Source organism: Aquila chrysaetos, chromosome 4, assembly GCF_900496995.4.
Source record: "Aquila chrysaetos chrysaetos chromosome 4, bAquChr1.4, whole genome shotgun sequence".
Classification (NCBI taxonomy): Eukaryota; Metazoa; Chordata; class Aves; order Accipitriformes; family Accipitridae; genus Aquila; species Aquila chrysaetos.
This window is the reverse complement of record NC_044007.1, coordinates 36215453-36503810: the sequence shown is the minus strand read 5'-3', so window position 1 is coordinate 36503810 and position 288358 is coordinate 36215453. Positions and strand designations below refer to the sequence as shown.

The following is a 288358-nucleotide window of genomic DNA, read 5'->3' as shown; positions in this document are numbered from 1 at the left end:
AGCCAAAGCTACCTCCAAATCTAATTTTCTTCCTTGGTGAATAAGTAGTGTGATGGATAGGCAGGAAACAATAATAGTGACATATTTTGCCTCTAGGAAAGTTTTTAAAAATACAATCTCAATGTGCCGTATCCATAAAGAATGGGAAAATAGTATTTTGACTATCCTAGGTCAAAGCTAGGTCAAGATCAGAAGATGAAGAATTGGTTGAAAACGTGTGTCAGAACAGTAGTTATTTCTGATTTTCTATTATGCATATAAGTAGGATCCTGCAAGGACGTCTTCAGCCAGTATCATTCAACACTTTCCGTAGAGACTTGGCTGGTAGATTAGAGAACATACAACAACAAAATATGCAAATAGAAAATGTCTGTGAAAAGTTACTAGCAGACTAGAATAAAGGGTCAGCATTTAAAATAATGTTGAAAAGTTGAGAAAGTCAGAAATCAATTAATTGGATTAATTGAATTCCATAGAGAAAAATGCAAAGGAAAAAAAAAAAAACCTCTTCAACATGCAGAATAACTGGTTGAGTTAGTAGTAAACAAGTAAACAAAACAAAAGCCAAAGGGAAATGTAGTTTTGCTTTTTAGTGTCAAAAAACATTCTAGCTAGAAATCAAGAAAAAATATTTTATTTGGCTTTTATTAGGCTTTATCTGGACCAATGTTTCCATATTGGCATACCTCCTTTTAAAAAAGTTGCAGATCAATTAGAGACAGTCCAAAATGGCAATAGCAAAAGAACTTTATAAAACACAGCCCACAGGAGACATTAGGTTAATTAGTAAAGACGTATCTGGGAGATACGAAAAGATTAACTACAGCTATGGAAGCCCGAGTGCCACCTGCCACGGATGGCCTAGATATAAACTTGAACCTGCCTTAGAGTAGAGGTTGGCCTACATGATATTTTGAGGCCCCTCCATTTCTGTGTTATGCAGTTATGGACATGGGCTCAGTTCAATTTAAAGCAGCATTTGTCATGTTTTTCTTCTTCATGCTTTCCGAGCTGGTGATTCAGGAAGCTGGGGCAGGTCCAGGCATGCATTAGAGTTAATGGATGTTTACACAAGGAGCAATGGCTTTGCACTTGAGGTATTCAAAACCAGATGAAATCAGAAAAAGGGCCTCAGTGGAGCTAAGGGAATTTCGATGCATGTCTGTGTCCTGTAAAAGCAGCCAGATCATCCCTAAAAAGCCAAAGCCATAGGCTAGGGCTACTATTTAGCTATGTACCAGTCTGAAGTGCTGAAGGTGTTACCTTGCCCACATTGCTACAGGCACACTTTCAGGACGCAAGAACATCATTTTCCATGAATGGCCTGATGCACAGAGAATCTAGCAGTTGGTCAAGTTGTTGCAAGACTCACCTTTACTCCTGTGGAGTTATGGAGGGATGGACTGAGATGCCTGCTTACAGCTTCTACAGACATCGGAAACACGACTGCTGTTTAGATGTGCTGACACTGCAGTGTGGGCTACCGGATGGGTGAACAAGCCATGGGCCACACGAAATTAGTTTGGTCAGAAGTGCCTGTGAGGTGAGTTGGTAGGAATTGCAGAAGCACGCAAATCGCATTTCCAGCATGTTGCTGGGTTGCTGTTTCCCTGTGGTCATGCATACGGACCTCTAGTACAATGAACCTGATTTTTTTTGAGGGAGAAGGAAGGTATTTGTTGGTTACTGGGTCTGACATTTGGCTTAGAGTCCTCAGGGCAGACTTGGGAGAAACTTTTCTGAATTACGGGTTATGTGATGAAGACCATGTAACTCCTTAATACCTCATTTGTGATGGTGGAGAACACAGGGTAAATAACACAAAAGAAACAGAGAACTCTGACCTGATGCTTAAACTGATCTCTGTGTCTGTTGTCACTGCATATCTTGATGGATGGACAAAAGCAGCCTTGTCCAGTTTGGTTCTGATAAAGAAAATACACAATGTAGCATCTGTGTGGCTGGAGGAAAACTAGGCTTTGATTTCTAATTTTAGTTAGTTTGATACCTTTTTTTAATTAAAAAACCCAACATCAACAACCAAAAAGCTAAGCATCAAGCATTTTATTTTAATGATGATAATGTCTTTTTCAGTGAAGTTAGTAATTTCACTAATGATGAAAATACTCACCAGTATTTGTTAGATCAGTATTCAGATGAAAGTATTAATTGGATAATCGATTGCTGGAGAATGCACATTCATTTTCAAGCAAAACATTATGCCTCCCCTCTACCTTATTGAGAGTGTAAAGTAATAAAATGTATGGACAAAAACTTTGATTGTGGTGGCTATTTGTTACTCAACTTATTTTGATTCAAAAATGAAAATTGCAATGTCACTTCATTAACTTACAGTTTGTTCTGGGATAGCCTAATGCCAGCTACCAGTGTGATCTTCTTGTATGTATTCATGTGTCACTGAAGAGTACGAATAGGACAAATCGGGTCTTTTGCACTATCTGAAAGGGCTTCTATCCCTTCAACTCTATGCCTCTCATTTTTTTCATGCTGAAGTCCAGGTGTCCTTGTCCTGAGCAGCCAGAAATAGCTGTTCAGTGCAGGCATATCTGGCTCACACTCACCCTGCTGTCTACATGTCTCTGCCACAACCCACTCCCCTCCCACACACAGTGCCTCCACTCTCAACAGCGAATGCAAAGCCTCTAGTAGAAAAAATCCCAAAGCTTTGAAAGCTTTAAAAACTACCATGCACCCTTGAAAGAGATCAGGAGTCACTGAGAGTTTTGTCAATGCCCCAGCCTGTTCTTACTGGAAAGGAATTTGTTCAATAAAGTTATCTGTGAAGATCATTTCCTAGGATAACTCCTCAGAGCTGCCCCCGTTCCCAGAGAAATACAAACTCCCTTTCCACTGCATAATCCTCAGTAGTCTCTGCCAATCTTATTTGGGCAAAAAGTCTTTAAAATTTAGTCACAGGGCCTAAGGTCCTGGTCCCTTTCCCAAAGATTTTGTGTTCAGGTACCAAGTAGTGCCTCTGCTATTAGTGATTAATTTAATCGACATAATATTAGCACAGTTGTATCTTGAAGTCTTTTTTACACTCCACATATCTGATTAAGCATTTAACCATATGCAGTAATTGCTCACATTAAAGCACTAGGCAGAATCCTTGATGACGTGTTAAATAGATTCCTATGGCACATTACACTTTACTGTGATAAAAAAAGATAAAGTAATAAAGATTTGTGAATAAAATCGCGAGTAATTTGGGGAGGCAAGATAAGATGCCACAGTGTACATAGACCTGGTTTACAAATCATCGTTGTATAACCTAGGCTAATCTCAGCTTTCAGTGTCTTTCAAGATTTACCTTTTACTTACAATTTTTCAAGTTTTACCTTTTACTTACAACTTCCAGACAGGTCCCTACAGTCACTCCAAGTTTTCAAATCATGTTTCTTATGTCCTCCACATCCCAAACCCTTCAAAATGGTGTGTTTTTGCATAAAACAGATGCTTCCCTTTAAAAAAAAGGTTTGTTACAAGAGAATAGACTTCAGGATCAAGGGAATTAGGTAAGCTGTGCAATTACCAGAAAATACATGCTCCAGTGCAACTGGAAAGCACCATCTGGGATGTTTCAGACTGTAACAGTTCTGCAAAAATCCACTTGTTGAAAGAAACAGACACTGCAAGGGCATTTAATCATCTCACTTTCTTATATAAAAGGAAATCCCTGACCTCCTTTAGAATATCAGCTTTGGGTATAATTAGCCTGGTGATGATAATCTGCTTCACGAAGAGTGGCAGGTTTTTTGAAAGATTTCAAGCATCTGAGAAACACATTTATCAGCTGATGTTATCTCTTGCCACCATCATCCAGTAATTTCAGCAAAATGGACCTGCAGAGACAATTTCACCTTAGCTACCCTGAAAGTTATCAAAGGCAAAGCACAAGACCAATCACAGTGTCTTAAGGATGCATCAGAAAGTTTAGCTGGAGCCACTTTTTTGATTTTGGACTATGTTGTCTACCTGCAGAGTCCTCCTCATCACCTAGCATAACTACAGGCTATATGATGCTCTGCACTAGCACATGGAACAAACTTTAGCAGAGGTATTTTCAGCAGCTAATGGAAACAGCTAAAGATACACTCATATCTTCACAATGAAAATGGCATCTTATCACACGCTGATCAGGTGTCAGCCCAGTTCCCCCCTGCACTGTTTTGAAGGAAAATTCATCATCCTATGAATATTTTTTTTTTTTTTAGTTGAAAAACCAGTCAATTGGTCTGCACCACAAGCTACTGACGCTGGTCTTTGCTCAGCCAGACATATCTGTGTCCAACTTGGCTTATCTTCTGGTGCAAACAAAAGGACTAGTAAAATCTCTGACTTTGATACTGCATCAGGGTTTTGGTATATTCATTTTAGCCTTAGCATTTCTTTCTCACTTAGGTAGAAAACAGTAGGTCTTGAAATTCTTTTTTACCAGTAAATTGTCCATATTGCAACTAGAAGACACTTTTTTGTAGGCCAATTGTTCCTAAGACCTGGAGCCCCACCAGAGCATTAACTGCTGTGATGGTGCCGTTTAATTGCCATGTAGCATGTAGCAGGGGCTGAGTATGCACGGATGTTTCAGAGTCTGGCTGTAGCACTGGGGCTATACTGAAAACACTGAGGCTGATATAGCATATGTCCTTACACTGTACTGAAGGCAGACATGATCTAATGCTGATTCAAAAGTTATGTGACTGTTGGGCTGTCCTAGTATGTCCCACATACAGCTGATTATGGCACTGTGCTATCATGGCCCTCTGGAAAGCTTATTTTGCCCACTGTATCCTGTAGACATCTATATTGCCATGGTGGCAAAACTTCTGAGGGCAGAGGCAATAGCCAATCTAATTTTTTACTCACAGATTATTAATATCCTTCCAGAAAAAGTTTCCTCAGATGTCAAAAATGGTTCATGGAATAAGTTGTGATCCTTCCACTCATGTGTCATGCTTTTGGACATCCAGATGCCATGCGGGTAAAACAATTGGCCTTGTTTAAAGTTGTGTTTGTTCTAAGAACCTTCAAAACCTGAACTGTGGTGGTAAAAGTTGACCAGTGACAAAACTAACCTAATTGGTGCCTAAACGGTACCAGAGGAAGCCCCTACCACAGGCATGGGCTTGCTGACAAGAACATTGTCTTGTTCCTCAGAACAAACTTCTAGATCAGTCCATGAAGACATGAGAACCTGTTTGAAATGTGCTCTCTGGCATCTGCACTCTAACACCTCCTTTGACAAAAATTTGCTCTAATGTGACTGCGGTCATTTGTGATGCAGTTACCAGCACATTTACATCCACATTAGGAGCAGCTTGAATACCAGCAAGGAAATCCCAATATAGTCATTGCCTAAATCTCACTCACCCAATATAAACTGAAGTCTAAAATTTCTATTGCATTGTTGTGTAGTAAGAACAGTAGCTGGCATGCTTACTAATATCTTTTAGTGGTTGAACATAAAAGGGAATTTACACAACCTGTCCAGGCAGCCTGGGTCCCCCTTTTCAGGTGTGAAATGTGAATATAAAGCATATGAGCAGCTACAGCAAAGGCAGTGTGTTACACAATGTCTGTCTTTGTTACAGGCGCAAGCCAGTCTTACTGGAACCTGAAATTTTGCCATCTATATGACTTTAATCAAACCAACAGATGTTAATCAGCTGGCATTGCTTTGTTCACGTGGAGTGTTATGTGCTGCTTCTGTGGAAAAGGACTTAAAAGAGAAAGCAAAGCACAGATGTCCTAAGCTCTTAAGCTCTGGGACCAGATGATGAACTACACTGGAGCTGCTTGTATGCATTTCCCATAGAAAATGTTCAGAAATTAATGTGTCACCCTTCTGCTTTTTGTACGAGGCATGCTGTTGTGTGATTACTCTCACAGCACCACCCTGCCAAAACTCAAGTCCTAGTCCAAAATGTATTCTTCTGTTTCTAAGCAGGGCTTATTTTACTGGTGTGTGTAAAACTGCACACTTCCTTGGAAGCCAATAAATATTGAGTATTTTAAGTCAAAGGAGTAATGTTGCCTGGCCTCTGTTATTCATTAGGACTCTCTTCCTACAGGAGGACTTTTGAAAAACAGCTAGAACTTTAGCTACTCAACATCACTGAAACGGAAGGAAATTCTCATTAATATTTTTTGCTTGTTTTGGAAAAAATGGAACCTGTGTTTCAGAGTAGGAGATTACAGGAGAGTCCTTCTTTTTGGCAATAATGATAATTTTCTTTGGCAATATAATATTATCTTTCCCCGCTACTTCTTTATTTCTGTTTTTGAATCTTGTACACCATTATTTATTGCTATATAAGAAGAGACAGAAGAGTGAAGTTTGACATGATCAAAGAGTCCTGACTCAGCACAGCTCATGCAAGCCATTTCAGTTCAAGTGTTCAGTCATTAATTATCACAAGACTAGACTAGTCCATTACTTGCTTGCAAACAAGAGAAAAAATAGGAGGAACCGTGGATAAAAAGGAGACATAGATTTAAAATGCAGTTACAGCACAACTGAAAGGGAGATCACTCATTTGACAGTTCACATGAGAGAAAGGTGAATGGTCAAGGGTATAGATTGAGATCCTCAGTTAAGGCATGGTTTCCTTGGCTTTTTCCTGTTTCAGCTGTAGTGATAATATCTGATGGATTTGACATTAGCAGTCCTGTTATCCCAGTATCCAGCCTTAAAGTGCTCCTTCTTATCGAGATCTGGAATGGATTCTGACCAGGAAACACTGCATGGTCTCCAGAGAAATGAATCTTGTTTTGGGGTATTCCAGGCTTCCTTGCACAAGGAGGGTAGGTGGGAAGCAAATATCCACAAAACAGGATATAGTGGGCAAAAATAAGTTTGCTGTGCATGTGACTGAACCCACAGACCCATGCTATCACAGCGCCAAACTCAATCGAAAAAGCTGTGTGAAGATGTGAGAAATATTAGGAGAGTCTAATAGTCATGTAACTTGAATCAATGTTAGGTCATGTCTACCTTCAGTGTATTGTAAGGACCTATTCTGTATCAGCTTCAGTATTTGATCCACTAAAGAAAGACAGGGTATGTTTGTCCTCCTTAGCAAGGATGACCAGAAAGTAGTTTAATGCTAATGATGCTTAAATTTTCAGGTTTAATATAAGAGCTCAGAGTCTGCAGGAATTCAGGTGAACCTGTGATAGAAGGTGTCTTGCCAGAAGGACAACTCTCAAATAGAAATTTCGTGGAAGTGGCTACCAGCGACTCCTGAGATGCTGCCCCCAGTCTGTGCTGATCATCGCCCCATGTACTGGTTTTGGCTAGGATAGAGTTAATTTTTGTCATAGTAGTTTGTATGGTGCTATGTTTTGTCTTTGTGCTGAAAACAGTGTTGATCACATAGAGATGTTTTAGCTATTGCTGAGCAATGCTTACACAGAGCCAAGGCCTTTTCTGCTTCTCACCTCACCCCACCAGCGAGGAGGCTGGGGGGGCACAAGGAGTTGGGGGGGGACACAGCTGGGACAGCTGACCGCAACTGACCAAAGGGGTATTCCAGACCATATGACGTCATGCCCAGCAATAAAAGCTGGGGAAGGATGAGGAAAGCAGGAAGTTCAGAGTTATGGTCTTCTGTTAAGTAAGTTACATATAAGTAACCCTTACATGTGATGGAGCCCTGCTTTCTTGGAAATGACTAAACGTCTGCTTGCTGATGGGAATTAGTGAATTAATTCCTTATTTTGCTTTGCTTGCATGCACAGCTTTTGCTTTACCTATTAAACTGTCTTTATCTCAACTCATGAGTTTTTGCACATGTACCCTTTCAATTCTCTCCCCAACCCACTGGGGGAGGATGAATGAGCAGCTGGGTGGGGCTGAGCTGCCCACCAGGGTTAACCCACATGACCCCATGGGCTTCAGGATAATAATCAAACATGAATCAGACTAGTTTGGTGAATTCAGCTATGCTGACTCTTGAAGCTTCCTGATCAATAGTCAAACTAGCTAATAAAATTTATCATCAAATCTTGTATGTCATCTTTGCTTAGGAACATTGGACCAGATGTGACTAAAACCCTGTAGCTGCTGTCCTCTGTGTAATGGTAGAAAATTTTACAAGAGTACCCCATTTCGAGCATTCTAGAAATGCTACAGTCCCAACAGAACACATCCCTTCTCAACGCCCTTTCATTGCAGTGCCTTTACAAGGCTGATTGGATTGTCCAGAGGTAACATCTTACACACTGATAGGAAAGCCCAACACAAGAAAAGGGAGCTCACAAGTAGTCTGTGTGGACAAAGTGGCAATCCTCATTTATGTCCAGGAGTATTTTACCTCTGTCTAAATTGAGGTATTTAACTGGTAAATCTAAATTAGGATCCTGTTTGCCTTAACCCTTGCTATATAACCACTGGGGAAAAATTTCCAGTGTCTACCCTCCATTCGCTCTGTGGGCAACCTAATACCTTACATGCTTAGTGTTAGGTAGCTTAAACCTCCCAGTAATATCTGGTACTTTTAAAAATCATTATTGTTTTCTTAAGAACAGAAAGAGCAGAAATATGGGCAAATATTATTCTCAAGCACTGAACACAATCATCCTGAGTATCATGAACGGAGATTCTGGAACAGAGCTGGTTTAACAAAAGGGAGTCTTACATATCTGGGTCAAAGTGGGAGTTTCTGAGGTTTTTATAGTTTTTGCAGAGAGCAAAAAGTTAGTCACCTGTCATGCCAAGTTTGCCCTTCTGGGTGCAATATCCTGGCTGGAGCTCCGAAGCACCACTGCTTAACAAACACAGTCAGCATTGGTGGGATGTCTGACGCTGACATTCTACCACTTGATTGGTAATTAGACCAGCAGAATTAAAGGATGGGATGTTGCTGGGGGGCATTCTTTTGATCCAGACTCGAGACAAAAAAGTTTTGGCTATGCAGGCACAGTTTGTGGCTATACAGGCACAGTTATTTTTGGAGGTTGCCATTCTTACTAAATTATCCAACAACCACAAGAGCACATGAATCAAGTTCTTTTGTTTGCATATTTATGGCTTAATGTCATTTATGGTATCAAAGTATTTGACTTGTCAAACTAACTTAATGGAAGATTAACAGGGGTTCCAGCTCTTGCTGTGGCTCTGCCTCTACAGTATGAACAACTTGGTGCAAACCACAGCAAACAACCACTAGTCACTTCTTATTATAGAGAGCAGACATTTAAGTTGCAGAAATCCTACATCTTGTGGTGCTGTCTGGAAAGCAGAGACCATGATTTGTGGGACAATCCCGAAGAAAACTGAAGATTGTGGGATCTACCACTGTGGGTATTATCTGAGAGTTAGTTCAGGAGAAGAATGAAAAACTGAGAAGATTACAGCCCTCCAACCCCTAAGTCTGGCTCTTCTTCTCTGTCATATATCTTAAAAGAAAAAAACAACAAGAGAGAATATGAGGAAACAGCTTGCTTGGCAGTCCCATCTTGGCTTCTGCCATGTTGTATTTTGAATTTTAGATTGGGTTCTGTGCTAGGAGACGACATCTGTTATTTGTATTCTAATGAATATTTTTTGTTCCTTCCTGAGCATATATTTTAACATCTTCATTTCCCTCCCATTTATATACATTCATTCTATAAATTTTAAAACAAAAACAATTATTAAAACTACAATAAACTTCTGAAATGAAATATGATTTATAGATAGATAGAGATTTATTTCTGTTTGCCTTTGTTGTGATATGCAAAGGAGGCCTGAAGATTTTGTCAGAAATACTTTTTCCTCCATTATTTTTTACATCAGTAGTTTAGATCCAGTCCTATTTTTCCTGAAAGTGTGCAAGAAACCTGACAGTCATTTTGACATCTTTAAACAGACTTGGATGATGGGATTAACTGAAACCATAGGCTACTTTTATTAAGATGATACAAACAAAATTCTGAGTTTTGAATTAATGACTTGAATCAGAGAAAACAAAAAAGAAACACTTGCAAGAAAAAACCTTTTTAAAAAAAATCCTTACTCCTTCAGTTCAGTACTGAAAAGATTAGCCAGAATAGTAATAAGCTCGTTTCAGTAAATTAGAAATGAGTTTTGATTCACAGCACTGGAATATCTTTTTCTACTCACTTTTCATATTCACTCTTGTAACTACTCTAGTCCATGGAAAATTAATTTTCAGTCCACGCCAAAGTTAGTGAAGTAAATCAAGTACAACAATTTCTGGAGTGGCAGAATTTTTGTCCAAATTTGTCATTAGTGTTAAGATGCCTATCAAATGATTCTAGCAACTGAAGGCAGACCGAGATAGTGTAGGTCACTGTTGCTTGAATTGCCTTCAGCCCAGCCGCACTTTTTAAATAAATCTTTTTCCTGTTTGTTGTTTTCTTTTCATTGTGTGGGCTGATGCCTAGAGACTCAGCGTGAAAGATCCTACAGAGGTCTGACCCTGCTTTCCCACAAAGACCATGCACATTCATATATGCTACAATAATAATTTCTCTTTCACAATGAATCCTGCTGAAGGACAAATAAACACAGAAAGAAAAATTAAAACCAAGATCCCATATAATAATCATGAGAATGAATCACCAGGGGAATTAGATGCAGACATATTTCGCGGAATCAACCTAGATATTGGAAATTCGAAAAGGCAACTGCAATATTCACATGCAGAGTAGAGAAGGTGAGCTCCAGCGCAGCCAGACTTTAAGAGTTGGAATGATGTAATCCAGCGCTGTTCCTATGGCAATCCTGAATATGCAACAAATCTTTGTAGCCACTTGCACTGTGAATCAACAGCTGGTGATGGATTAATGGAATATTTTCTCAATGGTTATTTCAAGCCATTTCTCTTCTTGCTGTGTAGACTGAAAACTAAAACATTCAGATAGCCCATATACTGAACTCCTTCACACAGAGACATATTGGCTTTTCCTCCTGTGGTGAAAAAAGCACCCTACATCCTATATATTAGGCAAAACAACTAGCAAAAAGCTAGCTAACTCTGCTGGCAATTTCATAGCCTCCCTCCAAATAGTAACATAAGTGCACGTAGGGTGAAAGTAAATCTACCTTTGAAGAGAATATAGTTCCTCAATAATTTTCTCACTCACTTACTATTCAACTTACTATTCTGAAACCTGACATATCACAGATCTAGAAATATAGCTTTATTTCTCTGTATTGAGACTCGCTGTTATTTTAGGGCTATCCTGGCAGCAACCTGCTTCATGCTGGAGTAGTTTCCTTAACCAATATTAGGAACTGTCTCTATTTTCCACCATTAAGGGGGAAAATCTCAGCCCCAAGATGATTAATTGTCTCCTTTTTGAGCAAAGTGGGACTTCAGGGACAAGAGGAGCTGCTGGGTAGCCTTCTTCCTGAACATCTACCTAGAGCAGAACAGAAATGTGGGTTCTAGATGTACAGCGATGGGTATGTGGGCTGGGAAAAATTATCGAGGAAGGGTTTTTACTAACCACATCTAAGCCAACTATGCCAAAATTAAATTGAGAAGGAAAAAAGCATCTAGAAAATTGCAGCAATTTAAAGCACAGTATTTTAGTGCAAGTCCAGGGGGATAGCAGGAGTGTAGTGACATTTATCAATAGCTACAACATAGAGTTCCAACAAAAAGAAAAGGAACGATCTGCTCTCTGCCCTTGGCATGATAATTTGCCTTTTACCTTCTGCATTTTCATATATTAGTTTGAAAAGCAGAGAGAGGACCAAAACAATCAGCAACAGATGTTCCATACAATCAGCGTGGTACATGAATTCAGTTAGCATGCAAATTGTCATCCCTGGGCTATTCATGTGGACTGATGGGAAAACAGGCAGCCTGCTTTGCAAAAATAGATAGAAGGGGTATGATTAAAATGTCTGGATTCAATCACATGTTTAATCACCATCCCCTTTTTTATCTCAGCTACAATGACTGGTAGCTATTATGACAAAAATTTGAAAATGTGCATGACACACAGTGGCACCCGGGAGCCTGATAGGTGGTCTGTGCTTGATCAAAGTGATCAAAGCTTTGTCCTGCGTTTCCCTCTGTTCCACCTCACCACAACAACTTTAAATGCACAAAATATGATTTATAGGAGGGTGTTCCATACTTTCATTCTTAGGCTAGAGTGTTATAAACTACATCTCAGTTTTTTAGTGAAAACAATAAATTATATTTCTCCCTCGTAACAACAGATGACTGTGTTGTCTACTCAGAAATGGGTTCTCAGGGATAATACAGGGGAAAAGAGACTTCTAACCTGCCTACACACAAATGGTGGGTGAATCCTAAGAAAAATTTTGGTGTGTCCCCAAAAAAGCTTACTCAAACCATTCTGAAACTTAAGGGTCAGATAACAGTCATCCTTGCACTATTTTGGTACTTGCTTTCTAGTTGTGGCTGGGTGCCAGAAGGGCAGGGAAAAGTAGTAGGAAAAACTACAATCTCTATTTCTTTTTTTAAAATCTAAGAAGTGGGTTAGTTAGAATTTTTGGCAAGGATATATATTGTTTATTTAATGAATGAGATTCCAAAAAAAAACAGAGCAGCCTCTGAGGGATAGACTGTGGAAATTTTACTCACTCTGATAAGTGCTTGCTCATGTGAAGAGTTCTGCTGGTTTCAAAGGGACTATTTTTGTGAGTTGCATAATATAGCTCAAAATTAACCCAAATTGGCTTGCAAAGGAAAATTGTCAAATGGACTGAAGACTGTTTACAGGACACTGTAAATTAGGAATCACCCTAAATGGCAAAATATCAAGTAAGGGGAAATTCTCTAATGGGGTAATCTGAGGATCAGATACACTACAGTACCGTAATGATGAAGAAATAAAAGCAGGACTCAATTTAAAGGAAATTCCAGTGCACTACCAAACTGAGACTATTTACAGATATGGGCAAGATAAACAGAATTTCATTAGCAACCTGACCTAAAAGGATAAAATAGGATCTGACTCAGGAATATTCATGCTATGAAAGCAGAGGAGAGGGTAATCTGAAAAACACAATTAACAGCAGAAACCTAGGTAGCAGAAATGCCAAGGCACACAACTGAAGTGAAAGGAGGTGGCGCTACATCTTCTGAAGCCTGCACAAGTGAACATGAGGTCATGACACTGGTTATGCTCAGTCCGTGTTTAGAAATTTGCACAAATGGGAAAATCAGCAAGGATTCATAGTTTTGAGAAACAAATGGTGTCTGAGATTATCATCCTTCATTGGGATTCTGTGCTGGCCTTGATTAGCTCTGAACTTTACTGAAACTCCCTTTCATAGGTGAAAAGGCAGGAGAGGTACAGTGAATTTAACTTTCAGAGGATGAAGCTGGGTGGATGGTTTTTGAGAATTAAGCTTTCTCAAACAGAATATCCGATAATTCCCGTGTCCTTTCAATGTGCCTCGAACTACAACAACCCAGCCTCTCCCTGGAGTACCAAAACAATACCCATGCATCTTTCATTACAGAACATAAGTGACAGAAAATTTCAAATACAGGGTAAAGAAGAGAGATGGCAAGCAAATAACTAAAGAATCATGATACTGCCCACTAGATGTGCTATTACACAGCTGATGTGCTATAAAGACAGCATTCACTCTGGTCTTGTAACAGCTCCGCTGGCAACGGGAGGCTTATGTTGTTACTTAGAAATGAAAGGCTATAGCTGAGCCATTTAGATTAAGAAGAAAGACTGAGTGCCATACAAGAAAGGTAGCATATGCCAGTGGATCAGATGCAATTTGTATATTTTAACATTGAAACATTCTGTCCTGATTAAAGCTTAATTGGCCGAAACACTGACTCCGCAGACTTCTTGGCTACAATGAACACAAATATTTAAAATGCACAGTTCTTGATTAAAACAGTGATTGTGTACCACAACTAACAGCACTAATATTTAAACAAAAAGGAAAGGAATGAAAATACAAAATGTTCCCAAGTTACCCAAATAGAACTGCAGTGTTAATGATTCTGATGTTGGTCACTTGAAGTTATTAAATTATTTTTTTTCTTTATTAAAACAAAGGGAAATTAAGCACTCATTCTTTTTGGTTTTAAATTGGTTGGTCAGCTGGCTTTGTTGCATTTGAAAACCACCTCTAAACTTATTTTTCATTCTTTTTATCTGTCAGGCAATTTCTATAATTGCCTCCACTATTGGAGGACACTTTGCTGGAGAACAAAACTGAAGAAGGACATTTCAGTTAGCTGCTGGCAAAATGGTCTGGAGAAGAAGTTTTAATAAATGACTTTTACTTCTTCCACACATAGCTTTTACATTTTTTTATCGTTCATTTACCCATATAAGCAACTAGTCCTGCCTTTGGTATAGGGCATTTTGGACAACACAGTGGAAGAGAGAGACAGGGGGCTAGCAGAGAAGCCAACAGCTGTTACTCACCAAAACTAATCCATTTTTTCAAGTCTTTCCATCCATGTCCATCAAGGAGTGTGTTAGCAGCCTTTCAACCCCCAGGTCGCACGGCAGGACTTAGCAGTTCCGCCCACAGGCCCAGAAAATGATGCAATCTACATTCTAATTTGAAGTTTATTCACAAGAGTCAGTCGTGGTATTAATTTCAGATGATGTGTGAAATTTCCCATCCTCCTTCTTCCAGAAGAATTGCTCATTTTGCAGGAGCAGGTCTCATGTTCTGGGAGGTCCCTGAAGTACAGAGCTACATGGCTGTTGACCTGAAGTGTGGACACCACTGGACTAGCTCTCTTAGCGCTGGCATTAAAAAGTGAGCCTGCCTAGTCACATACTTAATACCTGAAAGACAAAAGTTGTTGCCTAGATATTTCATGAAAAAGACCTAGTAGTGGAGAAGCATTGTAGCCTACCGAGCATTGCAGCATATCGAGTCAAAGGCAGTAGGTCTTCATTACAGATGTTAATCCTTTGATTTTTTTTTACATCTGAATTGCGGGCAGAACCCAAGACACATACAATAGCAATCAAGCTACAGAAATAGAAAATAATTCCTCTCTCTGCTGGGTCAAGAAATCTTGTTGCCAGTTTCATGAAGTACATTGGACAGTCATATATTATTGTAAGTAGTGTTTTCTAGCTTAGGTAGAAGGAAAGAAGGAAGTAAATACTCATTTAGGCAAAAGGAAGGTTGGAAAGTAGGAAAAAACCCTACACAGCCCAGGAATTTGCAAATGCATTTTAAAATGCATTAAAAAAAAGAAATAAAAATCTTCCTTCAAACCTTCAAAGCCTAATTCTGCCATTTTCATTGTTCAGAAGAATTTAAAATAAAATAAGATGTTAACACATACTCCATTGCTACATTAAAATGGCAACAACCCATTTTCAAAGCAGTAAGTTTCTAATGGGACCCCATGGCTTGTAAAGGTTTTAGACTAACCATTTCATCTACAAAAATACAAGCCCCCAAACCCAAACCTTTGTAGACAGGAACTTTCTGTAAAAGTCATATTTGACAACTACTGAACAAAAATGCTTTGCCATCAGACACTACCATCTGTTTACTATATTAAATATACAGTTCTCTGTATTTTTATTAGAAGATTTTTCCTTTAACAAGGCAGATGGAAGAGCTTACATATACAGCAAACCCTTTGACTGCAAAAATGTATACAAGATGCAGTGTAGAAATAGCATGATATTTGGGGAAGATTACAAATTCTCTCTCTGGGTGCTGCTCAGAGACAAGTGATACGGTTATATTTGCTTCACTCTTGTGGCAGTGGATGTAAAACTCACTTGTCGGAGAGGACAAGAGATTTTCATGTCAGCTCTGATACTTTTACTCTGCTAGTAGACCCTACTAATTTGAGAAGTTTAAAAGAAACTCCATAGCTAGCGATTATTTCTAACATACTTAGGTATCTCTGTGTGAAATCTCCTAGAGGTGCTGATGCCTGTGCTACGGAAAGTCATTCCTTATGGGCCTGACCAACTGATGGACCGCAGCTGGACTGGAAGTGAACTTCTGGACCATCTTGCTTACTCAGTCATGCACTTCAACACTTCCCTAAACAAATGGCATTTTAATGCAGGTTTAATATCAGAGATTCGTAAACTGCAACCAAATCCAGTTACTGATAAACATAGGTCCTCTTCTTGAACAATATTCTTTAAAGATATATTATGCAAGTGGTATATTTCAATCACTAAAGCTTTAAATTATCTATAGAGATTGTTTCCCTTAGCAACAATACATGCTGTAATAATGTGAACAGCTTTTCCAAAGACATTTTTCTGAAAATGCACTGTATTGTCTAGAAAGTTTCTTATTATTGATAAGATTTATTGTGGATTTTTGATTGCTGTGATACATCTATGAAATCTGTACCAAGAAGAAAAAAACTGGAATTTTGGAAAAGAAAAGAAGGAAGAAGAAAGAAGCAAAAAAGGGAAGAAGGAAGAAAGGGAAAAGGAGAAGAGAAGAGAGAAGAGAAGAGAAGAGAAGAGAAGAGAAGAGAAGAGAAGAGAAGAGAATAGAATAATGAGCAATAGGAGAGGATACTGTACATCGAAGTTCCTTGTCCTTTCACTTCCTTCCTCTCCCTCTCCCCTCCTTCTCCCTCTCCTCACTTCCTTCCTCTAAGGGAGGGGAATGTTATACATCATTAGTCTGCTAGGGTTAATTTTGGGACTAACTGGTGACAGAGTATACTGAATGTGGATTTAAGGCCAAATCCTCTGTTGAAGGAAATGGATGAAACTTCACTGATACCACTAGTGCATTAATCACTTCAGTCAGCAGAGAGAACAGGCCTTTATCTGATGCGATTCTTTTAATAATTCACATGTGACATGGATTATTAAAGAGAATTAAAATTCTTAAAGTCAGTGGCCATTTTAATTCATGTCCTCCTAACATTTAAGAACCTATAAAAGTTGTCCCATGGAGATATAGGACTATTACTATGTCCCTATTTAATATTGTATGCTAAGAGGTGTTCAAGGGAGGATATGAGCATTCCTTGTGATTTATTTACAAGAAGACATATATTTCCGCTATGACTTTTGCAAAGACCCTCTTGCCAATGGATGTGTACACTGTTGAGAGGTTCTTAGGATGTTGTGTTACATTTCAGAGTCATCTCACATCCCCTCCTCTTTTCTTGCCACCAAATCCCAACTGACAAGGTGTGTTTTACTGGAGAAGTGTAATGATGTTAGAGACGAGGCATGGCATTGAGCCCAAGCTAATATGCTTTGCTGTGTTTATTAGTATGGGCTCTGCTCCAGCACCACTGGGGTGGTTGGAGTGGGAGGGATGTGGAAGAGGAAAATGGAAACAAATTGACATTGGCTATGGTATGGGAATGGGGCAAGAAAAGAGGTGTACGATGGATGCAAGGGAGTCCAAACAGGTGAGAAGATCCTAGCTTCAATAACATAGTGGGGTCAACATGACAGCCCTGAATAATGGGACAGAGCAGGATGGAGTGTTACTGTGCAAATCAGAGGATATTGTTCCTATATGAGCAATTGTGAAGCAACTGAAAATAAAGATGCTCTTCCCCTTACAAAGCGTACAGTTACCTATAGTCTTTTTGGCATCTGAATTAAAGAGGCAAGAAAATGAAATAATGCAATACTACTTTAAAATTCCTCCCAGTACATGAACATTAGCATTTTTAAATTAGAACAGATTACTGTTCTTTGGCAAAAACCTGTATCATGACCACAGATAATTATGACAGGTCTGAATTGCTGTGCTTCTGGCCTTGAAGTCATGGCATGTAAAAAACCAGAGTGGGGTACCTAACATACCTGTTAAAATAAGACACTATTTCTGGATAAAAGATGGAAAATCATAAAGAACATAGAAAACTAGTAAAGTAACAGACATGCTGAAGAAACATTATCTGAAAGAGAGAGGGGAAGCCAAAAGCAGAAGGCTAGCTTGTGTCATTAGAAGTGGCAAAGTTAGTAATGGTCATGGAAGTGATGTGGACCCTACTTGCAGGGGCCTGTAACGCCAGAGGAAGGGTCTTGCTCCTAGGGGTTGGCTGTGCTTGCCTACAGTAAGCTGTTACACTTCTGGCATGGCATGGGACCAATCTGTACCACCACAGAAGATCATCTAGCAGCCCAGAGCCAGGAGAATAGATGTCTAGAAGCTGTACTGGGCTTTTCCTCCACAGTGCTAATTCCTTTTGTGCTGTTGGTAGGTGGCGGAAATTACAGCATATCAGAGTCTCTGCTGGGGGAAAGGGCTGGCACACAGTAATCTTGAATAGAGAGAATATGAAATGTATTACTGAAGCCCTTTTAAAGTGCATTTTTCAGCTGCAGATGCTGACTTGGGCCTTGACTTTTATTGTTGCCGATTCTGCAGTCACTCTTGCGTCCAACAGCTGGAACAGCCGTAAGCAAACACACAGCATGGGGGCAGAGCTCATGTCAGCTGATGAAAACCATTGCTGGGAATCAGTTCAACTGACAGCATCAGCCCTACTCTTCTCAGCAGTTGCTCCCTCACCACTTGCAGTAGCAAGTGTGCTGTATCCTCAAAGACCCAAATACACACTGGCTCTTTACTCTCCACCACAATGCGCAAGGACCCCTATATTCTCATCAGCTCAGTACAGACACCATTATTTTAATTGTTTCCTTAGTAGTAGAAGGGGAAAGGAAAGTTCACATTTCCCTTTCCTTGTGATGTCCAGCAGAATCACTAGAGAATCACTGCGCTTAATAAGTTAAAGGTAAGAGGCTTTTACTTTCACCTACTGTCATTGTATCAAATGTTGTCTTTATGTTTGCACAAGTCTGATTTACTGTTTGCCATATCTCTCAAGTATGTCTCATTAGTATCATGTCTGCTGCATTGCTCCTGTAGTGTATCATGCATATGTCATCTTCCTCTTTTGCTTCCCACCTGTTTTGAAGAGACTTGGACTGGCTTCTTTCAGCACTGGTAATATGTTAACAACACAGAGATGCTGTCTGGAAACAGCTCCCTTCAAGCTATATATCTATTATACCAAATCCAGAAAGCAGTGTGTAATTAGCACTTTTTCCAGTCTCACTTGTCCTCCTGGCTTGACTTTCCCATACATTATATCTGGAACAAAACCCACCTTCTATCACCAGCTTTAAATCCTAGTAGCATATAAGATCTTTGGTGAATGTATTTCTCGGGTAACATGAAGCCCTCTGAATGCAGTGCAAGTTTCTTCAAGATCCACTGCATATTGTTACCATTACCCAAAGAAGACTAGCTTAGTGGCTGGTATTTTAGACTGGCTATTTCTGGTTTTGAGGTATTTATAAGAAAGTTATCATCTCCAAAGTGTTGGAAAATCCTGGCTTTCTTCAGTCCAATGGATTTCATGGCAAAAGTTCAAAATTTATGATATAAAATCCTAAGAGGTTTATAAATAAATAACAGAAGATTCTTTCATCTGTTTGTTCCTGATGTCTTAGAGATATGCTTGGAGTACATCTTTGAGACAGTCATAAAATCATAGAATGGTTTGGGTTGAAAGGGACCTTAAAGATCACCTAGTTCCAAATTCCCTGCCATGGGCAGGGACACCTTCCACTAGACCAGGCTGCTCAAAGCCCCATCCAACCTGGCCTTGAACACTTCCAGGGATGGGCCAGACACAACCTCTCTGGGCAACCTGTTCCAGTGCCTCACCACCCTCACAGTGAAGATCTTCCTTACATCTAATCTAAATCTGACCTCTTCAGTTTAAAGCCATTACCCCTTGTCCAATCACTACATGCCCTTGTAAAAAGTCCCTCTCTGGCTTTCTTGTAGGCCCCCTTTAGGTACTGGAGAGCTGCTCTAAAGTCTCCCTGAAGCCTTCGCTTCTCCAGGCTGAACAAACCCAACTCTCTCAGCCTGTCTTCATAGGAGACCAGCCCCCTGTTCCTCTTTGTGGCCCTCTTCTGGACTCTTTCCAACAAGTCCATGTCTTTCTTATGTTGGGGACCCCAGAGCTGGGGTCTCACGAGAGCAGAGTAAAGGGACAGAACCACCTCCCTCGACATGCTGGTCACACTTCTTTTGATGCAGCCCAGGATACGGCTGGCTTTCTGGGCTGCCTGTACTGATACAGGTGATTGTCCCAACCCAGGTGCAGGACTTTGCACTTGGCTTTATTGAACTTCATGAGGTTCTCACAGGCCCACCTCTGAAGCCTGTCAAGGTTCCTCTGGATGGCATCCCTTCCCTCCAGCAACTGCACCACACAGCTTGGTGTCTTCAGCAAACTTGCTGAGGGTGCACTCAATCCCACTGTCCATGTCGCTGACCAAGATGTTAAACAGCGCCGGTGCAAATACCCATCCTGAGGAATGCCACTTGTCACTCCTCTCCACTTGGACATCAAGTTGTTGACCACAACTCTTTGAGTGCAACCATCAAGCCAATCCTTATCTAGCTAGTGGTCCATCCGTCAAATCCATGTCTCTCCAATTTAGAGACAAGGATGTCATGTGGGACAGTGTCAAATGCTTTGCACAAGTCCAGGTAGATGACGTCTGTTGCTCTTCCCTTATCCACTAACACTGTAATGCCATTGTAGAAGGCCACCAAATTTGTCAGGCACGATTTGCCCTTAGGGAAGCTATGTTGGCTGTCACCAATCACTTCATTATTTTCCATGTGCCTTAGCATAGTTTCCAGGAGGATCCACTCCATGATCTTGCTGGGCACAGAGGTGAGACTGACTGGCCTGTAGTTCCCTGGGTCTTCCTTTTTTCCCTTTTTAAAAATGGGGGTTATGTTTCCCCTTTTCCCATCAGTGGGAACTTCCCCAGACTGCCACAACTTCTCAAGTATGATGGATAGCGGCTTAGGCACTTCATCTGCTAGTTCCCTCAGGGCCCGTGGATGCATCTCATTAGGTCCCATGGACTTGTGCACCTTCAGGTTCCTTAGATGGTCTCGAACCTGATCTCCTACAGTGGGCAGTTCTTCATTCTCCCAGTCCCTGTCTTTGCCTTCTGCGACTTGGGTGGTGTGGCTGGAGCACTTGCTGGTGAAGACTGAGGCAAAAAAGTTGTTGAGTACCTCAGCCTTCTTCATGTCCCAGGTAACCAAGTCTCCCATTTCCTTCCAGAGAGGGCCCACATTTTCCGTAGTCTTCCTCTTATCACCAACATGCCTATAGAAACTTTTCTTGTCGCCCTTGACATCCCTGGCCAGATTTAATTCTATCAGGGCTTTGGCTTTCCTAACCTAATCCCTGGCTGTGCGGACAATTTCTCTGTATTCCTCCCAGGCTACCTGTCCTTGCTTCCACCCTCTGTAGGCCTCCTTTTTGTGTTTGAGTTTGTCCAGGAGCTCCTTGTTCATTCATGCAGGCCTCCTGGTGTTCTTGCCTGACTTCCTCTTTGTTGGGATGCATCGCTTCCCCCCAGAGCTGTCTCCCATGGTACTCTACCAAGCAGATCCCCGAAGAGGCCAAAGTCTGCTCTCCTGAAGTCCAGGGTAGCGAGCTTGCTGTGCATCCTCCTCGCTGCCCTAATGATCTTGAACTAAACCACTCCAGTCTTCAAAACAAGAAAGGTTTAAAAGTCACTGTTTCTTTTAAATGAAGGTTGAGAGTCTCAAATAATCATCTGACCTAGGAGCAGGGCACTGTAAAAAGTGACATAGGCTGTCAAGAAGAAAAAAAAAAAAAGCAAAATTTGGCAACTGCTTAGTGAATTAAAACATTATCTTAATTGCTTTTGAATGGGAAGAAGTTGATTAATCTGATTATCAGTTTTAACTCGTTAGTAATTTATTATTTATGCACTTAGAGAATCCTTACTTTAAGTAACTGTAGTTTATATGATAACTGCTATTCATTTAGTTGGAAACGGTGACTAAATGTTTCTTCCAGTACACAGAGCCTGTGTTTTCTAATTTTTCTAATATTAGGGAGCTCTTTCCTCTTTTGTCATGCACTGAAACTTATGTTAAAAGCTTGTATCATCCATTTTTATTTTTCTGCAAAATAGGTACTTTCAATTACAGGTCCTCAAAAACTGCAAAGAAAAAATCATTTATTGGTGATGACTTTTTGTATCTCAAGTAATAAAACACTGTTCAAGGGAACAATGTGATACCATTTCCTCCGGTTGTTTATTGCATTTCTGTAGCTGGCCATCTCCTTTTTCACATTGTACCTCCTTGATCACTTATGTTGTTTATGGTGCAGTCAGAACTACACTGCTTCTTTTTTAATGTTTTAAAACGTGTAATGATATGCTCCAAACAGGGTTTTAGGTGGAAAACATTCACTAATTGACCTGTTACAAGCTTCCTCCTCAGCTCCCCTTAGTCTGGAGACTGAAGGGCAGAGCGCGTCTTAGAGAGATGCATTTTTATGATGTGCTAAATCAGCATTTGGTAAATGGGGCTCTTACTCTGTACCTGCAATACGGAAGGATCCCAGTACAGCACTGCAGCTGATTTACATCACGACTCTATGGACAGCAACAGCTTCTCACCACAAAGCAGGAATGTGATCTCTGCTTAACGTTCCAAAATCTGTCTCATCTGGATGTCCATGCGGTGTCAATCAGTCTCCCTTTTGCTTGTCCTTCTAAACTTTTATATGCAGAGTTCATGAATATAGCAGAAAGACAGTTTACAGTAAACTTGATCTGCCAGTAGGATCAAGCCAGTAAGCAAATAGGTATAGAAACACAGATTCACATGGGTGCATGCTTCTCAGCAGATCCTTTCAGTTCATTGTGGCTTGTCAGGTACAGCCAGAGAGACCTGTGGGGAAATGGCTAAGCACATGAAGCAGTTTTCCAGCAAAGCTATAACTTCACTGAACACCAACCAGAGGACACCAGTTGTACCAGCATGCCCAATGTGTTAGAAATGGAAACAGACTCACAGTGGCCAGTGCAGGGCTAAGGTAACTGTAGCTGATGGACCATTTGTGAAATTCAGTGATATTTGCTCAGTGATGGACCCATTTTGGTTATTAGGCTGGAAAACCAGCTACTTCCAGCATCCCAGTCCTTTTGTTTCATGGTTATTATTAAGGCTCCTTGCACAGATGGTGATGGCAGGCTGGACACCCCTATGCACAGCTTCCCCAGCAGCCTGCCCTCTGCACCAGCGTGTATGACTGGGGCTTGAGCAGAAGAGATAAGAGTGGCATACAAAGCTGCTTTCAGCATCTGAGGTTTTGTCTCTGCTAGGAGTGTCTTGCTGATACCCATACTGATATCACATTTGAGTGCAGACACGGGGATAAATGCAAGTATATTGCTATAACTCTCTGCTACCTGAGGAACATATCACCAGACCAGATCATACTCCTAATTAAATGGCTAGCAAAAATTTGAAGTGTGCAGGCAACCTAATCATTGTGGTATTTTTAAAATAATCTACAAAAGGCTTCACTGTCACTGACCTTGTTCTTTTGTGTGACCAAGATAAACATAGTACGTCTGGATTAAGCCAAAACAAAAATGTCTGTGTAGCTTCTTGCACCTGATCAACAACTTCTTTTTAAAATAAAAAATTAAGCTCAACTGATGCGATTTTTTCACACATGGAAGATCTAAGTTTTAGCTGTCACAGGTGCTGGGACAGAGAAGATAGCTCCTCAGAACTCAAAAGGTTATCTTTTAATTTATTTCCTACTTCGCACCATGGTTACTTGGTTTGCATAGAGTCTTCTTTTATTAACTTTTGTTGGGAGCAAAAAATTTTCATTCTGATCATACTTAGGTAAACATTTTCTGAGCACAAGGAAAATCTCTGCTCAGATCCAAGCTTTCTAAATTTGGGAATGCTCAGATCAAGGGATTTGACTTTGTGCCCACTTCTAGGGTATACAGTGGTATTTATCCCCAAAAGCTTTTTAGCAAAACTTCTTTCCAGTATTTTATCTATACAGCAAAGTTTCTTTGATTTAAAAGCAATATTTTCCACAGGTTTTTTCATCTGGGAGACATAAAAGATTGTGACCGAATAAGAAGAGAAGCATCACACAAGGTATGTAACAGAAATTACTTTCTTTAGAGAAAGAACTGTTGTACATAAGGCTGCTCTGAGAGTCAAACATTGTAATTTCCTACATAAAAGAAGTACAGTTTCCCCTTTCTTACTTTATGTTCTGTCATACCCACTGTTGTCTCTCCAGTGCTACTGGAAAGATCTCACTGGGCACTGTGGCTGCTACAGAATGGCCTCCTCTTCCTAAAATACATCCCGGATCACTTTGAAGTGCATCATGCAATCAAAAATAGACATGCTTTACTCTGTGCTTGCAGAATTTTCCATTTAAAAGCAAAAATGTTGCTGTATGTATGCATGCTCAAAGTCAGAGACCAAAAAGCCTGGCTCATGTTTTGAGGACCCTTAAGGTAGTTATTTATAAACAGAGTTGGCCTGCATAGAGACCGCTGAATTCCCAAAGAAAACTCATTAAAACCTCCACCAAAGCTTTTCAGTGACCTCTAGCTGCTTCCTGAGTCACCTCAGACTCTGCTAACACACAGGGTATTATCTGCCTCTCTAGCAGATTTGTAAAAAGCATCACCCTTTGGCTTATTCATTGCTGATGACAAGACTGAGTATCAAAAATAACAGACTAGTCCAACAGTCATCAACTCGGTGTGCTGATACCTAAACACTTAAAAAGTGAGTTTGACTTTCATACAGCTGAAAACGTTAGAAATTTCTGAGGTAAGCCATTTAAAAATGCTGTGAGTTGGCTAGCCAGAATTCACTAGCCACACATAAAAACCATAACCAGTAAAACTGAGCAGCTGTATCTCCAGGCAGGAGATACTGCCCTCTCCATCCCACAGAGGCGTATTTCCAGTGGGCCAACTCAGAAGTCTTTGGACAAGTTGGTAGTATAGACTTAAAAAACCCCGTCAAAACCAATATTAATAATCCTATTTGTTTCAGCTCATTTCCTCTGAGGTCAGAAGTTAGAAAGAGATCCAAGGAGCTGGCTTAGACAGCCTTTAAAGGTTTAAAGGTTCCCCAAATTTCTTTAATTGGGTCAACTTCAGTCTGTTTTCAGTCAGAAGGAAACCAAACAAACCCAAAGACCAGAACACAGGCATGACTAGAGGCTAACGTAGAGACAATTGGCTGAAGATGACGGAGGCATGAATTTCAAAATAGAGATGGTGAAAGACTTTTTTCTTTTCTCCTCCAAAAAACCTAAAAGAAGCTACTGGACTAACAAAAGAGTGAGGTAAGTTCCTGGCCAGATTTTAGGTTCAAATTTTCTCCTTATATAGCTAAAGCTTATTAAACCAGACATCTGTCTTTGGGTAATGGGGGACATAAAGTGTGCACTGAATGCTGACAAAGCCAGGTTAGTTTATTTTTGCAAAATATTATTTGAGACTGTCCTTGCTTATATGGAATGTCAGTGAGTACCTTTCCTACAAATTTTATCCTTTCTTTCTTTGCTCCTTAAAGTAAAAGCACTTTAAGGGTCTGCCTTCCAAATTCTTTAATATTATCATATAAAAAAAACATGCCAAGAAATTTATATTGTCCACTATTTTGAATAGCAAACCTGGTAATATTTGTCACCTGATATATTTGTTATTCTGTCCATCTGCTCTTGCACATATAAACTAGCCATAAAAATCAAGTAAATTCTCTAAGGTGAGTGGAAGATTTTAAAGCCTGCTTACCCTCATACACATTTAAAAAAAATTATTTACTTCCAAAGTTCCAAATATAAAAATCCTACTTAAAATGTAGTCTCCAAAAACACAACTGGCAAGGTGGCAATGACAAGCAGAATGAAGTGGGAATAAAAGTCACCATGAGATTAAATATTGCATAAGAAAAAGGCAGGGGGAAAAGTATTTATAAATGCCAAAATACCTGCCAAGTAACAGAGTATCCTTCAGCTGTGTTGAATTTGAACAATTTCCCATTGTATCACATCATCCATTTCTAGGCCACCTGTAAGTTTTGAGTTGGCTTGTTAAGTAAAGCACACAACAACAACTCAATAAAATTGAGTAATTCCCTGGAAACGTTTTTAGTTCCTTCCCTCTTCCTTTCCCCTCGCTGCTGTCCTTTAGAAAACAGGGAAAAGAAATAAATTTAGAGCCACGCTTTCCAGCAGAATGGTTAGCAATGAATATCAGGTTTTAAAGACCTGTCACCTGCATTTCTTTTTTTAGGTTCACAGAATTATATTTACCGCAGTAGTTGCAATAGTTGCCATTTGAAGCCCAAAAAATCGCAATGGAATCAGATTGCAGAGCATTAAACCTGTAGGCTTTTAAAGGTGGTCTGCATAGAGAGCTGAACGCTGAAATATTTATTAGCAGCAAAACTTCATATCTACTAAAGTATTTTTGTCTGATGATTTAAACTGTTGTTCAACATTTATGGTGGACAAAAGGATTATTTCTATGGAGTTTTCTTACTATTCCTTTCCCCCTTGTTTCGGTCTTTATGTGTTATCATAGTAATGGCACTGGAGGCTGAACTACTTCCAACAGCTGTGGGCTGCAGGTAATTCAGCGAAAGTGTTGGAAGAGATTAAATGTTGAGAATCATGCAAGTGGGAAAAGAAAGAAAAAACCTCACCTCTTTGGGAGCTTGTAATGAGCTCTCCTTTAATAGATGCTCACCTGATCGTTATTCTGTACTGATGTAGTGCTTTCTGAGAGGTTTGGCACTGCTGTGCTAGAAGCTACAGGGAAGTGTCGGTCTTTGGTTCGGTCTGGTGAGATTTCAGGCTGGAAAGCCTGAGTAACAGGATGGCAGGGCGTATCAGGGCAGGGAAAGTGTGGTGGGGAATGGGCTCTTACACTAATACCACAGCACAGGGCTCTCCAGCTCCGGAGGGCTGGTCACACTCTTATCTGGAAGCGTGACTGTACGGCAGAGGCTCAGCTCAGAGCCATAAAAGCCTTCACGTGCATTTGGGGTGTGTATTGAAGAGGGAACTGATGCACAGTGCTGCAGCTGTGATCTTCCAGCTGAACAGCCCCGATGCATGCTATTCCTAGATAGCTCTCAACCTACTGGGCTATTATCCACCTGTAATTTAATACACGGGTTAGTGAGAGATGAGTTTTCAGGAGGGACTTGAGGGAGGGGAAAGGTTAGAGGCTCAAAGAGACTTCCCAGGCACAGGGTCTGGCACCGGCCCTCTGGTTCATTGCTCTTTGTACCTGCGGTGCATACGCACACAGCCTGGAAAACAGAGATGGAGAGCTTTTTTGTCAGATGAAGCAAAGATGTGAGTCAGTGAACTGGTGTGGCTCTCTTTTTAACAGCAGCTCCTGGCTACTGTTCCACCAGCGCTGCACTGAAATTGCTTACAGCCTCTGCACCTCAATGGCATTTCCTGAGTATGAGCAGCAACTCAGTGGAGCTAACCCTCAAATATATGTGTACCAACAGAGTGGTACATAAGGGCAAAATAAGTGGCATCAGGTGAAAAGGGACAATTGTCCACTCTAGGAAAGACTAACTTTGGGACTGCCAATTATTGCAAGGTGTTGCAAATTCAGCAGCACGTCTCAGCTTTACTATTGCAATCTCAACTGGGCCAGTGCCTTCAGGGGAAAAAAAAAGCAAACACCCCCAATCTTACATAACTTTTGCTGGCTGAGTAATTGCTATTTGTTTGGGCCAAGACCAATCATTATTTGTAATGGAGCAACTGGCTGGTTACTATTCGTTTTCTCCTTTTTTTTTTTTTTTTCAATTAGAAAAGTGTTTGCGTGGCAAGCAGCATGTGTAAGAGTAGGCGGTACCAACCAAAGGGGGTAAAGAAAAGGTGTACCTATGCAATTCTTCACAGCACTGAAATGGAAATATCTAATAACAGGGTTTTTTTGTTAAAGATATAACTGTGTCATACACCTTCATAGCTGTAAGCAGTCCGAATGAAGGAACTAAGTTGTCTTCTACTGCTGTTTCTGCCACCATCATTTTAGATTGTTTCTTTTAAATAACCCCATCTCCTTTCTTTCGCCAACACTTGGTGCAGACTATGAACACATTCAAAGACTGGAAGAGCAAAAAATCATCACTAAGAAAGCATAACTGTCCCATTAACAGAAGCAATGTAGTAAGGACACTACATGTTTGGGAGAGGGTGAATTTAATATCCTACACTCTTATTTCCCTGCTCCAGAAATGAATTGCCAAAGATTACACCCAAATCATTGGCAGTTCACTGGATTTTTGGATGTGTATTAATGTCAAAAAAAGCAAGGTTAAATAAATACTTGAATTCTGTATTTGCTCCAGTTTTTGGTTCATTGATGAGACATTTATAATCTCACACAGTACTTATTTTCTGGAATGTTGTGTTCTGGTTTTCTTTGCTAACTTGGTTAGGCCTGCTGTCCTGACCAAGAGAAACTAGAGCTTGGAGTTCAGATGGAGTAGCAATGGTGGTGTCTGTCCAGCTCAGGTTGATCCACTTTTAGGAAAAAATCTCCAGCTCTACTGTCGTGGTTTAACCCCAGCCAGCAACTAAGCACCACGCAGCCGCTCACTCACTCCCCTCCCTCAGTGAGATTGGGGAGAGAACTGGGAAGACAGTAAAACTCATGGGTTGAGATAAGAAAAGTTTAATAGAAAAGAAAGGAAGCAACTAATAGTGATAGTAATAACAATACTAAAATGACAACAACAATAATAAAAGGATTGGAATATACAAAACAAGTGATGCACAATGCAATTGCTCATCACTCGCCAACCGATGCCCAGTTAGTTCCCGAGCAGCAATCCCTCCCCACCCAACTCCCCCCAGTTTATATACTGGACATGACATCACATGGTATGGAATACCCCTTTGGCCGCCTTGGGTCAGCTGTCCGGTCTGTGTCCCCTCCCAACTTCTTGTGCCCCTCCAGCCTTCTTGCTGGCTGGGCATGAGAAGCTGAAAAATCCTTGACTTAGTGTAAGCAACACTTAGCAACAACTGAAAACATCAGTGTGTTATCAACATTGTTCTCCTACTGAACCCAAAACATAACACTATACCAGCTGAAACCAGGACATCTACTTAAACTTAAAATGAGAAAGCTCCAAGCTGTTGAAAAAAAAGATTTTTTTTTTTTAAATATCAAAAGGTATTTTGCTGTACTATTTCTCATTTCACAGAAGCATGATGTAGTAATGACAGAATTTTGTCAATTAAAGTATTTTTCTTAAATACAGCAACTTTATGAATAATATGCAATTGTTTGGGGAAAAACTTAAGAAAGAAAGGTCATAAGTTTTTTATTAAAAACATGACACATAATTTAGGTCCTGTATTTCATTTATAGTTATTGTGTGAATTGAAACACTGGGAAATGCTTATTAATAATACCTTAAATGCTAATTAATAATCCTTCTACACAACACTAGGGTGGAGGCCAGGTAATTTCAATATTCTCCATATTTGACTACTGCCATGAGGGTAAAAGGATGAGCTCTTAATACACGCAACTTTATGGAGAAAGGTAATTTTCCAAAGTATGAATATAAATCCCATTTTACCAACTGGCGACTGAGCAATGCAGGCTGTATTAGCAATATGCAAACCACAGTAATCTGAGGAATAATGTATTAAGCTTTAAATTACCAATTCTTGTCAAGGCAGTGTACTTTATACTAAAACCAAAATAGCACTCTTGCATTTTAGATAGTAAATTGAATATTAATTTACTTAATTTTACTTGGTTGTGTCTTTCAAAAGTAATATCACTTGCACTGGTTCAGGATAAGAGTAATATTCATGCAGCTGTTTGGTTTCAAAACTTTACTATATAACTATTTAATTTTAAATTAAATAGGATTATTTTGGGAATATGGAATATTGCATGTGGGATCAGGAGCAAGGGAACCTGAATCTGAACTCTGTTTCTGGAGTTAGAAGTCAAGAAGAAAATGGAAACAGGAGTTTTAATACAAAGCACTAATGCCTCAATAGTTTTTAAAACTGCAAATGCAATTTTTAATTCTTGGATGGACTTTGCATGTTATGCTAAAGCAATTTACCCCCACGCACCATGCTCTTTATTGTCACTTGATGCATCCTTATTACTTCTCCAGGTATTAAAGGGGTACGATATGTTTTCATTTCATTAATCTTCTCTCAGGGGGCAGTGATGAGTTCATCCAACTCTCTACTCTCAAGAACTGAAAATTCTTTTCAATTAAAAAATCATCTCCACAGATGGTACTGGCATTAGCAGCAGCCTATTCTGTCTACAACAACAAATATTGAGATATTTCAGGAATTACCCTATAAATCACTGGACATGGAATAATCTGCAGGATTTAAAAAAAAAAAAAAAGGCTACCAGAAGTTAAGATGATGAGAATCTGGCCCATATGGTTTATTGTCTCTTCAATGTATCAGTTTCATCGCTGTGTCTGGACAATTTAATTGCATGTTAAGGTGAAATATAGTGAAAAATTTAACAAAGCTATTAGCTGCAAATATGTTATCCAAAACATTAGGATCACAAAGGTGATAATAGAAATGGTTTAAATTCAGGGAAAATTCTCTGGTAAAGGGGATTAAAGAGACCATTTATTGAATAGGATGGATTTCTTCCAACCCCCTATGTGCAGAAAGCATGCAATGCGTGAATAATTCATCCAGAAATTCTATCGTGAAGTTGTATCAGTTTCCACAGTAAAACCTGGCTGTGGAGGAGGAAAATACATCAACATCTGTGACAGGCCCTATGAAGAGACAGTTGCAAAGCCTTTCAGGCACCAGGAGCAAACCAAAATATAATAAATTCACCAAGTGTCAAATTTGTGTCGGCTGAATAATGACACCATATGTCTGGGTTGCCGTGTCACTGCAGGCTGCCCCACAAAAGCAGCCCCCGCGCCTCCCGTTCTCACCAACCCCCCCCCCGGCTTTATAAAGTGTGCGTCGGCAGGGGAAGTGCTTTGGCTACCGTTTTCCACCCAGAAGATGGATAGAGATCCACTTGATAAATACGACTCTCAGCCGTTCTTTCAAATCGGCGCTCAACCACGTCTTTTTATCCCCATCTCAAGCTAGGTGAAACGGTCACTTCCAGTCCAACGCGAGCTCTCTAATTTATTGTCCAATGAAACGGAGGCATCCGGCCCCGAAAGGATGGTTAGCATTCCAGAAGAGGCAGGCTTTTCTCAACCCGAGGGGCATGAAACAAAGCTCAAAACTGCAGTCGGAGCCGGCTGACTGGGCTGGTGGCAAACCACCGCTACCCCGCAGGAGAGGCTCTTTCTTGGATGTAGCGATCTTCCCTGCGGCGAATAACGCCAGTGAATTCTGGTCCGGTGTTTGTGCCCCAGAAAAAGGTGCTGACTGCACTGTTCCTACTGTCTGATCCCTGCTGGCAACTGCTAGACAAATAAAACAGGGGAAAGGAAAAGGGCGGGGGGTGGAGGGAACAGCAAGTTTTATGCGTTAAATTGAGCTTGCTCTACACTGAAAAACAGGGGTAAAGGGATAGGGCTCAGTATTTCCCTGAACTGTCTGTGTTGACAGGTGAAATCACTCCAGATGACATATTTGACTCAAATCCTTGGAAAAGCACCCGAACTTCTCTCCAAGTTCTGCTTCAAACCTCAGTTCTTCTACAAACTGCCTCACAAGCTGCCAACTTGCATTTTGTTTTAGAGAGCTCTAGTTTTGTCATCAAGAGCCTCCCCACTCTACTGCTGCGATTGCTGTTCCTCCTCCTGCAACCAGCTTGCCCTCGCTGGTAGCTTTTGCAAGTTTGTGTTTCATAAAACTCAATTTAAGAACTGGACGTAGAAGATTTTTTGAGCATTGTGAAGAAGATCCAGAGAAAATAAATAGAGAACTAGTTATTGTGGAACAGCTAGCACATCACATGGGCTGGTGACAGACAGTTATGAGCTCTTAAAAGGATATCAACAAGCTATTATCCTCCCTTGCAAAACAGAAGATTATTAAATAAACAAAATGTGAGATCAGTTAGAATCAAACTTTTTAATTTCAGCAAAGTAAGTCAAAGAAGTGCAAACCTATGCAGGAGGGAAGAAAAAGCTGATAGGAAATTTTGCTGCCCAACAGAATTCTATATTTTTGACATCTGGTCAGTGAAAATAATCCATAAATCCCTAAATACACTTGCTCTGGAGAAAGGGAAACAAAGTAAGTAGAAAAAGGCAAAAAAGAAACACCTACTAGAACAAGCGAACTCCACTGTGGGTTGTTCAGTTACAGACATCTATCTGTCATCATTGCTTTTATGAACATTGGAATCAGTGACAAGTCTGTCAATAAAAAGAGGGGAAAATGAAACCATGTCTTTAAAATAGAGGGGATATATATCGTATATGTATATCTGCAATTGTATATGCATATCTACAGGCTGTCAAGCTAACATACACATGGAAAATGAAAAGCAGAATGCCCTCTAAGGACGTCATTGAAATGGGGAGGACAAAGTCATACCAGAATTGTTTTGGCTTGTGCTTTTTGCTCATTTAATGAAGAACTTGAGATGTCTGAAAAAACTTTGGTTGCAAAAAAAACCAAAAAGACTTTTGATATTTGGTTGAAGGGAAACTTGTAATTTGCAGTGAATAACATTTTGGACAGAAGTAGACTCTTGCTGGTTATTGAAGGGCTGGCACATTGCTGTTTGCTTTTGTTGACTCATTTTTTTGTGACTAATCAGAGGGTAATAAACTGTCTTACTAAGAAACTATTGGACCGTTTTTTTTCAATAATTAAAGAAATGGAATTCTTGTCAAGACCTTCTGGAGTGTCCAGTGGAAAAGTTGGTAAGTTTAGGAGACAGGACATGGAAAGGTATGGTTAGTGAATTCTAGCAAGTTATAAACCCCTCTGCTCTGTACCCAGTGGGCAATTCCAAGGACATACCTCTTAGAAACGTAAGTAAATGTCAGGTTGAATAGTGAAAGAATAAAAGGGTGTATTTTAACATCTCATTTTCACAGAGCAGTTGTGTGGGTGTGGGTATGTAAAAAAGAGAGGTCAGATTTTGTCACACTGGTTTGAATTATTTCAGGTGAAGCATCAGGGATCTCTACATACTTGGAAGAGTCAATGAATTTGATCTATGTAAACGTTACTACAGGCAGGGCTTACAGCTTGATTTCTCTAAGCCCTTGTGTCCCTAAGACTTGACTATGAAAATGGACATAGTAGCAGTTTTGAATACAAATAAGTAATATTTCAGCTTGAACTAATTTAATGCTTGATAATTTTAGATTTGACAGCAGAAGTAGTAATTTCTTCTCAGACTCTTCATCTGTCTTCTGCAAGCCTCACTCAATCCTACCTGGTACTTTCCTGCCCCGTTGATGTTCTTCTTTCTCTTCTTTAGCTCCCACCTCAGTTTCTACAAGAACTTTCTCATTTTCTCTCCCAGTGCTTTTGCTCACACTGAGATCATAGAGGTTATCCAGCTGCTCCCAGACCACCTCACGCTCTTCTTTCTCCTCCTTGACTTGATCTCCAGAGAAGGTAAACCTCAACTGCAAAGACAGCGTCAAGGTTCATTCAGTGTCTACAACACTGGGGTCCTGAACATGACAGCAGCCTTGAGAGTAACAGATGACACATTTCAAATAAGTAGCAAAAGCTGAAGAAAAAGCAATACTATCATCTCTCTATAAAAACTCTCAAAAGAGCCAAATGGAGTGAGCTTCTCTTCTTAACTATTGCTGTTTACTTTTTTTGAACATAGTCATGAAAGCGGAGCTGGTATGAGGCAACCCACTGCTCTCTGGAAGAGTAGAAACAGTTGGAGATATATGGGGAAATGTATCTGTGAAAGTGACCTTTACCCCTGGAGCAGAGTGCTCTTTGATGCATAAATCTCAAGGAGAGAGAAGCAGAAGGGGCTTTAGCTGCTGATTAAACTCTCTTTTTCAACAATAGTAGGACCAGACAGTAAAAAAAACCCTGAGAGATGGTTACTTAAGGGTACTAAAAAGTCCTTTGAAGGAAAGGGAGTCCCCCCAAAAGGCTGAAGAAACCTCAGGTTAATGACTGACAGGCTCACTATGCTATATTTAGCTGAGGAAAATGGCTAACAGATCCACTACGTTTATATATTTATTTATTGTTTTAGAACAGATGTAGTCTGAACTCCCCTCATTACAACAGCAGGCTGATCTGTATCCTTCTCAACTGTTTCAGGGTTTTATACAGTTAGAGAGTATTCAGGAGAAACCATGGGAATTTTACAGTGTGGAGATAAAGCTGTGTGAAAGTGCCTATACAACTCCACAAATATTTCAAAACTCAGAATCTCAGGAGACTCATTTTGCACTTAAAACTGACACGTGAAATTCTGTGAGCATGAGCTTTTGAGCAAAAGTGATCCATTTTCTCCAGTGGGCTGCATACAAAGAAAAGCCACTGCACACAACATAGCCGCCCCGCTAGCTGATTATCTAATTTAGGAAGGCTCTTAACTACTGCATCCCCAAACCTCGTGTAACAAATTAGATGCAGCAGCAGCTTTCTGGGAACTGTATCGTTGCCTTTACTCCCTGTCAGATTCCCCTCAGACTTTCAAAGCTGATGCAGTCTTACATATTTTGACTGCACTGAGACTTTATTTTTGTGCATGCAAACATGTTTGCAGATATAGAGTTGATGCTAGGACTAGGAACCTTGGCATCAGCCTCAGTTAGCTACTCTTTTGCCTGAATATCTGTTGTGAGATGGAGGTTCTACATTAATACTCAAGAAAACAAATGAAAACACCAGGAAGCTGAATGCCAGCATTTTTCTTTGCTCGGCACTAAATAAAATGAGCAGGGAAATGTGATTGTAGTGGAATGTATTATGCAGTCATCTCAAGTGAAATACAAGTGTTCCCTGGCTATATAAGTCAAGGGAATTAAAGAAGGTAGTATCCTAGAGCAAAGAATGGCTTAATCCAGCCAGAGAGGCTTTAGACCCTTGATGCCACAGATGATCTACTGGGGACCTTAAAAAATGATGTAAATGGAACATGAAAATATTGCAAAATGCAACAAAATTTCAGTCTCTGCAATAATTATAAGTACCTAGATCAAGTCTTACTTTGTAGACCATTTATATCTCCCTTCTAAGGACACAAGGCAGAAGGACACATGAAATTCATAATGTAACTCAGACAACCAAGGGAGGACTGGGCATTGTAGTACATGACATCAGCTGTATCATGGGCTGAAATATTTCCAGTAGAAACAGACTGAAACTTTACTGGTATTCAGGTGCAACATACTGAAGCCACTAGTATTTCTCTTTGACTGAAATTCCAAATCTGAAAAACATTTTCTAGAGGGATAATATATTACAGTGGAGACTGAGCACTTGGAGAAAAGGGAAAGGGAAAAGGAAAGAGAAAGGGGAAGAGAAAGGGGAAGGGAAAGGGGAAAGATTTTCTATTAACAGAGGTTTTTCTACTGACTTGATCTGATGCTTTGATGAATGAACTGATTATTTGTTATGACTGATGTCCCATCTCCAAAAGACTTCTTAGTACAAGTCTATCTCCTTCATAGTTGTATTACAAACCAGTTTTCCACTTCCTAAGCAGAGTCGGAGATGTAAAACAGAAAGTTCAAATTGCTGTATGGTCATCCAGTCTATTTTGCCAGAATGCATTGGATTTATATTATATTTATATTTAAATAACTTCAATTTCACACTCAGTGTAACAAAAATGAAAAGAAGAAAGACCATATGTTATATATAGCAGCACCGCTGGTTACAGCAGTTCTAATGGCTTGGTAGGCTACTACGCTGACAAGTGCAATGGACCAATTTGAACAGAACAGACTGCTCCTGCCAATTTTCAATAAAGCAAATGTTGAGCTCCAAATTAATAAACCATTGTGTATACCCTTGCCTGTTGGAAGTTCTCCCTGGTATTTTGTTAGAGTATTTCCTGGTTTTGCTTCTTTACATTTTTCTGAGGGTTCTGTTTCTCACTTTGCCCTAAATTGCAATTCTTTTCATAGAATCATAGTATCATTTAGGTTGGAAAAGATCTTTAAGAACATTGCATTGCTCTTCATGTTTATTCCCTTTTCAGTCTCAATTGTTAAATGTCACCCTCCCATCCCCAGATTATTGGATTACTCATAGGAAGTGTCAATGAACAATTACAGACTTTATAATTGGTTGTCCAGGCTAAACAATACAAAATCAGTTTTTAAAATCTGTTCTCACGTGTAATTCTCACCAGCTCCAAGATTATGTTTACTAGAACATATAACGGTATTATAACACAAAATAAGTAAACAGAGTATATGCATATTGAACTCATGGCTGCCCTGTTAGTGAATCTAAAACCTTTAAAATAATTTTTTTTACTTAAATATTGTTTGCACTGTCAAAGAAGTACAAATATCTTTCAAGGATCTTCTAAAAATTAGACTTTATTTTTTGGTTTTAAGTAGATGTTTTAAGTCTTTGATGCAGAATTGCCCCCTGTTTTACCTGTAGCAAGAGCAGAAAACCTGTGTGGACCAGAAATCACCTCTAGGCATCAAACCTGCAGCCTCAAAAACCACTAAATGAGTTTCTTTTTCTTTCACGCATCCCTTCTACACAGCAAAATATTTAAAGTGATGCCAGAAACATAAAGAAGATGAGCTACCTCGTAAACTCTTGGCTACCGATGCTCACCCTGGAGTCACAAGCCCATTGTTTACCTTTTCTTTTGAAGCCTGGGAAAAAAATATATCAAAGTATTTCAGGCTGCCAGAACTTTGCACACACAGACACTGGCATTGTGACAGGAAGCACAGATGAGAAAAGATGTCTAGGCTTAAATATCACACTCTCCCCTGAGCTCTTCTTGGGAACTTGAAAGCTAGCCTGCTTCAAGATAATGATTATAAAATCTTGCTCAGAAATGGAAGCACTGTACGACTAACCTACTCTTCTTTCCATGGACCTGCTGGGCCTGACATCATCTGGCATTTCTTCACCCAAACTGCAATGGGAAAAGGCCTAAAATGGGCCAGTTTGTTTTCCTGCCCATGTTTGGCCGTTCCGTATGGTTTGCCATTGTCCAGTGGAGGAGAAAGTGCTAGTTTGCAGCATATACTTTGCTGTATAGCAAAGAAAGTGAGTCTTTTTCGAGGGTCATGTACTGATTTGCCAAATGGACATATAGCCGTTTTATATTGAAAGGTGTGGCACAACTCATCATAAACTGTATAGCTCTACTAGCAGAAATTCTAGCTATAACAAAGTCATTTTTTTCAGGAAGACATTCCCTTTTCCTCGGACCTTCCAAGTAATGCTTTTTGCTCTCCACACACCTTTCATCTGTCTCTTGCCTGTCCCCGGGTAAGTATTCCACTTTACCAGGGGGAACCCTCTGCTTCCAACCGGTACCTTTTGACCACATTGAGCTTGTGTCTTTCAGATACTGCATCAAATTCCTTCAGATAGCCATGGGTATAACAGTCCCATACTCCAGTCATCCTGCAGTTTAATTGAACTAATTATGCAGTTTAAATGAACAATTAGACAAGTCCTTTTTCTCAGTGTAAATAATAGCCAAAGAAACCAAGCTCCCTGAAACAAAAAGATGCTAAATTTCCTGTACCATTTCTGTGTATCAGAAGTTTTCCCCTAGGTCACAACCCTGAGATGTCCAAGACTAAAATAATAGCAGGATCTTAATCCTTTATATGTTCCAAGTATATATGGAATGTCGTCAGGCTGAGTGGAACAACAGTTCTGGCTTACTAAAAAAACTGTTCTACCACATCTTGGAAATGCCCTTATACCAAAGAAGAAGGAAAAAGACATCCCACTAACACACATATTTATGTCTTCCAAAGTACCAGTCCCTTTTCTCAGCAGGTCCCTTCACAAACACAGAAACTGGGCAATGGTGGTAGCTTCCTCAGGTCAGCTTCCACCAATATTTTAGCAATCGCCTTTTGTTTTTAAGGCTAACCTACACAACCCATTTGGCTCTTGCTTGTATAGACTATGTAGTCTTTGGGCAACAGAAAGACTGCAGCCACATATAGGCACAATAGTAAAAAAAGCATAAGGCATAAAAAGGCAATAATAATCTTCCACGTTATGCATATCCCATTCATTCACCTCTGTCCCAGCCATAACATTCCTTCAGGAGACCACCCTGTCACATCATATAATAAGGTGATACCTTCTCCCATCATTCCATGGGATTTCTCTCTACTTAAACAATATAACATCTTTGTATTCCAGATGTTCCCACTGAAAATAATTTCAATAGTGTATCGAAGATTAAACTGTTCCAAGATGTTGGCAACTACCAACCGAAATTCCAGTAACACACAATTTTAACATCAAGATCCTCTGTTTGAGCAATCTCTTTGCTCTGGGCTATATTCCAGCAACACCCTTTTCCATTGTCCTAGGAGAAGAAATAGGAACTGTGAACATGCAAAAACCTTGGGGACCAAATCCCTCCGAGCAACCAGTTCCCTGTTCTATGAGGGGACAGTGTTTGCAGATGTCATTCCTACGAGGCCACCTGTACAAATCACACGTGTCTCCCCATGCCTACAAGTCTGCCTGTGAAGGTGTAGCCCTGCCACAAACAAGGATTTTTTTTTTATTATGAAGAACCCTTGTAAAAACATATGTTTCCTTTTGTCTAGAATTTTTGTCTGATACAGGTAAATTAAAAACAAGTCTACAGGTAGCTGCAAAGGAGTATTATTTCAGGTAGTTCAATATTTGTTTGTGTCAGAGGCTGACTCATCTCACTCTTCAGTATTCTTATTTCCAGCATCCTTTCATGTGTGCATGAAATATGAACTGAGTTTCAAAATGCAGCCTAAGTGACTGTAAGACTGTTTTAGAGCCATTTTTACTTCTACAGGTTCCCAACACAGTTAGGTTGTAAAGTCCTGTTTTCCTCTTCCATCCTAAACCATGTAAATAGTTTTGGTAACATGGAAATAGACCTTCTGTACTACTGGTGTAGCCCTGTAAAACTTTAAGTCTGAGCATGACTGGGGAGTTAACAAGATCTATACCGCTGACATTTTCTCTTGTCAGTGGAAATTCCCTCTGTGTTGGGCATGCACCTCTTTCTGAAAGAGCTCACATTTCCGTGGATCCTATTTCCAACTGATGTGCTTAATCTTATCACAACTATCTGTGAGTTCATCAGTTCATTCTGGAAATGGTCAGTGTGCATCAAATTCTCAGCCAGACACATATGCAAGCAGGAGACATGTCAAGAAATAACTTCTCAGGTAATGTTGTAGAAGTCCTAGGAGAATCACCAGGAGATCTGGGTGAGAACCCAGAACTCTCACCCTGATAACACTCCTGTCCCCATCTTTTTCATCCACTTTCACCTGCTGAAAGGCACCTTTAAGTACAGGTTTGAAAAAATGTCGATGAAGCTGCTAGCTCTCGGCCTAACTCAGCTAGGTGACAAAAGGTAGGATCTTTAAGATACTCTGAATTATTTAAAAGCCAAGCAGTTCTGGTCTTGGTTTGGGGTTTTTTCTTTGAATAACTGGAACTGTGAGTGAGACCCCACAACTGGTTGAAAGCATAGTTATGCTTTAATACCATAAAAATCTTCTTCAAAACGGTAGCCATAAAGATGTCTATATGATTGTACCTGATCTTGCCTTACCCCAACAAATAAAACCCACATCTCTGTTGTGTTTGGAGAACAGTTTCCTTTTCCTCATGCTTTCAAATATTTTTATTGCACTCCATTTAAATGTATAGCAATACCTGAAACTGCTCCAATAAAAACCCAGAGTCCACAATCTCTCCTTATCCTGTAATGTTTTCCTGGAGCCAACAATTACCGGAATTACACATCTTGCCACCATGGACCCATTCTTTATCTGTTGCTGTTTTTTAAGAAATATTTAGTTACTGAGCACAAACTAGATCCTACTACAAGCCCATAGCGGTAGTAGCTGCTAGAAATTCCCTCCACGTATGTTTACTTCCAAGCCATTACCCTGATGCAGTGGTAAGGATGACTGCGTTCAGTACAGATCAGACAAGCTCCTGTCTGCAGTTCAACTTCAGCAAAGCAGTTACTCCAACCAAGCCGCATGGTTTTGGGGTTCCAAGAATGCTTTTATCAGCAGACGTTACAAAATTACATGTGTGATGTTTGAAAGAGTTTCGTAATGCTTTTAAGATTTAAATTACCAATAGGCCTCAACCCTGACTGAATTGTAATGTATGGTTTTGTAATAGCATTGCCAAGATCAACATTTTATTTTTTGCATATTTACTGATTCCACTTACAGTTAGGAAAAAATTTGTTCCAATTTATCCCAACCCACTATAACTTTCTTTCTTCACTTGTTCCCACCTTATCTTAATGTATCTTTTATCTATCTGTTTCCATCATGGAAACAATATGGACAAAGTTCAAACTATATTATTAGAATTATTATTAGCTTCATTCTCTCTTTTTTTTTTTTTTTTTTTTTTTCAATCCAGACTTATTTAGCCAAAGCAACAAAAGAACATCTGAACAAAAATGGTTAAAGAACCCTTTCCTGGCTCCGGAATTTGTTTGAGCTTGCTGAGTTAATAGCTCACAATGACTGAGCTATAACAAAACCACTTCATCCCTGAGACAACAGAAATTGTGAGATAAATTCTGGAAACAAATCAAGGATTTTTGTGGGGAAATTCATGTGGTCCTGTGGAGCAAGAAGACTTGTAGGAAATGTCTTTGAAATCAAAGTTTATGAATCACTAGTGTCTATAAAAATTGCATGCAGATGTTATAAAGTGCCCTTTCTGTTTTGACTGCCAAGAAGGTAAACTGGAAACACAGTAGTTGTAAAATGAAGGCATGAAAGGCTGATCACTGTTATATACATAGAGGAGAAAAACTGTTATTTTTATTATTTGTATCATCTGTTATGTAACTTTTGCAGCTGATATCAAAATACAGATATAACAAGTTGCCTCTTGATTCAGGTTAGCCCTTCTGCATATGTGCTGTGCTCTACCATTTGCTTGTATATATAGTTTAAAAGAGTACCCATCAGCATTTCTGATCCTCCACAAAATGTCAATCTACTTTGTTAGAACAGCGTTCAAACCTCTTCTCAAATCTTTGCACTGCTTCGGGGTTTTTTTGCCTTCTTGTTTTTATTTACTTCGATATGCTTGTGAAAGGCTGTACCACATCCTTTTAGCCTTCTTTTGCTGGAAACAATAGCCAAGTGGTAAAAATTTCAAAAAGGTATTACAGAAGCCAGGGATCATGCCTGTTTTCCAGCCATGCTCCTACTACTTATACAGAGATTCAAACACACTGGAAAAGTCCTTATCTAGATGTAGTAATACTTAAAAAACTCGAGCTAACTGGCGAACTAGCCTTGGGAGTGCTGAAGCAGTACAAAGCGTCTCTAACGCACACCAGGATTTCCCTCTGCTGCCATTTGTTAGCCTAGCTGGCTGTTACTGAGTGCCATGCACACTGATATTGTCCACAAATGTTATAAAATGTCTTTCTATAAAAACTAATTCTGCAGAGCTAGTCTAGCATCCCTGGCTGATGACTTTTAGGAAGCCTAAAGATATTTCTTCAGTTGCCTATAATAGATCTTCACTTTCCTCAGTTTTCTGGGTCACATACTTAAGAGACAGGAATCATCCTGAGATCCCACTTTGGTTTTAGTTAAACAAACTTCATGGGAATATATTTCATGACAACAGCACCAAGAACAAAGGTATTTTGGTTTCATAGTTACGAAACTATTTTTTTCTATGGTAGAAAGGAGGAAGGGGAAGAGACATGTTTCCTTTGCTTTGCCCTTCACATGGATGGTTGGGTACATCTGAAAATAAAATCTGGCTGGGAAATAATTCACTGAGTTTAAGTAAGTGATGAAACAGCATGATGTATAGACTTAAACAAATCGTTCAGACATGTGCGCATAACGCTTCAGATATGTAACAGGACATTAAGAAATCTGGACTTCTTACCGAATAAAAAATATGGTATATATTACTAAACCACTCCCCTGAGCATCTGTATCAAAGATATTGCTTTAAGACACTCATTTTCACTTATGCCACTGAATGTTGTGCTATACAGAGGGGAAGAAGTTAAGCTCAGCATTTCCTGTCCTTGGTTATTTTTAGAAAATTGAGGTACTGTATACATCTGTGAAACTGCTGCATCTATACAAAGTACTTTGTGCCAGGCTGCTGTAATATTGTGTTCAGAGGGAGATGAAGGCAAGGGTCAAAGCAGGTGATGGTCTCGGAGAGCCCTCCATCTGGCATTAAGTGTGAGTGAAGAGGGCACAGGGTGATGGCAGAGATGGCGGTCATGCAAAGCCCAGGAGCACAGACCCTTTTTCTTTTTGTTTGTTTTTTTTTTTTTCTTTGTTGGCCTCCATTTCCACTGACTGAAAGGCAGAGTCAGAACAGCCTGGGCTGTTTTCCAAGATGGTTTTAGTGATGTGTTTGAAACAATAATAGTTTCACATTTTCTTTGCTTACACTGTCTACTTCAGCTGCCTAATGCTGAAACATTGTGCTCAGTTTGGACATAACAGACAGGGCACAGGGAGAAGTACTACAGCATGAGTCAAATTGGAACAAATTGCATCAGCATTAAAAAAAGGTCACCTGCCATTTAAAGTTCATTATTATTTTAGAAGGAAATAATTTACAGAGCTGCAAGGGAGACAAAGGCCTCTAGGGCTTGATGTCTAAAGAAAGAGATGCCTCTCACAGTGAGGGGCAGCAGCTCCCCTACAGCTGCAGAAGTATAGTGCCCTAAAATATACAGGCTGAAGTATGCACGGGTTTAGTTCTCATCTCACTGAGTATGCTTCTATCCGTGTTCTTCAAGATCACTATCCTAAACTCCACGTGACCCAAGAGAGCTTTTCCAGCCCTGAGACTCTATGGCTGAACTCATGAGACTTGTGATGTCTTTCACCTGCACCCCATGGCCAAATTGTCATAAACTACCTGAAATGAAGTTATCCTAATCGGCTCTCATCCACACCCCGAGGCATGATGCTTCTCCCACTCTCAGACAGAGACAGATTTTCCATTTGTGATGGAAGACAATGACTGCTAAAACAACAAACCTAACAATTCCTACACTAAACACCTACTTAAATAGCCCATGTTTTACTCTTCACCTTACAGTGGTTCACCATTTCTTTCCAAAGGGGCTGTCAAAATAGTCCTGCACTCCTATTCATTTTGCATAATGGAGCTTTTAATTTCCTTGTTTCACTCATTATGGTTGCTTCCGTTTGTTCAAATCTTCCTGGTATGCTCCAAAAACTACATGTACACTCTTAAGCATGGCCCCTTTTTTTTTCTGAATCCTGATTACATGAGTGGTATCTTTATATTTGCATGAGTGTGTGTTGAAAATCAGACTTTCTGAAGACATATCTCTTTCTGCTAACTCTTTTGATTTCTTTGTGTTCTGGCCAGAGCCCAAGAATTAATTTCTGCTATTATCAGGTGTCACCTTCAGCTACAGTTTGAATCCAATGAAAGGCTCTACAAAATGTATCGCAAAGTGATTTTCCTTCCACAGAGGAAAAAGGTAAGTCATTCCTAAACTCTAACCATGGCTAAATTATCTGATGTTGGCAGTGGTTCAGAGACAATCTACAAACAAAATTATAATCACTACGCCTTCAGTTTCCATAGGTCTGGCCAGAAAGGATTTTTCTCCCAGACCTTATCCCATTTAATCTTGTTTCCTTTGTCTTCATCCTTTCACTCTCTTCTTCAAACTTAATTTCTCACGCTCCTCTCTGAGTCATTTTCTCAATCTCCACTTTGGTTTCCCATTCCAATTACCATTCATCTGTTAATAACACTAGGTGCAAGAAAATTCCAAATAAATCAGATTTGGCTCAGGTTTTAGGATTCCCCCCCCCCCCCCCCTTCTAAATAGAGCTTAGATAGGAATTGGAGTCTGAAATACAGATACTTAAACCTGACTGAATGAATTTTGGCTCCTACATCTGTATTTTGGCATCTAAATAAAAGTGGTTATTCAATAATTTTGAATATCTGCAGCTGAAGTGTTAGGTGTTGCATTTAGATGTTTACTTATTAAATGCTTTTAACTGCAAAATTTAAACATTTATGGTGGCTACAATCTTCTGCAAGTGAACTATTAATATTATCTAGGAATAAATGCTTCATACCAGCAAAGTTTAAAGTGCCGCATTCCAGTCCCAGGAAGGCTTTTATTCTACCCCTTGAGTGGGTTACAGGAGCAAAGAAGAGCAACAGTCCATTTTCAGTGATTTATATCCTAGTATGATCTTTCTTTCCTTTACACGGATGTAATAAAGAATTTTTGAAATAATTCCATTGGTTTTTAGAAATTCCAATACTGATATCTGAGGTTAAAATGAGGCTGTATCTTCAGTTAAAAATCAGATAGTGTTTGAAGAAACCCCCGTGACAGTCTGAATCAGATTACTGCCAACATAGACATACTGCAGAGCAAGGCTACCGCTCTCTCCTAGGGTGTTGGACCCATCCAAACCTGGTCACAGTACGGGAGCAAAGGCCTAAGCAAGCTGATCCAAATCAGGGTGCGGAGAAAGGTGACCAGATTCCAAACATGTTTGGGAGTTTGGCTCTTTTCCATACAGATTTAGCTCTCTCTTTCCTTTATTATTGCTTGTTTGTTTTGTTCAAGAATGAAGGAAGGAGAAGTGAAGACCATGGCCACTTACCAGAGGCCAGAGGCACTGCACAGGCTGACACTGTGAGTTACTAGCAGATTAATACACATTGAGACCTACTGACTCATGGCACCATTCTGCTGTAGAGTGGATCTTACTCCCCCTAAATCTCCACTGTGCTCTTACCCTTACAACTTCAGTTTGAGAGCATTTGGTTCTGTGTCAGCTACTTGCCTTTCTCTCTCCTTGTCCCCAGGATGAGAGAATTTAAGCAGAAACCATGGATTTCTAATGACTTAGGGGAAAAGCGACAATAAATGTTCAATTACTTTGCATTTTTAACATTTCTTAAGGACTTCAGCATAGGTATACATGTGCACCCACAGCCTGAAAAGTAATCTCAATATTGCCACGTTTCTCATATTATGTTTAATTAAGGTGTTTCTTAGCCAAGATAATGACATAAGAGTTTAAAAGGAGCTGCAAGAGCCTAATTAATAATAATCCCCATTCCAAAGAGTATACAGAAATTTGGGAAATTAGTATGAAGAGAACTATTGGTCCTTCTAATCCATCCTTTTTCTTTGGAGTGCTCTTCATTAGCCGTGCCCCAAAGTGCTCTCCACTTACTGCTGTTCAACTCCATGCAGTTTGAATCTTCATCTTTTGTTAGACTTTTCAATATCCTCATTATGTTTTTAAGTGAAAAATCTCTCACTAAACCCCAACCTAAACCTCCTTCTCATTTCTCATTTCAAGTCACAGTGGAAACAAGACAATGGCCATTACAGAGTTAGCCTTTTTTTATATGACATTTGTTACATTTAAGTTTTCCTGTCAGCACCATTTTTCAGACTACAGACATTCAAGCTCTGCAAAACAAGCAATGGCTGTAATGTAGCCAAAGGCAATCGCAGCAGGGGAGCTTCAGTAAGCATCTTTAGGGAAGATTTTACATTTGGAATTTTCTTTAGCTTGATGCTAATTATTTAATTATTAGTGACTTTATTTTTTAGACCAGCTAGAGGAATATGGGCAACAAAAACATATCTAGTACCAATGGCTATGTGGGTTTTATAGTGCTATTTGTAAACATGGAGCTTTGGATCCTAGATCCAATCTCTCTCTGAATTAGGGGTCAAGATACAAATGGGCAAAAAAGTAGGAAAATTGCTTTTTTCCCCATTAAAAGTGATGAAGAACTTCCTTATACAATTTAAATGACATGTCCATGGTGGTATGTGAAAGACTGTCTCCCCACAATGCATTTTTCTTTGTAAACATGTCAGCGTGCTTCAATGAGTTCTGAATTGTCTTATCTCTGCCTCAAGGGGAAAAAGTCAGTTGTCTTTATAATCCTGTGTTTTAGGATGTTTTAAAGGCTGGTCTAGTCTATGAGGAAGAGGCACTCTGTGGCACGTTCCTTAATCTGGGCCCCAGTGGTGGCTGCATTCACAGCAGAGCTCATGCTGGAAATTGATGGAGGTCCCTTCTGGGCTCAGCACCTGTGAAAAGTAGGGCATGGGAAGAAGGTTAATTTCTGCTCAGGTCTTCTCCTCAAATGGATTTGCAACATGCAGCCCAAAACATTCAGACCATGGAAATGCTCCTGGGGTCCCCCAACGCAGTCATAATTGAAGCACAGCATTTAAAAATTTTAACGGCTGCAAGTAGGAACGTTAAACTTTTCCAAAAACCGTGTTGCATTTGAAACAAAGAACTGCCTCTCTACAGTCCTACTGGCAAATGACTAAACCTTTAGTACATTTCTTTTGTGTACATGCCATCAGATGCAAAGTGTACACAAGGGATTAGTAGGTGACAGCCTCAAGAATTTTGGAATTAAGTAGGGAAGGAGTAAATTAAATTCCCGAATGCTGTGAGATGCCAATTTAATCTGTTTCCTTAGAACATCGCAACATGAAATGCTACAACCAAATCAGTTGCTTATCAGTACTAATGGTATTTTGACAGCAGTAACCCACTTGATTATCAGGACTTATTAGGTGCAGGGGTCTGGCTGACATGGTCCCTACTCTTAATGACGTAAATATATCACCATGTGCTGTGAAAACCTCATCATTCTGCATTCTTACATGGACCTCTTGCCCATGTAGTCAGTCTATGTTAGATTTTGTGCACTTACATAGGCCCTTGACTAGGATTATGGTTATATTGTATTTTTGCTTTTATAGAAACCATGGTTTCTGTAACAGCAGATGTAAGCTGACAGGTATGTTCCCCAACTGGCATGCCTAGATGGAGTTCCATCTCACAAGTTTGTGTTAGGACCAGCTTTAATAACTAACAGCATAAAAATCTTAAAATATCATACAAAGCTAGATGACAAATGCTTGGCCTTCTTCCACAAGCTGGTAAATGGAAAGACATAGCTTTCTAAGCAGTCTTCCTTGGATATCTTGCCAGTCTGGACATTCCCCAAGCATTTGATCCAGGCAAAAAACATTTGTTCTTTGCTTTGTTCTGATCCCTATGACATAAACATATCGTGAGCCTCTTACTGGATCCTAGGAGAGAAACTCTTTCTGTTTCCCAAAACCAGGATAGGAGACTTTCTTTAAAAAGCAGCCAGCAGACAAACCACATGGGAGTTGAGAAGGTGACCTTTCATGTGTGCTGGCAAATACAACCTCCCAGCATCCTTTCCCATACAGCACTAGAAGCTCTTAGGATAGTTAACTATCTTAAAAAATATATCTGTGACTTCTCTGTCTTAACAATACTAAGCTGATAAGATAGGAGACGGGTGTAACTAAACCAATAGAAAGTTTTAACAGTTGCCCAAGAAAATGGCGTGTGGGTTCAGAAGCCCAGGACAAGACTTGCAGCGAGACTTAAGTAATTTTGATTGACTTAAGATGACTCGCTTTGATGAATGGCAACCCTTGTAACTTGCACTCTTTTTTTCTTGTGGCTTGTTATTAAAAAGAGTAATAGGAAATAACAATAACAACAAATATTTGTTGCTTAATACTTAAAATAAGAAATGTTTTTACTATTTGTTGTCTTTGGAGAATGGAATTATATGTGTTCACAGGCAACACAATCTTTTTGAAAAATGCCCAAATGGATGGGCCCAATATGTCCTCAGTGTTCAAGCATACTCAGGTCTTCACCTGAAGTACCTCTCTGCCTTCTTGAAAGTCAGTACAGAGAACGAAAAATGCATTCTTATTTTGGGACACAAACGGCTGAACTCAATAGTCATTCTCAAAAGTGATCTTTACACACCTCCTTGATACCACAAAACCAACCAAACTGTCAGTGGGGCCCCGGAATAAAATTCACGTAGGCTCAGTGTGTCACAGGCAAAGACCATGTAACCCTGACATGACCCACAGCCCAAAGTGTCCTGGGGGAGGTGATGGGAGAAGACAGAAGTGGGACGGCTGCCCTGTACAGCAGGATGGCTGCAGTTTTCTCACATGGCACAGGCACAATTATCCCTGCCACGTTGGGTCAGAAGAAACAGGCACGCTGACCCGCGTCGACTCAGGTGCTGGGCCATGGCCAAAAAGACGTGCATGGTCCTGGGCTACAGCCGAGCACCACAGCCGGCCTCCTGCTCCTGAAGCCCATACACCAGATGCAGCTGGTGGAAATAAGGGCCAGATGTGTGAGCTGGATGCATAAAATGTGTGAGCTGACATGTCTGCCAAGGTCCCACTCCCATTAACCCACACTATGTAAATCCCTCACTAAATCCACCCCAGCCATGGCAGCCCGAGCCTGCTTCCACCAGCATCGATCGCCCCTGAGCTCGGCTGCCCTGTCAGCACAAGCCTTTGGGTGCCCACCACACTGCACACCTGCATCATCCACCCTGCACATAAAACAGGAGCAGATCCCAGGGAGGGGAAGGGGAAGAGTAGAGTCACCACGTCCTTGGACTATGGAGCTGCCTCTATTTACAGCCCTGGCTGAATTTGTTCTGTACCTGTGGCCATAGCTGGCTCACTCCAGTCAAGCGGTTAGAGGACCCATCCATGGTCTTAGAACACAGGGGCTGCCTATACATCTCTTGAGGAGAGTGTGGAGTTGCATGTCCTTACACAAAAATCATGACTTCTGCCCATCTACATCTCTTGATATTTATCCTAAACAAAAATAATATTCTAACAGTAGTCTGAGTGTTGGCATAGGAACCAGCAAATCCTGTACTTTAATCCTACTCTCCTATTCATTTGTTATGTGAGTCTGATACACTCCATTCATAAAATACAGAAAACATATTTTTTATTCTCCTAACTACTAAAATCACAAGGACTATTTTCTAACATGTATAAATTGATTTAGGCATATTATATACTGGTGATTAAGCACTTACATTTACGCCTCTCTTGGAAGTCAGTTTTGTTGCTAACTCAGATGAAGGATTAGGCAGTAATGAAATTGTATTGTCTGCATTTAGATTATCGCCAGACATACAATAGTGTCTATTTGGACCTTTTTATACATTTTACTATTTTTAAATATAAAAATATGCAGGTTAAAAAATGGTCTTTCTTTTGAAGTCTTCACTATCTCTCCTGTCATAAGTCTCTTGCTACTATTTATGTAGCGTTAGCTATACTGTCACATGAAATCACACACACAGAATGCACAATATAGATTTTTCTTTCTGTTACTGTATATTATATTCTCTTCATTAGAACAAAACATCTTTTCCTCAGATGACTCTCAAGAGAATGTGAACTCTGTGTTGTGATCTGAAGGGCTTGCATTATACATTTGTCTGGAGCTTTCATTATTAATAGACCCTCCTTGAGCACCTCTTAGCTAACTGACATTCATTTGAGACTGCTGGATTCCTAAACTTCCCTGACCTTGCAGCATTAACTCAAGATTCATGGTCTCAAGTCAAATGGATAAATCAAATAAAATACTTTTATTATGGGGTCTCAAAAGTTGCTAAGTTGGCGGCAAAATAGATGCAATAAAATTATATTGAAAAATGTTTCTCTAGAACAAGATGTTTTTTACCAGTTTATGGTATTTTTTTCTACTATTTCAATTAAAGCGAAACAATAATTTAAATTATTTTCAGTTAAAGCAAAACTTCTAGCATGGTGCTAGCATTTTAAAGTAAAAATAAGTATTAAATTAATTATATTGTGTTTGTCGTCAAATTTGCACAGAAAGTTTTAAAAAAATTATTTTTATGAGTATTTGAACAATCAAATTACACATCACAGGTTTTTTACAGTAGCATTAGTCTTTGGCAGCTATAATATGTCAGTACAACTGTAATATGAGACTTTGGTAGGGATAGGTATTGGATTTGTTTTATGTCAAGGCTTCCTTCAGATTTTTCCATAGACTCCCTGCTGAACGGTTTTTCTTTTTAACCTGTCCTGAACCTCTCCTGTGAGAGTCACTTATTCTAAGCACTTTGTTCCTTTTCTTCTGGTACTTGGAGAAGCAGAATCTGAGAGGAGAGGATACTTGCAGAAAAATCCTGGCCCCACTGCAGACAAAGCCGAAACCCCCTTGGTTTTTGGGGGTCCAGAACACGACCCTCAGCAGCGTGCAGCAGGCAGCTGGCAGCAAGTGTGGAAACTTGCCCTTTGGTGTTCTTTCCACCACTGAAGCTGGTGTTTGTACCACAAAACACATGACTAAGGAGGGCATTTCTTGAACCCTCATAAGATACCCAGATATCTGTAGTACACAATATGTGTCAGAGTCCGCAGGTTCATTCCTCCTAGCATAGCTGAATTTCCAAGTGTCTAAGACTCATCCCCTTGCCTTGATGAGCAATTTGTCCCTCACAGTTTCTGCTAATTCAGAAGAGCATAAAGTCCTACTCAGAGCCCCATGAGAATTTCACCAGTGAAAGTTCAATACATGTGTGATAAATCAGAACAGCTGATTAATAGCATAGATGTCTTTACCGTGTAGTTAAGAGGAGATCTGAGCAAATAACTGGGGAGAATGGAGCCTTTAGGCAAACATAATCCTCTGTCTAGGTGGACATACTGTTTTACAGGAGCTATTTTTAAAAACTGTGCTAGCAGAAGATGTATAAGCTCTAGGCCATGTCCCAGCTACATGGCTAGTCCTGAAATCCTCGCAGCTGTGTTGTATTACCCTCTCTGGGGTATGTATTTCTGTTTGAGGGATGTGATGTAGCATGTTTTCAGAAATACAAGTCCATCATTTTATTTTTAATACACCATTTTTTAATAGATTAGGCAAAGGGTACTGTGTTTAGACATATTTTTCAAGACACTGTAAAAAGAGAGATGATAAACTATGCCCAAGGATATTTGTGTACATAAGCTCTCTGAATTTTCCTTTGAAAGCAAATCACCCCCCCAAAGGCAAATAAGAAGGTTTCATCTGACTGCCAATTTAGGAACCTAATTTAAGTGATTTGAATATATGCGGGGAAGTATCTTTTTCCACAGACTACAGAAAAAGTCCAGGGTAATTGTCTGGGATAAATTATTCGCTAAAGTTAGGTTCCTGAACTTAGACAGTATAAGTGTCTCTATTGCCCATCTTTTATCTTAGTTAGACTACTAAAGGTGGGCAGCCAGCAGCTGGGGATGCAAAAACATAAGCAACCACATTTGGTCAAAGAGTGAAAAAAGTAAGCCAAAATATTTACAAAGGGACACGTCCCTATTTTTAATAAAAATTCTTTTGAAAATGTTTTGAAGATTTGCCCTACTGGGAACAATTTCTTCACACTCCCTGGAGAAGGACATTGCTTCTGGCAATGGCTTGGGATTAACCCAAGGCAGAATGATACCTCAGAAGGTTTCATGGTTTTTTGAATGTCTAGAAACCCTTCAAGGGGCACACCAACTCGCAGGGAGTTAGGGTAATATTAAAGCAACACAGAAACACTGAGCAAGAACAATACCGGCTCCTTCCCAGAGGTGTTTGTGGTGAATGACACGTCTGTGTGTGATCACGGGTGGCCCCTCTCCCACTGAGGGTGAGACACCGTGGCTTGCAGCTGCCATCGAGGTTCAGGCTGAGGAGTGAGGGTGCAAAGAAAACATGAGGCACCATTCACAGCCCTGTGCACACATTTTCTGCAAACTGCAGGCCATGGGACAGGTCTGAGGGCGCCAACCGGGATGGCATATAAAGGGCTTTGCTCTGTTCTTGTTCCAGTGGAGAATAAACTACTGGGCCTGTTTGCCTGACTTTGGAGAAGAGCCAAGGATTTATCCCATGGGGAATAAATTATACGCATAAAATATGAGGCATCAGGTAATGTAATTAGCTCAATTTAGATGCACTATTGACATGACACTAGTGCTTATTACTAATGAATACACTGCTAGTGAATCATTAATAATGGGAGTATCTTGCTACTGTGCTTATGAATGCTTTATTGTGGAAAGGTGGAAAGTTCATTTAAGCTGTTGGATTTTGTGGGCCAGTTGTTTGCTTCACTTTTGCCCTTTTTAATCAGCTATTCTGAATTAGGTTTGTGAACAAAAAGAAAGAATATGAGTTCAGTTGTGAAGGAAATTGGGTGTCAAGGGTAATAGGAATGTCTTGAATACCTTCACTACAATTTTTTTGCACCACACTTCCAGTTAAGTGCCAGGGAAGGTGGGCAGAGGGCACAGAAATCTAGACATAGCTGTGAGTAAGAAACAAATCAGCAATAAGCAGACCTAGCAGAGGGTATGCTGGAAGAAGAGCATTCCAAGAGTCAGAGGAGAAGGAGGCATTTTCAGAAGGGATTTGCAAAGGTACAAAGACAGCTGCAGAGGTGTGGAAGTATGAAATAAAATGGCTGCAGGGGTCTGCCTCGCTGCACGGGCCATATCCCAAGCCTCAGTAAGGGTCTCATCCTAAAAACTGGATCTACTCGAACAGCTGCGCTTGTAGGGACCGGGACTTTGAGAAGGGACACTCTGCAGGTGTGCTGCCTGACTTGGGCTGTAAGGAACGGCTCAGGTTTTGTCCCAGCCTTGTGCAAATTCATTAAACTTCAGCTGTGGCTTCTGGCACCAGAGGGTTAATAACAATCCCTGGCCTGGCAAACTGGTGGCGTAGGGGCAGCTCTGGTTTTTAAGGCAGAGCTCAGGGAGGGCTGGAAGCCTTCACGGTGGAGGCTGGTGCTGGGCAGACAAAATAGCTCTGGCTTTTCTCAGGAGGGCACCAGCACTGTCAGCAAACCCAATCCATCGTAGCCTGATGTTTCGCTGCTCACCGGAGACCAGGCAGAACCACAGAGCTGGATTCGGGGAGTGCTCTGTGTTTCAGGCCTCTCTCAGGACTTGCTGCTACGTCCCAGGATAGCTGCTACTTAGTGAAATAAATCAGGGGGCTCCAGGTGCATCAAAACTGCATGGATAACAAGCTTTGTATTGGAAACACTAGCTGGAGCCTCACCAAACCCAAAATATTTTACAACCTGTTTGGAATTGGAGCAGTAGGAAGCAGAGATGTGGTGTCTTGTGACAAGCTGGCTCAGCTTCTGGTTTTGAAGCAATTCAACTGATGAGATTTTGCAAGCTCAGAATCACTCTTGTTAAGCCCTTGCTAATTGACTGAAGCTTTTCTAATACCAACATTTTCCTATGCAAAAAGGAACAACTTTTTGAAAAACATGTCTGCCTTATAGGAAATAAAGTTTTCAATTAAAAAAGAAAAGTGTCATTTCTCTAAATTTTGGGGTATTCAAAGTTACTCTATCAGTCCAGAGCCTGGGCTGCTGAACAAGCACCCACAAAGACTCTCCCCATGTGACCACAGTGCAACCTCCAGAAGTGATTTCCCATTTTCAAACCAGCCCCAAAATCTATTCTGGATTTCCCAGTTCTATTCTCCTAGGTACTTCCATAGTACTTAAGACGAAGTCTCCTGTGAATGGGTCACATGTAGGATGTCAGACAAATAGAAATTGTATAAATACCATCTTAAAAACAAGAGTTGTCTCCAGCAGCTACTCAATTAAAGGAAAATCTCCCTTTGATGGGGATGCCCCAGGAACAAAATGAGTAGCTGTGAGCAAGACGACTTGTAGAAGCTTTTGTTTTACATAGCCCACATCTTCTGTTAACTTTCCAGCTGAAAAGCAAACAACTCTGTCATGAAGGCAAAATTTACTCTTATGTTTTAGCCTTATTTTTCCCCAAGATTCACCAACTGAAACCCAAATCACATTTATTTGGGGGTAAACATTTTACGAGTTTACAGTCACATTTAGTTCTGAATTCCTAAGTATGGATATGATTTCTGTGAGCAGGATTGTATCTCTGCTGCAAACTCACCACCCAAAAGGACAAACTGGTCAGGATGTTTCATGACCTTGACCTTGACCTCTGAACTCGCTTTATTAGTCTGCAGAACCAAACCCCAAATAAATGTACTCAGACTTGCTTGGCCTTTTCAGCTCACACCCTGCACCGTGCACAGCCCTTTTGCATCAGTTTTCCTCCTCTTTCTTAGCCAGATTAGTCATGTGAGCAGTAGGAATTGGCTAACCCTTGATATACTGGATTGTATCGAACTGTTCTGAGAAAGGTGTCAGGTTTTTCAACAGGGAGGATCAAAAATCACACAGTATTTCCAATTTATGAACTGAAACAGTTCTCTTGTAGAGATCATTTGTTTACGAGTAAAACAACAACTTGTAGAAAGACGAACCTCTGAATAAAAAGGGAACCATAAGTGAACATGTGGTGCATTGTTTTTCATAGATTACATATTAGTTTAGCAGTTTTATGAATTTGTAAAGGAAAATAAATAGACTTCGGGAAGCAAACATTACTTGTAAGCTAGATGATTTCTGTGTGTACTCTCCTGGGTTCTCTTTCTTTCTTGAATTACAATATCTTGGAGCGGACTGCAAGTGATTCCCTGTTCAAAAGGCAGCTACAGAGGATACAATAATTCTCCTGGAAGCCAGACTTCCATTTTTTTCTGGCATGCTGTACATCAGGCAGAGCGTTACAATCTGGACTGCAGCTGATAAAAATGGGAGTCTTCCCCTCCTTATAAAATGTATGAGTATCTGCTAGCACTTGCTATGATTTTCCCCAGCAGACTATTCCTGCGTGAACATGCAATAAAAGGTCCCAAATCTCCAATCAGATATGGGGGTATGGAGCCTGAAACCCAACAAAGCTCTGCACAAACTACAGCCCTGTATCCACCCCACGATGGCTCAGATTTCAGGATCAATGCTCTAATTATCCCAAACTTGAAAAGTATGCTAAAAAAATGGTTTTTGCCAAATAGCAGAGAAGGAAACGGAAAAGCCATTTCCAGTGTGAACAGACATGTCTATGCCATAAAGACAATTGGGGTTAGTTTCAACAGAGTTGTCAACTGTCACTGTCAACCCTGGGAGTGTTTAATCATTGCAGTAGTGATATATCCTTCAGTATGGGAGGTGCTATTAAGGTGTTGTATTTCCTCCTAAAAGCTTCTAACAATCTCCTTTCTTAGAATGACTGCCCTGGTGTTATGCAGTTGGTAGTTAGGAGCAAGCAGAGTACTTACCATCCAGTATTCGGATTTTCAGTGGGTATTTTTTGCTACTTGGGTCATGGGGAGGTTTGACACGAGGGCTGTGTGTCCCCAATTTTGCCTTTGCTTTTCTTCCAGACTTCTTGGCTTCCCAGTCTCAGTTCTTGTTTCTCCAAGTTCTGCTCCCCAAATGCCAAATATTTCCACTCCATGCACATAGATGAGCTTTACAGCATGTGCACAGTAAATCCAATACTTCTGTGTCACATTAGACCCTACTGCACATGTGCACATACTGTGAGTATAGTAAATGTGCAGAGGGTCTGATGCTTATTTAAAACAGTATGCTCCTGCGTGCAGCACTTCAGAGCCCATGCACATGTATTTCTTCATCACCAGTTCTTGACTGCACTATGCCTTCCTCCTGCCACCCTGCTATCTACAGGGGGACAATTTTCAATGGAGGGGTTTCCATTCTGGAGCCCCGTGGAGGGTGGTGTGTCGTATGCTGAGTTCCTGTGACAGCCTGACTGCAAACATGGTATGGCAGGGCTGTAGGTTATTTTGAGCTCTTATAAAAACTTGGGTGTCTGAATATGAACTTCAGAAAAATCTGGGCCCAACAGCAGGGCCCGAAATGTTTGAAAATCTGGATCGCAGTATGTGTTCTTCCGTCTGCCCAGCAACATGCTTTGAACAGAAAATTAAATAACAATATTGGAAAGAAGATTGATTTCAGGCCACATTTCAGCTCGTGGGCGGCTGGCACGGCCAGGGTCTCCCTCCGCCCCCACCCCACTGCGCTGCCGTAGCTCGGGGGCCCGCAGAGTCCTGCAGGGCTGCGTGCCCGCCCGCCGCCCCCCCGGGCAGGGGATGCTCCGTAACCGGAGATCCTCCGGTGCACCCCGTCCTGCCGTGTCCCCGCGCTGTCATCCCAAGTGCCTGTCGCATGGCGTCGGCGGCTTCACACAAAGCCCTACAGTAGCGCTTGACTCATCTTTGCGGACCTGCTTATCTCTAGCAATTTATCTGTAAGGCCTCAAAAAACATACGTATTTAAATAATTGGGATATATATTACTCTGTTCAGTAACTATGTGGAGGAGCTGAGGAATACCCACCAAACTGACAAGTGCAATGAACATTAAAGCTCGGTTTAATAAATTAGGAAAAGAATCGACGAGGGGTCATTTCAGAGCTGTGGTCACCACATTACATTTCAGTACAAGGCACATAAAGGTACACGCTTCTGCATAAAATTCTTCGGGTTTTGTAATCACGTGCTGAAAGGTGGACCAGGATGCTGACGGCAGAGTATTGGCTGCAGCTGTAAATAGTCCTAAAAGGTTTCCTATAGGAGGCAGTTTGTTGACCACAATACCTGTACGAATCACAGACATGCATATTTTTCAATCACTCCCTGAATATCTCACATACTGCAGAAACTAGTGTCTGTATTGAGGATACTGTAAGTTGTAAATTAGTACTTAATAATCTTGTGAAAAGAGAAAGACTTCTCCCCCTCCCACATTTTTGGAGGGTCTTTTGTAGCTGGTTACTGTGGTGGTGATAATACAAAATTCTGTGTATGTATATGAATACGTTCATATATTTTGAGGGACAGCTGCAAGTATTCAGTAGCTTTCTCATTTAGATTTGCATTGGTGAAAATTCTTAATATTAATTTATGTGCATGTGAAAGGTGAGTATTAAGGGAAGTAAGTCAAACGTCTTGGAGTTTTATATTTGAGAACTTTTATATATTCTTCATAACTTCAAAAAGCTAGAAAGTTTTACAAACCTTCCATCTGCCCACCGGCCCCCAGATTTGCCAACATCTTGTGCTGTTCATTACTCACGGAAATTCACTTCCAGTGAAGAAAATGGATTTCTAACTAAGAGGAGGCCTATGCCACGGGTTTGCGACAGAATAACATTCTTCCAATCTTCAGAGAAACACAGGTGAGCTCACATAAATTGGTAAGCTCTACTTCTGTAGTGGCTGTTTAATAATGCAATGGCACTCCAGCTCATTTTTCTTGTGGTATAGCTTAGCTCCATCGAAAGCACACTTTTCAGTCAAACAAAGCTGACTTACAGCCTAATTTATTTTTATTTTATATACTTTTATTTATTTTATTTATTTAATATTCCCTCTGTTCTTCTTTGTCCCTCTCTTCTTCTTTTAATCACTCCTCAGCAACCGAAAAATGGGATGTTTGTGTTTAAGCTAAACTCTCAAACCCGTCATGTTCAAATTGGTTTGGATTTGGGGAAAATGAGTTCATGCAGGCCAGCAAACATGGCTGCCCTGCAGAAGTGCCAGAAATTACCCATGATAATTGTTTTCATATTATCTCTACTGTAACTCTGCAGTGATATATTTACTGCCTGTTCTGGCAGAGATACAACAGCAAGATGTGGGCAAGTACATGTCAGACATTCCTGTGTTTGTAATTATGGTTCCTTGCACATACCAGATGAACTGAAGCATGGCACAAGTGCCTGTGTGTTTCTTCAGTCTAAATCCGTACACTTGCTCTAAGCTTTCACCAGTCTGGCAGAGGAATCTCTTGTATTCAGCCTTTTTTATTCAGCATATAGAAATCTTTATTAAATGACAAGAGTGATGAAATGTTGAGACCATCTTCCGCACATCTGATACAAATCGGGAGGCCAAATTTTTACTTATATGAGCAGTTCAATTAATTTCAATGAGATCATTTTTATGGGCATAGGGGATAAATATTAGCAAAAAGTGAGGCTTGAGTTTTTTGTTACATTGTTATGAATGAATATGACATAGCTGCAAAACTGGGAAGTGAACTTAGTGAAACTGTTAAGTACCACAAAGGGTACTACCAGGAAAATCCTGGTTCCAATGAAACTAATGGGAAACCTGATGTATAGGACAAGCATCAGAAATATGGTGTATAACCACAAGAATTCTCAGGCATGTGCTCTTAGTTAAACAGTTTAGAAATTTTACTTCTTACATAAAATCTAATATTAAGAATATTTGTGTTAGTTTAGAACGCAAATAATTTGAAGACCTCTTCATTTCAACAGATCGCCTTTCACATGGTGGGTTTTCTTATTTGTGGCAGGCGACTAAAATTTGTTTCCACTGCAGAACATAACTGTGTTCTGTGTGAAGTACTGTAGGTGAATTGGGTGTATGTGATATTTTTTCTAATTAAAGCCGGGCTTTTGCCTAATTACATCTGAGTAAGTGTTTCAAAACTTGTGTCTGATGGATTTTGTGTGTGTGATAATTTTATTGTGGCAAAGAAATTAGATTCAGTCTTATGAAGCTACAGTCATTGCAAGATGGGAAAACAGGATGAGGCCAACACAACTTCATCCTTGCAACTGCTGGAAACTCCTTGTGAAACTGAGTAGTCTCGGGAATATTTTGAAATAACCTCTGAATGTCTGTGTCCAGGCTGAGCTGGAAGCTGGAATGGTGGATCAGAGTTCCTCCCAGATTTTCCAGCTATATCCCTTGTCTTCAACTGGGGCTTCTGCAGAAAAGCCCTGGGGATTGGGTTTATGAAAAACATATGATATTCATATAAGTTGGAGCCTACAGAAAAAAAAAAAAAAGACTGTTATGCTTTTTATATTCAATGCATTCTGGAAAGTATTTGAGTTCTCCTTTCAATAACCAGCCAGAAAATATTTACAATTATTTTAAGTTCCCCGTAGTCTAAACAAATTTACTCATTAAAAACAACTGAGTAATAAAAACAAACATATCGAACCATGTAAACCAAATGCAAAAATCTGCCAGGCATTTGTGAAAATGGTTTTGATTTGACTATATCTAAATTGGTGGGGGTATTATTTTCCCTCAGTACCACTGATGTGGTTTTACATAAAGGGTTTAATAAAATAGGTGGCATTAGTGAAATGCAAAAAAATGTGTCAGGGATGTTATTTTCACCTAACAATATGGAGAGGAAAAACCAATAGGCACCATGGATTTTTTCGAATCAAATGTATTCTGTACCATCTTTTATGAGAGGAAATCCAGAGCTACAGTGATAAATGCTCAGTGATAAATGCTCAATTACTTACAGAAGTAAGTAACATAAATTGTGCTCTAATACTTTACTTCTCCTATAGTAAACATGCAGCTCGCTCTGAGTCTGAGCACACGATGATGGGACTATGAGGGTTTCCAGTGATCTTGATTCTGTAAAGCACAAATTTTATCAGCAGTAGAAAATACATCTGCCACAGGAATCTCTCCAGGAATAAACACCTGAGTTTTCTTCTTACAGCTTTGTTAGTAATTTTATCTGTGTGTGAACTGCACTATAGTTCTCTGATTCATGGCAGAGAGAGAATGTGGTTGTTACAACACGTTCATTAAGTGATATCATTATTTGTTGCTGGACCAAAAGTAAGAATAGCTGAACTATTCAACGGTATGAAGAGTGCTGGACAATTTGGGCTCCTGACTGTTTTGTCCACCAAGAAGGTGGACATTTTTATTAGAAGACTGATATGTTTCCTAAATATGAATACCACTTCTCAAATTTATATCAAAACCTCATTTAGAGTAACAGCAATCAAAATATTGCAATTCAAACCTTTAGTTCAAAACAAAACATATTGTCTCCACTTTGCTCAGCAAAAATACCTTTTAAACATAACGAGTTTCAATATTTCCTAGCAAATATTTTTCATTTCAGCAAAACACCTTATTCTGTGGAGCAAATGTATTGGCTAAAATCTTTGCATTTAAGACATTTCCCACAAAGTGAATGCAAGTTTGGGCTTATTCTGTGCCTAGTAACTGCATTTCTATAACTTTGTGCCTACCTTTCATTATACTTTTCCAGCACAGCATGTTACTTAAATCAGAACAAAATTTAATTAAATACATTAACAAACATAGTGGGACAAGCCTGCAGAAATCTGGAACAAGATTCACTGACTTCCAGGGACTTCATAAGGATTTACACTATTACTAACAGAGAGCAACATTTGGCCCTGCTTCTTTGCTATATCCACATATATAATTTATAAATCTCAAATTTGGACTCTGCCAGACTCTCCACGCATTAATTTCTTCATCTGATCACACAGGAGTGTCTAAACCTCTTCATTTAGGACATAGGGAGATTTCTGATACCAGTAGTTCAAAATCCCCTTGGGTTGTGCTCACATCTGCACCCTTCAGAGGTCGGGAGGAGAGTTGCCACCGCTTTGCAGCCACGGTTCATCTGCGCCGGGCCTGAAAACCAGCGTCTGCTCTGCTTCTTCACAGGCTCTTTGTGAAACCATCGCTGTCCTTGGACAAAACCTTCATGTCCTCTTCGCCCCCATGCCATCCCGTTGGAGTGACTGTGCAAGCAGCCAGCAGCCAGCTCAGCAGCTCTCCTGCACCTCCGAGACACGCACAAGGCAACGGGAAGCCACTGGCATGTGGATCGCAAGGCACTTTGTTGTCCTAATCTGTTCATTTTTCAGCCATTTTCAGTGCTAAATTATTAACTGCAGGTAAGGGACTGCTTTTCTTCCCTGCACCTCCCCTGCACAGAGCAGTGCGGCAGACCTCGTAAGGAACTGGCTATGGTGACACTGAAACTCTGGCACAACTTCATAGAGATAGAGAAGATCTGCCAGCCCATTCACGGACTTTTGCCCTCCCTCGCCAAACACATGTCCTCCCTCTCCAGAGTAGCTTCTCTCCCAGGGACAGAGGGGAAAGCACCAGTGTGCAGGATTTGCTCCGATCCTGCCATCTTGATCCAAATTAAAATCACAGGTGAGGGGATAGCCTCTAACTGCCCCTTTTTAGGCTAGAATGGATTTAGCTGCAATTATGTTTACCATGTTTTTAAGGACATTTACACATGGTTTTCTGCTATGAAAAAGTACGTTGGAAAATGTGTAAAATACCACAGCCTGTGAGACAAGCAAATCCTTTCTCCTTCAACGGCATCGATGACTTGCAGCCAAGTTAATGCCCAGTTGCATATGTCTGCAGTAAATCTTCACCTTCTTCAACACCTCTGCATGATTTGCTGTCTCTAGGTATACTGACACCTTTTCTCATGTGAGAACTTTATGGCTTGATAACCATAAAGGGACAGCTGGCTCAGCAGAGAGGTTACTACTTACTCTCACCTCCTAGTTAGTAGGAATTTAAATATATAGAAATGCACGTACAATTCTCGCTTGTAAGCTGATCTATGGGAAATGTCCCTTTATGTATAAGCTTATTACTGTGGGGATATGTGTCTTCTATCAGCAGCGGCTTTGTAAGTCCCTTCGTAATAATATAGCTATTAGTAATGGGCTCAGTCTGAACACCTCTGAACTCTGAAAGAGGCTGGATCCAGTCCTCAATCTGAGCCAGTGGGTCAGGCCTAATTTGAGCTTCGACTGCCTCTGTGCATGCTATACAGAAAAATCAAAGGCATAGGTAGGTATTATTTAGAAAAAATACCTAAATTGCCTGTGCTGAAAGTACTTTTGTGGCTTCTTTTATAAATAAGGAAAAGATCAAGGCATTAAAAGGTTGTCTTAAATTCTCCCCTTCCTTTCTCAGTGTTGCGCTGATGATGTTTAATTTTGGAGATGATGCGTTAAGAGCCCCATTTGCGTGGGGCTGGGATTCCCTGTGATTTCCCACCTGCAGGAGCAGCAGACTGTCTCGTACTTTACAGACCAGGCAGACCTGCAAGGACAGTGACTAATTACCTTCATTTATCATGCTTCCAGGCACCCTTTCAGGTAATCTGATTGAAATCTCCTACTTGTCAGTGGCTCAGGAGTCATCAGTTCACAGGACCACCAGAGAAAAGTACTGAGGTTTTGGTATCCATTATTGCTCTGGCTGCTAAGGCACTTAATTACTATAGCATAGAGGGAATAAATTGCACATGTGTCAATTGCTAATAAAACTTAACTCTTCAGTATTGCCTTTAGAAATCCAAAATTCAACAATAATTTTAGCTTTGTGGTTCCTGTTCCCTCATCTCACTGGATGGGAAAGAATAGACAGTACAGGAGAACTGTTGTTTCCGGGTGGCCAGGAAAGAAAGGATAAGGGAGCAAGCAGGGTCATCACCATCTCCGACCCAGGCAAACTGTTGCTATTGAACTGCTTCCCTTTAGCTTCCTGGTCACCAGTGAGCTGCTGCCAGAGCTTTTCCTCCTGTCATGCCACCGAAGAGAGGTCCTGGCCACGAGGAAGGTGTTTAGTAGGGCCATAAAAATTGCCCTTCCTCTCCTGTGGTGAGAAAAGGCACATGCACTGGATGGGGACAGTGGCTGGAGCGCATCCACCGTGGCTTCCTTGGCACAAGAAAGCCTTTTCACTGTCACTACCTTTCAGCTGGCTGAATCCTGGAGAATCTTTTAGGAAAAAAAGAGTTGGAGGTAATTAGATAGAGTAGCTAGAAGCACCAGCTGCCATGTTTCTCAGAAGTCAGAAAGCCCACCACCTCTCCCAGCAACTGCAAGGACACCCCATAGTACGCTAACAAAAAGCTGTCTGCTTGACGGTTTCTGTGATAAAAATTCCTACAGCTGGACTGCCCTGACATTGTTTTGAGAAGTTTCTTAAAAATTACCTATTTCCTCTTCTCAAAGCTTGTCTTTTGCTAGCATCTTTTCAGTTCAAGATGCGAAAGATATTCTTCTTTACTTCTACACACCACTTTATTAAATTCTTCCCGATGCATGGGATATGCCTTAAGTTCTGTAATATGAAATTCCCAATTATTTCATTAAAATTTTAAGTCTCATGTTCCTCCCTTGGTAACAGTCGCAATGCTTTACCCAGGCCCTGGGACTCCTTATCAGTTTTTTTTCCCTAGCTGAACAAAATGTTACTTTGCAATTCCAAGCACTTAAGAAATGTGTTTGTGCACTTCAAGGGAGACTAGATTCATTCATGCAGAAGGCACCTTCTATTCCTCTGTTCCTAACTCTTTTGTTACCTTTTTCAAAATTCACCCAAGACAAGAGTTAATCTTCAGTTAGGGAGAGTTGTATTTTATTGTGCTCGTTCTCTATACCATTAATTTGAACTCTTCCCCTTGAAATCCCGTGATTTGAGCACAAAAATCTTATGCATGGAAAGATGTCAGTTTTCAGGCATGAAAATGAAAGAGTAAAAAATATTATTTTTTCCAATTGCAATATTCCACAAGAGAAAAAAACTCAATAAAATAAATTATTGTTTAGACAGAGATTTTATTTTCCTATTTGCTATGTTCTTGGGATGGAAAATGTTGAATTGGTCCATTGACTTAAGAGCCGAAATTTCCTTTATTTAATGTTCTAGAGCTCTGCTGAATATGTTTTCGGCCAGATCAGTAGCAGTGTAAGTCTATGGTTTTGCTAGTCATATGCTGTATGGTATTGTGTTACCTCAATGATATATTTTGAATCCCACACACATCCATTACTGAACAGTGGGCAAGCACTTTCCTTTTGGCTGTGGTCTCTTAGATATTTCCTTACACTTGACTGAGATCCTCAAATACTTATTCTGTTTGTTAAATACATATTTATAATTTAATAGTACATTCCAAGAATGATCGCTCAAAGCATCAGGTACTTGGAAAGTTTGCAGAGCAAAGCCAGTGCATACTTGTACACATTTCATGACTGTTTGCCAACATATATTGTATTTTCCTTGACCCATTCCTTGCTTTTACAGCTTAAAGCAGAGCTTTCCTGAAATAAATGTTTCTTTTTAGGATCACCTCATAATCTGGAATGTAATCACTTGGACTACAGATATCGGCTGTGTCTTATTCAAGTTCTGCACCTACAACCAGAACCTGAGTCCAGACAAGTATCAGAGCTCATGACTGTCTCCCAAACTCACACCTTGCCAATTGTCCGTTCACCGAGTGGGTAGGAAGTGTTTGTGTCAATACTGTCCTACATTCCCTAGCAATTATTCTAATGCAATACAATTTATATTAAGGTTCTATAGTTCCCAAGCTTTTATATAGGAAAGAAAAATTGCAACATTATTCACACTACTGATATGCCTCAGAATGGTGACAAGAATATAACATCAACAGAAACTAATGAAAAAATTCCCCTTCCTGGGCAGAGGGAAGGAAAAAGCCTATGGTATGTAATTATTTCTACAATTCATTTAGAAAGATTTTTTACTATGATCCAACCTGTTTTCTCTTTGATACAGATGAAACTCCTAAAAAACCTGAAGTGAGATTACCAATGACAAGGAAAAAAAAAAAATCAATGTACAACATGAGACTGTAGTAAAAGTCTTTGCCAAACCTGTATTTTACCTAACTTAATGAACTTTTCTTGAATGTCACTGGAATGTCTACAGTCACTGGACTGTGCATTCATAATACTTTGCAGTAAGAAACAGAAGGTAGAAGGCTTTTTGTGTGATTTTATGGACTAGTCAAAGTTTCACCGATTTTGCAAGGCACTTACATTCTGATACCCCTCTTGCCATTCCAGAAACTATCCCATACAATTGCGTGACACCTTATGCAGTGTTATGCCAGATGTTCAGTGGGGCAAGAGGGCTTTTACCTATCTGGCTACACAGGAAAGTTCAGCTCTGAAGGGGAAAGGAGAGATGCCTCTTTTGGCCAATTAATCATTCTTGTACATGAAAAAAGTTGTTTGAAATTTCTCAGAGTGGTTCCAGTTGTTAGAAGGAGTTTTAGGAAAGATGGATTAGTGGATATAACCAAGGTAATAACTGATCCAAAATGTACTTTTTCCCTGAGGTAGGTCTATAACTTATCAAAGCAAGTGTATGTTTACAGGTGATAACACCTTAAAACTGAATCACTTCTTCTGCATGTAGACATGACTTTTAAAGTGAATACATTTGGCCCGATTCCAGAGTCCTGACAGGCAGAAAGGGAAGGCAAATTCGTGGCTTTCACATAAGAAAATGCCTGTAGTAGTGCTACTCAGGGTTTGGGTGGAGGTGAGGCAGCCAGGCTTGGGTTTTTATTTTTGTAACAGAGGCCCAGGGTAATTCTCCTGAAGGATGCTCAGCAGGAAGAAGCGTGTCCACTGCAGCTGGGCTGAGCCAGGTGGGCGCTGCATTTTGGTTTCCTGGCAAGAAGCGGTGTTGGCTTGCCACATCTGCTGCCCCAGGAAGGGTAAGAGACACAAGTTTGCTGCGGGAAGGCGGGAGGCAGCATGTGCTAGGGACCGGGATGCAGCCTGGCAATCCCACCCAGGGACCGCCGACTACACAGCTCTGGCCAGCAGCAAGGTCAAAGATCCTAGAGACACAGACCGCCACTGACAGTTTGATTTAAATTCATCCATCTGCGTGACTTCTTAGGCAATTAGCTGTGCCTTGTGGGTAATCCACAGTTATATCCCTATAACCCAGGGGGCTGAGATTAAAAACTCTAAAATGATTTCTTCAGGCTGGAAAATAAAAGCCTGAAACTGTGTGAATATCTGCAGAGATTGTGTTTCAGGGCACAGATTATGTCAGTAATCATTAATGTGCTACCTTTAGGTATCGCAAGAAAATTTTCCACTGTAGAGAAGAATTAGCAAGGTTAACTTTTTAGTGCTGGGAAATTATCAAGAAAAAAAATAATCAGCAAATACCTGTAAACACTCCTACTCTGCAGGTGAGATATCCCCAAACCACCTGTTGGATGAAAAACAAGCACAGCTATGAGAGAACTCCACTCAAATTACAGTGTAAAAAATAAAGAATGAGTCTGTGTGACTGACTGTACCATTTTAGCATTGCCAAACACCCCTAGAAAATTAAATTGATTTGACCTGACTGTATGATTTATTTTTCAAACACATCTTTTTCTTGCTGAGAACATTTTTGCAAGAGTTTGTTCAACAAATTGCAATTATTTTAACATTATGAACCATGAGACTTCATGAGGTTAACCACAGATTTATTACTGTGATAGGCAAATAAAGCAAGTGCACCAGCTTCCCGTGGGTTCTGCTATCCCTGGAACCTGTTTGCAGCCCAGATGCTCCCTTCACTGCAGTGCAGTAATGCCAGAGCAGACTTTCACCAGCACTTCCCATTGCTCAGCCTCTGCGGCTACGCAGGTCCCAACGAAGTAGTAGGGCTCCGTGTTGGTGGGTTGATCCCAGTGAGTTACTGCTGCAGGAAGGAGACCTCCTAGTACAGCAAGCACAGTCTGAGCAATTCCTTGGGAGAGTCTCTCAGCATTGCTTTAGCTTCTTGTAGATTTTTTTTTAAAGTTTCACAGAACAGCTGAGATTGGAAAGGACCTCTCTGGAGATCTCCAAGTCCACCCCGCCTACAAATGGTGTAGTGAGACTTTGCTGTCCCTTTCTGTAAATATCTGCTTTTGGATGCTTTGAATGAAATCATACAGAAGAAATCTACAAAAGCTGTTAAAATCAACCAAAGCTGTTAAATATCTGCTTTGAGATGCTTTGGGTCACCAGCTGAACAGCTCACGCACTGTAAACAAGTGACAATTCAATAAACATTTTGGGAACTTGTGATGATCTGATAGACTTGACTTTTGGCTTGTGCAGGCGTGAGCAACATATTTACTCAAAAGGGGGAAGACTGGCTTCTCTTATGGAAGGAGGTCACTGAGGCCTGAGGCAAAGGTACATCAAAGCACGGGCAGGATGTCAAGTAGACGAGCACTGCCATTGACTTCAGTGGGACTGCTCCCGAGCTGAGGGTGAAATCAACAGTTGAATGCTTTCCTGGGTTTGTGCTTTACCTTGCACAGATTTTTAAGGCATGATTTCGGAGATATGGCTAATTTTTTTTAAGCGTTAAGCAATACTTCATGCTATTGCAGACTAATGTAACAAGACGGGTTCACTTTATACACTAAATTAAAAAATAAATCTGTCCTCAGTTTTCACCTGAGCTTGACATTTCCCTTGCTCTCTTTGTGTATAAGTTGCAAAGTTGTAGCCTAAAGGAAGGCGTTTGAAGAATTCTGTGTTTATAAATGGTCTATATTCTATTTTATATATGTAGGCAGCAGCTATAGTCTCCACTTTTAGGCCTGAGGGGAAGGCAATGGTTTCCTGCATCAGGGAGCCGCAGCTCCTGTCTGTAAGCAGGTACACAAAGCTCCCTTTAACTGGCTCGAAAGGAGCGGTGAGATGAAACATGCCCACTGATGGTTAACAGATCTGTCCCTCAAGACTGCTTTTCGCCGAACATGGCATTTGTTTACACTCAGCTAAAGCTTTTAGCATTTTCGGGCCTATAAGAGGATTTGGCTGGTAGCCCTGCTGTTGATTGTCATATTCCCTAGCTAGAAATGTCAGTTACCACTTCTCTTTCTTCTTCCGTTCATTAAACTTTTTGTATATTTTCTCTATCGTTCCCAGGAATTAGTGAAGACATGTGCCATTTGCATATCACTGTAGTTCTTCCAGGGGATGTGAGTGCACACAGAGCTTGCAGCTTTTAACCCACTAGGGATTCAGGGGACCAGGAGCGACATAATATCATCTGAATATTATTTGTAGCAACTTGTGTATAGAAAAACCTAGTGAATAAATAAGAGCTGGTCAGCTGGAACTGAATATGCAGACATACTGCTTTTCTTTTGTGACCTACCACTGAGCATTTTCTCTGCAGATGACAGGAAGGTATTTCTGGAAATCTATCACAGTATAACTATCTGGAAGGATCTTGCAGCTAAAATTGTTTAACCCACCCTTTTATCACTGTGTGGCACTGAGTCGTCAGTGTGCCCACACAGCTGATTTCTCAGATTTGCCATTGAAGAGCCCTCGCGGGGTCATTGCTTCATGCTGCCTGCCTGAGAAGTTACCACGGGCTTTCTCTGCTTCTCTCCTGTGCTAACATAGAGGGGAGAAATGCTCTCCCCCTTTCCTTAGGAAAGAAGACCTTCACAATATACAGAATACTCTGCCATGCAGGTCCAAGGCTCAAGCCCACAGAATTAAAGCTTCAGTCATGGACAGATGATGTAGCCCAGCTGCTGCTGATTCATGTTTGGTGGTTTCTATCCCAGATTGCTTGGTCCAGCCATTTTTGCCCCCTGCTTAATTCCCAAACCCAAAGTTCACTGACAACTAGTTACACCAGGAGAACTGAGGAGGCAATAGCCTCAGGGAGTGCAGGAGCAAGCAGCTGGGCATTAGTAGCAGTTGACTTAATTTGCCAACCACAGCCATCTTCGGCTTGTTGCAACAATGAACTGGAGGGGTTTAACTACACTGGAGTCATTTCACATATGTCTACCTAGCTAAAAGTTATAAGCTTGTCCTAGCTCGTGAGCTAAGGTCCCTTTGGTGTCTAGAAAAGAGACAAGCACCTCCAGAAGGAAGTTCATCTGTCTTAGGTGCTTTCAGAGTGGCTCATTTGACTGTCTTCCTGGGTGATGGTGAAAGCACAGATTAGAGCAACCAGGCTATGTGGATTGGTCTGGGACATCCAGGGATCCAAGGAAACTTTCAAGCCATTATCTTGTCCAGATTTTAGTAACACTAGTGAATACCCTGCAAGGAACTCATCTAGGATGTGTCCTCCTCCTTGATATGAATGTTAGACCCCCCCTATTCATTCCAAACCTGCAGTGGGACAGGAGACTTTCTGTCTGTCATGCTCTCTGACATGTTTGCCATTCCCATTAGAGCCATTAAACCTGTGTTTAAAGTCAAGCTGCCCTATCCCAGATGGCTAGATTAGACTGTATTTCTAACTTCAGATGGTTAAAATCTAGGGAAATTGCATTTTTAATGGATAAATATGGTATAGACATGGCCACACTGGCTTTAAACTAGTTAGCTCAGAGTATGTTAGCAAGTAGCTACAGCAGCAGGGAGATCAGCTCAGGCTGCAAAACCTGCCTTTATAAAAAATTTTATCAAATACTCAAGCCAGCACTCCATTCAAGCAGGGCTGCATCCACGGCAGTATCCAGTAGCTACTCAAAATGTGAGGCTGTATCACACAAATTACCTATGTAGTAATGAAATGTGCATGATCTTACTCCCTGTCAGCCCCAAATGAGACTCCAGATAGCTTTTGAGAAAGACTCTGCCCTAGAAAGGCTGTCATTTATTAAAAGACCCACAGTAATCCCAGCTCAATTTGTGGCCGGCTCTTGGCTTTTATGTATGATGAATTAGAAAGTGGGATGGTTCCTCCTCACAGTACAGGTTTCATTTTACTCTTCTTTGTGAGAAATTCCTCCCTTTCAACCTACAGACCTGGAAAGCATTTCAAAGCCTGTCCTGTTCATGTGATAGTTTGGTAACTCCTCAAGAACTGGTGAATTTAAAAAGTGACACTGTTCCCCGCTTTCAATTCCTGAAGCATATCTCAGGGCCAGTCAGATTGTTTCCATTTTGCACCACTTTTGGACTTTCAGAGATAACTTATTTGATCTTAGCTGGTAAAACAATGTAACTACATTTCTAATAATTCAACCAGACCAGCCGAACATCTTCTATGTCAGCATGAATACTGCAAAGGGAAAATCCTTCTGACAAAATCTTTATTGAAAGCGTCCTAAAGGAACTTGCACAAATTGCAAGTTGATGCTTGCTTTTTTCAAACACACCTGGGGGTTTTTTGGTTCTTTTTTCAGTGAAGTAGTCGCTTTAAAAAATTTCTATAACTATTTTTTAATTGCAAACTGTAATGTGCATTCTAGGCTGTACAACCTGCCATTATCCTCTGTACAGTCCAGTGAAATCTCTGCTAGACACCATATGCAACACAGCACAGCTGCTGTCGGATTCGATTTCATTAGCCACTTCCTGCGGCTCTGTGCTGTTGCTGGGACTCTCAGCCATCCTTCTTCCCTTCTTTCAGTTTACTCCCCCCCTCATTTATTCTCGGTAGAGTCATATACCGTAAGGTACATCAGCTCTGGTGTCTTTTCTGAATAGTTTTCAAAAGAACTAGTACTCTTAAAGCATGCATGGATGAATGTATCCAGTTTCACAAAAGTATACATAAATTGATTGGAAAGAGGGAAGTTTCAGGCAATGGGCTCGGGGCCAGCAGGTAGCAGGGCTGCTTTTGTAGCTTGCACATCAGCAAATTATTTACACCATTTGAAAGTGCAGTGAGAACATTGATGGAGAAGGGAAGGGACTGCCATCATTTTGGAGCAGGGACACAACTTTTGTGAAAATTCAAAAATGAGGGCATATGCTGAAACTGGCCACATTCTGCTCTCTGAGATGGTCTGCAAAGATATTAAGTTGTACAGGTTTCACAGAGTGCAATTTGGCTTGCTGTATATCCTACAGTAAGTTGTTTGCAGAGATTTGCTACCTTTGGATAAGGATGTTGTACTTGATCTGTTTGGAATGGAGGCTCTCCAGTGCAGATGGTCTTTATTCATGATTGTACAGTATTAACCCAGTGGAAGTGGGTGGCTTGTCAATGCTATATTATAAGGACAGTAATGCTACTGATTTAGCAGGAGCTTACAGCTGCCTCAGAATTTTCTCCTTTTACATTTCACCTTTCAAGCTGGATTAGACTCTTGAAGGAGTGTTTTGTCTTGTTTTGCAGTCATTTATTTGTCCTTTTCCCATTAGTTTACAAAACATGATCTATTAATTTTTAAGTGCACAAAATAATTTTTGATTTTATAACAAATATTAACACTTTTTTTTTTAGTAGCTGTAGCTTCTAAGTATTTCTTGGATAAAGATTTGAATTTGGCACACAAATACTTCCATGGCCTGAAATCTTCCAGCATTTCAGCAGCCTGGTGAAAGTCCATTTTCTTTTGTCCAGATTATCACAGTTAAGTATATGCGGCTTTTGTAGAAAACACAAAGTGATTGTTTTCCTAACTATCTGCCTCTCAATTTTCTCCTGCCTCTGTGCATGCTTGTGTAAGTAACCTGAGATGAGTGTTCAGTCTCTGAGGCTACAACTATTCTAGTAAATTAAAAAGTGGCAAGGAATGTTCCCAGGCACTGGGCTTCAATTGCCTGTACTCCTAAATTTTTAAAAAGGTCCCAGGGATGGTTTTGGCTCACGTCAAATAGCACTCTCCTGGACAATACCCGGGCATGGTCTGAGGGTGAGCAAAGGACGGAAAGTCTTTCTAGTGGGCAACCTGAATGCAGGGACTCTGCTTTGTAGGGCAAGAATGTGACGACGTGAACCCAAGTGCCAGTTGCGATCACTGCCAGGGAGTGGTTCCAAGCACATTCAGTTTATTAGTTCAGACACAATTTGAGTGATATTAGGGGACCTCTACCTCTTTGATATTTGAAGGACCTATAAAATACCCCTCTCATTTCAAAGGACTGTTAATGGACCCACAGAAACTTTGATGTACCAAGACACTTAACCAAGTAAGCAGTTCTGTGACAGTCAGCAGCGTAACTCATATGCTTGAGGTCAGCTCCATCCTCATCACATCTCCGGGTTGGAGCCTAAAGTATGTAAGCTTTGAGCTGTCTGGCCTCACTGAATTTGGATCTTCACAGGACAGTCTCTTGTTACATTGTGAAAAGTATCTGAGGAGAAAAAAGAGAAATTCAGCCCAAATTCAGAAATAAGGCCTTTTTCAGTACAACTGCTCTCTTTATCTGTAGTGAAATATTCAGTTTCTGGCCACTTGTACAGTTACTCTAGATCTAACTTGCATAGTGTAGAAACAGAAAAAGGCATCACGTGATGCCTCATGTCACCTGTCTCAGCAGACTGATGACAGCACCCATGTTGTCATCCAAATTAGCATCTTCAAAATCGCACAGCTTAGGGACAAGGCCCATATAGATGAAGGCTAACATGGCTGACTCAAAACTGGCAGGTGTCATTCACATCTTAAATGATAAAACAGAAAAGTTAGTACATCAGTCACTGATGAAAAGAAAGTAAGTCGTTCCACTTAATTTTAAGCATCTGAAAGCTAGATCTCCAATCTAACCTAGCTTAGGTTTCCTTTGAGAGAGAAACTACACTAAAGGGAAGTTTTAAGAGTGGTCTTAAAATCAAAGGCTTCTGAACATACCTTGAGGTTGTTGTACACTAAAGACCTGACTTTTACATAGCTAGAAGTGAATCCTACTTTAAATCCTTACATCAGGATTTGGATATCTTTCTGACAAATAGGTGCTGTTTCAGTTAGATATAATGGGTCTGGAGTTATTCAGTGAAATTGTGTGATCTATGTTCATATTAGAGGAACTTAGCAGTACCTCTTGGTTTAAAAGCTACTGGTCCACGAAATTTTGCAAAGATATGACATTCACTGAATGAAACAAGCAAGACATATAAGTAGGCATGCTATACACAGAGATGACTTTGCATGTTTGTGTCTACCAGAATCCAAATCCACATATTCAGCATCAGTATTTGACATGGCGTCATTTGGTATTGGACGGCCTTTGTGCCAAACAGCTAAAACGACAATGTTGTTTTGAATGCGGGTCTTGGTTGCCTTCATTGCTGCTTGTAAGAAGCATTAGCAGAAACTTTGCCATAACACAAAGGGATTCCCAGGTAGATAACTGAGCTTTGATGATCATTTATTCACATGAAACTCTGGATTTAGTGACAACTCTAGCAGACTCAGGGCGGCCAAGCACTCAGTGCAATAACTAAGCAATATAGCTCTGACCAAGAAATAGGCATCTTCTGCTAGGATGGATTAGAAGGGCATCTGAGAAAGCTGACAGAAGATTAGAAAAGATAAACATTTTTTTGCCACCTTTACCATCATTTATCAACAATGACAAACGTCTGAAAAGTGAACTGTAAATCTTGAGTCCCCAGAAGTGGAGAAGTGAAATCTGGGGAAATAAAATCTGTGTAACCTATGGGGAAATCTGTTGGTCAGGGCCAAAGGCAAAAGGTTGCTATGAAGGGAGGGCAGACAGAATACCGATGTCAAGAAAAAACAGCTAGTAAAAGAAGAGTCTGGCTATTTATTCAGACCAGAGGAAGCCCAGAACACTGTGGGCTAATGTGGCATCCTTGTGAGGACCTGTGGTGGCCAGCCTCAGTGCCATGCAGCTTGTCTGGTGGTGTTCTTCCACAGTGTGTGCCTGTGACAGCTCCCATAACACCAGTTACAACCGGAATGGACTGGGAAGGATGCACAGAGGTTGCTGGGAGTACCTATCAGAGTAACAGGATAATCAGTCCAGCCTGATACAGTAACAAGTAGACGGTAAATAGTCTGGGTGTGAAAGAACAGCCCTGCCATAGCTGTATAGCTTGATTATAAATAGCTGGGCATATGGACTTCTAGTACTTATTAAAGACATTTTACCTTTCCTTCTGCTTTGGATTAAAAACCAGCAACTTTTTAGAAAAAAGACCAGCAGCTCAGTCAGACGAGGATTTTCTAAGTCCAGAGAGCACAACAGCCTCAAAGTGGGAAACACGAAATTTAATTGCTGCTTCTCTTCTCCTACCCCTTCCCCTTGAACAATTTGTCATATCTGATTGAGGCTAGCTGATTTTATAGTGCAGATGACAGGTCTAGGCAGGCAGTGCTGCTTGTACAGTAGGACTAGAAGGGAAGCCCAGGCAAATCTGTGCCAGCTCATGAAGTTAAAACAATTTTGCATATAAAAAGGAAACCATAACTAATTAACACCAGGCAGGTGGTCTAGCTGGAAAACTAAAATCCAAACTAGCTCACAAGGGAATATGGGACTTGGCAGATGAAACTGTAACTGAAATCATCTCCGAAGACCAGCCAAGTGAGAGCAGAGCCAACTACCCTTACGAAAAAATATGCCTGTGCCAGTCATTTCTGGGAAAAACAAGCCAAGGACAAATGACTGCAGCTCTCAGAATGAGCATGATTGCATTTAGTCTTCAGGGCTTTGTTTCTAAAAGAGTTTTTTGTTAAATGCTAATCTTATTTGGTCAGATTCACAGCAAGATCAAAATCAGCCTTCACGGTGCTTTAAGAAAATCAGCATGGAAGACGATTGGGGGGTTATCATATTAAAACAAAGAGGAGGGTGTGAAATTTATGTTAAATTTGGGTGGGGCTTGGAGGAAGCAATAGACCCTGCTGAATTACAAAAGGAAAAGCAGATACCAGCAAAGTACAGAGCTGGCTATATATCAACTACAGTATCGGGGATTGTTACCAGAACAGGGGGAGGAGGTTTTGTTTGGAGGAAAGAAATGGAGAAAGTGAGATTTGTGAGGTGAAAGGCTCTGCTCTTACACTGAAAATAAGGACTGATCAAATACAACTACAGTGTCTTAAAACTTACCGTGAATAGCGTATGGGCTTTGGGAAACTGGACACCCAGGTCACATTTTCAATTGGTGGCCCTTAGGGATACAGAAATTATTCCCTCCCCTCAAAATCCTGAAATGTAATCCTATGACGCACCTAAATGAGAGAGCAGACTGATGGGGACTTACCCGCAAGCTAGAGAAATAGTTGATAGATTTGGACTTTTAAAAGCTTATGAGAGCTTGCAAATGTGTAATGTAACAGTATGTGCAAAGCCCCAGCGATTTCTGCTGTTGCCGGTAGATTATTCCACTCACCTCACTATACCCGTGGACAGAGTATGTGTGGTTCTTCATGTGAAAAACTTCAGCTGTATGTTTAAAGCATACTAAAAATACAGCCTGTAAGGTCAATTGACTGTAGTTTAATGGGGTCCTTTGGCAAGCAATTCAGTGAAGGGCTAATTGTAATCAGCGAGCAGGAAAAGTAGCTCTTTAGCTTTAATCAGCCTCATGGTACCATTTATATCTCCTACTATAAACACTATTATGGTAATTCTATAACAATTCATTTTCATACTTTACTAAGATTATGATTGTTCTCCTTTACACTGCAATGTTCTCATGCAGTCACTCACATATGTATAGCATTATACACACGCCTAAAATACAAAGGGCCAAGCTCTTAGATGGTCAATACTGGTGTAACCTACTGATGCCAGGTGGAGCCCATCTACTTGCATGAAATCCCCACCTTGCAAATATTTTTCAGCCCTATTTAAATATGTACAAGGCACGGCATAAAATACTGAGGTATCAGGGTTTGCTTGTAAAGAAATTTTGGGGCCTGTAATGATGTCTTCTGCCAGATCAAACTGGAGCACTTGAAGACCTAACTGTCCTCATTTCTCCATTGCCGGCTCAGTGGACCTTCTCCTGGCCTTCAGCTCTGCGTTACACAGGCCGCTCAGGGTAAATGTGGCCAGACAAAGTTCAAAACTCATCATCATGGTTTGAGCTAATCCACTAACCCTGTGTGGAAGCAGATTAGGAACCACTCTCCATGCTTACTGCTGAGGCTGTGTTGGCATAGCAAACGTCTGTCAGGGTGAGTAACATCTCCTGGCACCACAAGGTTTGCAAGGTAAATGTGTCATGCATAAGAGAAATGTGCCCAGCTAGTTCTTCCCTTAGGGAGACAGAAAGGAGAAGTGATTTGTCACAAAAGGCATAGGAAACTATTTCATCTAGAAAACAGCAGCGTGGAGGCTAAGATTGGGAGGACATGAAAAGGGTAAAGTTAATGCCAGAAGTTGGAGTGGCAGCATGAGAATACATTTTATAGCACTTAATGCATGAGAAGGGCTGTCAAACTTCTGCACCAGGCTGGGAATAGACCATGCAGGAGCTAGCATTCGTTTCATCAAGACAAAAGGAGAGTTTAATCTCCTTTTCATATCATGTTCTCACTAAATAACTGCTCCCAAGACATTGCCCTGCTAACTTCTTTTCTTGTGTCCCTCCAAAAGTCCTCAGTTCATAAAAAATAACCTATTTAAAAAAAAGAAGAGCAATCTGACAACTGTGCACTCGGCACCTCTTTTCTTTCTATGTTCTACTTTAAGCAAAATACTGTCCTTCCAATAGGCAACAATCCTCTCTGAATGGGAGCTAAACCAGCTGCATACCGTTGTTTTACAGCTCCATACCATCACTGACCTGGTGCAGAAAACTATCTACTCAAATCATTTGGGAGCCTTCTATAGTTTGTGCACAGAAGAATGATGGACTAATTTATACAGTCATCATAATCTCTATAGAAACACTTCTCATTGTCTTGAGGGAAACATATCTGAATCTGTAAGAACCTTTATTGCTTATATTAAAATTATTCTCTTGGACAATTATCATACCTGTTGACTTGGGCATTCACTTGAAACCGAGCTATTAAAAAACCACCCTGAGGTGATCTTTGTAAAACTTTTAATTATTGAGTTAAATAAAACATCAGTTGTCTTTTAATGAAATATGTCACTGCATTCAGCCTTTCCCTTGGGTTTACCAGGTGCATTCAAATAAACACTTAGAGACAGCTCTGTTATTATCATTATTACATTTATAGTGCCAGATAAGTGCCTGTTGTATTCTAGAGAGAGACAGATAGTAGTCTAAGTATGCTTGGACTATTCAGCAATGTAAATGAAAATCGCAGGAAAAGAGGCCCTAGGAGAATGAAATAGAAGAAGGTCAGTGTTTGGCTCCCATAGAGCAAAGCTAATAGTCTGTATTGCAAACTAACATGCATGGCTAGGGAAAAAGCCATGTGCTTTAATAAGAATGTTAATTAATGTGTTCATCCTATTCTCTGACCAATTTCATAGAGGTGCCAGACCTGAAATACTCCCAAAGTACAGGAAAGCAATGCCCAGGGCTGGACTATTCCTCTGCTAGGATACAACTGCAGTGCATATGGCACCAAGCCCAGGCACACTGAGAATCCCATTATGGCTTTGTTGTGCATGAAGTCCAAGGGAAAAGAGTGTCCAAAATGGCCTGGGAATCACATTATGGAACTTCACGGCGTTTGCCCGGAGGCCTTAGATGCTCCCATCCCTGTCAGGGCACATGCTGGCTGCATACGTTCACGGCCCTGACCCCCGGCAGGGGCAGAGGCAGCACTGGAGACAGCCCCCGCTTTGCGAAGCAGGAGTGGTCCCTGGCAGGATGAAGTGCTTCATTGATGTGAAGCACGTTCTCTGTCTTTCACTAGCAGTATAGTGACAGGGTAACGTCTTCGCTATCAGAGTGCTGCTGTTTTGTAACCACTTAAAACAATGGTTACCCTGCGAGGGAAGCAATATACGCTTAGATGATACATATGCTACTGCTGGACTTGACCCAAAGCACACTTTGGGTGAAATCAGAGTCATCCCATTTGCCTCCCTGGGATTTAGATGATGCCAGTTTGGCTCCCTGACCACCAGGCACAGTTTGTACTGTTCATGCAGATTATATTGTTACCCTTTTCAACTTGATTAGCTATGCCAAAAAACTGGAGGCTTGAAGGTTATTCTCTTTAAAAAGAGAAACTGATGATGGAGTCAGGTAGCTTGTATGCAGTTCTCCCTGGCTACAAGCCCCGTGTTCTTGAACCCAGGTAGTATTAAGCAACGGGAGACAACTTTGATTTTAGCTACAAAATTTTTAGGGCAGCTTCCCCATAAAAGCTCTTTTTCCTCTTGTTGACTTTACTGGATCAGACCATTCTTCAACTTCCTTTCTGCTTTTGAGCTTCCTGCCACTGCATCTGCACAGCCTTTTCTACAAGGAGCAAAAGCGCGCACACACACACACACACACAAATGCATATACACACATCCAACTATATCCCACTTAACTTAGGGCCAAAGCCCTTCTACCCAAATTGTTTACATTTTTGAGCAGGATCTTACACCCCTTTGAGTGGAGGCACAGGCTTCTGTTCTGGTTTGGGAAGCTGCTATCATTTCGGCTACATACTTCCACAGAGGCACTTAATAGTTTTTCCCAGCCTTTTTAAATGAAGGGTGGCAGCTTTGTCCACTTCCTTCGGTGAATTCATGCCCAGCCTGTTTCAGACTGCCTATTTCACTGTAGCCGTTCCTCAGACTGCCTGATTCTCTCCATACATTGCTCTTTCATTTGGTATCGGATTTTCTGCACGTTTTGTGTATTTTATGCACTATGAAAATCAATAAAACAGATTGAACAATGAAATGTTAATGAATAACAACTGAGAGATGGCAGCTGTTTCATTTTAAGATGCTTTTAATCTCCATTACCATAGCCAACAGCATGCTCTTGAATGACAATTGTTACCAAGACAGACATACTGCCCTCGTCACTAATGATAAATCTCTGAAAAAACTACTCAGCTGCAGCATTGCTGTGAGTGACGTGAGTCTGTTCAGTGAAGCTCCTCCGCTGAAATCAAGGAGTCTCTGTGCAGGATCGGTTTCAAACACCCAGATCTGTGGGGAATCATTCCATGAAGCGACTGAAGCAGCACAGCCCAGGCTCTTTCCGTGTCTGCTTATCTGCCTAGGGACACACGGGAAAGTTAGGGCAAACCAGCTCAAGGTGGGAAGTCACTGCACATAAATTACAGCATGCTAATCCCTTCCACAGATGCTCTCATTTAGGTGTAAAATGGTTTAAGGTTATTGAAGTTCCATGCCACCCTTGGCAGGATTTATTTACATTTCCTGTAGGAGGCTGTGGTTTGATGTTACAAAATGGTCAACAGTGATACCAGCTTAAGATAAATTTCCTCAGTTAAAAAACCAAAATATAACATGGTCAAAAAAAAAATTTTTAACTGGTTTTGCATCCAGATCAGTTCACCAATCTTACTCACAATGAACTCACACAAATAGCATGCTAGAAGCTCTCCTTCTTTCAGATTAAGTTTGTTCTAGATACATTGAGGTTTTATGTCCATCTTTTACTTTAAGCAGTTAAGGGTAGTCCCATTGTAATCAATCTTGTTCAATTCTGCCCTACTTGCATACTAATTGCAAAAGTAATTTCAAATGAAGGTCCTAATTAGCTAAATACGTACATGCATAGTTAAGGCAGAAACAAAAGAATGTCTGTTCACAAGTTTTCCTCATCAACCTGTACTTCTGCAAACCCTTTAAGTACTCACACAGTTGCAGTGAAGCCTAACACAGAATCAGTGAATAATGCAAAGGCAGTGGAGTCTTCCTGGTTAGTGAGGTATAGTTCAAGAAGTATAAAGCTCACCTTGCTGAGATTGGTGTATTTATTTAGTCAGCAGGTACCGTGGACTTGTAGCACCTCAGAAAGCACCTGGGATCACAAGTCTCCGTAATTAGGCTTCTAGCTCAGAGACCTATGTGGAGATTAGAAGTTTAGGGACAGGAAGAGAAGAGTTGGAGCCAGAGTGCGAGCATGCAGGAAGTGGAAGGGAAGTTTGTGAGAAACCAGCTTGGAGTGGTAGCACTTGAAATCCCTCTAGGAGCTCCAGGAAACGGGCCAGGGTTTGGCAATCTCAGGAATTAGACCTGGAGGTGATTCCTTGACATGGGGATGGACGGGAGCTTCTTCCTGTAGTAGGAAAAACCTCATTAACTCTACGACAACACAGCAGGAAATACTGAGCTGGTACTGCCTGACCAAACAAGAGGCAATGACCTTTATTCTGCACTTTGCTGTGGTTGGACACACTGGACAGATACTGGGAAATCTGCCATTAAGGTGGGACTATTCAGCAGTATTAATCTCCATTGCTAAAGAATGAGTCGACACAATTCCAGTGCATTTGAAAATGTTTGAAACTATTTAAAAATTCCCTTTCACTAAACCTATTATCTGTTTAAGATTATTTCAACATTAGTCAGTAACATTCTTTGAATAATAGACAAGTGTCCATCTCCCTGGCAAAACTCACCTTGATCTGTATTATCATTTAGACTCCACCTGAAAACATCATTAATTTAAATAAGCAATAGAGACTGAAATAAAATTCCATTCATGCTTAACTCTCCAATGTGGTTTTTGAAAAACCTTTCTTCTTTAGCCAGTCTTATGTTACATGCTGGATGGTCTTTGCTTTGACCACCTCATAAAAAAAGGCTCATAAATACTTTTCATGTGTTATTTAAACTAGCGGTACTCCCTGAGGCACCATGCTTTTATTTTTAAAAATCCTTTGTGTATTCCTAAAGCATTTCTAAACCAGTAGCAGAGGTAAATGTGTATTTTAACCCAGGAAAGCCATGTTCTGTCAATATTAGACCACAAATTTTCTTACTCCATGCTGATAAAATAAAACATCTCTAGCAACTTCCACCTGAGTTATGTGCTTTCCTTCTAAAAATCATCAATTTCTGAGTGAAAAAAGCTGAAATGATTTTGCTTGACTAGTTGCTTTCCAAAACCAAAAATGCATTCCTAGTATGCTACCACAGGCACAAGCAACAGACCAAGAGCCTCTGCCCTTGCTGCTGCTTGGGAATGCTCTGAAGGAAGGAGGGATGCATGACAGCAGCACCTGGGATGGGCGAGAGCTTGCCTGGAGAAGAGTGGGACTAGTACAGGTGTGGTGGGCAGTGGCCATAGGCAGGTAAAGCAGGTGGGTAGATGGGAATGCAAAATTTCACCTGATATAAGAGACATTTTGTTTTCCCCAGCTCACAAGTGTAGACACCAGTGGAATTAAGTTCTACTGCAAGCAGAAGAACCTGGACTCACAAAGTATAGGAAACAAAAAATATACAGCAATATTGATGGAATATTACATTTAACAAAATCAAATGTAAAGTAGGATGTAAACCAAAAAGATTAGAAACTACACAGGCAGAATAGGCATTAGATAATTGGATAAACGCAGATATTCCAGAAAATCTAGAGTGGTTCTTCCATGTTCTAGTTCTGCTCCACATTTATGCATCAACATGGAAAGAAAACCCCAACAAAACTCTTTTTGGCTCACAGCCTGAGCATATTCTTCTTGGCAATTTATAACATGTGAGCTTCTTCGATCACAAATTAAGGCAGAAACGACATTGTCCTGAATGACACAGGTGTCCTCATCTGAGCCACCTTGAAAGACCCAGGCTGTGGTGCCCATGTGAATATGCTGACAATAAAACCAAGGGAGAGAAGGCAGGATTTCCAAGCTAAATCTTTTCCTTAGACACTGCTGCTGTGGCAGCATCTCCTTTGACACATGGAGGTCAGCTGGTAATAGGGGTAGCGTCTTCCCTTTTGCTCATGGAGTTTGTACTCTCTGCCAGCACGTGACAGGCCTTTGAAAGTTCACGTTTCTTTAATGGATAAATCCCTATTAAACAATTTTGCATCCTTCAGAAGAACCCGCAAAGCACTAGCTCTTGCTGAGAAGCATCACTAAGACTCACTTACAGCTTTAGAAGTAGCTGACTTGCTAGATACTATATTTTAGAACAAATGTTACAGAAAACATTTTACATATTATTTTTAATAGTTGTTTAACCAAATGCTTATATTTTTCAAGACTTCCTTTCCTTTTATCCTCACAGTTTTTAAAAAACAAATACTGAGGTAAACAAATTAACTCCCCTGCTCCTTGCCCAGCCATCCCAATTACTGGGTAGCCAATCAGGCATGAAAAATATGATGAAGAAAAAGAGATTTATGAGGGATTGGGGATTATATTTAGTAAGGGAGAGAGAAAAGTGGCATCAGAACTGGTCTAATAACACTGGAATTGAAGGAGCTATTTCTGTATAACTATTTCTTCCTTCCTCCCTCACACTCAGATCATTCCCTTCAGACAAAAGCAAACCTTTCGCAACACCCTTACCATTTAGCTGGCACCGTAGTTCTAGGATTCAGTTCCAGTTCAAATTTCATGAAATGTGAAAGGCTGCTGGGCTGTAAGTATCTGGCACACACCTTGACTGTAGCCAACGTGGGAGCCATGGCCAGGGGCAGAGGTGGAGTTACGAGCTTTGCTCGTAGGAGGATTTCTCCTCCAAATATCTTACCAAATTCAACAAGAGATGAGGTTCCTCCTTGCAAGGCCACCAGTCTCGAATTTGGAGGGGTGGGAGTGCAGGAAGTGTCATCTCCATATACTTTTGCTGTGTGGTCACCAAGGATGACCATTTTCTCTACCTCTTATTGCACCCCACACACCACGAGGAAAGCCAGAGCCAGGCCACAATGGCACCCTCTCAAGGGACACAGAAATTCAGCAGAAGGAGGAGGAGAAGAAGAAGGAGGTGGACTGTCTCACAAACATCAGGACATCTGGTTGATCCACTGGGACCTGTGGGGAGTAAAGAAAATAAAACAATTGAAATAGAAATAATACTACAATTAAAATGGAAATGTACATACAATAAAATACTGACATCACTGAAAACATTTGACATTTTTGTATATTGGAGAAGCACACAATGTTTCAAAAGTGTAATCATGCCAGTGTCCCAACAGCTATTTTGTGTTTGGTATTTTCTTCACTCAGAGGTAAGAGACATCAGATAGAGTAGGTAAGTAAGTCAGTATGACTTTGGGAATCAGAGGATACAACCCAGCCATGCTGGATACTGGAGCTGCATCAGTCCTTGTTCTTCCAATACACTACTGCTGACTCACAAAAGATATCAGCTCGAACTGGAAAACGTTATTTCCATGATGTGCGTTGGACAAAAGTTGATAAGGATAGGGGCTTTTTGCTGCTGGCCATATTCATGCTTTGCTTTGCTATAGGACCTAGGGCAGTGTCCAGGGGATGCACATGTTGTACAACTCTGCACCGTGTTCAGTATTTTAGCTCTAGCTCTGAAGGGGCTCAGCTGCCCCTGCAAGTGCAGCAGAGGTGTGAGCAAAGACCGCCGATTCAGCAGAGGGTCATACGTGGCTGCGTTGCAGTCGGATGACCCTGGCTGCTCCTGCTGTGGAGCACTGCCTGCTCTCCCTTCCACTCTGGAAAGAGGTGGGTTAAGCCCCAGCCAAACTATTACAAGATATTTCAGCTAACATGGACTCTAAAATTAATCACAGGTGCTGGCATGGCATGCAACATGCTCTCTTAGCCAAATAATTTCTCCTAGCCTGACATCCTTTCTCCCAGACTGCTGCCTGTCTTTTAGTTTCAGGGAGATAAGTAATGATTGCTGTCTTTCCATCAGTTATGTTATTCAACAAAAAAACATTTATTTATTTTGTTGCCTTTTTTTTTTTTTTTTTTTTTTTAAAGATCCAGAATGGTCGTTATCTACCAAGCATCCTCAACAACTCTTAAATGAATAGTAGAGTATTTGCAGACTGATGCAGTCAGCATCTGGCAAGCTGAAATGCTGTGGCAAAGTTGCAGAGACCACAAGCTAGGTTTGTGGGCAGAAGCTTTTACCATTATCCTATTTGGTTTTTTGGGTCTTTGGTCTTTTTCAGCAGCTGTGCCAATTAGTGTTACTAAAACATGTTTCTTTAGGATTTACTGTCTGTGCTACAGAGTTGAGGATTTGGGGAGTTCTGGCAGAACAAAACATCAGTGCTGATGGATAAATAAAATGACACAGTTGCATGGGTTCAACTTTTGGCTGAGTGATTTCAAATCATAGCAGTGCCTTTCCATTTATATTTGTTTGCCTTCCTCTTTGCAGCAAAGAAAACTACAAACCACTGTAGGTTTACAAGAATATATAAGGATGTCAGAGTTGGTTATAGGCTGACCGCTAGGGCTCCATAGTTTATTTTTTATGGGCTATATCACTAACAGCATGCTATATCACTAACAGCATGCTTAATCTATGTTTTGGAGAACAAATGATTAATTTTATTTATACACTTATTGCAATTGTTTCCTCCTGGCATTGTTTAGACAGGCTTAAATTTTGCACACTGTTGTTAAGGAGTATTGTAATGAGTTTGAAACAAAGTCCTTCTTCTAGCCATAGACATAAATACATGGTATTTTGTTTATTTTACCCAGGCCACCTTTGGAAAACACTCAACATGAGGATGAAACAGAAAATTCTTTTACAAATGAAGATATAAAATGAATGAGACATGAGGATCTGACATGTGACTCAGTGACTTGACTTGAATTTAATAAACAGGAATCCAACCTCCATGGAAAAGCCAATATGCCATGACAACAAGCCACAGTTCTGCCATTTCACAGTTCACATTCTTGCAGCATTACTACACTGAGTGTGAATATAGGGAATTAATATTAGGTAATACCAAAAGACCAAGGCCAATGGAGCTGAGGAATGTACTCTACAGATATATGAAATAGGGCTGTATATGGAATAGCTTGAACCTAGCCATGGCAGCACACTCCCTGCACTTGTGGTGTCGAGGCTGTGTATTGGGTTTGTGTGGCAAGGTTTTGGTAGCGGGGGGCTACAGAGGTGGCTTCTGTGAGAAGCTGCTGGAAGCTTCCCCTGTGTCCGACAGAGCCAATGCCAGCCAGCTCCAAGACGGACCCACGGCTGGCCAAGGCTGAGCCCATCAGCGACAGTGGTAGCGCCTCTGGGAGAACAGATTTAAGAAGGGGATAAAGTTGCTGCACGACAGCAATTGCAGTGGGAGAGAGGAGTGAGAACCTGTGAGAGAAACAACCCTGCAGACACCCAGGTTAGTGAAGAAGGAGGGGGAGGAGATGCTCCAGGCGCCAGAGCAGAGATTCCCCTGCAGCCCGTGGGGAAGACCATGGTGAGGCAGGCTGTCCCCCTGCAGCCCACGGAGGTCCACAGTGGAGCAGATATCTACCTGCACCGCAGGGAGGACCCCACACCGGAGCAGGGGGATGCCTAAAGGAGGCTGTGACTCTGTGGGAAGCCCGCACTGGAGCAGGCTCCTGGCAGGACCTGTGGCCCCATGGAGAGAGGAGCCCATGCTGCAGCAGGTTTTCTGGCAGGACTTGTGACCCTGTGGGGGACCCACAGTGGACCAGTGTGCTCCTGAAGGACTGCACGCCGTGGAAGGGACCCACGCTGGAGCAGTTTGTGAAGAACTGCAGCCTGTGGGAAGGACTCACGTTGGAGAAGTTCATGGAGGACTGTCTCCCATGGGAGGGACCCCACGCTGGAGCAGGGGAAGAGTGTGATGAGTCCTGCCCCTGAGGAGGAGGAAGCGGCAGAGACAACATGTGATGAACTGACCACAACCCCCATTCCTTGACCCCCTGTGCTGCTGGTGGGGAGGAGTTAGAGAAAATTGGGAGTGGAGTTGTGCCTGGGAAGAAGGGAGGCGTGGGGGGAAGGTTCTTTAAGATTTGGTTTTATTTCTCATTATTCTACTCTGATTTGATTGGTAATAAATTAAATTAGTTTTCCCCAGGTTGAGTCTGTTTTGCCCGTGATGGTAACTGGTGAGTGATCTCCCTGTCCTTATCTTGACCCAGGAGCCTTTCGTTATATTTTCTCTCCCCTGTCCAGCTGAGGAGGGGAGTGATAGAGTGGCTTTGGTGGGCACCTGGCGTCCAGCCAGGGTCAACCCACCGCAGGTTGTTAATGAGTAAGGTGAGCATGGACCCATACTCCGCTGCCCTTGATTCCTGACTCATTGTGCCACACGACTGATAGAAGAATGTGGTGATTGGCAGCTAAAATACTGATTTCTGCATACATGTAGGTTCACAACAGAGTCTATCTGAAGATGGGTAGGAAGGACACATGGTGGCCCCCGGTCCATTTCGGAACTCCTCATAGCTGATACTAACTGTGCAACTGATGCTGGAAGTGAAATCCGAGTGACTGGGAATGGAAACACACTGGTTAGAGATCTCGGGCATACTTGTAGCCGTTTAAGCACGTTCATGTACCAATTCAGCCACAAATGTACTGCATCTTAGTTAGCTTTTCTCACTTAGTTACCCTCTTGTAGATTAAAAGCAATGTCATTTGGTTATTTAGGTGGATTAGTAAATCAAAGGGCCAAAAGTGATATCTCAATCTCTCTACAGAATTGTGGGAATAATTGGATTTAACCTCAGCCTGCAGCTGTCCCTCATTTTTGATTCAAAGTATGATTGAAGGGGGTCTACTTTCCATTTCCAGTTAGAAAGGAGTGGATTAAATTATTTTTTTCCATCTATGAAAGCCAAAATCTCTCTATGCTTTATACCTCTGAATGAACACAAACCCCTGAATCTCACCTACAAGCCTAATAAAGTCTAATTAACAGACTGATTTGAAAGCAGCGTTCATAGCTCACCTTCAGATTTATGTTACACAATGAAGCATTTACAATAGTCTATTATTCTTTTGCATAACAATTAGGTCATCATTTCAAATAAGATTTTTATTTCTACAAAATTATTGGTAATTAGTTTGTCATCTGGATAGTAAAACCATCTGTCCAGATGTATTCCCACCAGGAAACTGAGGGTTTAGAAATCCCATGTACTTCCACACTTTAGAACGATACCGCAAAATATTCAGCAGAAAGCCACTGTCTAAGGATTAAACCGGTGTCTTGTGGAACAGACTCCTTCTGCCAGCATGTTTTCAAAATTACTAGAATGGTTTTAGTAACCTGACCAGAGACAACATAACCATTCAGAGTCCTGCCAGAGACCTACACAAGGTTTGAACATCAGTCTATATTTGGTACAGATGAAAGAGTAATTAGAAGCCTGTGGAAAATATTAGTATCTGAACTGTTAACTTTTCCTGCACATTTCAGGTACAGCATTCTCCATCTCAGAACAGAAGGAAATGTATTATATACTATTATGGAAGTATTAAATAGCCTCTGTCTCAGATGTCAATGTTTAAAACACTGGGGTATCATAGAATATGGAGGAGGACATTACACCTAGTAGGAAGAAGTTAAAATGGCAAGAACAGGGTCACAGAAGATAAGACAGACAATGACAACACTGCACAGACAAATGTGGGAGAAAAGATGGTAAAAAAAAAAAAAAAAAAAGGAGCATGAGGTCAGTATCTTCTCTCATCACCCAGCAGCCCAGCTCAGGACTTAGACTGCTCAGCAGGAAAGAGGAAATAACATCAAACCACATTCCTAAGCATAACAAGGTTCAAGAACCAAATAAAAGTCTTCAGAAAAAGCTCTGGCTCAGGGTTGCCATAGCAATCATCAGGTTTGTCTCACTTCTATTCCTCGTGGAAAAAAAGAGCAAATATTAAGCAAAAATGCCAATAAGCTTTCAGGGTCTGCTACAGTTACAGATCTGCACAGATGCCCACAACTTTTATAGAAACCAATGGGTGACCCAATGTCTGGGATTTGTAATAGACAGTTTACATTCAGGTTTTGATGGAAATTTAGTCTTTGACTTCAATGGAAGTAAATTTATAGCCACCATAAATAAATTCCAATTCCGCTAATCTGTAAGAAAGAAAATCACAAAAAATAGTTCAGAAACTGAACTTCTCAGCTGCCATTTAACACGCAAATATATTAGCCTGTTGCCTATGTTAGGCAAGAACAGGCAATGGTAACAAAAGCACCTTCAGTCCCAAGAAGATACTAACATTGACTTTGTTATCTGCTGTGCGCATCCATCTCCCAGTTTGGGTCTTCTGCAGGTGGTCTTCTGCCTGAAGACCCTCAGCAAATTCCTCCGACCTGCTGATTCACACAGCAACTGGAACAATGGGGACAGGAATCAGGTGGCATACGAGTAAGTATTTGAGAAATGCTGGACCAAAAGATTACAGAAGGATGGATTTCAGTCGGACTGTAAGAACACAAAAAAGGATTGCTAACATTCACAAGAACTTATTTTTTTTCCACGCAATGGCCATTTGAAAGGGATATTGCAACCTTGATTACTTCTGTTTTCATTTTATTTTGTTGAACTTTCCTTGTGTTCTAGAAAACTAAGTATATAGTTTAGGGTTTTTTTTTCAACTCTTGTTCAAATACTTTCTGTCTTAAAACAAAAGAGCTCCAGGAAGGCTGTTACTGGGGATAAATCTGGGCCTTTTAAATTGAATTTCAAACTCTCATTTTATAAGTAGATATCAGGAGCAGTCCTAGAGGATTCACCTGCTATGTAGTGGAGATATTACTGGACTAACCTCATGTGACCCCGAAGTAATGACAAGTACCAAATGGCATGTAAGTAGACCTCTGATATCTATGACAGAGATGCTCTACTGAATGTTTAGTGAGTCACATATAAATAATGACTGTATAGACAGATTTAGGAGCTGGAACATGAATTTAATGCAAGGTTACTAATCCCTTCTGGAATTACAGCATTTATTGGGGTAAAAAGGAATGTCATGATTGTGTTTCTATTCAGTTGTTCATCTTTGTACCAAGAACTGCATTTATTTACTCTGGAGAGGAGGGAAAACAGGTATCGTTGCTCCCTCCTGCTGAATCCGTTTCAGTCCACCCAACAGCTTTTGCTGAGGAGAGCAAAGGGCATGACTGTAATTTGGCAGTGTGAGCGCTCGCCTCAGAGGCAGGAGCCCTGAGCTAAGTGCCACCTCCCAGGACCTTCTGGTTTTTGCATTAAGCAGGTATACAGAGGCAAAGCGTTCTTGCTCTGCAAACACCATCCTCGTGTGCTTCTCTGAGAGCCTGCATGCTCGCTCGCTCCCTCTCTCCTGACTTCTGCTCCCACAAAAATCCTCAGACTCTCTGAGAACATTAACAGCAGGCAGCCTCCCAAGAGCAAAACACATAGATCTGGACAGGGTCGAAAGTGGACTTGGATTAAAAAGTCACCTGTATCCTGTGCGAGTGTCTCTAATCACTACACTTCTGCAGAGAGGGTGAGCAGTGGGAGCCATGTAGGACACGGGGCACCTTCCGTGCTCCTGCACGGGAAAGGGCTCCCAGCTGTCAGTCAAGGAGTGAGATGCGGTGCCCAAGCTCCCGGTGAGGGCAGGATGTCGTGCACAGCTCCAGTGCCAGTAGCTGGCTTCAGCAGCTCCTCACCAATTCTCCCAGCTCTCTCCACGGACAGCATGCATGACCAGCTGAAGCTCTGGATGCCCTGTTGGTGGCCAGCCACAGGAACACTTAGCTTTGCTGAGCCGGAGCGTTTTTCGGGCCGGGGCCCTAACAACATGCCTGGGTCATTCTGTGGCAGAGGCGAGAAATGAAATTTGCTTTCCTAAATGTAAAGCTAATTCCCTCCATGCCGGACAACTCATCATTCTTCCCCACTCCTTGCTTTGGATTATTTCCCCCCCAGATTTATTATCCCACATTTTTCAAATCAAATTACATTTTGTCTTTCTCTTTCTAACCACTCTCCACCTCCTCTGCATTATCTCTCCTGTCTCTGCAGTCCCAGCTACTCAGTTTAATGCAATCTCTAGATCTCACCTCACTTCCATGTCAAATCTGACATGAGTTGGCAATGAAGAAAATGAAGCAGAGTGAGGCTTCCTTCGCAAATGCTTCAGTTCCCACTTTGGAAAATAATGCTGTATCTATACGTAAGACTGGAAATAGCACAGTGTCAAAGGCCAGCCCCTCAGGGAGCACTAGACAGCAGTCCATGCAAAATACTTCAAAGAGTGGGTGAGAAACAAAACCCAAACCACAAATACCTCTTCCCAGCAAAAAACTGCCAGCGGCGGTGAAGCAATGGAAAGGGCAGATCGCTAATAATGTACTTACTTGTGCCTTGGGCTAACTTCCACAAGGTGTTAGTTGGCAACATCATGTGGCTTCCATGAGAGCTGGCAGAGCTGTATTTTCCTTTGGATAAATGCAAATCTTTTGTTTTCCTTCCGCTGTTATTCTAACACCATTAGCAGGAACTAATAGCCACTTAAAAACCAGAAATGGCAATGTAGACTATTAGTACAAAATGAAAAATACATTTTTCCCCAGTGTATCAGAATGTGAAAGTTTATTTGTACTCACACAAAATGAAATGCTGACAAACAGTTATAAAGATAGATGATTTGAGTAGTCAAATGTAAGTAAGTGTTTTATTTTTCTCTCATATCTCTGCTGGAGAATGAGAGTAAGAGGCATTTTCTATTGCAAACCATTTGCTTTAAAGTCAGTTAGGCAACAGGCTCAATGAGACACCGTTTTAATTCTGCTGTCATAACCATGTGTGTGTGTGTGGCCTTCCTGGCACACGAAGAGAGGCTGTGCCCCACCTGTGCAGAGGTAATGGGGACAGGGCAAGAGGTTCAGCAGGAGCCAGACGAGGGACTGCAACCAGCCTCCTCTTCATTTACACCATCCTGATCCGAGGCCCGTACTGAGTTACAGCACGCTGTTGTCCTCATTGCTGTGGCCAAGCTGGCCATCCACACCATGAAGCTGGTGGGACAGAGTAGCCAAGAGACTGTGAGGCCTCTCACCAGTCCGTTGTCCTATCACATCCCTGGGCAGAGCACTGGGCAGCTGCTGGGAGGCTGTCTGGGAGTGCTGGGTGCTCCCCTCAGTGACCCTGCCTGCTTACCTACAGACCCTCTTTGGAGCCTTGCAACCCTCACACCTCTCCCTTTTTTTTTCAACCTGGGAGCTGACTGTTTTCCCCTGCATTCTCCCTTTTTTCTTCCAGCCCTTTGCCTGCACAAGAGAGCTGGATGGTTTTGTTAGAGCCAGTCCCTGGCTAAAAGGAGAACGACAAAAGTGGCAGCTGTGCAGCCTTGCCATTGACGGAGAACAGAGGAAGACTGGTGCAGGGCTGTGCCTCTCCCTTGGCATGTGACACAAAGCAATATGTCTCTTGGCACCCACCCTCTACTCATGTTGCAGGGCAGAATGCAAGAATTGTAACACTGAGAGAAGCAGAAATTTGAAGGAAAAGGCAAAAGAGAATTTCTAACAATATTTTATTGGCTTGCATTGCAAGCACTTTTGAGGCAAAGATACCACTCACTGAGCATGCTTTCCAGTCACGAAAGACATAAATAATAATAATTACTATTATTAATTTCACTTCTTGGCACTACCTTAAACTTACATAGCTCTAATGATTTTGATGCATTTTATTCTTAGAACTAAAGCTATTACAGCTGAACATTGTTATCAGTGAGCATCCAAGAAATAGAAACTTCAAGCAGTACTGACATGTTCCAAAAAGCATACCCCAAGCTCATGAGCTGCCTACATCATAACATGATGCCCTTCACTCTACAGGAACCCCTGCTTTCTTACACGATCTTGATTTAAGTAGGGTCTTCATATGAAGTTCCTTAAAAAATTATTTTCTGAGCATTGAGAGGCTCAGAAAAGAAAGCCACTGACTTCAGAGGGGATTTAAGTGCCTACTTCACTGGACTAATTCCCAGCATCATTGGTGCTGTGCTGAAAACATACAGACATAATGTAACTCTGAGCATCCAACTTCCACGGTGGTGGCAAATACATAGGAGCAGGTCGTTGGTTGATCTTGGTTTTGCTTCCATTTGTTAGGTTGTCAGCTTTAAAAGGGATGGAAATACAAACAAAAAGCTCAATTTCATCTTTACATTATAAGCAAAAGTTTGTAAAGCTGTAATTGTGATTTGCCACTGGAAACTCAATGCTCTAATGGATTACAGCAGAATAATATATTGCATCTGGCTTCTTTTGCCTCAAAAACTTCAACAGTACTGTACATATAATCATTTTAAGATGCAAAAGTTTAAAATAAATGAGGGACCTCAGGCAACATTTTTTAGTATGACTATGTGTATTCATGTATCAAAGGAGCTGATTCACAGTGTAGCGTATTTAGGCTACATAGCCTCCATCAGTAATGTCAGAAAATGTATAGCTACAGGCCTGCCAGGGTTCTGGAAGCAAACGTTTGGAGCTAAGCAACACTTGCAATTTCTTGTTCTTGGTTTAAGACTAATCTGAGATCAGAAGCAATGATGAAAGAGGATGTCTTCAAAACATTGTGATCATCCACCAGCCTAAACACCAAAACCTCAACAATTTGTTCAATGGAACAGTCAGTGCATTTTCACGGTTAGTGCAGGAGCACACCTGAGCACTGCATTCAGTGCATCACAGGGAGGAGATAGATTTAGAAGTGGCTGTTTAAAGTGTGGCCAGCTGGCAAGAGAATTCCAGTCTCCAAAAGACCTCTATTCTAGTAATCACAAGAAACAGCAAACCTCAGAGGCTTTGTTTATCATTTGCATAAGCAAATTGCAAAACCTCATGGAATTACTGTCATTATGCTTGTTCCAGTGTTCTACTGTTTGAAAGAATTTGTTCAATTTTTCTGTAACAGGGAAAACTCTGCTTTGAGCCTTCTGAGGGGAAACCACTTCTGAGGGAAGACAATTTCTGGCACCTGGCAGCATCGTGGAACTGAGTCCTTCACACATAGTGGGACTGGAGATCTTGCAATAAGCACTGCCAAAGAACAAGCTACACTGCAGCAAAACCAAAGAAAACATTTGTTGGAGGAAAGGCCAAAGTGCGGAAGATACAAGAAAGGGAAGGTGTTTGGCACATAGAAGTTGATAATACTACAGCTTGGTTTGTTGCCCACAACCTTTTATTCAGGTTATTTTCCTCTTCCACAGGACCAAGGGAGATGCTAAAAGATAGATACAGAAAGAATTCAAGTTACCCAAAGTGAGACTTAGGCAGGTGCTACAATGAAACTCATCCTGTTCCTTACCTAAAATTATCAGATACTGAGGTTTGTAAAGTTAAGAGTAATGTGCATTTAGTTGTTTCACCTCTTCATATGTATCCACTCTTGGTTCCCAGCTCACTCCTACGGCCATCAGAGAGCTGGAAAGTAGACATTCCTTCCCCTAAATCTCCTAAGGACCTGACTTGCCAGGCACTTCCAGCACCTCAGACATCATTAGGATCAAGTTGCTCAGAAACCATGGCAGACATCAGTTAATTCTACGCAATGCACTCCTTTTGGTCACTACTGCTATAACAGGACAATTAGTTCAAAAAGAAGTTATGCTGACTTAACCCCTTTTCTCTCTGAGAAGGCACAAACCCATGCCTAAGACATGCCTTTTTTGGCTTGCGACACTGTCGCCCAGTAACACCATTGTGTTGACACCACAATGCAGCGACAAAACTCAGGTCTCACTAGACCAGAAAGTGAGCACAAGCGCTCACTAGCCGCCATTCAAGGCTCTCGCTCATGGGCAGAGGAGCAAAGAGGGCTCTTCACCAGCCACTGAAAAAAATCATACATGGTTGATGGACACAGTTTCTCCTCCTGGCTGATCTTGCTTTTCCCATCAGTGCAGCCGTACTCACTCTTTGGCTCACTGACTTCTTTTCTGCAGTCTTTGGCTCAACTAATCCCTTCGTGCAGGGTGGCACATCAGTACCAGGAGAAGCGGAGGATGCTTCTCGGGCACATTAGTCCAAAAGTCATTAATTAGGATAAACTTGTGGAAGGCGAGATGTGGGTTTGGGCATGCTCCTCCACCTCCTTAGAAGACAGACTCAGACCCACACCCTGCACCAATACTTCATGGGTCTACAATAAAGCATCTGCTATAAAATGGTGGTCACTGCCACTCTTCCCCTGATTTAAAGGGTGGCCGTGCTCCGTGCTTGTAAAAGAGAAATACCAGTCCTGAAATCCCAGAGATGTTCAGGCCTGTAGATCCTTAGAGGATGAGAGACTTGCTGTAGCCCTGAGTGAGATGTCTGAATGATGGACTCATCCATTCAGCACATGGATTGCTTTGGATGACATTCAGAGACACCACAGCACCTAACGTTCAGGCATTTGCTTCCATGAGTCACTTAGGCACACATTTCCAGGACACCATGCACCAAGTCCCTATTCTGCACTGACCTTCTCTAGCTCCTGCTGATAAGCAAAAAACCTGCTGTCCATCTAACGGAGCCTTTTGTAAACTAGATGCAAATATTTTTTTATCCTATTTAACATCTCAGCTGGGCACAAGCAAGTGAACAACTTCTGCCTTGGGACAGCAAAGAGATGACAGATGTCTCCTTGTTCCTGACCTAGAGGGCAGAAATTTCACAGACTTGCATACAAGACAATTGTTTAATACGTTCACAAATCAATTTTATTAATTTAAAACAAAATTAATGAAGAAAAATTCTGTACACAATTGTGGACACAACACACTTTTTGTACAATAAGGCCCAGATAAACTTTTTTTTCAGTCCGCGAGTGACTAAAAATTGAAAAGAGCCAAAAAAAAAAAAAAAAAAGACAACCAACCCCCCATCACTGTCTACTTTGCTTGAGGAAAAAAAAAAGGCTAATTATAGTCTCAATTCTAAAAACTACCCACAATGTGCTTTATGTACGTATGCGAGTACTGCGTGAATTCCAGTACTCATACTGGGTAAAGTAAAGCACATGTGCAAATCTTGGTAGGATAAAAACCTCTCTGTTGGTAATAAAGCAATCCACAAACATTGAATTCTAGCAGCAATATGATTCCTCCAATAGAGAAGGGTGTTGTTTTGTAGCTACATTGGTGCTTTGTAGCTTTGCAGGTAGCTGTTTCAAGGCTGGTGTTTTTAGCAAAAGAAAACAAGAAGAAAAGCTGGAGAATGAACCAACAAAGCCGAGGCTTCTTTCTAATGAGAGATTTAAATTGGGCAAAGGGATTTGGTACAATTCAAGCTGAAAAATCAGACTAACAGTATATCTGACCAAGTAGCTCATGGCCTTCAAGATTAGAAAAGTCACAAGTCACAGAAAGACACAGTCTAGGTTTGTCCTGTAAATGGGTATAGACAAAAGCAAATTTTAACTCCTTGGCAATAACTATTTCAGTATTTCCATTGCCGGCAATGGATGTTATATCTTAGGAAAATCTGACTCCTGGTGGAAGAGGATTAAAAAACTTAAATGTATATGAGTATTCCTGTTCAATTTCTCCAAAATATTCTCATTTCTAATTTCTAAAAATAACAATGATGATAGTTTCCTTCATTTTTGCATGAGACAAAAACTATTCAGTACCAAGATTCCAATTTAAGTCATGTCTTAAAATATATTTGTGTTCTTTCTCTATTTCTTTATGGAATGAATCTCTTAATTAATTTCTCAATACTCTAAAAAAAGGATTAATATGTTAACTTTAAAAGAGGAAACAGAAGACAGCAAAGCACTCCTCTTCAGTTGTGTTTTATCTGCATTTCCTTTGAGGGGGGGAAGAAATCAATCTTTTCATAATCAGAATAAGTGAGAGAAGATAAAGGTAGAGAAACAGCTGAGAAGAACAAAACCCAATTCCTATTGACACTTGACATCCATGCTTTTGGTCTTGACAAATTTATCTAAAAAAATCCATTATCTACATATTTATATCCAACGCATTGATAAGGCACTGCACAACAGTTTTGTGCACACGTGGCCTCACTCTTCACCAACAAGGCATTACTATCTTTCAATAGCATTTACCTTAACAATATGTAAAAGAATCATTCATTATTACAAATTTACACAAAAAATTCTTCCTGTACATGATTGTCTCAGTGATGTACCTATTAGTTTAAATTAGACATATTTTAAACTACTCTGTAATGTGCTAAAATCAAAAGTAGTTGCTGTACCATAAGGCAAAGGCTTATAATAGCCTTTAATCCTATTATACATATCCTCAGTTATATGATGTCAAAATATAGTCTGTTCATAAATAAGTAAAGATGTACAGAGTACCCTGGGTATGAGAAACCAAAAAGTAAACCTTCTTTACAAGAAAATTACTCCACTGGTATTTTGAAAAATCTCAGTCTTCATTGTGCAATCAAGTTTGCTGTGTTGAAGAAACGGTGTGTGTCACATTGAAGAGTCTAAAAACTACAAAGCATTTGCAGGTCCTTTTTTTCTTCACAGGTACGAACCTTTTATTTCCTTTTTTTTTTCCTTCTTTATTTCTTTTTGGTAGCAAATACGGTAAAGATGAGTTGTTCAAACATTCACATGGCTTATTTTCGTTGGACTCACAGTACCAGAGTCAACAGCTGTTCTGAAGAAAAAGACATGCTCCTCCGTTTACTGAAAGGGCAAGGGTTAAGACCAATTGCAGCTGTACGTCAACATGTTGAAATCACAAAGTTCTGTAGTCCAATGCTGACACAAGACACAGGCATCCCGTCCACGGGCAGAAGGAGGCTCTGAGGTTTCAAAGTGCTGCTGAGCTGCTACAAGTACTCCAGTTCCAAGGCATGGTGAAGGGCCATAAGGTCAGAGTGGCTCGAGATCCTCCAAAATGGCATAGCGTGCTGTGAACAGCACAGACAACATGTAAAAATAACCCCAAGCATTCTGGCATTTAGACCCACCCATTGTCTTTCGCAAGGATAAGGGAGCACTGCAAGGAGAGGAAAATTGCTCTTAAAATCTCGAACCCTTCATGTTTATCTCTGGTTTCTCTGACCCACCCCCTCAGCATAAATTCTCAATAATAGCAAATCTATTTACCAACAGGAACAACAGCAAACACATCAGGAGATCGTAAGGAAGAGAGGGGTTTCTCATCTCTTTATAAGAAAAACAGATTTCAGCACGTTGCAGAAGAAAATATTATTTCTAGAAAAAATTTAAGAAAAATAACCTATACATGAAGCATGTGGGTAGTTTGAGGAAGGGAACGGAACTTGATTGAAAAAAAACCAAAAAATAAAGGAAGCGAAAGTATTATTTACTATCAAAACGTGTTTGTTCCTTGTGGAACTCTCCCTGGCAGGTGAGTACATAGCCATGGTGATTCAGAATAGCTCATGTGTTGCTCACATCACTTTGAAAGGAATTTTATCCCTGTGGTTTGTATAACATTGCTCATTATTAGCACTGATCATAAAACATCTTTTCCATATGGGACAATTTTAAAATAAATACGTATTTTTTTCCTATTAGCTGTAATAAAATCTGTCTGGAGCACAAATACATTTGCAAAGAACCTGAATAAACCAAAAACACAAATACCAGGAAAAAGCACACATTACCTCACCCATAAAGGGTAAAAATCTGATTAAGAACTATCTTTATACTCTAAACCAGGGACTACAGTGTTAGGAAGGAACTTTTGCATAACTAAGAAAAAAGATTACCATCAGCTTTCATCAGGAAAATATTCTATAAATCCCATGGGAAAACAGTTTCAATTCAACAACATTCTGAAGGCTAACATGATCATGTTCACCTTTTCATTGGGTCAGCTTGTGTCCTGGTATCTTTAGGAGGCAAACCACAAGCAATGTATTATCACAATAGCTTCTGAGTTCCCCAAGCATTTTATCTACAACTTCTCAGAGAGGCTTTCTTCATCCTCCTTCAGCACTTCCTGAGTAAATTCCTATTTCTGCTGAAATCAGTGGCAAAACTCTATCTCTTCTGATTATCACTTCTACGCTGACGTCCTTTTTTCATTCAGGTCTTCTCCTCAAATTTTAAGTTAGAGAACAATTTTGAAAACAATATGAAACTCTCTGTTTCCAGCTGCATGTTTACTGTAAGCCCTGTAATTTCACCTTATACCTATCTCAGAAGGCAAACACCTCACCACAGAGCCTATCATAAATTTGTCTTCAGAAGCTCAAGTAAACATCTGTATGTCAGTGTATAAATAATAATTGTTTTTATTAGAAGAATGCTGCTTCAATCCAGATAATTATGTAATGATGAATTGGGTTGAATTTATAGAATAAAGAAGAGATTTTTAAAAGAAACAACCATGGAAGTAGCGGCAAGACTCTCTGAAGTCAAATGGCCAACTGTTAAAGAACAATCAACTGTTGCTCTGGTGAGAGTCAGAGAAGATAATACTGAATTAATTAATATTAATAAGCAAGACTAAAGAGTCGTACATGATCAGCAAGGGAGCGCTGTAAGGCATCTGGAAAACACGCACCCCATGCAGGACAAGTGTTAGCAAGTAGAGTAGCAAAATTGGAGGGACTGCAGAGTGAAGGAGGCGGCGCTGAGCACCCGGTGGCCATGTTTCAGGGTTTTCACTTCAGAATAGCTCTAGTCTGCCATCATGGAAAAAGTGCCCGTTAGCAGCTGGAGAGCATTTCGTGAGCACCTGGACAATACACGGTTCTTTAGTTCTATCCAAAAGAATTCTGGTTGGTTTTGTTGTTTTGTTTTCTTCCCCCCCCAGACCAGTCCAGGATGTTAATCAAAGCATAGTGAGGGGGAATGACTCGAAGGTCTGCTTCGATATGACACTCCTGGTCTGAATTAAAATGTAATATGGATGCATCAACAGATACCCACATTCAGAGTATGCCTAGCTTTTAGAGCAAATAAATTTCTTCAGGAAAAAAATAAAATGACCCAGAAGGAAGCACCATTGGAAGAGTTTCTGTTCTGCTTTGCTTAACTCTAGATTGTTACAAAGCCTTGAGAAACAGCTGACTAAATCTCTGCTTGAAGATAAATGCATGAGCAATAGCAGCTTATGGAGAGAACAAAACAAACAAACAAAATAATTCAGAGACAATTGAGATGTTGTTGGAAAAAATGCTTATGATATTTCCAAAACACTTTTACAGATTAATCCTTTACTTCAGAAGGAAGTGTTAAACACTGACTACTGCACCTACTATTTCTACATCTTCAATCTAGACTTCCATTGTACTGTCTCCATGCTCCACAGCAACAGAAACTAGATGCAGTTAGCTCACTCAGTTACAACTCCACGTCCCAGTGTCTTCTCTGTTACATTATACAGATAGTCTATCCTCTGTGCTCTGTCAGGTCAGACACTGCTGCTTTCCAACTCATTTTTTTCATAAGGATTCATTTCTCGCACCATGTTCAGGAAATGAACCAGCAAGAGCAAAACGAAATAAAAATTCCTCATCATGCTGTTCCCTGGACTCTCCAAAGGTTCTGTGCACCTATCTCTTATTTAGGCTGTGAGATCTTCCTGGCAGAATTTGTAACATCTGATAGGGGTATTACATCAAGGACAAACGGGCACAGGTTTGTGCTTGCAGCAGGTCCGTGCAGTGTTTGCCAGCTGACTGCACTGGGCCGGTGGTGCTCAGCAGTGCTGCCCTCCCTTTCTTGCATGGCTGCAGTTTCCCTCTTCCCTCGGAAGCCCCCGTGCCAGGCAGGACCTACCTGCTCTCCCTGCCAGCCTACCATAGCTCCCTGCTTCTCTCAGTCAGCTCGGCACCAGCTCTGCCTCAACCACGGGGTCAGGGAGGTGTAAATAGCATACCTAAGATGTGGCGCGGCACGGAGTTTGGTGGGCACCCGCCTTTGCGCAGTGTCTCTGCAGAAGCCAAGAGTCAATGACATGGACACCCTCCAAGGTCATACAGCAAACTAATGAATAGGGAGGACTGTAGTAATAAATTCTTGGCTTCCAGCTCCCACTTCATGCAGCTCCAGCATTATATTGCTTCCCTAGTAACAACCTCAGCATCACAGAGCGTACACACACCAGGCAGCTAGGGCAGTTAAAGACCCTGATTGATTTAACAGAAGGTTTAGCTTCTGCTAAATCAAATCACAGCGATTCTTGCTAGATGCCCATATGCAATATCAAGTTTTGGATTACCCTCAGCTGTTTATGGTCAGATTTTAAACCAAAACTTTAAGTGGTCATTATTTTGGCTATACCTTTCTATTTCAAATTCACTTAAGTGTCCTCTGCTTTATTTATGTCTGTCTGTGAAAGGCGTATACCTCCATTTACTCCATGTAGTTACAGGATTGAGGTGTGGAATGATTCTGGAGAGTCCCATGAAAACAAGGAGGTTGCGTAAACCTCAGGATTATAATTATTTTCAGTTCTCCTGCATATAGGTCAAAAGACCAGCAGCACACTCCCAAGAAATAAAGCGCGCCAGGAACGCGGCGGCTGCACGGGGCTGGAATCTGCACTGTCTCTCTCTGCACGGCCGAACGCAGCCGATTCAGATCCCTATCTGTCTGACCCTACGGCACAGCCTTCATAGCTAAGAGGAGGGGAAACAAACCCGATACAGATCTATATATACCTATATGTATATGTTTGTGTATGTATATACAGTCTCACACACATACGTGTCCATATATACTCATGTGTGTTCACAGGGCATATACAGTAATTTTCACCTTACCTAAGACAACAAATGATTGTACAAAACTAAAACATTTAAAGTAACAAAATTAACATACAAAACCTTATACATTATTCCTGTATTAACATGCCCCATTTATCCACAACTATTCAGCCCTGTCAAAAGTGGCAACACACCCATGAAACAGAAGGACATTTTTTCTTACCAAATGACCAGGCAAGACTTTCTTTGTATATATATTTACTAAATACTGCCTTTAGAAAGCCATCCCTGCCAACACTTAGCATACACGTCATGTACAACACATGCCTTCTATTCTGAGCACACTGAAAAACGCTGGTATCTCATTTGCTGCTGCGGCAGAATGGATGACAAATGCTAACTGCTAATAAATAGGCGATGTAACTGGATGCATTAGTGTCTAATGAAACTGTAGGAAAGCTTTTCTTAATGCATATTGGAGGAATATGCATCTAGGCTTGTAGTAAAACAATGATTTTGTGTACTATTTCAATACCTTCCAAGTAAATATGAAACTTCTGTCTTTTAAAAAACATGAATTGTTTTGTAGATCATACCTGGTAATAAATACATTTATGAACTTTTTAATGATTTAATTTTGATGACATTTTGAAATGAAATAGGGTGGCAAAAGTTTGAATTTCGTTTTGGTGTAAAAAGCATGAAAAGTCAAATTATTAATTTACTAAATCTAACAATTATATTATTATTAAATAACCTAAAATATTAAGGTCTTTTATTTCTGAAATAGAAGCAATATTACTTTTCAGCATGTATTTACTAGAAGAACAAAACTTCAACTATTTTATTCAACAAAATGAAGTGTTTCTTTTAATACCTATGCAAAACAAGCCATTTTTTGATGGCAACACTGAAAAGCGCAGACTATCCTCCCTCCCTTAAATGAATACATATTTATAGAAAAACCTTACTCCTGAGAGTTGTGACGGATTTGAATAGAAAACTCATCAGTTTCTGTCATCTTTCACAGTATTTTTGTTGTGTTCCTGCCAGATTTGCTAAGCAGTCGTCTTTACTTCCTACCCCAAACCTGACCAGCACAGTGTGACTGTGAGCTTAAAAGCAGTGGCATATTGGATACCCATTTATATTCTATTTATTGCTCCACAAAGATTTATGATTTTTCCTCCCAATTTCCCTCCGAGGCAGCGTGACCATTTTGGAGACAAAGGGAGAAGCCGATTTGCCCAGGCTCTCCCCAATCACCTGATGTAAAATCCAGCTCCTCAGTGCAGAGAGCCTCCTCCTTTGTCTCCTCTCGCAAATTAGAAATCCTTTGGAGGATTCTCCTAAGTAGAAAAACTCAGGAGTTTTTTTCTGCCTTACGAGTATTTTCTGACTGTGTCTCCAAAGGCAAAGGCAAAAGATGAGCTCAAACCAACCAAACCAAACCAAACCAAAACAACAAAAAAACCCCCAAAACTCAAAACAAAACAAAGCAAGGCAAAACAAAATGCCGAGACAATGGAGTCTCTGGCAGAAAACCCCAGAAACTTATTCTGCAAAGAGCTGTGTCACCACAGAGGCACTCAGATGCAGCGGCTCTGACCCAGATGGCACCCACACCGATGCCGGCAGCCGTCCCGAGGACCACTCAGCTCTCACACCGGTTTCTCTCTCCCCTCCTCTCCCTCTTTTCCCGGGGAAGCTGATCCGAAGGTAGCAACCTCCGCGTGAACCCTGGCGTTACAGCCAAGCTGGCTGGTTGCTGAACTGATCCAGAAGGGTACGATTATTCCTCAGTCTGCAACGCAAACGTCCCGAGAATTTTAATTGTCTTATAAAATATTTTGCTGGAAGTGACAGCTAAACAAAGGTGTTGATACCATGGCTTGTCCCGTGCTACGTGAAATGTAAGAGCGTGAGTTTCCTCAGTGTATTGTATTTATTTTCATCAATCAAAAGAGGCATTTTATGAAAAAAGAGTCTATCCTAAAAATGTTTCTTTAAAGAGCAATGATCTTTTAAATGGTATTAAAAAGTTTATACTATTGAATTTTTACAATAATGACAATAATAAAAAGATATTAAATGTGTCCTATTGTTGTATTGACTCAGGATTTTCCATGAATGAAGGACATAAATGAAAATCTTGTTTTATGATGAAGCAATTGATAAGATTTTGGTAAATTATTTCTAACAACAAACTTTAACTTTCTTACCTCCTAAGCTGGAAGTGCAAGTGCAGCTCTTTTCACTACATGAACACAGAATAAAAAAATCTTTCAAATTAAATAGGCTTGAATTTATATGCTCACTTAAAAATACTCATTATAATTTATGTGTAATCAATGAAATGCTATTTAAAAAAGGGTGTACTGTTTACGCTCTAATTAGTGTAAAGAAACGTACATATACTAAAGGGCTTCACCACAGGCCAAACCCGTTCAGCAATGTGCTGTGCAAAGGGATAACAAAAAAGCTGTCCTGCCCTGAGAATATCACAAAACCCAACGTGCTGATGGGAAGGAAGGCAGGAAGGAACCAGCTAGCAAGGTTCAGGAGATAAGCAAGGCAATGGGGTTCATCATGGGACAGTTAACGCCACTTTGCATTGATGGGCTTTGGGTGTTTTTGCAGGGGTAAATCTCCTGTTTTGTTTGCACACTCTCCAGAGAAGGTCCAGGCTTTCACTGTTTTCTAATACAGCGATACTGTTTGTTCCTTAGACAGGGCATGTGTCTTTAAACTGAAGCACAGTATACACTAGGCTGCCTTCCCATGCTCACTCCTCCTAATAACCCTAAAAACAACGTGAGGAGCAGATAACCAAAAAGGCATCATCTGAGTTGGGAGCAGCTCCTCGTACCGCAAGGCACTGTGTGGTTCTTGCTCTTGCAGGATGCGAGGGCCAAAACGTAAGAGGGAAATCCTACTTTCACAGTGTGAAACGGTGACTTCTTTTTTGGTGGAGTAAGAAGCAGGACAAGAATCACAGAAGCATTTTCCTTAATCAGATTAATAGTTTCTGCAGAAAGGCAGGGCTGCTGGTCTACTTATTGACTTCTCTGGCATTGCTGCAGCAGATAATTTAATCCAGAGCATCTAACATGCTTTGAATCTGAAAATTCCTTCCACCGAGAAAGAATACACAGAAGTAATGGCACAAAGAAACTTTTCTATACTGCTACTCCTCTTAGCGACTGGAAAGGCTTTTTCTTATGCTTTTCTGAATCGTGTTTCCTGTTGAAAAAGGCATTGAATTAGATAATGTTACCGAAAAGACTACTCCTGCCATTATCATATACAACACGATTTCACCGAGCAACAGAAAAGGAACAAAGAGAAGTATTTTTTTTTCCCCCTGATCTTAAATGCAGCTTTTAAAATGTAATCATTTACAGCGGGAAAACATTTCTCCACAAAGATGAAAGGCATTTCTGAAGGAGAAAGGAGCAAACTGTTCCCGTCAGCCCGCCAAAGGGATATATGAAACTGAGACTCTGCAAAGTGCCGGGACAAGCTGGGAACCTACCCGCAACGCTTCGGGGGGACAAAACCCGGATCTCATGAAGCAAAACCAGTCAATGGTTGTTAAAACGCCATGTGGACTAATTAGTTTCACTTCTCCAATTTAGAAAGTTACAGTGGAAACAGATATAGAAGTACCACAGAGAGTTTCATGGTAAAAAAGCAGCTGTGTAAAAGCAATTTACCTGTAAAAGGAAGCAAGAACAGAAATGCCCATTTTCCTACTCTTTCTCCTATTGTTCAAATAGCCAATATTATGCCTCATTCCTCCAAGTGAAGAGCCTGTATCTGCTGTACTTGGGTAGAATACCAAGACTAGGAATACTGCTTATTATTTCTCAGTGGGAAGCGTTGCTTTTTATGGAGCTTACTCCACACTAGGAAAAAAAATAATGAATTCTTCCCTTCTTCCCAGGGGAAAGCAAAAAATAATAAAGACACGGTCAAATACTATCCTCTGCTCAGTTAACTGAGGTTATGAATGCAGGACAAGCCACAAGTAGTTACCTGAATGCAGAATCCGAATTATGGACTCACAAGGAAACTGAAATTTATGTACAACTACTCCACTCCTACATACCTTTTCAAGGTGTGACATATATGTATTTCATATAGTCAAATAGCACACTGCCTTTGATCAGTAAGAATCGCCATGTTTTGCTTATATTCATAACATCCTATGTGGTATTTTGGGATGCCAATGAAAACAGAACTATTAGTTCTTGGCGCAAAAGCCGTGGTCCATTTTCTGGCTCCTTTTTGAAATACATCAAACATACATAGCTAGCTTAATGTGTCTTTTGGAGAACAGCAGGGCACATCATTATCTACAGTTTTATGCAGCTTTCTACTAGATATGGTCAAAACATATTTCATAAAGCACAGACACATAAACCCAAACGTCAATGCGTGCTGTCCCATGTTGAAGAAAAGACAATTTTGCTTTCAGACTCTTGAAATCAACCCGCACTGAAAAAGGGCCATTACCTTTTTTGCACCTTGTTCTTCTTCGACACCATCCCCTATAACAACATATACTACTTTTCTTCCAAATCTTTGAATTATTCGCTCAAAACAACTTTCCTTTCCTGAAAGAAAAAGATCAGACTATTCAGGATAGGTGGTGATGGGATGACATCAAATAAATCAGTTTTTAGCCCGGATCTCCCCAGTACTATAATAAATAATTATAGTTACTGGGAGAGAAGAGCCTCTCCCGCAGGATGGCATATCAAGGCCGACTGCAGCTTTACTCCCACCACAGCAGCTGACAGGCAACCTTAAAATCTGCTCCGTGAGGTCCTTTAGTACTCATGCCATGGTAGACATAGTGTACTAGAGGTCTGCAATATCACCTTTTTTGTCTCCTTCCCTAATCTGAGACAGGTTTCGGGGGGGAATTTCCCTACCAGGAGAATTCTCTACTGGCTCTTTACGGCCAGTATCCTGAACTAAGCAAATTGATTGAATCTGAGTTGAAATTCTAGCTTTTCTCCACAACCTGTGACAAGATTAATCACAGCTCCTGAAACAGTAGTATCCTGACTTAGAAGGTCACCCAAAAGATTTAGATTTTAAAAGCCTGTAATCCAATACATGGGCAAGGTTCTTGATCCTGCACTGGGATCCATTAATGTGGCTCATTACTTCACTGCACAGACCTAGAGAAATGATCCCAGTGCTCCAGTCCTACATGCAGGTACCGATACTGGGAAGCTTCAGGTACTGGTACTGGGAAGCCAGAAAGTAAGTAAACGCTTACAGTTGAGTTTTCACAAATGCCACCATTCTGAAAGATCACTTCAGTCTGGTCATGGTACATGCTTACCTGTGTGTCTACAGCAGCTGATGGGAAAAATCGTGTTTTTCATAACAGTTATTTCAGCTACAGAACAATACCAGCGTAAAAACATATAGGCTGGAAATTAAGAAAAGGTTTCTAGCCTTAGAGAAGCTATACTACTCAATGATACCCTTTAACAGTAGCACCAGGCGTAAGAAACCTCCAACACTAACTAGGTTGAAAAAGTGCTTGAAAATTATGAAACGTGTCATGTTACAAAAATGTTATGCTTTCCTGTGACAGTCAGTGACTGAATGCAGTTTTCCAGAAACACCCTTCTGTCCTGTGCACGTGAAGTCACAAGTGAATATTTATTAAAATATGTTTCAATTAAACTGTGTATTTAAAGTATTATAATTCAAAGTTTTAATTTACTTTAAAGTTTTGACAGATGGCACTGTAACATTTCTATCCAGGAAATAGTTTTAAATCTTTTATGGTAATGCTTTCAAATTTCTACATAAAACTCTCAACCAAGTTTTTTTTTTTTAAAAACAAAACCAAACAAAAATAACCCACCATTTTTTCTTGGCCATTTGAGCTTCCTGTATTATAGATACTTAAGAACACATGAAAAATGTTTTCATGTAGCCCACAATTTTGAGGGAATCTGAGACAGAACAGATATGTCATAATCACGTTAAAAACTACAAGCACCATTGCCATCTGGTCCTATGTACTTCTACATACTCAGAATAACATCTTTTATATTGAACCAGAAAACAGAAATAAACATTTGCCCGGCTGAAGCTTATTACAGTCAGTATGAATGAACTTAAATAATTACATTCTGCAGCAAAACATTCTTGCTTCTGGTAAATTGTTTACTAAAATTTGCTCCAGAGCCCATGAAAACAAATGGAGCCAGGGCTTACCTTTACAGAATTTCTTCTGCTAATCTGGGGAGACTTCAGCATTCTATACTTATAGCCTATTAAAAAGCCTTCTCAACTGCTACATAGCCCCACAGTTTTGAGAAATTGAGACAAAAAAAGCAATTATATTTCCTCCTAACAGAGGCTTCATCAGTGTTAAGAGAGCTATATGAAGCTTTCTGTGCTGGATCATGACAAACATTTGAAAAGCACTTTTAGGATGCTTTAGCATGAAAAGTGTTTCATGAGATCAGGTATTACTGATCTCTACATTTGCTACAGTGAATGCATGTCAGAAATAAATACAGACTACAATATCTATTCATTTAGAATTGCAGATTCAAATGTATCACAACATTATAAAAATAGCTCACCTATTTTAGTTGCACTGTAAATATTCTCTATGGGAAATACAACCCCTAGTCCATACAACAAGACTTTTGCCAGAGCTGGAATTAGCTGAGTAGTTGTTACGAGAATGTTCACACAGTTTGTCCTACGGAAGAGAAAACACAAACATCCTTTTTTAACCAAGCAAAACAGAACAAAACAAAACAAAACAAAACAAAAGAAGGAAAACTTTATCCTTCCATCAGAACCCCTGACTATTATTATTGCCACTTAAAAAGAAAGTTATTTTTTTTCACCTTACAGGAGAGCAAGGTAGATGATTGGCATGGTCAGACCAGAACAAGGAATGACAAGAAGGTCCTCCAGGTTCAGCATTTTGCCCACCAGACCAGGCAGCCTCATCTAGATCATCAGCAGACATCCTAGAGTCTCCTAACTACCCCATACTCTTTGTACTCACCTCGAATGGATAAGGGTGAGTGCTTTCAGTGCAAGTGTTAACCAAGAATCCGTCAAAGCTTCAATTTCTGCTCTTAGTTGTAACCAAGCCTCTCTTTTTGCTGGACCAAGAAGACCTGTGGAGTAGATAAGGACATGTCTGCACCGAAATTAAGTAACGTTCTGTCATTTTCTTTTGCTTTCATTAGCTCAGAGACAATTTTCCACACACCGCAAACTAAACAGCTCACTAAACGCTACCATGTTAAAAAAAGGAATAGAAAACAAAAGTTCTTCCCTTTTACTACTTCTAATCTATATTTGTTAGATACTCCACAGTCACTTGCCTCCGACGTTATTTTTGTAGGTATTATATATTTCTTTTACTCGTCTGTAGCGGAAAGCCAATTTTCGCATCCAGTCCACTCCTCCGCGCACCCCTGTCGCAAGGCACAAATTCGCACTGGTGGCAGCTGCGGGAAAGCCATCTGTTCCGAAGTTATAGGTGCTAGTCAGAGATAAGAAAACCCGAGATTAACAAAAGGCAACAGGCTACATTTAACCACCAGCTACTCACTTTGCTGGGTTGCAAAGTCTAAGACAGCTAAAAAGAGAGCAGGCTACTGTAAGCGTTACAGTAGTTCATCGCTTTCCCAGGAACGAACTTGCAAAGTAACGTCTTATCTTGTTCAGTTCTCTTGTACCTTAAATCTTGACCGTTGTCGTCTGAAGACACGTCATCAATGTGAACCTGGTCGCATTCCTAAGGTGACAGAAAGACTTCGTAATTTTCTTGATCTTGCAAATCTCGAAAATAAAGCTATAAAAAACTATGAACAACCTACTCATCAGGGATATTTTTAATTGTGGAAATCAGTAGATGGCAGTCTTGTTAAAACAACTATTTTACCTACTTCTTGTGCTCATTTCTTAGAATAAATGCACACTATCATTAGCTACTACTGTTAAAGGACTTTCCAAAAACACATTTTTGTGTTTAGAAAGGAAAGTGGTTAAAAACAATTAGCATATGTGTTCCATAAACGTTCTTGTAGCCTTTCAGGTACCTTAAAACATCATGCTGCTCAAAGCTGATTCAGTCAGTGCATAAGTGTAACTGAAACCAGACATTTTGGTAAATGTAACATATTAGAAAAATTAAACCTGATGCTAACCGCCAATGAAATTATGACCTCTGATTGCTGTTGAGCCACACACCAACACAGCCTGAGGCCAGTGTTTCAGAAGAGTGCAGACGAAAAATCTGTTCCTAGTTTGCCATTCATTTGAGAGTTGTGAGCTTCCTTCTCTCTCTTTGGTCTTAGTGCATGAAAGCAGCATGCAAAGATGAAGAAAATCTGAACAGAAATAGCCAAATCAAACCATCTTTTTCAGCGACTTGTATGCAGACTAACACAGCACATTCATAATTAGCTTTGTCCATCACTAAATTAAAAATTGTAATGCATATTGTTTATCCACCAAAAAAACATTAGAACATTACTATTAACAATATAACTTTTGGCAGGAAAACAAATAAACCTCTGGCACTCTAGATCAATCTCAAGTCAATGCTTGAAACAATAACAGATTTCAATTATTTTAATAATTTCCTCTTCTCTTTCTTAATGTGAAGTCCTGTAACAAACATGATCTATTTTAAATGTGAAAATACTGCAATCCTTTATTTTTGTGTTACTGCTTTCCTCTGAACAAATTTTTCTCTCTCCATGGATTTGTGAGGAAGGGAGGGAAGATAGAAGTGGAAAGAAACTCAAACCAGCTGTTCCCTAACAGAATTAAAATCATGACCCTCAACCCTTTTTCTGAAACATCTATTTTCCAGCCAACCCTCTCCCAGCAAGCAGCAAACTCCAAGGAGGAAAAGACTTTGACCCTGTAACCTTCTCCTCCTCTCCTGAGGTCAACAACCTCAGATAAGAAAAAAGCTGAAGAAGTCTATCTGGCCTCACATGATGGCTGTGGATTCTAGATTTTTAAAAACAGAGGTCTATGAAAAATACCTCAGAAACTTTTCAAAAGCTTTGAGGAACAAGGTGTGGTCTTTTGCACTTGTACAACATGTATTTATTCTTACTGTAATACATACCCTTTTGTATTTTATGCAAAGGTAGCTTGTGCTAGAGAGAGAGGTAAGAGCAACAACAAGCACAGGAAAGACAATACTACATTTGCTCATATTTAACCACCATACAGTGAATTCCCTCCTCAGGCAGACAAAATGTATTAGATGTACAGACACAACTGAAACCACAAGTGTGAACGTATGCTGCTAGGCTTTGAAAATCAACTTGGCTAAAAAAAAAAAAAAAAAGGCAGAAGCTTCTTCAGCAAGTTATCAAATTCAGAGAAATTAAGTTTTTTTGTTTAAAACTGAAAGGAACTGTCCATCCAAATGCCTACGAAGTTAACGATTCAAATGTGAACTGAGTGTAAGCTGATGAAGGGACACCCTCCTGAGTCTGTGTATTTCCCATTTTAGCTTCTCTTCCACTGCTCAGTGACTTCTCAAAGTCTCCATGGATACAAAACTTAAGCTTGAGTTGTCAATGTAGCAGTGAAAATTATCATCAAGTCAATAGCCTCCCCTCCCAGCTTGGAAACTATGAATGACAACTGGAACAAGTTGCTGAAGAAGAGGATTCAAAATAGAAATCTGGGAAAAAGAAACTGTTTTTTTAATAACCACAAAACTAAAGGAAGGAGCAGAAGCTCATCTTCTCACAGGAGCAGTTGAAAAAAGGAGTGACTTCATCAAACATCCAAATTCAACTCTCTCAGGCAAAAGATAGAGGCAGGAGGGATGAGACCACTACATCTTAGATCCCACAGTTAGACAGGACATGAGGACTTGGAACTTTAATTTACAGTGCAAGGTCTTCGGACCATCACAAGCCCTGGGACATCACAGACATTCTCCCCGTTGGTCTAACCACCTGCTTCATAGGTAGAAAGTGAGAAATGAAATGATACATTACAAATAGAAATCAAGGTACTGAAAGAAAAGGGGATTTTGGAGGAAAAAAAACAGAAAAGAAATATAAAATTGGTGGGGTAAAGGTAGAGAAACTGTCTCAAGAAAGCAAGCAAAGTGAAGAAAAGGTCATGAACATCAGAAATTTCAGGTGAAATACTGAATATAATGGAGAGGGATAGTGTCCTCTTTTGTCAGGAATAAAAGAAGAAAAAAGTCAAGTCAGGAAGGGAATGAAGCAAAATTAAAGTGCAAGAGATACATGTTATAATTTGGAAAGGATTAAAGACCAACGTGATTGACACTACATTACAACTAAAGGAAGGTCACAAACAGTGCACGACTGTTTTGCTCCTCCTGAGTGGCAGGACATGGCTTTGAGGCTAAATGTGAGCTTTGAGTGCCTGGTATTTTTTCACGCTGTCTAGCTGACTCGGACTTTGGGCTAATGAGTGATGGGTGCATTTTTCAACCCCTGAACATGGGAAGGAAAAACACTCATTTAGCAATTGCTCTTTTAGCAGTAAAGTTATTTAGGAATACCTCTTCAAAGAAGCCAATTACCTGCCCACCATTAATTGATCTGGTCCAACCTTCCTTCAGAACACCTTGTATGTGTTTTCACCTGCTTGCTTTGTGTGGAGCATTTTGTTCATTAGCAAAGACTACCTGAGACACTGTTCAGTCTCCTGATTAGTTATAAGCAACCACCCACACATTTAACATTTTAAAATAGCAGTTTACTCAATATGCACCATAATCAGGGTTATGCTAAAATGAAGTTTGACACTGACCAACAAATAAAGTATGCACTTCCAACCAGTACATTTTTGCAAAGATGTATTTTAATAAAAATACAAAGACTCATAAAGTCTTCAAGTACTTCCCCAAAAAGCTTCTGTGATGGGAGCCAACTTAGACCTAAACAGCCACACAGAAAAAAAAAAATACTGGTTTGTTGGTAGGCTTACCACTTCAAACTTTTACAGATGTATTTGACACTTTTGTAAAATTTTCACAGGAAATACAGTACTCGTATTCTCCCCCCTAGTTCTCTGGCAAAGTGGTATCTGAAATTAATATTGAAAGTCCCTGTAGAAACACTATAAATACATGTTATTTATGCAGATGTATTTTATTATGATAGAATCAGTTTAGCAGTCAGCTCCAAAGCAGAACATTAAAATTGTTGGATTCTCTTTTAAAATAGGCTGAATTGGCAAGTAAGGAGCAAAATATCCTGTGGCTTATGTATAAAGATTATGCAGCAAGCTGTGTTTTGCTCCTAAAGGTGTTGACCTTGCAACTTCAGTGTATCCAGTTTGAAATCTTCATGAGGGACTACAAGTGATGACATGTTTGCACCGAAGGTTTGGATTTCAGTTAGACAGGCTGAGATGCAGCTCTGCACATTGGGATCAATCCCTGGAAAGCAAAATGCACTTGGTATAGTTCAGGGATAATACTTTCAGAAGGGCAAAGCATCTTAGGCATCTAAACCCTATTCTCACATAGGTCTTCTAAATTGCACTGATTTTAATGCAACCTTTGCCAAAGTGCTTAATTCACATTTGAAAATGAGATCTGGGCTACTAAAAAATGCAGAAACTTTAAAAGACCTTATTCATGATGCCTCATGCATGTTCTGTGTATGAAGGGCAGGCACAGGATAGGGCAGGTATTAGCAAAGGGTAACTTAGTCTGGGGAAGCGATGCTGCTCTGATTCAGATCTCTGCTGCAGATCCCTTGCAGCTGTGGCCAGCAATCATAAGGCAAGGTGGTCAGACATGTGGAGCAGTTGCTTTTTCTTGGTTGGTTTTCTGTGGGATCAGCACACTAGCTTGACGGCCACTGTGGGAAATGGCAGGAGAGTGGGGCTGGGTGGTGGGAGCGGGACTGGTGCTCCTGGCAGCAGCCTGGCAGCTGCCCAAGGCAGCACCCTCAGAGCTATGTCAAATAAGTGCCATCTGGAAGCTGGGGAGGTTTGTTCAAAAGGCTTCATGGAGAATTACATTTTAAGAAAGAACTTGAGGCAGAGAGAAAATTCATCTTCTGCAAAGGGAGAGAGCAGGGCTTTTAGTTCAGGAACGGCAGCACAAAAGACAGCAAGCTGTGAAATGCAGGAGGATTTAAAAGCCTTTAGGAGGGAGACCCCAGCAAAAGCTATTGCCAAGGGAGAAAGGAAACACTTCCTATATACCTTTAAAGTGCAAGTTTGGATGAGGGAGGACACTAGACAGGTGATATAAAACATCGGTAACACGCTCAAAGTATGTTGTTAGCGGTGGTATTGGGGGCTGTCTGTGGACTTACCAATTAGCCTAAGGGAAAATGAGAGTGTCAGCATGTGCAATTTAGCAAATCTACCTATAGTAGTTTAAGAAGTCCATGCTGTCCTTTGCTGTTCACTCACACAGCTGGCTTGCATGGATCCATGTGTTTGTGTCCCTCAGACCTTTAAGTGCCACGGTTGGTAGCTTAGCTTGAAACAAATCTCCCGCAGCAGCTCAGTTAAACCAACAGATGTTGCACGGAGTAACTGACTTGTTTCTACGTTCCCTTCCATCAGCTTGGCTTTGGGGCTTGAAGCAGCAGCAGATACATGCTTGCAGGAGCTCTGTAAAACTGCTGCAATCATTTGCTAAGTGAAAATACGTCTCCAGCGAAATGCAGTAAACCAAAGAAAAACAACAATCAGAAATGAATGACTAGATGAGTCTAGCCTAAGACTTGCACATGGAAAGCTTGTCTTCTCCCTCCTCCATTCCCAAAGCATTTGCTAACTCCTTCCTGCTAACTTTTCCTCCTCTTTTCTGTTTTTCTATGATGAGTCAAAAACTCCCAGAGATGCTTCACAGTCATCATTCACAGCTCTTAAAATGCCTGGACCTATGTAGTCTTCTGGAATCATTCCTTTAAACTAACTTAGGATCTTTATAAAGATTCATATGCAAAGCATTAAGTTATGGCAGAAATGTTCTGCAAATATTTATATTACTTTGCTCCTTCACTACCACCCGTCAAGTTGTGCACTTCTGCCATAATTACGTAAAATATGCCTCACTACTCAATTTACTGTAGGAAAATTATTATTAATAATAATAATAAGAAGAAGAGATTAAGACTGTTACAAGAGTTCCTCTTACCTGTGCCAATACTAGTGGAGTGATGTAATGGCTAGCATGCTGATCCTCTATATTTCTGTGTTACAAAACTAACAAAAATAAATCTAATAATTCTGCTGTCTTTGAATAAACACTGAGTGCAAGATAACTCTGGAGAAGTTTGCATATTATGAAAAGAAATAACATGAATAATATTATGAACATAACCTCAGAGGATGCCAAAGTATTACAGTCCCAAATCTGCTGATTATAGCTAAACTACATTTCCACATTTGGTTAATCTTCTTAATTTACCGTGAGAAAACTAACACCACCCTGTCAACTAATTGTTTCAATACCTTAGTCTGCAAAGTCAAATGAGAGAGGGAAAAAAACCCCAACCCAACAACCACCCTTCAGAACAAGCTATTTTCATTTTGCCTTTACATCAGCATGCCCATTGAGACAGCTTGGAAGCTGGCCAACTCGCAGGAAATGATTGCTGGGATTCTCTGTTCCTCTCATATCTGTCATTACGCAATTATATCCACTGCTTCATTTTCCCTACTGAACAGTAGAGAAATTTGGTCATGTACATGTGAGAACAGATCTGGCAAAACAAGTTAAAGCTGCAATCCTTTATAAATGTGATGTAGCTGAAAAAAAGTTAATTAAAAAAAAAAGCCTCTAGTGTACACTGCTGTGTTTTTTATGCAGCTTTTACGACAGCAGTATCTCTGTTTATGTCTTTTCCAGAAATAAGGTATATACTGTTTAAGATATTTACCCTTTCAGATTATTATCTGCTCCACAAAGACTCGTCACTTCCATAAACCACCACAATGTGCTTCTTTGGGAAACAGGCTTACAGATTGTCAGTGAATGTTTTTCCAAGCGACAATTGCATATTCCAAAGCTAGTTTGTGAATGACCATTTTTTATTATAAATCTCTTTGTTTCTACATCTTTTTACTTATAGCTGTGATTATCTTCCTGCAAAATAAAAAGCAGATTGCTTCAACTAGTCTCTGTTCTAATTTTAGAAAAATAACATGCAAGGATCCCAACATTATTTAACAAAAGGCATTAAACCTGACGAGTAAATCTCTGTTTTTTACTTGACTAGAAGAATAGCAAAACCTCTAGTATGCATGCAGGTTAGAAAATCGACATTACATAGAACAACAGCACACCTATATCCTCTGTGGGTGTATATATATATATATATATATATGTATGGCCTGTGCCAAATGCTCTTCTACTGTACTTCTGTACTCGCTAAATATACAAAAACCTCTGCGTTTCCTTTCAAGCTGAGGCAATAAAGGCCGAAGTGCTGAACTTCCTAACCCATCATCACAGAGTGCCTGTTAACATACAGCGCAAATCCATGTGAAAAAGCAGAGACTACAGTTCGCAGGTTCTCAGCACTGGCACTCAATTGGCAGGACCTGTCATCTCTGTCTAGCCTGCACTTTGTGACCCTAACATTTTCTCTTCTTTCCCACCACAATTATTCAGCGCTGAAGAAAAAAGGTGCAGATTACCTGTGGGTCAGGCACAGGATATGAACAACAAAGAGAGTTCTTGAAATCCACTTCATTCTGTCTGACAATTTGTGGATGAACAGTCAAGGAATTAAGTCGGGCCGTGAAGGTTTTCAAAACACTCCCGTTTTAAACTTAAGACTATAAAGAGAAGCTTATAGTGTAAAAAAAAAAAAAAAAAAAAAAAAAAAAAAGCAAAACTACAACAAAAACCCAAGCCCCACCTTTTATCGTTAAAATAGCACATCAAAACAAAAAAATAAATTTAAGGTTATTAGCTATATAAACTATTAGCTTTTATAAACACTGAAGACTAAGAACTGAAATTATTTAACAAACTCATTTTCATAGCCACTGGCCTAAGAGTGCTCTCCTGCACTGAACACGTAACCCTTTTAGAACACACAATGGATGCCATTCTTTTCTCATAGAAAAAGTGATTAAAATCCTGTTTTGCTTGCTCACACGAACAAGTGCATTTGGATTAAATATGATACTCCTAAAGTAAACAGTGTTTGTTCCAAAATAAATACAGATCTTATTCTGCAACTTGTGTTTATTGAAGTAGCTACACTAAAATCAAGGTTTACATTTTCATCTCAGCTGCACCTTGTAACTGGAAGAATCCAATTTAAAATAAAACATGACCTAAAGAAGTATCTATATAGCAACTGTAACATGCGAGTTCCATTCCCACAGCAAAAGAAAACTCTATTTTGCTAGTTTTCTTTACTTCATAACTGTCATGAAGCAAGTATTTCAAGAACTGATAGTGTCTCTGTATATATTAGTCGATACATTGAAATCTTTCTATTGAAAAGACCAAAATATGAAATCATACCTCTAGCAGGGGGTCAGCAGAGCTCAGGACAATCACAGTAAGTGTAGTCCTCTAAACCCCAGAGCTTTCTCGCTTGCTTTAGGGTGTAGATTTGTTGTTCAGGTTCCAGTTCAGAGATACTCCCTATCGTTCTGAATACGCTCATTACATTCCAGTTGTTCAGACAAGATAAAACATAAAACTATTCTATTTCTGTAATGTATGATCTTATTCAGGGAAGTGTTTTAGAGTGCCTCTCTAACAATCAATTCTTGCTACAACTTTGACAAAATAATTTGTTATTTTATTTCTGTATATTTTGCAGGAAAAGAGAAGGGAAGAGGAGGGTGTCAGAGAAAGAATTTTACCCATAGATAGAAATGGCTAAACACAACTCAAGTTTATCTGTTTAAAGAGTCTGTGTCACTCCTGGAAAGGACAGTGTTAAGTTCAAAATGTCAAATTCACTTTATTTTAAAAGTTCAGCACTTCACATTGTAAATACCTTCTTTACGACATGATTCATGTTATCTGCGGACATATACTTTTGTAAAAAAAGAACTCTATGACTAATGAAAGCCAGTGAAAATAAAATATGAATGTGTTTAAAGAAGTAACAAAAGCCATGAACCTGGTCAGCATGTCATTAATTATTCCCAAAAGTATTAATTTGAAAGTATACTTTTAGGAACATAGACATTTTATTGAAACTATATACTAAAGGTTGTTCAAATATATTTAAATTTTAAACAATTTCAAAATTAAACTTATGAAAAGAATGATTTTTCCACAAAAGCCTGAAAACAGTGTCTCATATCTCAGGAAATGAGAGGTTCACATGGAAATTTTCACAAGAAGATGTAAGCTCTCTCTTTCAGTCCCGTGTGACCAATTCATTTAAATGTGCTCTGCCTCGGTGCTGTTGATGATCTCCTAAATGCATGTGTTTAAATGAAAGCTACAATGCTTTCAGCTAGCAAGTCTCCCATCCTTGTAATTACCTGCTAATGGGACAAAGACTGGGATTAAAGTTCTCTTTGCTAACCTTGCCAGTAGAGACAGCTAAATCTTTGGCTCCTATGGGTAGCCTGAAGAACTTTGCGCAACACTGCATTTTTCTCCTTATTTTTCTTTCCCCTGCCGATGTCGTGGGGCAGATGTTGACCCCCATCCCGCTGCCCAGTGGCAGAAGTAGGGAGTGAGCTGAGGCACTGCTGCCTTGCCCAGCTGGAGCAGAACAGAACTACTTGCTTCGCCAGAGCTCTCAGAATGCCAGCTGGATAGGCAGGAGCTTTTGTGCCACCTTACAGCCTTACATTTAGAGAAAGGGAGAAGCAACAGGAAGGTAAATACAGTGATGAAGTGATGCTATGAGCTTGGTAGGCTCCCGTGTATTTCAGCTGAGCTGTACATGTGCAAACACCACTCCATCTGATTTTCTTGAGAAAGGAAGTCATACAGGCTCTATTTTCAGTGGCACCTAGTATTAAGGTGCTCATCGCTGGACACGTGAAAGCAAAGAACTTACATAGTTATTAAGTTGCATAAGCCTATAGGAATGATCTCTCAAGTAAGCTAAGGAAGGATTTGTTTTTCTTCATAACTCTAACACTCATGCACCACAGCAGTACATGCCACAACAGCCAGGCATCACGCATTCCGGATGGGTCAAAGCTTTCAGCTGGGTTCTGCACACACCAGCAAAGCCACAGCTCTGCCTAGGAATAAAGACTTTGTTTTGCATTTCTGTTCATTCACCTACGGTTATATGTGTGGTGTAATTTAGTCCCACGTTCATGAAGTGGAACTTCATGAGCTTTCTGCAAGTCACCCGTGGTTTTAGTACCATGTAGATGAGAAGCTATTTCCAGTCATTCCCTCATACACATATCAGGGAAAATTCCTTACCATGATTTGTACTTCCTTTCCTTTCTTTCCTTCCTTCCTGCAGTGAAATTGAGCTGTTCTTGGATTGCTATTGTGGAAAACTAAATGCAAATAGATGGGCTTTGTGTCTCAGCCTGAATGTGCTAAGATAACTGCTGCAATGCCTGCTGGAAGGGAGTCCACAAGCATTGACAGGTTCATTAGAAGGTGAACTCTCCTACTCTTTATGGGACTTAAAGTACCTTAAAAATTAGGTTTGCATCTACAAATAAATGTAGTGCTATTAAAAAAGGGCTCCACTGAAGCTTTTGCAATAAGCACATCAGCTTTCCCAGAACTCTGTTGTTGAACTATCAGCAGTTGAATCTTGGGCTCCTCATAAAGCATACCGAGCCACAGTCCAGTCGGGAGGTCTCCGTTACGGACATGCAAACATCAGGAGGAGGTGCACTCTTATTTCAACCAAACGAGAAAAGGCATTTTTTAATAGATATCCCTCTGTAGGGCCCTGGATGACTCCACTCTGGATGACTCGGGATTAGTTCAGCTGCCATCCTTACAGTATTTGGGGGTAAAAGGGAGATAATTCAGCCAGCTCTATCCGAAGTTTTCCTCTCCCTGCAACCATCCCTTGTATCTCATCAGGAATAAGGCTTATTAAACAGCCTTTCCTGTAATTTTTTTTTTTTGTTTGATGGCCCAGAAATCTATTTTCAGTATGTTCTACAATCCTTTCTACCTGTTTTTGTAATGAGTGACTACAGTTGTTTCTTATTCAACATCCAGCTAACCAGGAAATAAAGGGCTAAAGGTCCTCCAAGACTTTCCAGGATCCATCCTCCAATCACAGCCAAATCAGACTAACTCTGCCAAAGTCAGATAGGTGCCTCAAGGAAAACAGCTATTTCTCACAGCTGTAGAACCAGACCTAGTGGTCTGAACACAAATATTGTTCATTGCTAAATGAAGGTCATCTGGCAAACCCCATCCTTTACGAAAAGCTGGACTGTTATATTCTCCATTTTTGTATTACCAGCAATAAATATTCACATGACCAACATGCATGATTACACTGAAACATGAAAACCCATTCAACACTCAACAAGAGCTGATTCTGCTTTCAGCTGTATCTTTAACTATCATGCTCTTTTGAAAACTGTTTTCAAACAAAAAAATATTAATTTCATAGATTGGTTTTTAAAGATTTCTAATGACGACATTTAGAATATTCAAGGATGCACATGCTATTTTTCTTGTTTGAGAGAATGTGAAATGTAACGTTCTTAAGAAATATATTTTCTTTGGCATCACCTTAGTCAATATTTACTTTTGGGCCAGTAAACTCACCTGTTTACCTCTAGAGAGGTTAACCTCCACCTATGTACAACACTGTTGCTCTGTACTGGCTAATTTTTTTTTTTCCCAACATTGACACAGCTAGGTTGATTTTCTTTCTTGCTGGTACATCATTGGTGATCCCAGCACAACAAAGGAAATTCATGCCACAATGCTACGCCGAGGTCTTGCAATGCTCCAAGACCAGTTCACAAATTAAATGTTTCAAATAGAACTGGGGTAATTGTGCGTGAGGGAAACAAAGAGCAGGAAGCACTCAAAGCTGCCGTGTTTACCTCTTAAACAGCTGCCACCTATTGCTTAAAAGAAAATCCCGACCAAAATAGTAACAACCTGCCCCCCCCATCCTCCAACAACTTTATGAATGATTGGACAATTAAAACCCATGAAGTTGCTGTATGGTTTGGGGAGAATCGTTAAATACTGTGTAACTTTACTCCTCATCTCCAATGGAAGATAATACCAGCTCTAATGGCAGTGCTGCAGACTTAATCAATGGTTTAATCTTTTAAGCATTCTGAAAGCTTATCACAAACCGAACCTAAACGCAGTAACTGTTAATACCAACTACGTTCATTAATATACTATTGCATTCTCCACCACACTTTCCTTCTAATAATATTATTTCAAAAAACCTAAAGAAGTTAAAAAATAGTCGTGATACTAAAAAATAATAAAAACTATAAATATTATAATTATAACTAATAATTATAAAAATGATATTAAAAATCTAATCAAAGGAGAAAATTTTTCTCCTTTCTCCTGAATTATTTTAATTCATACATACCAATACTTTATGTTATCTCAAGGACAATGGTATAACTGCAGTAATTTTACTGATTTCTGAAGAATTATTTCACAACCGTGCAACTGAAAGCCTCGAAGTCTCACTTGTTTTATGGACAAGAGAAAAGGGAGCTATTAAATGATACACACAATCACAAGTAACTTGTTTTGGAACAGCAGTACTTAGAGGAGCAAGACTCTGATTTACTGTCCTGATTTCTTCTTTTCCAATGGGTTACCCCACCATTTTGTAAACATAATTTGTCACCAACACCAGCCAGAGTTCTCTGTAACTACTTTTTGCCTTTCTTTCAGATCTGTTATCCCTGCTGAGAGAATCTACTAAAGAAGAATTTTTCATACTGACACCAACTGTAGTCTTGCTGTGAGTAACCACATTCCCATAAAAATCATTCCATTTATTGCAAAGTTGTTGGCAGACCATAGGAATAATAGTCAACTCAGGAAACCTTTTATCCTGAAATCACATAGCTTAACTCTTTGCATGACCATATGAAGTTTATACATAAAAGCTATATTACCACACTGCTGATTTAATGCTTTAGTAAAAGCATTTTTGCTGTTAGCAAGTTTTTTAAATATTTTTTTTAACAGTATTTCTTTTTTTAACTAAAAAGAAAAAAAAAAAAAGACTGAATTGGAATCAATCAAGCAGTATTCAGGGTTTTTTCTTAATATACAATGTTGTATTTAAAATTATAGGCTCTTTCCCAATACATGAAATAATACATTAGTATAGATGCTTGAGTGTGGTTTTGATTATAAACTAAAACTTTACAGTCATATGAACCTTTTTTTTTTCCTCTCTTTTTTCCCTACCTTCCTATGGTAAGGAAAGATGTATGAATTTACAATAAAATGAAACAATTAGAAAAAAACCTGTTTGCTTTATGATTTTTTGTGGAAGATAGATACTTCTGTTAGTCATTATATTTGCTTTGTTAAACACAAAACTAGTGGAGATTAGAGTTCAGGAAAAAGACATTAGTTTTGTTAGTCAGTCCTCTTGACAGTTTGGGAGTCAGAGGTTGCTTGTATTCAAATTTCTGTCTGAATTTATTATAGTGATGGAACAAAAAAAGTCGCTGTATGTTTTCACCGTCTTTTTTGTTCTGTTCATCAACCCTTATTTGTAGGTAATTATGGCTTGGTTTATGCTTTATTCATTTGACCAAGGCCATAAGGGGAGTTTTGGACTTGTAAACACACCTTCAAGAAAAATATACACATTTTGTTCCAATAAATGAATTGAAATATTTGACTTGTATTTTGAAACTTTTCAGTCAGAGAAAATTCTTAGAAAACGTCTTATTAGAGATATTACTGCTGCTACAATTGGCTCTGCCCCTTGCCTACCAATGTTAGGGAAGGAGTTATTCCCCTGTGTATCCATACTTCACATTCGCAAGGCAAGTTACACAAATACGCAGAATAAAAAGAGGAGATCCTTTAACTCACTGAAGTGTTTTTCTACAATTCAGAAAGTATCATTTGCTTAGTTACAGCTGATCTTTCTTGTGGCAATAATATTTCAGCTGAGCTCAGTACTCATGTCAGCAGTCTGTACTCTGCTGTCAGTGAACACGTTAAGAACTATCATCTCCCCGACTGTGCATAGTACTGCAGGTAACGTTCAGAAAGTGCCTGGACTGCCCTGTTCCGACTGGACAAAGATCTTGGAAAAAACAAAAAAACCTAACCAAATACTCTATTCCTTCAATACCTCACTGTTTCTTTTGTTAAGCTTTTCATTTACATTTTTTAAAATCCTCATTAAATCCTCATGCTTTAACAGCACACATTAATATTGCTTTAGTCCACTACAGAATCACTCAGTTTCTTGACCATATCTAAAGACAAATTTTAAAAATATAATTAACAGAAGTCAAATTTTACTTTAAAACACAGAAAAATAAAAGTGATACTGCAACAAGTAAAGGGAATAATCCCCTTCCCCTTTCTTTAAAGTTTCATTAGACCATTGAACTGGACGAAATTCAGATAGAGGCCTTATTGTAACCACACTGAAACAGTAGAAATCTCCTGAGACTGTGAAACTCAAACATTTTGGGAACCAACTTCAAGCACTCCTTTTGTGCTTTTAAAACAAAATGAATGAAAGACACTTCTTAATTTTTCTCCGTGTAGCAACATTTTAATACGATTCCTACAAAAACCCCAGCACAAGCAGATCTGTTTAAAATACATGTGCATGCATATTTTCTTAAAATTTAAACTACAGTCATAGCAGTCACATGGAACCACACCACCACAAACTGCATGATGGCTCTCAAGATACCAGACAACTGCACTGATAACATTGTAAATTTATGGTAAAATTAAACCTAGGCTGAAGAGGTTGATAGAAACTACCTACCATGCATACTGCTAAGATGCTTATGCTGTGGTTTCAAATCTTTGTACTTATGTGAGGATTGGCTAATGCGCTCTCATCCTGCAAAATGGCATGTAAGGATGACACTTAGTTTAGCCTAGCTTTCCTAAAATAAAAGGTACGTAATTTTCAAAGACTAATCCACTTAAAATACCAACCTGGATAACGCAAATCTGAGGTTTATTGTTTAAGATGGTACCCAAATGAACAAGAACAGAATTTTTTTAAAGGTGACTATCATGTTATCTTCAGTTTATCTTCTGGGTTTTACATTGGAAGAGTCCAGTGAGGAAAAAAAATGGTTTGCCTCAAAGTGGTGGAATCAGCACAAAATAACTGCATTACGTGAACAGAAAGGGTGGGCTGGGAAAGATATTTGAGTGTAAATTAATGGTGATCTTAGCTGGAATAACTTGCACTCTTCAGCACTTGCAGCTGCGCCAGGGACTTGACTGGCTGTATGAGATTTTACACATCTGTCAGCTTAATCAGAGACCAAAACACAAAATCTACTGCTCAGGAATGTTATCTGAATTTGTGAAGCTTCTTAGATTTTTAGGTTAAAACTAATAATGAACTACTTAGGAAACTGATAAATGTGTTATGAATGAGTCATAACTACAGTATTAACATCTGTAGTAGTAGACAGGCTTTTGTTCAGTGGTATTCATAATATTTAAAGAAAATGTAAAAAACATTTTGTTCACATCAGTTCCGTGAAATATTAAAAGCCAAAGAGAAGCCTCTCTATGCAAGAATAAACGGAAAGCAATACATTAATTAATAGCAACATTAACTGCTTTTACCATTAGTATCATCTATTTATTCACTCATTTGGCATCACTGTTCTATTATTTCAGTCTTCTGGGATAATTTAAATAATAAAAAGAGCCTATTCAAAACTGAAATGACACTTCTGGCACTAAGAGGCCAGGTTGGATGGGGCTTTGAGCAACCTGGTCTAGTGGAAGGAGTCCCTGCTCATGGCAGGGGGCTTGGAACTAGATGATCTTTAAGGTCCCTTCCAGCCCAAACCATTCTATGATTCTATGAATCACATCATTACCTAGTTTTGGATCTAACATGCTGAACCATCAAGCAGTGTATCACATCTGTGCTTAGGGCACGATCTGCATTGGCAGAAGAGCTCTGTGGCACATATCAGGGACTTTGCAACCCCTCAAAAATAAAAATTCATTAAGGGCAGGTGTTTATATGTGTCAGCAATATAACGTAAGCCAGTGTTCTGAAATCTGCTAATGGATTGACAGCAAAAGCATGAAAATAGACTGCAAACTTCTCTGTTAAATTTCTTACAGTGAGTTTTGCATCTTTTAATTTCCATCAAGCCTTAGACAGGTTTTTTAGAACCACTATATTGTTTCATTATTGGTTATGAGAGAATTTTCAGAGCACTGCCTCATGTCATTTATTATATAGCAATCTTTATGGTACCCTTCAGAGCCTGCTGCTGCAGCACAACACTAAGTTTCTGTTGCAATTAAAGCTGCCATACCTGGGGTAGATCTGTGATTCCAGTAACAGACCCCATCTATATACTGCTTTAATGCAGATATTACAATGACTTCCAGGTACCTTACCACTGCGCTTTAATACACTATTTACTGTACTGGCCAATCCTTAAATCTGGTATTTCAGGCTCTGCAGAACCTAGCTGTAACGGGCAGGTACAATTGTTACCATGAAAAGTATGTCAGCATTTGGTATTTTATTTCCTGGGAAGGGGACAAGAACCTAAATTCTGTCACTGGAAGAAACACCTTTGAATGTGCAATTTGGGAGACAATGTAGATAAAACATGTTTTGTTGTCTGATAGAAATTACTTTTGGGGTACCATCTTGGAGATGGGTTTAATACCACTAAAATTTAGCTTGCTGTCTATCGCAAACCTTTTTTCACTAGCATGTATAACACTGACAGATGGGACGCCATCCAGAGGGACCTTGACAGGCTTGAGAGGTGGAACCATTGTGAACCTTGTGAAGTTCAATAAAACCAAGTGCAAAGTCCTGCACCTGGGTTGGGACAATCGCCTGTATCAGTACAGGCTGGGTGGTGAATTGATTGAGAGCAGCCCTGCTGAGAAGGACTTGGGGATACTGGTGGATAAAAAATAAGACATGAGCCAGGAGTGTGTGCTTGCAGCCCAGAAAGCCAACTGTATCCTGGGCTGCATCAAAAGAAGCGTGGCCAGCAGGTCGAGGGAGGTGATTCTCCCCCTCTACTCTGCTCCCATGAGACCCCACCTGGAGTACCGTGTCCAGCCCTGGGGTCCCCAGCACAAGACAGACATGGACCTGTTAGAGCAGGTCTGGAGGGCCACAAAAATGATCAGAGGGCTGGAACACCTCTCCTATGAGGAAAGGCTGAGAGAGTTGGGGTTGTACAGCTAGGACAAGAGAAAGCTCTGGGGAGACCATATTGTGGCTTTTCAATATATAAACGGGGCTCATAAGAAAGATGGGGACAGACTTTTTACCGAGGCCTGTAGTGATAGGACAAGGGGTAAGGGGTAACGGTGTTAAACTGAAAGAGGGTAGATTTAGATCAGATACCAGGAAGAAATTCTTTACAATGAGGGTGGTGAGACACAGGAACAGGTTGTCCGGAGAAGTTGTGGATGCCCTTATCATTGGAAGTGTTCAAAGTCAGGTTGGACAGGGTTTTGAGCAACCTGATCTAGTGGAAAGTGTCCCTGCCCATGGCCGGGGGGTTGGACTAGATGATCTTTAAAGGTCCCTTCCAACCCAAACCATACTATGATTCTATGAAATGCTCTTTACTATACTGGGTGATTTGTGTGCCAATGTATTTCTTCACAAAGCATGCCTGCCTACTCTTTAGCTCATTTGTACTACAGCAAAATCTAGGCATCCCAAACAGAAGCCCTGGTACCAAACAGTAGACTACATGCAGTTCATACTGGTTACTAGCTCACAAGTACAGACACCTGAAACACTGCAATGATTAGTGATGACTGATGCCCTTCTGCTCTAAATGCTGAGGTGTTTTTTTAACCTGTGGTTTTAAAAAACAGACTTTACTTGAAATGTATGAATAACTCAAACTGGAACAATTACAACTTACAAAAATCACCCAAAATAAAAAAAACAATAGAAAACAAATTAACAAGTACAATGGAAAACTGGAAAGTTTTCTTGGATGACTACTTGCCATGTCTTTTTTTTTTCTTTTTTTTTTAAAGTTGTTTGAATACACATATTCTCTAATTGTGTTAGCAGAGAGTGCATTCATGCCAGTATGTTCCTGAGGAGTGAGACACTAAAGAGACCAAGCTGAAGCATTGTTAGAAAGCCAACTACAACCGTACACAGTAACAAATACTACAATCACCAGACTTGGCTGTCTCTTTTCCCTTTTGGGTACTTTATGACAGAATTATCGTTCTTTTATCTGTAGATACCATCCTTATCACCATCATCATCCCTACCTGTAGACGAGGAGACTAAGGCACAGCGATCAGGAATTACAAAGTACTGTCAACCACAAAAACAGACCTCATGTCACTTCATTGTACACAAATATGTATGTAAAATATGTGCACCAGACAACCAATTAGTACATAATGCCAGTAAAGGCTTACCCTGTAAATGTTCAGAGCTTGGAGCATGTCTTCAGACACAAAACGATCTTGATCTGATTTTTTCTACGCGGAGAAGTTGAGCAAGCTTTTCTCTCTGGTGATCCTGTTTTCACAATCCTCCTTCTCCACTTCCTTGGTCTGCCCGGCTATGTCTCTGCAGCTCCCCCAACTGCCATCACTGACTGTGGACCTCTCTACAACTTAGTTAAGTTTAAATCTAAGCAACATCATACCTATCATGCCTGCCCAAAGCTGAATTTATGACATTTCCACAAGGTGTGAGAGAATAAATGATGGACTTCCACACTGCTAATAGTGGCCAACCTGCTCTCCCAGCTTGCTCTGGAGCTTGCTCAAAGCCTGCACTTAACAGCTGGCTTGCATCCAAGCAGTTCACTTCTTAGATTACTTGACTCTAGGACCAGATGTGCTAAAATGCTTTCAGAAAGAGGAGCATTTTACCCTACAGTGGTCATGGTTCTTTGAGATGTGCAGTAACCTGCACAGAGTAAGTCTGCCGAATGTTATTATTCAATAATGTGTATTATCATAATGCCCATGATCCCAAATCATGCTTCAGAGTGCTACTGTGCTAAAAGTTACCAGCCTGAGTCTGTGGCACATTAAAGTATCAAGGTCTGAGGGGAAATAGTTTCCCTTTCTCCTTCAGATTAAAGAAACAGAACATATGGCTGTATTGCTTCAAAGGCATTCCTACAGGGCACTGCGTGGTACACTGGGGACATAGTTGTGTGCACGGTCACTGAAGGACCTGGGAGGAAAGTCACTTAGTCTCCTGCGGTGTTACCAAGACCTACAAAGAAGAAAATTCTCAGGCTGATGAAAAGAAGAATATATGTCCCTGTCATGAAGAAAAGGTCTCCCTGAGGCCTAGAAGTGATTTATATGGTGCATTTGCTTCCAGCAGCAGGGAGGCAGCCTAGTTTCACCTGTAAGGATTGAGGGCTAAGGCCAAAGAGGGACTAACGTTGGAGAAGTTTTGCTCTGTGATCAGGCTTCACGGTTGCTGTGCTGGGGTTTTGTTCCCTTTCTTAGGCCTGAGCTCTCACTACGATCTCCCTGGAGCACCTCTTCTCGGAGCAAACCCTTTAGTGCCCAGCATTAACACAGAAGGTATCACCACCTGCTTTTGTGCCACGAGAGTCTGTATTGCAAAGTGAGCCTCTGAGGTCCTTTAATTTCTTTAGGGAACAGAAGGGCTCTGCATACTGCTGCGCGTCAGACATCCCAGTTGCACTTCAAGTAGTAAAAGCTGCCCTCCACACAGCCTTGAGCTTACAAAGGAACACGAGGGAGAGGTAGCGTTGATAAATACCGGTAGTCCGATGACTGGGAGCTACGAACAAGGAGAGCAGGCACATCCACATAGTAAATTATGCAGGAAGCAATCCACAAAGGGCAGTTTTCATAAAAAATACGTGGCAGTTGATTTTTCCCTATCAACTTCTAGATCTGAGTAAGTCCAAGCTAGCAGTTACAGAGTTGTAGGAGTCCTGGAACGATTTATTGCCATATGGGCAGAGGGAAGAGGTTTACAGGCCAAACACGGAGCGTGAGAGCGCAGGGATGTAAACGCTGTTTATTCTTTGCTTTAAACTGTGAAAAGATGCACCTATTTAAGTCAGTATCTCAGTGCTTCATGAGAGCCGGCTATGTCCCCCTATGTGGAAAGCGAAGGATTTTGCTGCTCCTCGGCGTGGGAGGACCCGCCGACCCCGGCGGCGGCGGGCGGGGGGGCAGAGGAGCACAGGCACTGCCCGGGAGCCGGGGGTGGGAAGCCAGCACTGCGGCCCCCGCCTGCCCCCGCTGCTGCTCCAGCCAGCCGTGGTTACAGACAGAGCTGCGTCTTACCGAAACCGCGTGCAACTCTAGTGCAGGCAGCTTTCCAGAGGGGTCTGTGCGTAGCAATATGCTAATGCCATGCCTTAAAGGTTCATTAATTTGAAGTAACACCATAGCCATTGCAATCATAAAGCACCTATGCAGCTCTTTTTGACACACAGAAGAGACTATGATCTGAATTTCCATCAGGAACACGTTAATACACATCCAGGTGGATTCTAAGTAAGAATCTGAGGAGAAATTAATCAAGGTCAGTATTCCTAACTGTTAGAACATAAGTAACTATTTTTCTTTTTTTTTTTCCCCCAAAGAACCAAAGCTACTGCTTTACAGTAATATCTGATAGCAGTTCCTCACCTTTTATCGGTGAGAGAAATACATCAACTAACGTAGCTGAAAAACTCATACCATACTGCCATTCATTATAAATTACTCCCATACACATATCATCACTTTGCATATAGACTTCACAAACAGATGTGAATTGTGAAGCCATGAACGTGCATTATATATCCTTCACTGATGGCAGAAAAATGAATACTAATCATCATTACTGTGCCCTTATGCATTATTGCGTTTCTCAGAGGTGATAAAATTATTTTTTTCAATAGTTTCACAATATATAGAACCTTATTTTGAACCCTCCCATAAAAGGCCACACCAAAAACCTGAAATGACAAACAGAAATAAAAAGCCTAAAAGAAAAAAAAAAAAAGAAATAAATCTACAAATTAATTTGATTTTAATTACTTCAATAGAATTCAACACAGACCAAAACCAAAACAAAAAAGTATCTTTTCATAAAAAACTGTTAGGTCAGATTAAAAAAAAAAAAAAAAAAAAGGCTTCCTAAGTGACATTTTCAGCTTCAGTAAATATCTCTAAAGGAACAGATCTAATGAGACAGTACCATTTTAGAATAGATTTTGCAAAGCACAGAACTAACTTTTTAAAATAAGATATTCATAATCATTCACTACTAGCAATTATTCCTTTAACATATCTAGTTCTAATGTGCACCTGATATGCCAAAGAAATGAATAAACTAATCTTTTAAGAGGGTCAGTAAAAATATGTAAATACATACAGTCTTTTAAGATGCAGATAGGTTGATGTCACGTTTCAGTCCTATCATCAAGTTGCTAATTTCCCTAAAACACTGGAGCATACATCCTAAAATACCCAATATGTGTAATTGCTCCATACATACCATTAAAATATTACATCTTATTATCCCTATCACAACATAATCAGCATGTAAAATCACACATTCTTTTCTGATGAGATAACTCTGGTCCTCTTGAGAGCATTTCATCAATGTAATTATTCCTTCCTGCACACAATTAAACTTCTACTATAGAGCAGAATATGAGACATTTAAATGAAAATTTTCAATACTGAAAACCTAAACTTCCTATTTTGAAGTCCAAATACAGATTTTGGAATCTAAATTTTAAGAACACTGCACTATTTTCTACTTTTTGACTTCTATAATTTCATTATGAAATTAATATTAATGCAAGAAATCATTGCTTATGACAGTACTTAGATCAAATTATGCATTAGTAAACATTAATATTTTCCTTTCACTATGTTAAAAAACTTGTCATATCCCTTTAACATGCTGTTTAAGAAATGCTCCTTCGAGATCTGAAATTATTTACTATTACATCAATTGGGAATTAATGACTCCAAATAAATCTGTGCAAAGTGAAGGAAGTAAGCCATCTCTTTTACTTTTTCTCAAAGCAATAAACTAAGAACTAGCATGAATTGAGGGTGCAGTAAATAATTGTAAATCTAAGTGCAGCTCACCCATTCATAAAGAGAATACTGACTTTGGAGCTAGACAGTGAGATCTGACTGAATTTTTTCACTGAGTTTGAAAAATGCCAATTACAAAGACCATTATTATTATCATTATTATTATTATTATTACATAAAAGGAAATGTATAGGAAATTAGATAATTCATTTAGCAGGCTGTATCACCTACTAAATTAGGATGGGTGAACTAGTTTGCAACTGGTACACGTTGGCATTGATTCACTTTACACAGACTGAAAAAATGACTGCTGAAGTTTAGAATTTAACCTAATAACATTAAATAAATCACTGGAAAGCCAGTTAGGTCATACACAAATCAAGCAGTGCTTCGGAGATCACTGCTGCAACTCTGCCCTTTGCATTCAAAATGTTAAATCAGTCTTCAGCAGCTTATAAGACAAAATACTTTCCCCCTAACTTGGATGACAAGAAAACTGTTCTGATTAGAGCTTTCTGGAACGTGTTGGATAAAAGAAGATTTTTATTAAAAAACATTAACTTGTGGTATCTGGAAAAATGTGCATCATAGGCCAAAGTTATGACAGATGATTGCCTGCCCATAAACCCAGTCTCTCTATATGCCAGGAAGGGTTCCCTCTGAGCCCGGGTGAGCCGGAGAGCATCAGCTTTCAGGTTCCCGCTTTGAATTATGCCTAGACCCAAAGACATGTCTACACTGCGGGTTAGACACGTTCCAAATCCAGCTTTGCCTGTCTTCATACTATTTCTGGGCAAGGATGCCCAAGCTCTGTGGCTCGCTGGCAATGTTGCCTACAAACTCCTCAATTCCTAATAGCCAAGATGCTAGTGCGCATGAATTGGAAAGCTTAGGCCTGAGCAGGGTCACCACTACATCTTCCAGACTCAGTCCTTCATCAGCAAGAACAGATGCTTTAAGCCTGAGGCACAGCCAAGCCAAGTTGCCCGCAGTTTTCATGGAAGCCTGTCAAGCTGTAGGGCAGCCTGAACTTCCAAACCACCAAGCAAGGACTTTCGGTTTGAGATGGATGCGAGGAATCTGCCCTGAGGTCGCAGGCCTTGGGAACCAGGCAGGCCCTGCTAATAACGATGACGCTCACAAGAACGACACACTGCGGCTCCAAGAAGATGTGTTCCTTCAAAAACATCACACATCTGTGACGTTTCAAAAAACGTGACATTTCTGGTGAACTGAAAGCCTCATTCTGTGGCCAGGTCTAGTCCTTAGGTGCTGCTTCCCACAAAGAACAGGGTCTCTTATGCCGCCCTCCCTGTGTACTTCTCTGAAGACTTCTCTATGGCAGTCCACAAGCACAAACCTACCCCTCTGCAGGCTGAACATGCTCTTCACTCCCTTGGACAGGGCATGATCTTTCAGATCGGAGCTCATGTTCCTCAGAAATAAGGACTTAGAGCTCATGTACAAGGACATGAACGCAACTGCTCACTCCTAATTGCCTCTGTGTATGAAGAAGACAGACTAGGGTACAGACACAGACTATTACACGAGTTTGGAGATACAAGATAAACCTGCTTGTTATGGGGGAAATGCAAAGACCCAAGCTCATCCAGTGAGCTCCTCTGCTTCCGTGAACCACCTGGATCAGTAGTTTGTTCATACACAGCTTCGCAGTCCTTCAGTGAATGAACTGCCATGCTGTACTGTTACAGCTGTAACATGCCAATTAGCAGAAGAAAGTCTACTATCCCTAAGATGCAGTCGATTAACTTCCATTCAAGTCAGTGACTCTGACAATCATGTATGAAGAAGTAGCCACAAGTCTACTAAGTATCTGGCTGTGCACAGCAAATGAAAACACACTGAACTTTATTGAATATGCTTGTTAAGATACAGTAGTACTCTCTCCTTCTGCTCTGGATAAAATGAAATTTAACCAGAAATCAGAAACAGATTTGGAAAATAACTAGCATTGTTACACTTTTCTACAAATCTGAAAAATCAGTCCTGTACATGCAACTCACTAATGGTGTTTCTTATATGCAAAACAATCATCTCTCTACATATAGCTACCTTACTGAAAGAAAACATTGCTTTAAAATTTACAGAAATCATCTATTTTATTGTAAGCATAAAAAATAAATACTCCACTACGGAATGGAAGAAAAAATAAAGCACATTTAAATAATTTCATTACATTCTAAGATGCCAAATCATCTGCGAGTGGTTTCTTTTTAGATGAAAAGAAATCAAAATATAGGACAGATGTTGGACAAACCACATTTGAGGTCTATCACACACTGGCGTTTTTCAAATTATTTTGGCTCATCTATTAAATAAGGTGTATTTTGCTTGATTTTGAAAAGGGAAACATCAGGAAATATTTAAAGGCCAATTGCTGCCAATTAACTTTGATCAGAAAAAGTTGCATTTGAATCTTTTAGATTCTTTTGCCTGTCTGGAATAACACACTATTCTAAAATCTAGCAAAACAACAACTTGATGATTAATGTGTGTTGGCAGCCTCACCACAAGCTTGCTTAACAGTTGGATTTTAAATAAACAGCTGTCTTCATTATGATGGGAAAGAAATCTGATTGTTTTCATGTTTTCATGTTATTAAAATATGATCAGAAATTGCTTTTTTCCCTTTTAAGATGAAGCAGCCAGGCATTATGGTGACAGTCTCTTTCAGCAGTTCGGATAGTTTTAGAACGATCTCACAAGCGTCGCCAAACCATAGCCTACGTAGGCTGAAAAAGCCCTTGGCATGCCGACACCAGCTCCTCGCTGCACACCGCAGGGGAGCGGCATGAGCGGCAGAGAAACCCTAGCATGTCACAAACCGTACCTGTCGCCGGGGAAGGCAGAGGACCCCTGGTAATAGGCCACTGAGACACACAGCATATACAACATTAATGATTTCCCTCGGGGTTAAGGTAATCCTTGCCCACAGTGGGATGTAAGTGAGAAATCTGTACCCAGCCATTAACTGTTTATAGAAGCTGAAGTTTAATATTTAATGCAGACTATTGAATTCTAATGTTTATAGACGCTTTTGGTGTATCCAATTCTAAAACTTGTCTACTGTGGTCATAAATACTAAGACCTGTGAGGACAAAACTCTACCATTTAAACTATTGTAACCTTTGAATGCCAGTGCAGACATTTAGTGCAGATATTATTACATATCTGAATGACTAAATTATACAGATACCTTCTAAACATTTCCATATTAAAACTGTGAAACCAAAAATAATTGTCAAACCATCTAACAACACATTAAAAGAGACAAACATCAAATCACCTCTACGTCTTTTAAAGGAATGAACACTTACTTCTAAATCATTAAAGAACAGATGCGTGTCCGCCAAATTGAAAATCATCTCTTCCATTCGGAGTCCAAGAGACACAGAAGTGGGCGGATCCTTAAAGAAGAAATTAAGTGAGTACACTATGAATACCATGCCTAACACACATACCAGCATAGAAGCTGGAGGAAATGCTTTTCAAGAGAGATTATTTGATGCATTAAATGCAACATCCACTTCTTCAGTTTAACTTCAGTAACTCTGTAATCCTGTACTATAACACTCACCAGTAAAACTCAAAAATATGACTTTAACTCGACTGATACCGTGACTATGCAGTGGGACCTCTGTGGTCATCCTCATGCATTCCTGGCATGGGCTCTCTGCCCTCCGTGCAGAAAGGGCAAATCCATTTCACCTAAAACTTCTCCAGATTTCACAACTGTTTACAAGTTTTATGATCAACCAGGGGCACGATAATGCTATTGTTACTCCAAATAAACTCTCACTGGTCACAAGTGAAAGGATTCGGTCCTGGGACTACCTAGTGTCTTTAAAGCAAATCACCGTTGATGTTTTATTTGCAAATGGCAATTATATTTAAAACCACTCCTTGATTCTCCACAAAACCATGCTTTAATTATGCTTTCAGTTTGGCCCACCCATGCAGAGTGAACAAATCTATTGTTTGTTATTAATACATAACACACTTTAACTTTGCTACAGAAATTACCATAACAACTTATTCCTTACTGAGCTAATAAACTCAAAAAGCATGTTCAGCATTGTGGTTAACAAATGCGTTACAGATGTTTGTCTTGTTTTGATTTTTTTTGGTGTTTTATATATTTTCAGTCTGAAAAATTGAAAAGAAAGCCTAATATATACATTTGATATAGAGTTTCTCAATTATAATGCCAAGTATATCCAAGCACACAGAAGCATGAGTTAGAAAGAACATGTTATATTATCTCATGACACCCTCTATTAACAATGTTAGCTTGTTAGGAATTATATTTTAAATAGAACTGCAGAAGTGACAACCCATATTTTACTTAAAATAAGTTAATATTCTAAACCTGATGACAACTCAAAGTTAAAAACCAAGAGATGCAGTCCCTAGTTTCTTTTTCCACCTCTCAATCAAATTAATAGGTGTTTCAACATGATCTCTGAACTTTCAAATATTTTTCTATAACTACTGGTTAAAAGGCAAAATGTGTCAGTAGCAAAGAGTTGGAAAAGAATGGTGATTTGGCAGCCTGTTTGCCTTCTGGAAATGCCAAAACCCAAGTAAAATTAACCAGAAAAAGAATTTTGGAAAGAAGCATTTAGAAACAAAGCTACATAGAACAGACAAAACATCTATTGTTGAACTCACATACATTAAGAGTAAATAATTTTTCTAGTATCAAAAAAATAGCCCTTGTAAATGGGAAAGAAAAATTGCGTCATGCTATTTTGATGAACTTTTCCCTTAAAAATAAGCCTTCTATTTAAATTGGCACCGCCAAAAAAAGAATATTTGGCTTCTTAATTCAAATGGAAAGACTTTAAAATATGAACAAAAGTATTCTGTCTCTCTGTTTTAATATTGCTCTATTAGTAGAGCTATGTCTTCCTTTATTTTACTTTTGTAGGCATGTGAGGTGGAAAGCAGGTGATATTTTCTCTCCAGCTAGGCCTAAGGCTACTTCTCCCTCTGACATTCCTGCTTATCTTTGTGCCTAGTTACCACCCCACCATCCTTCACTCCTCATCAGCCTTTTTTTTTTAAACCAGACAAGGATTTCTGTTGTGCCTGAGCACTAACAGAAGTCACCCAAAGAAGTCTCTGCTCTAGTCATTAAAAGGAGTTAGATGGACTAAGGGTCTAAGATGCAAATGAAGAACACTAGCTACACCTTGATTATCAACAGCTAACATAACAGTGTAGAACTAATCCTGTTCTGAGCTTCCATCCCTAATAGGAACATCATTTTGAAAAGCAGAGTAAATGGGCAGACAGAGCATGATATTGGTTATGAACCCATAAGGTTAATTTTAAACAAATGGCTGTGAATATATATTTTAAGTTTCAATGTATGCATGACTTAAATTAAACATTTTTATTAAACTTTTTATCACACTTCTGAGTCTGAGAAAATGGCTTTTTGTAAAGCTTTCTGTGAACCATTTCACTCCAAGGTATTTATAAATGGCAGAAAAACCAGAATGGGGATTTCTCTAAAGTAATACTAAAATAATGCCATTTATTAGGTTAATTTAATTAGGAGAAAAACAAATAAGAAAATCATTGGCACCTACTGAAAATGTCAGATTAAATACCATAAAAGCTAAGAGAAGAAACAAAACAGGTTGCTTTTCAAAAAAACCTTAATTCCTTGATTAAACACAATCTTTTTCTATAGAAAGTTCCACTTAGCATAAGAACTGTGTTAAGCTGCAGCTCTGGATACCCACGTATTTACCAGAAGCAAAAACCTTATCTGCATTAGGATTTTAAGAATCTGTGTAGTCACAGTCTTGCAACTGCTCTAGTAAAAAGCACAAGAGCCTTGGTTTAAGGCACTGCAGTAGATTAGACTCTGATGGCAGACATCACAGTGGGGGCTGAAAACTTGAAAAAAAGACAAGGCTGGAATAAGGCTTTAAAAAAAAAATAATCCCATACCAAACCTTCTTTTGCAATTTTAAGCCACTAATTGCTAACTAATTATTGTGAGGTGTCACACAATGAGAAGGAAAGCTAACAACCTCTTCTTGTTGATTGGGATTTGCAGGTTCAGTCGGAGTGTCTTTTCAGGTATGGTCAAAATCAGGTACAAATCTCTGAGGGAGGTACAGTTTAGCTAAAGAAAAGAAATACCAATGTCAAACTGCTTAAGCAGGCCTCTTGTTTTGAATACTGGTATTGGAGCCAAAACATTGTCTGTATGTCATTTCTAAATTCTACCCACTTGATTTCTTTGTTTTGTGGAGAAACAAGAAGCTGAAAAACAGGAAAGTTCACTTTGGGTACAAGGCTTATTTTCCACTTAAGCCTACAGGTCACAAATGAAGGGTTAAGTGAAACCAGGCTTTGTTTTTCTCAATCTCTAAAATACATTAAACCACATTAAAATAGCTTATAATTTAAAGGAAAATTCCTTTAAAGCCTCTGAATATAAGTGCTTTCACGGAGAGTGGAAATGTACATAAAGACCACAGTATTCTAGTGCCAATACTGAGATGTATTTCCACCTGCTCCAAGATACTAAAGAAGGGCTCCGACTTTTTCCAAATTCCAAAACTTAATCAGTTGACATCTGGCTCAAAACATAAGTTTTGAGGTGTTAGAAGCCCTGAGGTCAATTAAAGTAACTGATAACTTTGTATTTGGTCAATAGATCTCTCTGTACATATTAAAAAAAAAATTCCAAAAGCATAAGGAAATGTTTTGTTTTGTTTCTTTTTCTTCTCTTCTGGAAGGACAAATCATACTCCTATACTAGTTTCATGCATTTCCATGAAATTCACAAAATTCAAATCACCCTTACATAAAAATATAGCAGTTTATACCATGACTGCACAAACTGCAAAACAAAGGTATTATTTTGTTCCAACAAAGCTGAAGGACAAAAGCAGGGAGAAAGTAGAGCACAATAGCAGTAAAAGGAGAGGAGGTGATAAAAACAGATGAGAAAGTAAGAATATACAGGAAAGGGTGGCACAAGCAAGAAGTTATGATGAACGAGGTAGAGAATAAGGAAAAGAAAATCAATCCCTTCAGCAGCAGGGCTGCTCATCATTCATAGTCATTCACCATGAAACTCACTCAGGCATTATGAAAAGAGCTGAATGCCAAGTTGCCAAATCCCCTATTATTTAATTAGGATATTTTTGTTTGTTTGAAGATCCGGCTTTTGTATTTTAATGATTATGTGAGCAGCTTAGATTTAATTTTTTAAAAGGGCATTTCTAGCCCTCACCACAGTGCAGAAACATATGAGAACATGATGTTAGATTGCTCAAAAAGCAGAATACAGGTGAAAAGAACAAAAATTCCCCTCAACAATTTAAAATTTTTTTCAGATTGACTTATGATCTGGATTTCTGATTTTAAAGGCCAGAAACCATTAGGAAACACTCTTTAAAAAAACGTGCACCTCCCATTGCTGCAAATAAACCCTACAATTCTCATATGACAGATATATGTTTTAGCATGTTTGCTTTGAATGTTTAACACTGCCTTCCTCCAATGCCTATGGAAATTGCTAACTGTTGTCTGAAGCTGTCAGTAAGCCAAGAGAAACTGTGATATGAATGAAACTTTAAGAAAACAAAGCAAGAATGGCACACTTTCATGACTGCACCTGAGAGTCAAGGACGTGCACGTTGCTACCCCTCACCAAAAAGATCTAATATTTATCCACAGCATAAACACTAATGCCATCATCCCTCTTAACATCAGTGGTTGGTCGTCGTTTAGCAATGCGGAAGTATTCTGCCTCATGCCATGCAACCAGAGCCAGCCGGGAGAAAGCTACATCTCAAGTAAACAGTGCCAACAGTGATGAGGCTGCCATCAGGAGTCACCCACCTCCTTGCAGCATACGTATTTATATCTCTTCGCAGTTGAACACCAGCCACTTTCCTCAACCTCAAGCATCCAGCAAGAAAGGTGTTTATGTTCAGGCCCCAGTTAATGAAACCACTATAGGAAACTAGTAACAAATGGAAAAAATATGCTCACACAAGTACTTCTACAGTGATGACTAATTAGGCTTTTCCAGCACTACCCTGCTGCCCAAAAGCAAGTGGTGAGATTCTGCTGGCACTGAGTTTTTTTTGTGAGCACTGGGATTTTTCTCCTCATTCTGAACTGAACTGTCACAGCTTTGGTGATTTTGGGGTGCCATGCAAAAGCTGGTTTTGGCCTGAGAACTGGGAAATAACTTTTAGTAAATGTTTAATACTCTATAAAGCTGCTGTCTATATTTATCCATAAAATAATTGTTGAAACATTTAAAGTTCTAGTGTCTTTTTACTACCTAAATATAAACTAATAACACCTAGGAAACCAAGGTTGCTGAATTAACTTGCTTTTCTGACACATAATGAAAAAAACTAATTATATTCCTCAAACAGGTAAGCTGCTATTACAGCAAACACTTCTGAAAATACACCGCACTTGAACAAGCAAGAAAGGTTGCAAGGCAATACTGCTCTAGATTTTAATAATGCAAAAAGCTATTAGGAGGAATTCAGAACCTTACCCAGGCACGGACTGAATCAGTAGTAGCTTTGCCCGTCACTCAACTGGGTGTAGGGTAAAACCATTTAGTGATAAATATGAGCTTTACAAGAAGACAGAGTGATTACATGAAGCCAGACAAAACTATCTGGTTGTTCTTTATATGTAGAATTTTTTAAGGTTACCAAAAAATCACCTTCTAGTTATACCTTACATGAGGTGAACATGAAACGGCATAACAGATTTTAGCACAAGCTGAGACATTAGCTTTCAAATACAATCCTGGAAAAACAAAGTTTGATCTCAGAAGGGCATTCGATTCATAAACTGTTCTTATTCACCTAAGACCGCATTTCTCTTCGGAGAATTACCAAGGAAACCCACAGTCTGTAGATATATTCATCAGTTCAGTTATGATTTATAGACTGTGCATAATAGAAAGATTTGACGCATAGGCAGACTTTCAAAAACATCAGTCTATACGTAGATTAAAAAAAGTTAAGGTAAAAAATGTTAGACTAATCTGTCTGTGTCCAGAAGTATTCTTCCTCTTGCCTTCTCAATACAGAGCACAGTCCACTGCTGATTGCTCAGAACTAAAATGTTATTTTAGCAATCACTCCTGGAAGTTCTTCACTCTCTGAGGTGAGAGAGCTAAAGGAGCTAAACCTTTGCAGATTTTGATGGTATCAACAGGTTTCAGACACTCTGTACCTACAAACCAAACCTCAAGTGGTCCAAGTATTACTCCCAACACTATCTAATTATTTACTGAATATAAGAGCTGAGTAAGTGCAAAGAATGGAAACGTGAAACAGCTTTACTCCTTGATTTTTTGTCTTGAAACACCACTACCGGTGTGCCTCTAGAAAATCAACTAATGTTCTGGGCTTCCTTGTGTATCAACCATAAAACAGCAAATATTACTGAAAATTTCCATCAGTTTGTTGACACTTACCCTTCCATATCTGTTAGCATAGGACCCTGTAAGCAAGGAATGGAAAATGATGATTGTCTCATCCAAATCCCAAATGAATACTCTCTGTAAAAAGAGAATCAAATCAATGTGTTCCTCTGTGAAGCTGATACTTGAAATGGAAAGTTAAAATTTGAATCAGTAAGCGCACAAATGAGAAAATTGTATTGAAATGGTTATATATTAAAACCATAGTTTCCTTGCCATTTATTTTCAGAACTAACAAGTTTTTTCCAGAATAGGGTAATACAATCTGTTAGCTTTTTACTACAATTGCTATTATATAAAATTATTCTATTAGAATAGAATTATAGTTATTGTCAAATACACACAGAAAATGAGATTGTACAATGTATTATTTTAAAGCCAGATGTGAGATAGAAACTGAAATAAATGAAGAGAAGCCTCTGAAAATTAAATCTTTGGGGTTTGAATTCTGTATTTCTGCAAGTCTTACAAAACAAAGTTCATATAACTGCTCTTGAAAATTACCTCTAAAACCAAAATAAAGCACATTGCTGCTAAGCACTTAAATCCCCTTAATCTATGTTAATTTTTAATGGATATTAGGCACCTGAAGAATGAAAATTATGAACTTAGATGCTGCATGTGTAAGAATTTATGGCATCAGTAAATAATTCTTTTGCTTACAGCCAATGGAAAATATGTGTTTTAAATTTGTCCTCTGACCACACAGAAAATTATATTTTAATGAAAAATAAAGTGTTCAAATACAAGTATTTTAAATCCTGGTGAGATTGTATTTCCCATGATGACAAATGGGCTAAGCTTTTGGAAAGGAAAAGTAATGCAGTGTGGACACTCATAGCTGTGGTGTGTCATTGGAGATGTGTTCTCAACATAAAGCATGGGCCACTGGGAGGAATGTGAACATAGCATGAGAGAACAAAACCTACTATTGTGCTAGAAGTGTCTCCTGTCCAAACACAAACCTTTCTTTGACTTGGGAAAAGCTTGCTCTTTTTTTTTTTTTTTTAATCAAAAGGAGAAAGAAACCCCCAGTATTTTTCAGAGAAAGTAGGTGCTCTTCATGAAGAAGGTTCTTTAGAAGAAAAATTCTACCTTCTATGAAAATACTGTTAGAAAAAAAAGAAAGGGAGCTCCAATGCCACTTTATTTTTGATGTGTAAATAATACTTCTCTGTGCAAAATAATGATAAAAATAGAGTCAAAGACATCTAATATAATGTACCTCTAGATCAGAGTCAGGTGGTGGTGAAGGATTATTGTTTCTTCTGCCACGTCCACGTGATTTCCCATCTGAACTACGACGCAATCTATCTGAATCTGAATCTTTAATGGGTGTTGATGGACTGTGGATTGTACTGTATTCTGCTGTAGTAAAGAAATGACATTTTTACCCTTCAGCTGAAACTTCAAAATGTTCAACTTACTTGCTTTTTACATGTGACACTAAAACCAGGATGTTCACTAAAGAGTCCTAACTAAAATAATTAAATCTACAATGATAAGTGGCAATACTGATACATAACTTAATTCAATCAAGTTCATGTAAAGACAGACATATAAATTATTTCAGTAAACAAATAAAAAAGGAGAAAGTAAAAAAAAATCTTCATTCCTTCAAATCATAGAGAAGATCATATCACTTCATACACAAGATTAAACTCTAAATGAACAGTTTTAAGGGATACTAGCTTTTTTTTTAAAGAACTTTGATTTAATTCTAAGTTTTCAAACATGCCTTAAGATAACCATTATAGTGACAGGCAAGAAAAAAACACCCAGGTGTGAAAAAAAATAACATATAGAAATTGAGAACTTTTCCAAATTGTCTGGTTGCAGACACTTTACTTTTAGGTTGCTACATTTGAGCCAGATGAATAGAATTCTTTCTAAATATGGCATAAAACAGAGTCCTTATTTTCCCAGGGTAAGTTCAATTAATAAGTTTTAAATATGCATCAACTATGAAGATGAAATTTATAGTATTCTTCAAAGGCCTACTCAACACAACTTTTCCAATGAGTACCTTCAAGACAGGATATAATTCTTCATAAACTGTATTGTATGCTAATTATTATGCTTCAGCAAAATTTATTTACAAAAATCTTTACTGTTGTTGAACAGGTAAAAAGGAATGATGATTTACGTAAGAACAACAAAGTTCTCCTGAAAACATGCTAGGTGGAAGATGTTTTGCTCTTCTTAACATCCATAGACTCAGTAACAGTGAAGTGCTTGAACATTAACAAAGCAGACACCCAGCATAAATTATCCTTCCTAACTCATTTAACTAGAAGTACCATACTCCTCAGAAATGCCACAACACATTTTTAATTCTCTTTTCGAGACTTCTTTTCACAGTCTTAAGTTCATGGAGAGAAGACTTTTATTTTGACTGTTATAATAATTTTTTTTTCCTAAACCCCCCTATTTTTGTAAAGGCAGATAGAATTTTCAGCATACAATATATTTATCAATTTCTCAGTTAACATTAACTACTCTTTAGAGTTCAGTAGAAGTGGATATTTGTATCAATATTAATTTTCTTTTTAATCAGCCTAGACCATGGCATTCCAGTTTGAACAGACAGGTATACTTCTCATACAAGTGATTCTTTCTCCTAAAAAACCATCCTGTTGAGGTCAAAGGTTAGATTAAGGAGGAGACCCTGGACATCTGTGTAACACTACATATTCACAATTACTCAAAATAATAATGGTTGCTTGTGCTGAATGAAAGGAAAAGGTCTTGAAATTCTCATGTTCAGCCTTCAAATGTACACTTAATGGAAATTAGTATATATTATGTATTTCACATTATAGTTTTACCTAAGTATTTCAAGGCTACATTAAACAAAGCAGAATAACAAGGTAAGATGTAACTCAAGGTAAAAGAAAGAATCTTCAAAAGAGACTCGACCTATACCTGGAAGAGTGATTCTGTGTATGTGCCGAACAACAAAAATCATCCAGCCACATCAGTCGACATAACTAAAACCAGAGGTTTAAATGTTGAAGATCAGGTACATTCCAATAATATACATTTTTCCTATGACAATGTACACTTCTTCAGAATATTTATTTAAACTATTTAAACTTTGAATGCCGATTGCTCTTTCACCTACTGTACTTAAACATAAATAAGGAATCATAACTCAACTAGTACAAATTTTCCCAACCTTTTAAACTTAAATTAGTTTATCTGCTATATATTATTTTTATTATTAAAATCCTTAATAAAAAAGAAAAAGAAAAGAAAGAAAACAATGCACAAAAGCCTTGAAATAAATTATAACCCAGTAAAATAAACAGACCAGAATTTCTTCAACAGGTGTTTTGGCCAGTGACGTTCTAAATATATGCGCCAAAATTCAGAAGTAATGAAAAATTGCATTTCCTATTGACTAATTTAAATTAGGGTTGCTGTTGGTCTCTGACAATATTTTTAGGAGTTTGGCTTTAGAAGCCAGTTTTTTAAATCCTTCTCACAGATGTGATATGCCTAAAAATTTTTAAGTATTAAACTTGGGGTAGCAATAATAGTACTAAATAAAACAGGGAACAGATAGCATGGAAAAAGCATAAACAAAACTTCATGACAAATAAAACCAAGTAAACCTAAAAGAGTGAGCACGCATAGCGTGGTGAGGGCAGGGAAGAAAGTCTATTCATAAGAGCCATCCAGCTTTCTATTTTTGCAAACACCTTCATTTAAGTATACTGCATTCAACATTTCAAACACAGGGCTGCAAGTCTGGGTGGAGGCTCATTTCCATCTCCCCTTCACAAGTGCAAGTCGTCTGTCTGGATGGGCCAGACCCTCACCTGACAGAAAGACTCCCAACCCTACCTCGGGACCCCAAGGTTGGCTGGGCACACCTTAGCCCACCCTTCTTGGGATCACTGTACCTGCATCATTCCCAAGAGAGATTTTGCTTGTCTTGCTTTTACAGATCTTTCCAGGAAATCTACTCTGCTACTTTAACAGCCATGCCATTAAAAACAGAACATACAACTTCAGCATTCATTACAGCAATATAAGTTCAATCTGTGAAAGCAGGGAAAAAAATTATTCCCTTCATTGTATTTGCATGCATTTGAAGACTGTTCTCAGATCTCCTTTGTTGTTAAGTCAACCCTTCCTGATGATCCTCTTTTCTAGGTTCTGATTATCGCTCTCTATAGTTTCTCCAAACTGGACACAGTGATCCAAAGCAAAGTCAAGCAAAGCTTTACTTCCCATGTCCCACAGGACCCACATGGGTCCCACCCTCCCCTTGGCACCACTTGGCAGGAGACACTTTGCATTTTCTGCATTATTTTCAATAAATGTTAGTTTCAGGATCCCTAGATCATCTTCTGAGGAGGAAGCAACACCCAACTGGTCATTTCTCAAAGACCTGGCCAAATATTGCACATGAAGTGAACACACAACATTGCTAATACCTGGAGTTTCTGAGCCTACTCAGGAGACCAGTCTGTTACGAACAGTGTGACAGATGGCAGTAACCAATGGGGGAAAACGTGACATTGTGTGCAAGAAACTTATTCCATGTATGTAAAGGGAAACCACAGCATGTACTGTTTGGATTAAGGCTGTTCGACAGGGCAGCCTCCATGTGCACGGCTGGGTTACCAGCTCGCTGTCCAATGGTCACTCTCGGGTCCTCATAAGGAAACCCAATTAAAGAATCCAGTATCCAGCTGAGCCCTGAGCCTCGACAAGCCCAAGCCCTGACAAATTCTGGAGCAAGAAAAACAACAGCGGCTGAGGGTACTTGGTGTGCCACTAATATCTGGAGTACTGAGAGCGGTCCGCAGGGAAAGGTAGAGCCTGGAAGGAGCTGCCAACATTCCCCATCCCACATTTGTGCAGTTCATCATTCCTGCCTAAATGTATACCTCACACCTGCTCCTATTCAGATCACATCTCCATTTTTTGAGTTCTCATCCTGTCTCCAAAGAACTCGCAGCCCCTCTCAGCATGGTGTCATCTACATATTTAATAGGCAAACACATTCTGTTCCGTCATCTAAATGATTAATGAAAATGCTGGGCCCAAGGCAGACACTGAGGAATGCTGCTGTAGCCATCCTTCTATTTTAACAGCGAGCTCTCACTGACTTCTCTCTGGACATGGTTTCCTACACAGCTTTATAGCATTCTGCTGTAGTTTCTGCTAGACTGCTTTAGCCTAGTTTGCTTATAAGATTGTTAAGTGAAAAGATTTAACTGTCAGGGCAGCAAAAGCCTTGCTGAAGTCAAGCTATATAGCCACAAAATACATTATTTTTATACCCATCATTCTACATTCATTGATACGAGGGGGTTAATTTGTTCAACCTCAGCTGACTTCATAGTAACAGACATACTTCAATATTAGCCAAGGGAAATAATTATGTTTCTAAAGCATTGAATTTAATTTTGTCCCATTCTTGAGCATCACACACACTGGGAAGTGCAGGAGAAAACCCAGCCCTTCACAAAATCATGAGCAGAAAAGGGGATGAGGATCAGCTCTCCATTGCCTGTCCCAATACTAAAGCAAGATCACAAGCTGGCAGCAGCCAGGTTAAACACAAGAAGGAGTTCAGATAAAAGCTAGGAGATTTGTGCCACCTTTTGTCAAAAAATTCCAGGCTCCCAAAAGACTACAAGGGTTCAAGGGGAGCCTGAAGACACCCCTGAAAGAGAAGCATTCAGGGGTGCTACAGCCGTGCTGCATCGGCAGGTTGGGTCTGTGGGACCAAACAAGTGGTGGCAACGACCCCAGGCTTCACTGCCTGTTTCTGGGAGGTCATTTTTCAGTGTATGTCCAGCCTGATCTAATGTCCTGAGCATCCTCAATAGGGGCTGGAGGAATTAGGTACTGTCTGGAGGACACCTTCCAGGTTAGTTTTGTCTGGAAGGACTCCAGCTGGGTGCTCTAGGACCGCTCTCCTGAGCCAAAGCTCTTCGCTTCAAAACCGACTCCTGCTCCAAATTAAAATCCTAATGCAGGCACACCCTAAACATACAAACAACAGCAGCTTTGGAAATCCCCTGAGACGAAAATATCTGGAAGCTGGAAAAGCGCTTAGGGCAAGTCTTATACAAGCTTAGCCTGTCCTCGCTGCTCCCGGGGTGTCTGCTGATGGCCACTGCAGCAGGCAGGGTACCGGCCCAGTCGATCTATTGGTCTGGACCACTACAGCCAATTCTGTGTGTTGCATATGCCTTCATAAAATTATATTAATAGTGAAGCAACAGTTATTCTTCTGCATCCATTAACAGATACATATAATTTTAGATCTCTCTGCTATGGCACATCTCTACACTCTGCCCCAGACTGTCTGACACCAAATGTTAAGGCTTGTTTCTGCTTCACACACTCAAGAGTTCCCTCTTCCAAACCTTGACCAAGTGTAATAGACCCAATCTTGACTTCTCTAGTTAGTCAGAAAAAACATTTTAAACCCAGATTCTATAAATGTATACCTCCTTTTCCAGGTGTGACCAGTACCCCCTGCTCCTGACCCCCGGTAGTCACCCCTGTACTGTATGGTGACAGCAAGCCAGACAAAAACTACACATAAGTGTGAGGAATATAATATGTTTGCATTCTGGTTTACCTAAAATACATGAACCATATTGTAGCATACTTTCCCCTATACTTCAAGGCACCATATTATTGCAACTTGACATAAAATGTCATAAGCGTATACTTCCCTGTTATACATCATGGTGGGCGCTTTTGATGGTTTTGTCACACAGGACAATTTTCCATCATCTCATAAATAAGAATACTTTGATTACTTATGAATAGACAATATAGCCACAGAGACACCATTTGCAACACCATATTCTGTAATTCCTTTCTGTTTGTAACGGAAATCCCCCCAAAGTAATTGCTGTATTTTTTTACTGTTGATTTCAATGTACTATACAGCAATAGTATCAAATGACAAATTTGGGGAAAACTAGCTGTCCCTGAAATCCCCAAATCAAGTCTATCTCTAGGTAAATCTGACTGGCAAGTGTGTGGGTAGAGCTCTTGCTGCTGACAAAAGGATTGCAAATTTCATCAGACTTTTTCCCTACTACACTGAAAGGGTATGCAAAAAAGAGTAAACGCACATTATCAAAGTAATCATATCTTGTGTCATGATGTAAATCACATTGACAAGATGGGTCTAGGATACCTAGTATAGTCAAATGTCTCTGCAAATAGGTCTGTACAAATATTTTCCATTTAGATTGTGTCCAGATTAATGGTTTCCCCCCAAATCTTATACTTAATTTTGAATAAGCACCTTAAATCCTCAAGCCAGGATTATTTCACCACCTCTATACCACAATAAAAATATAAGATACAGGTAGTCTGAATATGTCAGTCTTATGCTATGATTTTCTTACTTTTGCATAAATAAAGCTAAACAAAAAATTTCACGAGCACAATACAAACTTCTTCCTTTACTGCTTACATAAGACCGGACCAGGATTAAACAATACAGCAGAATCACATAGGTATTTCAGGGTATTTTTTTTTTTTTTTTGCTTCTCTGTAAAAAATATGGCTACTACATTAGTAGTAAGTAAGTAAAAGTACTAAATAAGTATTGCAAGAAATGTAGTAATGCCTGCTGACAGGATTATAGGACGACATCTTTAGTACTGTTTTGACAAAACATCAAAATGTTCTCCACTTGAAAAACAAATCTAATGTTTGTCTGTTGAGGACTATGGTCATACTGTTATAAATTTGACATAAACCCTCAATAGTCTGTTAAAAAAGGCTGTTAGCAATATTGGCAAAACCACATATTTATTTCAAGGCTTGGGTGACTTTTTGATTTAGGATTGTATATTCAAAATAATGACAAAATATCATATTAACAGTATATCTTATATATAACAGTGTACATTAACTACAGTGTACACTGACAACAACTATATGAGCAAGCCCTGCAGTGGTTCGGAATTTTTTCTCTAACTTTCAATGTTGAAGGAAAAAAATAACGAAGCAATCACATAATGGGCAGGTACTACCTCTCTCCACTGTAGGCATTTCTTCCTTACTTATTATTTATGGTTTCAAACAATTTGAAATTATTGTTACTTTTAATCCTACTGAAATCAATGATAAACAAACATTCTATTTATTTATTAAAAACATCTGTTGAAAAGTGCATCAAGTTCTTAGCCTCAGCATATCTTGAGACAGTGAGTCAGGTTATATATTGTTGAATGCAATACAGAAGAGTTAAAAGCTGTACATTGCTAACATAAAAACAGGAGAACAACCATTACCAGAAAAGCAAAACCAGTGCCATACTCTGCCATTCGTTACTGCATCCAATCTTGTTTCTGTTTTCACAGAATTTTGATTGTGTTCCCTTCCTATATAAATATATACTCTAGAGATTTATTCTTCATTTATACTTATGAAAAAGAGCAAATGTTAGAACACCAGTAATGCACTGTGAATACAGCAGTACTTGTTTCCATATAGGTATTAGTGAAAAGTTGCCTATATAGTCTCTTTGCTCTGTTTCACTTTCCTGCCTCTAATTTATTGTTATGAAATATGATAAGGAGAAACTGTAAAAGTAGCTTTGCCTTTTGCAATACTAAATGTGATATAGTGTTCAAGGAAAAAGAAGTTTAGTCTTTAAGAGCAAAATGGTGACCCATGGCTGAGAACAATTTTTGTTGGCTAGCACAGCCCTTGTGGGGTTTTTAATCTGCATTGTGAAATATGTGAGTAATATGAAAGAAAACCTTCCAGTAATATTTTAAACATAATTATTGCAGAAACCAAGAAAACTGAGAGAGATCAAATCTCAAGAACAATGCAAGTCTCTCTTGCGAGAAACACTGTTTAATAAATCATAAAACCAGCATCATATGAAATAGAAGGATATATTCAGCTTTGTGAACTCAATCTCAAAACAAAAATTTGCACAAATCAAGAATTTTCTGTTACTAGCTGTGATGATGGAGTTGAAATATTGCAAGAGAAAATTATTAAAGCTTTAGAAAAAGTAGTAATTTTCTCCATTAACTCTTAGAAATACACGTTATGAACGTTCCTCTAATTATTTTAGAACATCAGGGCAGGCATAATGGGTTGGGGCAAAACTCTATCCATCCAGGATAAATTTCAACACTGGCCAACAACAGGTGACTGGGTGAGAGACCATAAAAAAGGACAGACATACACACAGTGCTAACTCATCCACTGTCTCCAGTGATTTTTTGTGTCAAGAATTTCTTGAATTGGCATTGGTGTCTGTGTAAATCCAATCTTTGAGTTCGTCTAAGCGATGCTTGAACTGGCATAAACTTTTTGCATCCACAACATCCTGCAGCAAGGAGCTGCACAGCTTACCTATATGCAACATAAAGAAATACTTCCTTTTGTTCACTTTGAACCTACTTCAATGAATTTGAGTATTGGAAAGGAGAGTGAATCTTTGCTCACTAGTCTACTTTTATTATTTTTAATCATTTTACTTATTATTACTTCTCTTACATACTACAGCTCACACAAAAAATCAGCAACTCACTGTTCATACCTGGGATAATCTATTCATGTATGGACTGAAAGCTCATCCCAGAAGGAACCTAATATTTTATTGTTGTTCTGATGAAAAACATTTTCTTCTGCAAAGCAAAAGTTTGAATCCTACTAGTGGAAAAAAAACTTTGAAAATTCTTACTTTTGAACTGAAACAAAATTGCCAATGAAATCTGAAGCAAAGCACACATTAAAAATTTGAAATGTCATACTGAGATTGTTTGGTTTAATAATTTTATGATTATATCAGTAGCAAAAATACAGCCTTCTGATCACAAGAAAATAACATTAATTTGTATGTCTGATTTATGGAGACAGGGACTATCAACCTCTGTGCAATCAAAAGGTTTTGTCATGACTGAGGTACAAGAAATTTTTCAGATCCACAAAGGGAAGAGAAAGAAGAAACACTGAGCATGGAAAATCTCAGGTTCTTCTGCAAGAATCCCTGGATGTCCTGGATTGTATGGCAAAAGCTTGCATATTTAACTAGGTACTGTGGGAAACCATAAAAGGATTATTTTATATTTGGACAAGGAATTAAACATATTTTAAGTTAAATTATCTGAGCTTTCTGAGTCTGCAAAACTCTACTAAAAATGTCACAAGAGCACATAACTACCTTCTCTCTTTTCACATGTTTCTTACCAGACTCTTCTGTTTCACTTACTGGCCCAAATTCATAGGAACCACCTATGTCTGTCAAATTATTCTGGTGCCTCTCTAAGGTCTGAAAGCTGTTCTGTGCTTGTCCTGGCATAGTTCAGAACCGTGCAGATTACATGTTTTTTTTAAATATAGAAGGTGTCTAGGGATATCAACATCCACTAAGAACAGCTGCAATTCAGCAGCTGGAGCCTATCCTACTAAAGGGGTACAGTAGCCTAATGTGATGGCTCTGCACAGCTCCCCACCATCTCTCATATGCAGTGTTCCAGTTCTGGTAGGGAATCAGCAGCCTAACTTGACCAGATGTGGCAAAACATCCTACAGAAATTTAACTAATTGCAATTAAAATTTGGTTAGTTTGCTCCTTTGTTCTGTGTTTTTGACCCAGCTATGAACTTCCTTCTCTCTAATATGCCTTTCACTTGTCCCCACTCCACCAGAATTCCCTTCCTCCGTGCTGATCCTTCTTTTCTTTGTCCCCAACCTTGCTTTGTCTTCTGACCATACTGTGTATGAGCTCAATTGAGGCTTTGCAATAAGCCTCAGCAAGAAGAAAGTAAAAAAATTTACACCGCCCAAGGGGAAATGGCAGGCACAGCACTGGATTCGCTGACTGGTCCTTGCTTCCCTTCTACCAGGGTTGAAGGGTTTGTGAGGCAGCAAAAGGTTCTCACCAAATTTTAACCTAGGAACCCAACACTGGTATGTCAGCCACCTTAAACTGCCCTCATACCAGTGGAGAGGCCTTGGCACCTCAGGATTAAGACTGTAGTTAAACTGAACTCTAAACAGAGGTACTCATCTCTCTCCACTCAATACAGAAGGAGCCTAAATGGGCTTGATCCTAACTTAAATGCATAAAGACAAATGTGTAAAGATAAATGGTGAAATCTGGGTCTAGCCCTATAGCTTCTGCCGACTGCAACCGTGTTGGTGAAGCGGAACAGAAAGATCGGTTCCATTAGCTCCTCCTAATAGAGAGTGGCCCACAGAAGGTGCTTTCCTAAACGTGTCCTCAGCCTGTGGTACAGGCAGCCAGCCCAAGATAACCCCATAGCTACATTAAGAGTTGTTTGCAAACCATCCGAAGGAACTTCTTCAGTAACATAAATAGGTCAGGGAAAGAGATGGCAGTCCCAGCAATGCCAGAGGAGGTGTGCACATGCCCAAGGAATGGCCAAGCAAGTAGTGGTAGGGCACCCATGGATGTACAGCTTTCAATACATGAAAGCATAAACTAGAAGAGGGCTTAGGTGCAGGACCCACCCATGAGAAAGCCCACCAAATTCTTTCAAATTTTTAGACACAACTTTCTTAACAAGAGTGTGGAAGATTTGAGGGAGAAAGACTTCTTAAAAAGGAACTCATAGCGAAGTTCTGTCCAGGCTTATAGAGCACAGAAAAGTATTTAAATAGGAAGACAGCCTTTAAGCTGCTAAGTTTAAGCTTGGGAAAAGTATACCTCCTCTCTCTGTATGTGTGTTCACTGTTGCTTTTAGGAAGTATCAACTACTTTAAAAAAATATATGCAAAGATTTTGCAAAAGATCCAGACCCAGATGATACAATGATTCAATTTTAGTATCTCGAAAAAAGCTAAAACTTGATCACATTTGTTTTTTGGGGTAAGAGGAACTTACTGCTTCCAACTTAAAAAGAAAAGCAAGCAAACCCACAAGAAAACAAAACCAAAAAATTAAAAACAAAGTGAAAAGCAGAGTAATTATGCAGACTCCAATACACATCCATATATTCTAAAAGCCGCAGACTCCAAGATGCATTCATATATTTAGAAAGATTCCTTTCTCAAATACATTGCACACACATGGGATCTCATGTATATAAACACACACACCAGCTGTATTTTCTCCCCTTTTTACTTTCAGCAAATGTATCAAAAGAGACAACACTGCATATATTTTCTTCAGGTAGACACTCATGCAGAAAAGCAAGAGAGTCCTAGCAAATTATATTAAAGCTCACATTGCGCATGCAAGATCAGTCCTATCAAGTACTTCAAGAAAACTAAAAACAATCTCCCCCAACAAAACTCCAAAACAAAACCTCCTGATAACATTGTCAAATCATAACTGTTTCTTACTGCATTACTGAGAAACACATCTGCAACCGTGGACTTTCTCTCTGACACATTGCAAACTTCTGCCATCTACTAACTACCGACATGCTTGAACTGTTAAAAAATGTATTTTTTTTTTAATAATGGGAAAAGTATTTTTCACCCCTCATTTCCAAAAACAGTTGGAGCAGTTTGGCATAAATGTTCAAAAAATGTCTCAACTAGTAAAGGACTGCCAAATTCCAGCAAGAAAGGTAAAACGACTGGGAAGAAGGACAAGCCACTGAAAATCTTTTCTTAAAATGGAAACACTTGTGCAATTTTAACTCCCCATTACAAGCATTATTATGTCCTCTGAAAGTGAAAAACACAAAAGCTCTCTTTCAAGTGGACAGTTGGTCTATGGTCTGAAGGCCTCTTGATTTCAGTCTTACTTAGGAAAAAATCAAAGGAGTTTATCTTAATGAAGACAGAGCTTAAAAGCATCAGGTTCTGGTTTAGTGTAAAGACCTTCCCATATCCTGCAATTTTTAACACAAGCATTTTACAAATAAATACAAACAACTTGTATTTCACACAAGCTTTAAAACTTTTACTGATCCTGGTTTTTCTTTAGTCTATTTACCATTAGAATCTGTGCAAGATGTGCCACAGGCTCAGGATTAAGAAATAATAAAAAAAAAAAATCAACAACTGCACCAAAAAAAAAAAAATCCAATTCAACCTCCTTTCAACTTACAAAAACGTGCCTCATAGGGACCATAAAATCCATGTAATTACCTGCTGCAGGATCTGTAACCGCTTGACTGGTGATGCCAGATGGTGGTTCTTGAAGCTGGTATGTTGCATTTGTGGAGGGTGTCGTTGGGCTGGTGTTACTGTTTGTCATGTAATGTGAAGGATATGGTGAGCTATTATAATACTGTGCATATTGGCCCTGGCCAAAACTGGGATAAGAGGGATATTCCTGCAAGACAAAAAAGCAACTGAAAAGTCCATCAAAGTTTTGCTACTTTTTAGTATAAATTCCAAAATATAACTACAAACACATGTCAGACTTTCAGCACGTATGCTTCCTGGACTGGATGCCGTAGGACCTAAAACTGCGGGGCAGTAAAATGAAATCTAAATTACACATAATTTAGTATGTCTTCTCATACAAACAGTTATTAGACACACTGCTGAAGATGTGTGAATAAGAACATCAACCCCCCGACAATTAGTTCTACCATTGGAAGATGTCAAATTGAAGAAAAACATTTATAAACGTTAGTTTAGCTTGAAAGGATGCTAATTTCTTTCAAAAAGCTATTTAAGGGCTACATTTTTTCAGTGGATGAGAATTCTAAGTTTGCCAAAGTTTCCTCAACTCATATTTACAAATTTACCTGCTGTGAACTATTAAATCCAGTAGAATTTGTGAGTGAATTATTTCCTGCATATATTCCTGATGATGTTGTAAAACTGCTGCCTGAAATGAAATGAAAAATTATGTGAATTACTAAAACACAGTATTGGAAAATAACTTCCATCATGCGATTATATCATAAGGATATGGCATATTTGTAATATTTCCCATATGTTGACCGATTCGGTTGTCATCAGCTCTATAACATGTTAATATATGGAAAGTGATAATTCATCGTTCCTACACCCTATATTTCATTACTGCAATAAAAAGAAAAACTTGAAATTTAGACAGGAATTTGGAGCCACCTCAGGTCTGATAGAATATTAGGCTATCCCACCCCTCCAAATAATACCCAGCGCTGTGGAAGTAATGAGGGTTTCTTTACTTTCAGTTTTTGTTGAACAACTGCGAGCCTCGTCCCGAGGGATGCCGTCTCCCCTCACTGAAGCCCACTGGCTCCACTTCTCCTACTGCCTTTGAGAACCGGGTCCTCTCCCCTCCCTGAGCCTCAGCCCCTCGCAGGATCAGCAAAAGCCACAACTCCCTGCTCCGAACAGCTCAGCCCGACTGCGAAGCCATTAGGATTCGCTAATCGATCACAGACAGCCTTGGGCTGCAAACCTTCTTCTTTTTTGATAGAGTCTACCGGGCATGACACAAGGGAAAGAAGTATCTCTCTGAGAAGGGAGACCCAAGATTGAATTTAGCCCGGAGACTGAATTACCGCCTTCACCTCCCTCCTCCCCCTTTCACGAGCCACCAAAAATAGACAGATGGGGCTCTTGCTTAATACCTAACCTGAGAAGCTGTTCCACTAAAAGGGCAGCAGCCCCCTTTCAGCTGTTTTGCCCTCACTGGTTATAACCCGGGAGTGACACAGCCACCAGCTGAGACATATGGATGCACAGGGTGAAGCTACTTAAGCCACCAGAAAGTCTGTAATGAGGCAACCTATTGAACTCGTCCAGCGGGAGAGCACCAGCCAGCGAGGAGCTCGCATTAAAGCTCACGGGTTGTTTACAGCCTCCCTCACCGCCGAAACCTGCCTTAGTGCAAAGACACACCAAGACCCACCAAGACCCTGGGAGCAAAAGCTTGCAGGTGAACGAAGGAGGCAAGGAGGGATGTAAATCAACAGGGAGCCAGGCGTACAGATGCACCGATCCTCTGATGTACCTGACACAACTCAATTAACAACCAAATCCTATGCAGCGGTTACTCCTTGGGAAAAGCGACATTTCTTGCAAATCCAAACAGCGAGGAATGCAGGCAGGGCTGCATTGCTTAGTACAAGCCCTAAAGGGCATTTGTGAGCTATTTACTTTTTTAAACAACAACAACAAAAAAGCAATAGGTATCCTAGCTGTAAGAAGTCAGAAAGAAAAATATTTAAATGTTTTGATTGCAAAAGCTACTAAAAATGCACACAAGTTAAGCCTCAAAGTAGACATGAAGTATGTCCAACAGCAGTGGGAGTAAAAGATGAAGCTTAAACTTAACGTGTGATAATGACTGCAAACATTTCTCTTGTATTTGCTATTAGTGCAAAAGCTCTGTGGTTGTTGATAGATGCTACTAATCCTGTGAACTAAAATCAGATTACTTCAGCAGAAGAGTTGACATCCAAGTTTAGCAGATAGTACAGATAAACAGTACTAATGAGAAAAACATGTTGTTTTAAATTTAATTTAAAATTGGAAAACAGATGTTATTTTTTATTATAACAAACCCCAGAGCCAAAATACAGCTGAAAAATATTTTAAATTGCAAAACTTTGAAATGCTATTTTATTTCTAAGAGTGCTTTGGCTGGAAGAATGTAAGTCACTGTGTCCCTTTTTATTTCTGTAGTTATTTCTGAGTGATGCCGTAATACATTCAAACACAGGTTTTATAGGTGCATGGTTTGAGCCATTCTAAAAAGATACAAAAGGCCTCTCATAGTTATAAGAAGAAAAAAAAACCCAAACCAAAAACTTTTTTTGAGGAATACATTATCTTCCCACAGAAAGTTTGGCAAATAATTTGCAAGAGCAAATGAGAAAAGTAATTACATGCCAGCCAGCATCTCTCCCTCTCAGACAAAGACACACACATACTAACACGCAGATCTCTCTCTTTCATCTCATGGTCAGCACCGGCTCCTATGGAGGAGGGGTAGGGGTCTCTTAGACCGTAACAAACATGAAGCAGGTTTCTCAGAAACGGCTCTGTGGGCCACCCAGAGCTACTGGCCTAAAGTTGTTTTTCAAATACTCCAATTTTGCCATTTGTTTTTTAAATAATCGGCCGCAGCACGGCATAGAGCTGCTGCTCCTGCCTTTAGCTGAACAAACACAAAAATAAGAACCTCTACAAAATGCACAAGATTTACTGCCCCAAGCTGGCCAGCTACGTAGGTTTAAAATGTGATAAAAGCTGTAAATTGCAGGTCAAAGGTCTATTTTGCAAAGAGCGCGGACCCACATTAAAGCTGGGAATCCCAGTCAGCGTCGGAAGACGGCCGGTCCCTGCTGGGACCAGGGCGCGGGCTCCAGGCGCGGGGCTCGCCCCCGTGCCGCCGCGATGCGCAGGATGCGGTCCTCCCCTGTGTATTTGCCACAGAAGTCCATTTGCTTTCCTAGCTCCGTCTCCTTGCCATGGGCTATGTCTATCATCAGGGTACAACGTATGTATGTGGCAGAAGTTTACTGCAGCTCTCCTGGGAAAGCCTAAGACGGCCAGATGGGCTATTTAAACTCAAGGTTTCTTCCGTTTGCTTACAGTGTTTAAAAATCCTTGGCAAACTCCCCCTTGTTGTCCTAGTAACTGCTTAGCCATCCAGCACAATATTTTTATACTGTATAATAATAACCGAATACCTTAACGTTTACTTTTTTATGGATGAATTCCCAAACCAATTGGTTAGTATGTTCTCAAACATCACAGTCTTGGTAACGACAACAATGCTGGTGCTCATCACAGGTCTAGTGCCCTTCCAGCGGTAGGGCACTCGTGTGCAGGGTAAAAGCCCCGTTTTTATCACAGTCAACGGATACTCACGAAGACAGCGGCAAACGGAGCTCTTGCCTTGGCGTTTCCCCCAGCCCTTCTCCACTCCATTTACCCTCACTGAGCAATGCTTATAACTCTGCCAATATAGGAACAACGGCCCATTCCCACAGCCATTAGTCATGTATGTGGTCTTTCAGCATCTATGAAGCAACTTATATGAAAAACAGCTTTAGGAACATACTGATTAAAGTAAGGGCAGGGGGAGTGGGGAGATGGGGCAGCAGAACCGCCTAGGTCCTCTTCCCACCCTCTCCCCTCCACACCCCCTGTTCCAGGGATGATAAATTTGTAACAAACAAAAATCCAATTACCAGAATAACCTTAGCAAGGAGTCACAGGCAGCAATTTTCCTCATCATTTTCAAAAGTTGGCAGTCTCGCCCTCCGCTATTGTTCGGGGACTAATCACGCTGTAATTTTAGCAGGGTCAGGAAAAGCACTGGGTTTAATTGGCTGCACACGCACCGCGAGGCAGCGCCTTTACGTTGCAGGGAGACATTCGCCCCAGGGAGAGGAACCAGAATAACTCCAAAGCTTTTGAGCACGAGGTAACCCCGATCAGGGAGCACAAGCACAGCAACTGCAAGGCCGCTAGGAAATCCCCTTTACTGCAGGCAAGAATGCCAGCAGGGCCCCGAGCACGCTGTCATGTAACGCTTGGTTGTGAAGTAGGTTGTGGGATCCATTATCTCCATTTAGCAGCTCAGCAGCCGCACGCAGAAGATGAAGAACAGCTATTGCAAACTATGATGAGGCTGAAGCTGCAGCCTGCCCATATACTGCTAGAGGGGAAAGGGAGAATAAACTCATTTCCCTCTCTGGAGGTTTCTGCACAAACAACTGAACAGCAGCAGCGCTACCCCCATCTTCTGTCAAAAGAATAAATTTTGTCCTTAAATAATAATTGAAACTATGAATAGGTTCTCCTAAAATTAAATGAGGAAAGGGAAACAAATGTTCCTGTTTACTTTTAACATCTATTCAATCAAAAGGAAGAATTAAGTCAATTTAAAGTTGTTTCAAATTCAAAAGTCAGCCTAATGAAAATATTAAAAAGACATATTCTCACGTATAGTATAGATAAATACTGTCAACATTTAACTGCAAGAAAGACCTGTTCAGCAATGTGATTCTTTTCTACTCAGCTTTTGACAACTCCACCAAGATTTCTATTCAAAAAATTCTCCTTATTTCCATTCTCATGGTCTCTAAGTAGGATACCAGTCCTTCCCTCATCCACACACCGCGCTGTTCATGAGCACAACACAAATGACATTCACACCACCTGGACCCCCAGACTCTGACCTGTGGCTCTTCCACCCAAGCCAGACTGTCAGCAATCTGCTGCCTTCCACAGGTAGGCAGCTCTCACCCCAAGCATGGCACAGCTGGAGCAGAACCCAGGCTCAGACCTGGGTGAAAATCAATGCCTCTGACCCTCCTCTCATTAGAGCTTCACAACTGGGTCATCTTTAACGCATTTCTTTTGCAGCATATTTTTAGATCCTTGCCTTTCAATGTGTACAGCTGAAGTGCTTTCCAAGATCTTACCGTTCCATCTCTTGACAACCTCCACCCTTTCATGACCTTGAAAATTCTGATCTTATATACATTTTGCATATTGCAGGAAACAAAGCAATACCCTTTATGACAGACCTCGATGTAGTCCATTGACCAAGTCCTAGCTTTGCTCTACTAATGCCGGAATTCACTGCTTACTCTTAAAATTTTCCAACAAGCACTCTCTCACATTATCCCATGCTGCTCCCCCTTTCCTCCCTCCATCGAATGAGTTTCCCATAGACATCTGCAAAACTACTTCATCGTCCTTCCTAAAATCCCTTTTTATTGACATCCCTCAGCTCTGTATCTTACAAAAACCCCCACCTTTAGAGCTTAGATAACCAATATGGGGTGACGACTGTTTATTATGCCTAAACAGTGCCAGCTTTATTGTTATATTAGGCCTTCCTAGCCTGTGTGTTTTATTTTAGCCTCCAATTTCTGTGGGGACTATATTTTCATTTGGCTGTGTAAGTTAGCACAACAGGATCCTGATACATGACTGTGGCACAAAGGCACTACTGCAATAGAAATTATAGACAACACAGACATGATTTTTCAATAACTATTTCCTAGCGACCATGAATTACCAGTTCCTTAAAAGCTGGAATGTTGATCCAGGAGTTCCTCGTAGCCGCTGCTGGCAAGCATTTTGACCTCTCTCCTACAGAGAGGTAGGGCATTTTGGGGAGTTTGGGGGTATGCGTGTTTGATTTTTTTAGTGTGGCTATCTGCAGAAAGCAAACCCAATAACCTAGTTATGGTTATATTTATGCCAATGAGTAGAAGATCACCATAATTCAGCATGTAGATGAAAGCTTGCATATTAATACTACCTTCCTCTTACTTGTCAGAGCACACTACAAGTAAGCAATACTTCAGATGTCAGATGGTCGCTTCTGCCCTACAGAGCTACTCAACACATAGTTCAAAAGGGGATTTAAAAAAAAAACCCAAAACATCTCTCATGTGTCTGAGCGAAGGACTGGATCAATATACCCTTAAAGTCATGGAACAAAAGCAAAACCTCATTCACTTGGTCTCTGAAAGCACTTCTGCCTCAAGACACTTCACAGAGTATTTACATGATGGCGCACAGTTTAAATGGAGCATGGTAATAATAGAGGTGCTAAACTTCTAAAAAATGTGGTCCAATTCTGTGAGTGATCACAGATTTTAACAATTCTAAAATCTGCAACACACCTGATTTCAACTGTCAAATTAGGGGTGGAAAGTCCTGCAGCAGACATCTAAAATTAGATGTTTGTAGTAAACAAAGATTTTTTTAAATATCCCTTAAGGTGGTGAAAATCCAGAATCAAGCACACCCAGCAAGTTCCTGATACAGAAGGGGAAAAAGGAATTGGGAGAACAAGGTGGAAAGATGTTAAGTAAACTAAACAGGCAAGTAAGGCTACAAAATATAATTGATAATAATAGCCCGCACATACAAAGACTTATAGCTTTTAAATAGACTTCAAAGAAACAGACTTCAATCATTACTTAGCTACCTCCACAGCTGCAGAAGGTATTTTTATCTTCTTCTCCCTCCCCAAACACACTCAGGTGTCAAATTATATTTGGCACTTCCTAAATTCATAATCCTGACAGGTTTTCCAGGACTCGTTTTGTCATATTCACTATTTGTTAAACTATTGCTATTCTGAGACGCATTTTTACTGTAATAGCACTACAACACTTCACTATTTAAAAATTAATGAAGTCACTAAGCGAGGGATCTTCCAAACTGCTGAGAGCTGGCCCGTTGCAGCTCTCAGCAAAGGCAATCATCATTTCAGCTCCAACTGCAAGAACATCAGAAGTAAGTGCTCGAGCAAACATTCATTTTTATCCTAGGAATGTAAAGACATAAGGGGGAAAAAAAACCCAAACCCCATAGCATTAACTATATCTAATTAATGGTAATATCTCTTTATACAGACCTTGCATCTGGTAGCTATAGGGAGCCTGTCCAGGTTGAGGTGTGCTAAAGCTGGCACCGTAGCTTAGAAATCCTGTCTGTCCAGGTGACTGTGACTGTGCCAATCCACCTTCTGTCTTGATGCCTGCCCACAATGCACCTAAATCAGTTAGTGACAGCAAATCTATTTGTTCATATTCAAACAGGGATGGAAAATAAAATCACTAACAGCATTTTTAACATATACCTACTATTGCATGCATGAAAGAACAAATACCGAGAGCATGCACAAATGAACGGGGTGAGGGCAGTCTAAAAGCATACATAAAACTGAAGTTCACCAGGGAGAGGTTAAATTCAAAACTGTGTTTCCAAGGACTGCAAAAGAAATTTATACATGAACAGGAAGTTGCATTATTCCTTTTTTCCTTTCCTGCCAGAGGCTAACTTTTCCATATATTCATGACATTTCACAGAGGTAGATTAGCAACTTTATATGATTTTAATGAAGCATAGCATAGCCAAGCTCTCCTGCCATCCACCCATTAATGACATAACTGAGATTTGCATTGTATAATATTCCTACATGAAAATTACACGGCTCTGAGTACAATGGCTTTCTAAGGAATTAGAAGTGGATAAAGAGAACTAGCAGCATTAAAGTGTAATGATGATTTTCAAAGCTAATTAAACACTATAGGAGGCAGTCTTTTAACAAATAAACACCTAATAGACAGGAACTATTGCTGAAGCAGTCTCCCAAACTGGGAAAAACATAGCAGAGAGTCATTAATCTACACTGACAGGGAAATCCATTACACATCACATTACTCTCTCATTTCCAAATTTAGTAATAAAAGAATCCAAAGTCCAATTAAATGAATGACTTGCCTCCCAGCTTCAGTGATTCTTCCCCCAATTTGTAAGACAACAAGCAAGTAAATATCATCACGTGAAACACTGAGGAAACACACACAATTCAGCCTCTGTCTCTTAGTTTTAATTATAAGGTTGTCCCAACATGAACTACCGTTTAAAAATAATTATAGCCAAAGCAGTGGAAAAGTAATACAATACTCTTAAGTTTCACTGTGGCATTCAGTGATACCTCATTGTTCAGAAACCACCCTTATTTGAACTGAATTAACTAAGTGTGAATTAGTGACATTCCTTTGAAAATGACTGTTAATCTAAGTCCATTTCCTGGTTGGATTTTTTTTTTTTTAAACAATATTCAACAACATTTGAAGGCAGGAGAGTGCTGAGAAGTTACTGTGTTTGCAAAACGTCAGTATCTCCCTATATACAAATGGCAGCATGTTTTCTTCTGCCATTTAAATCGTTATTTTTCAACTGCTGTCATTAATTACCCTTAATTCCTTCTGCCAGACCCGCTAACTGCTAGACTAACCCTGTTTGCTTGTTTTTCCCCCGATGCTTACTTGCTTCTTCTGTTTCATGTTTCAATTAAACAATCCCAATGACGAATCTGACACCTCGTTTCCAAGGGGAAACTCCTGCTAGGGATGTTTCGGTATCGACGATCTCTATTCGTTGTCTAAGGACTTCTGAAATACTGATTAAATATGGCTCAGAGAAAGTCTAACTAAATCAAGCATTAAATTTCTAGCCCAGCTTTAACGGCCTGCTTCAACTCTCCGTCTCAGACAAAACGGGAGGAGACGATCAAAGGCAGTGGCAGGAGGATGCCACTTGAGTGAAGACAACTTGGCACTGAGGTGCCCTTTTGCAAACCTCCATGCTATGAAGAGCCTTTCATCTCCTGGGACGTACTCTTCCCACCTGCTCTCACCCAGAAAGCCTTCGCTCATTAAACCTCGACGCTCCCTTCTCCTTCTCCCAAGTCTAATGTATGCAAGGAAGCGGGAAGGGACAGTGAGAAAACATAAGGGGACTGCCAGGATCTGGAAAGACAAGAAGTCGGTAAGCGAAGCTTTTGCTAGGTGCTGGTACCACAGCAGGCAGGAGGAGGGAGCTTCAGGAAATTCTCCAGCCTCCTCAGGGGCTTTGCAGATGAAGCAGAGCCGGGAGCCCCTGGGAGGCAGCTGTCAGTGGCATTCCCCTCCACCCCCCTTCCTGCCTGCACGGCTGCACCACGCTGGAGGTGGGGAGTGGAAAAACGAAGAGGCTGGAGGTGCATTCGAGACAGCACCTCCCCAAACTCTGCCCTAGAGAGAACACTTGAGGCAGGCTGACACGGGAATTCGCAAATGCTTTTTCTTCCAGTAAGTCCCAGAGTAAAGAAGCCCTCCGCTCCAGCTCGGAGTTTTTCCTTTCACGTATGTCCCAAGTCTCCTCTCTTTAGAGCTTGCTGGAAGCTCTCTGGACGAGAGAAAGGCAAGGCAGACGGTACGTGGGGTCTAAGCTGCAGGCCAAAGAGGAGAATTTTGGCTCTAAACAAGGCTTCGGTTCTTGCCTGTTGCAAATGAGCGTCCCAGTGTTCCCCAGGTGATTTATTCTGGGAGCACGGATTATATGATGTGCCTTAAACATGCAAAAATATATATGGTGTTAGGTCCCAAAACTTTTTAATAGGTATTTGCTTTTCAGTGTTACTCCTACAAAACACATCAGTGAGGAGCACCTTAGCCCCAGTCACGAGGCACTGTCTGAAAAGAACAAAACGCATTAAAATCCACCTGGCTGGGGAGCTGGGGGCTTCAGCGGTCTAAAGCAGCTCTGCAACGTAAAACGTTAGGCAAAATTATCCGAAGTCCTAGGCGCAGGGGATGGAGTGGGCAAAAAAACCAAAACAAAACAAAAGAGCAGGCAGGCATGTTAACCCCTGGCGAGCAGTTGCCAAGTAAAGCAACTCTCAATTATAGCTCCGACGACAGCGAGACAGCTAAACTCAAGTAGTGAAATCAAGGCCTTGCTGAAGGCAGTGGGAGTTTTATAGCTGACTTCAGTGAGGTCAGGATTTCATCCAGAGGAACCAAGCAAAAAACAAAAAAGTCACTGTTTGGGCTGTCCAAGCCACAGCAGCCAGCCAAGTATGAACATGAGGTGTCCGCAGGAGAAATGGTTCAAGAAAAGTGTGGTGGGGAAAGGGGTCGTCTGTTATCACACCACCTGATCCAGCTGGAAATAGCAGATGAGCTCTCGTCAGCCACACGAGCTTGTGGGGGTGGTGGGAAAAATCCCCATCTCTGTAGTCTTGAAAATGTAGTTTAAATATCCTTGAAGTATTTTGTTTGTGTAAGTTTAAAATATGTGGAATGGAACTGAAACTGAAACATCCAATTTATGTTTATAACCATATTTTTGGCAGTAAGTAATCAAGGCTATAGCCACAGGAAGAATGCCTCCTCGGATCATAATTATTGATGATATACTAATGAAACACATTTTTTAAAGTAAGGGAAAATAATAATCTATTTCTTGTACCTACTGTTCACAACAATCTGTTGTAGGATATACTTGAGAGCCAGTGGATTTCAACTTGCAGATTTCAGAATGAAAGATTCACCAGTTTTGTACTTAAAAGTTGTAATGATTTTAAGGGGCACAGCTTATACTGTGAGTTCTGTCCTTTTGGTATGAAATTTACATTACCTGAATGTATCTTTACAAAATATACCGCTAAAAGCATGTGGATTGTATATTTTTAATGTATTTCCCCAGAGGAATATAAGACCTATTTTCTAATAATGCATCCTCGCTGTCGAACTGCTATGTGGTCTGCCAGCAGACAGTCTGGCAGCAAAATGGTCTCACCCACAGCAGCTTGTTTTTAAATTAAATTTTTTTGGAAATACTTGCTACTTAGTACTATCTCCTTCATCAGGCAGACAGAGCTTTAGTGGCAATTTACCTCAATTTTCACCTCCAGGGAGTTTTAAAACATTGAAAGTGAGACTTTTTTGGTGGGGGTCTTTTTGAATCAGTTTTTCACCTGCTGAAAATCAGCACAGCTTCATTTGATTCATTTGGGTTCCAGTAATCTGGATGAGCTGAAATTCAGACTGTTACGTACCGACGTAGCCTACTGCGTTGCTGGAGAACAGAGCTCCTCGGCGAGTCACCAGGAGCTGTGCCTGTGTAATGGAAGTCCCTAGATCTCTTTTCCCATTTCAGTGCTGGTTTTTTAATATCACCAATAAAAACCTAATGAATCTCTCTACTTGATCCCAAAACAGAGTCATCCTCTTGAGTAGCTTCTTAGCTCTTTAATACAGAAATTAAGCATCACTCACTCCAATAGGGAAATTACCAGTCTCCCACAAGAAATGCTCGAGAGCACAGCTGTCCCACTAAGTACTAACGCAAGGGTCACGTAATCTTGATCTAAAAACCATTTGCCCCGGGAATAAAACAACACAGACGTGCTTTCTTACCATATGAAGGGATTCCATAGGGTTGGCCGGGCTGGGGGTAAGTGGCATAAGCTGTAGCTTGTTGCATCCCCGTTGTAAACTGTGTCTGCCCATACGCAGCCATCGTTTGTGAAGAGGGGGTAGGAAGAATATGTGGGTATGGTCTGCTATTGATTACAAATGACAGAAAATAGGACAGACACTGCATTAGACAGACATGCGTGTACTTATTTTTAGCCTTATTATAATCCTGCTACTTCATTAACACATGATCATAGGCTGTGCTAGACAACAGAAACTGTAAGACAAAGACAAAACAACAATAAGAAATCAATAATAAAAGAATAAGTAAAATAAGAACTTTCCAAATATTTTCAAATACATTCTTAGCATTTAAAAAAAATATATTTTTTTCCCCTAGAAGCTGCTGTGGTTTAAATTATGACCTAACAGATGGACCCAATTATTATTTTAAATGAGGTTAAAATCTGTCTATTTCAGTTATTATTACTACTACTATTATTATTTTTAAAAGATATCATACTTGGAAGGGTAAATCTGTGGCGGGGAGAACTGGTGTGTTTGTCTTGGGCTGAAACCACTGCTTCCAATTGCTGCACCAAGGAGAAAAGAAAGCACACAGAAGTGTAAATACACACACCAAAGACAAATATTATTTTTCCTAATAGAATTTCAGGGTATTAACAAGATTTTAATTAAATTCAAATATCATTGATACCTTAGATAGAAAATAATATTTTATCAGGAACTACACAAGAATGCTTAACATTAAAATCTTGATTACAAATCTCAAATACTAAATTGCCCCTTTGTACAACTCCTGAGCCATAGTTTATTCTTTGCTCGCACACAGACAACATTTTCAATGCAAACAACCTATTTCCTAATGGAAACATTTCCCTTCATATTTTCAAAGGATTATTGATATCTCAAGTGCAACATTTTTATTAACTTTTAGAATTTTTAAGACCTACATTTTATGAAGGAGCTTTATGCGTGCCTCAATTGAAAACATATGGCCAACTTCAGAGCACGTGCCTCTTTTTTTTTTTTAAAAAATAATTCCATAATACAGAAGATGTATTACCATATTACACTTCCTCCTCTTTCCCCCCACCTTATCTGCTTTCTAAAATGCTTTCAGACCTTCAAAACTGTCAGTATTGCATAAAGATGTCCCTCGTGCAAATGTTCTTAGTGAAATGCTTAAGCCCAGGAGGCTAAACAGTGCGCTTCGCCGCCGGCAGCCCAGCCGCTGCTGACACAGAGCTTTACGCCAACCCGTCCCGATTTCTTTCGGTATTTTTGGGTGCTGCCGAGAGCGTGGCGGATGTGCTGGCGTGCTCCGCTCTGGGCGTTATTTTCGGGAGCCCTTCCCTCTCTGGTTACCGTTTGGGTGCCATTTCTTCTCTAGGTCCCAAGGTGGGGTTTGAAGCCTTTGCCAGGAAGGGGTCAGCAGCAGGTTATGAGACTACTGTAAAATCAGACAGCCGGAGAAACAACAGGCCCTATTGCTAAGTACTTGGAAATAAACAAGGCACGGATAATTACCCTTCACCAGCTACCCCTTTCCTGGCCAACTACAGGGAAAATCCATCATCTTTACACTCCAGGAGCGCTCGCGAAGTGTGGAGGGAAGCAGGGAATCTCTGTCCGTGCCTTCCACACCTGATAGTTTTTCTTTTCTGTGGCCTGTGAGGCTGCAGATATGTCAAATGTTACGGTCCGACCTTTAGTCAGATCACCACAGATGTACGTAGCTACTATTAAACACACTACCTTTTCTTCTTTCAGAGATTTAAAATACTCTAGAAACCTTTCTTTGCCTTTCAAGTTTGATACTTTCATACTCAACAGCATGCGCAGAAAATGGAGGCTGTGACAAGACCAGAAAAGGGTTGGCTACTTGGAGCCTGACTGGTTGTGAGATGTCAAATTTTGCTACTCTGGAAATATAATCCCACGACATAGTACTAGATCCTTTTTTATTTGATTTGCACCATAAAAACAATGTGCTAGAAATACCACAGTTAATCCATAGGTATGCAAAACTGTGCAAACATCTTAGGATTTTCTCACAGTGTTTGTCTCCTGTCTGTTAGAAGCTAAGATGTGTTTGGCTTCCAGGAAGAAAAAAAGCCTGACCAAAGAATGAATACCTTGATAATAATAAATTACAATAAATGAGGAAGACCTACCCCTCAATTACAACACTAATCACAGAGGCAGGTATGTTTACTTACAGAAGACAAAAGAGTAATTACTCTGGGCCAGAATACTCCCTAGTGAGACTCCCACTGAAGACACCAATAGAGATTAATAAGCCTGATGCTGTAATGCTCCTTACTCGGGGAAAACTCCTATTGACTTACACTGTCTGAGTAAGACGAACAGAAACAGGCATAAGCTGCAAAGTGCACAAGGCTTTTTAACAGCTGTGCACAGGTTTAGACCACATGGGATAAGAAAATAGTAAATGAAAAAATGCTGAGCTTAAAACCTTTGTTTATTCCTTACCTGATCCTGAGAAATTGTCTAAAGACCCGTCTGTGGTAGTAGTAGTAGCAATCTCACTGCTGCTCATTGGTTCTGTTTTAACTATAGAAATATAAATAAAATATATTCTATATGCACCTAATATTCTTGCACACGCATGCACACACGCTCACTACAGCCACAAATTCAATAAAACAAAAAGGTGCCAAAAATGTTTTAAATCATGGCTATTGATATTTTGCATTTTATGTATTTGTGTATACAAATAATGCAAAGTACTGGCAGCTATGATTTACACATACATTTAAAATGATCAGGAGGGTTATTTCTGTCCCCAAGGAATAAGAGCCACTGTTAACAAACCAGAAGTCCCCATGCAACTCTCTGCACCTGTCCTGATTCCTCTTAATCCTGCAGACCCAACAATAAGGGTCCACATTTAGATCAGGTCACACAGACATTTACAGGCTTGAAAGACAGGAATTTGAATAAGACAAAAAAGGAAATATTTTTTAAATGGGTTTCTCTGAGGGCTGTTCAAATTTTTTTTCCATCCAAATAACATTTCAGAGGAAAAATAAGAATTTGTGATGAAGTAAAACACTTCCCTCGTGGTGGATTTCTCCTCTCAAAACGAAAACCAACTTTATACTCAGCAACCCTGAATAAGCAAAGGGGACACATCCTCACCAAATACTTCAAAGAATGCTTTTACATTTTATCACCTCTCCACCTGCAACCCAACATGGCTGTCAGAGAGTAAAAAAGAATGACAGTAAGAGAGATTCTCTCCTGGCTCATGCTGCTTCATAATTAATTATTAATTAATGACTTTTAATAAAGACTCAAGTAAATAAGCAAATTTCCCTTTCTGTTACTCCAGCGCAATCTCAGTAACAACAGTATTCTGATCCATGGAGCAAGGATGGGGCTGACCTGGCATGGATGCAGACAGGCACAATACCTACTCCCAAGGAGTCATCAGATCAGCACGGCAATCTCTCAAATCCATTTTTACATACCTAGCTTTTGGAGTTACAGCAACTTGTTGCACCAGCAACGTGGATGACATTTCAGAAAACAACGGAGCTGATCTTACTATCAACATCCCACTGCTTTCGCTCTTGTTGACACACACAGTCACCACTTCCCACGCACCAGAGCTGGTGCATACCTGACCTTTCAGTGAGGCAGTTCAGTAATGCTGCAAAAAGTGAATCTGAGAAAACCAAGGTAAACTGCATCCCATTTGACATGTAAAGCCTTGGTGTCATCTTGACATAGGTGTGCGTGTATGCATGTATGTTTGTCAATACATATGTGTTCAGGAATTGCAACCATCACTGGCAGAAACCCTTTTGGTGCCAGGTTTGGAAAGGGAGAGGGAGAGGCACTTTCCCCTTTTGACAAAGGATCTTTCCTTTCCTTGCCAATCCAAATTCTTATTTCCACATGCCTCACTATTTCCTTCACCTGACCTCATCCACAGGATTTATATGCAATCGGTCAAGATTTTACTAATCACCCACTATTTTCTTTTGTTTCTCATGCAGGATGTTTTTGTCTGCACACGCTAACTCGGGAGATCAATACTAGGTCCACACAAAACTCTGCTATGTCTGCATTAGCAAGCAGTGCAGCCCATTAAGAAAAGTTTCATGGAGTGAAATGGTTGGTGCAGAGGGTCCAGTATCCACAGGTTAGGCATTTTTGGAGGGGTTATTCATGCTAGGTTTAGTCTTGTCCCAAGGAGTGAGCACCCATCAGCAGCTGGAGAACATCGGCTGCGCTCCTGCAGAGCACCTTTTTTGAAAGAGGTGAAGTCCAAGAGACTCCACAAGGTGATTTAACATGTGGTAAGAAAGGGTGGCCAAGAGGTTCACTTCAAGAGTGCACTCATGATCTGAACTACAACTCTAATACAAACGTATTTCTTAAAAACACAACATGTAAGATATCCAACGTCCATTTCATAACTAAATACTGAAAGTCTAACACACAGATGCAACAAAATATTTGTTGCAAAGTGTCTATCCCAAGTAATTTTCCAGAAACTACCAGATCTTTACAGCAAGTTCTACACCATTTCTTAATCTAGATACCAAGAATTAGAGCATCTACATTATCTTCTGCTTTTTCTTAGAAGTTTATCACAGCTACATTTTATGGTCAGACTAATACTTCCCTCATAGATTACTCCAGCTTTCCCCCAAATTTGCAAGTCTTCTGAACCCAATTTCCATAACACAATTATACTTTTGGAAATAACAATGAAAGATGCTTTTCTCTATAGCTGGCAGCTGCAGGGGAGGAAAAGAGAGGAAGATGAGACAGATCAACCTAACTTGGGGGGGAAGATTTCAGTATATGCTTTCTCCAAACTCTTCCCCTCTTCTCTACTGGAGAAACAATTCTTCTATATTCCTTATAAAATAAAATATCATTGTTTGGATCACCGCAAACTAGCAGTCCAAGGACTATGCTGAGCCAGTTCATACAATATAGAGACCTACAGCATCATTTGTTTTTGATAAAGGTTTTTAGGATAATTTCTTTCCAAGTGGATGTAAATGCCTCTTTTGCCATTGGTTTAAAAGCCTACTTCACACGCCTTTGCACCTATCTGGATCTCAGATACCATTTGGGGGAAAACTTCATCAAAATGGAATTTCTGTCTCTACGACTCATGAGCAATACTTCCGTGCAACAATATTTGTAACTGAATGCTGTTTACTAGACATACTACTTTTGAAGATACAGGATAACATACATGAAATACAATGCAGTGCCTTCTTCATGGAAATGAATTCTAGCTGCTGACAGAGGTGCTCACAAATTTTTCATAACAACTGTTCCTTATGTCTCCTCTCTCAGCTGTTGTATTTCCTGAATAAATGAAAAACAGGATAAGAAAGGCTGTTCACATTATTCCTGATCTGGATACCCATTAGTAGGCTGATAAGAAATAAGCCCTATCATGCCAACTTTAGGAACAACTATGACCTTAATGGACCTTTGCACCGTAGCTAGTTGGGAATTTAATAAAGATGGATAGGAACACAAAAGCCCTCCGTTCCCCAAGCATTTTAATCAAAATGCCAGAAAATGACTGCCTATTTCCTTCTATCTGAGCCTAAACATCTTTCAAGATAATCAAAGCTTGCTGTACAAAGAAATAAACTGAGAACAGCCATGGTTTTACCCGTTGGAAATATTTACCACGTGCATTCTCACTGCAAAGGAAGGTCTCTCATTTGCCCAAGGCAAAAAATGATCTGCAATGGAGCATATTTCAACCCAGAATCATGGGGAAAGAGAGCTGCAAAGGCATTGCCTAAGGTTACAAGTCTGCCAGTCTATCACAGTAGCACATCAGTAATCCATGTCTATCATGAGAGACATATGGAGCCGTCCAAGGAAGCAAGGCTTTGGACCGGCACGGAACTGGCCCTGACACATGCTCCTTAAGCATGCTCTGGATTTCAGCTCTCCGCATTTTCCATGACAATTAACGTTTCTGCAACATGTCCTAACCTTTCACAGGATGACACTGGGCAATGAGTGGGAATGTTGCCACATCTACACAGAACACGTTGCAAGCTTGCCAGTAACTGTCAACAGCATGCTCGTGGCAGAGACCGCAGAAAGTGAAACAGGAGAGTTCCCATTTCTGCTGCCTCTTCATCAAAACAGACCTTTACAGAGGTGCAGAATTATCAGACTTGCATTATAGAGACAGGCTCTGATTTAGCAATATGCTACTAAGTTTTAGTGCCAGCAAAATCACTCCTGTAATAAAACAGATTATCAATAAGAAGTTCAAGAAGAAATCTAACATATTCCTACTCCGCAAAAATTCAACAGTTATTTAGAATTACTGATATAGATTTGGTTTATATACCAAGGAGCTTAAGAAGCTATGTCAACAGAGAGATAGTTTTCCTCCTTATTTTTCTTTTCTAGTCATTTATGAGGTTCTAAAAACAAGATTTAAAAAGAAACTGCGTAAGAAAACGCAACAGAATACTAGGAAAAAATAGGAGTAGCAGATAATAACCCACATACTAGCTCTAAATAAAAAGCACAAAAATTCTGAGATAGCCTAACTGCTGATCTGACATTATATCGATTGTCAAGATACTCCTTCTTAAGATACTCAGAGCTTGCAAGTGCAATGTGCCCTGTTTTGTCAGCCATATTACAAAAGGTGGTTAAAAATTACTTACATGGCAGATTCTGAACTCCACTGAGAGAGAGAACTTCAGACCAGAACCCACAAGTTCATGTGGTTGATTGGCCAAGTAACAACTTTCTGAGTTCACAGCTTGTCATGCAGTCACTGGTATATGTAGCAGTAAAGAGTGCTATGAGGAATGAGATGCTAGCTGTTGTAAGTATGGATTTAAAGACCTAAAATTTGGCCATTCCTAACACGGAAGTCATATGAATACATCATAAAGATTGCACCTTCAAGCATGCAAAAAGTAAGATTTTTAAATATCTTTTTTAAATTACTTTGATTATCTAAAATACATAAGGCTTGCTCTACTGAACTAGTCTTTGTTAACAGCTATGCCATATCCATTAAACCAGAATAGAAATATTGTAAACATGGCTGACTTATTAAATCAGTTTTAATTTTGCAGTTTTAAGACTGAAGTAATACTGTAATGTTACATTCTTTGTATTATACGAGTAAGTGAGCAAAATGAAATCATTCCTGGCTGACAGCTCTCAGTGTTCATGGGGCACAAAGAGACTCAACAAACTAAGTGAGGCTGTTTGTTTGTTTATAGACATACATATAAATACAATTTCTAGCCCTATTTTGGTTTGTCTCAAGGTGACATCTTCAAATAATGTTAGCAGCTAAACACCAGGTAGATATCTTGATTAAGTATTTATGTATCCATTACTATTCATACACTGTTTTGCTTGATACCATCCTCTTTCTGTACCCACTAGAAGCCCAAAGCTCACCTGAAAGCTCAAAGATAATTGTCACTAACAACGGGACAAAAATTCTACCTTGAATCTCTAAGCTGATGTTATTTTCCATTACTTTATTCAAACTCTCCTCTGTTTGTACTGAAGAATCTTGCAATTATAAACAGGTTACTAAAGCTTACAGGTTACTCAATTATACTAGTTCCTATCCAGGACATTATTTTCTCCTTTTATCACAGACTATCAAATCATCAGCTCCTGACCGTGAAGCCAGATAAACTTACTTGCTCCTGCTTCTCAAAGCAGAGGACTCTTCCTGAATCTCATTGTCTGGAAATTACCAGAAGGTAATTACTACAAGGTAATTTCCAGCCTAAATTTATGTTTCATTTTCAAAGAAAGTCCCTGCTCAAAGCAGCACATTCTAGTTCAAGCCCAGACTGTTTCCTGCTCTCCCCTCCTCTGATGTGAGGAGGCTTCAAAACTTCTGCAGTATTTGGGCTGCAGCTAACACCTAGCTTTCACTGCATCCACAGCTCCCCCACGACCTTCATCTTCCTCTTACGTTGTGCATTACAACTGAAAGAGCTTTAACATCATTGCACCTGCTCATCTAGCAGTAAAAACCTTAAATTTACAAGGGAATGGCATCACCACTACAAAGCAAAATCAGAAAGAAAATTCAAAGCCATCTGGGTGGAGACAAGTTTTGATAGTATTTGCAGCTGCTAATCAAGATTTAACCTGGATATTCATCTGACAAGTACAGTCATGGCTTAAAATAGTCTCATTCACTGCAGTTAGGAGATGAGAACATCTGAGTCAAACTAAGGTTCTTACCCCTTCACACTCACTTGGCAATTTATACTGAATGATTGTATCTCTCCTGTCCAAATGGAGGCAGCATATATCCAGAAACAATCCTTTTTAGAGGTGTTATGGCCTATTTACTTTTTTTTTTTTTTCCCGCCTTAAATCCTTGATTGGGAATCTGACCGTGGCAACTCCCCTGCACATGTGTAACAGTACGGACATCCTCTGTGTAAAATATCCGTACTCTTTAACCAAAGCCAGACAGAATGACCACGTAATGTCACAGTCCCAGCCATTAATGGCAAAGGTTGTCTTCAGCTACCTTCTGGGAACACGGAGGGCTTCAAGTGAACAGAGAGCATCATGGAGAAGTCAAGCCCGCTCTGCCATTTAGATGCCAGACTGAGACACGAAGACAGAAGCAGAATGACAAAGCGGGTGGGACCTTTCATAAGTGGGAAATAATATCCCCTACTTTTAGCCAGGGCCTGAACTCCAGGACTGCCAGACTTAAAGCGAAATTCACCTGGACAAAGAGGGATAGCACCAGCTTGCATTCCCCTCCACCCAGCAGCAGCGGCAAACTCCCCAGCTTGTCTCATCAAACCAGGTGGCGCAGGTCCTTCTCTCACTGACCAGGGGTCAGATGACACGGCTAATCCTGAAGTGTAACCAAGTTTCATGCTTTTTTATCTACCTGTGATAAGCAAAACCCCTCAGAAGAGTACAAGATGCAAATGCAAGTGCTAAATCATCAAGTCACAAGTCTCTGAAGTTGCTATGCTAAGGCTCTTCATATATCACCCTATTGTCTATTAAGGTGCAATCTTAGACTACGATGTTCTACTCCTGTTCCCTGGAGCTTCTGCTGGTGCACAGCAACAGCAGGGTCTGGATTTCCTTCTCATCTGTATTACTGGCCAGGCATATGATATTTCTATGTTATGCTGCGCAATCATGCAGCTGCACACATACAGATCATGCATAACAGGCTGGTCCCACTGGAGAGACACCGCACCTAGCACGATGTGTTGCAGTTACAGTTTTCAGTGAAGTAGTGAATATCTTCACAGGTTCTTCATGTCCCACAGCCTGTGCAAAGCCACTGTGCCAGTGGGGCTCTGGCACCCTCAGACACACGCAGAGGGTGCTCTCACACCACCACACTCCACCCACAGTCTGGAACGGCATGTGTTGCGAACACGTTTATGAGAAGCTTGCAACAATAAATGATATTAAAATAATGGTGCTTCCAAGATGTTACGTTCTTTTTCCTTTTTTTTTTTAAAGTCATTTGTCATTTGGAGTATTTTCTTTCCCTCAAATGTCCATGGGAATCAGTGTTGCTATTAACTTTTCACTTAAACGAGGTCCATCCTTTCAAGAAAATGTTATGGGGGAAAACAAAATGGTGAAGCTTTCACAAACAGATGCACATACATACAGAAAAGACAATAAATACACAAATATTTATTATCCAGTCTCCTCCTCAAGACCTTGCAACAGGAGCTGCTGGACTGAGCCAACAGAGGAGTAGACAAGTTATTTCACTGGCCAAAAAACTATGAAAGAGGAATAATAGAGCATTATGCTACATGTGCTCAGAACAGACGGAAGGACTCTTGGGGAAGCAGGAGAATAAAAGCACAGATAAGACAAAGCATCTGGAAGGAAGCCAATGTAATACAGCAAGAAGAAAGAGGTAAAAAGCAGGGAAGAAAAGACAGTCCAAGTCAGCCCCTTGCCTTCACATAAATGGGCAGTGATGTGTATCTGATTTTTATCCTCCAGAAGTGGCAGCAGGTTGAGGATTATTACTAGCCTCTATGGACCCCTAGGTTGCTTTTGCCAGTCTGGTGCCTGGAACCACTGCAGTCTTTGCCTCTGGCCACACAACTGTCCTCTTGCGCTCTCCTGGGGCTGAGTAAAGAAGTTAGCATCTATAGCTCTTGATACTAACACCCTACTGAAATGCAAAGATTAGATTTACCTTTACTGCGCTATTATTTCAGGATGTCTAAATATGGAGTTACCCCTGCATCAATTCCAAGTTTCATATCATTAAGCTCTGTATCACAAACACAAGTCTAGAAACTTCAGCATACATAATTGGCAGAAACTCCAGAAATGAGCAATTAAAAGGTACCAGAACTCAAGCATCTCCCAAAGGAAGACCATTTTGTCTGATTGCCATCGCCTACCACAACTTTGCATCCCAAAGTACACAAAATTCTGAATAACTATTAAAAATTATAAATAACTTACACAAAATTATTTACTGTCAATAAAATAATTCACTGCCAATGTGCAGGCTTGATTGCAATACTGAAAGACTATTTTGAGTGCTACAAAGTACTGTTAGAATGACAACGAATACTCAACATATAATTTACTTACAGAAATCTACATCATGTGCCGTAACAACGACCAGCTCATACCCTCTCTATGGTTTTCAACATCTTACTCCACAATTACTTCAGAAAATACTGAAAACATTTTTTTCTCCATTCTATAAGATTGCAAATCAACAGCAAACATACTACACAGCGCTGCCTTTTGAAACCGTGAAGATGGATTTACGTTCACCAGACTTAAAACAACCTTTTTAATGGCTACCCATCAGATAGTCACGTAGTGGGGAGCTTTGACTGCCTTTGTGTGGGATCTCATTCTCATGTTGCAGCAGGTACTTAAAGAGCGAGAACCATTTTTTTCCAAAGGAATTTTGATGTCCAACTCCCTTTGAAGCCTCCCTTCCTATGTGTCTTTGAAAATCTGATCTTCAATTTGTTATCCATCTTCCCTTCCCGCTTGATATGAAAATGCCTTCTCTTCTTCCTTCTGAACACTCAAAAATGAGGGCAGAAGCAGCACCATGCTCTGAATGTGAATGAAGTGTAGTTGCTTGGAAAACCACAGCTCCTTCTCCCAATCTTCGTCTACACTTTTCCGTTCCAGTTGCATTAAACATCATCATGATCGGCCACAGGCTTCTGTTTCTCACTCTATGTCATTCATCAGAACTGATATACATTCTTTAGATAAAAGTACAGATCCCTGTAGGCAGAAACTGGATGCAGTTGTCTGCTATGGAAAACAGCTCTGCTGCTCCTTTCAAATTTATTGATTACTTGCAGCCTTTCCCCTCTAAAGTATATCTACCAATGTGGGCACTGTCGTTGGAATAGCCACTAGCTGTCTGATAAAACTTAATGAATGGCAATTTTATTAGCTTCTGTTGTTATTGTTTCTTTAACTCCTTCAGTATCAACCCACCACAGCAATTTGCTGACAAAAGAAGATTAGAGATAAAGCATGACTATGAACATTTTGATCCCTACTGCAATTATGGTTGGTTTTTTTAACAGATTTTCTTAGGCACCTCATACAGGGCCAAATTTTTAATGGTGTCCAGTGTCTGCTGTTCCCTACAACAGAGGGTATTTTGTGGAAAAACACTTAAAGAGAACACGGAAAACTCAAATGCTGCAGTATTTATATCATCAGCACCACCTTGGCGTGCCAGGACTGATTTTTCTGAGTACCTTTAGCCAGACATTTTAGTGTTACTCCTCTGCATTTGATCCTGGGAAATTTCTGGCTGGTCAAAGTCTATAATTTCCTTGTTACTTCCCCATCACTGGTTTGAAGACCATGCTGCCTGGCCCGGAGAAGAGGAAGAAAAAACCCAAACACCAGCAAAGTAATTAATTCTTATTAGCTATGATTTTTTTTTTTAATCAAGATGTTAAGGAAATGCTACTTTTCCTCTCACCACATATAAGTCCAGAGCTATGAAGACTGTCTTATGATCTGCTACAAACTTAAAAGGATAGTGTTTGTTCTACAGAAATCACGATGCTCTAAAAGAATCCCATAGAGGAATTGCTATCTGAGACACAAAGCAGTAAATCTGACTCGTTTAAAAATGTTTAGATAGAAGGAAATAAATAGCAGTCACCCAAAACTCCCTGTATTTCTTCAGCTGCAGTCCTCACCAGCACTACCTGGTCAGTTCTACGCTACAGTAATTTTGCTCCACCAAAGTGAAATTAAGCGCACAAAGAGTTATTATATCAAAGCTGCATGCAGAGATTAAACTCAGACTCAATCACACAACTAAATCCTCATTCAGTGCTTTGAAAATTTACCACTAAGTGTGAAGCTAAAAATATTAGCTCGTAACAGTGAGCTATCTTTCAACCACATCCTCTTGTAGAACAACATCAGTAAGAGACATGTCTGAAAATGCGCCTTAGAGGAATTAACAAACATTTGTTTGAAACAGAGCCATTTCACTTTGGGACGTGGTTTTTTTTTTTCCTTCTTTTTTTTTTTCCTCCCCCTCATCTAGTGAACATATCCTGCACTTCAGGGTATGGAAACCTGCCGAAATCACAGCCATAGTCAAATCAAATTTAACATATCTTTACAAGATATTTATAACATGCAAATACCTAGAGGCCCTTTTTCTCGTTCCCATGAAGGCCCCTTATGCCAGAAAAGGAGGGCTCTTTCATGTTAGCGGGAATGGGTGCGTAGTAGATTAGAAGCTGGTTTCAAGTATTATATTTAACATGTGAAGGTTCAGCAACCCACACCTCCACTCCACGTGCAACAAGCAAACCACACTGCAGCATTTTAAGAAAGGTGTTTGGCAAGCCCTTACGACTGCATCCTTACAATCTGCCACTTGTGTCTCAGCAGGATTCTGCTTCAAGAATCTCAGAAAAAATAATTTTACTTCACCCTTCATTAAAAAAAAATAAGAAACCCTTGCTTCATTCACTCAATTTTTTCTTAAGCCTGTTTAGCAGCTCAAGGAACCCAGACCAAACATTTTCTCAAGATAAAACAGATTAACAGTAAAAATTCCACCTTCATATTCTTAGGCATCTGCTTCGCTCACAAATTTGGTCTTTCGGCACACATCTGATTCAGAAATAAATTATTCAATTATGTTTCTTTCACAAGCTTTTCCTTATTTGTCACTTAAGAGCAATCAGAGACAGGAATTTTCAATTTAGAAAATTTAGACCAGAATTGCCAAGCACAAGCTATTTCTCGGGACGCTTTCTGGACAACATCTAAAAACGCATGCTGAGTGCCCACGCCTGCTGCGCCCACCGCAGCCACCCAAACCTGCGGGGGTCTGTGTGCTAGGGCTTAGCAACCAGTCTGCGGTGCTGAGGAGGGTCATGTCACCTGAGGGAAAATTGCAAACAAAAGAAAACCGTTTGGCTTCGTCTCAGAAGGTAAACATGTATTGCAAGTTATAGCTTTCTGGGTAGAATTCACCCAAAATTAATAAGCCTGAACTTTAGAATTCTAGTGTCAGATAAATAAGTTACCGTGGTTTAATTTACTTTCTTCAATAAACTCTGATACCTACTTAGAAGTTGGGATATTATTGCCAAAATTATTTGCTACCCGAGGTCAGTGCATGAATAGATACAATATATAGCTCATTTCCCAACAAAGTAATATTAAGCACCCCGTTTTTCAGAGTGTATGCCTGCACACAGCAACTACTTAGAACAAAAAGTCGAGCCAGATGGTAAGTGTCTTTCAGTGTTTCAAGGAACACCCCCTATTTTTGTGCTACTAAAGAACCTTCCAAGTTACACAGAAGGTACAAGAGCTGATGAAGTTTACAGCAAAGGCTTTCATGAGCTATTTGAAAGGGTCGAGCAGTTTTATCCTGTACCAAAACTGGTATATACCTGGTAATATGATATAAAAATGCAGTAATATACTGGGGCATTTAAAAGGGAGAGCACTCATCTGTGGACATGAAATATTTTTCTGCTTAAACTACATTAACACATTAAGCACTTTATTTTTTCTTTAAAAAGCTACTTTTTTTTTTTCCAAATGGCTTAAAATTTGATTGCAGCCATACTTTTACAGCAATAGCAAAAGTAAATTATACACAACTCTGGCACAAATGCCTGTTAATCTGATAACCCATAAACCCTCCCCACTACAGAGGACTCCAATTAGAATGAATAACAGAGATGTTTGGGGAATCGAGGGGGGGACGACATCTGTTTGATTGACATGTGCCTTTCCTGGAAGAATGCAATGCATGTCCATAATCCTAAACAGTCTGACAGCACTAATATGACCCAGTTCTTTGGAAAAAAAGGCGTATCTTTGCTACAACAGTTGTTTAACTATACGTTTATACTGAACAGTAATATTGAAGCTGCGTGACTCTCTTTTCTGGAAATGCATTAAAATCTCTGTTCACATAGCAAGCCAAACATTGTGTATGATCTTTCCTACTATTGCCATAGAAATGTTACAGGAAAGAGTATTTTTCGCTGCTTATTCTATAAACCCTTCTGTGTTTCATTATATCTATTATTATATGTATTATATATGTATTCTATTACTGGCAAAGCTGTTAGGTTGTTCTGCTGTTAGTACTCTACTGAGAACAAACACAACTTATCAACTGCCTGACTGCTTCTTGAAAAATAGGTATCAGTTTACCCCATTGAATTACTACACCTGTTTGAATTTTGGCCACTCCATCAGAGCAGCAAGCTAGCCTGAGGAAATTTCAACACTCTGTTTTATTAGCCTACTTGACAAAACTTTCATAGCCTTAGGAGCTTGCAAAAAGTGAGAACATAAAGAAATATCGAAATAGTGAAAAAGACTGAAAGATTGCGTTTTGTAGTACAACAACTGTAAACACCTCATTCTTTTTTCTCATCACTAAACTACCCTTTCAGGTTTGGGGGATTTTATTTTTAAGCTCTGCAGATACTACCTGCTCAGTCCATTCAAACTTCATGGGAGGAACATAAACCTGGAATGAAAGCTATTGCTGAAACTTGATAATAGTAACTACCGATAAACATTGAACATCGGCTCTCCACACCATATTACATAAACACGGAACACCTAAAATAGTAAACCATTTTCTCTATATAGCTTGCTGACTGCAAGAACAGCAATGCAACAAGGAGAAAAGACAAACTATGAAACACTAAAAAAATGGTGGCTCACCTTCTGTGCCATTGGGTGTCATGGAATTATTATTTATATGGGAGTTATCGAGTTTTGGACCACTGGGGGATTCACTACTACCACTTAGTCGGCTATGTGGGCTGGCTAGATCCTGCATTTCCATAGACCTGAAAACAAGATGCAACTACTTTTAGTGACATATTCAACATGGATTACAGAAGAATTACCTATATGAGATGCAGCCCGCTATTAATCAACATCCCAAAAACACTCAGTAAAAAATGAACAGCTTCTCCCAACTTGATCTCGTCTAGTGCCAATCTCATTTTGCAGCCCCACACACATGACTGAGCAGCTACCATAATTATTTTTGCAGCTTCTAACAGAATAAAATTTAGATACAAAGTACTGTACTTTAAACATTCATGTCACCTTGTATTTTTAAGATACATACAAAGACAGATTCACCAATATATGAAGACATATATGCTCTTAACAACAAATTAGCACTCTGCTTTTTCAAGATTTACCACTCAGTGGCAATATAATGGGCCTCCAAACCAAATAAAACACTTGAAGCAATTGTGGAAACCTATCATCTACTGACAGGGAATGAGATATTCCTGATGTATGTGTTTACTCTGGCAAACTACTTAATTGTTCCTCTGTTTCCGTTGAAACAAATGCAGCATTAAAACATTATTATGTCTGCTCACTTGTTTGCTTTGTGGATTACATAAAGCGTGCCCAATTGAAAAGGGATATGACCAACATACAGTGAATCCATATAGGCGTTAGTGTGCCTTAGCACTCTGCTGTATCTCAGCAGCTGTCGCTTAGTCAAAATAAGAAGAGAGCAATTCTGATTCAAAGCAAAAATCAAATGTTTATACAGCACACAAGCAGCTGAGTATTTCCGATTTGTGTTTTTAATGGCCTTATATAAAAGGGCCATCACCACCATGACATATCCCTTGGCTGACGCTGGGGAAGCTTATGACTGAAGTGCCCCATCCTTCTGTTTCTTTACACCTAGAACTGTTGATAATGTTATTTGATGTACTCAGTCTTAAGTAATTGCTCCCAGTAGAAATTTCACAGGTTACTGTGCCTCCAAGGCATCTGAACCAGTAATTTTTCGGTTTAACAGAAATGCTTAGGCTCTTTTAAAGACTATTAAAATTACATAAAAAATTCTTCCCATGGTAATGGTATAAATATCCTTAAGCCTAAGTGTCACTTCAGCTATGAAGTTTTCACATTTTAGCTGAGATTTTATCACAAGTTCTAAACATAAATCCTTCATTTAATATTTTATTACCTAAACCAATCTACACATAAAGAGGGATGATATTGCAATGAGTTTGAAAAGCCAGTCTCTAATATAAAGTCAAACAATTTAGCAAAAAAGGGTACGTGCTCCTGGTTTACAGGCTTGGTTGCACGCACGTAAAAGCGATGCTCCAGCACTTACTCAACTGCTTAATACGGAAAACAAGAATAAGTATTTACCTATCACCTGAACTTAAAAAAAAGAATAAAAGGCTTACAGAAAAATAGCGACTTTCAACCAAATCCTTACCTGCAGCTTGAGGAAACAGCAACATCTGAACTGGTTTGGGACTTCTGCACCTGTAAACCAGGGAAACAAACAGAAGCCTCTATTACTCCGCTTTACTGCGAGGCCTTAATTGAAAGAAAGGCTATCACCGCGGATGACAATTCTGTCCTTTAAACCCAAAAGGAGAGGAGGAGGGCGCGGTGCCCGTGAAAGGCATATTGTCTTTAAATTGAAGGCTCAACTGTTGTTTCCCCGGCAGGTCTCTCTCCCTCCTCCCCGCGCCGGGGGACGGCGGCCAAGTGACGGGATAGTGATTCATCAGGGGCCCATGACAGCTGCAGAGGGGCTCACTCCTCCCACGGCACGGCACGGCACGGCACAGCTCCGCCAAGGTAACCCCGCCGCGCCGCCCCGCCAAGGGCAGCGGGAGCCGCTCCAGCCCCGAGACCCCCAGCACCCTCCACCCCTCTCGCCTCTTGTTATCGCCGGCCGAGTTATCTCTCTCTCCCTCCCATCCCCTTAGCTCTTGACAGCTTCTTGCCCTCATCACGTTGGCTTTCCTCTTCCTCCGCTCTTCGCCATCCTTGCTCGGCGCCTGGGCGACAGGGAACCCACAAGTCAGCTCACCCCGAAAGGCGAGGGGCGAAGCGAGCCGGAGAGGCTGACGCTGTTTTTTGGGGAGGGACAGCAAGGGGCAGGTCTACCTAAGGTAAAGATCCTCAGTATATGACCGACAGTATTACACCGCCACCTCCAAAACGAGCCCATCTCCAACCGGGGCGAATGAAAATAAAAACCCCCACACGTTATTGCACGAAGTCTTACTCGTAAAAATTCCCGTCGCTAATGAGACTTCTGATAAAGTGACTTAAAAGAACACGTGTGGCTAAATAAATAGGAGGAAGCTGTAGCATTACCTCTGAGGTCACTCATCAAGAAAAGGAATCTGGTTCCACTGGGAAGCCCAGCAATAATTTTCCAGTTTAATAAACCGACTCCTTTTATAACTCAGGTGAGTAATAGATTTTCATAACCTATCAGAAAAACACCATTGCTTTGCTAGCAGCCTCTTCTCTGTAGCCAGTAATGATTGTCAGCAGGTGATAAAATTCAGGTAAAGATACACTGCTAGACACTGTTAGCTTAAAAGCACACAAAAGCTTCTCCAGGCAAGGTATATATCCTCTTAATGTCTGCATTGAGAATCCTTCATGTGCGTTTCCATTCAACCTGAACTGACATCTCTTAAATGATCACAGAGCAAAGACAAGAGAGATGAGGCATTTTAAGTGCCATAAAAATCATCCAAGCAAATCCTACTTATGTGTCTGTAGGGTTGGGGTTTTTTTTTTGTTATTTTTAATCACAGACAGAATTACTACTAGCAAGAGTAAACAACTGCTAGGGGCAGCCAGGCAATGCAGAACATTACAAATGATGTCAAGAAGCATGCAATAATGCATGCTGAAAAACATCAATCTTTTTATAACTGGGTACTTAAAAGTACTGTATAACGTGCTTTTCAATACATCGTCGCATGGCAAATCAAACTAGACGAGCAGATACATTCAGAACTGTGCATTTTGTTTTAGAGATTTTTTTTTCAGTTCTTTACCCCAGAAACTGCAGCAGAGTGCCTTAGGATATGTTTCTGCTGTTACTTCTAAACACCTGGAAAAAATTATAGGTGAGAACTAAGTTTGCTTACAGAGCTATCTTCACTCCCTCTTGCACAGGATCCTTTAAAACATATCTTTTGTAATAGAAAAAAACTTCCTTTTACAAAGAAATGCTTTAATTAACTGATATTCTCCAAAGTGCCCTACAGTATTATTCATACTTCACTAAACTCTAAAATACATTTAATCCTCACTATTTCATTTACCCGAATTAAAAAAAATAGTAACTTCTATACACTTACAAATATAGAGATATAGATATATACGCACACGTGCACGTGTGCGTATAGTGAGAGAGATTTCATTTATGGATTCATGGGAGAGGGCAAAAAAAAAAATAATACAGCTCATTCAAAGTGAATTAAATATATACCTTGTATGTCCTCTAACACTCTATGATTTGTGAAAGTTCATATCCACAATCTTCATTTTCATTAGACATACTTTAGATATATTCCTTTGTGTCTCAACGATTATTTAAACCATGTGTTGCACGTTACCATATTTAAAAATGACTCTTTAATCAAAATAACTTTAAAACAACTAATCCTCACTTAGGCTGGTCAGCTGAATCCACAGAGTGGTCCAGGAAAAATAAATCTACTCTCAAGAATGCGAATGCAGACAACAATTAGACACAGATGTGAGTGAAATTAGTTACAGTTTACAAAATGCTACACTTCACATGCTTTCAGTTTTTTATGTGTAGTACAAAATTACAACGTAGTAAGGAACCACACTTATGACTACCAGTTCATAGAATAAAAACATTTCTGGGTGGCGTGTGCTTGCTCTCATACATTCTCCCATTTTGCCAACAGATTTCTGGATAATTGAAGTTCTGCAACATAACTCACATATCAAATAAAAAGTGAAAAAAAAAAAAAAAAAAAAAAAAAAAAAAAGCAACAGCCTTACCCGGCCAGCCAAAGGGACACATTAAAAAAAAAAAAAAAAATCAAAAAGAGAAAAAAGGAGCTGTCACTCACCCTTCATACACTGCACTCCACTTTAAACTAAAAATGCCTTATATGCTAAATGACATACACATTCTCCTTAATACCTCAAAAATATTACTGTGTATAATTTGATGTTGTAAGTAATGTTCACATCCTTCTTCTTAATACGGATTGCAGATCTGGGCGCTACATAGTACATGGCGAGAAAAAAAGGACAATGATAGCAAAGCTACTTAAAATTCATCCATTTAAGAATCTTAAATCAATAACATCAAATTCTGATTAGTTAATGAGGTCTTTTAAGTTTGCCTTTTTTCTAATTAAATTTATAATTCTTCACAGATGTAGGTTTTGTTGATGTTCAATTTGTCTCTCTCATTTTGTTAAACCTCACATAGTACTCCACCAATCCATTGAATAGCCACATTAAATCTGTTAATACCATGCTCTTCAACCCCAGAAATTATTTCCAGAAGGCAAACTTGCTTTGAGAGATCATCAAACAAGACTTAAGGTACACATTTTATCACATTTTCCCTACCACAGAGCTCAGGATGCGGAGGAAAATTCATGACTTTTGCACTGTTTATTATACTTTGCTAAATTACAAATCAAAAGCATCTGACAGAAGATCATGTATGAAGCCAAAAAGTTAATAATGTTCTGTGAAAAGTAAACTGTAAATGGGAAGGGATTCTGAATTTCAGCAGCACAGAGCAAATAAAATGTAGGTACTTGTCTAAATTACAGCTTTTCCACAGTATTTTTGCTTGCTAGGAGCAATTTTTTTTTTTTTAAATGGCTATAATTTAAAACATTTTTCCAGCTGAAAAGAAATTTTCTAAGTGAAAATAAGAAGTTAACCCAGAAAACTATAGCCAGCACATGCGCTTTTTCCTAAAACACAGTTCTACTTTAAAGAAGCAAATTTCAAAGACAATGGCAGTTTTCAAATCAGAGTGTTCCTCCTCAGGGGAAAAAAAAAAAAAAAAAAAAAAAAATCTGTCATTTTTAGCAAGGGGTGGAGGGAGGGAGAGCAGAGGACTTTTCCCCCAACAGCACTCTTTGCCTCCTTAAAAGCCCTATGCAATCAGTATCTACAGACACAATGGCTTCAACAGCCAAAATGTTACAAAACTAAAATGCAAATTGGCTACAAAAAGGCACCTTGCTGGCAACACATGAAACTTGGTAATACTTTCACTCTTCCAATAATCCTATCGCTGGGCTCTACGTGAAGAGGTAGGGCTTTTTCAGTAGATTCTCACATCAAAGACAAATTGCACTTATCAAACCAGAAGCAGGTAATTATAGTTATTTCATTTTTAATAACTAGTTTAAATTCTTCTAAAAGTGCTATCCTGTGTGCTCATTTCATACGCTTATGAATGAAACGTTTTGAAACCCCAACACTTTCTTCCCTTTAAGAAAGAAGTACTACAATGTGACAATGCTCCTATTATGACCAGCCATTTAAGAATGTCTTTCTGCTTTTCCAAGATTTTTTTGGCTCCCGAGAAATATTTCATACTTATTGCAACTCAAACAAAATGATTACTCATTCTTTTTTTTCTTCGCTCTCCAAAGGCGAAGCGTGACTCAAGCCGTCTGTCACTGCGCAGAGCTGCTGAGAGGGGATGGCTGCTCCTTTCCAGACCCTACCAGGCCTTGGGAAAACTCCGACAGCAGTGAGGTGCCGGGCTAAATACTGCGTGTCATGGGTTCGTGAGCAACATGTAGAACGCTGCGTGCATACGTGTTTCTGCACATAGAAGTATACAGCGTGTATACACACACATATATATATTTACAGATACATATACACATTATTAATCTATTCTACGCACCAAACCAGCAGTCTGTGTTCTGGCAGATGCTTTGCAAACCGTCTCAGTATGGGATGGAAAAGAAAAGATCCTTTATACGTGGTAGCTAACGTTAAAAACTTCCAGTGATACACTACACAACGTTTTCGCTTCTTATCTCAAACGTCTCTCTGTGATAATTTTTAAATTTCAACAAACTACGTGAAATATACTATCCCCTATGTTTTTTCCCTGAAAACTTTTCTCTCTTCTGCTTGCCTCGTTTTTAAATGTTTGCTCACCAAAAAAACCCAACCACCTTCTAAGAGACACTTTTAAATGCACTAACACCTTTACTTTTCCAGAGTAAACCTTTCACTGCGAAGGGCAGCCCTTCCTCTTGTCGGTGTTTGTCAGAAACACGGGGGAGAGAATTACATACTTGGGAATGTTTTGTGGGTCTCGGTTGCTCAAAAGCAAGATGTAAATTTAATGAGACTTCAAAAGGTCTTTGACTTCCTCGTTCTAAGATCATTGTTCTAAATAAGCCACCTAAAATGTCAATAAACGTCAAATATTTCAGTTGCGTAGATGTTTATTCTGTCATCTTGAAAAGTTCTCCTGTGGGGATCTGTGTGTTTTCCTTGGTGTTTGGAAAATTTAAACATATTAAGCAAAAGGATTTCCTGCTTCAGAAAGCGCTGTCAAAACCTCTGTCAGGCATTCTTCCTTCCAATTTTTTTATCATTTTTCTCACGCTCTCATGTCTCTTTCAGAAAGGTCTACGGGTTGCCTATGTTACGTGCCTATTCCTCCCCCCCCCCCCTCCCCATTTAGCATGTCCACCATCACGTTATTCCTACCTGCCGAACCACGAGCACTCTAGGAAATCAAAGGGGAGAATCCCCAAACCGGGCTGACGGCAACAAACGGAACCGCCTAACATCTGCCGCTTTGCGGGAAGCCTGCAAACCCCAGCCTGAACCACGGCCAAAATTAACCGCTGCACCCAGTGACCGATATAACCGAGCGTCGCCCTTCTGCGGGCCGGCGGCAAGGACCCCCGCAACTCCGCGCACGCTTCACCCCCGCCGCTGCAGCAGCAGAACTCCGGGCTGCTCCGCGATTCGCCCCTTGCCACCGCCCGCTTTTTCCGGGCTTTTCCTTCTTCCCCCGCCGCCCGCCCGCCCGCCCGCCGCTGTCAGCGCCCGCGCCGCCCGCCCGCCCGCTACTCACGCTGCCGGGGCACCCCGTCTCCGCGGCGCGCAGCACTCCGCGCCCGCGGGCTCACAGCGCGGCGGCGGCGGCGGCGCCTCCCATGGCGCGGCGGGGCAGGCGCGCCCCGGGGCGGAGGGGCGCGGGCCGGGGCCGGGGCCGGGGCCGGGGCAAGACAAAGCGGCGGCGGAGGGAGGCTGCCGCCAGCCCCGCCGCCTGTTTGCTCAGCCTTGTGGGTCTGCCCAGGCAGTGCCTGGGGGCACGCTGCCGCTCCCGCGCCCTCTCTCCTCCTCACTCCCCTTTTTCTGCTGCCTTTTTTTTTTTTTTTTTTTTTTCCCTTTCCTCCCCTTTGGGTTTTGTTTTTTTTTTTGTAATGCAAACCGCAGCTATTCTCTTGTCCCGAGCTTATTGGTTTAACAGCGACAACTGCAGCGAGGCTTGCGCGGTCTGAAGGCAACCTTCCTGCTCGGGCGAAAGGCAGCCGCGCTCCGGCGGCGGCGGCGCGGAACCGGCCGCCCCCCCTCCGCGCCCAGCCCGCACGCCGGAGCCCCTTTTCGCCCCTTCTTCAGCCTCACCCTCACCCCCGAACAACTAATCAATCCCTCGGGTCCCTCCGCCTTTAAAAAGTTAGCCGTGCGTGGAGGCGTCCCCTCGAGTAAGCCGGGTTTAAACAAAAGCCGTCCTAATAGAATAACTGGAATTAAACCAACGTTATATCAATGAGAGAAGCTAAATAAGGATACTCACAGAGGCTCTTAGGCGTACAACCAGCATGCACGCCCGGACATGCCGTTTTGATTGGATATGTAACAGATTTGTTCTCAAATATCTGAGATTCTTGCAACCTTGTAAAGAACGGGTCTGCTAAAACTATTTAAGCCAGCCTTCTCCAATTTAAAGGTATTTATTAAATAAAGTATCTGGAACTTTTAAAATGGTCTAAACCGTGCAGGTATGCGAAATATCTGTACCTACCCCTAAAACCAACCGTAGACACGGGCAACTTTGTATTTTGAATCATTGCTACTCACCTACTAAAGTTTTAAAATTTAAAACTCCGTAAAGGCCCCTTCCATAGACCTTACAAATATTTCCAAAGAAGAGATGGTCGCATAGAGCTAAATTTGTGCATTAAGTAACAGTAATTCTTTAAAGCTTAGCTTTTACCAATCAATAAGTAATTAAGTAATTTAATTAGTAAGCCATTAAACTGAAATGGGTTTATGATACATTTCTATTACACCACTTTTAGTTGCTCGTAATTCAAAAAAACTCTTTTAAAAATATATACATTATGTTAAAAAACATTATAACGTACGCAACAACTAAATTTGACCAGGGTTGTCCGGAGCATTTCCACTTTGTAGAACGTATCTTTCAATTCATGTAACACTTATTTTTCTACACTTTTTCAGTACACGTAATCCAAATATGATGAGGAAAACAGCATAATGATTTGCAGTACCAAAAAAAGAAGTCTTAATACTATGCCAGCTCTACAGTACTAAATTAAAAAAAAATCCAACTTTATGCTGCATAAATAGATTGAAACAGAACCTTTTTTTCTTTACAAAAATCTGTGGTTATTCACCGCTAATATATCCTTACCTTCAATTAACTAATCTGTGAATCAAAGCAATACTTCTAGAGGAGAAATGTCTTCTGGCTACTACATCCCAGTAAGCGAGACATTATTTTGTAGCAAGTACATTGGGAATACTTCAGGAAAGCAGATCGGTTTGCAAAGCTACAAGTCAACCTCGAGCTGAAAAGGCACCTAGGATTTCATTTTGTTTAGCGGAGAAAAGGGATCTCGGGACAGTCACACACCATATATGGGAACCCAGGTCAAAATAAGCAGCTTTCGATTGGGCCCGTCTGCGTAGCCAGCGCTAGCACAAGCCCTTTACTTCTTTATAGTCACAAACCATCTCACGCCAAGACAACTGTTTATGATGTTCTATATTAAACGGTGAAAAGAAATACAAATTACTTATTATGGAGACGTGCAGTTTTGTCAGGTAAAATTCACTGAAATCCTGAAATACAAGGCGATGCTATCATTCTGACCTATACGCTTTTTGGAACAGCCACGATCCTCCGGAAAACGCTTACCACTGAAGCCTTTAGCAGTGTTAACAAGATCACTTTTAAAAAACCCTACCCAATCCTATATAAAGACACACGTCTTGCTTCACTGTCTCTAGGAGCTCCATCTATTACATGAAAAAGATCAGGCACATATTTTCAGGAAGCAGAAGCTCGTTTTTCTTCTGAGAAAAATCCTCAAAAAATATCATATTGTTGCTGTGAGGTACCCTCTGACACTGGAAAATGTAACTCAAAACACTTTCTCAAAAATAGTGATACTAAATGATGCTACAGAAATAAAAAAAAATATTTAAAAAATAATATGACTGTGACTTCCTGTGATGCATGTGAATTTTTGCATAAATCTATTTAATTTCATTCCATATTTGAAAAAAAACAAAGAGCACAAGTATATGAAAAAATCTTACTGTTCTAAATGTAAAGCTTACTGAAACAGGCTTACTGTTGGTCAGAGTTTGTAGTCCCTAATGGGAGTTTTGTCTAAGTAATAACTTTAGGAGTGTGCCCAGCCTCTGTATTTAATTAAACTAAGACAGATCCCCCCTCCCCTCACGTACAGAGCTTGATGATGTGATGATAAACATGGGATAAATTACACAGAGGCTAAGATGATCAGAAAAAGGGTGTTGATGATGCATTGCAAGAAAAGAAATGGCTTTGAATTTTTAATCTCTGCTGTAGTATGGCATGTAGGCAGTATGGGAACTGAAGCCATATAAATGATCTAGAAGGGCGATATAAGATAAAGTAGGGTCCTCTGTGTTTATGCAGCCATTAAACAGTGCCTTAAAGTTCCTTATCTGATGTCTGAAGATTGGACTTCAGATTAGCGTATATCATTACCCCATGGTACGGCCTAACCTATGAACTTATCCTACAGCTGATACCACGGACCAGACCCTCATTTGGTTTAAGTGAGTGAAATTTTTTTATTTCAATAGCTAGACTAATCATGCCAGCTGAGCACAGCACCTATTTGAAACCTATTTGAAAGAGGTTTGTTTACTTGGCTTTTTGGTTTTGTTCTTCCAACTAACTGCATACCGAATCAGTGCAGGCTGGGTTGTTGATCACTGGCACACAACATCAATTTTAAACCACAAGTGCACTAACACTGGGTTTGGAACAGACATTTCAGTGGGATTTGTATATGTTTACATCATGCCTGAATTTGCCCTGATTCTGCATTCCTGCTGATACAGCTGGCATCTCAAGAGTCATAAGAAGTGAAGGACCAGGCCTATTACATAGTATCAAATGCACAACAAGCTATTGGGTATATTTTTACAACTATTACTCATGCCAATATGGTTTTAACTCCATATGCGGTGTCACACACCTGTTTTAGCACAAGTAAAGCCAGTCCATCCTGAACACAGTATTTACTGGGTGCTTAGGTGCCACAATTACAGATGTGCTGATAATTAAGAAAAATTAGACATAAGATGGATATGGAACAGTGGGATGTTTGCATGTTTGTCTCTAAGTAGGAAATGCTACTGGAATATTTAACATTAGAAATAGGCCCAGGAAGACCACACTTCACTAAAGCAAAAGATGCATCCCATTGCTCCCGAAAGCCGCCGCCTGGCTCTTCCCATAACAACTGCAATGCAACGTCAGAACCCTCTGAAGCAGGCAATATCCCTCCTATGTCTCCATACAAGTTTTATCTTACACATAGCAGCTGTTGCCTAGAGACGTCCCTGGCTGGAGCAGAAGTTTGCAGTGTTTGACAGGAGCCTTTATTGTCTCGAGCTGCTCACGTGAGCAAAAGTAGAAAGACCTTGGTAAATACAAACAAAAAAAGTGACAGAAATCAACCATTTTAACTGTCCTGTCCAAAAGCTATCAGTGTGACTGAGAAGGACAATTTCATTATATTCTTTCAAGATACACTGGATAAAATGAATATTGAATTAAGGTCTATCTGTAACATGTTATAAGAAAAGGTGCGTGCTGCTCACCATCGTCCTTAGTCGAAAGGTGTGTGACCTGCTGGCCCCAATGACATCTTTGCTAGTTCGCATGCAATTGTACTTGTTTTTAATCAGCAACTTCAGTATGAAGTACAGGATCATTTTGTATAATTTTAAATAGGAAATAGTACTCTTTGTTAATCTTAAGTAGACACTGCTTTAGCTGTTTAAATCAATGCATGACTTTATATGATTCTGAAATAGTTCTTGACAACTATGATATAAACGAATACAGAGATTTTCCACAGAAGAAGCAGTTGAAGTCTAGTTTGATAGCAAATACCTTAGTGTTTCTCAATTTTTCACTTTCCAAAATCGAGGTATGCATGTTTTTTCAATAGATCCGTTGCATCTTAAAAGCATTATGTAGCAGGGGAAAAAAATATATAGCATATATATTTATAGACACAAACAGTGTAAACTATAAATATGCTCAGTACTCTAACTGCAAAATAAATAAGTAGTTTGGCAGGGTGAAGGGAAGGTTTCCTACACAAACGTAAGTTTTAAATATAGCTAATACTATCATCTCTCTTTTGGTACTTTGTAACACCCAGCCGAAAACTTCCTACATTACTTTTCTCTTCTAGAAATCTCATGAAGGTAATTATACTTATGATCGCCACACAAAAATACTGGTAAGTTTGGGTCTCCAGATCATTTGAAGTAGATGCTCTACCCAAAAGTGATGGCATCGCTTTTCCCTAAAGACTGAGACACCAGCTCTGTGACACTGAGGGCAGAGCTCTGAGAGCTACTCCCGATTTAAGAGTAATGTTGTACCTTTTCTAGCTACAACAGCCTTCATTTAAGCAATATCTTAGCTATTAAATTGAACTACTGAAAATTACCTTCCATTTTCCAATGAAGTTCAATAGTTTTACATGGGGATTTTTAATACTGTCTATGGTACCTAAGAATCGGTGAGAATGTCACTTTTTTTTGCACAAAAACCTCAGCTCGAAAGATACATAAACACGTTAGCAACTGTTTACAAAAGTGGTCCCGCTGAAGGCAACGTAATTGTCTTTGAACAAAGTTATTTGGAGAATTAGCTGTTTGCAAGATAGGGGGTGGAATGAAAGGAGTAAATTGCAACCTGTGAGCATCCTTGAGAAAGAGCTAATTTTTCTAATTTACATTCGAGCTTTTACTCCAGCTCAGCATGGAAACATAACTGCCTAAAAAATGAAAATAATCATCCTTCACTGTGATGTGTGAATAATAATTTGCTTACAAAAATGAACAAGTCAAATCAAATGCACCAGTGATGATGAGGAGCAGCTTGCTAGCACTCTAACAGGTGAAAAAAGCTATACTCGGTAGTTCCTCAGAAGACCAAGTTGCATGAAGAACGCAGTACAAATGAGAGATTACCAGTGAGCTGACAAAATAATCAAGTCCTGTTGTTCTGTAAAGGCTATAAAACACATCATTTCACACACATGCCATTGTTCCGTAGTTCGTCCTCCCACAACTATTTAAGCCTTCCCCATCTTTCATTTAGTGCTACTAGAAACAAGTTAGAATTTACAAACCATTGCAAATTTTTTTCACAGCAATAACTTACATTTTTGCCAGTGATATAAATACAGCGCACTGTATAACATGAGTCAGCTCAGTAATGCTAGACTGTCTTTTCTCCAACTATTTTCCATTAACATGAACAAAACCAGTTTTGTCAGCACTCCTATAAGGTGAAAAGGGAGATGGAATGTTCCGCTTTGTTTTTCAGCTCTGAATTAAGGTCATACTCAGAATTCTTAATTCTGCAAGAAAAATACGTTTGTTCACTAACCACAGAAACAATAGGTTTATTTGTTGCAAATTCCATTTTGTTATTATTTCCTAAATGCGTTCCGTATTTTTTTCCTGAAGCATTATTCATGTCACTGTTCAACAGTAGATGGAGCAGTGGATCATTACTGTATTTTAGTTATTTGTGTCAATTATTGCATAATTTTTCAGCTGCTGACATACAAGACTGAACAAGCAAATGAAAAAAAAGGATATAGGGAAAATAATTGTTAATTAAAGCATTTGGAATTACGAAGAAAACTGAAAGAACAGCAAACCAAGCTCACTGACAAATTATTAAGACAAGCCTGCATTTATGACTAGTATAAGTGATTCATAAACACACATTCAAATCACAAACCTTGCATTAGTTGAATACAGTAAATATGTACGTCCTTAACCTTGAAACATTCAGTCACACATATTTTTCTTACGACGATCAGGAAGGGTGAAGTATCTTCTAAAAGTGAAGTTCATATATATTCCACATTTTGGGCCTTGTAATGAAAAGGAAAAAGTGGAAGTCTAAGTTAAAATAATCATTACAAGGGCAATTTATTTTACACTCGCATCAATAGCTTTTCCTGCAAACTTTTTTTAAGAAATTTACCACAATAAACTCTTTTGAACCTCACGGTAATTATACCACGACCCTCATTTGTTCAGCAGGGGTTAGATTCTCACCTAACTGTAACCATCGAAAATTAAGCATTTAGTTTAAGATGATCATCCCAACCCTCACCTTCAGTGGAGAGAGACAGACACTTCCAGCCCATGTGTCTAGAGGGGACTCAGTTTTGAGGTTTCCGCTCCCCATAGGCACAGACGATGGGCTGGCTTAAGCTACCTCCCAGGTTTTGATGGCTACAGCTCCCCCAGGTATCCAGACTTTGTTGAGCCCAACATTATTTCCTTTAAAATCAGCTGGGTCTCAATAGTAATTGTATTCACAGAAATGTAAATTGCCGCATGCTCTGTTTTGAAACTTCGTATAATTACTCAGACTGCCAATATTTGTTGTTACAAATCAAGGCCAGAGGAAAACTTCTCAGATGGCTTCAAAGTCCCAGTTCTCATCTCCAAGCCCAGCTCCCTCCCCCGCTTCCTTCCAGCAGCATTAACTTCTTCTCTGCAATCTCACAAATCGGAAAAAGAGTAACCTCTAAAGCTGTTTTAGACTGAAGGTCAGAATTCAAAGGATTGGTAACTTTATCCACAGAGCCTTGCAATCACATTGCTATTGGAAACACACCCAGAAGCACCAGCACTCGAGATGTTTTTATTAAGCAATGTCAATAGGTACGAAATTCGAAGGGTTTTTTTTCTCCATACTGTAAGGTTTATCAAGACTCATATTTGCAAGAGATCGAATTGCTTTCTGCCACCGAATTTTAGTTTAATGTTCTCCAAGGTAAGGAAACTGGGCTCTGTGTTACATGCTAATGAAAACAGCAGCTTTGGTTTGTTTATCTAAATACTTAAAGAGAGGCACCTCTTGCAGCCAAAATGTAAACAAAGCTTAAACTCTTTTTACTGCTTGGATACTTCCAGGCTACTAATACGGATTTTTTTTTTAATTAAGTGCATTATACGGATTTTCTACATGTATTTCCTGCTTGACAATCTACCTTTCCAAAGAAATATTTAATTTCTAAACCAATTATTCATAATTACACCTATATTTTCAGCCCACGAACATAAGATGACAGATCCCTTTCAAACCTAGGCTCAAGGGAAAAAAAAAATCACAGAGGGCAATCAGTACTTTTGTCCCTGCAAACCTGTCATTAATTTAGAGGGAAATAGGTTAAAATAAGGATTTCAAGAGGGTTTCACAACAATTAAGGACAAGCAAAAGTTTGATTTCAATATCTAAAAAAAAAAAAAATCATATACCTTGCCCCTCTGTCTCGTACCACATCTGCATGCACAAAAGACTGAAGCTTTCATACCCACCCGAGTGATTGACCTGATGAAGTTCTGAAAATGTGTCCTTAAGGATGCCTTGCCTTTTATTATACAGGAATCTCTATACACAGAAACCTCCATTAAATAATGTTGCTAAACTAGACACAGACAAACGAGAACACGCCTTGCACTGGATGCCAATTTATATGCCGAAAGACACAGCATGGGTACTGCACACCGACCAGAGGCAGAACGCTTTTCATGCAGCGATACCAGAAGAATGCAAAAACATAAGGAGAAGAGGACACAAAGATACACACAAGAGAACACAACTGTATGAAGAACTCAAAACGAAGGTGGATGAGCAGAGGTAAAAAGTTTTTCTCTCTTGTAATTTGATTTTAAAAAAATCAGAATTTGGCAGCTCTCTGTATAAGGAATATATTGAATGCAACTCAAAAATGCTTATTTACCTTCGGCGCATCTGGTGCTTATATTCACCAGCAGGATACCTTTTTGTACCTAGGCTGATTTTTAATAGCTCTTCTGGAAAGCAGCAAATCCTAAATTAGAGACACCTAGGAAAATTTAGTAGATTTAGTAGCCTAAAAATGCACTAGCTTGAAGCATACTCCACCAGTGTACTCCACTGCAGATGACTGCTTATTAAAATAAAGTGAAAATTATACTGCTGAGACTGAACGCTTCAAGTGATGCCTCATGGTGCCTGGGACACACGGAAGGGCTCCACTGCCCTGGCTGAGGATCCGGCGGTGCTGCCACCTGCTCCACCAGGCCCCAGTGGGCTGTGGCCGTACGGGAAAGCATCCTCGGCCCCTGCAGCCACTGGTGAATTGCTTCTCCACCCCTCACTGCAAAGGAAAACAAGCACCCAGAATGAAGGGTCCCCCTCCTGAACCTTAATCCATATCTAGAAAGGGGGTTGAATTCAGAAGGAGTCTCAGGAACTGTGTGGTGCCTGCAATAGGGAAGGGGGAAATCCAAGGGATGGAGAGTGGTTGCCCCTCAGCTGGGTACAGCTTGGGCACCGTAAGGCTCTTGTTCCTCTGTGAGACCCAAAAAAGCTGCCACAAACCAGCAATGATACCCCTACGATGCATTTCTCTTCCCTCCTGTCTCCCCTCTCATAAAATCCTCATTGGTTTTAGTTCTAATCTTTTTTTTTTTAAGAAGAAAACACTATTAGTATTTTCACCTCCAAAATACCATAAAATATTGTCTATGAATCTCTAAAGCTTAAATTAAAATAGGATCAACTTCACGGTAAGTTTCTTTTTATGGAATTGGCCTCAGACATATGTGGTATACCAAGTACAGCGGGAGCTTTATACAAATCCTTCTCTACTAGTTGATGAATTCCAGGATTTGGCTCTTGTTTTTCTGGTCAGTAGGTAAATAAAAGTAAATAGTTATGCAGTATGCATCATAACGTAACAACTGGCAGGTCACCTATCTTTTACGGCAATCCAATATGGGGTTGCCTAACATTGTTTTTACCATCCGATGAAAGTGCAGGATGAAACATGTTTCAGCAGGTCCTACGTTACGAGGTTCCTGTCAGCCAGCGTTGAGGTCTGCTTCAGCCTAGGCCACCGACCTGCAGCCCGATCCACAGGCGGACTGCGGTACCCATTAGTAGTCCTTCTGACCTCAAAAGGGCTGTGTAGCAGTGTTAGAGTCTACCCTCAAAGCCCAGGCTGCAGGATCCAGGTCTAGTTATCTCTTCATGTTTGGATGCACTGAAGTCTGCCAAGACACCAGTTTCTCAAAACTTGAATGGGTACCATAAAATGACTTGAAATGAATTGGAAAGAAAAAATAGCTGAAAGTTAATACGCAGTAAAAATGCTTCCTATTAATCTAGTATGAGAAGTGGACTTTTGAGACCCTGAATAAGAGGTTTGAAGACTGCTGTTTACATTTGGTTTAGAAATTCATGACTATTAATAAAAGAAGAATAAATCACAGTGATTTAAGAGATTGGTTTAAGACACTGATTTGCTAAATCTTTACACTCACCTAAGCTTGCTTGTAACTTTGCAAGACATAAGTTTCTTTGTTGTAATAAAACTGCACAGCACAGCTTAAACGTACTTGCCAAATTTCCAACTTCGGCTCTGTTTCAGCACATACATGGCCTTTCTCTTGCTAGAAAGACCCATGTATACTACCAACAAATCTTCCCTCAAATAGCTGAGAACTAATAGAAATGCAAACTATTAACAATCAGAAGGCAGTGATGTCATTTAACAGTCAACAAACATGAAAGTACATGCACAGACATCAGTGGAAATATGATAACCTAATAAATAATAAAAATAGTGATATTCAGACTTTTTAAGATTTCCACATATCAACATGCCATAAGCACATAGGTGTCATTTGCTCAAGGGAATGACTAATTCATTGAATATCTCCTTTATCCTATGAAAATGTGTTTCTTTCCTCCCATCCTAGAAGAACTAATAAGCCACAGCATCCTTCCCTGCCTAACATCAAATGCAATGATGTCCAAATTAACATCTCCATAGGGTGGATTCTACTGAAAGAAGAAGTAAATCCAGTAAATTTTGTTCACCTGAACAGATCTTGGATTAGCTCCATGACTTGAAAATCCCTAAGAATTTACTCCTTACTCTGCTTGCTTGCTGAAACGTGCAAATGGATTCACAAAATAGAATTAAAAAAAAAAGAATTTTGAAACATCCTTTTACAAAAGCTTGACAGAAACAGGTATGAAACAAGTTGAAACAAGTTCAAACTGATGTTCAACCTTTAAAACTGATTTATAATAGCTGAACTCTGGTATTCCAGTCACAGATGGAATACCAAGTAAAGGTTAGCATCTTATTAATGACTGTTTGTTAAGAGTTACAATGAAAAATAAAATTTATGACACGGTATTAATATTATGAGTAATTATACTGGAAATCATGAATTGGATCAACAAAGTGAAAGGAATATTTTTCCGTGTTTACCAGAAAAAAACCAAATACCCCCAAACTGCTCCCACCTCCATGAATTGGCCTTAGCTTTCAACCTAACTTACAACGCAACCCAAATAACTGTACGGGACATCATCTAAGGAAAATGAAGCAATTAACAATGTCAGATGGGAACTGGTGCTTAAACTGTGCTACTGAGCATACTGAGTGCCATTTCTCCCCTTGCAGAGCTGAGCACTGCGCTTAGGCTACCGTTCTCTGCTGCCTGAGGCCTGCCAGGATTCAGAAAACATCACAACACCCACATCCTCACAGAAATGCCATCTGTTGGGGCCAGACACTGCATCTCTTGCAGCACAGCAGAGTAGCTTGGCCTGACGGTGAAAATAAAACTATTTTTTTCAGGGAACCCTCTCTCCCCCAAAAGAGCTATTCATAAAGAGTGTTTTCAAAATTTCCCATGAATTTTTTTTCAAACATTCAGGCTGAAACAAATGGAACCCTGACTTCCTGCAAGTCTAGAAAACATAAATACTGATTTAGCATTTAAAATTTGTTCGGTTTCCTCACCTGCCTGCAATCACAAGTCTGACTTCATTAGCTGAAATCTGCTAAATGCATCCCAATCATCTTTTCATAACTGCACCCTGAAAGAGTGTTTCATTTCTTCAGTCTTGATCACCTTATCTGATTATTTCTCCATTTACATAATTCCTTGTTAGCTCCGGAAATTACTTTTCAGAAAATTTTTATCAGAGAAGTCAACGCGTTGTCCAACACACCGGTGTCTCGCCCCTAACCACGTTATAAATACTTTCTGAGGAGCGCGCTCTCCCACGCAGGGGTGACTGTCTTATTGTGTGTCAGAAGCTTCTTTCTCTTCTCTTGACTTTGAAGATGAGAGAAGGAGTGGATGTATTTGTTAGATCTCTTTTGTGTTCACTCTATCAGCTCTCTTGATCTGAACCACTGAAATACGAATCACAGATACTCTGAGTTGTATTGGCAGTGGGGACAGTCTTGTGGCAATATGAGCTGGCTGGTGTTTTTTCATAGCAGGTTCTGATATCCAGCTGTTCACGAGCTGCCCTCAACAGCTGGAGATGCCCACATTCACCTAGCATGATTTTCCAGCCCTCTCAATTTACCCTTTGGTTAACCGATTTACACAATTTGTCTTTCTTTACGCAAGCTAGTTAAACTCTCCTTCCTTGGGGAAGAACCACATGTATTTCCCAGGGGAATCTTAGATTTTCCATAGGCTAGGGAGGGTGCTTATGTTTTGCTTGTGACACATAAGGGATCACTCTCTCTGATACTGATCAATTTGTTATATATTCCTCCTCACCCCTTTAACCATTCCTACACTGGGTCTCGCTAGGAAGGGTGTGAGTCGCTTGGTCCTACTGGAGGTGTGACTGTTTCCTTTTTCAGTTTGGGATCCTGGGGAGGAATTTTGCTACTTCACAACTTCAGGGGAGGAGGATGTTTGGGTTAAGGCAGTGTTATACAGAGGGAAAGCATAACATTTCTTTTCTCTTGATCTTTGTTTGGTATCCAGTATTCAGTCCATGGGGCAGAGAAGTTAAGATAAACTGACAAAGCCTATGACAGACTAATTGGTGATGGAATTATTTGGCGGAAGATTGCTGCCCAGCTTGACAAGACTTCAAAATGTAGGAACCACTTGGCAGACAGGGAAGCACAGAGAAAGCTGCAGAAGTATCTACTTTTCCTGGCAGGTTTTTTAAAGGTTATATTGATTCAGAATTATTCTCATTTTGCAGGCATTGCCATTCTTTGACCTGCTGCCTCTGCCTTAGGAGAGCAAAGGTGGTACAATAATACTAACAGCTGAAATTAGTTCGGGGGATCTTGAGTTTTGGATGGGGTGCAGACACCATATGATCATTTTTTTCAGACATAACTGTTTCATCTTTCATTCTTTCCCTGAACTGAACCGACAACCAGGAACCATGAGCCTTGCTAGTTACCTTGCTTTGGATTTATGCTCTTGAATGAAAGATCAGCGGATAATAAAATTAACACCATTCGTGACTTTAATTAAAGATAAGCACCCTGTGTCTTTTAGTAAGCCAGTAGTAACTGGTCAGAGAACACTGTAGATAGGTGGGTTCTTAAGCAAATGCATACCCCTTTCCTTTTACTTCCTGAACCTTTCTCAAATCATCCTTCAGTGCAGGTACAGTCTTCAGAATACAAAGAACTAGTTTAACCCAATGCTGAGATCAAATTAAGACTCTTGGTAGACTACCAGAAGATTGATATCTGGTGATCCGACTGACATAAACCTCTCAAGTGATGCAATTATATAGATTATATATAATCTATATGAACTATAGATTTTAAATATCTTTGTATAGATTATATATATAATCTATATGGACTATATATAATCTATATGGATTATGTAGACTATAGATTTTAAATATATTTGTATAGATTATATATATAATCTATATGGACTATAGATTTTAAATATCTTTGTTAAAAGTGTAAGCAGGTTTAGTGACTTCTTTAGAAACTAAATCAGAAAAGTATTTCCTTTTGAAAATTGCTGAAACCATTTTCTTTTGTGTTTACTTTCTTCATTCATATGCATTTTTTATTACTGGACAAAAGTGGAGTTTATGTCAATAATTAAAAACATGTAAATTATGTGATCACTTTGTATTTACACTGGCTTTTGCTTCATTATCTGCATTTTATTTCTGATTGCATAAATATTCATAGAGAAACACCCAGGGAAATTTTCAAAGTGGTGCACAGAGACTACACTATGCAGTTCCTATTAATTTTAATGAGTCACATGGTTATGTTCCCACACTCTAACTTGAAAATTTCCCTCCTGCTTTCCACCATCTAAAATAACCGTCTAATTCCAAGTATGGACTTTCTGCATCTCCCACTCTACAATCTATAAGTACACAAGGGACACGCAGTCTTTTCATATAGATACTTCAGGATGCTCCAGTGGCATTTTATACCCAAAGGAAAAAAAGTCCCCAGCCTGATCAGAGTTACTAAACTCCTCATGCTGCTCCTAATCCTCACCTCTAAAGACGTTTCCATTAATTCCTTTGCTGAAATGCCTATTTAGATACATAGAAAATTAATATCCTGGGAACCTCTGACATAATTAAAAGTACACTTACCAAAAAAGTAGGATCAAAAGAACCACTAAAACCAGAATAAGACATAATCAACCTGGTAACCCATCATACAGTCCCAGAAACTGTGCTTTGACATTCCTCCCCCAGAAGCTAATGACAGCAAGTAATAAATGAAAGATTTTTGTCATTTGACTATATTTGAACTTTCCCCACAATGTGCCAGGAAGGTCAGCCAGGGTATTTTAGAGCAAGGCTGTGAGTCGAGAGAATTACAGGCTTAGAGTTACTTGCAGTGCCTTGCCAGAGATTCCCTCTGTTTTATAGCTCACAGGCTTCACTTTTCACAGTTGCTGCTTCTAACCAGCTTTTTTACATCTCCTGGAAACCTGGAGTGGGGGAAGGGAGGACTTTTTTTTCCCCACACAGATAACCTCAAGAGATTCAGCGGCCATGGAAGCAGGGGCAGTGAGCACGGGCAGCCGGTAGGAGCACAGCCGGCTCAGAGCAGCACCTTAAACCAGGCTGAAATCTAGTGGTGAAGCAGCTGCAATGGGTTTGAAGGCTCCGTGTTGGGAAACTTGAAGAGAAGATCATGGGGTGGCTTAAGTGAAGGAAATCAAGTGACAGGGAAGAAGGGGAGGTTTGCTGATGAGATTGGTGTAGCTCCTAAGAGGAAAGGGTCTGGCTTCTGGGATGCAAGTTGCTTAAAAATGCAATCTCTGGGCTTGGGAGCGCTGAGGGTGTATGGCTTAGGGTTGACACAGACCAACCATGCACCTCTGACCAAAACCCCAGTCTGGGGAGAGGGACACACAATTAGCTGCACCCACCAGCAGCACCCCCAGGGCCAAAGGCAGCTAGCCTGTACTGAAGACCTGCACACCTCCAACCTTTCCATCGTCAGTACACAGCAGCCCTGTCCTATAGAGTCACAGATGTCTACTGAAAGATACATTTGTCTTTAGCCTTTCATCAGCCAAGGATGTCTACACACGTTCCCCACAACCCATCTGCCTGTTTTCACAAAACTTGAAGGAGTGTGATATTTCTGAGGCTGCTAGCTCTCTGTCAGACTGGATGGAGATTTCCCAACAAATTGAAAAGTTATTATTAGGAGACATACAGCTAGACAGACACATACAAAGAATGTGGTTGCAAAAACCTTTTTTTCCTTAGAAAACCAGGTTATAACAAGAAACTGCCTGATCTCCATTTACAGTTCTGTTCAGTTATTTCAATGAACTTTTTCATTTTGCTGACAGAGCAACTTCATTTTATGTAGAAAGACAGTTCCCCAGAGGGTAAGATCTGTCAGTTGTCACAGGAAATCCCTTCAGTCCCTACCTATACAAGCAAAACTGTACCTCAAGAAATCAGGTTCATCCTATAGAGCTGCTGAAGGAAGGAAAAAAATACTACAGACACAAAATCCTTCCCCAATTTGGTTGTGCATTGCCTGCTATCAGGGTCCAGCTATGGCTGCGATCAAGAAGTCACTTCTTCCATATTATGGATCACCTGAACTTTTTTTTTCATCTCAGACGTGACGCTGGACTGTCCTGTCTCATACGTGGGCCAGATTGACTTTGTCTTCCTCACCATGTAGCAGCAGGTCATGAGTAAGAGTGGTACCAGGGAGAAGGATCCTCCTTTTTCACACATTCATTCAGTCTACTTTGATGACTACCAGAAAATAAAATCAAAGGCAGCATAGGAATGTAGTGAGGGATGAGACCACTAGAAACAAAGTAAAACCACAAGAAGGGACACCATGTATGAGCTCATGATGAACCTGATTTTACACCAAGTAGGTCTTGAAAGGGCTTCATTACACAGCCTGCTGGAAAGCCTTAGGCTGGCAGTTTGTTTCAAGGAAAATGGGAAGAACATTGGCAACCTGAGGGGCTAAAATGACGGGAAAAAAGCTTTGCATCAGGGATAGAGGAAGCAAGAGTCTTTCTCCCTGGCTTAACAACCTGATGCGTTGATGATTCCCAGCTATGGTTATCTGTATTGGAAAATTATCAATATTCTGTTGAAAAGGAATCTTTTCCTGAAACAAGCGAATCTCAAATCAGAGGTCTTTTCACCCAAACTAAACAAAGCCTCCATTGCCTACAAATATTTTAAAAGCTGTAAGAATAAAAAAAAGCTGAAAGGTCTTTGCATTTAAAGTATCCTAAAAATTTTACTGCATCCTGCAATTTTCTGAAAACCTGGGTTTCCCTCCATTTCTAACAAGTTTTTCCTTTTTAACATAATTTCCCTGATAGAACATAATTTTCACTGCTATCTTAAGTCCTCTGCAGAAACCTGTTTCTAGTTAAACAGTTATGGAAGGGGAAAGCAATAAACAAGCAACACAGGTGGAAACTCCATGCCTCTAAGTAATATTACTAGTAAATTTGATATCTTTCTTTTAAAACATTTTAAAATTATATTAATTCAGAACCATGCTAAGTTCATGTTGTTCTTTATTAATAAAGACATGAGTCCAAAGATTATAACAAGCTAGATTGGGCCACATCATGTGTTTTCACCTTCAGTGTAAAAATAAAGCTTGTAAAGCTACACAGCTGAAATTAGTAGCTTTTTAACACATTGATACTTATGCAGTATCCTATTAATTGTTGTCTGTATTAAATACAAAAGCAAAAGGATGTTAATGAACGTTAACAAGCTGTTAGCAAGCTGTAAATGAAAAGCCTACCTACAAGTTTTTGATACCAATGAGGAAATCATCACTGCCATTCTGTTCTGCCTCATAGATCATGTCTTTGCCCAGGTGAAACTGTCAAAACTTGTAGCCAAAGTATTGAAAAGCTGTATCCAGAAAACCTGCTCCACAATGTAAGCTGGATATACAGTTGCTTTAATGTTTCAGCATCTGAAGCTCTTAGAAGGCTCACCTTTCCTGTACCACTTGAAAAAAGATATTATCACATGTAAAAGGAAGAGATGAGTATATGGAGACTTGCAACCACAGCCAATTTGCAAACACTGAAACCTTCGTGTAATATAGGTATAAAAATTGAGTACACTTACCGATGCATCTGGCCTGTCTGGGTAGCTATAATTTAAGCAGGTGGCTGACAGATGTCATGTCTCAAGCATGCTTTTTCATGTTCATTTTCATTTTAATCTCATTTTCGTGTCTCAAGTACGCATTTAAAATTATTTGCTAACATACTGTAGTGTGTAGCCTACATGATCCTTAAAGGAGATTTCAAAGCAGAGTTCAAAGCTGCCAACTGATTATACAATGGGAAAAATTAGAATAACCGTTGCCAATTTACCAGCCCCCAACACAGACTAAGACGGGCTGTTCCACAGCTAACTGCAGCACCGAGGTTTCAGAATGCAAAATACAGCAATCGACACATCTTTGCCAAAGTTAAAATGAAGTTTTTGCTGTAACTTACTGAAAAATATATTAAAATGCTGCTTTTAAGCTGAGAAGATGTCAAATGTAACTCACCCTTTCACCATTCAAGAGTTTGCAGATGGTAATCTCATTGCAGTGTAATGTTGCAAAGGTTTTGGTCTAGATACTATTTTTTAGCTTCACTCAGAGGTTTGATTCTGCAGAGGAAGTGTCAGAGACCAAAATTACTAGTTATGGTACCATCACTCGCTTCATGTATCATCTTGGTACTTCAACAGAAGAGACATACTTGTGTGTGACTACGTACCGATCTTACATATGGGGCTTACATATGAGCATACCTATCCAAGTGGAAGATGGGTGGTTATTCTGGAAAATGAGAGCTAGATCCGTGGCTGACAAAAGCAGCATACCGAAAAGTAAACTTCAGGTCTGACTATCATCTGGAGAGCTGTCCTAATGAATCTAATCTCCCTCACAGGAATAAAACCATCCTATCAGGCCCACTAGGGTACACTGAGATTTAATTAACAGTCCTGACTTTCAGGAAGAAAGTACCAAATAATAACAGCCAGTGATACTGATAAAATTGTAAGTATCACTGTTTTGCCACATACAAGCAGTAATCCTTTGTTTTTATTAACAGATGCATCATGCCTCATTCCTTCAAGATGAGGATTGAAATGCTCTATAGTAATTTGTGTGAACTTTGGGGCACATTTACTTAAATCCTCTAAAATATGCACTCTAGTTGGCCAGTGAATTTCAAAGTTAATGAAGCAAACATCCTCTTACATGCATAAGTGAGGAAAAAAAGGACATAAATCTTTCTGTTTGACCCCCGTTCACATCTGAACATGAAACACGAGCACTTTTAAAGCAAGGCAGAATTTTGTAATGTATTAAAAGCATCTGCTAAAGCCTACAGCTACTAAAAAGCCTACTGCTCCTCACTTTACCACTGCACTGCATATGCCACCTTGCAGGTGTCTATGAGCTTTTATACACATGCTATTTCTAAATGTGAAAAAAAAAAAAGGAAAAAAGTAAAAGCAGTCTTATGATGACTTTGCAATTTATAAAAGAAAGCTCTTTGAAATGCTGCCCTTAGCCACACAGAACCCCAGTTGAATAATTAATTACATATTGACAAGGTCTTATAAAAGAAAAGCTCAGAGTTGTATTGATATTTATATCTTCTTCTTAACATTCACCAGAAAATGTCATTCTGCTTGAAACAGTTATTGGTAGCTTATATGTTTTTACCTTCAGATCCAAATTCTTATCAAGAAGATATGTGACTGGTGATGTTTTATGGTTATACACATAACAATTTGCCTAAAATTTAATCTTTATGATCAACTAATTTATATTAAGAGAATATTAGTATCTTCTATAACTTAACAAAAAATTCTTATATGTATATAGTTACAAGCTACAGTGTGCCACAAGTATGTCTTGGAACTATTCTAATTAGGCATTACATCTGAATTTTTGTGCAATTAGGAACCATTAGCACACAAAATACAACCAAAAAACATGAATTAAAATGACTATCCATGAACTTTACTAGGTAGGATGTAAAAAGGAGATGCACCAAGTAATTGCAAAATGTGCAATTCTGTCAGCGTGCTGTATTTCAAAAGGAGAGAGAATAAATTTTCATATTTCTGTTTTCCTATTACATTTGCAATTAATCGAACTAGGATGGCATACACATTTCTGCTACAGCTCTTCTGTTACAGTACTTCAGTTGCACTTAATAAATTGCACCTTCCATGAAAAGAAAAGGTGATGGATTGAAAAATGTTTAGCACAACCATGCATAATTGATAGGTTCCCTAGTGCAAATAAGTGTCTAATAAATAATTAAATTTAATCTCATTATAAGAGTTTTCATAATGGGATAATTTAATTAAATGAAAGCCAAAGGGTTTCTAGGGGTTGAAAGATGCTGCTGTTGCTATATTTGGCTAATAGTCTGGGGATAGTATAGTGAAGAAGGGTAATTCACATGGGTGCATGCATTATTTAATGAATCCCTCTGAGATGGAGGAAAGGACAGATCAATGATAACTTGTCATTTTATCATTGCTTACAATGCACATTTAAACAACCTGGGAAATGTTAAAAACAGAGAGAGAATCTTGCAACCCCTTGCAATGCATCAGGCCTCTCTCTGCCAGACACATAGTGAGCATTGTCTTTTGCAATACACAGTTTCACCCTCATCTAACATTGTTAATTTTTTTCCTCCTTTCAGACCAAAAATAAGAGCAAAGCCTTACAAGCTCCTGTACAGTTAGGGCAAGCCTGCCCCTAAGTGAAAGTTATAATGGATACAGCATGTATATCTGATACTAAAAAATTGATAGCTGTGTCATGTGGGACCCATTAACAAGCTTTTTGAGTGGGCTGAGTTTTGAGCTTTAAGTCTCCAGAAGCACTTAGCTAGGCTAGGATACTAAAACCATACAAGTCTAAGTAGTTAGCTCATTTGCAGGTGATCAGTTATGAATTAATATGAATACTGAAGGTTATATCTTTCCAGATAAGACAAAAGTGTCATCTTGCACACAGTAAATGTGCAAGACCCAAAAGCTAAATGGAGTGGGTTTGCAATTTGAACTTCCGCTTTCTAGTGACCTGTACACGCACAAGCATTTTCTAGTTTAGAAACTTGTATCTTTACTGGTGAACTCTGGCCACGGTGACAGCTGTGCCACCACAGCCTTGTGGTTTGTCCCTTCCAGAAGGTCTCACCGTCTGATGGCACATGACATTTTTATCAGGGACATGTCAATTGCTCTTCTAGAACAACAACAGAGGGATGCAGTTGCCCATGGTTTTGCCTTCTGAAGCATAAGGATTATGTCACATTAAAAAAAAAAAAAAAAAAATTTTATTATTGCTCTTGTCATCTGTATTATCCTTGTTAATATCATTTAAAATCTTTCCAAACTTTAAAAGTAATTTTTCTTCTATGGGTAACACAGGCTTATTACTTGTACAAAGAAAACGTATTCTAGTATAAATGAAACCATTCTAATTTTTGATTGGTGTCATGCTCTGGGCAGAAGTACACAAAAGGATGCTTGACTCTCTCTAGGAGCTCTGGCTACAGCAGCTCACACAGTCCTTCCAAATAGTTTGCATCATAATTGCCAGTTACATCAGGTCCCATAGGAGTTCTTCAGCCTTTCTTAATCTTCTTCACCTAAATTATCTTGTCTTAAATTTGCCATCTCTCCACTCATCCTATTTTTAGTTGACTACTAAGTGTATTTATCAAAGTGCTTGTAGTATAGATGCTGAAGGTTTTGCATGATGAATATCAATCTCCTATTTGTTCTTTATTCTCCCGGCCACTTTTCAATCCACACAGAAGTTTAGCAGTAACGTGTTTCTTGAATTACTTCTTGTGAGAATCTAAAGCTTTTTTGAAAATCCAAATATACCATATCTGTCTGGTTTTTGTTCACCTTCTCAGTGACCCACATGAAGAACGCAGAAGCCTCATTGTGTCTCACATATGTTCTCCAAGGGATTTACACCTCCACACTCACTGGTTACCTCATACAAAAATATGTCTCAGTGCTTTCCAGTATTGCTACTCATTTTTTTAACCAAGTCCTCCTTAAGCTGAACAAATAGAATGCCATTTGGCTTTCTTGCTGCTGCTCTGTTATTTGGTTTAACACCTCCTTCAGCATTGTAAACACAAACAGTTCCTCAACTTCGTATAAAAAGTAGGTGTTTAATTTTACACTAACATAAATGAATCATTCATGACTCATTATAGAGATATAGTGCCTCTTCCCCTCTCAACTATTATATTTAGTTTCTTACAGTTTAATAGCCTGACTGATTAATCCTTTGGCTTTTACAAAATGAATAATTGGATGTTTTTTATTCTAGTGGCGATTAGCAGAAGGATCCTAAGAAAAATTCTCACAAAATATTTTTTGTTATTTATAAGATAACCTCTTCCATCTATTTCTCTACAAACAAGCAAACAAAAATATACATGTCTTGAGAAAATACAAGGGGCTATATTTTCTGACTTGGGTGCACAGAGTTCAGTAGCCTGATTTCTATGAGAGTTAAATATTCTCAGTGCCTATGAAATGAGTTTCAGAGACAGTGGACTGAAATTAAGATGTTCTTTTCTATAATTCAACTTCCTCGGGCACAGTCATCTACTTAAATCTCTGGGAGGATTTGTGTACATTTTATTACAGCTTATTTAATTCAAACAGCTGGGAAGTAAGATCTCTGCTGATTATTCAATAATCTGTTCTGTCCTTCAAGAACTAATGAAGTTCTCCATCCACTTCTCTGCTTCTCTAATGAGACCTTCAGTAAACCAAGCTAAAATATACATGAAACATTATAAAATGAAGACTTACCCTGCTTTATATAAAACACAGGACAAATATAAAAGACATTTATTTCTTCCTTTTTCAGGTTGCATTTCCACAACGGCTTGTTGGAGTATAACTTTAATTCTGAATTACTTTGAATGGTGTCCAAACTTTAAGGGGTTAGGGACAGAGGGATTTTGTTTGTTTAAGAGCGGGACCTTCTCTTTATTTTTCCTGTTAAGTTACAAACTCCATTTCCCTCCCCAGAAACTAGTATTCTCATACCAAAACCTCAGCAGACAGCTATATCCAATATTGCAATAGCGATCATACCATAGATTTAAATTATAATCTGTGATTTCTACTCCCCGTTACAATGCTTTCCCAGACTGTAAGACAAAATTCCAATAAGTCATAAAAGGGAAAAAAGACTCAAATGAGACAATAACGTGGAGATATTTTGGTGGGAATCAAAAGTATATCTAAGTAGTACAATTCCCTTTTTCATGGTTTCTTTTCTTTATGAAAATTCCCGTCAGCCACCTTAAACTCCAATCCTTGGCAGTCGGAGTTTTCATGCAATACTCCAGTATATGCAAAATTTAACACTGCCGTGTGGGTGAATAGTGGCTCCATGTATTCTAAACCAGTAAAATCACCACAGTACAGTATGGAAATACTGTAACTTGAGCTTGAGAATCCAGGGGGGGTTTCTAACTAGTGATTCTACACGTCAACATCTTCTAGTAAAGAGTCGGTATCTGGCACTAATGAGTACACCAGTTAATGCTTTCATAAAGCTCTGCTTTTTGCACACATGTGTTACTGAATCTCAATGCACAGGAACTAGGGGGAAACTGAAGAAATACATGTAATATTTGCCCTGTTAAATGTATCCCAAAACTCATTTTTAAAACTGCATTTGTACCTAAATTATTGTACATTTGGGTCTTATATGGTTTATCTAATATTTCTTTTGAATTCTACTTCTGTAAACATAACTGTTGTACTACTATCACTTAAAGCAGGAGTGAATCTATTTTATGATGACATTGGGATAAACTTTGCAAGACCTATTCAAAATATATAAATGTAACCTGAGAATGACTTCCCAAACAAGTATATATTTTACTATTTCCACAAATCACCTGAATCAGTATCCCAGCCTGGCTTTTATATAAAACAATAAGCAATAGCACATGAATTTACACTTTTAATTGCTAAAGCTTGAAATACAGGAATGACCCCATTTTTTTTTTTCCTCAGTGTACCAATTCATATCTCATAAGTTCACTCACGTAAACATAAATTTAATAGGTCTCAATAACCAAATGAAAAAAACCACAGCTTTACTGCCATTTCTGGACTCCTTCCTGCTGCTGTGAAGTCCTTCCCCAGCCGATTTCCATGACCTCAGTTCTCCATGAGACATACTAGTTGGCATAATGAACAACAAAACTTCAGTTACACTGGAGAAAAAGTCTACTTAAAATAGAAAGAAACCAAAACACTAATATTTTTCCTTCTTGCAGCATGGGAGGGATGCTCTGATAGAACCAGTCAAAATCTGTAGAACTTGGACTGGGTACATGTTGCTAACTAAAGACTTCCCAAGTCACTGCAGGGATGCTATCAAACAAAAGTCAGCAAATCTGCTCAAAGAGCAAACTGTCCATCTATCCATATGTAGATACTGTTCATTAGTAGCTACCACCAAATCTAAATGATCACAACTTCTGATATTCAGAAGGACCTGGTGATCTGCTCTCCTCCCTTCTCATGCTTTTCTATCCTTCCATCTAGTACGTCTCTCCACAGTCTCACGTGGCACTAAATCTCCTACAAGTCTTCCGAGGATGAGAACAAAATGCTAAACTGCCACTCATTTCCATAAATGCAGAAATCAAAAAGAAAAGCTTTTCACCTCTACATCTAGCCAAAGTAAATCGAGTCTTTACATTAGGAATACTACATATTGTGGAAAAAAAATCTCCAAATACCAAGTATAAAACTATCAGAGAATCTCAAGGAATTCCTCATGTTTCCTGTCAACAGTTTGTGCTTGAAATGATCTGTTGAACACACTTCGCTAAGGCTTTATGAAAGCTTCAGCTTCACGCAACCCAGCTACAAGTCTGCAGCTCCCCTATAAGGACAGAAACACTGGAAACAAACATAAAGTTATGACAGATGAGCAAGGCTCTGAAAATATCTGTGAATCTGGTCTTTCCAACATCTTACATGTAGTAATTTCTGGTGTGCTGTAACTGCTGTATGTAAACTCATTAACACAGCTGTACAAGTCAGTTCTGTATTCTTAAAACTACTGGCCAGTAAGAGATTTTCACTTTTATCTCTAGGCATACACAGGACCTCTTCTTTCAAGTGGAAAATGTAAAAAATAGGATTGATACAGACAATGCTTATTTTTGGTCAATTTTGGCATTTTACTTTGAAACAGATGTAACATACACCCTTGAATTCCCTTTTAGGATGTATGGGAATGTCCCCACCTACTCCTTCCAGTCCAGTCTCAATCCAGCCACAGGAATAAAACAATTTTGAATGCAAAGTAATGAAGACAACTTTGAAATACATCCTCAGGAAGCTGAGATTCATTCATTTGTAAAAAAGAAAACTGTTCATAAAAACAGATGAACCACTTTTCATAGTATGAACATTTTCAGACAATTCGTGTTGAAAATTAAATGTGCTAAAGAAATGCAGAGCAAACCAGATAACAATCGAAGAAAAGGAGCAGATGTCCTAAGAGTCTTATGAAATACCAAGTAGTAGGATAAATGGTATAATCTGGTGAAGATGAACTAAACAGAAGTTCTCTGAAGATGAACTAGCGTTCCCAGTAGCTTTGTGGATCTGACTTTCATTTTAGAGTTTAAAATCACCGCAAAAGGAGAGAAAGCAAGACGGATGCAAAGAGGGTACGTCCTCCTGAATAGATTAAGTGGAAACAACAGAAGAGAGGAGAGATCCACTGACCTTTGGAGGAACCTTACGTGACTAATGTAGATAGCAGATTACTCCTATTATGTGAAGAGGCACTCAAAACCAAAACCCTTCTGCAGCCGACAGAGAACACTGAGTATCCACAACCTAAATATCCCCCCCAACATTTTAGTTCTCCCCACGCTGAACCTCTGGGCACAACACTCACAACCACTCACTGATGTCAGACCAACACTCGTACAGCACAGAGAGGCACGGTACTAACAAAGAAGAGGGCAAAAACTCTGAAAGACCTAAACATGTGGCAACAGTGAGCTGTTGGGAGCTGTTTAAAGGTTAAAACCTGGCCTTTATTCCTCAAAATAATATGGGGCTTGGCCAGTGGATTAAATCAGGCAAACTCTACCAAGTTTAGCAGGCTTAAGGGGAACCTAATAGCAGCCTTCCAGTACCTGCAAGGAGGTTATCAAGAAAACAAGAGCCAGGCTCTTTACAGTAATGCATGGTGGGGGGATGAGGGACAACAGGCATAAACTGAAACACAAGAGTTTCAGAGTGGATAACAGGAAAACCTTTTTCACCCTGAGGTGAAAAACTTGGGAGATTTTTCAAGACTGGAGTAGATAAAGCTCTGAGCAACCTGGTTTGACGTTATAGATGATCCTGCTTTGAGTAGGAGGTTGGACTAGGGATCTCCTGGGTTGCCTTTCAACTGAATTTTCCTATAATCCTAACATCCTAAGTTATTAACTATCTAAACAGATAAATGGCTAAATTATTAAATATTAATTACAGAAGAATTAATGCACAGAGAAAGAAGAACTTGTAGCTGTAGTATATTGCTTAGCATTAGCCACTGCATGCTAGTCTTTCAGATCTCCTACATTACTTATTATAGAACAAGTGCCTTGATAAACCCTTATGCAGCATATATTAAAAGCTCAGAAGAAAATAGTCACAAATTTTAGTCAATAAGCCGTAAATTAAATTGTCTCCAAGTAGATCTTGGCATGATACATTACATTTCCATTCAGTTGGCCTTGACGTGTCAGATTGTAATGATTCATATTACATTAGCAATTCATGAAATAATACAATATACGTAATCCTAAAACTATGTTCAGACATAGCGGACAGGGACAGCTACAAGAAGCTGGCTATTCCTCCCCATTTATCACCTCCAGCTAAAACAACCAGGAGCCCACTTGTACTTCTACTAACACAGTCCAACAAGTGATGAAGCACAGAGCAGTTAGTTCCACCATGACCTGTCTCTGCCTCCAGTTCCACTTCTCCTAACGGGAAAGGGTACAGCAAAATTATCTGTATCCTTTCCAGGGCAGAGACAGGATTTTCACTACCTACCCAGGATTCAGCTGGCCACACAGCATGTGCTGCAGAACAACCTGATGACCTGGAGAAATCAGTGCTAAACCTATAAAATGTTATGGGTTTCCAGAATTAGTTCTGAACATCTCTGATTAAACGCTGTCCTTAAAGTCTGAAGAGACAATTTACCGTTGTTACCCTCCAGCAGTGGCCACAAAGTTGTACTTGCAGTAGGACTGCAGGTCTACAGGGGTAACTGGAGCACCTAATACCTGACTTAGCTGCTGTTAGGTGTTCTACAAGCCAGTATGTTTTTAAGGTCTACAGTTTATATACAGTGCTACATATCTCTGAATGTCTAGGTATGTATTGATACAGATACACACATGCACATAAATACTGCAACTAATTCTCCCAGGAATTTTTAGTTTCCTGTCAGCAGTTGATTTGCCAGACCTAGGCAGTCCCACTAGAACTTGGAGAACGGATAGCTAAAAAATGGTATTTACGATCTATTAAATCAAAACTATGTTGAAAATCAAACTCTATTTACAGCATCACTTTATTTGCAGTATTCCTTCTGGTGCAGTGAAACGGTAAGGAAATAGTTCTTTTTTGTAGTTTTTTGGTAGTTATTTTGCAGAAATATTTTCCATTTGCTAAGCAAATTGTGTTACAGGGCTTTCTTAAATAAAGAACTGTACTGTTCAAATCATAAAATTATGGCGCCATGGGTTGTTATTCATATCAGTGATGTTAAATATGCCATAAAGGTTCAGAAAGGTACAGAAACATACTTCTGCAGTTATTATCTATGAAACATACAAAAAATAGGCGTTGTTGTTGGAAAGAGCTCTCCTTGTTCTCTGTCCTTGATGAAGGTACAGTTTCCTCAATTGGAACAGAAGGCTTACTGCTGAAGTTAACAAAGAACATCTGGTTTTCATTTGAGGTGCATTCAAGTGTTCATTAAAGTGTCCTTGCTGGTCATTTTCAGCCTTTTTTTCCCTGCTTCACAATGGTTTGTATCCTAACACTGTGGCAATTACAGCATGTTACTAAAAATGGTCATTGTCATTGTATGATTTCCTTTGAAAAATCGCTAGAGAAACATGAAAGAGAACCAAATGTGGATCTCATCTGATTTTGGTGTAAGAGCAGCTTCTATAGCTCACCTTGTTCATACTTCCTAGGGGTGTTTATTTTCTGCAATTATTCATCTAGGCTTCACTGAACTTGAATACTAATAAATTTTAAGAAGTGAAACAAGAAGCCTTCATACTGTCTGCAGGGAGGCCTCTGAAAACTCTGTGTTACATTGTGAGTTATTAGTATTAGCACCAAAGGTGCTAATACTTTGTTACTTGCCACAGAAAGCCAGATCAGGTAAAAAACATCTGAAAAAGAAAACAAAACCTTTGTACGTTTTCTCTGAATACATGATCATCCTTACACGACCAATTTAAAATGGAGGGGTTCATTATAACCTGTAAATATTTTCTTCAGATTTGTCTTGTGGTGCTCTGTAAGTTATTAGATGCATTTTATAGAAATCTGAACTTTAAAAAAAAAATTAAATATTAACTTCAGTAGTTTATAACTAAATTTGGGGGAAGCTATTAATTATTTCATTACACAAAAGTATGTGCATTATTTATAGTCACAGTTTAAATTTAAGGAAACTACTTCTGTGCCTTAAATTAAGTTTCTGTCTCAGTGCTTGAGGTCAAGAAAATTCAGCAGTGTGCTGTAACTGCATCCTAAGTAAATTAACATTGGTACGGATAACAAAACTATAAGCATTCAAGACACTTGACAGGCAAGTATGAAGACAAGACTGCCTTTAAGCACTCATACATCTGGAGTTAGACTGAAACCTCTCTGAAATGTGCAGCAAAAATTCAGAGGGTGTAAATGTGGGCTTTAAACACACATAGGATGCACATTCTTACTCCTTTCTCTGAAGCTAAATGTATTTTAATAGTTGCATAGGTTATACAGAGGTGGTTCTGATAGTCTGTAGGTGTAATATAAGCATTCCCTGAATGACCGAGACTATAAAAACACTTACAAGCCTTGCAGCCTGACAGCGAAAGGGTAGCAAGGCAGTTGCAGAAGAAATGGCTTTTCAGCTTACTTTCCAGCTTGGCTGGCAGAGGCCTAGAAAACTTAAATGTACATGTGCTTTAACTACTAGGGGAACACATTCCGCAGTAAATTTACAGCTTTGCCAATATCAAGCTGATTGATATGAAATGTTGATCAAAATTGTTCAGCTGTTTCTGAGAATGATAAACAAGAAAACAATTCTGCCCACATTCAAAATAATGAATTAATTTTTTTAAGATGGACTATACATCTGGAACATGAAATTTATTTCAGGGCAGCAACTATTAACTTCCCTACGAATTTGGTAAAAAATAATCAACCTTGGAAAACTGCAGCTCATGGCAGAGAATTGATAACATACTACATTTTAGCAGGTCAATCCTATGGACAAATCTGTCCACACTTGGCATGCTTTGGGGAATTCTGAGTGGGCTGTCTCATAAAATTAGGGCAGAAATGGGTTTTTATCTTTTTTTTAAATGATCTTTTCCTTCCTTTCATTCTCTGCATTGTGTCCAGGAAGGACAGAGAAAGAAGTTAATTCAAATGCAGGGAAAGAAGAGCAGACGAGAGAGAAAATGAGCTCTGGGGCTGAGAAAAGCATGAAGGATTGGCAGAGAGGTGAGCAGAGGGAGCAAGAAGAAAGCTAGGACCGGTGAGACAAGAGCTGGGGATGCAGGGACATAACGGGCAGCGCAGAACCTGGGGTTGGAGGATGGAAAGAACAAAAGGTGGGAACGCCCCAGGAACGAACGCTAGAACGGACCATGAGAAAGAAAAGTGACCAGCAGGACCTACCAAGCAAGAAACACCAGTATCAGTGGAAGGACAGTGCTGAGAGTGCTTGCTGGAGAACCCTGGGGGATTCCCAGGGGCAGAGCCTGGGGGTCAACCACAGCCTTCCCAATCAGAAGATGCCAGCAGATGGCCTGTATGCAGTCACATTCAAGTGTTTCCTGGCCAGCCCAATGATACAGTTATACACACTAAGGACAAGCAGGGAGCAACTCTTTGATAAGCCTCTACTAAAACAGATAAACATAGCCCAACAGTCAAGGAAGAAAAGCAAACAAACAAATGCATAAGGAAGGGACGGAAAATGATATGGGCATGCTTCTAAAGGAAGAAAGACTAATGAGCAGAAGCCCTGTTTACAGATTCTCCATGCGATTGCTAAACTCAGGATAACAGGTATTTATTTAAGGTGGAATCACTTCCTAGAAAAAAATGGCTTCTGCATGAGCACAAGCAAATTTTATCAATCATTTTGCTAAGAGCAGAAGGTGGTTCATTCTAAGCAAAATTTTTCCTAATAGTTCACATTCATGCAACCTCCACTCTTCCCTTCACCCTCTTTTTACTTCGATTGACATCACCCCTTAATATAAAAAAAAATAACAGGGACATCCAGGAATCTCCATTCTTCTCAAGTCTTTGACAGCCCTTACCTACAACAATATCCCTATGTTTGCTGAACGTACCATTTACTTACGGTCTCTTTATGCAGCAAAGATTAGTGTATAATAATTCAGTATTGTTCACTGCAATTACATTAACCAAGTCAAATATCCAAGCAAATGCCATTGTTAAAGGAGGTCCTGAACAAGCTGAGTTTTCTATTTCCCTACTAATGAAAGCCACGGTAGCTGTGGACACTGAGCACATCACATGACCAAGCTTGTGATTAAACAAACATCTCTAAATACCATCATTGACATTTCTATGTGATATTTTTTTTCATATCAAACTTAAATATATTTTAAAATTAGCTTTTAGCTCATACAAATTCTACATAATCCAAATATTTAATTCCTATTTTACATGTAATCCATGTAATATGCCACAGTACTGTCTGCCTAAATGCTCCCATTTACTACAAACAGAAGAATAATTTGTTTAGCTATATAATCAGCAGAGAGGCAGCACACAATAAAAGAAAGCATTCTAGCTTTAAAATGAATAAAAATTGATTGTGTCCCTATAAAAACTAAATTGGCAGAGTGTTAATTGCATTTCACATAAACATCTGTAGCAGCCGGTGACTCGTTACTGTGCTGTAATGCAATACAGGACACTTAGGAATAAATGCATCCTCTAGATGAGTTCATAGAGATTTTCTAAAAGCGCCTGATGAGATTGTAAAAATCTGATTAGTCAGAACTGCTAATGACACTTAAAACAAAGGGAAATCTTTAAATAAAATTATTTTGCTTTTCTTTTCTCTTGATAAATTATATGCAAATTACTGTTGATTGAAAAATGCCTGCCTTGAAGGGAAACTCATACTAATGAAGGAAAGGTCATCAGACAACAAAAGTACTTGCTAAACAACTCTGCAGGCTCTTGACAATTTGGAAGAACCTGTTTTTGTTTGGGTATAGTAGTATACTGGAATAAGAAAATATACCTATTCTTCACATTATTTGTTGCTATTATAATGCATGAGACACTCTCTAGGGAGGAAAGCAGACTGAGTTGCTTCCTTGAAGACCTCAAAGTAAAGACTCAGTACTCAAAAGATGTAAACAAATGTTTAAATGTATGCCCTGTAAGCAGTCCCCTCAACTTCAGCCACATTAGCTACATGCAAATGTACATCTGCAAGACCATGGTCTAGGAAAGCAGTGCTACGGACATAATCAAAACCAACAGTTTATGTCTGAGCATCTGACAACAAAAAATACTAATTAATTTACAGAAGTTACCAGTAAAAATAAATGTCCTTCCAAGACTTCCACTAAAAATTCAAGAAAAAGGGACTGATAGTATTATAGTTACAGAATACTGACAATAAAAAAATACATAAGAGTTTTAAGCATTTAAAATGCAGACTGAGTGATTTCAGTCTAGTTGTGGTATAGCTCTAATTTAATGTGTACCGAACATTTATTTCAAGAACAGTGAGGATAATATATAAAAATCAGTGAAATAAAAGCAAAAGTTGGAATTAAAGATGCTCACTGAAAGTTTCTAGAATTTTGTTCACTGTTAGGTCAGAAAATTGAGCCTGTATTTTTAGTTTCTTTTAATTATCATAAATTAAAATGATACTTAATATGTAAAACAACTGCAACATCTAAACAGGCACAGCTGCACAGGTATGAGAAAGCAACTACTGGCTAAGTAGCAGCTCTGGAGAAATGGCTTTGGAGCAGATCACAAATCGAGTCTAAGCAATCTGTGTGAAAAAAAGTGTTCATCCTATTGTGACAGATAAACTGCAATGTCAAATGCAAGACTTGCAAAGTAATCCTCCCACCCACCTCTACTCCAACACAGCCTCAGCTTCTTTTAGGTAATACATCCCAATAAAAATGTGAACCAGCAGGTGATCTTGCAAGGACCCACAGAGACAATCAAGTTGAGGAAGCATGAGTTATCAGGAATGACTTAAAGAACTGAGCTTGGTGGATCTAGAGTTGGTGGATCTAGAAAGGAGAAAATTGAGAAGAGGGGTAATAAATCCCTACCAATTCCTAAAAGTCTCTCACAAAGAGGGCAGCGAATTACCCTCTGTGAACTGGGAATGGAGCAAACCTCAGCATCACAGGTTTCAAAGAGCATGTTAGACTAGCATCCACTGGTACAACGGTAATTAAGGTGTTTGAGCCTGCTTCACAGATGGTGATACATGAAATAATTTGTTGAAATAAGTCATCTCTCATTTATGTTTCTATTAATATTGTTCAATTTGCAGTCAGCATATTTAAAATATGATGGTGATATGCAATGTAGTAAAAATGTCATTAGGAAAGAAAAAGTCAACTGAAAGTTTAAAAAGGCTGATTTTATTCGTACTTATAGATCAATGAAAATTAGTCTCAAAAGGGCCTCAAATACACATAAGAAATGTCCTTTGTAGATAAATGGTAAAGCAACTACTGATAACAAGAATAGGAGTTGTCTTGTCATTTTTAGTATTACCACTTAGACTATTGTATCAGCCAAGAATGGACTTTATCCTCCTTGGATTTCTACAAAATGGAGCAGTCCCACTCCTGACAAGTGTCTCTGAAAAACTCTCTTCTCTACCCCTGAAAAAAGTAAATCCCATCTCCAAGTATTGGTTTTAATAGAATAAACTCCCAGAAATTTAGCAAAAGATATAATCTGTGATCCTTGAATGGAGCATACAGGATTTTCAAATGAAATAACCGTGTTTTCACTTCACTGTTACAGGGACTGTATCTCTTCAAATGAACAAGGCTTGTGTCTAACCTCAGTACATACTATATATTCCTGCCTCCAACAGATTATAATAATACGTTGTAAAGCAGCTTGGTCTGAACTGTGGCTGGTGCAGTACCTTTCAATAAATGAAAAATGAGTGGACATATGGAACCACTAGAATCCACTCCATTCATCTATTAATGGAGGGTGCTAAATCATGAACCATAAGTTTAGCCTGTTGGTAGCTGCACTGATTATAATGAGACCATTTACTCCTGAGGTTAACGCTTAAGCCAGTTGAGATTCTTAAAGCAGTCAGATAAGGCTGGCCAAAATATGGTGCTAGACAGAAGTGGATGTTCAAAGGGATTTCCCTACAGTAAAGCTGGCCAGCAGCAAGTTTTCAGTCAGTCTGCCAGGTAGTCCGTATTGCCAGCAAGGTTCAGCTTGCTGAAGATGACATCCCTCAGCTGCTTTGGAGCTAAGAAGCAAGACAGGTCAGCCTTGTGGAGCACAGGGACTCTTCTGTTACTTCTTATTGGGAAATCACACTCCTGCTATCCTTGATTCTCCTAAGTATGCAATGTACCCCATGCAGCTTTTTATCCACAAAGATTTTAGGATGGAGCTCCTACAGTGAAGAGGTTTGTCCACCTCTGGTTTAAAATTTGCAGCCCTGTTGAATGAAATGAACTCAAGCATTCACAGTTCACCTGCTTCCAAGTCCTCACCAGCCTAACTACAAGGGATTCAACTCGGCTGCTTCCTCGAAGACATCAGGAAGTACAGGACACACTGAATTTGTGCTGTCTTCCCTCACTGAAATTGCCCCAGCTGCTGTGGTATACAGCCCAGAAAAGACAGAGTAACCACTAAAGCATTCTCGCATAGTAAAGTTCTTCCCTGAAATTTCAGCACAGTATCTCTGATTTTATTTAAATCACTGTTTAGAAAGCATGGCAGGAAATACAATGGAGTCCTTCCAATTAAGATTACTGTTTTCTGTGCATTTCTCCTAAATAAGTAAATTTAGTTAAAATAATTTTTGTAGCAAAAGTTTTATAGGTTATACAATTATCAATTGTGTGCATCTTGATGAGGGAATTCACTTTTTCCAGGATGCATGAGCAGACAATCCCTTGAACTGGCAAGTTCCAGGTGCAACAACAAAATACTAATGCTTTTAGCATATGAATATAGGGGATTGGCTATATGTTTATGCTTATTTCTATGACAAAGTAAAAGCTAATGTTTTCATAGCAGCTACAAAAGAAAGATCACTAGAAGGCAGCTCTGGCAAGTAACCTTTTTGAAAAAGGAACAGAAGAAAGGAAAAGAGCTGGTTCTCCAAGCACTAGCTGCAGTATTTTGGTCTTACACGTGGCAAAGTATTTTTCAAACTCAGTTCTTTAAAAACCAATAAAGGTACCCTTCTGACAGACCAGAAATGTTTCTATATTTATTGATAACAGATAATTTCTGTTCTTTAAAATCTATTATACAGACAACCTGTAAAATTGAGACTCTGTGTTGTAGCAGTCGGGTATGACTAGTTACTGAAATTTTTTCAGTGCATCATAAAATTAAATTATGTGTTCCAGCTCATTGGCTCCTAATTTAGATAAAACAGTAAGATCTGAATTCATAAGGCTGGCTGGTCTGTAAGGGCCCCCCTGTAAGGGACTATATTATTACTGTATATTAGGCTATTAAGATTTTAATTTTATCCAGGCAGCAGTTATGTCATGCACCTGAAGTGAAAATATGATTGAACATTTTGAGAAAAAAATGGTCAGTGCGGTGCTTATATGAACATTTATGGGGAAAGCATTTAGAACTGGTGTTTATGCAGACTGTAAATAATTTCTAATTACATCCACAATGTCTTCTCTATGAATAGATCATGTTTTCTTCCTTTTATAGATGAGCATTTAGATAAGAGGGACAGAATTGGTTTGGGGTTAAACATAATTTCAAATAAGCATCAGATTTAAACTGAAAGATACAGTTAATTGCTTCTCCCTTGTATGTAACTGAATCATCATCTTCTCCTCTGGAAGGAATAAATCTGAACATATCTCTTCTATGGCAGCAATTTTCCATTTTGTACAACCATTCACTCCTCTCTGTTACATTTTAAATAAGTTCAGTGAGTGAAGAGTCTACCACAGAGAGTTCATTTTTACAGAGTGTTAGTTCAGCTGCAACTTCTCCTGAATGATTTAATACATATAGCTATTATGTAACTCAGATTGTCTTCCCATGTTTTAATTTATTCAGTCATTTCCTTTTTAAAACATGTGCTATAGGGTACACCGTACCTCCTGGTTGTGATTTTGAAAGCTTTCAATTTATTAGTTACATTTCTGACACTAAAATATTTAGTTATAAAAATGTGAAGATTTAGAACAGTTGGAAACCGTTGTTTTCGTATTTTACCCCTGTCTTGCATTAAGGGTTTTTGTCCCAAGGTGAACGTGGTAACAAAATAGATGTGATTTGGATAAGCCCTAGATAAGGTATTTTTTTCCAGAAACACGCAGTAAGTTTGTTGGGAGAAAGAGTTATGAGAATAAGAGTGACCCACCAAGGATTAAAGGAAGGAAAATTGGAGTTACCTCTCTTCTGGTGTTCAAGTATGAAGTTGTCCAACTCATTAGTTATCTTATTCAACCTTGACATTCATTTATATGGAGGACAAGGCTACAAATGACTTTAGCAGGCATGCAGAGTCTCTTCCTGAAAGGAATATAGTTAGGAAGAAAACACAGCAGTCATTTACAGTAACTTGCAAGAGGAATGTGGTCTCTGTTACGAGCTTATCTCAAGACATGAATTATTTGTTTCCCCTAATAAACATCCTATTACACTGGCTAGTATGTTTAGGCTCAAGATTGACAAGGAGGTCTTGCATAGCAAAGATTTAGCTACTGTCTCATGGTGCTGCAGACCAGATGCTGAAAAAACTTGTCTCACACAGAGTTGTTTTAGTATTTGTGTAGCAGCCAGGCAGGCGAGTTTCCTGTATAAAAAGAACATTTGAACTTCAGGCGTCAACACTAGAAGAATTCATGTTCTTTAATTAGGTCACTGATCCCTCTAAATTTCTATGTCTTGACTAGACATAGAAACTTTTTCTGGTCCTCAAGACAGTCAGCCTGTCCCCTCTGGTTCATTTGAAATAGGATGGTTAAAACTATCTTCCAGGCACATTCATCTAAGTCCCCTGGACTTTGCATTGTCATTTACATACATACAGAGTGTTTATAAAGGAATATCAAATCCTATCAAATAAAATCAATCATGTTGTATACTCCTTTTCAGGGATGTATGTGATAAAACACGGCACCTGGCAAGTGAGAATATGGCCCACATATATCTGGATAAGGTGTGATCAGTTTTAATTATCTGAGAATTATAGATAGTTGCAGATAACTTAAAAGTCTGTTAGTCTATTAGCACTGTTTAGTGTAACAAAAATGGAAACAGACAATAAAAGACATATCAAAAGTTTTATGGTTCTGTATCAGTAATTGTTTCGGTTTTTTAAAATTATGAATAATGCTGCTTTTAGTCACATTTCAGCCAGTAAACGTCAAGAAATTTCAACTACTATTAAAGCTATTAAAGGGACCAGTGCTGTTTAATATCTTCCTCAGCAACATGGACAGTGGGATTGAGTGCACCCTCAGCAAGTTTGTGGACGACACCAAGCTGTGTGGTGTGGTCAACACACCTGACAGACAGGATGCCATCCAGAGGGACCTGGACAAGCTTGAGAAGTGGGTCCATGTGAACCTCATGAGGTTCAACAATGCCAAGTGCAAGGTCCTGCACATGGGTCGGGGCAACCCCCAGTATCAATACAGGCTGGGGGATGAAGGGATTGAGAGCAGCCCTGCAGAGAAGGACTTGGGGGTATTGGTGGATGAAAAGCCGGACATGAGCCAGCAATGTGGGCTCGCAGCCCAGAAAGCCAACCGTATCCCAAGCTGCATCAAAAGTAGTGCAACCAGCAGGTCGAGGGAGGTGATTCTGCCCCTCTACTCCACTCTCATGAGACCCCACCTGGAGTACTGCATCCACCTCTGGGGCCCCCAACAGAAGGAGGACATGGACCTGTTGGAGCAAGTCCAGAGGAGGGCCACGAAGATATCAGAGGGCTGGAGCACCTCTCCTGTGAAGACAGGCTGAGAGAGTTGGCGTTGTTCAGCCTGGAGAAGAGAAGGCTCCAGGGAGACTTTACTAAGGCCTTCCAGTACTTAAAGGGGGCCTACAAGTAAGATGGGGACAAACTTTTTAGTAGGGCCTGTTGCAATAGGACAAGGGGAATGGTTTTAAACTAAAGGAGGGTAGATTCAGACTAGATATAAGGAAGAAATCTTTATGATGCGGGTGGTGAAACACTGGAACAGGTTGCCCAGAGAAGCTGTAGATGCCCTATCATTGGAAGTGTTCAAGGCCAAGTTGGATGGGGCTCTGAGCAACCCGATCTAGCTGAAGATGTCCCTGCTCATTGCAGTGGTGGGTTGTACCAGATGATCTTTAAAGGTCCCTTCCAACGCAAACTATTCTATGATTCTATGATTACATAGGCAATTCACTTCTGGGGAATGGTGGTACCCTTATGGTACTAATAAGAGAACTACATGAGTTCCTACTAAAACATGCAGGACACAGAAGTTAAACGGTGGAGGTTACACTTTCCTGTTAAGCTTCCCCACATTCCCCATCTCACTTCTTCCAGGATCTTAAATAACTATCAATTGTCTCATTTTCAAAAAGATCCTGTGGAATGCTACTTGGCATCTAATTTCATTTACTAGAAAGCATATTTTCAACACAGCATGAAGCTTAGGGATTTACCTTGCACAATGACATACCTGTTACCTATATTTAATATTTACATGAGAGAAAGGTGAAGGTATGTTTAAAACTTTTTAAATTTTGCTTTTTTTTTAATTACACAGCAAACAAAAATTCAATTTCACATTAAAAGAAAAAACACCCAAGTATTTCACTGTCGTGCAGGCCATGTGTCTCTCATTCTTTGCTTGGTAACATTTGCACTTGGCAGACAGAGGGCAGCTTCTACAGTGCTAAGGGACAGAGAAGCCTAACTAGAAGAGAGATCCTGATTAGCTCTTCCCCATTAAGGGAAAGGCTGCCTCATAACCTCAGTCAGATTTTAGATAATAGAAAATCCACACAGGAGACAGCTACTGAAAACTGAGCTTCATAAATTTCACCAAAGGTCTACTTTTAATCTGATATAATTCAAAATAACAGTCTTTGAAATGCATGATAGACTAATAGACTAATCCACTATAGACTAATTATCAACTGGTAGAAACTGGCATTATAAAAAGTCAGAAATTTGGCCCATGGAATTACCTCAAGTAAGAAAGAATGAGACCTGCAAAAAAACTGGGAGGCTAGTCCCTCTGAAATCACTGATAATCCTCTTGCTGACTTCAACATAGTCATAGCTTCTCTCATGCTCTTTGCATGAGGTTTAATCATTAAAAATAATTATGTATTTCATCATTCACTTAGGAATACATAGTCTGTGATTAGGCCCCTAGACACTACAGCTATCTATTTATATGTTGTTTGTACTACAACAAGCTAATAATAAATATAGACACAGAAGGTCTGCAAAAGCACTGTTTGTTGGTAGGACTAATTATACTAGCACTGAAATGTTCCAGTTACACTTGGTTCATACTCAAGCTCTTCCCAGTAAATTTGAAAGCTCACAATCAAAAATCAACCAACAATGGAAAATCAAACAGCGTGACAAATGATCTGCCTAACCATCATCTTGGCTGCAGTTCAGAAATGTCAGTCACCTTAAAAATGAGTCTTGGCACTAGCAGAGTTTTCTCAATAATTTTATTTCAATCAGATACCTAGAAGTTAAGTATAAAATTTGCTCTTACAAGTCCCCTTCTGGGAGATGTGATCTACTAAATCAAGACTTCGAGATTTTTAGTAATTGTAATACTTTGCTTCTGCAAAGATTAAAAGATAAATACAGAAGGAATGAAAGCAAGGGATTCAGTATAAACATTTTGAAAATTCAATTAGCATTCAAAACAAAATTTACTTTAATAGATCATTTTTCATTTACGTAAAGTTGAAATCCACTCACCACAGTTACACTTGCAGCACTACTGAGAAGCTTTCTACACATCTTCCCAGTTCACTTAACACATATATAACATACATATATATGTATTTATATAACAAAATTATATGTATGTTTACATGATATGTATGTTTTACTCAGGTGTGTTTTACAGAAAAAGACATCACTGGCATGATTAGTTTAAAATTAACTGCATCATCACAGATACTATTGAACTACTGTGTTCATCATAGCTGAAAACAACTGCACTAATATTCAGCTATGTGCCTCATTTTCCCCTTTGTGAATACCTATATAAATCTCATTAATAAGAAACTCACAGCTGCAAGGGATGCAAAAATGGTTTTGGCATAAAAAATATTTAATTAAAAAAAACTCAGTAACACCCTTTTGTATCTTAGGTAATCTTTTAAGACCTGCCCATTTATTAAGGTCTTTGAGTTGCTTGATGGAGTTTCAACTACTGTGACTATTCCAGAAACCACTGGGGAAGTTTAACTCCTACCACTAAAGGATCAAGAAAAGATGAAACTTCAGGCTTTTTTTAATTATTACTATTATTTTGGGTACATTTTAGAAAGTAAGAAAAAGTTATTTTGATACTTAACATCTAGTTTCAACAAATATGGAACTTTAAGGGAAGTATCTGTGATAGTCCCAGTTTAGTCCCTAGATAACGCAAGCTACATTATAAAACTATGATTTCATAATTTAGTACAAATAGCATTTTGTGTTAAGGATATCCCCAGGCTTAAGGTCAGCAGGGCAGCAGTTTACTTGCCGGAAACCTGACTGCACGTCGGAAGGGACTACAGAATTTAAACTAGTTTTTGGTAATTGTTCTTGAAGTCTTCTTAGCAGTTTCAAAATGAACTATGTTGCCTTTAACATTCAGTAACATAAACTGGCTAAGGTGGAAAAGGAAGCGGAACTGCTAATATCTTAACATCTATATCTGTATAACTCAATCTCTTCAACATTCAGCCTCTTCATGTCTCAATCACAAACTCAATATTGTATTCCTCATCATACCTTATCTCACGGTATGTGCTTACAAAAGTCCACTGACAGTAACTGAAGAGTTACTGCTTTTTGTCAACTTATCAGTAAATTTACTCATTTAGTGATTATTGCCCTTCTCTGCAGACAGGGCCAACAAATGGAGTACTTATAAAAATCTTCAAAATAAAAGTCAGAGAACTATAAGCATCCCAGAAGTAGGGAAAAGCACTGTTTTTATGTTGCGGGTATTGAATTTGTTTTGTACATTACATAATGGGAAAATATTTGGGCCCTGGCGTTTAGCTGCATTAAATAGTTTTTGTGGTTATCAAATTTTGTAGCCCAGCTTCAGCTTTTAAAAGTTGCCACAAAAGCGGTTTTCTGTTTTGTACACTGTACGGGCATAAACATTATCAGTTAGATAAACTGACATAAAATTGTTGGTCATTCAAAAGTGAGAACTTCCCCCAGGAATTGATAAAATTCTATCAGGCTCTTAGAAGTCAAGGGCTGTGTTTATGTCATAAGCATAACACAGAAACAAGAGTAATTCAGAATATCATAGTTACTTTCCATTCTTCTGCAAGGAAAAAAAAAAAGCACACTTAAATCAATTTCCTCTTTCAACCTAACCAGCCACGGTTTACATCCGCAATCTGCACACGTTTTACTATTTGATTTCTTTTTTATTTAAATGGGCATCCAGCCAGCTTTAAATATTGCCAATTGATAGGCAAATGCCCACCTATTTAAAGCTATTTCCTTTGAAGCTTATGGATAGAGATGGCCTTAAAAAATAGTTCTCATCTTCCAAGAAAAGAGTATGTCTCAAATCCACTAGCAGGGCAGGGATAAGGCTGCCGTATGGAGCGTCCTTCTGGTTCGAATGCAGCGCAGCCTTGGCAGAGTTAGCAATGGGTACTGCGCAGTTATGGACGAGATCAAAAATACAGCAAAGCCACATCACAGCTACTACGGCCGTTCAGATGATCTACGTCTCACTGCTCTGATTCCAACTTCTCAGGGACTCCTGACCCCTCCAAATTGTAGTGCCACCCATCTGCTCCCTCCCAGTCGTACCTCTCTGGAGTGGATCCCATTTGTTTTGTCACCTCAAATCCCAATTACTTTACTTTCTAATAAAATCTTTTGTATTCCAATAAATCTGCATTTATCCTAACACTGAGAAGGTCTGACTGCCTTTTTCTTCCTTAGCTGGTGATGCAAGGACTTCAGGCTACTGAATGAAGAGCTGCTTAGATAGCTGCATGTTCAGAAGTGCTGCCAGAGTCAAGCCTTATGCATGTGGTAAACCAGCAAATTAGGGAGTGTGTAAAAACTGAATATGGAGATTCTTCACAATGCACAATATTATAGTCAAAACATAAATAGTGCTTGTAAATACTTTTTTATTTTTCTTTCTGATTTAATAATTCAGCAGCAGAAAGTAAAACACAAACTCCACTGCTGCTTCTTTTCTTGTCATCAAGTCTCTTGTGCGATACTTTCCTAGCCCGTTTGCACTCAAATACACAAACTGATTTTCATGAAAAACTGAGAGAAACAAATCAATTACTTTCTAAGGCTTAGAATGTCTCCTGACTCAAGCAGTAAATTAAAACTAATGTGAGGTCCTGTTTCTCTGGAAAACCCAGAGCTTTCCATCCTGCTTTGGCTGTATGGAAAAAAGGCACATGCGTTTGGATTCAGCATCACATTTAAAATGAGGAAAAATCGTATATGTATTGTTCCAGAAACACTGAGAGAAGCAGCACAATAGTATCTACACACTCTTCTGTTGGAGGATTTTTTTTTTTGGTTGTTTTTTTTTTTTTTAAGGGTCTTAGTAATGTCAATGAAGTATTGATACATTAGAAATATTAATTGATGCTGGGATCTAGTATGACGTCATTGTGTAAGGAAATTACAGTGATAACACAGGCTACTGTTATATAATACACAATTACCTCTTAGTTACACAGAGTTTAATAACAACCCTATACATTTGTGCATTTGCAGTGTACTACAAAATAAGTTATCCTGAAAAAAGAAAAAAGACAAGGTGGGGAAACATTTTGGCCAATCTTTCATTATTACCTTTTTTAGATTTGATCTATAAGCCTATGGATTCCAGTGCTAAAGGACTTTTCCAAAACATTACAAATCCTCTATGTTCTTTGTAGCAACCATCTTCTCCGTGTTTGGACTGTCTAAATCGCAGCTCTAAAATTTATCTTGCTAACACCGTTAGCTAGTAGCAGCAGCAGCTCTGTTACCACCAACGGTAGTCCTCAGTGGAAGTCATGTACCTCCATTTCTTCCTCTCTACATTCCCTCACAACGCTGCCAGCTTGGAGACCAGACCTACATCCTCTCCCTTCTCTTCTGACCTATCCCACAGAGAGAAGCCAACCCCACATTACCATGAACACTCTCACCTACAGACTACGACTGAGCCCCACTCTCTCATCTATCCAAATCTGATCATTCAGAAGAGCAGATGGGACCTGCTTGGCAGGATCCCATGGGAGTAGAGGGGCCCAGGAAAGCTGCTTGACCCTCAACAACAACCTCCCCAAAGCACTGTCCTTTCCAATATGCAGGAGTCTGAGCAGGAAGGGCAGAAGGCCAGCATGGATGAACAAGACACTCCTGATTGAGCTTAACCACAAAAATGAATTACATAGAGGGTGGAGGCAGGGACAGGTTACTCACGAGGAGTATAGAGACATGGCCTGTGTATAGGGATAGAGTCAGAAAAGCAGCACCACTGACCATCTTTGAGACGTTACAATGATCAGAGGAGATTCACGAAAACTGGAGAAGGGCAAATGTCACACCATCTTCAAGAGGAACAAGGAGATTGCGCGAAAATACAGGCCAGTCAGCCTAACTTCAGTCTCCAGGAAGATTATGGAACAAATCCTCTCAGAAGCCATTTCCAGGCTCATGATGGACAAGAAGATAATTGGGAACAGCCAGCATGGATTTAGCAAGGGCAACTTGCTTAACTGACCTGATTGTCTTCATGATGAAATGACTGGCTCTGTGGACAAGAGTCCACAAGTCTCCCACAGTATCCTTTCAGACAAGTAAGTAGAAGATAAGGCAGGTGGAAAATTGGCTGAACCTTTGGGCTCAAAGCTTTGCGATCAGCCATATAAAGGCCTGCTGGCAGCTAGTTGCCAGTGTCATCTCTCAGGGATTGATAATACGGCCAATACTGTTTGGTATCTTTACTAACAAGCAGGGAGATGGATGGTGTGTACTCTCAACAAGTTTATAGATTGCAAATTTTGCAAGTTTGCAACCCTCCCCTCCCAAACTGGTAGAGAAGGGCTGCTATTCATGAGGGACCCTGATAGGCTGGAGATATGGGCCTACAGGAACCTCATGGAGTTCAACAAAGGGAAATGCCAGGTCTCATGCCTGGACAGAATAACCCCATGCAACAGTGCAGGCTGGGGGGCCGACTGGGTAGAAAGCAGATTTACAAAAAAGGATGGGAGTACCTGGCAGAGCATTTGAATATGAGCTAGCAGCAGTGAAGAAGGCCAAAGCATACGGGGCTGTATTAGCAAAAGTGCAAGCAGCAGATCAGAGAAAGTTATTTTTCCCCTGTATGTGGCACTTAGGAGACTGCATCTGGAGTACTGTGTCTAGTTTTGGACTTCCCAGTATAACAGACCCATTGCTGTACAGAAATGAGCCCAACAGAAGGCTATAAAGAAGATTAGGGGGCACATGCATATGAGAAGAGGCTGAGGGAACTGGGTTTGATCAGCCTGAAGAAGAGAAGGCTAACAGGAAATCTTATTGTTCTTTACATCTTCCTAGTTGGAAGACAAGGAGAAGATGAAGCCCGATTCTTCTTGGAGGTGTGCGGTGACAGGGTAAGAGACAACAAAGACCAGGTTCAACATGGGAAATTACACACAAGGGGAAAAAAATTTCAACGTGAGAGTAGTGCAGCATCCGTTTTCAGTATGCTAATCATAACACAGAATGAAGAAACCAACCCCATAAAACCTGAGGTTTAAGCTGCTAATGCAAGTAATAATGTATGGTTAGATGAAAGCACTGGAAAGCTGGAAAAGCCTATTAGGACAAGGTAGAGCTTACTGCAACTCAGAGCATCAGTGTAAGATACCTCTACTGACTGTCACTTTGTTCTTTTGACAAACTCAACACAATTTATCAGGGTTACAAATTAATTTGTCGATACCAATTTAATTCTTCATTGTTCCACACTGGAATTTGCTGTGACTGAATGGCAACTGCTCTTCAGGAGCACCTGACGTTATATACAGCAAGACTGGCATAGCAAATGTTGGTCTCATCCTATAAATGTTTTTTATGTGCATGAAGATCACTGTTCCAACAAAATGTCTCTTTCCTCGTAGCTTAATTACTGGACATAAATTATCCAGTAAAAGAAATAACTTTCAGTAGGAACATCAAAATATGACAACTGGCTACACAACTAGACATGTTTCTATTTAACACATCTGATGTAAGGAAGCTATTAATTTTCTAAATGCGTGGCCAAACTTCTTCGTAACACCTGACACAGCATTTTGCTAGGGTAATAAAAGAAAGCCTGACAGCTGCAATTTTCTAGAAATATGGATTAAGCCTTTCACTATGCTCTTGGGAAAGTTTTCTCTTCTATAAGCTTCTATAATTTGTTTTAAAATGGCTTGCTTCTGATCATTCAGACCCAGAGTTCTCCTGCATCTGCTCCAGCTACAGCTTACTTTTTGGCATACACATATCAAAGGATTGAAAAACAAACATATATTCTTCTACATATTCTCTCTGACACTGCTTTTAAAATTACTTTGTTTAAAACATTTCTTTCAGTACTCGTAACACTGAAGATTACAGTAAAACTCACGCTGATAGACTTGACTAACGCTTCTTCTAAAAAAACCCCAAATTATATTAACTGAAGGGGAACATTGCAGTGAAAGTAGCTGGCTTCCCCCTCTGAGAACGAGACGCACTGGTGCCTTGTGCTGTCTGGTGACAGGAACTAAATATATTATCTGCATTCTCCATGACATTCCACTTTGAACTTAGCATGCCAGTAGTCATGGTACGAGTGAATGGACAGCTGCCATGAGGAAGGCATTTAATGTTTGAAATGAAGATTAATAGAGGAACCACAGCTAAATATAAAATAAATATAAGAAATACATGTGGCAACTACCTTTATGCTTACCATTTAAAAATACTTGTTCTAAAATATGCATTGTTTAAAAATCCACCAAGATAATAGATTCTTGCTACTATTAAAATTGCATCACGTAGCCCTCTGTTCATGTAGTATCATTTGTGCACAGTAGCAACAGCAGATGTCTAAAAGTAAGTCTACTAATTTTGTCCTATTTTAGAGAGAGCTAAAGAACAAGTTTAAAATTTGCTTTATTTATCCTGGCATTTCCTTCATTTACCTCTCAGTACCACTTCACATTAATTAATTAAGCTACTCAATAGACTAAAAAACTGCTAAACATATTCTATAATTTAGGTTATCACAAAATATTCCCACACTATATTCTGACCAGATGAGAACAAAGAAATGTGAAAGCATTGAACAGTGTCATTTAAATATGTGCTCAGTATTTTAAAATGTCGGTCTGCTATAGAAAATAATTGCTCTAGAATTTAAATAGTTCAAAAGCATACAATTTTTCATAGGCTGTATAACAGTCTTATGATAAAATGCATGTGCACTCACGAAGAGGAAGAAACCATACACAAGAATATGCTTTATGAGAAATTACTGCATTTACAAAGCATAGGAGAAAACTCTGGATCAAATTCACGGCTTTAGCTGTGCACACATAACTCCCCACTCCCCCCACAGGGAAAGATTATACAGTGTTCAAATCTAGACTTCAGATCTTTACCACTGCAAAAGCGTAGGGATCAGTCCCTGTGTGTTTTGGATTTGTCCACTGGAATAGAGTTGCTATGAGCATTTACACAGAGATGTTCATGGGAATATTTTGAGCTTCATCATTTTCATTACTGAAAGCAAAAGCTTAGAGTAGTTCGCCTTTCATGTCTGGCACTCTCTCACTTGACTTCCAAAAGGAAACACAAATTCAGTACTCAGGACTTAGTGCAACACATAATACAAGTTTACTACCAGTAGTTCAAATTAATTAGACTAATATGACGAGAGGGAAAGCATTACTATCCCATTTTGCAGACAAAGAATAGGCAGAGACAGACTACATGGCATCCCTACAGTCATGCAAGCAGTCTGCAGGACAGCCATGGAGACGATTCATATATCCCAATGTCAGGTCAGTGTCGTAATGATGAAACCTTTCTTGCCATCTAAACATTACATCCAACTAGACAAGGATATCTCAAAGCAGAGAAATTTAATTTCTTCCTCACTGAAGTCTTAGATCTTTAAAAAGTGTCGGCAGAGCAAACATGAAACCTCGAGTGACAGTTTGGGCACACTGGGCTAACACAAAGATTTTGGATTAAACACGTCGGATGTTACAGCCAGTTAACCAAGTCCTTCAGTTTTGACAGATTCAGGGCTGTTAAAAATAATAGTTTTAAAACTCCTCTATGAACATTAAAATGAAAGGCTGCGCTGCATGAAGACAATCTCTGGTTCAGAAGACCAGCACCTGCACTCTCCAAGGTCAGCTTGTTTGTGATCCTAATGGTACTTGTTTAGTGTTCCTCCAATGGCCTCTACAGCTCTGCTAACACCACCGTCACACACTTCATCACAGCCATGTTTATTTTTGTTGGCAGACCTACACAAGTCCTGTGTAACACTTCCTAGCACTTAATTCACTCAAATGTTACTTTTATACCTACAAATGACTCGCAGAAAACAAATGTTAAGTACAAAATATATCAGGTTGTGTCAGCACCACTTGTTTCTGACAATTCTCTTTGACTTATAAATGCAATCTCACAATTACTCAGCGGGGCGCAAGACTTACAGGCAGAATAGTAACACCCTCTAAACTAGTATCTCACAAGGATTTGGCATTAAAGATACTTAAGCGTGAAACATTTGCCAAGTAACCCCATAAAAAGAAAAAATACTAAGACAAGGACTCCGTGACAGTAAATGCCATCTGTAATAAAAAGCATGGCAAAAGTCTGTAATCCTCTCTAGGTAACAGCAGTAATGACTACATAAAGTCTCCTACCGAGTTCGTTTGACATGAACCATCCACAACTGCTCAGCAAAACCAAGGACACGTCTTCTATTTCTAGCAGCTGTCTAATGCTGAACACCCTGTGCACACTTTGGAGGGAATAAAGTTTTCCTACTTAGCTGTTGACAATGAGAAACTAGAGTGGCACGAAACATCAGTGGTTGAACAAGATGAGTACACAAAAAAAAATAATCCCCAAAAGAGCACTGGCCTATCGACAAAAACAGCTGAGATCCACAAATTATTATTAGCACAAGCTGACAGTGAATGGGAAGAAAGCCAAAGGTGCACCAGCGCTTAAGGAAAGGACTCAGGATGACCTAAAAAGCATCAGTGTAAATCTGGTATTAGTGTGAAGTAAGCAAATAGTCACAACACTCATCAGCGGAAGATAAGTATACAATTGATACCTCTCAAAGTCATTCTGGGAAAATGTTTAACATGCATTTTTAATTTTATGGCAGGTCATATAAGACTTGAGAGGTCAGAGGCACAAATAACTTTTCAGGCATGAGCTGATATGATCCTTGGTCATGTGTTAGCCTCAACTGAAAAAATGACTGTTCTGTGCTGGTGAATGTGAAAACAAACATGAGAAGTCAAAGGCTAGGACAGGCAGGTGAGCGGAGGAGTGCTTTCACCTGGAGGTAAAAGGAGGGAGCAAATGACTTGTCCTTCTTTTTTCCAAACTTACTTGCCTCTCTGACAGTTCAGAGTCATCTTCCACAGCATTTTACTACCCACTCATGCATTACACCACACAGTGCAGTTCCCACCTTCCTCCTCACCTTTAACTTGCTCACCACAGCCTCCTACTGCACAACACATCAAATGGCATAACATGCAGGTAACAGCTGTAAAACATAGGAGAATGGACATGCTCTAAAAGGCCCAGGGAGCTAAAGGCCTTAGCGTGACCCTTCTCACTACACAGTGACAAGCAGTCAATACATCTTGGCACTGCAAGTAGAGAGAAGCCATCACACACACACCCCCCAACAACAATCTCCATACAGACTGTCTAAACCTTTAATAAAGAAGAGTAGTTAATGCTTTCAAAATATTAAGGTGTTCCATACTGCTTTCCTTTTGCTAACACTTCTTACTCTCTTCCCACTTATATGCCGAAACATTTCATGGGGGAGGTCAAGAGAGGGATAAAATCTTTTTGTGGTGTCATTATAATCCAACTGTCATTGGATTAACCCTTCTGTGGAAGAAGTCTAGGAAGAGACAGAAAAAGGATTTGGAGCTGCCATATTGTTGGTGTCCAGTCTTCCATTCTTGAAGATAAAACAAAGAGAATACTCACAAAAGGAGAGGAAAGTACAATTAAAATAAAAACAGTTTCTGTCTCCTGCACACTTTTAATTGTAATTTGTTGACCAAGTTGAGCTCATGATCTTATCAGCTGTTCTCAGATCTACCAAACTATGCTAGCACCAGACAGCGTAAGGCTTACTTTTTAGCAGCTTTACCAGCTGAGGATTAACAACTGACTTGCTAAAGGAATCACGCTGGTTACTTAGGACAAGTTTTTCTTGAACAGAAGGCAACAGAGATGGGAAAGATGAGGAATAAAGTGGAGAAAGGAAAATAGTGCACAAGGTAAGAGCAGAACCCTACATTTTGCACTCCAAGTGACTTGCTTTGGATTTAACCAGAGTGGATAGGAGTGGTGATGCAGACTCTTTTCTGTCCCAAGCTCCAGGATTTATCCAGCAACACTGCAGCAGGCATTGGCTCCAAGTGTGCACCAAAGCCAGGGTGGCTGAACTACCTAAGGCCTGAGGGTCAATAGATCTCACCAGCTACTGATTTTTAACAGGAATAAAGACCTGTATTAGAGCCAATCTTCAATTAGTGCATCTGTTCAACTAAAAGAAAAGAAAAAATAGTCACTGGTTTACTTATTTTTCATAAAAAACATGAATAGAATCTTTTTTAAAAAAATTAAATAAAGCAACTCAGCCCTCAGAAGCTGCTTTTAGAACAGATGGTCTTACAACTCTAACATTTAGTCTTCCATCATATCTTCCTATAAACTAAACTTGCAAGTTCTTTAAGCGACAGCTTGCTTTTCTCTTTCCTCTCTGTGCCACCTACCAGAATGGATCTTTGATCTTCCCCTAGGTATAAAGGATAATAATATATATTTTTTAAAAATCACAGAGCTACTAATTGACCTTAAAATAATATTACATTAATAAAGGAATGTTTCCAAACATTGTCTTTTCTTGGTCAGCGAGCTACAGATTCCAAAAAGAACGTGAAATATACAGCTGTGAATATGGAGTTTTGCTGGAAGGCTATGTCCCCACTCTACCAAAACCTATCTGTCTAACCCTTGTGAGTCAGACCAAAAATCAGAACTTCCCAGAATTTTTCACTAGCAAGGCGAGAGGAAAGTTTTGGAGAAAGAGCTTTTAACGAAAAGATTAGATGACAAAAGAAGGGGGGCAGGGGGCAGGGGGGTGGAGTGGGTGCTTCTTACTACCCTGACTATCCTACAACCCAAAGAATGCAAAATAGAGTTTCAACCCCACTTCTGCCTGATTAGAGCTGGAATTCAAACTGCTCCTCCAGGAAAGCATCTTCCCTCTTGCTTTTCTGGAACAAGTTGCTCTCAAATCTCTCCCTCGAAATGCTTGCAGTCAAGTGGGTAGGACACTCACTCGCAATTCATTCACCTCTCTGCTCCGACCCAAGCTGTCAGTCACAACCAGAAGCCCCAAAGCACCGTCACCAGAGAACAGAGTGAAGAGGGAGTGGAATCACATCTTCCCAACTTGCAACTGATGCCAGAGCCCCCAGTTTCGGAATTTTGGTCAAAACTATTAACCCCAGTTCAACACAAATTCACAAAGAGTTTCAGTTTCAAAGCTATTCTTTTTTTAAACTGAATACATTCAGTGAAAAAGGTTCTGAATGTTTTTGCACCTAAAATTGATTTTGTTTTTCCAACCTCTTATTCCACCATTTTGATCTTGTAAAAAGACACAATTCTTTTATGCAAATCTTACCTTATTTACCTCTTTAGTTCATCACAGCTATATCAACACTTTTACCACTCACCGTAATGAGCTCTGCTATTCAGCTTATGCACCAAATACGCTGCATACCATGTGAAAAGCAAAATTTTGTCACCTTAGTTCTCAGCTGGAGAAGGGAGCTCTTTTTGGTGACAGTCTGTTCGGCTTAACTGTTCAAACAACTCTTTCTAACAACAACAAAAAGCTTTACTCAGATCTCACCCTAGCACTGTACTGTCACATCTGCACAGATTATAAAACCTCCCACTGTAAAAGTTACCACAGGATAGTAAGTTCTGTTCTCAGTCATTGGCACATCATACAAAAGCTTTATACTTCGTCACAGGGCGCTGTTGTCTCACGTGGAACGCTTCTGAGAAACAGAAAAAAAAAAACCAAACTGGAAAATCTCACACAGATAAAGGAGATTCATAAAGAGAACCTGTTGCTTCAAACAATAACAAAAATCTCCTTGTTTTGCAGCTTCGTTTCTGTAGTTAGTTATGCTGTAAGGAAATGGCCTCAAAAATGCTGTCTACATACCAGAGTTTTGTGACCTAATTCTCCCTGATGTAGTCTGGAGTTCACCTTCAACAAAACAGGCAGGAGAATAAAATTCAAAAATTATTCATCCTGGGTGTTTAAAAATGCTTCAGGGATGTCAAAACACCCTGTTGTTGTTGTTGTTTAGCTTTGACAGACAGAGGAGTCCTGTTCCCTGTGTGGCTCAGTTTTCCATTTCGAAGAGAGGGCCGTATTCAGCGGTGTCAGCAGCGCGAAGGCACTAGCAGGGCATCTGCCTGGGCAGGAGACACCACTACCCTCTCTGCCTTAGACATGAGCAAGACTACGGCTGCCCACCCACCGGAATCAAATCTTCGAAGTCTTTCAAGAGCATGTGAGACAAATTAAAGAGGTTTCTACGCTTCTATTTAACTTTTTTGTAAGACTGTGTGGGAGACGACTTTCTGAAACATACAATTAAACAACAAAAAAGAATTAGACCAATACTCACATTAAGAGGGCTTTGAATACCAGGACTCCTGTAGCATATAAACCAGGAAAAGTTACTAACCAGCTATTATATTCTAAGACCAGGAATATTTTTTTTCATTTCCTAAGAAATAAGAAGAGGTTCCAAAGGTGCAAGCATGGACTCAGTCATGCTATCAGACATGTTCACAGTACTGACAGCTGGCATGGTAGGTATGCTCCAAATAGATAATTTCTTGGAAGTTATGAAGCTTGCGCTTTATAACTGTATCACCTGGAAGTCAACATGCAATTCATCCCCCACATTGTCTGGTTTTGTATATTTATACATGATACATGTGATCCATACATCTCACTAAACCAAGGATTTATACATACAAAATAGCGAACACCTGTAAGAGGTGAATGATCTGCAACAGGACATTCACTCTATACTCTGCAAAGATAACAAGAGTACAAAAAGACAAAATTACTAATCAGGAGGATACAAGACTAATAAAATAAAAAGACACTGCAAGCAATTCTGATGCTTGGACAACACCTCTAGTGCTATTTTAGATGTCCTAGACACCTGCACAGGACTAGCTGACCTGTGCAGAGCTGCAGAAGACTCAGGCTTCACTGGAGCAGATGCTGGGGGTCCAAAGACATTACACAGGCTGAGCACCATACGTTACAGCTAAATACCCAAAACTGGAAAAGGGCTTATGTTCTGCAGATTCAAATGCAAACCCAGGAGAAAGCAGGACAAAAAAAAAAAAATGAAGAACCATTTGCTTTTGGCTCATGGAAAACATGTGAAAAGCCTGTGGTAATAAAGGAATACTCAGTCAAGACAGGATCATTGCAGAAAAGCTAAAAGAATTGTTTGCATGATACTCACTATGCAAGAAGATAAGACCTTGACAGCTCTAAACCAAAGTATTAGCAGAGGAAGCTTTGGGGTAGATTAACAAAGTGAAGAGGCACAAAACACCCAGACCCAAGAGTTCACCCAAGAGCTCTAAAACAGTGGAAGCATGATGAAATCAGCTGCTATAATAAACAAAAGAATTGGTAGGCACATGGGAATACGATGTAAGGGCAAGAGAAAGCATGGCTTTGTAAAGAGAAGTCATAACTTCACGATTACCAGCGTTTCTGTAAGGAGTTAATGATTATTTGGATAAGGATGATTTGGTTAATGCAGTACATTTAGATTTCTGAAAAGCTCTCACAAAGCCAAAAGCTCTTAAACAATTTGTCACAAGGTAAAATAAAAGGTCTGTCATGAATTACTATTTAAAGGATGGAACAAAGTAAGTGGGCAGTTTTCACAATGTTACTAGCGGAATTCCATAACGACCTGCTCTATTAAACATAAACGCCCTGGAAAAGACGGCGAACAGCAACGTTATAAATTTGCTAAACTATGCAGGCCAGCTCAAAGTAAAGCTTCCTACAGAGAACTGCCATCATGGTGACTACACACGACAAGAACTGGTGAAATTCTGTGTTGATAAATGCAAAGTAAAAGACAACTCAAACTGAGGATGGGCAAGGATAAATGCTAAATTAACTACTGTTCCCAAGGAAAAGATCTTGGAGTTGTTGCCAATAATCTTCTGAAAACAACAGCTTCAGTGTCCAATGGCAGTCAAAAGGGTGGATATAGTGTTAAAAATTATTAGGAAGGAAACAGAGTAAAACAGAAAACATCATAAAGCCAGCGCGCTCACATCTTGAATCTCTCACACAAAGCTCAGCAGCAGCCTCAGGAAAAATGGAGGCTCTTCAGCTTGGAAGAGACACCTCGGTATCATGAGAACAACAGAAGTCTACAGAATCAGGAATGAGACTGCAGGAAGTGAACAGAGATTGACAATTCATTATTTCCCATGTAGGAAAACTTAATACCCCCGTGTTTTTGCTGCAGTTATTAGGCAGCAAGCATAAAACAACAAAAAGACTTTCTTAGAAAACACGTAATTAACTTGCAGAACTCATCGCTACAAAGGCTCAAAGCATAAACATGTCCAAATAAAAGCCAGTTCATGAAGGACAGCGTTAAACACAATGGTTTGGATGTATCTTCCATCCTATCAAAAGCAGGATATGCTCTATTTTTCCTACTGTCTTTAAACATCTGCTGCTGGTCCCTGTTCGACGCAGAACAGCAAGCTAAGTTATGTTGTCTAACCCAACATAGTGGCACTTACATACCTCTTGCTCTTCTCTGCCAGTCCAAATCTGAGTGTTCTTCAAGGTGTCACACAAGGCTCCTGTTCTGTCCAGCCACAAAAGTGTTTGCTCCTGAGTAGCTGTTGTCTTTAACTCTCCTTAGTGAGACCAAAACACTGTCAGATTAATTCCATTCATCAGAGGCAGTTACTCTATTTAAACTTGCAGATGGAGAAGAAATTGAGAAGATGGAGAGTCCAGCTACCAAGAAGTGCAAGATACTCTTCGCTCCTGACGATCAAAAGCGGATGCAATACTGGCAAATAAGACAGTCTTTGAGCAACAATAAACAAGACAAGCTAAGAACAGAAAGAGCTGGCGTCCAGTGCTGCAAGGATTTGGCAGTGTGCTTGTCTTCTGTTTATAGAAAGCATAATGGCAGCATACAGCCCTTCCAGGGACTGAGTAGAGGATTTATGCAGTGTCTGCACTATATAAACCTCCTTGATGTGCCACTTAGCTTTTACAATGCCTTACTAAACCTGAGAAAAAGAAAACATAGATCTTACACCTTCTCCCCTTCCAAAGTATTGTCACAAATGACACAAATCTGACGTACCTATCAGCCTACCACTAAATATACCTTGTTCCCCAAAAACCTAATGGTTAAAACTAGAGTAGAAAAATAGAAGTGAAATAGGCCATCCCTAAATTTAGATTCTTTTTTCATGTACAAATAACTGAAGGTGAAAGCAAGGCATAAAAGCATTTAACTAGTTGATTCTGAATACAGAGATACTTTTAGATCTTTTAAATTATTTACAGGCCTAAAAGGGTGGTCAAACATGAAAAATATGTCCAATTATTAAGAATAAAAATAAAATAAAAAATAGATCATGCTTACTTTCCTAAAAATATCTACAGTACTAAACACACATTCAGCAAGAACAAATGCTTGAATCTACAAGCACCCAAGCAGTGCTTACTCTAAAAGCTATCTCTCTTTTAATCCCCATTCATTTTGCCCAAATGTAACACTTAGATTATATTTTAAAATTACTCTGCTGCATAAGGACAGTGTGAAAGTGTGCCTGAAATGACTTACTCTCCTACTTGCTCCTTTTAAAACAGATTGAGAAAAAAATAAGCAATTTTTTTTTCTTCAAGCAATTTCTTTCATTGACTCATGACCATTAACAACATTTATAGCTCTGTAAATTATAATCAGGATAATCAAATCCTGTGCTTCGGGGTATGAGCTGATCACCATAGGAGCTGGGAAGAAATTTTCTCCCATCTGCTGCACTGCACAGTTGTATAGGTGCATTGTTGGTACGATGGAAAGTTCACCCTATGTGAATGCTGATGGCAGAATATAAGGCTTTGAATGCCAAAAATGTCAGAATGACAAATTCGCTGTGATTGATGAGAAATCCCTATGAAGCCTCCGCACTCACTGCGAGACTGATGCTGTGCTATGCACATGGACCACGAGACCAGTGAGGCTACAACTTCCAGGACAGTCTAGACAACACTGCTAAAGCAAGGCAGACAGAAATAGAGAAGCATCTCTTTTCTACAAACTCTGAATTTTAATTTCTCCTGTTGTAAACAGGTCCTTGACTGGCTAATCTTACCCCCAGCAAATATAATTTGATTTTACTGTAGCCATATATGTAAACATAATATGAGAAAATCATGGCATTAACATTATTAACTACTAACAAAATTATATTCCTCAAGTAAAAGCTGGAACATAACTTAATTTAATCTAATACATTCCATGCACACAGACACACATATATACACTCACACCAAAATAACATTAATTTAAACATTATGTTTCTGAAATCCACTAATCTGAGGTCAGTATATATAAGATTGAAAACTGTATTTAAACAGGGTTTCTCTGTCATTCTATCATATTTGTCTATTACCATAGGACAATACTAAGCACAAATATTTCAGAGAAATGTGAAATCAGGAGGAACTTATATTTCAATATCCCATGTAAAGTAACAAACGAAAACTAGAAGTTTGCTGTGTACGTAGGAGCAATACCAGCAATAGCTGCAGTCCAACCAAGTACCGTAGAGCTTTAAGTGCCAACTTTAAACTGCCAGCTTAAAATTGCTATCCATAAAGTTACCAGGACAGACATGTGAGCCCCACAGCAATGCTCTGCAGACCCCTAAGCCTGTAACTTCACTGTGAGTGCACACGAGATGGCATTTACCCTCTCCTGTAACAGTGTTATATCTGTAGAGCTCCCAAGAACCACCGAAAATGTCAGAAGGAAAAGGGTGAGTTGGTGACCAAAATCCTTGCCAAAATACTGTTTTAAGGAAACATGCTTCCATTAAGCATGGGTAGAGAAGCTTCACTACTGGCTTAGTGATTCCTCCGTACCGACAACACTTTCTGCTAGGAAGCTCCAGCTTATCTGTGAGTCAATGTCATGCGGACGAAGCTGAGAGCTGGAGATGGACTGTGTCATTAGTGTTGCTAAATACAGGGTTGGACCTATCATAAATCTGCATGGTAAATCTGAGACAAAATTTACAAAAGCATGTCTCTAGAGAAGTTGCTGAAATCCGTGCGATTGCTCCATACAGTCTTTAAGATACACACTCAAGCAGCTGAACATGAAGTACCTGATCTGTAACGTTTCAATTTTGTTCCTAAATATTCACATTCTCTCTCTCTCCATAGAAGTGTTCACAGAAAATTGTGGGTTTATGTATGCATCAAAATACTTCCCCTTTGTGTCTGCAAGACTACTTTAGACTAGAAAACTCACTTAAAAATTCTATCAATTTCCACATTTACTCAAACGGCACCAGGACAGGGGGTGTAAGAAAACAGGTATGGAAGTTTTGGCATCCGAGTGAGTATCCCAGCTTTTGAAACAGCAACGGAAACACGTCCTTCTAATTAAAAATGATTGTTTCAAGAAAAACAGTATGTACTTAAGACGAGTGTTTCAGGTAGTTCATGTAATATCGCATAGATATACTCTGTACTAAAGTTTTGTCATAAAAGTGAAATTCAAAAAACAGTTTAGGTATGTGCATGTATAAGTAAACCAGTGTGTGTATGTGTGGGTGTAAATACTATATACCCAGATGCAAACCCTCAATTCACTGAGTAAACTTCAGCTCTATACCTTAGTACTCAATTCTGAGTCTGGTTACCTTCCGGATTGCTAAGTCTTTCTAAATTAGAACAAGCAATTTCTCTTTGTTTTACCTAATATTTGAAAATGGCAAAAAAGTCCCATGGGTCACTGAAAATTATCCCTTCATTCCTGCCGCCTGTTTCAAGTCAGTCAAAACATTCCAGACTTCAAAAGGGGGCTTTGCCTGCTTAGGCCATTTTGGTGTCCTTCTATGGTTGGCCTATGAGGGATTGGTTATTTGGATAAATTAGTTTGTGGAGCCTGCTGGCCTTCTAGAAGACCTCAGTGTCTGACTGCAAATTAGTTCTACCGAACATGTAGAAATCCCTGGGCAGACGAGAAGAAATAAGTGGTGATAAAATCTAATACTACAATGTTTGTAATGCGATTTTATTCTGCTCTGTAGCTTGTAAGCAAAGCTAATGTTGAATTAAAAATTTTAAAATATAAAAATATCCATGAAAGCACAAAATCAGATCAGTACCCGAGTCACAGCAGAGAAGGCTGGATGCCAACTTTAAAGTTAAGCTTCCAGCAGGAATCTTTTACAAGAACAAACAAAAAAACCCTGGTTTTCCACAAAATCAAGTAGGTATTTACATTACGGATGCACCCCCGCTTAAGCCAGGAAGTCACACAGTTGAATTCTGCTGGAGCTTGGGCTGTGAATAAACTGCTATGCAGTCTTTTAGTGCATAGTTGTACAACTGCCTAAGGAGAGTTTATCCTTAAGGAAGAAAAGTCAGAGAGCCAAAACTAACAAACATGGCTCCTCGAGCGGAACAATGGTCCAGAAAACCTAGTAAAAAAGAAAATAAACTTCACTGGCAGTTTGCTTTTTACTGTTAAGGGCTAAGCTACAACTTCATCAAGACTTTCAAGGAGAGACTTCACACAGAACAGTATGCATACAGTGCACGTACAGAGCGGCTGGAAAGAGTCAGATGGATTGTGTATTTTTTATATACGCATTATATACCTATTTTTATAAGGTGATCTAAAAACGCCTCACGCCATAACAAAGCCAAAGATCCACCTCTCTGAGGAAGGGTGTTTGTAGCTAAGATCAGTGGTGGTATCTGTTGATGGACTGCAATGAAAACCCTGCAAGGTCTCTGTCCTGCTCCTAAAGCTGGGACCGTAAGGTCAGCGCTGATTGTGTGTGCGGAAAACATACTAAGAGTTAGGCTGGTGGTGGGATTAGCTTCTGGTATCATTGCCAAAAAATTACAAATGCTCATTAAAAATAAGAGCTACGATGAATGCTGTGTTTAGGCTCTGGTTCTGCAAAGATGAATATGCCCAACACTACGAGCTGTGGGTAGAAGTACTTCTGCCAGTGCTGCAAGCATGGTTGCCTATGGCACTGCAGGGTTTCTGCCAGTGATTAGGAAAAGTACATTTTAAGTAACAAGAATTCCTCCATGGTGTTATTGGAAACCCAGCTAAATGAATAGTTTGTAGTGAATAAGGTATGCTCTTCAAACTGCCCACAAACAGCTTACAATTTTCAGGAGTATTTCCACTAAAATGTCTTTAAAGAAAAAATTCTACTAATAGTTACCGATTGGGCAGTTACCATAGACAGCCTAGCAGCAGCTCATTTCAATTTGGGGAATTTAAATACATCAGCTAGTTCCGGCTGTTCATTATTTTTGACACTTACCGAGTGTTGTAAGTGGGTTTTGTGGCTTATGTTTCCAATATCCTCCCAACTGCAGATAGAGAGGGGAAGGGGAGTGGAAAGGGTGCAGGCGATTACATTTCATAGGCTCAGTTACAGATTGCAATTGCATGGTGCTTGTTGCTTGTTGCCTTGCAGAGCTTTCCAAAAAGGAAGCGCGTTACACATTTCTTCAGAATAGCAAGGGGACGCAGAAGGGAGTACAGTGCTGTGCCAGCCTTTGAGAGAAACCGAGGCAGCACCAATATACATGATTTTCACAGGTGACGATGCTATGAGTTTTCAACTGAAGGTAAAATACTTGTATTTTCACCCATTTTCCTCATAGACCTTGTTCCCTAATGTGACAAACAGGCAATGTGACAGCATGACAAACATGCCGTCGATGATGTTGTTCAAACCCGGAGGTCGTGTCCGGCTGTCACCAGCCATGCCCGCAGGCACAGCCATGCCACCACTGCGGCGGTGGCCTCTGAAGCCGCTCCTGGGCTGAAGAGCCGTGCCGCCGAATCCCAGCTCGCCTCAAAACAAAATGAACTTTCTAGCCCTTCTGGTAGCGAAGATAACCTTGAAAATGTGAAGAGAGTGTAATCTGATGCCTCAGTAAGACTGCAAGGAGCTTGAAACAAAGACGGAGAGATGTGAACTGCCCCAGCCATCTCTCTCTGGGCCCCATGGACTCAGCATTTCTGTGGTCGTGGAGTCTGGCTTTTTTCCAAGATTCCACAGAATCTCGCATGTTTGCTGCAAAATTCATTATTTTGCTGCAGCCAGGTGCTGGATGTTTTTTGGTTTGGTTTTGGTTTTTTTTTTCCTCCCCCTTTTCTTGCTGAAACCAGCTACTCACTCTGCATCTTTCCATTAGCGGAGGTATGAGGTGAATTTTCGGTGCAAGTGCCGCTCTCCGGTACATGGCATGAGGTAAGCAGGAGAGCGGTGTCCGGCAAGCAGCAGGGAGGAGCAAGAAGTTGGAAGTATGCAGCCAGGCTGCCCAGAGCGCCGACCGAAAGCTGAGGTTTGGGGGCTGCGGGGGGAATCGGAGAAGATTAACTGCTGAAGCAGACTAGGAGCACCTCCTTTCTTGGCTCATTGGGTACACGCTGTTTGGATCTAACTTGACTGCTGAGGGCCTCAGAGTCTTCGCTCTGTTTTCCAGATGGGCAAAGTCCATCATCAAAAATACTCAATGCTGAAAATACTTCTTGGTGTACAATTTTGCAATGAGAATTTTCAACTATGAGCCTGGGCGGGGTAGGAATGAAAAGCATTTTATGCTATATAATAACCTAACATCGCTACCAAAGAGAGACTGATGGGGAAGAAATACCCTCCAAAATATTCCCAGGAGGTACAGTAATTGCTGAAAACATGCTAATATTTACTTGTGAAAACTTCCTTGTGCTGAATCTTGCAAATAAGTAAAGAAAGATGCATTTTTTTTAAACAATTGGCAAATGGAATGAAATAAAATACCTGCTTACCTCTACAATGACCTTTTGGAGGTTTTTAAAAAGTTGTCATCAGGGTACCTCTAACCCAGCTGTATATCAACATCAAGCATATCATGCCAGAATCATCTGATTATCAGTGTTTGTCATGTTTCTATGGCTTCTAGAGGTTTTCTAGGGCTTCTAGAGGTTTTCTAGGGCAATGCATTCATGCCAATGCCAAGTTTGGGACAGGTAGAGATTTAGCCTACCACAAATGTAAGCCACAATAATTTTACATCAATTTTTTGAAATCAATTTGGGGTAAGATGTACTGTTATCCATTCTCAGTTTCCTTACATTCAGAATTTCTCTAATATCCAAACTGACATTTTCATCTCAAAAATACTTAAAACAAGATGTGGGGTTTTGTCTTCTCAGGTATGTGTGAGCAGTGGGACTCATTGCAAATTACTGGCAGGCAGAAAAGCCCCCTCAGGACGGTGAAGAACAGGGTTTACAAACTCAAGCGGAGATTGGAGCACTAGTATATGCATGAGATGCAATCCTATGCATGGCACTTCAAAGTGTAAACATGCTGGCTATGTATCAGACTTGCAGATTTCAGTAGCAAGCCAAATAATACTACTTTGCTGGTCTTTGTTCCAAAGTCAATCAAGTGAAGGAGTACATCCACACAAAGATCAGTAAGGTGAGCAGCATGGCATTTTGACAGTCGTTGAGAAGAAACAGCCCAGTCATTGAGGCAGCCCAGTCGTAGGAATTTATAACATCTTAGTTATCATTGAGATCTCTGCTTCACTGACGAATTGGGTTGAAATCAACAACCAATTTATTAATAGAGAAATACAAATTAAAAATAACTCACCACTTGTTTTAGCTTGATAAAACACAAGTGGACCATCTTTAATAGGTGCATGTATCATTACCAAACAAGCTTCAAAGCCTTTTTTGGACTTGGAAAGAAAGAAACTGAACATCAGTGACTTTTTCAGGCAGGATAATACACTGATACCCTCTGTCTAGCCAGCCTCAGGTTTGTGTTACACTTCTTTCTCAGGCACCTAGTAAAAGAAAGGTGAGGGCAGATGTAGTGTTCAAGTTTGCAAGCACAAGTTTGCAAGTCAGCTCCTACAGAACGTGAACCAAACACATGACAGCACCATTAGGACCATTTCTCCAGGTGATGGAAGTGTTGCCTAGATGCTAAAATCCCCTCTCAGCTGTACGAATGTAACAGAGAGCAGAAGTTAGCCTACTGGGCTTATTATGGTATCGTCTTGTACACGTTCACACTGACAGGCTGCATTCCCATGTGAAACATCATCCTCTCTCAACAGAGAAATCTTGGCCAAAGACAGTGGCAAAGTACTTACTTACTCATCTATTCTCTCATAGTGTTGTCTGATAAACTTTTTTCATTTTCCTTTCCTTTCTCCTTCTCCTGGTACTTGCTCTGTTGTCCATCTAGCCCTATCTTCCTAAAACATTATACACCTTCAATTCTCAGTTATTGAATAAAGCTCCTCCCTTACCCACGTGTACCCAAAATTGCTTCCACAGCATAGTTTGCATTGGCCAGTTCCAAAACTAAAGTACCTTTCAACTGGCGCTTGTAGAAGTTTTCCTCTTTTCCTGTGGACTACCACCAGATTTTAGGAGTTGCTACATGTGTTTGGGATCTTAAATCCCAAACAGCTTTTGGCTTCTGTGTTGTAATCGCAGAGTATTAACCCATCCCTCACACTCCCTTTTTCTTGTATGCACACACAGAGAGCAGAATAAACAAAAAGAGTGCTGATGCCATCTTCTTTATTTTCACTGAGACTATTTTGCCTTCTGACTACGGCTTTTAAGAAATCTCCATGTTGGCCAACCGACTGTTGCAAACACAGCAGTCTGTCCAATTATGAATGAATTAAAGTGAGGTCTAATTGCAGGATTTGATTCACTAGTTTAATACCCCATTTTTAAACCTATCCAATGACACAGCAATCAGAAGAGTCACACCCCACAGTGGTACTTCTGCCCTGTGTCATATACCTTTGGGCTGTCCAGTCCTCGCTGTTACAGAAGCCTGAGTGCTTGTCAATGCAGCAAGTCCATTCAGCAGTTACTGGTTTAGATTTTGACAATCCCGATAGCATCCATGCCTACCACCCACTTGGGTAATGTGAAGGGAAATTCTGAGCAGATGAAGTGTTTTTACAGACTCTCTGCACTAAGTGGTGAAAAGAAGCAATGGAATGAATAACCCCAACAGGAGCGCTGGTGGTGCCAAACCATGAACAAATATTTCCCTTAATACTCCCGTTATGTTAAGTGACAGTTACATTTGTCATTACATACAGCTCCAGCGTACGATTATCATTTGACCCAAAGCCACTGCAGCACACGAAGCCCAGGCTATGCTGGGCACAGAGAGAGGCAGGCAGTATTGCAGTGGAAGCCGCAGAAAATCCTGACGGCGTCGGGGACAGGCTTTTCGTGCATGGGGAAAGCCTCATCCTGAATAGAACAAGGACTGAGAGCCTGGGTGGTGCTGAAAGCTCTGGGACTGCAACTGCAGAGGGGACCATCCCTGTTTAGCACCAGTCGGTAACCATGGCCACCCCTTTCTCTAGGAGTGAATTGGTCCTTTTCACACATTGCTGTAGCAGCGATGGATAAATACCCAAATATACACATAGAGACAGGCTGTGGAACAAATGAACCTTGGAAAATAATCAAAGCCATATTGCTTCAGACAGTAAAAATGACACTAGATGAGAAGTGTAACAAAACCATGCAACACAACAGGCTTATTATTAGGTGGTTTAGTTCTTTCTGCTCTGTTGCTATGTGAAAAACTGACACAAGCATCAGGGAAACTGGATATACAAGGGGAAGAGGGAGAGATGATGCAGAGTACTGTCAAATATAGAAAATAAACAAACCAGAAAAAAATGCAGGAAAGAAATCTAATCAAATTTACTAAATAGTAGTTTTTGGAGTTATTTTAAAACTGGTAAAACCAAGGCAATTTCAGTGCGCACCGTTTCTGTCAAAACAATCTAGAAAAAAAAAAAAAGTAGCATTTTGACGTTCACTGAGTGCAAGAATGATATCACAAACTAAACTAACAAATCAGTAATACACACTAATCATTTGACCGTGCATGAAATATTATTTTAAAACATTATTAACCGTGTCTGAAAGTTTGGAAAATTTCTTACTATTGTGACTTTATAAACAGGCATTTAAAAGAAACAGCAATGCTGCTAAAGATTATTTTTTTTAAGAAACACATATTTTGCCACTGTTCATAAGATTTTGCAGCTAGGAGTTGCACCCGCTTCTCCCAGAAACAATATTTGCATACATTCACACAAGCAAAGAGAAATAACCTCAAATAATGGGATGAAAACTCTCTAACAGATCAAAATGTTAACAATATAAATGTAGCAAGCCACATACTTCTTAGAGAAAGCAACAAGCATCATTTCGTAATATGAATCATTGAAGACAAATATTTTTAAATCTATACTTATTTTCTGTAGCTTTAGCATAAACCTCCACCTCTCAATGAATTTCATCATTTACAGCTTCCAATCATTAAAAATGCATGTAGCTTTCTAAAACTTTCCAGTGACTTGGTTGCAACAAAAATAATTACCACTTTAAAAGCTGTAACTTTTTTTCTCAGGATTGACAAGTTGTTTACTTACAGACTTCCCATTTATTCCCTGGGGGTCTTCCATTGAAGATTTCTTCTTCCAAATTATATACAGGCTATTAGTTACAGTGAGGTTCAGACAGTCCTAGTACACACACACACACCTGTGGAAAAGACAGCACCACATTGCCATATTAATTTGTTGGCATGAAATTAAGAGCTGATCTTTACATCTGCAACTTTCCATTAACTAACAAGTATTCACAAGTTGGGAGCAGTTATCTCCGATGAATTGAATTAATCTTGAAAATAAATATATAGTTGAGCTGTTTATTGCAAATCCACACGAGCCAAAAGCAGGCAGCGAGAGCCCCGCTGTGCTCACTGTCGGCAGATGAATAAAAAAGGCAGCCAGGAACTCTTCTACCGTTGCTATTTCTGTGCCAACAACACAACTTTTCTTCTTTTTTTTCTTTTTTTTTGGTGAAGTTCAGCCTCTCCCTGATATCTATCAAAGTCAATTGTACTTTAATGCTAAGAGGAAATAATAACAAAGAAATATGATTGTAGATTGAGCTAGGATAAAAAAGAAAATCCACAAAGTTTTCAAAATGTTGCCCTCAAGCTAAGGATATTTTTATACTAAATCTCTTCAAGTTTACATTAGGGCACAGTCCTAGCCCCTATAAATTATAAATATGGGATGCTTTGTGTTCTCTCACCTTTGGAAACGGTGTTCTTTGATGTTAAAAATAACAGTGAAGCGCTGAGATGAATTAACAAAGGATTACCCCCCAAACAGACATCAATTCAAAATATGGCTTCCTTACAGAGCCAATTTTCTTTAGAATAAAATGCTGTGACCTTCTTAAAATTTAGAATTAATCATTAGAATAATTCAAACAAACCCAACTGAAATCCTCATTAGAAAAATTGGCTTGTTTTTTTTAAAGACATGGGCAAATGCAGTCTGCTAAAGAATAATAAAAATGTAAATCTGATTTTTTTAAGTGTGTATATATATACATACACCCCTTATATATACAGAAATGTGAATTGCACTTTGCTTATCCATGACAAGCAAAGATCCAATGGTCTGAAGATATTCAATTTTTCCTAAAACCACTCTGTATATGAAACATGTATATTTTAGGATCAGGATCCAAAAATCTTATTCTGCATCTTTCTACCTGAATGGGATTCTTGCAAGAAAAAAAAATATCCCTTTAAGCCCAGTTGTTCTGTGCACAATTAATCCACACTGGATACTACTCATTGCACACATTCGGCTACTTCTATAAAATCTAAACATTAAGAAAGTGTTAACAGGTCCACTCCACACCCTAAGGAAGATGCTAATATGAACCATGTTTCTGTAATGCATCCACTCCCTTCTTTCTGCTTTACAATTGAGAGATCGAATCCAGTCCCGCTCCTGCTGAGAACAATGGCCAATCTGAAATATTTCTATGAAATCAGGGTTTGGTGCTCATATTTGTTCTGACACCAGATTATAGGTTAGAAAATGATTCAAAGCTTTAAAAAGTGACAATTAAAGTTAGGGAGGGGAAGGACAAGAATTTCTTCTAGCTTTAAAAAAAATAATAATAGCAAAGAGCAGAAGAAAACAGTTCTCTAACAATGCCCCACTCCTAAGCAATGACTGACATCTGTTTCAAAAACTCTTTTATTGCAAAATTCAATAAATGGAAAAACCGCACAAGCTGAAAGTCTGCCACTTCAGCGAGGGAATAAAATGGAGCCTTTTCTAATGGAAAAATATTCAAAAGTCAATTGATGTAATGCTGGTATGTGGATGACCTGACAGCTTTTCAGATCAGCAGTGCTCTCTTTACTAACGGAAAGAAAACTTTACCAAGACTGGTAATCGTCTACATTTAAAAAGCATTTTCTATTAAAGCCCATAAGGAAAAAGCATATATGTTTTAGTGTATATCGTAGTTCAACTGTAATTAGGTGACCCAGCTTGCAGAAACTGCTGCGGCGAACATTTTCTCTCTCTGGGAGAGGTTCCTATAACACACCAGCATCAAAAGAGCCCACTATTGCATATTCTGCCCTCCAAGTCACTGCAAAAGAGATTTAAGAAAAGGTCCTATATATACCCACACACACACTGTTAGGGGCAAAGACTTGTCTTTTTCAGCAGACACCAGAGACCTCTGGCAGCAGAATCAAGTTAGCAGTAACATGAGGGCTTAAACATTAATACAGAACAGCTGATTTACAATGTAATTAAGTAATTTTAATTTAAAAAATTCAACTTTTAAACAAGAGCAACTTAGTTATCCTTATTATAATTGTCATCTTAGGTTATTTTTAACTTTTAGTAAAGCTTTACGAAAACTAATTAAATTCCCTTGAGTTGTTAACGTACCAAAAATTAAATCTAAATTACATAGAGTATCTGTTACAGAGAAGTTGTTATATGCAAAATATGCCATCGAATATGAGGGAAAATACCTCAAATTATTGAAAGAGACAAGATCTAAACTGAAGGGAAGTCATGAAAGTACATATCCCCTTTTATTTTTCTCTACTACTTTGGAAGTCATTTGCTTGGTTAAATATTTATTATTATTATTATTATTATTAAATACACGATGGTAGCAGTTAAGAGTCCCACCAGCTAAAGAAGTACTATTGTACCAGGCACGATAACCGGCCACCCCCTTTTCCAAACAGCTATTATTACCATTTTAAAAGGAATAAAAAAAAAAAACCACGAAGAGCAAAGAAGTACAGAAAGTGGTTTACGGGGGATTTTATTCCCTCCTTTCTGAAACGTTATCCAAGACCGTGCAATTTTCCCTGCACACATGGACCTGAACGTGGCCTTTGCCGCCAGGCGCCGGGCGGTTGCCAAACGCTCCCCGGCCAGGCTGCGGAGGTGGCCAGGAGCTTCAGTAAAGCCCCGCGTCGTGCAAGGGCTGTCCCCGTCTGAGCGCCCGCCTGAAAACTTGACGAAAGCGAGTGGCCGATTACGCGGGAAGCGGATGTTAAGCACGGTCAGGGACACTGCGAAATAATCTCTTAGGGGCTGGAAGGTACTGGCGGAGGGTGATCTCCTGCACAGATGGCACCGAGCGCAAGGGCGACCAAAAAGTAACTGGCCACGGCTGACTCCCAGCACTTACAGACACCAACATTTAAGGACAAGGAACCTGATTTCTTACGCTTGCTGAGCTGCTCTCCCTAAAAGCTTTGCATTTCCCATGCACGCCCTGCTCTGCCACTAACACCCACATCTCAGAGCCGTCCCAGGGCTGCCGTAACGTACGCGCAGCTGCAGCGAGCCCCTGCAGAAGCTCACTGCGATCAGAAACAGCACGAACACACCACCACCTTGGGCTACCTTACCCTCTCCATCACCAAGGAGACGGGATTAAACTTTTTTCCTGTTCCTGTGCCACCAGCAAAACCGCTCCTGTCTTAGAACCTCCTGGCTGATTACGCCATTGCAAAGTCTCCAAGATGAGGTCACTTTTAGTGTTATCAGTGGATATTCTTTTTTTTAAAAAAAAAAAAAAAAAGGTTTGCCAGACTGATCACACTTTCCCAGGAACTGGTAGGATTTTCTAATAACACCTAGACACAATTGTATCTCCCCAAACCATACTCATTCATTAGAAGAAAAAAAAATAACAGAAAAGCCACACGTGCTTTATCATTTGGTAGAGAAAGAAAGAAAGAGGTTATGAGGCTGGGCGAAATGGTCTTTTTTTACTGTGTAGGTGATAGCATGTGGTATTTTACAGTTAATGGTAGGGAACTCGATGGTTTTGATTTTAGGTGCTACATTTGGGAAGTTTCCTTTTTAGCACTTGCTAAAGGTTCACTACATACACTCCATTTCCAGGTAGGTCTCTCGTCCCCCACCCCCACTTCCTTTTAAGGTGTTAAATTTGGCAGATAACCTGGGTAGCATTTAGAAAACAATTATTTCCAAATGCTAGGAAAGAAACTTGCCAAGTGTAACAGCTAAAAACCAAAAAGAAAAAAAAAAAGGAAGGAAATAAAACGGAAGAGGGAAAGATATTTTTTAGAAATGAAATTTAGTAGGGACCTTTCAGCAGCTTTATAAACAATTAACTCCAGCGGTGCGCCTGAAGACCACCTCTGATTCAGCCTGGAACTCCTGCAAATGTAATACAGCATCCTGCCTTCCAGCGAGCTTCAGGGACTCCAATAAAATAGATAGGTGCCCAGATGTGCAGGACCTAACATGCACATCTGCTGGAAGACATCCCACACCAACTGCAGTGCTGACACTGACCTAAACACAGACTCTGGGCGAGCTCCAGACCTCTCTGTGGGTATGCAGCCTGCAGGTAACACACTGCACAACAGCGCGGGAGGTAGGTTGCCACTTTTGCATCCCCACAACCAACCACGTCCATCTCAACAGACCTTTTTTTCCAATACCACTGAGCAGAAATGCATGGGGTGTCAGGACTTGTGGCTGGAGTAAACTTGCGGGAGAGAGGGCTGAAAAACTTCAGTTTTAATGGTTTATTGGTAAGCTTTCCTTTATATAAATACAGAACAAGCGCTCCAGTGTCCTGGACAGGCATGTGTAAAACCCATGGCGCTTACACTCACTGTGATGTCTAGGTCAGCACCAAAGTAATCTTATTCTTTTTAAGCCAGTAACATAAATTAATATCTAGATTTTTCTGCTATCTAGGTCATCACTTTTAACTTCAAAATAAGATTAAAAAAATCAATTAAAAGTGAAAATTATGGTGTTTCCTTAATGTTTTTTATTTCACTGAAAACTAACATTTCTGGTAAGGAAACATGAGGTCTCATCTACCTACACAGAAGTCTCAGTGGATGCTGGACCAGACTAACAGAGGAGTCTCAAGAGCACAAGGAAGAAAGAAAGTAAACACAAAGATTACACCACAGGCAAATGATATTAGTGAAAGCCTGGAAAATATATCTGTACTACTTTTTGAATCCTGATTATATTTATAAAATTGCTACAACACCATAAGCCTAAGTATGTCTTGAAGAAACGATTTGACAACAAGGTTTGTGTTTGTGCCACATTTCTCCCACGTACGATTAAATCTAACAAAAAAGGGGCTGTTGAGAACACAAGGACCACGATACCGATTCAGACCAACAATCCTCATGGTGCTATCTCCAACAACAGCCATAACTGGACACAGAAGCGCAAGAACAGAACAAGCATATGCCATTTCCCCAGTATTTTCCCAGCTTCCTGCCATTTCTATTCAAAGGATTTCCTGAGCCTGGTGGAGCTCATCTGCCTAGCAACCCTCAGTACAGCTCTCTCAAGTACTTGTCTATCTTCCTCTTGAACCCACGTAAACTTTTTGGATTCCTAACAATGCTGAACATTCATTTTTCGCGAGCATTACTGAGCACTGAACAAATTTTCTTGGCATTATCTTTGATGCCGACATCTCATTTCTGAATGATGGGAGTCGGCTCAGTGCCCATCACTTTCCACATACAGCTGCAACTATTTTGCCCAGGGTCTGGCAGTTTACATTTATCTCTGCAGAATTTAATTTGTCATTTTATTGTCTAGTGACTTGTCTCGTAAGGTCCTTGCACAGTTCTTCACAGTCCACTCTCACTGCTATTCACCTCACTCTCCAAGTCATTTATGAATGATTTGCTAATTTAAACTGCTAACCTGAAATATCTTCCATTCAAGTGGACGCAACCTAGAAAAATGATTGTGCCTGATTAGCACAATCATTCAGACTAAGCTATGTGAGGAAAGCGGAATGAGAATAACAGAAAATTCCCACCTGAAGAAATAAACAAAGGCAAGAGATGTTGCCATGTTTATCAAGGAATGGGAATCTGCTGGCTCCTAATTTCAGCAAGCTCAGAAGAGCTCTCTGGTCCCCCAGTGTTGGAAGAGACTCGGTCACTTACAAAGAAACCTCTCCTGAGGTGGAGAAAGAAACCTGACAACGTAGTAACCAAAACTCCCAGAGCACCTGGCACGGGCAAACGTTCAAGACTGGAGAACTGCAAAAAATAGGTTAATAATTCATCAGTTTTAGAACTTGTAAAAATGAACTATAACTGGTTCAGAAACCATCTTGATAAAGTCTTTGTGTTGCTCCCTTCATCGACCATGGTCAGGAATGGTTTAAACCGCAAACAGAAATGAGGCCCTGGTGCGTATGTGCATCAGGTATGAACTCTGGTGCCAGCGACCGCCGGATTGCCGAGCGCATCTCCCTGGCAGAGCCGCCCAACAGGACGCCTCTGTTAGGAAGCTGCACAAAGGGCCAAAGTGGGAGACACACATACATATATAATTTTAAAGCAATAATGTTATTCTAAAAGCAGAGCTCTCCAAACATAGCAAAAGATCGTATTTTTCATTGAATACTAAATACACATGAAAGTCAAACTGTAAAACAACATTAAAATTATACTGGCAACTTGCTTGCCAGAATTTTTTTTTTAATGACTTACAAAATCAATGTGATGTTTAAACTACCCAGTGGGATCAACTTTATTTGTATCTGAAATGTAAGTTGAAACTGTTCAGCAAAGAAACACACTAACAGTTTAGGACCGGAAATAAAGAATATTTTTACGGTGAAAACATAAGGGAAACTTATTTTTTTTAAAATTAATAAAACTACCATTTACAGTGTGAACGCTGTGCCTCAAACAGGATTAAACAGCTTTGCTCTTAGCATTCCATTTGATCTTTATTATCAAAGAGTGACAGGAATCCCTACTTTCCCTGGGTTTATTTATGTATCACTAACAAAGAGAATAGAAAAAGAATGCAGCAGCCAATTCCTTCGTTGTGAGCTGCTGGAGCAATACATCCGTTTTCTGCTCTGTGTGTGTCAAACACATTACAGAAGGCAAGGGGGTCCAGAGATTAACACTGCCTATTAGACTAAGTGTCACGGTTAATAAAGAGTATGAAATACATACAGGAAAAATGTTGAGCTACGAATCATAATATGTAACTGGAATGCTTACCTAGCTCAGGAAAGAAGTGTAAGATGCTTTACAAACAAAGCTTACTTTCAACCCGTGTGGTTCTGTACGACGTTTCTAATGAGTAATAATTATATACGTTCTCTAGGAAGCCTTTCTACGCCTATTATAAATTTAGATTAAAGGTAAGGCATTACTTATTATTTCACATGGGCTTTTAAAGTAGTTTGTAAAATATATGCAGTCTATAAAAGTTTGTGGTCTAACAACAAACAACTGTACTGCCTCTGTACAATTCAGTGCAAACAAGTAAAGGTTTGCTCATCATAATTAATGCAAGGCTTCAAGGTTTACACAGAGCAATTAAAAGTAATTTTCCTCTAGGTGAAATCATGCTTTATTTAATCAGTTTTTTTAACTTTTATTCTTTTTTTAAAAGTAAATCAGATACATTTGATTCCGAAATTGTAACAACCTTCATTAAAGCCTAGGCTTCCCCCAAGCTAGTAAAAGAATTCAAGTAAGAAACGCTACCAGCAGTATTTTCAGCAGTGGAAGCCACAGTATCCCAGAGCACAGAAAAATACACCCGAGTAGGATGCATTACAGAAAGCATGGTTGCAAGCGAGTCATCCTGGCTATGGAAAGCTAACGCTCAACTGGGAAACTCAAAGGCCAAAGTCTTGGCATCTCCCAGCGCAGGGGGACCCGAGCGCTAGGTTACAGTCTGCTGAGCTCCCACGTTCTGCGAGAACCACCAAGTTGCCTCTGGACTCCCTGTGCCCACGGGAGCAGCGTAGCTGCACTCCCGTGCCACAGAGCCACCGCTCCCGTGTCTCTGCATGAGTGGCACGTCCAGTATTCACAATGGATCAACCACCAACTGAATGTGCGTACCAGTGACCTTCCTCACATTGTCATCAGTAAGGCTAAGGATGCTGCTTTCTTATTTACCTACCATATAATGAGAAAACTTCCCTGCCTCTCGAGGTCAACTACAATTTTCTTTGGTAAGTCACAACATTCACATACCACAAGAAGCATCTTATTTTCAGTCTTTACAACAGATCAAATGCCAGAATTCGCATTTGCTATCTACAGATACTTCCTCTTCTCATCATGCGGTAAAGGTACCTACTTGCAGTGCGTGCGAGTTTCACCAGTAGGTGCAAGTAGTCTATTTTCTTCATTTGGACTCATCTATGAGAACGGAAGAAGGAAGACAGTTTTTTCTTTTTTTCTCTTTCAATCTCTGCTAAAGTCCAAGTGAAAGAGAATGAATGGCCCTAAGCGTGAGAAAACCAGAAGGCTGTATCACTGAACTGTCAAAATTGTCAACGTGAGGTCCAGTGGGATATTTAAAGGCACCTCATGAGGTTAAGCCATTTACATTTATTTGTTTGTTTGCTTATACTGCAAGCACCCTCATGAATGACAGTAAGCACCCAGCTGCACCTTTAGTCACCTAAATACCTTTGGAAGTCTAATCCATGGTGACCAGAAATACCAACAATTCACTAACTAGAAGTTAATTTTAGAACAGAAGTGATACTGTATTTACCTAACAACATGCCAGCTTTCCTTCACGTTTCTGTGCTACATCCTCCAGCTCTTGCCCCTCGGGGTAATCCCAGGGACGGTGCTGCCCGGCTCCCCACGGGGCCATCCCCGCTCCAACTGGGTCAAGGGAGGAGACACTGGCTAGGACCTCTCTTCTCTAGCCAGCAGTCACTTCTTAGGAAACTAAAACCCCACCAATAAATCTTTGCCAAATTTGGACAATTGGTGTGAATATTACAGGGGAGGAGAAGGAAATGATTGTAAGAGCATTTGTAGGGCTCCCAGTTGCTTGGAAAACAATGCTAAAAACCATTTTTAAATGCTGATTGGTTCAACTTTGTCGTATCTCTTGCCTGACAAATGACATTCTTTTCCTCTGATTTCTGCCAGACTGTGTTTTTATGAAAATGAATTCAACAACTCATCATTTTTAACATAATAAACCCAGAAACCTTAAGGATTGGGAACCTTGATAAATAGGTTCTACTTACACAACTACACAAAGATGCATTATGTGTTCTTTGTCAGAAAAAAAAAAGCACCAAGTTTAGTCAAACAGCAGTATTTAGTTTCAGTTCTCCGTGTCTCCAAACTGTACCCACCAATGAGAATGAATTTCATATACATTTATGAAAAAACAAACACACAAGGGCAAAACACAGCTGAAGTTAAGTCGTTACATCAACCTGTCCTCTAGCAACAGCCATGCTTCTTACAAGTACGCTTATCCCACTACTCTTGCAGTCTTTTTCACCATCACAGCTCAAGATAAAACTGTAATAGCTACAGTAATATATTAAGTGTGAAAGAAGTAAGAGACAATAGTTGTTATCCCTATTACATTATTCTTACAATTTGTTATGAAAGATGAATTATTGTGTCATTTATCAAATAATGTTATAACTAAGTTAGACTAAATAATATTTCATAATAAAGGAGAAAATAAAGAAGGTACTACACGTATTCTGAACATAACGTTTCACCTTCCTTTGAGAACAGTGTAGCCTAAAAGCTAAAAAAGAAAATTTTAGTCACACAAAACCATGCGATCCCCTTCAATATTCAGATGATCAAGAGCTCAAGCTATTGAGCTGAGAAATTAAAATTCAGAAGTTTCAAGAATCAGGCCAATTGCCTAAAGTGGCAGTAGGTGTGACTCGCTATGGAAACAGCACAGCAAGGACAGAGAAACAACTTTTGAGTTGGAAAAGCTTTTAAAAGCATATGAAGTACCCAGCTGTGGCCTCCTTGATTTTAAGGACTTTACACACAATTTCCGTTCTTATAAATAAAAAGAGCTTTCTCCTAGCTCACTTCGTTATAAGGGGAGCTGCAAAAATGCAGACCCACCTCACAGGGTGGGAGTTCACCTCCGTGATTTTTCCGGGCAGCCCGGCACGGCGGGGGCCCTGGGTGGGCTGCGGCGGGGGTGTTCGCTGCCTGCGCTGCCCACGCACCCACCCGCTGCCCGGGGCTTGCCCTGGGTATGGGCAGCAGCTGCCCCCCTGGCTCCATCCCCCCAAGAACTGCCCCTGCGGGTGCCTCTCCCAAGCAGCCACAGCTCGCTCTCACACCATCAAATCCGGGCAAGTCTTTCTTGGTCCAACCACTAAAGCCTTTTCGTGGTAGCTTGACCTGTATCATAGAACTCGGTGGTAAATTCACATTTTACTTTTTATGGCCGTGCAGTAGGATTAGCGCTCTGAGACAGAGTGCAAAGAGATGCTGTGTCACAAAGAAGTTAAAAAAAAAAAAAAGGTAAAAGAGCATTAAAAGTGTCCAGATGCTTGAGAAATCATTATCTTATGATGTTTGATATATCAGATGAAACAGTCAAAGATAACAAGAGTAAAAATGAAAGGAAGGAAAAAACTCAAGCCTCCTAATTCAATTTAATCTCTTAATGTTGTATCACTCTCCCTCTCTTTCTCCAAATCTAGAAGGAAAGGTTATTTTGAGCAATAATATCTACAGATTCTATAATTAAGTAATTGAATGAAAGAAACAAAGAAAATAACCTAAAATTCTCTAAATGCACAGGATGCAAGAAGCCCCCAGTTTCCAGCTGACTTGGAGAAACTGTTCAAATGACCTCTGAAGATTTTTAAATTCTCCTGCCAGAGTCCATCCCTCACCTTGCCCACAGTGACAGGATTTGCAGCGCAAGGAGGACAGAGCCACAAACAAGAAAAAGAGTGACTTGCTTCCTCCTTTTTCTTCCTACCCCTTTTGTGATTCAGTTTACACGGGAAGATACAGCTAAAGAAGAAAATTAGGAATGAAACATCAGGCCTAGAATAAATACCACAGCTGTCGGACCAGTGACTTAGTTCCTACTTAGATGGGTTGTAAACATTATCAATGCTATTACAAATTCTACAATTCTGAAGACTGCCGAACCATTCATAAAGACTAATCCATAAGTTTTAAAAAGTTTGTTCAAGGATGCAGATACTTGCAGTTTACCTTACACTGAAATCTATGGTAGAATAAGATGTTTGCAAACTAGGACAAAGGTCTGGGGGGGAGCGTATCCAGACTAGCCTTCAGAAGATATGCCAGCTACCTCCAAGAGCTGCAGTCCTCAATTAGGGACATTTCCATACATATTGCCCTTCTGTCTCTTATTTTCTGGTGCAGCCAGACTACCTGCTCCATGACTACTCTGTGATCCTACAACTCCCCTCATTATGGTTCATGCTTACACAGCTTTTGGCAGAGAACGAACAGCTCTAATCTGGAAATTGTTTCATAGGGACTTTCCACACACCACATTCTCTTTCTAAAGAACTTCTCACAGCACTGAATGACTGATTTCTCTTCTTATAACCATATTTTTATTTTAAAAGACTATGGAAAGTGTGAGTCTTCAAACGTAGCGACTGTCCAGTGCTGCTGCTCGTACCACATTTTGCTACAGCATATGTAACCATGAAAGTGTTTTGCCACTAAAAGTCAATGCGAACTACTGCTTGCAATTTAAATGCAACACTATGTTCCTCAGAGCCTAAAAGAAAAAAGCCTAATGTTGTATTTTAATAATTGAAGAAAACTCTGATCTTTGACACTGTGATAGAAAAACTGCCTATTTAATTACCGTTTTAAAGAACAGAGTATTTCCAGCAAAAAATTTTTTTTTTGCCTCCAAGACCGACACCACCGACAAAAATCACCTCGCGACTAGCCATACCCAACAATCCTTTCGAAGGGCTCAGGTGACGGCAGGCAAAACGGAAACCCCAGGAGGCGAGCTGAGGAGAGGGGCACCTGTGGGCGCCCCCCTCCCTGCCGCCGACGCCCGGCACCCTCCTCGCCCCCGACAAGGTGCTGGGATGCGCGGAGAGGGGAGGGGAGAGGCGAGCAGCCCTCCTTCCCTCCCGCCTCCCCCCGAGCCCCCGCAGGCAGGCACCCGGCGGGCTCCCGGCGGGGCAGCGGCCGCCCCGGCGGGGCAGCGCCCGGGGCAGCGCGGCGGGATCGCCCCCGGTGCCCCCGCACCGGCCGCCTCTCCCCGCCCGTCGGAGGAGCCGCCCGCTCCTCGCTGGGGGCCTGGCCACCTCCCCTAACGCTTGCCGTGCTCACAGCCGGCAGGCCCGCGGGACGGGGGCGAAGGCAGAGGCGCTGCTGGCAGCCAAGCGCCCAGCCCGCAGACGTCTACCCTCGGCCACAAAAAAAACACGCGCTCAGCGGAGCCGACCCACCGAGGCCCCCGCCGAAGCAACGCAGCGCCCGGCGCCCCCCGGCCGGCACCGGGGGCTCCCGCGGCGCCGGGCCAGCCGAGCTCTGCCGCCCCTTCCCCTCCCACCCCCCGCGACGGGCTCCCGCAGCCTCACCCCTCCCTCCCCGCCGCCGCCGCAAGCCCCGCGGCGCTGCGCGCCCGCGCAACCGCCCTCGGCGGCGCAGCGCCCGGGGCTGAGCCGGCGCGTCCCGCCCGGCCCCCGCCGCACCCACGTGTCCGGCACCCCGCGCCGCGCCGGCTCCGCACGGCGCGCACTTACTCCGCGGGGGCCTCCGGCGCGGGCCCGGCGGCTCCCCAGGAGCGGCGCCCGGCGGTAAGTTGCGAGGAGCGCGGAGCCGCGCTGGGCGGGGAGGGGTTTCGGGGAGGCGGCGGCGAGGAAACTTCCCCGGAGCGGCTCGACCGACCGCCTCCTCCTCCTCCCGCCGCCGCCGCAGCCGCCTCGCCCGGCGGCCGCACCGCGCCTGCCCGGCCGCGCCGCCCGCTGCCGCCGCTTTCGGCTCGCCGGGCCACACCGAGAGAGCCGCTGCCCTCCCCCCCTCCCCGGCCGCCTTTTTTTTTTTTTCTTTAATTTTAAGGAGGAAGGTATTATTAGGGAGGGGAAGGATGGGCTCTGAGGAATCCCGGCTTCCTGCGGTGCTGCGGGGTCCTAGGGGCCGGCTGCAGGTTGAACACCCCCAAAGCCAGCTGGCAGCTCCGCCGCTGCCTCGGCAGCGCGGGTGCCGCAGGGCGGGCAGGCGGGAGGGTGCCTGCGGCATCCCCGGTCCGCCCGGGGTTATCTGACACCACTCTTCACCGCCCTGGGAAATCCATCGCTGCCCTTGATGGGGAAGGCAAAGAATCGGTCGAGGCATCAAGGACAGCATGGCAACGCTGCTCTGGGAGAAGCTGTGCTGCGCGTATGGCACTTGACCCTATGGACCTCGGATTATCCCCCAAATCGGAGCTTTTGCACATCATCCCCCCTCATTACCTATGAAGAGAGAAAGCACGGCTTTGATTCCTTGTGTCTTATACTTCAGGTACAAAGTCCGTGCAAAACAGTGGTAGAACATGCTCCCTGCTTGTCCATCCCGGAGGTATGAGCTTAGACCCTGCGTGAAGCGTGAAGCACTGGCATCGGAGTCTAATGTAAATTAATGCCCCTCTCAATTTGGCAGGCTGCTCCACATGGAAGCAGCACGGCCGCTGGTTTGTTTTTTTTTTTTTTCACCTTTACTATGAAGATGAACATTGCAGTCCAGGCCTCCTCCTCCCTTTCTTCTTTCTTAAACTAGAACGCGTGCTCCCCTAGACAGGGAAAACAAAAAAAGTTGCCATTGCTTCAAGCTCTTCTATTTACTTCAGACACTTCGTCTTCAGTACGTACTCTTCCGCTGTTGTCCTTTTCCAGCTCGTCACAGTCTGCCTGTATGCCAATTTCAGAAAGTACAAAACATATCTCTACCTTTAGAGAAATTGACATTATGTTCCCACAAGCATTTATGATCTTCCTTAACTGTAGATACACAGACAATGCCATTTAAATCACTAGAATATCTACATGTTTCTCCTGAAGGACCCTAGTCACTTGGAATCCATTCTTACTTTTTAACCATTTTAAGGTTTTTTTCCCCTGCTTGTTTCTTCTCCACTGTAACAGTCCTGTAAATTAAAGGGTGAGAGTTAATTAAAATGTCAAGCGTGGGGCCATGTACAAACATACTGACAAACTGAGATGGACTCCACATTCTTCTGAAGTTAAATTAATCCATTAGGCTCTATTTTGACTTACCAAATATGGGATATTTATATGTATATATTTTTTTAAATTTTCATTAAACCATTTCTAGTTCAACACTATTTTAAGATATTAAACAGAGCTTACTCTAATTCCCATTAAATTCAGTAGCCAAACTCACCTTGACCCACAATGATGGGAAATAATGGATGATAACTACCTCAGCTGAGCATTTTTATACTGCAGGGAAGCAGATTAAATTGCCCTAACATACTGGAGGGGAGAATGAGATCTATGGGTTGTAAAAATTGTGGTCCACAGATTGTAAGAGAGACTCAAGAGAGGTAAAGTCACAGGTCCACTTGCTCCCTTCTAGTGGAATATGAAATGGAGAAGAGCACGCATGGATCCAGAAAAATCTCTGGAAGCAAAGAGGAAAACACGATCTCTGCAACATACTTTCTCCTGGACTCATGGAACAGGCATGTGCAGCCTAATTTCTGCAGTGACTTTTACAGCAGTTTCTTCAGAAAGTCATGATCTTTGACTGAACAGGTGGTTGACTATCCACTCTGTGATGAAGCCTTTCTTCAAAGTCAGGTGTAGGGCTAAGCACATTCTGTCGAAATTCTGTCCTTTTTCACCTAGAAATCTTGCCTGGTAAAAATGCAAAGATTCATATTTCCTAGGTATTTACTAATTTTAAGCCAGCAGTATTCAAAAAACATACACAGATCCAAAATCTTTAAGAAGGTCTCTGCCAGAGTACTTCTAGGACCCCAGGGATGCCTTTATTTTTCTGTGGGATGCCTCAGAATAAAATGTGAACGTCGGCTCCAGCATGAGGGTAAATGTTGCATAGACGTGTGAGAATGCTGGCAACACAGCGTGCTCTCATGAGAGCCCTGAGCCTACTTATGGGGGTAGAAGAGTGGACCTCCTTCCTGTAGCCCTGAACGCTATGGTGATGAGTAATTTGGATGTTCTTAGATCTGACTTTGTAGTGTTTCTGTTGGCATTCCCCTTCTGTAGGTTTTTAAGCTGTTGATGTTGTGAGACGAATCAAGTGAAGCCTATATAGTATTTAGGCACAGAGCAAAAAATCAACATTATTACTGTTCACAATAGGTGATTGATAAACACGGCTTATAGATCAAAACGTTTAAAATAGCACTCAGATTGCCATCCTACTTCCTAGAGTCCAAGCTCACAAGTTGTCAAGCATCTGCTGTTGCCACTGGAGTAGAAGCAAGTTGTGAAAGCTCCCTCTCACCCCAAGAGCTGTCAGGTCACCTGCTGCCATTATCCCCTTATCTGCAGTAGAAACCTCTGAAATGTTAAGTGGCTTATACGACCTAGAGTGTTACCTAAAACCAGTTTGGATCTTCCTTATATAGCTAATGAATTTCAGTAGGAATAATACGAAAACATATTGGGACTGACAACTTGGAGCCCTGAAATTTGGAAGACCAGTGCCTTTGAGAACTGACAGTAGCTCCAAGGTAAACAGTTTCTTTTCTGTTATTCTTTCACTCCTCAAAACAAGCACCTCGCCAGATCTGAGAGCTCCTGGCAGGTATGATGAATGGCAAATCCTCATGAAGGCTATGGTTTGGCCAGAAGTGTTAGGACTTAGCACACTGTACAAATCCTCATCTGAAATAGGAGTATCAGGAGCCAATTTCTTGAACATAATTTATTCCAGACACTAGCTGGAATAAACAGCATTCTGTAACCTCCTCAGATATTTTGCCAGTAGGGAGCTGTCTTTACACTTCTTTCAACTAAGTTAGTGATCCAAATACAAAAATTCATCACTCAGGAATACAATGTGGTTTTACAGACTCGAGGATTTGAGTTCATTACTGGAGACATTGTTGTGCCCTATCTGTATGTTTTTTCCTTCTGTGTCAGGTCTACTGTAGCATGCTGCTTGCCTTGCCCTGACGACTAAAAAGAACCTCCAGCACTCAGTCTATACTGCGGTCTAACTTTCTAGAAGCAACTCGAGCATACATTTAGTTTCTAAAATGTTCATTGTTTTACTTAAGTGAAGTTTCATACTAGAAAAGGAGTATAAAACGGGACCTCCTTAGTCAGTAAACATCCTCTTATCTGCCTCAGAGTCTTTTTGGTCTCCTTCAGTAACAGACAAACATCTCTAATGCTGTTGCCCCTGGTCCCCTGCACGATGTACGCAGCTGTGACAGACGAGCTAGATGTTGCTCTGGCACAGGCATTATGAACAAAAGCACTGCCATGAGTATAAACCTGACTTACCCATGCAATGAAGGACTAGTAAAACTGTGCTTTTCAGTTCCAGAGTTAGATGCAGTCCTCAGCTACACCTAGATGCAATTAAAAGCAAAATTTGTATTACTAGGAATAAATACAAGATTCAAAGGGAGTGTTTCCAGTAATGGTTTCTAATGGAACACGGAAACATTTCTGAGGCAGATGCTACTGGGATCCAGTACAAACTAGCACCTATAATGCCACGTTGGTGAGCCACATGTGACAACAGAGCTGTACTTACTGCTTTAGTAGATCCCACGAGAAGTCAAATAACACACAGTCCACTCAAAAGTCAATCCTTTTAATCCTCTAACTCTTGCTTATGTTTTCTCTGACTCCCCAGAAGAAACCATTTTCATCTGTAGTGCTTATGTTTTCAATACCTCCAATGTTTGTTGTTATCCTCCACATGACATGCTGATTTAGAAAATAAAAATTTAAATATTCCTCCCTCTGCTATGCTGCTCATTTCCCCCATTGATACTCCGTTAGTTTGTTGATATCATTTTGATAGGGAGTTGTCTAAAACTGATGAAGATGGAAGGAGATGGGAAAAGCAGCAACCTAACATTTTTGTGGAGCAGATAAAAAAATCATCTTCCAGCTTTGTAATCTGGTAATTGTGTCGCTGCAGGTAGAAACTTCCCACAGCTCCCCAGGTCGGTGGTAGAAGTCCCTCTGACTTCCAATAAGTTTTGAGCACTCTTTTCAGTACCTGTAAATTCATCTCTAATGCTTTCTAAGATCTAACACTGTAAACACTTGTCTTTGTAATTTTAATTGAACTACTCACAGAGCTATTTATGAATACATGGATTTACAGAACTTTCTTCCATTAAATAACTGGCTAAAACCAGATTATAAAGTAGATTATCAATGAAATCCTATTTTATATTCTAAACTATTAATTTTTATTGTGCCTTTGTTCATTAAGATCTTCAAACTGAATATTCCATGTGAAATGGAATAATAGCCTTAGCTTTGGTGTCTCTACAATTGTAGATGAGATTCTTCAGCAGTAAAGGCCTGAAATCACAAGCCTGTGTACGTAATGCAGGTATTCATGGGAGGCTGAACCATTCAGAGTGACAGTCCACTTGTGTAAGGTCATATTCTGCAAACATGGACCTGTGCATCAGTTTTGCATGAGACCACTTGTGGAAGTAGTTAAGTGCAGAGTCACTACTGCAAACTTGGAACTGCAGTTTATCAGATATAGGAGTTTAATCAAAGGTGTCTTATTTTGGCATCTTGGAAAACTTGTATGTATTTAACATTCCTCATTTTCCTTAGAACACTGTGGCTCGATTTAACTCCTAGCAGTCCGAGAGGCTGGTCTGTGTAATTTAATCATTTTGCTGACAATGTAAGTCTTGCTTATCTGTTGTTACTATACCCTCATGAAGATCAATAAAGAAAATTACTTGGTATATTCGAGAACATTGTGTTCACAACAGGATGTCCAAATGCCTTCGAAGAAAATATTAACTCACAAGGCAAATATTTATTGTAATGATGAGAAAATAAAAGAATAGTATTCCTTTAATGAACAAAAGGATATGAAGGCATTGCAACACATTTCTGACAGGTTAATAGGAACCCCCCCATCCTTAGATATCTGGGGGAAAACGCTTGAATTTAAGATTACCTTCTCCGAGTTTGGTCAGGCCTCTTCTGAGCACACGTCTGGAAATACTCCAGAAAGCAAATTTATTGTCGAGAAACTTAACGAAACGGCGAATTTTAAGTAAACGCTACCCCACGATCCAATTTGATGGTGCGGACGTGCTGGGAACGAACCTGGGAAGAGGGAAAAGCGGTGCCCGCCGGCCGGGCCGAGTCGAGCCGCGCTCGCCGCCCGCCCCGCTCCGCTCCGCTCCGCAGTCGCGCAGCCGCTTCCGCGGGCCCGGGGCTGCTCGGAGCCGGGCTGGGGATGCTGCACGCAGAGCGCTCTCCTCTGGTTTCAGCACTCCCCTCCCTGGCTGCTTTGACGGGACTTCCCAGGCTTGAGGTCCCGCGGGGGACACGGGGCCGGGGTGATGCTCCGAGGGACGTGGCGGGGATCTACCCCGGGGCTCCGCCGGCTCGTCCCCCCCGCAGCGAGGTTTTGGGGAAGCGAGCTGGTGGGCAGAGACCGGGGTGCGAAGCCAGGTGTATGCGTGAAATCACCCCCTTCCACCCACCCTGGGCCGCCCCCGTTGTCTCGCAGAAGGTACCTCCCGTAGCACCTTGGGGTGCCCCTTCAACACTACATTCAGTCACTCCAGTGGTCTCCTACGGCCAAGAGAGGAAACTAGGAGATCAAAGCGGAGGGGGGGGGGGGGGGGGACACGGGACAACCCCAAACCTATTCGGCTGAAGATTGAGTCACTGCTCCTGCCTAATGACGTCCTAAACACGAGTCGCTACCGTCTCTGCTCCCTTTGGCTGTTTGCAGCGCTCGAGAGCAGCCATGGCCAACAGTCGCGTAAAGGCTTTGAAGTTGTGGAAATTGTCTTCGCAGGCATTAGTCAGTATTTTAATAGGTCTCATTCTGGCTCGCTTGCTGAAAGATGTAAGCAAGCCAAAAATTCAACACTCTTCTGGGGCATCTAAAACGTTAGGTCCCTCCTCCGAGAGGGATTTCAATGTGAGGCCAAGCGCGAAGATACGAATGAGTGCATACATTCAAAATTACATTTGCGGCATAAATCCGTATCTACCGGGCCGTGTTTAAATGAGAAGTGGGACAGAAGTGGCGGGGGAGGGGGGGGCTCGGTGCGCAGGAAACATGACTGGGAAACCTGGAATGTAACCGCAAGGATCAAAAGTTAATGGCCTATTTGATGTGAAAAGTGAGCTGGAGATGCCGGAGAGCGGGAGCGAAAAGAGCCGGCGGGACGCACGCAGGGCGCCCGCACCGCGCCGCGCCGCGCAGCCGGACCGCCCCAGCCCCGCGCAAATAGCTAAGCCAAAAATGCAGCGCAGGTAGGAGCGCTCCTCTGCCGGTTTAGCCTTTAATCCCGTGGATTTAACCTCTCGAGGGGGGCGGCAGGGTGGCTGAGCCGGCCCCGGCTCCGCGGGAGAAGCTCTCCGCGGCTCGCCGCGCCTAGCATCGGCTGCCCCCCGCAAACCCGCGTACAGGCCCGCCACCGCCTGCCGCGGAGCGTCGCCGCGGGCCCTCGCCCCCCCCCCTTTGCCCGCAGCACCGGGACGACGGGGGCGGGACGACGGCAGCTGCAAGCGGGGCGCTGCGCGGGGAGGCGCGGAGCGCTGCGCGGGACGCCCCGAGGGGGGCAGAGGCTGGCGCGGTTAGCGCTGCCCGCAGCCCCCCCGTGCTGGCACCGCCTGCGCCAGCCGGTGCCGGTGCTGGGGGAAACGGGGGGTTACAGCGGCGCCTGACTGGGGCTTACACGGAAGCGCTCAGGAGGGGACCGTGTGCTCCCCGGCCTTGGCAGGCCACGGGCGTAGCGCGCTAGAATTACAGACCGTCCTCACACACCGTACCGAGCCGTCTTGTTGCCGGTATAGCTAAGGAAAAAAAAAAAAAATCTTAGCCTCTAGCACAATCGAAATATTTCAGCCATGCCAACTGGTTTAACAATATTTTTCTAAAAATAACGCTCTCCCTTGTACCGCTTAATTTCCCCGGCTTTAGCATACGCTTTGAATTAAAACTGTTGACAAGATTGTAACGAAAATACTGATTGATGTAAACATAGCCTGAAACATATCCACACCTGATTCTGGTTCTCTGACAATGCTGATTAAAGCCAACCCCCGCCTTCCCCCAAGCTCGGCCGGGGTCTCCAGCTTCCAGAGAAACTGTCTGTCGGGGGCGTAATGGTGACAGGGAGCGAGCGCCCGGGGAGATGGACAGAAACACGGGGTCTGAAGCGCTCGGGGCTCCCCAAGTGGGTTTGAAGAGGCACCGAGACAAGTACATTGAATGCAGCCTTTTCCTCCCTCCTTGATCTTATCCCAACCCCCAGATACATTCAACTGTTGAGAGAAGTCTGAAGTCAGCCCATTGCCAGCGCTAGTATGAAAAGGCTAAGGGAAGCCAAAAATGCCTGTGGTCTCCGTAAACTACATTAAATCACGGGGTGGTTATATTTAGGTGGATAATGAAGCGCGTAAAACGGTAGATAAAAATCAGTTGCTATGGACTGTCTAGGATTTCGTGTGTTTTTATTAATTTTCATAGGAGATTTGAAGATTTACGTGATCTCCCCGTTAGAAGCCGAGCCCACCCTCCGGACGGAGCGCCCGCGCCCGCCGGCGGCCGGGCCCGGCGGGAAGCGCCGGAGGAGGCGTTCGCAGCCCCCCCGCCCGCCGCAGCCCCCCCGCCTGCCGCTGCCTCCCGGCTGCAGCCGCAGCCTCCCCGCTGCGCTCCGCTCCCGACCTGGGGCCGGACCGACGCTGCCCCGGCCCTGCCGCTTTGCATAAGCGGCTTGCGCTGTGAATGGAGCACACGGGAGCCGGAGCTGCCGGGTTGGGGGACTGGTGGCGGGGGGGGGACACGGACCGGGGGGTCGCGGCAGAGGCCTTGCTCCGGCCCTGGTGTCTTGGCTGCAGGTCAGCTCTGCAGGGGCATCGCGGAGGTTTGGCCTCCGGGGGTTTCGGTTTGGAGAGGCGCAAGGCGGGGGTGAGGATGCCACCGCCTCCGCGCAGCAGCGCTGTGGCCCGGTGCTTGGCTGAGCAGGACAAGTACAGCCCAGGTCCTAACTATAAAGCAGCTTCTCTTGCAGCCTTTCCGTCTCCTAGTTCACCGCCGCCGCCATCTCCGCCTGCCCCCGCCTTCCCCTCCAAGGGCGCCGGCACCAGCGGTAGCACCAGCGGGGGCCACCCGGGGCCGGGTAGACAGGAAAGTCCTGCTGGATCCCCAGGCAGGTCTCCCGGACCCGAGGCGGGGAGCGGCCGAGGCGGGAGCACAGCGCGGAGCGGGAGGTGACCGCTCTCCTCCCGCCCACCGCCCTGCGCGGGGCGCGGAGGCGGCGCGGTCCTCCGCGGCCGGGGCCCTTCCTCACTTCCCAGGGGAGAGGGGGATGCCGCAGCGTGCGGGCTTCCCTCTGGGATTTGCGTTCTGTCTTTCTAGTAGCGACAGTTAGCGGGGTTTTAAGATTTGTTTTCTTTCCAGTGAAACCACTATCACTGGAAATACGTGACCGCAGAGCAGGGGAAGGCGCTGAAAAGCCGCATCCGCACAGGCGGCGTTTGCAGGGCGGCACATGCCCGCAGCGGCGTCAGCCTAAATCACGAACCAAAACTTAAAATCCCCCAGCGACCGCACCGCTGACACCTGGCAGCCCCCCCCATCCCCTCCCCCGCGGGACCGCAGGGCTGCCCCTCGGCTCGCCGGCGCCGTCGGGGCACAGACAAACTGTGTGTGCAGCCACGGGCTCCGCTGCAACCAGCGCCCGGCGGGGCTGCGCGGGGCTGCGCGGAGCTGCGCGGAGCCGGCTGCGCGGGGCGGGGGGTCCGGCGGGGCGAGCAGGTGCTGCCGGCTCGCAGGCGCTGCCGTGCCGGCGTGCCTCTGCGGGATTCACCGGCCGTGTTTATTCTCTTTTTCTTTGGTTTGGGTTTTTTTTTTTTTTGGGTGGTGGTTTTTTTTGTTGTTGGGTTTTTGGGGGTTTTTTTTCCCCTTCCCTTTTTTGGCTGGTTTAACAGATTTCCAGGCAGGCGCTTTGCCCCACGCTCGGATTTCAGCTACGTGCCGGTCGCAGCCTGAGCTCCTCTGCGCTACTTTCTGTGCCGATTATTCCTTATATTTCTTTTTTAATTTCTTTTTTCCATGGGATTATATACACATAGATGGACAGGGTTATTTCCAGGTAGCCAATGAGTAGGACTTCAAAGCCGTTAGCCTCCGTTGTTTGGCGAAGCGGCATCATTAGCTGCCCATTAGCTGGGTTAGCGTCACGGCGCACGTCATCAGCCCAAATCACAGCATCCTCACGGTCGTAGTTGCCCGGCGCTTCTCCCCGCCGTGCTCTCGGCCGTCAGCAGCTAGGGAGGTATCCCGCCAACGAGAGAAGTGACAGCACACCCGAGTGTTTCATATCGTGCAGATACTCAGTGTCACGCCGCTGGCTGGTGGTGGAGATACCCGCCAGATTAACAAACCGAGGTTTGGATCCAAACCCGCCCTCCTAAAATGACACGGCACAAGCAGCCCAGGTGGCTCCTGGGCTGTCATTCACCTTTACCGCTTTCTAGCAACTAATGGTGGTACGAATTTTAATAGCGGCCCCGCACTCCTCCGTGCGTGCATTGATTTCTATTGCCCGCTGCGCCGTACAAAGGCGGAATAGAAAAGACGATTTCTGCGTCAGGGTGTAAGAACGGTATCGAGTTATCATGTGGGGCAGGGACAAGGTCTAAGTTCAAGGATGGGACTTTTGCCTGCCAGGCGCTCGGAAGTGTGCACCCCCCCCCCCCCCCCAAACAACAGCAACAGTAAACCCCAGATGCCAATAAAGCTTAAAAAAAAAGCAACACTGTTTAAGATCTATCTCGAACACCGAAGCACAGCTGCTGCACGCAGAAAGCAGGACTACCCTTGCCTCCGAGCCACCGACAAACGTTTCTCTTTGCACAAGAGCGGGGAGAGAGAATCCTGCCGAAAATGGGCTCGTCTGATGCGCTTATTCACTTCTCTGGCTAACTCCTCAGGTCGGGTAACAAATACCCACCTCCAAGTGGCCAAAGGACACTCTTTCACATCCCAGCCCTGCAGGTAAAAGCGTAGAGCATTTAATCGCTGTAGTTTATTCCTAGGTTAGTAGCACGAAGGGGGTGTGGGGGGGGGATTCTCGCACAGCCCGAAGCCGCAAAGCAGCAGATTTCTCCCTTCCCGACTCCGGTCTGACACCCACGAGTGACTTGAGTGTGTGCGTGCGTGTGCACCCGAGAATATGGCAGCGTGGAAAATGCATTATTTCCTGAAATAATAAACAATCAACTTGTTCAAATAATCGGGCTTTTGCCGTGTTTTGTGTGTGGAGGAGTGCTTACCTCAAGTCTACTCAGGTTTCCCAAGCATAAAAAGTCTGTAAACATTGCAAATCATCTAGGAGAAGTGTTGGGTTGAATTCTACGAATCTAGAAACAGACACGTACTGCGTTTTTAAAGGAAAAAGAAATAGATTAGCAGGATCCGCTGTTAAAGAAAAAAAATAGTGAAGGGGAAAATAAAGGAAGAGAAATGAAATGGTATTGGAAAAGTCTTGGCTCTGGTAAGCAAGGAAACACTCTATCTTTTTCCAGCGTCACTTGACGAGACCATAAAGAGGCACATATCGTGCATTTTCTCAGTTTTTTCAATATCCCACACACATATAGCACTAGCAAGTTTCGACAGCTATTGCCAGGGCTCGAGTTGGTTTCCCTCAAGTGAAGAAATGCATCTTTAAGTGGGAAATCTGCCATTGGCTAACCACAGTCAGAGATGTCTGCTGGGACAAACAACACTGTTAATTCCTTCAAGCTCCATCTGTGGAAATGATAAAGTGCAGCCATTATGGAAGACTGCAAGGTTAAATTAATTAGGTTCCTCCATTATGCTGCAGTCTTCTGAAGATGATTGCGATTTCCCTCTTAAATGCCATTATTCCTAGATCTATCCAGCAGCTGATGCAATTAAAGTGAACATAATGTAAGTTTAACAACACAAATAACACTTTCCTCCACGTATGTTTGAACGGGGCATGCGAGGGGTATATCGCAAGCTTCCACTTTTCCCTGTAAACATCTGATGCAACCTGAAAAAAAAATTCAAACAAACCAGTGTGTATTTGGATACTTTTCTTCTGCGAATTCTTGGATCAATACTTTTGTTTCATGTTTTCATGTTCTCAGTAATGTTAAGGGATCCAGTTACAAACTCTTGCCAGTAAGAAAGAAAATATGCCCCGCTGTGCACCCTCCTAAACACTTCTAAGAAATAGTGTTTTCTTTTCATTTGGAATGACAATTTTGTTTGTCTGCTCTGCCCCGGCGAGCGAGACTATAGATTACTAGTAGACACATTTAATTCCGGACCGTAACGCAGGCGGCTGCGCCCAGGGCCGACACACGCCCTCCCGGCGCGGCAGTGCCGGGCGGGGGGCGAGGGCACCGGGGAGGGCACCCGGGGCCGAGGCGCTGCCTCCCTCCCTGCCTGCCTGCCTCCTCCGGGGGCCCCGGCCGCGCCGCCCGCCCCGCCGCGGTGCTGCGCTCCCACTTTGGCTTTACTTTATTTTATTATTTTACTTTGTAATTTCATTTTATTTAAGGAAGAAGCGTGTTTTTCTCTAAGTCTTTGCAGTCCTTCATGGGTCATTATGGCTTAATGCAATTAACGTAACCTTTTGTAACCCAATATCAAGTACTTCCAGGACAAATCTTTAAACAGATCACTAATCGTAAAACAAGTTATGGTGTCTGGGAGTAAAAACTAAGCTATTTGCTATTTGCGCTGATACTTTCAAGCTTCTCCCCCTCCCCTCCCCCTTTCCCTTCCCGCTAGCTCTCGCGTCTCGGGTTTATGGGGTTTGTTGAAACGCTGCTTCATGTTCCCCCCCCTCCCTTTTTTTTTTTTTGTGCTCTGTATGTAGCCACTAGAAATGCAGCATTGGGGTTTTACAGTGTTCGTGACGAAGGCCGACGGGAAGACGTTGAAGGAGGAAAAAAACCGCCGGCGAGGAGGAGGGAGGTGGCCTGTGAAGGTGAGTATCCCCGGGCGGGGCGGGGCGGGGCGGGGAGGCGAGACCGGCCGGGCCCCCCCGGCCCTCCGCCCCCGGCGGGGCCGCCCGCTCCCCGCCAAGCCGCCGCTCCGGGGACCCGAGGTGCGGCGGGGGCCGGGGCCGGGGCCGGGGCCGGGGAGGCCTCCGGGGGCGGCGGGACATCCATCAGCAGCGGCCCATCGGGCGGGGTGCCCGCCCGCCGCGCTAACTGCTTTTGCTCTTCATTCAGCTCGGGCCGGCGCGCTTCTCCCCCCCGATCCCCATCCCCCCCGCCCCACTCCCTCTCACCCCGGGTGGAAATTGGGCAGGGGAGCCCCGGGCTGGGGGGGATAAAAGGGAAACCGTAAAACGTGTCGCTACATTCACAAACATCTATTTCCCCCCCACACTTGTAAAGCTTTCTGCAGCACGCACGATGAAACAGGTTTGGCTGAGAAGTTTATGTTTTATTTAATGACGAAAGGCACTTTCTGGCCTGCTCCTCGGTTCCCGCTGTGCAGCTTGGGAGTAAATCCAGGTGGGATATTTAAATTTGGTTCAAATGTCACAGGGATCATTTACAGGTGGTTCGAGGTAGAACCATTTACCCCAAATTTAGGTGTATTGTTGCATGCCTATGCATATATTTCTATAGGTGACAGTTAGGTAGATCATGCCCATGCAACCTACACTGACCGAGGCCCAGCTTGGTGATGTGGTACCCAATGCAAAAAATGGAATGAAAAAAGCTGGAAGCAAATCATACTGGAATTCTGGTTCAGGGGAATTACATCCTAGTACTTAAACTATTAGATTCTGTTTGGATAGATTATTTAATCTACCACACAGCATCCCTATACTTTAATTTTCCCGATTATGTGTGCAAAATTGGTCTTGTTCTGATTTCAGTTTTACAGCCGAGTTTTCGTTTGTGTTCCTAGTTACCCCTGAGGAAAGAGAATCCCTCCAGGAACCTGACAATGCAGGAAAATAATTTGCAGTGTCACAGGGTACTTGTGCATTATGCTGTGTTTTATGAAGAAGTCCTTAAAATGGGCCACCTTTTACTGTTTTGCATTGGACTTTCACATGTCAGGAACAGGAATTAGCTCTACGTATTTGTTATAATGATGTATTTTCCAAAAAGGAGGTAACAAAGATAATATTTAAAAGGTCCCAACTGTATGTTTTTGAGGGGGAAAAAAAAAATCACTGTAGTCTGTCTGTCTTTGGAGAGACTGACAGGTTTTCAAAGAAATCCTGCAGAATGCACAATGCATTCACCTTGTCTAGTTTAATAGAGGCAGAAAATGATTAGAGTGTGTTTTAATACTTGCTGTACATGTGACGTAGGAAGCCAAGCCTCAGAACAGTTTAAATGTTGATATACCCAGCTTGAAAAAAGCTTGTCAAATAAATCAAACCGTTCTGGGGGCAAACCTATGTTGTTTTTAAACCACAGAGTGGGGCAGTGGGCGTGGTTACTCCCACGGTTGAATGGTGAATGTATAGATTTAAAATACATTTTGCCACACTGGTTTCCAGAGGATTGTTTTGGCCTCGTATTCCAATACCATGAGCCAAAACTCTGGTCAGTGTTTTGACAACAGAGCCAGGAAAAACAAAAAAGGCTTAGCCTGTGAAAAAGAAATGAAGATGTAGTGAAGGAAAACAGTAGTCTCTCTGCCACTGCCTTACTCAATCCATATGTGGACTTAAACACAGGAAATACCCACCACTCACCGCAATCAAGCCAGGGGCTTGTGCATCAGAAAGTGCCTTGTGGAACTAATTGGACTCTATTAAGATTGTCACTGACATAGGAAAGCATTTTGAAATTTGAAATTAGAACATTTAAAGAATACAGAAAAAAGATAATCTGCTGCAGGAGTATTTTTTTTCTTTTTTCAAATATATCCACCACAACACTACAGTCTTACAATGTCCTTTTATTAAGGCTTTTTGCATAAATTCATTATAATTTTGTGATATTTGTGTTATTAAACTCTTTATGCTTACTTTTCATCTAAAGTCTTTCTGACGCAGAGTATGCTCCAGGATCACTTCAGAGTGGAAGAAAATCTAAACTTCACCAATTTAAAATGGTAATAAACAATGTGCATAGTGCCTTTCATATAGGCAAAGTTTACGGTGAAAACACAGCTACAAATAATAGGTCCTGGAATGATTTTTTTTTCTTCATTTTATAGGCTTGAATGAAAACAACAACATTTGTCCTTGCCAGCAAGTATCTGGCAAAGTGTTTATTTTAGCACTTCCATGCCAGATATCTCCTTGTGAGGTTTTGGTGATGCTTTTCCTGACCGCATTTTTTTTTTTACTGTACTGTTGCATTTAGACTTTTATCATGGTGAGTCACTATTAGACCTGACAAAACAATGTTGCGATTGCCAATTAAATTCAACTTCTGGGTAAATTTCATTTAATTCACACTCCTGTGAACTCTTGTGATCTTTCCCTGTTTGATTTGTCTTGCTAGTGCTTTACATCAAATCAGAGGGACCATTTGTGCTTCAAATGGTACAGGCTTTTTAGTACACTGCTGTACTGGGGGTCAAGTCACTTGGCCTTCCAGATAGACCTGGAAGGGTTTGAAGGGGTGATGTGTTTTCCACAGTTTTCAAGTCATCAAACAGGGCTGCTGTAGAGCTGTCTAATGAAAATATCAATTCCTCCACATCAGCCACACAAGTACTGTGACAGGACTAGGGACAGGCAATTTAAGTGCTTTGGATGCTGTCTGTACCTAAAGTAATTTTGTTTTCATTGTTTGCCTCTTTGATCCCTTTTTTCATCCTAATGGTATTTTATCCAAATTTCATGAAAAATTCCTGTTCAAAAATTCCTATCTTCGAAAGACTTGCAAGAGCAAACCCTGTTCATGCAGAGCAAGAGTTGCAGTTGTAATTTCCCTGTGTTGAAATCCACCTCATTGACATTTGGAATACAGTTAGCAGAGCTTCAGCTCCTGAAACTGTACATTCAAGCCTTACATTTGCCTGCAGTGATTTTAAACCACTATGAAAAACATAATGGCAGTGGAAGCTTGCTGTCTTTTGCTGTTGTTAAAAGCCTATTTTTCCTTGCCTGGTCCACAGTCTGGAATGAGATTTGGGATGCCTGAGGGTCTCCATTCAATTTTCGCTCCTGTTTCTAGTGCTAAAATGCCCTGAGAGAGTACTCCAGCTCTTATTCCAGAGCTGGTCCACAGATGCCCACCTCCTAATCCCAACTACCAGTCATTCTTCTAGCTTAAGCAGCAGCCTCATCCCGATGTTTTGCGACTTTTGCAGATTTGACTTCAGAATTTATGAACCTTTTCTTGCATTTTATGTGGTCTGTTGGGGGAAAGAGTGGGGAGAAATTCTGGGTGTAAATACGTAAAATGGGATGACTTTACAGGCATGAGTCAAGTCTGATTGTAATGTAAACACAACTGATTATTGTGTTGGTAGATGTCTGCAAAGTGTGTTTGGAGTACAATAGCCCATATGATATATTCAGACAGCAACTGAATGTGTAATAAATTAAGAACAGACAAAACAGTTATTTCCCTATAAATAAAGTTGTCCATTCTCCATACATACAATTCTTAATTTTTTTTCAATGTGAAACAGTGTATATGTAAAAAGCTGATCTGAATAAAACTCTCAGCCCCATCCATGCATCCACCAACATTCCTGTGGGAACAAAAAAGAAAAAAGAAAAGAAAAGTTTGTCATCTTGAGATCTGAACTATGGACAGATGCACTGTCAATTCTTAAAAATGAGAACAATGGACTGTGGGCACTAAGGTTGTATTCTGGGAGTTTGTATTGCTGGCTTTGGAGTGACACCAAGTAAAAATCACCCCTGAAGGTCATGTAATTAGATTTCTAAGTTATCCATGTTTTTCCTGATGGAATGAACATTAGGCTGATGTGCATTGGAGGCAGTAAAATTTAAAAGTTTTGGCTTCTTCGCTGGCTTTACAGCAGAATTTCCTTGGCCATTTGCCCATTACAGTTCTCTGCAAAGCCAATGTTTACACTGATCCATTTCTTTTGCTTTTTTCACTGTAGACATCTAAACATATAAAATGGTGCCATTCGCTAAGGAAACAAGAACAACAGAAGAGTAGAGATATACTGAGACAGAAAAAGAAAGGAAAGAAATAAAGGGGGGTGGGTAAGAGGAGAGGCAGAGATAAATGTGTATGTGTATAAACCTATTTCCTTTGAGTGACACTTGATGAAAACTATAAATTACAACATACATAACAGCAAAGCCTTCGCTAGATGCATCTGCATCTCATCCGCCACATGCTGATCTGGTGTCTTGCACCTCTGTAGCATTTAATCGGATGCCATGCAAATAGGCATGGAAAAGAGAGGACAGATTTGTAATGAAGATGCAGTAAGCCATACTGAAACTAGTGTGAAAATATGAACTTGAGGGAGGATAATATTCTCAAAAATAATAATTGATACTTAGCCATGGCATCAGAATGCCAAAAGCAATGGGGGCTGTCCTGAACCTACTGTATCTTGGTCTTGGCATTAGCGTGTAGGACTTGAATTTTCATTCCAACCTCTGGTACTGTCAGTTATGCCTGTGGACCAGTCTTTGAACTCGGTTACTTCAAAGAAGGGTTTTTAACTTCCCCAAATTATAAATAACTTTACTGATGAGTCGTGTGAACACAATGGCACAGACTATTAAAAACAGTCCCTTCAGTTTGTTAATAGATAGTATCAGTAATAGCTGTGGGACCTAGAGTATAAATTAGACAAGACTACTGAAGACAGTAAGATTTCTCTTATGGGCCATTGTAGAGTTCTTAAAATAACCATGTAATCAAGTATTAAGTCCAAATCAGTTAAGCTGTCTTGGGAAACATAGTACTACAGATAAGCGATAGATCCTCAGCTGACGTAAACAGATGTGGTTCTATCAACGTGCTCCTCACACAGCTGTGGGCTTATCTCCATAATTATCCACACACTGGAAAGTGCTCTTCCCTCGCACTGGCCAAATGACTCCCTAGTGTGCTGTCCATCCTTTTGGGAGATGAAAAATACAGAGCGCAAAGTGTATGTGCTCTGAATTGAAGAAAATGCAGCTGTCAATGTGTATGAAAGTGTATTACTGGGTCAAAACAAAAATAATCAATTTATGTCTGCTACTCTGTGTCTGTAGTGGAAAAAAAAAAAAGTATTATTTTACACATTGCATTTTTTGATAGTCCAGGAGAAGTGGCCTGGAAAAATCCAAACGTTGTTATTTTTAGCCCTGTTTTTTCTCTCACTCTCTCTTTCTTCCCCCCTACCCCCTCCTGTCCCCACAAAAATCCAGGCCAATTTCAACCACATCTGAGAGAGGAGGAGAACTCCCAAACATCATTAAGTTCCAATAACTGCCATGAAAATTTGTGGTTGGATGGAAGAGAAAAAACAGATTTGTTCTTCCAGGTAACTTGGCCCCTGTTTGGCAAAGCCAGCTTTGCGTCTGCCTGGCAACGGCCAGATGCACGACAAACGCTCATGGCCACATATCGGCCAGCTCACCAGTAAACCCATAGCTCTGGGCTGGCTTCAGGCTCTGTTCTCTCTTGCCAAAAGGGATTATCAAGCAGGGATGTGAGACATGAATAGGGTTAATACAGTAGTAACGCACAGAGGATATGACACAAACGTACAGGGAATCAGGCTCTTTTAGCTACTCCCAGAACAGCTTGTTTTTTAAATATACCTAAGGTAGTTATTACATTTTTTCCTAGACATTGAGTCTCATGTTTATGAACTATAATCCTTGGATAATTTATCGCTTTCAATAAATAGTAGCATTCGATCTTCATGCTATGGCTCTTTCAATGAAGTCATTTAATTGAAACAGGATCTATGGTATTGCCACACCAACACATACAACATAAGCTTCTTTTAAAGGACAACACGTTAAACTTCTGTTCATGTTCTTCACTGCTGAGTGCATGCATTAGCTTTACAATTCTTCCTATTATTTTGCTCATATATTTTAAGCATTTTCAAATTTACAAGCGATTGATGTACACACCATTTTTAATTTGAATGAAAGGTGTTTAGGAAATGACCCATTCAAAAAAAGTAAAAAGGGAAAAAAAGAATCCTGGTAGACGTACAAGGTTAAGCTTTTAAATTCTCCTTACCTATAGCTTTTGCTCTCAGCATAAGAAACCTGGAGCTGACCTGGTGGCGGAGCACTGCCCCGCTGGGGGCTGGACTCCTTAGGTCCCCTGTACAGGCCAGAGAGAGAAAAAGTGGCTTCCTGAGGGAAGTCAAGAAAAGAAGCTTGTGATGGGGGCCCTGAACTGCTGCCTGGGGCAACCTCTCTTGTCCTGCTGGCTACATGGGAGCCGGAGAGACCCGACCCCCGGCTTAGACACTACCTTCAAATGCCTTCAGATGGATGGTGTAAATAGCCGAAGGCGAGGAGGAGCTTGTTCAGACCCTGTTCTCAGCACGAGATCAACAGCCACAACAATACTAGAAAAAGTTTCTTCACCCCTCTGGATGGGCCTAAAGAAATGTAATTTCTCTGTGAAAGAACACGATTAGCACCCTCAGCTACATTAACAGCCATGCAGTCTGCCATTGCTTCTCTGTCCAGCCTGTGCCAGAGGGGCAGAGGTGAGGATGACCAGGGGCAGAGGTGGGGATGACCACGTGCAGAGTGGACAGAGAGGTTCCCTCATGGGCTCAGTCATTTTCCACCTCCTCTTCGCTCCCTGACGCAGGGGCTGCCCTTTCACACCTCTTCCCCTGCACCAGTTTTCCTGCAGTGCTTTCACCGAGGTGATTGCCACCTTCTCCAAGTGGGTTTCTCTTGCTGCTTCTCCGTCAACTGCTCTTCTGTGGTCACTCGCTCCTTTGGACAACTGAATTGCTTCCACCTCTGATTTCCTAATGCTTCTGGAGCTGCTCGGTACTTCCCTTCCTCTGCTCCTTTCACTGCCTCTCCTTTCTCTGCCTCTCAGTGTCTTCTGAAGGCTTTCTTCCTTCATTGCTCCCTTTCTCCTTTTCCAACTCATCCCTTGGCAACCTAATTCATTTTCATGGCTTTTTTTACCATCTCTAGGAGGGTGGCTACCAAGTCTAAGTTTCTGTTCCTGACAACATCTTTCTTTTTGTCTCTGGGATTCTCAGATTTCACCCCTCAAGTCTATCCAACATGCAATTGCCAACACTTTCTGGCTAGCTTGCATTGCAATTTTCTCACTATTTAAATGAAAGAAAAAAAAAAGAAAGGCAAATCTTGGGTCTCCTTTCTCAAGAATGCGAAGGGGATGTTTCTATTCCTGGTGGCATACCAGGTAGTAAAGATAAACCTTGCTTTATTCTGAAGTCAGACTAGACTGCATATATTTTTATGTAGCTGCTATGGTGACATTTACAACAAATCATTATCATTCACGTGGAATAATCTGTCAAATATGCAGGGATTTAAATATTTTACCACTAAAAATTGCCTGTGCTTTTCTTAGTTTTATGTTGAAAATTCCACATAGTTCTTAAAACAACACTTTCTTCTCCAATATATATTTTCCAAAGCTGTATTATTGTAAATTGCTATAAATGATCATCATTTGTGTGGGAGAGAAGGATGGCAATGGGAGTGCTCATTCCTCCTGAGCAGCCTTTGTTTGAACTGGCAGAAGACGACTGAGATCCTTCTGCTGTGTGCATTGTGCAGAAGGATAGAGAAGAGATGGAGGGATCTCTTTGTCCAGTGGTGATTTGGCTTTAAGTGAAGAGTCTCAAAAGGCTGAAACTAGGAAGGTGACTCCTCTCCGGAGAATAGCTGAAAATAGTTCCATCCAGTTACATGGGTAGTGATGAGCCATGGGCAGGATGGATACGTCAGGGATAGGAAAGAAGAGAGACATAGAGGGGACAAGCACATAGCATGAATGAAACAGTTGTCAGTTTGCTACTGATGATGGGAACTGTCTACTGGCTCCAAAATGAAACAGCTGCATTTACTTCTATGGTATGCTGGACACCGAACTAGATAATGGAAGCTGTCCCTCTAATGTGAAAGAGTATGAGTTTCTACACAATGATCATACTAATTTATAGGTCTGACGGCCTCTTGCTACAGTGTCAATTCCTGGATGTGTACAGCCAAATGAAAGAGTGAAGGGATGTCACACACCATGTCCTCTTGTGGCGCAGGGAAGATGACCAAAGCAGCAAAACATGACAGATCTATCCATGCATAAAGATGAGGAGGACAAAATTAGAGCACACACTTCATTGGCATTAAGGTACAGAAAGAAATATATTACTTTTTATGTTGTATTTAATCCTTTGGACGAATACCAGAAGCAACAATTCTTTTGTCTGAATTGAAAGCTCTTATCTTCAGCTGCCAAAAATCCAAGATTTTCTTTTAAAAAATCTCAGATACCTGAAAACAATAAATGTTCTGTTGCCTCAGATCCAGTGGTGGAGAGCTGACATGCCAAAATCATCCTTCTGTTCAGTGAAGATTTCTGCAATGTTTGTCTTCCCATTAGGGAGGTCAGTAGAACTGATTATAACATATACTTCATCCATTTGTTTCAAAGATGAATTTAAGACTTATTTAACATCTTCTGGAAAACCTTGACAATATGATGGGCTAAATTCTGGCCACGCATACAAAGTCTGTACCTAATCTAACAACGTAGAAATCAATTTTGTAGCTGTTTCATGCAACCAAAAGGCTACCTTTCCTGCATATCCTCCATAAAGCAGGACCAAGGACAAGTGGAACAGAAGATGGACAGAGGACTGTGGTTTTGCAATATATATACATTGCCACTACATTTAGCCAGGGTCGCTGAACACAATGACTTCATCCATCCTGGCATGCCTGAAGCGTGACCTCAGCTCACTTTGGCTTCAGTTTGTGTTGAAGGTTCTTAGCAGGTGCTGGCAGCTCCGTGGATGTGACACAACATATATAGCTCTCTCTTCATCCAAGAGCCAGGATCAGTTTCCTGCTGACCCTGCAGATTACATTTGCACTATGTGGAGTTTGTCCTGTTGTTGTTGTAGCTTGGATGATCTAAGTTTACAACTGAGTCAAGACTTGTAAGGAGAGCTGGTATCTCTTACTAGACCTAACTGGAGCAACAAAGCAAAAAAGCAACCCTTGAGCTTCCAGAAACAAAGGTCTGTCTCCTCCTTCTCTTAACGGCGAACAAGAAATGCTGAAGGGTGTGTGTCACTATCCAGAGATGTGCCACCGCCTGCTACTTAATCGTTATACATGTCATTTCTTCCCAGTAGTCTTTCCATGCGTTTTAAAGAGATATTTTCCCGTGATGGACATTCACAACAACACTGGGCACTGATTTGAAATAGAGTCTTTGCTTTTGTTCAGTCACACTCACAAATGTCTGTTGTAATGGTAAGTGACAGATTTGATGGGAAGTAGCAGCGTGCAGCAAACAATCCTGTGTGGAAGCATCAGGGCTTCCTCCGTACATCTACCAAGATGCTTCGCTTCGGCTGAAGCCCTGCCTCTCAGCAAACCGCCCATTCAGCATGCAAACTGGGAGATCTTGATCTGTTCTGAAATCCACCGCTGTGTTTTTATTCACATCAACTTCCTTCCATATGGCAAAATTAGTGCTGGTCACAGAAGCTATGCATACAGTAGCAGGTAGTACAGGGTGGTATGAGAAGATCAGTGGAGCAAATCTGTTGGTGCCAAGGGATGTGTCAGAGGGGGTTTGCTTTGGGCTAGTTTGTGCCCGGGTCTGGGACCTGTTAGCTACCTGTTAGCTGTTGGAGTGCATTAGGTGCAGTCCTGGAGCACATCTGGCTTAGTTGCATCCAAAAATGTTTATAGAATGTGCTCTTAGACCACTCTGTGCTGTGAAGCAAAGCATAGTGAATGGGAGCAACCAGGCGATCTGTTCAGAAATGCACTTCTGGTCTGATCTCAAACATTGCTTTAGATTCCTCTGGAGCGCACTGTGCTATAGCATGGCTCATCAGAAAGGCCACGTCCTTCCTGGTGCATCAGCACTTCTTCAGTTTGGCATTGTATTTCCTTTTCTCAAGGAGGTACATATTCCTCCAGGAGACCTGGGATGTGGATAGACACTTTTGCTTCTGACATTAAAGTAACAATAATAAAAACAGAAGTTATTTGTAGAAGTGAGCTTCTAATGAAAATATTCCAACATCACCAGGCAAATTTTATCCCTGAGGCTGGGTTACGAAGCCGTGGGTCATCTATGAGTGTGCATGCAGAAACTTGACTAAGCCAGAAGCTATTTTTTAGGGAGAAGTCCTAGTTAGACATAATATTTTAGTATCTATACAAAAGGAAATATCCTATTTTTAGTGTCTGGTGATGTAACCATAAACTTTTAATAACAAACGAATGGGCATGATGCATTTACTAAAAAAACCCCCAAACCCAACAAACAAACCAATTCCAAAAAACCCAATAGCCTCCACCCCCCAAAAAAAATCAAGGAGCCTTTTAGAAGCCTATACTAATACTTTCAAGATAAGGGAGTGAAAAACAGTGGTATGAAACATAAGGCTGACCATACTTACCCAAATGAGAGATGTTTTCATTTTTGTAGTGGAAGCAACGTATCTTAAAAGGCTAAAATATTTAATCATCTCATCTTTGCTAGACTGTTTTAATCACCCGCCTAAATTAAAAATATAGAAAGTGCTGGAAGTGCAGTTGTTTCAATGAATGTGAAGAAAGAACTAAGTGCCAAGAAATACATTAACAAATTATTTTTTGTCTCTACTGCTACAGTTAAGAGAGTATAGCTGTCACTCTTGCTTTGCTGAGGGCTTTCCTCTGAAAGTAGTCCCATTGATTGTGGCCAGAAGATGCTGTTATTTTCCAGCGTGTGACTTTATTCAGGCACTTTTGTGAAACTGATGTAAAACTTAACAAGAGGAAATGACATTAGAAAGCCTTTTTTTTTTTTGGGGGGGGGGGGGGTCATGTTTGATTCTGCTTGCTGATCTTACCTTGGGGTTTTTATGGATACTGTATGGGCACTGCGAGCTCGAAGAAGAAATTTTGCAAAGATTGCGATGATTTTGCACTAATTCCAAGCAAATTCTGAAGGCCTTCTCCACACTCCTTGGTTTCAGCTGTGCACTGACTGTGCTGAATTGCAGGACTTGGCTTTAAGTGCAGTTTGAACTATAGGAAGGTTTGGAGCAGACAGAAAAAAGTACAATGTGTGCCTGAACACATTGTAAAATCAGTAATGTAAACTATGAATATGGAAGAAGAAAACAGAAAGTAGATTTCCAATGTCTTCATAAACCATAAAATATGTCCTACAAGTAAAATAAAATCCTTTGTCTATGCCAAGCATTACTCCATGGTAATTTTTCATTACACTGTATCCATTTGCATGAGCCGCTAACTCCCGTTTGTAGCCGTCCACTGGTCTAGACAGACAAATCTTTGGAGATCTATTCTTTTTGATGGATTTATCAGATTTCCAGCCCCATTTCCCCCCTCTTTCTAATTTCTGTTCCTTCCTCGCTGTTGTGCTGGCTGCAGCGGATTGCTGAGGTAGGTCCACATAACTAATCCTGTGGCATCAGGGCGAGCAGCTCGCTTACTTGCCTTCCCTTTCTTTTAATCTTGTTTGAAGTGACCCCCCACCTCGTACTTATTATGATATGGAAACTGGCTGCCTCTGCAGTAAATTTAAAAGCTGTATGGTACACACAGTATGCTACTGCTGAGGAGCACAGAAAAATCACTCCGTCAAACTCCTGTGCTCCAGCTCCTTTAATACAATATGTGTGTTCTTGCTGCGCATGCTTTTGTACGGCATGTACGTTGTGTATCCAGCAAGCTTAATATTGCACTCTATGAAAAGCTTTGTTGATATAAGATTGCTAAAAAGGGCTTTAATAAAGCTGTTTTCTAACACGGTAGATTTTGTTTATTTTCAGAGTTCAAGAACACAGCGCTTTGGTAGTTTGGCAGTCCCGGATGTGTAAGGTATTTAAAAATCAATTCCAGAAACCAAAGCTGTTCTATCCAAGGTACATCAAGGGCTAGTTTCCAGCCACACATTCAGTATAAATAATGTAAAGCCATCAGTCACATTTTATAGTAAGCAAAGTAAAATTGAAGAAGTAAAGACAAGCTAATAAAATAATTAATATTAGTGGAAAATAACTGGTATACAGTAACAAATACGTTTCTGTAGACATACCACTTAACTCTAAAAAAATATATACATACATATATGATGGCTACAAATGAGCTGGTGATTTTCTTCCAAAAGTATTTGAGCAGGAAGTAAAACATTTTCCCAGTGGATGAAATAACATTCATTTTTGCCAATCTAAGCAAGGCAGATTTAAATTTTATGTGTGTCCAACTGCTTGTTCCCCCTCAGCTAATAACCTGCCTGCTGGAAACATTTCAAATGAAAAGGAGTTCACAGTTCCTAAGCCCAGCTCTGAATATATCTGCCATGCATGTAAACAAGTAAACCATTATGTTTCTCGTTGAGATAAAGAATACCATGATAAGTGGGGACTTTTACAAAACAAAGGGCTTCCTATTGCGAGTGTGGATAATCTTCCAGAAAACCCTGTGTTTTGGCAAATCACACCAGATTAATCTATTAGGCATCTCCTTTCATCATCAAATTTCCGCTGCCTATCACAGTGGCTGCCTTATCAAGCACCCTTTTCTCAATAGCGGGCCCATTCCTAGGATTTCAGGTGCTGGCCTTCCGCGCTCGGAAAACAGGTGTCCCCACTGTTTTCAGGCAGGAAAGGTCCCTGCACAGAAGCCTGGGAAAGGGCAGGGGTATCAGCCGCTGTTCTACCTGAAGGAACAGGTAACAGGAAACTGTTGATTCAATGGGCTCAACTTAATTGGCAAGCATTAGTCAGCACTGAGTGGTTTTTGTGAATTAAAAATCCTCACAAGAATTCTTCCCAACAAAAGTTTCGGAAGGGGGGAAGATACGGGCCCAGAGATGCCCTCCCAGGAGCAGCCAGTTCTCGTAACTCTATTTTAAGTGCCACGTTCTCTTGGTGTATTCCAGAAAATACGAGCTAGGAGTCGAGGGCAGAGTGTCAAGCTTTACGTGGTTATGTATAGTGCCTGAGCTGTTAGGCAAATCGCCTATATTCAGGAGGAAATGGATTTCAAATCTCAACTAAAGGCTAATATTCCAAACCAATTAGTATGATGGATCAGGTTTTCGAGCTCTCAGTGCCTCCCCTGGCCAGGCTTTTTTTGTCTTCAAGTTAATGAAACTGGCCATATGGTTTCGGACCAGACTATTCATCTGTGAAACAGGGCCATCCACTCGGTCACCTGAAAAGCCGCAATATGGAGCACAGACAGAGCCGGAGGTACAAGAATGACATTTTAAAGCTGACCGAGAAATTTGTTTTACAGGAGCCAGTAAATCCTCGCTCCTTTTATTCAACTTTCAGTGCTTATCTCTTCTCGTCAAGACAGCATCAGGCAGCTCTTGTCCTGGCAGGTTGTCTCAGTGGCCGCCCGCCTTCTCCGGCAGAAAGACCTTCATTCTCTGCTCCGAACCCCGCTCCTGAAAACTTGGCTTGCGCAGACTTCACTGTAATAAAGCGAAGGCAGGCAGGAGGGCCGGCGCAGTGACAGCAGGAAGAGCCCGTCTGCTCTCAGCCCCTTGCTTTGGCAGCGGGGCTGCTCAGGGGCACCGGGATGAGCTCCCAGCTCTGCTCGGTGGGTAGGAAGCATTTGATAAGCGCATGCCTGCCCTTCCGGGACTCCACAGCACAGGCTTTGTTTCATCTACAGATGATTAAATGGTCTACGGGGCAATTACGAACCGAAGGAAGGAATAGCCGGCTCTCTCCAGGTTTCCTCAATCAGCACGATTGAATTTCTCAAAGGAAGGCAGCAGTAGCAACGGCAGGCTCAATGACTTTTCCTGAAAAATGTTCTCCAGTTTAGGATTGAGCTTTCATTTAACTACTTGCTGTTTCATTTTATTAAGTGCAAATTGTGGCTTAATAGATTTACAGTTGCCATAAACTTCGGCATCATGAAAGCTGTCAGAGTGGCCGGTTGCACAGCGTATTACTGGTATGATGCTAGAAAGGGTGAACTGGACAAGCCAGGCACCAAGAAAGTCTGCAGAGCCTTTTAACGGGTCTGTGCATGGTCTTCTGAGAGGCAGACAGAGCCGAAACACAAACAGTCACTCAGTCGTTTCCTTTTGTTCCCCTCTTTTTGAGGAATTAGAATGGAGGTGGAAGATTGCAGAAGTTTCCCTGCAAAAGCAAAAATAGTGTATTTTGCTTTTTCAAACACAAACTTTGTAAATTCACTTTGCTAGGCAGGGGTTACCCAAGTCCAAAGACACAGTTTTTTTTCTGTGTGCCCATTACACTGTAGCTCTGTTCTGCACTCATTACACTGTGTTTAGTTCCAGATACACACCAGCAAAAAATGTAGACGTACTGGAGGGAGTTCAGAGAGAAACATCAAGGCTGATTAAAGGGCAGGAGGGACAGACTCCTGTGAGAAGATTAAAAAAATTAAATACAAATGGTTTGGTTAAGCAATGGTGGGGTAGTGGGCATGAGAGCCATCTACGGACATTTTCCCTAGGACAAGGACCACAGGCTGTGCAATTTTTGCCTATGCCATTCCAGGTAACCTCCCTCCTGGAAAGGCGACTGATTTACCATGGGTGAAAGGGAAAGCTGCTTACTTTCCCCAAACAAACTAAGCGAGAAGGGCTAAAGACAGGAAGAGAAGATGTATTTTCATTTTGTGTGGGGGAGATTTTTTTTCCCTTCTCAATAAACTCTCCTTTGGGAGGCTATTAATTTCCAAAGTCGTCAGCTTTTCCCACCAACCATAGTTTTTTTGGCAAATACCTGGAGCCCCTCTGTGTGTTGCTAAAGAGTTGGCTTGTTTACTCCAGACGGCTTACGTAGGGATCTGGGTTACCCCCCACCCAGATACATACAAAAAGGTCTCGGAGGTCTTCAGCGAAGTTTGATGCTAGAATACAGCAAGACTGCTATAGCTCTTCTCTGTTGCATCCCCCGAGCAAAGAGCTCTCCCATGTAAGAGTATCGATGCGAGGAAAAAAAAGAGCTGGCGTCCTATGCAGGACAAACATTTTCCCTTTCTGTACACACAGGGATGTTTCACATCCTTGGCTTACATCAGCA

At 40.5% G+C, this 288358-nt stretch overlaps 1 protein-coding gene and 1 long non-coding RNA gene across 15 annotated transcripts; one reads left to right on the top strand and one right to left on the bottom strand.

Annotated features, from left to right (window-relative positions):
• Positions 1 to 93693: 93693 nt before the first annotated feature.
• Positions 93694 to 260850, bottom strand: EYA1 (EYA transcriptional coactivator and phosphatase 1). 14 transcript variants are annotated; one of them, XM_030012502.2, is made up of 20 exons: positions 260701 to 260850; positions 248223 to 248334; positions 179806 to 179855; positions 178263 to 178390; positions 176385 to 176447; positions 165504 to 165584; positions 163510 to 163579; positions 162987 to 163132; positions 158651 to 158788; positions 152070 to 152152; positions 151462 to 151648; positions 139604 to 139746; positions 138373 to 138456; positions 132206 to 132295; positions 107407 to 107465; positions 107050 to 107210; positions 106725 to 106839; positions 106288 to 106409; positions 104183 to 104283; positions 93694 to 95887 (listed from the first exon to the last, which is right to left on the bottom strand). In XM_030012502.2, exons 2-20 carry the CDS (start codon positions 248253 to 248255, stop codon positions 95807 to 95809), a joined length of 1935 nt encoding a protein of 644 aa, XP_029868362.1. In that variant the 5' UTR covers positions 248256 to 248334; positions 260701 to 260850; the 3' UTR covers positions 93694 to 95806. The 14 variants fall into 14 exon arrangements, with proteins under 14 accessions (XP_029868362.1, XP_029868365.1, XP_029868364.1 ...); XM_030012505.2 differs by having other exon boundaries at positions 158651 to 158773; positions 162987 to 163129; positions 260701 to 260846; XM_030012504.2 differs by having other exon boundaries at positions 158651 to 158773; positions 260701 to 260845.
• On the top strand, positions 180109 to 184785 carry LOC115340629. The gene is made up of 3 exons (XR_003923111.1): positions 180109 to 180176; positions 180308 to 180796; positions 184010 to 184785. It is a non-coding gene; the product is annotated as an uncharacterized LOC115340629 (long non-coding RNA).
• Positions 260851 to 288358: the final 27508 nt, after the last annotated feature.

Bases quoted from the DNA above. Each gene is read 5' to 3' on its own strand.
- EYA1 (XM_030012502.2), bottom strand. From the start codon at position 248,255: ATGGAAGACCCCCAGGGAATAAATGGGAAGTCT. The intron at 163,580-165,503 runs GTAAGGAATAAA...TCCTTGGTGCAG, and splicing joins AGACAATTTCTCAGGATCAG to CAATTGGAAGCAGTGGTTTC. The intron at 95,888-104,182 runs GTAATGGCCCTT...TGCTGTTCACAG, and splicing joins AAGAACAAGGTGCAAAAAAG to CACGCTATGCCATTTTGGAG.